Source organism: Mixophyes fleayi, chromosome 1 (assembly GCF_038048845.1).
Source record: "Mixophyes fleayi isolate aMixFle1 chromosome 1, aMixFle1.hap1, whole genome shotgun sequence".
Lineage (NCBI taxonomy): Eukaryota > Metazoa > Chordata > Amphibia > Anura > Limnodynastidae > Mixophyes > Mixophyes fleayi.
The window spans coordinates 360,185,728-360,469,164 of record NC_134402.1 but is presented as its reverse complement, the minus strand read 5'-3'; the positions used below and the strand labels follow the sequence as shown (position 1 = coordinate 360,469,164).

At 41.0% G+C, this 283,437-nt stretch overlaps 1 protein-coding gene across 2 annotated transcripts; it reads left to right on the top strand.

The window, feature by feature from the left end:
* The first annotated feature begins 42,348 nt into the window (after positions 1 to 42,348).
* On the top strand, positions 42,349 to 278,582 carry HECTD4 (HECT domain E3 ubiquitin protein ligase 4). 2 transcript variants are annotated; one of them, XM_075178495.1, is made up of 76 exons: positions 42,349 to 42,751; positions 69,030 to 69,544; positions 70,368 to 70,457; positions 73,851 to 73,981; positions 77,218 to 77,326; positions 82,590 to 82,728; positions 85,409 to 85,579; positions 89,028 to 89,220; positions 91,488 to 91,649; positions 92,956 to 93,069; positions 93,256 to 93,396; positions 94,338 to 94,570; positions 95,132 to 95,277; positions 97,450 to 97,520; positions 104,326 to 104,431; positions 105,577 to 105,697; positions 106,582 to 106,704; positions 109,471 to 109,595; positions 110,499 to 110,652; positions 112,490 to 112,590; positions 127,568 to 127,766; positions 128,279 to 128,398; positions 133,445 to 133,549; positions 141,458 to 141,621; positions 142,644 to 142,877; positions 149,279 to 149,471; positions 155,081 to 155,185; positions 155,302 to 155,390; positions 158,396 to 158,571; positions 159,574 to 159,709; positions 159,860 to 160,001; positions 160,129 to 160,295; positions 160,710 to 160,856; positions 161,516 to 161,700; positions 162,257 to 162,410; positions 166,510 to 166,790; positions 167,153 to 167,342; positions 168,330 to 168,411; positions 173,125 to 173,327; positions 174,070 to 174,205; positions 174,444 to 174,626; positions 175,497 to 175,661; positions 181,206 to 181,375; positions 182,342 to 182,457; positions 186,416 to 186,519; positions 186,600 to 186,761; positions 187,458 to 187,606; positions 193,179 to 193,258; positions 207,272 to 207,435; positions 214,820 to 215,057; positions 215,172 to 215,308; positions 215,766 to 215,892; positions 217,080 to 217,217; positions 218,048 to 218,184; positions 218,369 to 218,529; positions 218,973 to 219,154; positions 219,455 to 219,660; positions 232,565 to 232,695; positions 233,479 to 233,684; positions 237,592 to 237,771; positions 244,149 to 245,437; positions 247,330 to 247,537; positions 247,695 to 247,918; positions 257,421 to 257,572; positions 260,176 to 260,279; positions 260,379 to 260,502; positions 260,663 to 260,853; positions 261,100 to 261,246; positions 261,476 to 261,595; positions 265,701 to 265,856; positions 266,298 to 266,401; positions 266,818 to 267,039; positions 267,402 to 267,568; positions 268,786 to 268,981; positions 269,134 to 269,356; positions 275,505 to 278,582. In XM_075178495.1, exons 1-76 carry the CDS (start codon positions 42,602 to 42,604, stop codon positions 275,639 to 275,641), a joined length of 13,203 nt encoding a protein of 4,400 aa, XP_075034596.1. In that variant the 5' UTR covers positions 42,349 to 42,601; the 3' UTR covers positions 275,642 to 278,582. The 2 variants fall into 2 exon arrangements, with proteins under 2 accessions (XP_075034596.1, XP_075034595.1); XM_075178494.1 differs by having other exon boundaries at positions 106,582 to 106,710.
* The last annotated feature ends 4,855 nt before the right edge of the window (positions 278,583 to 283,437 follow it).

Here is a 283,437-nt window from a genome sequence, read left to right as displayed (position 1 = left end):
GACATTGCGCACCCTTCCTTGCTCTGAAAGAAGTGTTGTTTTTAGTGCTATTTTTTTGTATTGCTCCTCCTTTTTTTCCTGGCTTGGTTATACAAAACAGGTCTGAGCTGGAGAGGAGGGGCATAATAGGGGAGGAGTGTGAGGAACTAACAAGTTTATAAGTGTCTAAACTCCTAGTCCCGCCTACTGTACCCAGTGTGTCTGTGTTCCCCAACGGCGTAAGAGAAATCGATTTTACGGCGAGTAAAAATCATTCATTTGGGAGACACTGGAACTAGTGGAGACGACTGAATGCTGTGCATACAAGAGGTTACACTTACATGTAACTGTGTGTAGCACTATTTGTAGAATGTAAACGTGTGGATCAAAGACCAGGTGGCCTGGTTTGAAGCCTGTGTCTTCCTGCCCAGGAAGAATTCACAGATCTGGTAGAAAGTGTCGTTACATGTGTATTGGAAAAACGGATGTCTTTCTCCAGTGTAATCCTGACCAATAAAAATAGTAATCAACTAGCAGTGTTCCAACCTGTCTTGTGGGTGTCATAGAGGACCAGAAGGTCATCTATCCTGCAAGCTTGTTGTGTTTGGATGTAGGTCCTCAAGGCCTTGACAATGTCCAGGGAGTGAAAAAAACGCCTCTTTTTCTGAGGATCTACCATAGTCTAATATCATGATTAACGATGAACTTGGTGGCCACTTTGGCATGAAGGGAATGCTTACTAGGAAGAACAGCTTTGTCTTTACAAAAGATGAGATACAGAGACCTACAAGACAGAGAGCCCCCCAGCACAGAAACTTCTTTAAGTTGAGGAAATAGCTAACACAATAAGTCTTTCAGATAAGAAACTTTAACTCCACCAAGTTCAAAGGGAGGTGGCTGTTAGCACCAGGTTCAAATCACAAGGAGCCATTGGGGTATGTGGAGGCTGCACATGCATTGCTTCCTGTAAGAAGTTGAGTAAAGTTGGTATAAAAATAAAAAAAGTATTCTGTGAAAGATGCCCTCTCTTCTAACCTCCTTTAGCAGCTGTGGATGTATTGTTAGCAGAGGGAACAGGTAAATCAAATGAAAGTTCCAATTTACCAACAAGGAATCTACCAGCAATGCCTTTAGATCCTTTGTACTGGAGCAGAAATGCTCCACCATCATGTGGTTCAGCTGAGGTTTCATCATGTTGAGCAAAGGCAGACCCATTATATCTACAATCAGCTTGAAGATTTCCAGGTGAAGAAGCGGAAGGGCCTGCCTGCTGTGAAAATCTGCCTCGGATGAATACAGCTGCAATGGCTGGAACATTCGGCTCCACCCATTGCATAATCCTGCTAAGACACTCTTGGTGCCTCCCTTTTGATTTTAGTATGCTACTACAGTGGCATTATCCCTATGATCCTTCCTCACAAGAAACTGCGCCCTCTCACTAGAGTTGAAAACCAATGTGTTCCAGCACACTTATCGGGAGCTTTCACTATTCGAGTCCAAAGACCCTGAAGGCTTCATCGGTGTCCAATCCCAAATGCTGAACCCACAAGAAGAGCAACTGGCGCATCTTTAGAGACAGTCTGATTAACTAGTTAGTGAAATGATGGTGAAATTTGTTCCGTTAGCTCCATCTTGAGTGGAACAGTGCAAATTGCGCCACATCGAAAGTTGACTATCTTTCCCAATACTTGCAATTATGAACAGACACCAGTTCGAGAGTGAACAGGACATATGCATACAAGTGCATGAAAAACAATATTTTGAATACTTAATGGCACTTACACTTTTGTACCAGAGTAATATAAAAATTGTTTTGTATAAGGTCTTCTATCTAGGCAAACAAGTGAAAAATAAATTCAATTTGTAAATATCAATCTTCTAGAAATTCTTTGTTTCATTCCGAGGAGAATAAGGTCTTGTTGACTTCATAGTCTCTGTTAGGAACCCCTCCAGCCGGCACAACACAACCCGGAGTCTACTCTGCCAGTCAGGTGTTCACTGGAGCCCCTGATGGTGGGGACAGACTGGGCTGCAGACTGACAGAGGGTCGTGAAGTGTGTACCGGCTGGGGAGAACCCAGGCAAGAAGAGTCAGGTCCACGCAGAGGTCAAAGGCCGGCAGCAGGTAACAGTAATGATGAACAAGCTGAGGTCAGAGGTCACAGGCAAAGTAGCAGAACGGGTAAACAAGCCAAGGATCAGGGTCACAGGAAACACAAGCGAAGTCCAATACGAAGCCAAGGGTCATACACGGGAAGTCAAACGTAGATACAGGATACAGGGACTGGAACAAGCAGGTCAGCAGACTGGAGCACAGAAGCTATAACCGGCAATGAGGCAGCAGACCTCATTGCCTTAAGTACAGACACAGACCAATCAGCAGTTGAACACACTCCTGCAGGCTAATTTACTAGTATCCAGCAGGGCCAATCAGGGCTTGCCCCTGACCTACACAGTTGCAGGCTAATGCCTGTTAATAAGCCTAATCAGCCCACAGGCTGCCTGCTATGCGCATGCGCCCGGCTACCAGCACCGACGGGACGCAGCGCTAGTGTACTAGCGTCTGGCCGTTGCCTTGGTAACGGCCGGACAGGAAGAGGAAATGACGTCCCGGTCGTCAAGGTGACGGCCGGGACGCTGGGGCGCATGAGAAGCGAGCCGCGGCGGCTGTGAGTACCGCTGCGGCTCGTGACAGTACCCCCCCCCTTGAGGAGGGGTCAAGGGACCCCGACACCCAGGTTTTCTTGGAAATTTCCTGAAGAATTCCTTCAATTGTTTGGGAGCATGGAGTTGTCTCCGCGGAACCCAAGAGCGTTCTTCTAACCCGCGGTTCCTCCACTGTACCAAAAAGTGCACCTGTCCTTGCACTTTTTTGGAATCCAAGATTTTCTGAACACTGTACCTCTGTGGCTTGCCTGAAGACTGGGCTTGAGCTGGATAAAGAACTGGTTTTAACAGAGAACAATGAAATGTGTTTGGAATTCTTAACGAGCCCGGAATTTTTAACCTAAATGCAACAGAGTTCACCTGCTTGATGATGGGAAACGACCCGATGAATTTAGGGCCCAACTTCTTGCAAGGTTGCTTCAGCCTGATATTTTTTGTAGACAGCCAGACTTTCTGGCCAACCTTAAGAGAGCAGGGGGTACGGTGTCGGTCCGAATTTTTTTTTGCAACAAGTGAGGCTTGTTTTAAAGATGAATGTACTTTCTTCCAGACAACTCTGAGATCCCTGGCAGTGGAACGGATCTCCTGTATACCAACGGACTGGAGTGAATACAAAGAGTTAGATCTGGGGTGGAAACCATAATTGCAAAAGAACGGAGAGGTTTTCGTGGATGAGTGACAGGAGTTGTTACAGGCAAATTCTGCCCAGGGCAACAAGGAGGACCAGTTGTCATGGAACTCCGATATGTAGCATCGCAAGAACTTCTCCAAGGACTGGTTAACCCTTTCAGTCTGCCCATTTGACTGAGGGTGGTATGCAGATGATAAACTGACCTTGATTCCCAGGAGGGTACAGAATGATCTCCAGAACTGCGCTATGAACTGGGAACCCCGATCAGAGACGATGTCTGTAGGGAGTCCATGGAGGCGGAAAATGTGTTGAATGAACAAGATTGCCAAATCTCGAGCAGTAGGAAGCCTAGTGAGTGGAATGAAATGCGCCATCTTGCTGAACCGGTCTACCATGACCCAAATGGTATTGTGTCCCGCAGAGGGTGGCAGATCGACTATAAAGTCCACGGACAGATGTGTCCAAGGTTTACCAGGGGCGGCCAACGGAACTAACTGACCTACCGGGCGAGTCCTGGGAACTTTGTTCCTGGCACAAACTTCACAGGATTGGACGTGACTCTTGACGTCAGCAGACAGAGACGGCCACCATACAGTACGGGAAAGGATTTCCAGTGTTTTGTAGACTCCAGGATGCCCAGCAGTCCGACTGTTGTGTGCCTCAGCAAGGACTGTCTTCCTTAGATGAACTGGGACAAACAAACATCCTGCCGGAGTGTTATCAGGAGCCAACCTCTGGAACCTTTGTAAGGTACAGCTCAAATCTTGAGTTAATCCGGCATGAATCATAGACACAGGAACAATAGGCTCTGGGCAGGTGACCGGAGCATGATGTGCCAGGAAACTTCTAGACAGGGCGTCCGCTTGAATATTTTTGGAACCAGGACGATAGGTGATAATAAAGTTGAACCGAGTGAAGAACAGCGACCACCGAGCCTGTCGGGGGTTCAGACGTTTGGCTGACTGTATATACTGTAAGTTTTTATGATCCGTTATAACGGAGATCTGGTGTGCAGCGCCTTCCAACCAGTGCCGCCATTCCTCAAAGGCCCATTTAATTGCCAGCAATTCTCGGTTTCCCACGTCATAGTTGGTTTCCGCTGATGAGAACTGACGGGAAAAAAAGGCACATGGATGTAAGCGGTGGGTCTGGGGGTCTTTTTGTGACAAGACGGCCCCAGCACCGACGTCAGACGCATCTACCTCAAGAACAAACGCAGAGGTCAAAGGCCGGCAGCAGGTAACAGTAATGATGAACAAGCTGAGGTCAGAGGTCACAGGCAAAGTAGCAGAACGGGTAAACAAGCCAAGGATCAGGGTCACAGGAAACACAAGCGAAGTCCAATACGAAGCCAAGGGTCATACACGGGAAGTCAAACGTAGATACAGGATACAGGGACTGGAACAAGCAGGTCAGCAGACTGGAGCACAGAAGCTATAACCGGCAATGAGGCAGCAGACCTCATTGCCTTAAGTACAGACCAATCAGCAGTTGAACACACTCCTGCAGGCTAATTTACTAGTATCCAGCAGGGCCAATCAGGGCTTGCCCCTGACCTACACAGTTGCAGGCTAATGCCTGTTAATAAGCCTAATCAGCCCACAGGCTGCCTGCTATGCGCATGCGCCCGGCTACCAGCACCGCCGGGACGCAGCGCTAGTGTACTAGCGTCTGGCCGTTGCCCTGGTAACGGCCGGACAGGAAGAGGAAATGACGTCCCGGTCGTCAAGGTGACGGCCGGGACGCTGGGGCGCATGAGAAGCGAGCCGCGGCGGCTGTGAGTACCGCCGCGGCTCGTGACAGTCTCACAATATTTCAGACAAATAGTTCATAACAGATCTCACCCTTTTGAGGTGTATTTATAGCATGGTGGGACAAAGATTGGATGAAAATATTTAGTGCCTGCTTTACTGCTCACATTAAATCCTCTACTTGTTTCCTGTTGCAGTCAGAGCTGGCTCTGGGGGGCCCCTAAAGTGTACTATGGCTATAATTTTATACAAATACACAGACAATACTGTGTGCACTACTGTTAGGTGCAGGCAGCTTCCCCCTTCATGAGTAGAGTAAAGTGAAGTGGGACATACCTCCCAATTGTCCCTTTAGTCGGGGCAAAGTCCTGACTGAGTGGGTCAGTCCCCAAACTCAGGACTGCCCCACCAGAATCAGGACAGTTGCCAGAATGTCCTGCCCTCTCCTACCTGTTCTTCCCGCTTTCAATACTTGCTGCAGCTTGGGTATTAGGCTCAGTTGTGCTTGTCTGGATCCTGGAATGTTGGTTCCCTGTTTGGAAATAGAATAGGTACATGACATATAGAAATATCAGCAATGACTGAACACAGTAGGCCTCCCTGCCTCTATGCAGTCTGACATTAAATCAAAACATGTTTTATTATTAGTGCCCCTTTCCTGTAACCAGCCTGACTGTAAAATAATTTTATTCATATTTAATAAAAAGACCCATTGCCCCAAACAACCGCAACATTAAATTAATAGTAATCACTTTTATTAAATAAAACAATTTCTTACCATACATTTAATAACTTGAATTCACTCTTAATAGCAATCCTTTTTCCAAAACTGCCACATTTAATTAATAGTGCCCAAACCACCCCAACATTGATAAGTCTGCACCAACCCCACTATTAAATTAAATTGCCCCATCACCCCAAAAACAAAATAACACCCATTAATTAGCCACTACCTACCTCACACATTACATCGCCACAAACCCCTTGTGTCCTCACACACACTACATTGCCACAAGCCCCCTGTGCCCTCACACATTAGACTGCCACAAGCCCCTGCTGCCCGCACACACATTAGACTGCCACAAGCTGACTGCTGTTCTCACACACATTATACTGCCACAAGCCCCCTGCAGCTCTCACACACATTATACTGCCACAAGCCCCCTGTTGCTGTCACACACATTAGACTGCCACAAGCCCCCTGCTGCCCTCACACACATAAGACTACCACAAGTTCCCGTGTCCACAGACACACACACACACACTTTGCTCTCTGCTGTGCATCAGTCTGTGCTGCTCAGACAGGAAGTGAAATGAACACCTCCTCTCTGAGGCCAATCAGCAACAGTCAGCCTCATGATTGACTGCCTGTTGCTGCCACTGCCCCCCGCGCGGGGGGGTGCAAAAGAAAGTTAATAAAAACATGCAGTAGCTTCTCCCAGGCGGCAGGGGACCCTCAGAGGGAGCCCCCCCCCCCCCTTAATCCGGCTATGGTTGCAGTTCTCATCAAGTCATTAGGAAACCTCAGGATGAGAGTCGTCAGCCACCTTACTTTCCTCCTGGGAGAAAAAGGTCAGTCTGATTGGTCCCAGGTGAGAAGAACTGCCAGAATCTGATGTTCCCATGCTTTAGTCCTATAAGTGGTGACAATTTCCACAAACCTGTCAAAGGAAAAGAAACCTTGACTTTGTCATTATGCCTATGCCTGCTTAATAAGCTACTGCAGGGAAGGGGTCTAAAGGCTCCTGGTCAAGATCCCCAGGAGCGGAAGCTTTGCTCCCCAAGGCTTCTATGAGAAGGTGGAGGGGTGATCCCTGCTCAGCTCCCTTGGATGTGCTGCATAAGTTCCAGAAAAGACTGGGCAAAGTTTCTAGCTGAGGCTGGCTCTGCCATCTATATGGCAGCCTACAGATTCGATAGGAAATACATAAACAACCATATCTGAGAAAATTGTCAAGCTAAATTAACAGGACACTTTCCTGATTACAATATTATCTGGGAACAGGGAACTTTACAATCTTAAAATGATCTCAGTTTTACTCTTGAATCCCCATTTCCACTTGGAAAAAGACTCGATCGTTTGTCCTCTATTTCTTATCATAGAACATGGTTTGCACCAGGGCCAGACTGGCCATCTGGCAAATGCCAGAAGGGCCGCTTCGGATTCATTATCACTGCCTTCCAGGACCTGACAGTCAGGTCCCGGCAAGGCAGTGTGTACAGCAGAGTTAAAGGGGCCGGCCCTAGCCTATTAGTGACCGGCCCCGACATTCAATGTCTGCTGGGTGGTTGGCTCCTCCCCAGGAACCAGCCACCTTACTAACAGTGCCGCGCGCACGGATCAGTCCAGGACTGCTCCGTCTCCCCCCCTCCTTCCCAGATGCTTAAGCCTCTTCTGTCTCCTGCTCGCCGGCGGGTGCTCCCATCACACAGAAGCTGACAGCTGCAAGTCCCTCCTTGCTCAGCGCCAAGAACAGCGCCATAATCAGGTATGTATACATTTTATTATGTGCAATGTATTTTTTATTACTACTATGTTGGCACTATTTTGAACCTGGGGGCACTACTGTGGGGCATAATTTGATCCTGGAGGGCACTACTGTGGGGCATATTTTGAACCTGGGGGCACTACTGTGAGGCATAATTTGTACCTGGGGGCAATACTGTGGGGCAAAATTTGAACCTGGTGGCACTACTGTGAGGCAAAATTTAAACCTGGGGTCACTACTGTGGGGCAAAATTTGAACCTGGGGGCACTACTGTGGGGAATAAATTGAAACTGGGGGCACTACTGTGGGGCATAATTTGATCCTGGGGTCACTACTGTGGGGCATATTTTGAACATGGGGGTACTACTGTGTGGCATAAATTGAAAATGTTGGCACTATTGTGGCATAATTTGAACATAAGGGCACTATTGGGGCATAATTTGAACATAAGGGCACTATTGTGGCATAATTTGAACATAAGGGCACTATTGTGGCATAATTTGAACATAAGGGCACTATTGTGGCATAATATGAACATAAGGGCACTATTGTGGCATAATTTGAACCTAGGGAACTACTGTGTGGCATAATTAGAACCTGGGGGTGCTATTGTGGCATAATTTGAACCTGGAGGCGCTACTATGTGGCATATCAATTGGGGACACTACAGTGTGGCATAATTCAAACATGTTGGCACTATTGTGGCATAATTCCAACATGTTGGCACTATTGTGGCATAATTTGAACCTGGGGAACTAATGTGTGGCATAATTTGAACCTGGGGGCGCTATTGTGGCATAATTTGAACCTGGGGGCACTACTATGTGGCATATCAATTGGGGGCACTACTCTGTGGCATATCAATTGGTAGCACTACTGTGTGACATAATATGAACTGGGAGCACTACGGTGTGGCATAATATGAACTTCTGCCAAAGGGGGGTGGCCTAGTGCTTTTTTACGCACAAGTCTTTGTCATTGTCGACTTATTGAGGGGGCTCCAAGAAGTTGCTGTATCGAGGCCCAAAATTCCTCTTGTCGGCCCTGCCTGGGAATCAACGGGGTAGACGTCTCCAGGTAGATAATCTAAATGTTTCCTATCTAATCAAATTGATGACTCACATCCAATTATCTCTCACCCACCTCCCCTATCTTCCTTAATTTATATACTGTGTTATTTAAAATGAATAGAAAAGACTCTTATCCAATTACTGTAGTAAAAAGATTATTTTCCTCTGATATTTTGCTGTAGATGGAAATACTTTTAATGTGGCAGTGTAAGGTCAGGTGATCATTCAACAGTTATGTTATTTTTCTGATATATTTGTTAGCGTTTTATTTTGTGTGGAATGGTTCATGAAAATTCTGCCATTCCAGTTTAATTGAGAGAAAGGGTACTTGTTAATTATATGTGTGCAACTACTCTGCTGCTATTTTGTGGGAGATTTTACAAAAAGCAGAACATTGGTTGCCTACAGTGGCGCCTGTATAATTGGTGGTATTGCTGTAGTGTGAGGGTGGTGATTATGTTGTAGTGTTTGGGGATTAGTATTGCTAATAAGTAGGAGAGGGTATTTCTGTAATGTAGGGGGTGATGCTGGTTGCTGTAATATGGGGGGTGATGTTGGTTGCTGTAATGTGGGGGGTGATGCTGGTTGCTGTAATGTGGGGGGTGATGCTGGTTGCTGTAATGTGGGGGTGATGCTGGTTGCTGTAATGTGGGGGTGATGCTGGTTGCTGTAATGTGGGGGGTCATGTTGGTTGCTGTAATGTGGGGGGTCATGCTGGATGATGTAATGTGGAGGTGATGCTGGTTGCTGTAATGTGGGGGGTTATTGATAGGGATGTGCACAGGCGACTTTTGAGGTCTCGTGTTTTGTGTTTTGGATCCGGATTTTCTCGATGTTTTGGGTTCGGATTTGTTTCGCAAAACACCTGCCCGAAAGGTTTTGGTTCGGATTTAAGGTTTTGGATTCGGATTTTTTTTGAAAAAAGCATAAAAAGTTAAAAAATCAATTTTTTGGGCTTATTTTCACTCCTACGCTATTATTGACCTCAATAACATTCAATAACAAGCATTTCCACTAATTTACCGTGTATTCTGAACACCTCACAATATAGTTCTTAGTCCAAAACATTGCAACGAGCAATCTTTCTGGACTGCGTAGTGGAGTGGTCCCCACAATATAATAAGAAAACCATCAACTGGTCTTAATCGCACCAAAACATGTACCTGGACTGCGTAGAGGAGTGGGTCACCACAATATAAATTAAAAACCCTGAACTTGTATGATTTGCACCAATAATGTACCTGGACTGCGTAGAGGAGTGGGTCACCACAATATATATAATAAGAAAACCATCAACTGGTATGAATCGCACCGAATAATGTACCTGGACTGCGTAGAGGAGTGGGTCACCACAATATAAATTAAAAACCCTGAACTTGTATGATTCGCACCAATAATGTACCTGGACTGCGTAGAGGAGTGGGTCACCACAATATAAATTAAAAACCCTGAACTTGTATGATTCGCACCAATAATGTACCTGGACTGCGTAGAGGAGTGGGTCACCACAATATAAATTAAAAACCCTGAACTTGTATGATTCGCTCCAATAATGTACCTGGACTGCGTAGAGGAGTGGGTCACCACAATATAAAATAAAAACCCTGAACTTGTATGATTCGCACCAATAATGTACCTGGACTGCGTAGAGGAGTGGGTCACCACAATATATATAATAAGAAAACCATCAACTTGTATGATTCGCACCAATAATGTACCTGGACTGCGTAGAGGAGTGGGTAACCACAATATAAATTTAAAAACCCTGAACTTGTATGATTCGCACCAATAATGTACCTGGACTGCGTAGAGGAGTGGGTCACCACAATATAAATTAAAAACCCTGAACTTGTATGATTCGCACCAATAATGTACCTGGACTGCGTAGAGAAGTGGGTCACCACAATATAAGTTAAAAACCCTGAACTTGTATGATTCGCTCCAATAATGTACCTGGACTGCGTAGAGGAGTGGGTCACCACAATATAAATTAAAAACCCTGAACTTGTATGATTCGCTCCAATAATGTACCTGGACTGCGTAGAGGAGTGGGTCACCACAATATAAATTAAAAACCCTGAACTTGTATGATTCGCACCAATAATGTACCTAGACTGCGTAGAGGAGTGGGTCACCACAATATAAATTAAAAACCCTGAACTTGTATGATTCGCACCAATAATGTACCTGGACTGCGTAGAGGAGTGGGTCACCACAATATTATTAAAAAACCCTACACAGGTCTGAATTCCACCCAAAAAGTTTATGGACTGCGTAGTGTAGTGTTCCCCACAATATTATTTAAAATTTTTGCAGCAACAGTCAACGTTGTTTAATATCTGATACACCTCTACCTGGACTGCATAGTGGAGTGGCCCCGGTACCCAATTTGGTACCGGGGCCACAATACCTCCTCCAAACATGGTACAGACTATTCGTCATTGAGATCCCATCAAGTATGTTAAAGACAGACAGGGTCAAAGTGTTATTGGTTGACTTTGTAAACCAAAAAACTGTCCCTGTTGCACATAGTCGTGCAATGAAGACTGACTTTTTCATTTAAAGGCACCATCTTTCAAGTGTAGTGTTTGTAAGTCATATTATACTTTTGGTAAAATTGGTTTATTTTGTTCCTCTTTATGGTAACTACTAATAGAATTAAAGTATTAAATAGAAGCGGCAGTTCCTCTTTATGGGAATTAGTAATAGAATTAAAGTATTAAATAGAATTAAAGTATTAAATAGAGTGGTATAGAGTGGTAGTGTGGTATAGAGTGGTCCCCACAATATAATAATAAAACCCTCAACTGGTCTGAATTCCACCAAACAAGTATCTGGACTGCGTAGTGGGGTGGCCCCGGTACCCAATTTGATACCGGGGCCACAATAAAATAAATACACCCTCAACTGGTCTGAATTCCACCAAACAAGTATCTGGACTGCATAGAGGACTGGCCACTGGCCACCACAATATAATATATAGAAAACCTTCAACAGGTCAGAATTACACCCAAAAATAGTATCTGGACTGCGTAGAGTAGTGGGCACTGGGCACCACAATAAAATATATAAAAAACCTTCAACAGGTCTGCATTACACTGCACATACGGCTGCTCCTCCATCCTCTCCATCATATACATGTTGGAGTTTCAGCGTGTGAAAACCTCTTGTTTTTGATAATGTCAGTGCATTTTGAATATTTTTCAATTTGCCCCACACCACTGAATGTACTTTATCTATGATACGCATCTATCTATCTTGACTGCGTAGTGTGGTGGCCCCGGTACACAATTTGGTACCGAGGCCACAATATAATTAAAAAACCCTCCACGGGTCAGAATTCCACCAAAAAAGGGTATGGACTGCGTAGTGTGGTGTGCCCGGAACACAATTTTTTACAGCGCCAACAATATAATTAAAAAATTGGGCATCAACTGTCACTGTTGTTTAATATCTGATACACCTAAATATGGACTGCACAGTGGAGTGGCCCGGTAGTAAATTTGGTGCCGGGGCCACAATACCTCCTCCAACTTCCAAGTGTAGTGTTTATAAAGACAGACAGCGTCGAAGTGTTATTAGTTGACTTTCTTAACCCTAAAATTGTCCCTGTTGCAAATATTCATGTAATGGACAGTTACTTTTTCATTGAAAGACTCAAGCTTTCAAGTGTAGTGTTTATAAAATATAAACAACAATACAGTAGTTTTAGAGCACGTCAATACCTCTTGTTTTAAATTATAACAGGGCATTTTACTTTTGGTTTAATTTCTTGAATTTGTTTAAATTTGGTTACACTTTTTGAACATGGCAAACGACTGTTGATTGGTCATATAATGCAAAAAAAAAAGTTCCAAGATGGAATTGTCCTTGGGCCCTCACACCCACCCTTATGTTGTTGAAATAGGACATGCACACTTTAACAAACCAATCATTTCAGCGACAGGGCCTACCAAACAACTTTGGCTGAAATGATTGGTTTGTTTGGGCCCCCACACCAAAAAAGCTATTCATCTCTCCCTGTACAGACTAAACAGGCTCTACTGAGGCAAGATGTCGTCCTCATCCTCAACCTCTGATTCCTCTCCCCCTACAGTGTGTACTTCCTCCTCATCACACATTATCAATTCGTCCCCGCTGGACTCCACAACCACAGGTCCCTCTGTACTATCTGGAGGGCAGTGCTGTACTTCATTGAGGAATTGATTATTCATTTTTATAAACATCATTTTTTCAACGTTATGAGGAAGCAACCTCCTTCGCCGCTCACTGACCAGGTTCCCTGCTGCACTAAAAACTCTTTCCGAGTACACACTGGAGGGGGGACAACTCAGGTAAAATAGAGCCAGTTTGTACAGGGGCTTCCAAACTGCCTTTTTTTCCTGCCAGTAACAATATGGACTGTCTGACATGTCTACTTGGATGGTGTCAGCAAAGTATAGAGTGGTCCCCACAATATAATAATAAAACCCTCAACTGGTCTGAATTCCACCAAACAAGTATCTGGACTGCGTAGTGGGGTGGCCCCGGTACCCAATTTGATACCGGGGCCACAATAAAATAAATACACCCTCAACTGGTCTGAATTCCACCAAACAAGTATCTGGACTGCATAGAGGACTGGCCACTGGCCACCACAATATAATATATAGAAAACCTTCAACAGGTCAGAATTACACCCAAAAATAGTATCTGGACTGCGTAGAGTAGTGGGCACTGGGCACCACAATAAAATATATAAAAAACCTTCAACAGGTCTGCATTACACTGCACATACGGCTGCTCCTCCATCCTCTCCATCATATACATGTTGGAGTTTCAGCGTGTGAAAACCTCTTGTTTTTGATAATGTCAGTGCATTTTGAATATTTTTCAATTTGCCCCACACCACTGAATGTACTTTATCTATGATACGCATCTATCTATCTTGACTGCGTAGTGTGGTGGCCCCGGTACACAATTTGGTACCGAGGCCACAATATAATTAAAAAACCCTCCACGGGTCAGAATTCCACCAAAAAAGGGTATGGACTGCGTAGTGTGGTGTGCCCGGAACACAATTTTTTACAGCGCCAACAATATAATTAAAAAATTGGGCATCAACTGTCACTGTTGTTTAATATCTGATACACCTAAATATGGACTGCACAGTGGAGTGGCCCGGTAGTAAATTTGGTGCCGGGGCCACAATACCTCCTCCAACTTCCAAGTGTAGTGTTTATAAAGACAGACAGCGTCGAAGTGTTATTAGTTGACTTTCTTAACCCTAAAATTGTCCCTGTTGCAAATATTCATGTAATGGACAGTTACTTTTTCATTGAAAGACTCAAGCTTTCAAGTGTAGTGTTTATAAAATATAAACAACAATACAGTAGTTTTAGAGCACGTCAATACCTCTTGTTTTAAATTATAACAGGGCATTTTACTTTTGGTTTAATTTCTTGAATTTGTTTAAATTTGGTTACACTTTTTGAACATGGCAAACGACTGTTGATTGGTCATATAATGCAAAAAAAAAAGTTCCAAGATGGAATTGTCCTTGGGCCCTCACACCCACCCTTATGTTGTTGAAATAGGACATGCACACTTTAACAAACCAATCATTTCAGCGACAGGGCCTACCAAACAACTTTGGCTGAAATGATTGGTTTGTTTGGGCCCCCACACCAAAAAAGCTATTCATCTCTCCCTGTACAGACTAAACAGGCTCTACTGAGGCAAGATGTCGTCCTCATCCTCAACCTCTGATTCCTCTCCCCCTACAGTGTGTACTTCCTCCTCATCACACATTATCAATTCGTCCCCGCTGGACTCCACAACCACAGGTCCCTCTGTACTATCTGGAGGGCAGTGCTGTACTTCATTGAGGAATTGATTATTCATTTTTATAAACATCATTTTTTCAACGTTATGAGGAAGCAACCTCCTTCGCCGCTCACTGACCAGGTTCCCTGCTGCACTAAAAACTCTTTCCGAGTACACACTGGAGGGGGGACAACTCAGGTAAAATAGAGCCAGTTTGTACAGGGGCTTCCAAACTGCCTTTTTTTCCTGCCAGTAACAATATGGACTGTCTGACATGTCTACTTGGATGGTGTCAGCAAAGTAATCATCCACAATTTTTTCTATTGTGACAGCATCCAATGCAGCGAGAGTAGACATGTCTGCAATGGTTGGCAGGTCCTTCAGTCCGGACCAGATGTTATCAGCATCCCCGCCAGCGCCTCTTTTGGGAAAACTGAGCTTTTTCCTCGCAGCCATAGATGTGGAAGAAAATGAGGGTGGAGCTGTTGGCATGTCACGGTCCTCTTCAGAGGACAATCTCCTGACCAGCAGGTCTTTGCACCGCTGTAGACTTGTGTCCGCCGGAAACAGAGACACAACATACGCTTTAAACCGAGGATCGAGCACGGTGGCCAGAATGTATTCCTCTGACTTTAAAAGAGTGACCACCCTCTGATCCTGGCAAAGCGTACGAAGGGCTACATCCACAAGAGCTACATGCTTGGTGTAATCGCAATGGCTTACCAGCTCCTCCCTCACTTTCTCCAGCTGCTTCTGCAACAGCCTGATCAGGGGAATGACCTGACTCAAGCTGGCAGTGTCGGAACTGACTTCTCATGTGGCAAGTTCAAATGGCTGCAGAACCTTGCACAACACGGAAATCAGTCTCCACTGCGCTCGACTGAGGCGCATCCCCACTCCTTTGCCTATGTTGTAGGTGGCTGTGTAGGCCTGAATGGCCTTTTGCTGCTCCTCCATCCTCTGCAGCATATAGAGGGTGGAGTTCCAGCGCGTCACAACCTCTTGTTTGAGGTGATGGCAGGGCAGGTTCATGCTTTTTTGATGTGCCTCTAGGCTGCGGTAGGCACTGGCTGAATGCCGAAAGTGTCCAGCAATTTTGCGCGCCACCGCAAGCATCTCCTGCACACCCCTATCACTCTTGAGGTAATGCTGCACCACCAAATTAATGGTGTGGGCAAAACATGGGACATGCTGGAAATTGCCCATATTTAATGCCCGCACAATGTTACTGGCATTGTCTGACACCACAAATCCCCATGAGAGTCTAAGTGGGGTAAGCCACTGGGAGATAATTTCCCTCAGATTCTCTAATATGTTGTCAGCGTTGTGCCTCTTATTAAAGCCTGTAATACACAATGTTGCCTGCCTTTGCACGAGCAGCCATTTTGTAGATGCTGCTACTGATGCAGCTGTTGCTGCGGAAGGGGATGCATCTACCCAGTGGGCTGTCACAGTCATATAGTCCTTCGTTTGCCCAGAACCACTTGTCCACATGTCCGTGGTTAAGTGGACAGTGGGTACAACCGCATTTTTTAGAGCACTGAGGACACTTGATCGTACTTCTCTGTACATTTTTGGTATCGCCTGCCTAGTGAAGTGGAATCTCGACGGGATTTGGTACCGGGGACACAATACCTCCATCAACCCTCTAAATCCAACTCCACTGATGGCGGACACCGGGCGCATGTCTAACACCAACATTGCAGTTACAGCCGCAGATATACGCTTTGCAATAGGGTGACTACTATCGTATTTTGTGGTCATGGCAAACGACTGTTGGACGGTCAATTGTTTTGTGAAAGACTTAGCGGTCTTACGACTTCCCCTCTGGGAAGATGACCGACTAACAGCAGCAACAGCAGCAGTGGCAGTAGTAGGCGTACCGCTGCAGGATTCCTCGGATGAATCCCGTATTGAGGAGGACTCAGTCTGGCTGCTGACTTGGGCTGCAGGACTGAATCTGATGGAGATTGTGGAGGAAGTTGACGAGGAGGGTGTTGCTGGTATGTATCCAACTGGACCACGGGATTTAGGTGTCCCTGTACCGATGAGGGTCCTAGCCCCAGTTCCTGAACTAACCACTGAACTATGAAGGTTATTCAGGTGACGTATAAGGGAGGATGTTCCTAGGTGGGCAAGATCCTTACCCCTGTTTATTTGAGCTTTACATAAGCTACATATGGCCATACATTGGTTGTCTGGATTTGGATAAAAATAACTCCAGACCGAATTTTTTGGTCTTCTGACCAGGCATGACGATGGGCTTTTTCATCCCATGGACATCAGCTGTTTCCCCCCCGGTGCCTCATTTACAATAACCACATCACCATCCTCATCATCAAGTTCCTCCACAGCGCCAGCTACATCATCAATAGGCTCCTCCCGAGCCACCTCTTCCCGTACAGTGATGGGAAGGTCAGGCTTGACAACCACCAACACCCTTGGACTCGCCTTGAGGATTTGTGATAATTTCTCTTTAGAAGGCAGAGTTGTTTGCTGTTTTGTTGCTGACATCATAACTCTCTTCAATTTTTATGTAGGGGGGGGGAGGAGGAGGAGGGATAAGATCCGTGGGTGAAGCTGAACCACTAGTCATGAACACGGGCCAGGGCCTAAGCCGTTCCTTGCCACTCCGTGTCGTAAATGGCATGTTGGCAACTTTACGTTTCTCCTCAGATGATTTTAAGTTTCTCTTTTTGCTACTTTTTCTTAACTTGGGCTTTTTGGATTTTACATGCCCGGTACTAATAGATTGGGCATCAGGCTTGGAAGACGACGTTGATGGCATCTCATCGTCTATGTCATGACTAGTGGCAGCAGCTTCAGCATTAGGAGGAAGTGGGTCTTGATCTTTCCCTACTTTATCCTCCAAATTTTTGGTCTCCATTATATGTAGCACAAGATACTGCAGAATGTGTGAACTTGGTAATATTGCAGTACCAATGGACTTATACTGCTGGATTGGTTTTGCAAATTTGGTTATAATTACTTTTTTTTTTTAATTTTTAATTTTAATATTTTTTATAACTTTTTTTTTATTTTTTAAAAACTTGGGAATAATGGGGAAATAACTATGCCCTTAGAAGCACAGAGCACAGGACACAGCACCACTGGACTGAACAGGACACAGCACAGGACCCAGCAGCACTACGGAACTCAGCAGGACAGAGCACAGGACACAGCACCACTGGACTGATACTGCAGAATGTGTGAACTTTGTAATATTGCAGTACCACTGGACTTTTACTGCTGAATGTGTGAACTTGGTAATATTGCAGTACCAATGGGCTTATACTGCTGGATTGGTTTTGTAAATTTGGTTATAATTATATTTTTTTTTTAAATTTTTTATTTTTATTTTTTTTTTAACTTTTTTTTTTTTTTTTAAAAACTTGGGAATATTGGGGAAATAACTATGCCCTTAGAAGCACAGAGCACAGGACACAGCACCACTGGACTGAACAGGACACAGCACAGGACCCAGCAGCACTACGGAACTCAGCAGGACAGAGCACAGGACACAGCACCACTGGACTGATACTGCAGAATGTGTGAACTTTGTAATATTGCAGAACCACTGGACTTTTACTGCTGAATGTGTGAACTTGGTAATATTGCAGTACCAATGGGCTTATACTGCAGGATTGGTTGTGCAAATTTTGTGGTAATTAAAAAAAAATGAAATTAGTTTTTGGTATTTTTTTAAATAACTTTTTTTTATTTTTTTAAACACAGGGGAATATTGGGGAAATAACTATGCCCTTAGAAGCACAGAGCACAGGACACAGCACCACTGGACTGAACAGGACACAGCACAGGACCCAGCAGCACCACTGACCTCAGAAGGACAGAGCACAGGAGACAGCACCACTGGACTGAGCACAGCACAGCACAGCACTGAACTGAACAGCACGAGATATAGCAGGACAGAGGACCACCTAACACACGCTCCCTCTACCCTGATCAATGCCCGAGTGAAGATGGCGGCGACTAGCGGGGAATTTATAGGATCCGAGTATCGCGAGATCCGACAACGGGATTATGAGTCAGAGCCTCAGTTTCAGATTTGAATTTGGCGCCAATACCCGAATCCGTCTCGGATCCGACTCGGATCGGCAACGTTCGGGTGGGCTCGGATTTCATAAATCCGAGTGCGCTCATCTCTAGTTATTGATGTATTATAAGAGTTTGTTTTATGCATTTCCCTTGTGCTCCAGGTGCTTTGCAGAACAAGGGAAATGATCATGTGGGCAGAAGACCATACATAAGCCTGTGCCGGCGCTTCATGTTGCACTGCACCAGCGACGTCACTTCACGTGCAACAATGTAGTGCATGGAGCCCACAGCAGGTGGGCCTGTGTGCTGTAAATGCCAGGGCTGATTTTTAGTCCCAGTCCGTCCCTGGTTTGCACAAACACCAGAACAATGATAAGTCCAGATCTCCAGAAAGAATAATAGTCATTTGTTAAGGGGTTTAATAAGGGGTTACATTTAAACTTCCAGATATTTAAATATTATTTTAATTAAATATTATTAATTATTGTTTATAAATATTTGCATATTCCTAAATTTAGTTTATCTATAAACTATATTTACTGGGTTTTCAACATTTAATTTATATGTACCATTAGCTGTCAAAAAGTTTGAGAATGTTAACACTTTGGTAAACAAGATGTTTTGATTTAAAATGCACAAATTAGTGTGCAGCATGACAAATATAAGAGCTTTGCAACATGTCCCTTTTCCTCCCACATATCATTCCCGCTTCTTAAGCTTTTAGTAAGTGAATAATATGTGAGAAAGTTAGGGGCAGGTAAAATAATGAAATAAGATAAAAAGAGGGTGGTGGATAGTAGGTAGAAAGAGACATAGAAAGTGGAATGTAAAACATGTAAACTAGTCGATGCTGACAAAAATGGATCCGTATTTGTGGTTGAGAATATAAACTAAGCTCTACTGGGGCAAGGATCTCTGGGAAAGATTGAAACATATTATCTGTACCTCACTGCATAATATGGTGGAGATATATTAATAAAGAATAGTAAAGAAATAAATGTAGCATTAATGTAACGAACAGAAAATGTGAATGGAAAAAACAGAATAAAATGGACTGAGGATGAAAGATGTGAATGTATATAAAAGGGGCATGAAGCAGTCTTGAAAAGTGAGGTTAAAAGAGAAAAATGTAGGGGCGTGGTTGGAGCTCTAATACCGGATGTCACCAAGCTTACTCTCAACTTAACCCCTGCCATCCTCCTATGTGCTCATATCCCCCATCTTGACAAACCCACAGACAGGCTGATTTCACACATTTCATGTGCAGCAAAGTTCCAAATAACTCACAATTGAATGAAAAGCAGCCCTCCCACATGACAGGAGGTGATCAATCATATATGGTTTGTAGCCTGGATGAGTCTTCAAAACAACAAGGTGGCTTCTTTTCATAAAATATAGGCTGCTTGGTATTAACATCACACAACACCTCTGCCCCGTATTCTGTAAAACTTCTCTTTCCCTGCATGTAATCCTTTCCCCCTCTCTGGCACAATCCCCCCCTCCTCTTTTTTTCCCAATGTCCCTTTTCCCCCCTCAACATACATTACCTTCATGGCTGTGGATCTTTATTTTGGGTACAGAACACTTATCCCCTCCGTGGCTTTACCAAGTACCAGGCCGCTAGAAACAAATAATGGCTTAAGTGTGAATCCAAATTTACTATTGGTCTACCGGGTGGGTTATGCTCATCCTTATGAACCTTAGGCAACGTATAAATCGTTGCTATCTTCGGATTGTATTGTAGTGAACCTGGACTCTTGTGTCAGGGATACGCTGAATGTACTGGCAAAATTGAACAATATCAGTGCCAGTGTTGAAATAGAACTGGCCTCATATGATGTGGAATAATTGTAATCTAATATCATACATGAGCATGGAATTCAGGCTCTTAGGTATTTCCTTGATATGGATCCAAGGAGTGAACTAGGTGAATTTTTGATTGAACTGTTGAAATGCATACTAAGAACTATTTCATTTCTGAATAAAAATAAATTCTGCAGGTCTAGGGCACTGCCATGGGCACGGCATATGTGCCCAACTATGCCATTCTTTTTCTGGGGTAGTAGTAGAGGGAAGTGATTTTCACCAAAGGCAATATAATGTATACCAATCGGTATCTGACTACGCGTGCTGCTGGCTCCTAATAATATATAACATCCTTTATATTTATAAATGGGGAAATTCTAGCAATCTGAGGGACTAGATTAGATTCACTCATGAGATACTCCTACACAATGATTTTATGATAATTGCATTATATCGAGTGACCTAAAGGGAGCTTATTGGACTAGTGTCAGTGCAGTGCAATTGATTTTGCAATTATATCTGCTGAAAGATATTCCCCCCGTGTTACTGGCATGAATAGGATTATTATAGGTTCCTCTGCTTTCATATAGTCCTATTAAGCACATAGATTTTATAAAGGGATATATAGTGTATACTGAAGTGGCTTATATTTTATGTATTAATTATAGCGGAGTATGACCGAGCACAGATAACACATAAGAGGATATGCTGGGCACTCTTGCAGTGACTCATATTCTACTATAATATTAGCCTATTAAGGCAGGATCAAAGAGTGCAACCACTATTTGTTATTATCTGCACCAACATTTAAGGTGCCCCTATGGTCATTCTAGGACTGTACATGTTTCCATCTATAGTAGGAGCACAGTGATATTTTTAGTCCCCTGTGTTATTACTGCCTTTGTTTTGTATCTGGCAGCAGTACCTATAATCCATCAGAGGTACTGCTGCTGTCCTGCTCCTGAACTCTGCAACATGCCTGAAGTAGTTAATCTCCTTGTCTGATGCTAATTAGAACTGCACCTGTTGCACTGCTTTAAGTACCTGCCTCTAGCTGTGCTCTGGGCAGTTCATCCATTTGTTCCTGGCTGCTGATAACCTGCTCCTGTGCTATTTAGTATATACCTGCTGGACTGAATTTCTGTCTATGACCCCGGCCTGTACCTTGGACCTTGCCTGCTTGCCTGAGACCCCGAATCATTTGTCTGTACCTTAGACCACACTGTTTTGCCTGTTGCCCTGACCTTTTGGACAGACTTCTGGACCTCGCCTATTTGCTTGATCTCTGCCTGGCTATTTGGATTTGTTTGTCTGGTCTCTATTTGATCCCTGGACTCTGTCTGCTTTCCTGGACAGCCTTGTGCCTTCTGGACTGGGGTAAACTTATTATACTTGTTCCTGCCATTTTACTATACAGTCTCTTTTGGAACCTGTTATCCGTGGATTTGAGTTATCTTTGTTAATATATTTACCTGAATAAAGACACTTTGCCTTACACTTCCGTTGTACTTTGTGAATGCACTGGGATTCATAACACCCTGATACAGATTCAAAGTCATTGAATCTGCAATAAATTGAGACAATTTTAGGAGTGTTCATAAAATTCACTGTATTTTATGTATTTGTATAATGTATTTCAACATTAAGGATATTCCAGCAGCAGCATGTTATAGCAGTAATTATCTGCTATTTTTAACAGAATAATAATGCTGGTTTACAGCACACACTTCAATGTTTATAATGTTTTGCTAATACAATGATTTTTTTTTTAGATTATGAGAATAAAGAATGTATTATTTTTGAGAACTTTTCAAATATAATAATTAAATGAATCAATATATATATATAAGTAAGAACAATAAATCCCGGAGTGCCCCAATATACACAGAGCAGGAGCAACCTCTAGTGTTGATTGAATACATCGCCACACTGCTCTCCACAAGGTTTGCACCACAGGACAATCCCAAATCATATGCCAAAAGGAACCTGAGGGAGCATTACCTTTGGGACAATTGGAATTATTACGACATCCCAATTTATGTAATTTAGTAGGAGTAAAATATACCTTATGGAAAATATAAAAATGTATCTGTTGGAATCTTAAGCATAAAGTGGCTTCTCTAGTGCTACTAGTCATAATACCCCAATGCACATCATAAATAGCTCCCAGGTCAATCTCCCAACTGGTTCTAAGAGGAATTAGATCATCTGGTGACAATTGTGGCAACAGTCTAACATGAAGCAGATATTGTCCTGTGCGAATCAGCCATGCAAAATAAGTTTCTCAAGGGGAGTCAGTCAGTTGTAGCATGTTTCCACCAAACTGAGACGTTAAGGCATGCCTAAGTTACAAATATAAAAAAATGGAATTGTGGGAGTTCGAATTCAGTTCTCAATTGTTCAAAGGATTTTAAATGGCCATCCACATAAAGTTTATGAATACCCCATCCTCCCAACTCTAATGTTAGCATTTGATGCATCAAAAACCTTCAAGTACATTTTATGTTCCAACTGCTCCAAACCTTTGATTTTGAGTGAATCTAAAAAAAAGGTATCAAGGGATATACATAACGAAAACCTACAGTATCTACTAAACAAATCTATTGAATCCCTGGATAACAATGTAGCTCATTGTAACATAGCCAAAAAGTGGAAAGAAAATATATCACCCTCATTACTAAAACATGTTATCCAATTTAAAAAAAAAATTGGGATCCCTGGTATGAATATAACAGTTATCATCCCTGCGTAACAATATGTATTCTGATGTCTCCTGTTACTTGCTATTAAACCATAGATGTCAAACCCTTCCCTTCCCAATCATGAGATGGTGATAATAGAAGAGGTATAGCAGCGGTACCAGTAATACTTACAATTATTAGTGGTACCGCTGCACAACAAGGCAAGTCTTTGCTGGTTTGGTTGAAAGCTGGTTGTAATGCAGCAGGCTCTCAGGTCCTAGTAAATAGTCCTCGCTGTGTTTATAAGCTGTCCCTGCGGTCTGCAAGCTCTGCTGGTCTCAGGTCTCTCTACAGATCACTGCCCAGTCTGTCTCCACTCCAGAGATCCCTCCAAAACCAGTGCATGGGTGCTGCCATCTTGGATCAAGCTACACAAACCTATACATGGCGAAATGGGAACATGACAACATTTGGAATAACAACCCTTACCACACCAACCTAGTGTCATGGCATAGATACATAGATGACATCTTCTTCATATGGAAAGGGAGCAATGAAGAACTCGCCTCCTTCCTACACATCAACACCAACAACCTAAGCCTGAAGTTCACCTCCAACACAAGCAAACAAGTACATTTCCTGGATCTCACTATCTACATCGAAAACAACAGCATCCACACCAAAACCTACATGAAACCAGTGGACTGCAATAACTACATCCCAGCAAACAGCAACCACCACAAAACATGGCTCAAAAACATCCCAGGTGGACAGTTCAGAAGAATTAGAAGAAACTGTTCCTCCAAAGACACATTCAAAGAACAGGCAACAACGATAAAACAAAAATCTGAAAAAAGAAAATACGAGCCCAAACTTCTCAACAAAGAACTGGAAAAAACAGAAGACTTGGAAAGAGAAGACGTTCTCTCCTACAAACTCAAAGAAACTGAAAAACAAGAGAAAAACACACCCCTCTTCATCACAAACTACAACAGTCACCACAGAAAACTTGATAGTATTCTAAAAAACATTGGCATATTCTACTCCAGGACGAACAAATAAAAGAATTTATACCACCTAAACCACACATAGTCTACAGGAAAGCAAGAAACCTGAGAAACATGCTGATGGCCAGTTTCATCCCGAAAGAAGGTAAAAAGAACAAAGACACCTGGATAAAAAAAAGAAAAAGGGGGGCTTTTACCACTGCAACTGATGTATGGCCTGCAAAACAACAAAACACAGCTCGACAAAACCAACCATCTACTTCAGCTCCAACTAAAACAACAGTATACACAAAATCAAGATAAAATAACATGCGACTCCACAGGAATTATCTATCTACTAGAATGCTCCTGCGGACTACAATACATTGGAAAGACAATCAGAGATCTAAAAAGCAGAATCCCAGAACACATAAGGAACATTAAAAGAGGAGTGCAAAACCACAGCATCTCAGAACACTTCAGGGCATACCATAATCAAGACCGAACAGGACTCAAATTTACAGGCATCAAACAAGTCCCAAAACCATGGAGAGGAGGAGATTTCATTAAACTTATCTCAAAGGAAAAAGCTAAATGGATCCACACGATGAGGAACGCTAACCCCAAAGGGACTTAACATAGACTTCGAACTGGGAACTTTCCTATAAGTAAGTATCATACTGTAACCCCCCCCCCCCATCCACACACCTCCAACCCCCATAATTTAGGTACCCATTTAAGAACAGCCCCCTACTGTACAAATTTGCCCACCTATAGCCTCCAATTCACCTCCCTTTCTAAATCCCCCCCACTTCTCCCAAATCATGTAATACCTTACCTATAATAATTAACCTATATACCCATATATTTCATCCATACCCTCAACAGGCCCCCACACCATTTAAACCCCCAGACATCTGTCCACCTGCACGCGCCCATAAATTCACAATTCCACACGGGCCGGGACAGGAATGCTGCCCCCACATAACTACGTCCACACATCAACTCCTTACTGCATACAACATTAAACACCCTATACCAACACTTAGATAGAATACCCAACCCTTTTAATGCCATTTAATCCACCATAGCACCCCGTACTCCGAAAATTCCTCTATTAAATTAACCAATGTACATACCCCATTCCACCAAGCCCATATTAAAAATCAATACATTGTCAAGCCAAGCCCCCTAGCTCCCCCTCCCTTCCCCGTATAGTTTACCCCTCCTATTTATATCAATATACTAGATACCCATAATTAGTCTGAAAGTTACATAGCTAGATTATTAGAATAGCCATAGTATGCCGCCCCCTATATATTAAGTATATCTTATTGGTCCCAAAAAATACCCACAACGTACAAATCTAAATACGCACAGCATATCACACAATAATACCCAAAATAGCCATACCCCCCTCCATAGCACACCAATTGTCCATTCCACCGCTACTTCCCGCTCCATTCCCAAAACCACTCCCAAACCTGAAACTGATTGGAAGGCACATCGGAATCCAGGATACATAAGACCAGCACACCGATGTCTGTGCGTTCCACTAAGAACCCAAAAGTTCGGCATTTGGAACGCAAATGTGCGTTCCAAGCGCCGCCTCAGACCATAGTCACGGCCATAGCCACTTCACCGCTTACAACCAACGAAGAGGCCCCCAGCCCACCTTGCCCTCACTATTAACTAGGTGAATAGAAACCAAAACTGCTCTTATAAGAGCAAATCGCAAGAGCATGAATCCAATATATTCTGCACACATATACACACCTAGCCATACATATACACCACCTTCCTTACACTACATATCTCATTTTCACACATATTACCATACACATTGATCACTACATTATCTCCACACAAAACTACATTATCACCTAGACACACGAAAACCTTCATTTACATCACTGAACATCATATACAAGCTATAAACTATAAGCTTCTAACCACTGAGCTATCTTTTGAACATAAACATTGAGCTATAATCTTGGAGCAATAAGCATTGTACCTCCTATCCGCACTTAAATCACAGAGCTAGACACAGAGTTTTTACCCCTTATTGCATACCATACAATACACTCAATATACATAACATTAGAGCTATAGACAGAGAAAGCAAAGAGCTATAACATATAAAACCGCCAAGAGCTATAATAATCTGCTGCAAGACCAGTTACCAAAGTATATTGTCTGTACCGGTATTTTTTGCATATCCCATCTCTCTCCCTCCCCAGCATCCCTCTCACTTCTCTCCCCTACAGGCACCCCAAGTTGCGCCTCGGAAGAACCAACAAAAAATAAGATCGTACCCACAGGAATCGGGACACCTGGAACACCCGTAAAGGTAGCAACGACCTCCAATACACACCTACATAAGACAAGCGCAAAAATGGTCCCTAACTACCTCTATTCTTTGCTAATCTGATCACCATCTTGCTACTCTTCACTTCTTGCCAGTCTCCTGTGTCACTCATACTTGGTAATCTCCAGAACTTTCAGCAACCACCACCTGCACTTGTTCTTTCCCTCTCATAAGAAAGGACAGAATCAGGCCAGCCAATCACCAGTATCTCCAGAGACACAACCCAGTCCGGGAAAAGACAAATCCTCAGGTGTCACACTGATAAATCTTACTGCTGGTAGGGTTATTGCCAGTGATAGCAGTGTTATTGTTAGTAGTAACCCTTCCATGCATAGGTCGAAATGAAAACAGTCCTCATCTTTTTCGCTGGTAATAGGGTTTTTTGCCCTTTGATAAATGTGCCTCATATTGCATGCAAAATCTTAAAAGAGGAATCCCTGACAGACAGTGAGCTAGAGCCTATAATATATAAAAGATTCAGAAGATTGTGTATATCTGCCTCCTTAGGTTCAACTATGTGACAATGGACACTTGCATATTGGTCTTATTTGTCCTTGGCTGCCGTCTCAAATGATTTTATTTACATTATTCACATTATTATACACATTTCATTAAGTTAAAGAAGCATGCCTTTATCTCTTTCCCTATTGTAAAGAGAGATAGACAGACACACAAAGGGGAAAAAGGACACAGTCACAAGAAATGGAGACACACAAACACAAATGGGAGGAACTAAGATAAACAGATATGGGGAGACAGAGATAGACGTACAAAATTAGAGACAGAAACACAAAGAGGGAAAAGAAAAGGAACACGCACAAAAAAAGAGAAAAAGATGCACATGCAACCAACGAAGTGGAGAGAGGCTCACATGGGGAAGCAGGAGAGAGGTGCCCATAAAAATTTGAGACAGAGAGGCAAACACAAAGGAGGAAACAGAGAAAGGGTAATAGAAAGACCCCTTGGGGAAGGGGGCGCAGAGAGAAAGTACTCTTATTTACTTTTGCCAGGGTGTATGTGGTGTACGTAATAGGTCCGGCCAATGGAGAAAGCAGGGGGAGTAGGAGAAGTGCTCTGAAGCCCCCAACCTGTGGCCCAGTATAAGAGTAAAAGGTAAGAGGCTGTGCCCCATATGTACAATGCCTCTATATGGCGATAGGCAGCATGCAAACATTTGTGCAGAGGAATAGGGGTGGTCCTGATGGCACTTCGAGTATGCTGTGCCCCTAGATATCGCCTAATCTGCTTTCATCCACACTTGAGAATGTCACTCCATATGGGGAAAATTAGTGTATAAAACATGTAGTTAGGTATGTGAAACTGATGCATGATCTGGATACAGTACCAAGAGACTGGCCATCTACTATAGATGAAAAGTGTTCAATAACCAAGGATATCTATATATCTATGTATATACATATATATATATATATATATATATATATATATATATATATATATATATATATATATATATGTATGTATATGTGTGTATATATATATATATATATATATATATATGTGGTACTGTGACAGGATGCCACCTTTGCAATAAGATGGTTTGTGAAATTTCGTCCCTGCTGGATATTCCACGGTCAACTGTAAGTGATATTATTAGAAAGTGGAAGCGTTTAGGAACAGCAGCAACTCAGCCACAAAGTGGAAGACAACGTAAATTCACAAAACAGGGTCAATGAATGCTATGGTGCATAAAAGTCACCAACGTTGCCCTAGCTACCGTCCTATTTCACTAATCAACACTGACATTAAACTTTTTGCCAAAATTCTGGCGAATCGTTTAAATGCCTATTTACCAACACTGGTCTTCCCAGACCAAGTAGGTTTTGTCCCCACCAGGCAGGCTTTAGACAACACTAGACGTACAATAGACATCATCGCCCATATTAATCAGAATAAGATTCCGTCAGTGGTTTTGGCATTAGACGCCGAAAAGGCCTTTGATAGACTCTCGTGGCCTTTCATGTTCAGCACGTTAAATCATTTCGGTTTAAACGGGGCCATTCAGGCCCTATATTACCGCCCCACCTCATCGGTATTGACCAATGGGCTCCTATCCCAGGCTTTTTCATTAGGCAATGGCACTAGACAGGGGTGTCCCTTGTCCCCCCTCTTATACGCTCTATGCATAGAACCTTTAGCTGCCACTATTAGAAGAAACAGGGACATATTAGGGATTCGAATTGGTCCTCGCCACTTTAAAATTTCCTTATTCGCTGATGACGTACTACTAACACTTGCAAACCCCCTTATTTCCCTCCCAAATCTTCTTCAAGAACTTAAAAAATATGGATCCTTATCAAACTGTAAAAGAAATAACTCCAAATCGGAAGCCCTTTCGCTCCAAGTCCCTATCGTCACCAAAAATATTCTCGAATCTTCGTTCGATTTTCAATGGCGCCCAAAGGCGCTACGACATTTAGGGGTTCAGATCACAAAAGAATACAAACAACTATTCCACGCCAACTACACCCCCTTATTTGATTCAATAAAAAGAGACCTGGCCAGATGGGACTCGCTTATTGTTTCCTGGTTTGGTAGGATTAGTGTGATAAAAATGAACATTCTGCCTAGAGTCATATACCTTTTCCAGACCTTACCAATTCCAATAACGAACCTGCAATCTTCATGCGGTACATTTATCTGGCAAGAGAAAAAATCGAGACTCAAAAGGTCTTGCTTAGCTAAATCTACTCAGTCAGGGGGATATGGACTTCCGCTCTTTGAGCGCTACTATCATGCAGTTAACCTTAGTCATATAATTTCCTGCCAGTCTGCTCCGGGGATCAAGAGATGGGTTGACCTAGAAAACGCACATACACCAGATCACAACCTGAATTTGCTCCCCAGAGTTCAAAGGCCGGCCTCAGTGTACTCGCACCCCTCCATACAGTTCACACTCAACTTGTGGGACAAGCTCCATAGAAAGTGGGAGCTCACCTCATATCCTTCTCCTCTTACACCACTGTGGCATCGCCCGGATTTTCCGGCAGGAAACATGCGGTCATTCTCGCGCCCCTGGCAAGAGTCGGGTATCACTCAGTTTACTCACATTATGGGAGATTTTGCCCCCCGGACTTTCCCGGATCTAAGAGAAAAAAAGGGCCTTCCTTCGTCCTTACATTTTGCTTACACTCAAATCCGAGGCTTTATTCAATCACTCTGTAGATCTTCTAAGCTACGTAGCCTTACTCCTTTTGAGAGGAGCTGTGTGTATAGGCCGGAAGCTCCAGGACAAATATCTTTGGTATATCATAATTTCCTGGAACCAAAAACTGACACTGCGGAATCGTTTGAGGCGGCATGGCTTCGGGATACTAGTAGAGTTCTGGATCAGGAGGGATGGTCCCAGCTAAGGGTGAGAATCTCCAAAATCTCCATTAACAACTCAATACGAGAAAACACATTTAAAGTATATACAAGATGGTATCTAGTGCCTTCAAAGCTTCATATAATATATCCTGGCACTTCAGACTCATGTTGGAGAGGTTCTGGGGAGGTGGGCTCATTCTACCACATTTGGTGGACATGCCCTAGTGTTTCAAATTTGTGGTCCCAGGTGGCTGACCTAATGACAAGAATCTTAGAAGTTGAGGTGTTACCTGACCCAATGGTTATGCTGCTATGCTCCCAGGTCAAAGGCCTAACTAAACAGGCAGACAGACTTGTTCAACACATTTGTGCCGCTACTCGCCTACAGATAGCGAAGGAATGGAAGTCCCTTCATTCACCCAGTCTCCAAAGTGTAGTCTCTCGTGTGTGGTACATGGCCTCTATGAAATACATCACCAGCCTTCTCCACGACAAAATTATAAATTTCAACAAGGTGTGGAATTTTTGGTACTCTTTTCATCAAGCAAATATGCCCGCTACTTAAAAGGCTATTTCTTCAGAAGCTCTTACCAGGTCCTCCCCCCCATCCCCCCCTCCCTCCTCTTTTTCTCCTTTATTTCTCTCTCTAAAAAATAAAAACAGCATCGACATAGAGTTCCAAGGCAGTTGAGTCTTCCAACATCCTTGGTTGGGTCAGCCTCTCTCCTTTCCATGGGTTAACTTACTGCTTCTTTTTATGTTTAGGAATTTGTGTAACAATATGTCATTTGCTTGACTTTCTTTTCGTTTCTCAATTGACATGTTTTGGCCCTTATGTTCAAATGTTTCTCTTTTTTTTTTTATTATCTGCTATGTGGAACTTCTGTTTTTTTGCATAAATAAAGAGTTTAAAAAAAAAAAAAAAAGTCATCAACGCTCTGCTGATTCCATGGCTGAAGAGGTCTGAACTTCCACTGGCATTAATGTAAGCACAAAAACTGTGCAGCGGGAGCTTAATGGAATGGGTTTCCATGGCCAAGCAGCTGCATGCAAGCCTCACATCACCAAGACCAATGCCAAGCATCGGATGGAGTGGTGTAAAGCACACTGAAACGTGTTCTCTATTTGGCCGGATGGGTGACTCTGGGTTTGGCAGATGCTGGGAAAACGTTACCTACCTAACAGCATTATGCCAACTGGGAAGATTGGTAGAGGAGGGATAATGGTATGGGGCTATTTTTCAGGGTTCGGACTATGCCCCTTATTTCCAGTGAAGGGCAATATTAATGCTTCGGCATACCAGGTCATTTAGGACAATACTATGCTTCCAACTTTGTGGCAACAGTTTGGGGAAGGCCCTTTTCTATTCTAACATGACTGTGCCCCAGTGCAAAAAGCAAGGACTACAAAGACATGGTTTGATGAGTTTGGTGTGGAAGAACTTGCCTGGCCCGCACAGAGCCCTGACCTCAACCCCCTTCAAACACCTTTGGGATAAACAGGAACAGAGGCCTTCTCGTCCAACATCAGTGCCTGACCTCATAAATGCTCTGCAGAATGAATGGGCACAAACTCCCACAGAAACACTCCAACATCTTGTGAAAAGCCTTCCAAGAAGAGTGGAAGCTGTTATTTCTGCCAAAGGGAGACCAACTTCATATTAAAGTATATGCATTTGAATACAATGTCATTACAGTCCTTGTTGGTCTGAATACTTCTGTCCATATAGTGTGTGTATGTATATATATGTATGTATATATATATATATATATATATATATATATATATATATATAAATAAAATATAGTGACAGCGTCGAGGGTGAGGCATCTGAAAACGTGTTTATTTCACCTAGGTTCCTAACCTGCTGCTTTTAAAACCCCAGGAGAATGTGTGTGTCAGGCACCGTCCCTGCTTACTCCCTGCAGTGCAGGGACGGAAGCCTGACAGCGTCCCCAGCCGTCCTCTGCCTGCCGGGCGCAGGCGCGTCCCGTTGCCTAGCGGTCAGCATGTTCTGACCGCATCCCTGCTTCTATTTAGCTTTAGATTAGATTTACTTACCTGTTGTGACCCGGCTTTCCTGACCATTCTCCAGCTTCTGCACCATTCCTGTTGTGACCTGGCTTGCTGACCATTCTTCTGGAGTTGCCCCGTTCTGTTCCTGCGATTTTGGCCCACCTGACTACTCTCCGGATTATCCTTTGGCTCTGTTTACTCCTGATTGGCTTCTGACCCGGACTGTTTGACCTCTCTACTGCTACACCGGCAACTGGCTAGTGGGACCGCGACCTGCGTGCCCTGCGTAGCTAAGTCCAAACCTCCTTGCGGGTGTCCCTAGTGAATACCAGGGGCACGTTAGACTCCGCACCCGCTAGTTCAGTGGCGCTAATACCGGTTAGTGGAACCTGTGCTTCTGCACTTCAGCCGAGCCTGACAGTGTATTTATAGTAGCTTTGAGCTGCTGTAGGACTATAGGCTTGTGGAAAAGCCAGAAAAGGATCCTGGGGTTTACGTATGAAGAGAGAAGGGGGTGCGTTCTATCCATTAGGTCTGTAACCGGGTCTTCCAGGTTACCTGTGAACCAGTGCCGTAACTAGACATTTTAGTGCCCTGAGCGAGACAGGGCACCGGCGTCCCTCATCTAAGTGGGAGTGACAATTGTCGAGTGGGCATGGCCAACCTTCTGTGGGAGTGTGGCTAATGCTTTAGAAGTGCTAGACCACACTGAAACCACCTCCATCCCCGTTCTTCACGTTCTGGCTTTATCAGGATCTTTACGTAATGAATCACAGTACTTTCAATGCAGCTATCACGTTAGCTGCAATGAAAAAATAATCTGATACTGAAATAAATATATTATATATATATATACACACACACACACACACACACACACAATACAGAGAGTATCCTAGTGTCCGCCATACAATACAGAGAGCATCCTACTGTCCGCCATACAATACAGAGAGCATCCTAGTGACCGCCGTACAATACAAAGAGCATTCCTATAACAGCCATACTTATATGGCATAATTAGGCCTCCTTCCAGCCCCAACATTAAAATAATAATTTTTCTATTCAATAAATAAACCTATTTCCCTCCCTCCAAGCAGCCCCAGCAAAAAGTAAATAGCATCTATGTTTAATAAATATAAACATTTCCCACAATCATCCCCAGCATTAAATAATTCACACTCAAATTTAACAAAAAGCCCTCCTCCCCAAACTCAGCACCACAGTTAATTAATAGCCCCATACCACCGAGCAATAAATTAAAGATCCCATCACCTCACCTTAAATTAATAGACCCCACTATTAAATTAAAAAGCCCCATCAATAAATTAAATTGTCCCACAAATAAAATAGCACCCTTTAAATAATTTCCCTCCACCCAAACTCCACCAATAAATGAATAGGCATCTTTCCACCCACGTGCTAAGACACCCCCCCCACTTCATCATAGCAGCATGTAGCATACACCACCCCCTCCTCCCCTCACACATAATAGCAGCATACACCCCCCTCACACATAACAGCATACAACATACACCCCCGATCATAGCAGCACACATCCCCCCCTACCTTCTATCTTCTTACTTCTGTTTCTAACTGTCCAGCCGTCGCTGTGTGCAGCTGGCTCTTCTCTGCTGCTCTGCTCCCTAGCAGCGTCATGACATCAGACGCTGCAAGGACAGATGACAGAGTTAGAAGGCAGGAGGAGTCGGGTGACGGACGCCATTTCTGATGCGCCGGGCGGCCCGCCAGTCTGAATATGAGGTCTGTCACTTATAGTCACAGAGGCAGGTAGCGGGCAGCCGCTGCACCCCTCTTTGGCTTGCGCCCTGAGCGACGGCACCGTTCGCACCTACCCAGTTACGGCTCTGCTGTGAACCTGCTTGTAATCAGGAGCTGCACCTGAGTGGTGCAGGTAAAAGGCTGCTCCTCAGCTCAGTCAGTCTCTCACTGGCAGGGGAGTGAGGCTGGTTAGTCTCTGTGAGAAAAAAGCCTGATATTTGAACTGTGCTGACACTTTTTTTTTTAAAACAAGTGTTTATTAACGGTCAAAAAAGAATTAACAATGCAAAAGGATACATGTTATATCAAACAAAATATATTCAGTACATTGAATAGTGAAGTAGAAATCTCAGTGCTTCAGAGAAAAAATAGCACCGATTCTATAAAATAAAGACCGATTTTTTTATATTTAAAAGAGAAGAAGGATGAGAAAGAGGAAGATAAAAGAGAAGATGAGAGGTGGAGGGGGAGAAGGGGAGGGGCGTGGGAGATCGCTCTTGAGCCAGAGGCAATGAGATGGGGGGGAAGGGGGCTACGTAAGGGGAGGGGGAACGATTAGGAAAAGGGGGAGCGGTATTGGAAGTGAGACATCCAGGGGTCCCAGACCTTGTCAAAAGATTTGGCCGTGTTTCGTATAATGCTAGTCATATATTCCATCTTATACGTATGCCAAATCCTATTAGTTACAGCGGAGAATGAAGGGGGGGCAGCCTGCCTCCAATCTATGGCGATTTGACATGTGGTCGCTGAAATAATGTGACGAGCAAGTTTATTTTGGTGTCTAGTGGCCGTGGGGAACCCAAGGGGTAGAAGGAAAAATTTAGGGTCCAATTGTATGGGGGTTTGAATTAACATTTCTATCAAAGCTTTAATTTCGCGCCAGATGGGAATCAGTTTTGGGCAGTCCCACCATATATGTAGGAAAGAGCCCGAGCCAAAGCATAGACGCCAACATCTGTCAGAGGAATCAGGCAGTATCTTTTGTAGTCGAGTAGGAACATAGTACCACCGGTAAAGAAGTTTGTAAACATTTTCCTTTATTCGGACACAGATTGAGCTGGAGGCAACATTGTCCCGAATTTCCGACCACTCCTCATCATCAAGAGGAGAGCCCAGGTCATGTTCCCATGACATCTCATGGGAGTCTCGAGGAGGAGTAGAGGGAACAATTAGTTCAGAATAGATATTAGAAATAAGACCTGACGTCGATGCTTGGCGCAGACACAGTGTTTCAATTGTAGTGAGATGTCGAGAGGTAAGACGTGGTTTGGAGAGGGAGTGAAAATTGCGAATTTGCAGGAATTGATAAAATATCCGTGTGGGCAAGCCAATTTTAGTTTGAATATCCGTGAATTGGGGAAAAGTTATATCGCGGGTTATGTCATTTAGGAAACGTATCCCTCGGGAATGCCAAGGAAGGAATGCGGAATGGTGTAAGCCAGGAGGGAAATCAGGGTTATTAAAGAGGGGGATAATTGGTGATGGCTGCGGAGAGAGACCATAGAGCCTGATGGATGAGTCCCATATAGCCAGAGAGTGGGAGATTATGGGATGAGACAAAGCTTTTTTGGGGCGACGGGCCCTTGGAATCCACAGAAGGGAGGCAGGAGTGAGCATCCCCAGACTTTCCGCCTCTAGTGTCACCCAGACCGTAGCAAAAACAGGACCGTTCCATAGGACACATTGAGTGATTTGGGCCGATAGGTAGTATTTTTTAAAATTGGAATTACCTAGGCCACCACCCCGTGAGGATCTCTGTAGGACCCTGAGCCGTACTCGTGGGCGTCTACCTGCCCAAATAAATTTAGAAGACTCAAATTGGAGGAATTTAAATACATAGGGGGGAATTCGGATAGACAAGGTTTGAAAAAGGTACAACAGTCTGGGAAGAATATTCATTTTAACAGAGTTTATACGACCTATCCAGGAGATAAGTTGGAGGGACCAGGTGTTGAAATCTTTCTTAATTTGGGAAAGGGTATGGGGGAAATTAGCTTGGAATAGATGGGAGGGATTTTTGGTAAGGAAGACCCCCAGGTATTTTATTTTATGGCGATGCCAGGTGAAAGGGAATGTTTGATCTAGGATTGCCTTATCTGTTTTAGAGATATAGAAATCCAAAGTTTCAGTTTTGGCAGGGTTCATTTTATAGCCCGAGAAGTGCCCATAAGTATCTAATTCTGAAAGGAGGGGGGGGAGAGAGATAATGGGGTTGGACATGCTAATGAGGACATCATCTGCATACAAAGCAATTTTGCTTTCCGTAGAACTGACCTTAATACCGGAAATGGATTGGTTGCAACGAATTCTGGCTGCTAACGGTTCGATTATAAGAGCTAAGATCAACGGGGAGAGGGGGCAACCCTGGCGAGTGCCATTAGAAATTGTAAATGGTTTGGAAGTTAGGCCATTGGCCAAAACCGTAGCAGAGGGGTTTCTATAGAGAGCCAAAATACCAGTTAGAAACCTACCACAAAAGCCCATGGATTCGAGGACCCCCCTCATGAATGTCCAAGAGATACGGTCAAACGCCTTTTCCGCATCCAAGGCCATCATGAGCGAGGGCAAATTTCCGTTATGTATAGAGTGGATCAAATTGATTGATCGTCTAGTGTTGTCGGGGGCCTGTCTCCCTGGGATGAATCCTGTTTGGTCCGGGTGAACCAGTTTTGGGAGCAAAGGGTTAAGCCTGGTAGCCAATATTTTAGCATAAAGCTTGAGATCTACATTGAGGAGGGAAATGGGTCTATAGCCCGCACAGTGGAGAAGGTCTTTCCCAGGTTTAGGAATTACTGCAATATTGGCAAGCACGGTAGCAGAGTCAAAGGAAGCCCCCTCCAGAATTAGGTTGTAAAAGGATGTTTAATAAGGAACAAGGTCCGCAGCATACTTTTTATAATACTGCGCTGAAAAGCCATCAGGACCGGGGGCAGAGGCGGGTTTAAGGGATTTTATAGCTAATTTTACTTCATCTGTGTGATGTCCCCATTTAAGCAAGTGAGCTGGGATTGAGAGAGGTGTGGAAGAGGGGTATTAGCTAGGTACGACTCCAGAGAATCCGAAAGGAGATCCCCCGGGGGGGGGGGGGAGGGCCAGGAAGGTTATAAAGGGAAGCGTAGAAGTCTCTAAACTCCTTAACAATTTCTAGAGGGTCATATGTTACTGAATTAGTGGAGTTCTTATGGAGTTTGTCAATAGTTCCTCGGACACGCCTCTGACGGAGCTTCCGAGCTAACAATGAATCCGCCTTGTCTGCCTTATCATAGAAGCGTTGTTGAAGCTTCTGTAATATGCATGCTGCCCGTCGAGACAGAAGGTAATTAAGCTGGCCCTTTAAAGAGTTAATTTGTGTTAATAGAGATGGATCGGGGACCAGCTTATGCTGCGTCAGAAGAGTGAAGATACGTTGCTCTAATGAGGAGATTTCTAGGGCGGCTTTACGCTTTACCTGCAAGGCAACACTTATGAGTCGCCCGCGAATGGTAGCTTTGTGAGCTTCCCATATTACGTCTGGCGCCAATTCCACTGACACTTTTTTTTATCACCAACTTCGTAAAATGTTATATGCAAAAAGTAAAAACAATGTTAAAATGTATGATAATTTTAGCAGCCCACCAGCCCAGTGCTTAGACTGTTACATTAACCGTTCACATCATTAACACTAAGAAATTGGCACATTTACCTAAGGTTCTGGTACATATAACAACCTGATCATCGCTCACTAACTTATTTATTCCTGTATAACCAAACTCATTTTCATGGTTTTGTGCAGTGTCTTTTTCTTCAGGAATACAATTATAATTTCTAAATCAACTCAAGCAAACTTTATTCTGGATATAAGATTATTCTGATAATACATTGAAGTAGATTTTTTTTATTATTATTATTTTACACCTATTACCTAGGGAATAACAAAAGAAAACCATAAAAAAATACTTTTTCAAAATATTTACTTTTACACACTTCCAGAATATTAACCTGATATGTATTTATCAGATTAAAATTGCCCTGAGTATAGGAATAACAAACATGTATTTTAAGATATTTATTATCAGGCACCTTTGGGACTCATCATAGATTCAAATAGATATTTTTATTTCTAGTAGACACAATGCAATGTATTATTAACAACTATTAAGTTAGTGTCAGTATATATACATTAGCAATGTCTTGAATGAGATGGCTGATTTATCTATACCATGCATGATATTAGGCCAGTCTGCCAGGAAGAAATCCCTAGTCATTTAACATGGTGATGGGGATTTCCCATAACCATGAAGAAGCACTCCGGTGGATTCATATTGTACAAACATCATCAATCTTTATCATTGCATCAAATCGGTTAGATGTAGTGTTTTAAGTGTTTGCATATTAGTGACTCTGTCATAGAAAAAATGATAGTGTTTGTTTCAGAGAAAGCAAAGATTTTTGATAGGTGAATACTGGTTCATGCAGGCAAGAGGGCTGGCGGAAAAGGGTAAGATTCACTGCTCTAAACCTAAAATATTTCTCCACTTAGTTACCTGCAGAAATGTACTCATTAAAAGCAGCCAAGTGGGGTAACGCTTGTAACTGGCTGGCTGGTAAAGGAGAGTTCTGGGTACTCTTAAGTTCTAATCATTTCTCGTGGGTTTGTCATAGTGTGTGGGTCTTCTTTTTCCCATTTGGACTATGAAGGATCAAGAAATATTTTTTTTTATTTAATAGATATGGCAGTGGAAGAGGGTGTTGAACAGTCTTTATTCAATTTAAGTTTCTTTTAAAATTGTGTCTTTAATTATTTTACTATTTTGCTATGATGCAAAAGGTGTCTTTTCACTTTTGTGATTTATTTAAGCCGTAAATAAGATTTAACTCAGGCCTGTCCAACCTGCGGCCCTCCAGATGTTGTGAAACTACAAGTCCCAGCATGCCCTTCTAGCAATCAACAGGTTGTCTATTGGCAAAGCATGCTGGGGCTTGTAGTTTCACAACATCTGGAGGGTCGCAGGTTGGACAGGCCTGATTTAACTGAACTATATATTATGGAAAAAACAGAAATGTGTATTGAATTGTAAGGAGTAGTACTAAAGAGGTAGGAGGCTGGACACTTCCTTAATTTCTCTCCTCTTTGCATATCGAGGTAGGCTTTTAGGTTGCTCCCAAGTGCTGAAAGGAGGCATATATTGCGGTGTACTTTGTGTCTGATGGCCTGTGTTTATTTATATACTATGGTAGTTATGGCTGCTTATCCCTCATTATGCTTAGGCAGAATGAAAGAGCAGTTTTAGGAACTCATTGTGTAATATGCATGAATCACAATGATGTAAAAGTTGCCATTACGGGAGTCCCACTCATTCATTACCCAGAAGCCCACTGTCTGGGGAGCCCCAGCAACTTTCAGTTTAGGATTGGTAACATCTAAAAAAGGCACCAACCCTGAGCTCATTCTAACAGGGCATCCAACACTGTGGCTTCCAGGTACAGTAATAATCTAGCTATCTCTGATGTTGGTTACAGATTTTTTAGGAAGGGGGATGTGTGTGTGACATGCTGACTTTTTATTATTTAATGCACGCACTAATCCAGTCTGACTAGGTTTTCTGTTATTATGTCAAGCTATTGAGGCAAGGCCAGTCTTGCTAATAAATTTATATATTTTTTGTTTTGCAGAGGGCAGATAGCATGACTGAAGAATTGATAATCTGACCAATCATTAGCCAGCAGTGGAGAAAAGCAAATCTAGAGGGTGCAATTATTGTACCTGGATAAACCATGTTGAGATTCAAAGGGTGTGAATGCAATTTTTTGTCATGCAGGGAGAATATTGTCTGATTTCCTATGTGACACACAAATGCTGAGCAGTTTTATTTTTACATTGCAATTTAAAATTTAACAATGAAACATCCCCTTCCAACTCTAACTCTGTAAGCGCACTTTAAATCACCTGGAACTGGATTTATTCTTAGCTTTGAATGAGGCACGATATGTGCAGTTTGCTAAAATAAAGAAAGAAATAGTGTCACTTGTCAAATCTAAATAAGATTGTTCACCTGTAAGTGTCAGTTTATGAGCTCATCAGCTGGAGAGAATTAAATACACTGCATGTTTTGCATGTACAATTAGCTCTGCTTTATTAGTTACAAGTCCATATCTATATAGCACAAAATCACATTTTCACCCTTTAAGTTGTTAGGAATACAGATAGGGTTAAAGCACAACATAAAGTATATTAATAGGGCATGGGCCATCACCTGCAACCATTACAGGCTGTTTGCACCACGGCATTGAGTCTACCAATATCTGGAATTGTGCAAGAGGAAGGCAGAAAAATTCTTTCATAAAAGTCACCAACTATATTCTTGATGGTGGTGAAAAATGCTGTTGCGTGCGTCTTTCCATAATATCCTATAAATGTTTGATTTGGTTCAGATCTGATGACTATGAGCTATGACATATGGAAAACATAAGTGACATACTCAACAAACCACTGGGTGACCACGCATGCTCTGTGAAAGGGGTCATTGTCATAGTGAAAATAATCCTTCTGCAGGAAAGAAATGCAACCTGGGGTGATCACCACGAAGTAGAAATTAGCTTTGACCTTGCCTTCTAAGAATTTACTGTACCCAAACCATGTCAGGTAAATGAGTTTTACAATATTACGGAAGCATCAGAAGCCTTCACTGTTAAAAAGGATGATTAATCTGACCTTATAACCTTCTTCAACTGCTCAGTAGTCAATTGTCTGCCCTCTTTGCACTACTGAACACACAAACATACATTGCCAGGTGTGATGAGCAGCTTTTACACTGCAACCTATGATATCCTACTCTTTTGAGTTCTCGTTGAGCCGTTTTTGATGGAATTGACCACTTTTGCCACAGGTTGAAATTTGCAGTCAAATGATAATGTAATTGCTCTCCAGTTTTTAATTGAACTTCAAGTGCAAGTCATCATTACGTTGAAATATGCGCTTCTGCCCACAGTTGTCCTTTTCTGATAATATTTTTCTTCCAAAAGTTCATGCGGACATCACCTTAGACACAGTTGCTTATGAAACATTAACAATTTGAGTTGGTGTCCCTAATTTATTCTGTCTACTAAAGTCAGATTCTAACTATAATTTATCTAGTACATTTTAGAAAATTATAACTAGTATCGGGTTGGTTGCTATGGACAACACCTTAACTTTTCCTTTTTAGAAGTTTTGATACATTTACCCCCTTGTGTGTTAAAATTAATTATACTATTTGATGAGCATCCTAGAAAATTGCTGTTATTTGGCGCTCTGGGATAAGTTTGGTGAGTACAAACAATTAATGTATACTAGGTAGTGAAGGACGAAATTGTTGTTGATGTTTTTCTTCTTAGCTCTCATGTTTGCCCCAAATTTTGCTATGTTTATTGGCCTAGATTTCAAATGCTGGTATAAAGTACCTTGAATGTATTATTTTAATCTATTACTGGACACCGTACAAACATTTTACTACACTTTTTACACAAAAGAAGCAAATGCTTTATTTTTTTGTAAAGTTTATGTTAGGGGGTTGTCTCTTTTTCAGTGTGTTCCTCTTGGAGTTGACACTGTTCTGTTCTCTATCACACTCACCATTTCATTCGGTGTAACATGAAGTGCCGATTCCTTTGTATGATGTTATTGTTTGAGTGGTCCAGTGGGATATATACGGCATAATGAACACTATTTATTGTGTTCTTACATCTGTATGAAATACAATAATGGATTGTGTTGTCCTGGATTCATGTGAGTGCTGTATCTATTATGTGGGAGATAACTGTGCAACAGCACTAGGAAAAGTTTGTGTGTTTTACAATACAATTTTGGTTGCTGGATGTTATAGTCAATTAAGCAATCATGTGCATTAACATGATCGCGCCATTTGTAAGAATAATTTTTATGCGTAGGCACGAATATTAATCTGGTCACATTTAGATCAGCCTGATCGATGAAAGTCTGGATCTGTGTCCAATTTAGTTATATAATTGGGTGACGAACATTACATAGGGCTCCATTATTACCGACAACAGTTAACTGCATACACATAGCGATAGCAATCATAACCTGCCTGCAAGTTTGACAGAGATAAAAAGAAATTCCACCGAATTTTAATTGTGACCATGTGGTTGGAGAAACCCCACTCAAGGTCTGAAATTTGGACTACAACTGTAAAATTGTTCAGCAAAGTTGCTAATCCAATTTATGTGGGATGTAAGTGCTAACATTGATACTGGTCTGCTCTAGCCTCAAGAGAAGTCCAAACACCTTAGCATTCTGGATGAGCTAGAATGCTGACAGTTGTTTCTCGAACAATGTTCTTGCAGAATACTTTTATTCATAATTCATTATGAACAAATATATAAAAATGTCAAAATAGTGTCAGGCCAACTTTCAGTTTGAGATTAATATGTGACCACATATTTGAAAAAGGACACACTCCATTTTTTATATGAAGGGTATCATTATCTCTTTATAGGATACTTAAGTGTAAAACAGACGTTTTTTAGGGTCTCCTACATTCAGTCTCACTTAATAAGAATCCTAATGGTGGACCTTTGGTAAATGAGAATCTCAACTATGATATCGGTCATTAAAACAGAACTATGTGAAACAATAATATGATTAAAGGATTAAAAAAAATGGGTACTCATTTAGCAATATGAACACACAATGTATGAAATGCAACCTATAATGACTATTGTCAGAAGTCATTATTTACATTTAACTATACCATATACCCTAACATAACGAGTACAGATATATCTCTATACACAGCATTTTAACATCTGCAATGTAAGCTTAGAGACAGAATGAATTAGCCTGAAAGTACAATACAGTTCCAGTATGTACCTGTTTTTCACACACTGACTACCCCCATGGCAGATCTGCTCTCACAGCCAGGTACATGCAGCGCGGTGCACCCTGGGATCGCCTCCTCAGCCAATATGGCGTCTCGCTGACAGTTGTGTTGCAGCTGAGGTCCCGTTCACCGGTCTGTGTGTCACCAGGGGGGCTGTGGGAGAGTGTCCCCATACCCGGGAGCTTGGTGTTTACTGCCTGGGTCGGGTGGGCACGGAGAGAAGAGATAGGCAGTGACTGCCCCACCCTGCGGTGTGTGATGCTGCGGGTCACCGGGTGTCGGTGAGAGACAGGGGATGAGGGAGCGGCCCCGGGGGCTGAGAAGGAAGACATGGGCTCGGTAACGGCCGGAGATTCGGCTCAATGGCTGTCGGTGAAGGAGGAGACCATCTTTTTACATGATGGACTGATTCGGGTCACTGATTTGGCCGAGCTACCGAGCGAGATCGGTGTTACCGAAGCAGGGGACACGGACTTGGAGGTGAGGCCACCTGCTCTTGGACTCATATATATATATATATATATATATATATATATATATATATATATATATATATATATATATATATATTAGTGGCAGAATGTGTCTGCGTTTGTCAAATGCATTATTGCATTATTGTCTGTTTATTATGGCTTGCAGTTTTGCACAAAGCATTTTTAGTTGTATGCATGTAGTCTTAAAATATATCAGCCCCCACTGAACGGATTTTGTGAGGTGAATCTATTCTCTAGAGATCTTGCAAACCCTCTTTAGTCTATTTGCTAAATGCCCTCAGGCACATGAAATAATGCAACTTAGGCACTGAGTGAGAATTAGTCCAGGACTAGAGGGTTTTTGCAGTCCTACCATGAGGAAGACATTTCCATAACAATATCTTGTGAAAATAAAGTCTTTGTTGGAAAATGTATATCTGTGCGTCATTAGGGATAGAGGGGCTAAGCATATGTGAGTGACAGTATTTCATTATGTATCAATCTATTGTAGACCTTTTTATTTCTAGCAATTTCATATGCAGATAAAATTCCTTATCAGAACGTTTCCTTGCTGTGCTATTGTATGAACTGTTAAAATGTATATTTTATCTTGCTGTCCAGAGTTACAATATGCCTGCAGTCTAGTACAGATCAGTCACTTAATGTATTACTGTTAACAGCATACCACTACCATTTGCTTTTCCACACCCTATCCCAGCTCATTCTCTATGTGCAGGTCACAGGGATGCGTTAGTCCAATGAGCCTTTGTCCAAGGATCACTGCCCTTGGATTTTCACAGTAGTTTAGGCCTTTGTACTGATCTGTCATTTGGCTGGGAGAGCAGGTGCAGGATTCCCTATGCTTCTTGATGATGGGCACACTTAATAATCTTTCCCCCTCTCTTGAAATGCAAGGCATCTGTTCAAGTTGTCAAGCTATTTCTCCTCTGTCAAAAATGAGCTAATTTTCATTTCAGCTATAAGCACAGATATATTCAGTTGATCTTGTGCCTGTAAATAAACGGTGTAAAAATCAGTGTTGGTAAAAATCAAGGCATACTGTTTCTGTTAAAGATTATCCCAAGCCTAGAGCATTTTAAAGCAAACAGACATCTCTCCTTGCTGCAGAAACTGAATGATATCTTATTACACTTTAAGGGATTTTAAGATAAGCACAAATAAATAATGTGATTTCTAGGAGCATTTGAGGCTATTTTTGTGTTATCGCATTGTTTATAGAGGAACATAAAATAATAGATAGTGTTTCAAAAGTCAAACTCAGTTGTTTGACACAATGATTTTTATTCTTTACTCAAGAGTATTATTTAATACTATTTGACATGGAAAAACTACAGCATTTGTTGAATGAATGTTTGGTTACTGATTGTTAGCCATGCAATGAGAGGCCAAAGAAGGGTTTGATACAAGAGACCTTGCTTGGTCTGCAGGACACTAAACTCATTCAGTTTGAGTCTTCTGTGATGATAGAAAAGTTCAAGTGTCAAAGTATATTTGTGTGTGCACCCTCTTTGCCAAATAGAATTAATGTACTTAATTACTATTGCTAGGTAATGTATTTTTGGGGAAAGGATGGGGGCATTTTCTTAAAGTAGTAGTGTGAAAAACATGACAAACTAAAGCATGTTAATTATCCTTCGTTTTAACAGAGCATTCAATTTGCTTTTGCTTTTCAGAGTGCATTTATTGATGTGTCTTAAAGCTCTCTGCCCTGGAGCTTCCTATCCTGTTAGGTAAAAAGAACACCACCACACATACAGTACATCCTGTTAAACACATTCTTCCTCCAAAACACAGAATGTGGAATTGTGGGTATCAGGAAGTGTAGAGAAAGGGTTCTGGAAGTATAGCAAGTTTTTTTTTTGATGTTTATACTTATTCCATGATAATTTTACAATGTTACTATTGTTGGTATCAAGATGATGGATAGAAGGAGGTGTTTCAGAGACCAAGCAAGACACCAGAGGTACTTTGTTCACCCAATGGTGTCTCGGCAATGGGTACTTCGCTTTCAGCTTCATGGAATTGCGGAAGTATCCCCAAAATTCATGACTTCTTTCTAGAAAACTATTGGCACTTTGCGTAAGTCCTGGCCTAATGTAATACATATGTTTTATTGAACCCCCTACAAAGAAAAAAGGTTGTTGTGCACTAGACTTACAAAGTCCTCTATTCCCACTTATGGAAAGCCATACTCTGCCTGACCAGACTCCACCAACCTTCACTCGCGCTCTCAAAACCCACCTCTTTGCTATTGCCTATCGTATTCCCTCACTTATTGACTCAATAGCTCATTGTCTCGACTTTTCCCACTAATTGTAGACTGCAAGTTCTAACGAACATGGTCCTCTCTACCCTCTGTCTCATGCCTGCACCTCCTTCTTTAATCATGCATGTAGGCTGCCTAATCTGTGTAAATTTGCATGATTTGTTATGCTGACATATCTACCTACTCTGGTTTATGTAAACGTGTATTTTGTATGATTTTTAGTGGGTTATTAGCGATGGTTTTGTTTTTATTTATTTCTTGCAACAACAAGAAATTTTTGTCAGTTCTTATACAGGCGATTGTTGATAGTTCTTACAATTTTTGTGCAGTCCAGGCAATTCTAAGGTCTCTAAAAGCTCCCCAACGGATTTTAAAATAATATAAGGAATGTGTAATATTCTGAAGTCGCATGTATGTTCTTCCTGTGTTTGCGTGGGTTTCCTATAGGTGCTCCGGTTTCCTCCCACACTCCAAAAGCATACTGATAGGTTAATTACCTGCTTTCAAATTGACCCTAGTCTCTCTGGCAGGGACTGATGTGAGTGAGTTCTCTGTACAGCGCTGCGGAATTAGTGGCGCTATTTAAATAGCTGATGATGATTCTGTATAAAATTTTAATATTTTGAAGCGAGATCATAAAAGAGGAATTGCTTTACGTCTTAAATCGGTGCTTTCACTGCATGTGATATTTTGTGGACAGCATGTTTGCATATTTATATTCTAAGATTATATACTCCTTCCCATATTGATTTGGTTATAAAGGAATGTGTTTGTGTGTGTGTGTCTTGCATAACTTTGTACACTAAATAGTGTGCTACAATTTCGAGTACTCACTTTACCACAAATTTGAAGACTTAGCATGGGCAAATACTAGGAATCAAGTACATGCACTTGAAATAGGAGACCAATTTGACAAATTTTTGTTTTGTTTCTGACATGAAACTACCCTGCAATATAATAGAATGTAACTTTCAAATATAACTTTATTCAAAAGATTTAATTTTAAATATCTATTAATCATATTAATAGAAATATAAAAAAAAATGTCAAAGTGTATGATGCTGTTTTGTAATGTTCTTTATACTTTTTCCTTTTTTCCTATTAAAATGTTTCTGTAAACAACTTTTTTTTTTTTGCTTGTTTTTAAAGTTCATTAACAAATATAAATGACAACAAAATCAACTGAGGATTTTTATGTATAAATTAGGAAACTTAAAGGTTCTGAAAATAGGGGTTATGTTCAGATGATGATGGTTAAGGATCGGGCAATATCCACCGACATGGCCTGATTCATAATGTCGAGGACAATATGGAGGCAGATGTATGTGGTTTGTGTGCAATATGCTCATGTTGAGGACTGTACGTTTGTTTTGGTGGGACTGTAAGTGTATGTCTGTGATATTGATGTGAATATGGTGCAGGTGTTGGGTAATTGTATGAGTGTATGTGGTGGACACATTGGGGTCAATCCAATGGCGCGCAAAATGTTTAGTAAAACAGGTCATCACGCAAAACTTTTCACTGGTCATTAATAACATTTTTACAGCTTTGAGAAATGCTAAGGTTGTTCTAGCTGCTCCTGCATGTCTCCAAGGAGCCGCATAATCACTGATGACTCAGAATCCTCATTCTTCCTCTAGCAGGTAGATTTTATTGAGGAATCATGCATCTGGACATATGGGTCAATAGATGTTTCTGACGAGCCAACAGGCAATGCAGGACTTTCCATTACTGCTTTGTGCTGCTCCGCTGTGGGCATAACTGTTTTCCCTTCCACTGACTGAAAGTCCATCTCCTCAGTGTCATCCAAGGTTCTTAACTGGAAAATATTTGTTTAGTAATTCAACAACAACAAATCTTTCAAAACGTGTGTTTATAATAATCATTCCATAATTAGGGGCATAGTCAATTGGTAGCGTTACTGTCAAAAGTAACGCAGCTTGCGCACTATTACCGTTATTACGGTAATAGTGCACGTAATTACCAATATTACGATATCTTTAATGCCAGCTTTCTGTTCGCAACTCAGGGAACTGCGAGCTGAAATCCGGGTTAGAATTACCGTAATAACAGTAATACTTTTAACGCTGCGTTTCTTTTGCGAGTATCGTGGGTAATTGAATATGCCCCTTAGTGCCTCAGCGCCATGCAGCAACTTAAGAACAGCAGTTCTTCTAAATAAAGGTGCATCTTAATTATCTTGCCAGAGGAACTGCTTCTTTGGACTGAATGGCTATGATGTCCTTCTTGAAGTTGGCCCCTTAGTAACTTTTCAACTGATCTGTGCTACATAAGGTTTTGCTTAGTAAAATTAGAGAAAACATAATACTACTTAGGTGGTTCAAACCTTTGTGTCAAAGACCATTTTCATTTATTTCTTATTTTAATTTCCAATTTAACTCTAGAGGGTGAATTTAACAAGCTGCGGGTTTGGTCAAAGTGTAGCTAATACCTATTGCAACCAATCAGATTCTAGTTATCATTTATTTAGTACAGTCTACAAAATGACAGCAAGAATCTGGTTGCTATAGGCAACATCTCCATGTTTTCAAACCTGCAGCTCGATAAATGTACCCCTAGGAAAATAAATATATTTCTGAAATATAAGGGTTTCTTTTGTGAACATATTGAAAAGGTTTTCTATTTTACCTAGGTACAATAGACACACTATTTTTTCATAACATGAGTCATCACAGAAAACTTGGAATGTATTCGACTAGGTCTCTTGAGTACAGGCATCTCGAGCTTGTGTACTTCTATTAAAAACAGGATGTTTGAGAGAAATAAACAGGGATATGTTAATTTTATTTTTTTATTAACAGACACATGTCTTTGAGAGTCATTGGAGAACTTCAAAAGGTCTCCACTATTTGTATTGCTATCATGCAAACTGGAACTAAAGAAGTAAATTCCATCACTGCTATTTTCAATGACATCATTATATAATACTTTTTCCTTATCCCTGCTCCTTCCTGGCTATATTACAAGTGTGGTGTGACTCTCTTCACTACATCCAGCCATGCTTTTTGTAGCAGTAACTGTAGCCAGGTGTGTAAGAGTCATACAACTTTGGATGCTCCTTGTCACGAACCGCCACCTCTGGCCACTCCCTGATTTAATATGTTATCATATTTACACACAGTCAAACAATATATAACCTCTAATATGTCAGGAGCTTCTGTCACAAACTCGTGACTTGGAAGCTTACTGTAACACACAGGCTTCAGCCTAAACCTCACTCTCACCTATCTCTTAGGCCAGTGGTTCCCAAACTGCACCACGGCTCCCTGGGGTGCCTGCGGCGATCTCAAAGGGGTGCCGCGGCCAGGGCAGTTGATAAGCATGGCAGGGGACTACTTGGTAATTATTTTGGCTTAGGGGTCCCTTGAAAAAATGATGAAGACCTTAAGGGTGCCTCGACCTGAGAAAGTTTGGGATTCACTGTCTTAGGCTACAAATTTAGCTGGTCCCTTTCCCAACACAGACATACGCTTCACACCTCTCCGCAACTGCCACCAGCTATGTATAAGGCCTGTAGCAAACCTATGACTTAAATATCCAATTGCGCACACTCTGTTTCTGTTTCTCTGTTTCTAACACTTCACACACTGGTTTCTAAAGAGTTATCCAGCCAAGCAACCTCTCTTTTCTAAACCGGCAGAGAGCAATAAGGACATCACTATTGCATTTTTTTATTTAATATACAAAAAGTACAATGCTTATAGGTTATGAAAACTATTATAAACAATTGACATACAAATAAAAATTGCATAAGTTATAAAAACAAATAGGATGAAAATACAGAGCATAACTCGCATATAATAATCTGTATGCCTGGAGCAGGCAGAAGAGATGAACAGTCCTTCAATTAGATTGATCCCCAAGAGCTGACCCTTTGTCCCTTCACAACACAGGTTTTTAAGCAAAATAAAATGGACAGCATTCACAGCCTGGCAGTGTGAATGCTACTGTGGGGGCATAAATGCTCCTGGCTGTCACCTAGGGTTTGTTCTAAAGTATTACTAAAGTTTTGACCTGTCTTAACTTTTCTCAGAAATATCCCAGAGACATAACTCCCCCATTAATAAACCAGTCATAATCTCTCGCACATTTAAATACCCAACATGATGGAATTATATCAATATGACATACCTTTCCCAAAGACATGTGACTATAGCTGTTCCCCGGTACCACTAGTATCTCTAATTCACAACCCTAGTGTGGTTTTCAGTCCCTCAGTACTGAGTGGCAAACAGATTTCCCAAAATATGAAGTCATTTTCTTTGAAGTCCATATTCCTATATACCTGCATATATAGCCTTCATGTGTTCCCTTTGTCTACAAGGATCTCAAGCTGTGAACGGCTCTTTAGAGTCTCTCTTGGTGTCAAAAAACTATCCTATTCCAGGCTGTAGCTCACCCCAGGGGCCTTTGAAGCTGTTCAGATTTCCCAGTAAGTGGTACAGTTATCTTTTCACATAGAGGTGGGCAGGGACACCAGGTAAACACACACCAGACCATCTAGCTTCAGATTTTACACCATAGTAGCTCAATTTATCAGTGGATTCATTTGATATACCATATTTACACTGAAGTTATAATTAGGCCTTATTCCCCACAATTATGTTATTGGTTAATCCTTATAACTGTAATTCACCTCTGTTCACTACGTTGCCTGGATTTGTAGTACAAAATTAATATCAATACATAGTTCAATGCTACTCGTTGCTGTGCTCAGCACTCATCTCTGACGATGCTCAAAGCGTTATCACCAGCACACAATGAGAATGACATGACACTGTCCTGAAAAAAGGGGCAAACATGTTTGGCTGGCATTATGTGAGCATTCCCATAGACCACAGTTAAAGTTTATCATTGACAGCCACTTTCAAGCTTGGAAGACCTCCACTCTTCAGGAATCTTTGTTTAGATGTTTGAGTAAAGATTTCTTGTAATGAGGTATCGGGATACTTGGCAGGTTGCACAAACAGAAGTCTGTCTCCTCCAGAGCTGCGCCTCCCATTATCCTTGGCTGCTTAGTATCTAAGCTTCACCAGAAAGGACAATGGGCAGAACCCAAATATTGCTAAGAATCTATACTATTTATTCCAGCCCCAATCCAAATATAGGATTCTTTGCATCACTATTTATAATATAATTTTCAGGAAAACATTTAAGCATGTGTGCTCTATTCTGTATATTGCTTACTTTACTAAGGTAAAATATAATAAACATTGATGTAAAAGCATCACTTTATTGACCAATTTATCATGAAAAATAACATTATTTAATAAAGTTTCCTTTGGGTGTAATAGTTTTTTTTTCTTATTGTTCAAATGTTTTATTTATGATATCTTACAGATACTACTCTTCCACACTATCGGGTGATTGGATTTTACAGTTTTTTCTTAGGTTTTCTCTCATCAGTGATGTGCCATAATCAACCACTCTTACTGGTGGTGTTGGCCACCGTGCACTGAACGTTCAACACAGGATAGCTATTGGATGGATGAGGGTCTTAGCTCTTACCTATATTTCACAGGAAAGCAGCAGATACAGGCTCTTGCAGGAATAGACCGCTGCTCTGTGGCTACTAGCTGGGGCTGAAGTGCAACATCTAGCCACTGCTGCTTTACTCAGGCTGCTATAGAAGCTCCTCCACTGGACAACTTCGAATGGACAGCACAATGCTGATGGATGTTCCCCGATCTCCATTGAATACATTTTTTTAATACATTTTTAAATGCATTTCTAGTTCTAAACCAATATAAAGAGTTAAAAAATGTACACACAGATCTGCGCTAAACACTTAATTTTATACAATTAAACCCCATGTCACAATAGCGTCTGTCTGTACAAGAGGGCCACAATATCTCTTTTCATAGTATCAAAATCATCAGTTTTTTTCACCTAATATTCTTAGTTTGAGATAATTCTTATCAAGCTAGTGGTAGAATTGTAGCAACATTGAATACCTCAAACACAATGAGTGACATTTTTGCTATGGGAATCAACTAATTGAATTAATTTGCAATAATGCCCCTTGTGTATGAAGTTGGATGGGCATGGATTTTCATTCTAGGCAACTTTAGAGACATTTTGGAAACCTCTCCAAAATAATAAAGGTTTATTATGCCATATTGGTAGATGAAAAAACATTTTAAGCACGCAAAGATAAGTAAAGGTCAGCTTGTTTCTAAAGATCCCAAGTGTAAAGTCCTGCAGAGCATGCTGGTGTTATATAAATGTTAAAAATATATGTTTAATTATCTGCTTGTGCTGCAAAAGCTTGTCAAAAGTTTCCATTTAGCCTTGGACACAAGTCACAATTGGTACAAGCATAACAATTGTCTTTTATACAAATTCTGTTGACCTCTTCACTCTCCAGAGAAATAGCATGTGCTGCGTTCTACAATTTAAAATGCAGCATTAAAGTTTTAGAAGGCAATGGTGGATGTGAGCCCATAAGGAAGCAATTCATGCTTTTCTTTTCTTTTTTTTTTCTTAATCTGCTTTTCAGATGGCAGTTTGTGGATTAAAAGTGAATTAAGAGTGGAGAGATCTGAACAAGTTATAAATTGCAGTGTTTTATTTATTTTGAATTTTTTAGGAAACTATAAGCAAGCTTATAAATTGTTTATTTCAGTAACTTTGTAGTTCTATGATAGAACAAAGTACATACACACCTGGACACACAATCCTTTTCAGAGCTGAAATACCCGGGCTGCTTTTAGCATTGTAATAGTCTGGCTACAGCCTGTACTTGCCCCCTTTAATTCTTGACTGTGACTCTAGTCAATGTGCTTGGGGAAAAAAAACTACCGTAGCTTTGTTACTACACCATTTAACCATTTTTAAGGAGATTAGAAGTCTGCAGGCCATATGTTTATTAACAGGACATGATTTGTTTTGCATGATACATGATTATCCTGTACCTATAGATGTTAATCACATAAAGTATTTTTATATTTTTGTCTGTTCACATCACTATTTTAAAGACATACATTTACATTGCCTGTATTGACAGTGGTGTAGTAAGGATGATATGCTTTTTTATTTATAAATTAATACAATTTTGTGATGTTTGAGAGCCTATTGGCAAGTATAACTTGAATACTAAACAGGTTTAGCTTCTTTCCAAACATTACTTTGTAATTAGGTTGAATTTTCCATGTAATTGGGTAGAGCTAATTTATCTGAGAAGCCCAATTGTGACGTGCATAATTTTTCTTTTTCTACATGGCAGATTCTCAAAAACAGCTCAAATATGTATAACTACAAGAGGATATGTAAAACTGTACCCCGCTATATACTTCGTTTTTACAAACCGTCTACATGTTAAAATTTCTATAATACTGTTTCACTGGACATTATCCCCCCCCACCACACACACATACTTCTTGTATCCAGTTGAGCTTATACCATAACCACTGTTCTAACTTTTTTTTTTTACATGATTGAGCAAGTAAGCAAACTATTTGGCAGTATTACTGTTCCAAAAAAAACAAAAACAAAAACTACTGGAATATTTATATTCCAATGCAGCATATTCAAAGTTTATTACACACAAACCAATTAACCTACCTGTATGTTTCTGAACCATGGGAGGGAACTCACACAAACATGGGGGAACATACAGACCACCTGCACAGTTATCAGATAGTGTCCTTGTTGGAATTGAATTCATGGTCGGAGCGCTGTGAGGCAGGAATGCTATCCATTTGTCCCAGCGCTGTGAGGCAACATGCTGGTACATGGATTCACTGTGATTCCTTTCCACCCTATGCTCAAATGGACCGGGACTTTGGATGTCGTTCTAGTGTACTAATATTATATTCTTTTCTTTGTTTCAATTAACATAATATTGTTCTTAATAAAAAAAAGCAGCTTCCACAGTCCTTGAAATTTGTCTGTAAGGCACCTATCTAAAAACGTAGAAAAGTCGTATTTTATTGATGAATACACAAATTGATGTCCGTGGCAGAGCAATGGATGATCAGACAGCAACACACCCCAAGAACAGGAGATAGAACACTGGAAATTCAATGTGGCTGCAAAGTCTCCTCAGGTAAGTAACTAATCACAGGCGGAGTACCTGCAGAAAATAGGCATTTAGTATAAGAATTAACAAAGTTCATGGACAGACAGCAATAACAAAGTCAGCATCAGGAAACAGCAATCGGTGTAGTCACAAATACAAAGCTAGGTCTCCGTCAGAGATATCATATCTGGACATGCTCTGAACAATGGTGTGATCCACACAGGATTCTGATACCTGAATGCCTACAGTTATCTCCAGTATATCAGAGCCAAGTATCGCACTACAACAGGGGGCAACGAGGAACCCTGCTACTTACAATACAAAGGAGAATGTGTGGATATAATAACTTGTCTCAGATGCAGTGGCAGTTTAGAATATTGGAGAAACTAATGTGACATATTTACAAGTGTTTGGTTATTATATTAACAATGTGCCTACAAATTGACTGCTGGCAAGTAACTTTTGGGAGTGATTTATGTTTATGCCGTTATTGGCAGATGTTTTTCAGCTACTTTAAAAAATCCTTCTTGCTCTCAATTTATGAGAAAATATGTGCTGAATGTGTTTTAATTTGCTTTTTGTGAGTTTTATCAGTAAACACATTTTGCACCCTGTTTTTGGGGGGCACTTTTGACTTTCTCCTCTCCTATTGAAAAATGATAACACACTTACACAGGCTTTAAAACCAGCAGAATTTCGAATAAAATACTTTTATTTATTTTATTATAATCAAATATGTTCCATCTACATATTTGTCCTAGAAAGAGAGAGAGCCTGTCTACTGACGGGATTGTGTTATTTTTTTTATTTTTTTTATTCCTTATTTTAGATGGTCGGTCAATACAAAGCGTATACAGTATGAGGAAGAACATTTACAATGTATACATAGAAAGACATTTACATTATAGTAAATTCCAGTAAGGGTGCTTTTCAATAACTTGAAACGTAGATTGACCATATTTTCATTATTTATTTATTTTTGCTTTCGTTAAAGTATAAGAACCAATAATACAAAGGTAAAGTGGGGGGGGGAGGGGTAAAGGAGACTCAGAAAGGGATTGTGTTATTTAAATGGGACCTGTCCCCTACAGAGGCTGCATTCTCATGAATATTATTTTAGTCCACAAACTAGATGCCTTCATTGTGTGTGTCTATTTCGGTGACTAGTATAATTTAAGAAGAAACCAAAGTTGTTTATCTAGCACCATAATTTACTCTAATGCCGTAGAAATGCCCTGATCCAAGAAATCAACGTCTGGCGAGTGGTAAACGTAGAAAAATTCCAAACTGCCATTATACTGTATGGTAAGCAACTACTGTATGTACCATCTTTGTGAATGGTTTGACTTCCTAGTGGATAATGTTCATTAGAGAGCTGGCTGATTCTGTATTTTGTGGCATGCGGTATCCCTTCAAAATAACAGATCAGCTGTAGTGTGCACAAGAGAGATAGCAATAAGCACACCTCCTGTCCTCAACACGCATTCCACCAACACGTTGAGAAAAGTCTCTCTTTCCAGTAATAATCAGATAGTGATTTTTACTCTGAGAATTCTTGGCTAAAGGTGATATTTCCACTGTAATGTTGATGATTTTTTAGATGACAATCTATATTTTATTGCAAAAAAAAATAAAAATCTTTACTGGGGGCATTTTTCTATTGCAGTGCATAATTACAGATTGAATTACATGGGCCTTCAAATTTGGATCACAGCTCTGATGCATTAGTTATTAATATACGTTATTTATATACTTGTGATATAATTTTATCATTTCCAGCTTTTCCCCTTCCAGTTATACAGTCTCATGTCTTATTCTGTCACAGTATATTTAAATTAAATGGTTTCTGTTCATCTGTGTGTAGATTTGTAATCCTTTTCTATCTATTTTGTGTTGAATGTCAGTAGTTTGGGTATGTGTGCTGCATATATACATGGTGACTTAGCCTGAAGGCCCAGCAGCTGTTTGATCATGCCCCTTCATGTATAAAGGCTGAATTTTTTTTAATTATTTGTATAAATATAATGATATATAATATGTTATGGCCCAAAGTAAGGACAACTCTTGTGTACTGCAGAATAAGTAAATTACTTGAGACTAACCTGCAGTAGTCAGCATGTTAAATATTCAGATCATCTGACAGTAGAAGTAATTTGTTTAACTAGGTGATTTTATTTTTTTTTCTTCACATGACCGAATGATTGAAGATTATTTAGCAGTCTACTACAAAGATTTCTGACTTACAGCATTCTATGTAGACCCTGGAGAGGAATCATAATGGAATCCTTACATTACATCTGTTTATCAGTTGAAAACTCTTCTTGTGACATTTTACTTCCTGTATGCATGTGTATATTTGCTATGTGGTATAACAGTTGATCAATATTGCTTGTTTGTTCTAGACTTTTATATACAACATTTTGCAATTAAGGTATAATTGGTGGTGCCAATGGCTTTGCACCCAGTCCACCATTTGAAATTTCTGGGCAGTAGTGCATGACTGTATAGCCCCCCCACACAAATGAACACACACAATCGTATTTCTGTAGTGGCAGGGAGATTTTACCATACATTCAAAAGAGCAGCACTTTTTCCTTTTCCTCTTTTTCAGCATTTTATATAGCCAAGCTATTCAGATAAAAGTAGGACTATGTGCTAGTGCAGTGGATCCCAAACTTTCTCAGTTGGAGGCACCCTTATGGTCCACATAATTTTTTTCAATGCACCCGTAAGCCAAAATAATTACCAATTAGTCCCCCTGCATTGCTTACTACCGTCCCTGGCCAAGGCACCTGTGTGGGGTCGCCGCAAAACCCCGGGGAGCCACAACTCACAGTTCAAGAACCACAGTGCTAGTATAATATATTTAAAATACATGCACCATTTTTTTTGCAATATGCTGTTACCAGTAATCCTTTGTATTCTTATTTTAATGAGTTTTTATTCCAGTTCTTAGTGCCCAAGTGACATGGTTGCTTATGGCTCTCAACAAATTTCTTATGTGAGAAAGATTTAATATGGAGTTGCTTCAGATTTCAGTCAATGGGCTATGTGGAATTTCTGGTATCTGTGGATATCCAGGATGCTTACTGTTGTCATAAGGGAGGACTTACATCAGTACTCTACCTCTACTTTGCTTTTCAGAGCGCTCATTTCCAGTTATGGCCTTTTGAATACATTGCTTCAGAAAGTGTTCCATCCCACAACAAGATTCAATTTCTCCAAAAGTGTATAGTCCCTCATCTGACTAAATTGCACACTACCTTGATACTGTATGAGGATGAAGGAGGGAGCAGTGGTCTTAACCCTGGAAGCTGTGCTATATGCCCAATTCCATCTGCGCTCCATTGAACCTGCACTTATGTGTTCCTGAGTCGGGGGTCTTGACACCTTAACAGTTCCATCCATCTATATCACAGGGTGTGTACTTCTGTAATGGGGTGGATGGATCTTTCCCATCATTACCATCTCAGTTGTTCATCAAACTAATCAATGTTCCGAAACGCCAAACCATCTTCTGAATTGTTTTCCGGGGAGCTCACTTTCAGTTTCGGTCTTCTCCTATTTTCATTGTTGTCAGATTTTCAAAGGTCATGGTCTCTATGGTGGTGGTTCTGTGTCATTGATTTGTATCTGGATGATATGCTGGGTGACTGGACCCTGCTGGTGGGACTCTAAGGAGAGGCTGTTTGGTATGTCTCAATACGTGGTGAAAACAAAGCAGTCCTTCATAGGATTTCCTCGTTCCAACCTTTTGTTGTCCCTGTCTCTGGTTTTCACATGAATTAGAATATGGTGTTGTCATCCTTTTGATCTCACCCTCGAATCTCGAGGAAAGTAATGTTTCACTACTTGTACTTGTGCAGTGTCTGTAGATTTCTGTCCAGCCTCCTCTCAGTTGATCACCTGCTGGGTCACGATGGCAAGTCAGCAGACCTGTTCTGTGGTGTGATTATCTGTTCCCTCTAGACTGCATGCTTGACCAAGGCCTTCGGTTTTCCTTAGGCAGGATGTCATATGGTATCAGACCAGGGTTACAGAGCGACCACCTTGACACCCTCATATACTTTTGCCAAATGTTAAATTGGTGGTTACTTTTGCAGAGGCTACCTATCAATACAATAACTCTGGGACCTGACCTGGAGTCTTTAATGCAGAGCTACTTTTCATTAGTTATTGGAGGGGAGAGCAATGAAGGTTGCTAGAGTGGGATTCGAACATTCCTCTGTGTTGCTTTCCCCATAGGGCGGACCGGCTAGCGCCATCTTCAGATAGCACTAGACATCCGGTCAAGCTCCAAAAAGCTAGGCTTTATGGAGCTTGTTAAATTGTCCCCATTGAGAATTATGGAGACTTCAAAAGAGACTGGTAAAGCAAGAGATATCTATGATATCTGCGTTGGCCTTTTGATAAATAAACTTGTTACTTAAAAATGCCTAAGCCATGCAGAATAAGTTATTTAATAAATAGGCCCCTTAATGTAATAATATTAATGGGATTGCAAATGAAAGTAATTGAAATAACACATTTATTTTGGTATTATTTTTTTTATTTTTATTTTTTATTTCATTTTTATAAAATAATGCTCAAATCTGCTGTGTTTTTAATAAAGTAATTGCCTTCTCATAAAGGGCCAATAAGTCTGAAATTAAAGTTGCTTAATGAGCGGTCGAGGGTAACATTTAGAAATATTAACTTCTAAGTAGTTCATCAGATTGTAAGATATTCGGTGCTTTTGAATTTAGTGTGTTTTTCCCCCCCTTTTTCCTAAACACAGCAAAATCACATTCTTTTAATGTCTATTTTTCTGTGCTCTTTGTTATTGTAAGTAACAAAATATATTTTAATAAATGATTGTGTTTTCAAATTGTTACTTTCCAGGATTGTGTGGGTTGTTAAAATGGCAACAGATTTTGCTTGCAAATCTTCAATATTGCTTTAATGAATGCTAAAGTGACATTGATAAATGTAATAAAACGTCAAGCAAATCACATACTAGCGTTATAGGAAATTTTATTCTTTTGTGGGATAAGATTTTAAAATAAAAAAGCTATTAAAATTTTATTTCTGTAATATTCTGTTCACCAGTAAAAGTATAGTGTTCGTGTGTCCCCTTTTCCAAAAATGAAAGCCTTCTATTAAACCTTCTCCTCAGTTAGATGAAGTGTACACTTGAACTAGTGTTGTATACTCCTTTCAAGGTGTTGTTTTATTCAGTAAAAACGTCTGGATAACAAAGCTGTAGACAAGGGATAATAAATCACTACTTTTAAAGGCAAACGCAAAATATGTTCATGGTCCATCTTCTACTTGCTGATATTATTGTTATTCATTTTTTGACCTAAATGAATCGTATGGAGTGCACCCTTGAGCTTCCCAGTCTTTACTTATGTTGGATAAATTGTATTTGCTAATTGTAATTTAAAGATTCTAAATCATTTATACATCATTCTTCACCCAGGATTCACTGGTGGTAATTGACAACTTCTGGTACTCAACATACTTGTAGTATAGATTAGCCAAGCCAAAAGTGTTTGAGTTAAAATCCCTAAACTAGTGGTTAACTAACTTTGTGCCTAAAGTAGAACAAAAACACAAGAAAACGAAAAAATAATTTTATGTTTTAGAGATTCTCTCTAATATTAAAATATATATGTGTGTGTCTATGTGTAAATTGTTTAAATCTCTGAATAAAAATCGCCACTAATCTACTACACCCAAATTTGATTTGAAGGGGATTGTGATTTCAGCTGTCATTATTTCAAAAAGCTTCAAGCATGAGAAAAAGAAATCGCACAATTGTGTGCCTAACATCATACTGCAATTATATTTTTCTGACAGCTGATTAATGGCTGTCTTTAGTGCTAGCTTTCTATATGTATTTTCACAGAGAAAGGGGCTTGGAATTGAGTGAACAAATTTATTCAAACCTTCTGAAACTGTATAGTATGAAGACAAAAAATTGTAGTTTCTTCAGTGAAAGTCGGGTGTTTTAGAGTTTGTGCTAAAATTGTTAAAATGTTTCTGTATTCTCTTTAAATACATTAACCCTTTGCATTGTTGTCATCCACAACTCTGTTGTTTTGAACAAACCAACCACCTGTGTGTTCAGGTGTTGCATTATAAAGTCATATGAATTAAAGGTGTGTAAATTAAATGATAAACTCCACTCAAATCTAATATGTGTTTAACTGGTAAGTATACAAATCCAAATGTATATTTACACTGAACGGGGTGTTTGCTTTATCAACGGCATTTTGTGATATCATAAATATGTTAACATTTTTTAGATTATGCCGTTTTATACATTCTATTAACTTGAATCTTGGGCTTGGTGGTTCTTTTAAAGGGCACTAATTGTATAATTAAAAAATTGTAGTCAAATCCCCTATTTTTTTTTTTTTTTCAATGGAAATTAATGTACAGTGAGGCAAAAGTTGATACTAGCCTATAAAGTTAGTTTGCATCCTGGACTTTTTTATAAACATTACACATGCTCATATGTATTATTTTTTTTATACACTAACAGCAGTGGTTCCCAAACTTTTTCAATTCGCGGCACCCTTAGAGTCTCCGTATTTTTTTCAAGGCACCCCTCGAAATAATTACCGAGCAGTGCCATTTTATAAGTAGTTAGGTCAAAATAATGTAATAAGTATTTAGGTCAGGACAGAAATACTTAGTTGTTTGCAAAAATATTACACACAAATCCAAGGGAAAAAAATATTTTTATATTTTTTTTCAATTATATTTCTGTCAAACAATAATTTACAGCTAATATTAAGAGGAGTAAGATCAAACAAAATAAAACATGTACAAAAATCATCACACTGTGCCCCTTCATCCACACACTCTGTGCGCCCCTTCATCCACACACTCTGTGCGCCCCTTCATCCACACACTCTGTGCGCCCCTTCATCCACACACTCTGTGCGCCCCTTCATCCACACACTCTGTGCGCCCCTTCATCCACACACTCTGTGCGCCCCTTCATCCACACACTCTGTGCGCCCCTTCATCCACACACTCTGTGCGCCCCTTCATCCACACACTCTGTGCGCCCCTTCATCCACACACTCTGTGCGCCCCTTCATCCACACACTCTGTGCGCCCCTTCATCCACACACTCTGTGCGCCCCTTCATCCACACACTCTGTGCGCCCCTTCATCCACACACTCTGTGCGCCCCTTCATCCACACACTCTGTGCGCCCCTTCATCCACACACTCTGTGCGCCCCTTCATCCACACACTCTGTGCGCCCCTTCATCCACACACTCTGTGCGCCCCTTCATCCACACACTCTGTGCGCCCCTTCATCCACACACTCTGTGCGCCCCTTCATCCACACACTCTGTGCGCCCCTTCATCCACACACTCTGTGCGCCCCTTCATCCACACACTCTGTGCGCCCCTTCATCCACACACTCTGTGCGCCCCTTCATCCACACACTCTGTGCGCCCCTTCATCCACACACTCTGTGCGCCCCTTCATCCACACACTCTGTGCGCCCCTTCATCCACACACTCTGTGCGCCCCTTCATCCACACACTCTGTGCGCCCCTTCATCCACACACTCTGTGCGCCCCTTCATCCACACACTCTGTGCGCCCCTTCATCCACACACTCTGTGCGCCCCTTCATCCACACACTCTGTGCGCCCCTTCATCCACACACTCTGTGCGCCCCTTCATCCACACACTCTGTGCGCCCCTTCATCCACACACTCTGTGCGCCCCTTCATCCACACACTCTGTGCGCCCCTTCATCCACACACTCTGTGCGCCCCTTCATCCACACACTCTGTGCGCCCCTTCATCCACACACTCTGTGCGCCCCTTCATCCACACACTCTGTGCGCCCCTTCATCCACACACTCTGTGCGCCCCTTCATCCACACACTCTGTGCGCCCCTTCATCCACACACTCTGTGCGCCCCTTCATCCACACACTCTGTGCGCCCCTTCATCCACACACTCTGTGCGCCCCTTCATCCACACACTCTGTGCGCCCCTTCATCCACACACTCTGTGCCCTCGATCATCCACACACTCTGTGCCCTCGATCATCCACACACTCTGTGCCCTCGATCATCCACACACTCTGTGCCCTCGATCATCCACACACTCTGTGCCCTCGATCATCCACACACTCTGTGCCCTCGATCATCCACACACTCTGTGCCCTCGATCATCCACACACTCTGTGCCCTCGATCATCCACACACTCTGTGCCCTCGATCATCCACACACTCTGTGCCCTCGATCATCCACACACTCTGTGCCCTCGATCATCCACACACTCTGTGCCCTCCTTCATTCACACACTCTGTGCGCCCCTTCATCCACACACTCTGTGCGCCCCTTACTATACTTGGCCTTCTTTCTTCTGTTGTCACAGGGGTGCTGCGGCCAGGAAGAAAACCCCCCACAAAACTTACCAATCCGGCGGTGCTTGGGACCCAGCAGCCTCCTCTCTCCTGCCGCTTTTTGCTGAATATGTTGGATGTGATGACGTCACGCCCGACATTCAGTGAGAAGCGAGGAAGGAGGAGGATGCTGGGCGCCTCCGGATTGGTAAGTTTTGGGGGGGGGGGGGGGGTTTTCGTCCTGCCGCGGTGCACACTTTGGGAGTTTCAGGAATGCAAATGTTCTAAAATATTGTACATATGATATAAAGAATTGGATAAAGGATACGTTCGTGCAGTGGTTCCCAAAGATATGAGTACCTTACCCAGTAAGTCACTGTGTTTAAGTAATCCAGGTGTTAATGTATATTGATATTACACTTAAAAGACCTGGATTCTGACACTTGGCTAGAATTGTTTATGCAGAGATGCCTGTGTCTAGAGGACCAGACTACTGTGGTTTAAGACAGTAATACCTTTGACCAGAAGGATCGGATGGGTTGTGGGGTGTGGTTGCATTATATACTTTTTTAGACAACCACTAACATTAAAATAAATATATATATATATATATTTATTTTATTTTTTTTTGTAATCACGATAATTTGCCACATAAAATGTGTCATGATGAATGAAGCCTTATCCCAGTTACATGTGTGAATGGAGCAACAAACCTCATAAGGTGCTGACTGCTCTTTTAGAAATACAGTAGACCTATTAATTCCCAGTCTATCAAACAGGGAAAAAACGCCAACCTTACATTTTCTTATATTTGGGAGCTTGGGACTTTTTTTTTATTTTGTTTATATTTAATTTAGTCCGATGAAACATGATAAAATGTACTACAAAAAATGACTTTTCTTTGCTATGCTCCCAGCATTCTCTTTTTCATTACCTTGTATGTCAGTGCTCCTCACAGTGACTGTAGGAGGAGGAATATGTAGATGGATGATTGTCTGCCTGTAAGAAATTATCACTGAGCAGTAGCACAAGGTAAACATGATCCATCCATTTTGAAAAAGGCCGTTACCTTATTATAGTTTCTTCACATACTGATGAATGTGGCCTTCGGTCATCTATTATTGCTACATGCTGCATTTCATCAGAGCCCTCTCCTTTAGTATGGTTTTAAAAGAGCTGTAGTCTCCCCCCCCCCCCCCACTTAAAACAATGTTATTATACAGCACTGTATCCTGCATAGTCACATGAATTCAGTTACAATGGAGGCTGCAATTGTAGCTGTTGAAAAGAAACAAGTGAACGGTGTCCATTATGTCATTTAACAGTGGAAATACAAAGAGCCTTTCTTCTTAATTCTATCTTACTATATAAATATATAACTTACCATTCACTCAATATCTCACTGCAATCCCTTCAGCATGGGAAGTGTTCTCATGCCCATGCAAATTGTATTCCTGTAGGGATGCAAAATTTAGTTTAAAGCTTTAATCGCAGGTTCCATAGATGTAGACCTAATGAATTATGAAATCCTTTTAGGTCATCAAAAAGTTCTCAAAAAAAATATATAGTCTCTTTTTCTAAATTTCTTATTTGAAGTTTCATGGTTCTGTAAACAGGCAGAAAAAAACCCTTTGCCAAGTGAAATCTCTTCTCTCTACATGTCTCAGACTATTTTTTAAGTATTATGTTTTCATGATCAAGAGCAATTTTCAGATAAAGTAAAGCATCAGACAACCACACCTCGCTCGCCCCTTACCGATACATTTTTAAATGTAGTACTTGGTGTGGTCACTTTTTTGGAACCCCCAAAAGTTACCTGAGCAGGGATCAACCACCTCTGGTCCAGAACTGGTGTCCTCCTAGCGATTATCTGCTAGGAAAGGAGGTGTGTACTTTATGCAGAAACTGATTTGACAGGAACCATGGCCACCCAATCAGATGCTACTTTCCTTATTAATCTCCCATCCTTGCTCAGAGGAGGTCTGGCAGCTTTTCTAAGGTAATGGTTAAGGTGCAGGAAACTATAAGGAAATGTTATACTCTGCAGATGAGAAGGTGCATTTTTTTTAAGTAGAGTCTCTTTTGAACTGATTTGATATGAAAGTTGAAGGTGTAGGTGTAATGTTTTGTTTTATTGTTATTATTGCTTTAATATTTACTGTTATTAATCTTCAACTAATGATTAAAACATCACTAGTACAAAGAAGGGTTTCATGCTATTAAACCAGCATGAGCATTCGTCATACCGGATCGTAACACATTTGTGTGTAAACTGATTCCACGGCATCATAAAAACGTATTTTTTTCGGTTATTGTACATGGATAACAATCCCTGATATGAGCGACTGTAGTTATTTTTTACTTCGATTAGACAATTGAACTATTTTATTGTAACAGGCCAATTAAATGATCATCATTACATATGATCAAACAAATAATAATTGGATTAGATTGGGTAATGTACCAATATAACATTTGTGAACCGCCTATAACGTATTATGTGTGATAATATATATACACCTAAAGTGTACTATATAAAGTAAATAACTTCACCTTATGGTATGTGATCTATTATTTAGAATGCGCGTGATTTTCCAGATAATTTGGAGCACCATGCCAAACATCTACTAAAACACACTGCACCCGGCATTTCCATCTGATTTTAGCAGAGCTTCTCATAGTAATACCCCATTCATACTGCACCAAAATCCCGGGTTTTTCCTGGGTCGAGCTCAAACGACCCGGGTCTTGGTGCAGTATGAATGGTACAAGTGAAAAATCCCGGGTCTAAAAACCCGGGTCTTCAACCCGGGATTTATCGAGGGGTAATTCCCGGGTCGGACCCGGGTCGCCTGCACTATGAATGGTGCAACCCGGGTTTTTCAACCCGGGTTGCACAGAAAACATGCTGATTGGCTGTCTGCCTGTCTCTGGAGGATGATGTCATCGTTGGAAGCCCGTGGAACATTGTAGAAGCTTTTTAGGAGAGATGGTGGATGGTGTTCTCAACCTAAAGCTGAAGCAGAAGCGTTTTTTTAGTGAGAAAATTGCTTTTAATAGTTTACAAAAACAGTGTTAATTTACAGCAATTATGACACACTGGATGGAGGAAGAGGTGCGTGAGCTGCTGAATGTCAGAGGGGAGGAAGAAATTCGAAGGCAAGTGACTGGGACTGTGAAGGATGCCACAGTGTACTACAACATTGCCAAAATACTCACACAACGTGGCATAAAGAGGACACAGCAACAAGTCCTGAACAAATTGAAGTCCCTGAAGAAGCAGTACACTAAAGTCCATGACCACAACAGGCGCAAAAGTGGCGCTGAAAGAATGGACTGGCCCTTTTATGACCAGTGCAATATGGTCTTTGGACATTCTCCTCTGACAAATCCAATTGCACTGTCATCTTCTAGCAATGTGGATGCGGCTATACCAACACCACCAGAGAGCACACAGACAAGCGAGACCGCAAGGATAATAATAGAAGATTCTATTTAAGACACCCCAGAACTAGAGTGCTCTGCCACAACAGATGACACCAACATTTCTTGGGAGGAATTGAACGATTCACAGCCATTCCCTGCTGCGCAAGTCGTTACAGAGACTTCGCAAGAAACACAGCCAGAACCAGTGCCGGTGTCAAAGTCTACGCCAGGTCCCAGTTTACGCTCCAACAGTAAGTATCTTTAAAAATCTCACATAATAACCAACCATATATACATACATTTATATCTACATAATTGGTAAAAAAAAAAACTGTATAAACAAAAGTCCCAAAAACAGAGAACTATATCAACCGAAATGCAAGCCAAATACCAAAAAATATATCTACATAACTTTAAAAAAATATTTGAACATAACTGTAAAAAAAAGAGAAGTATATCAACATAAATGCAAACCAAACACCAATGTTTCTATATAACTTTAAAAAGAGAACTATATCAACAAAAAGCCCAAAAAACAAATATAATACACTCCAAATTATTAAAACATCTCTACGCATATGTTGCAGTGCAAAACTACTGGGCAAGAGGGAGGAGGCCTCAAACACATATCAGCTTACAACACTGCTTTTTTGTTCTGCCACATTATATATTCTAATGTATGTTTTACTGTGTCTTTTTCTACGTACAGTTTACAACGTTCCTAAAAAACGCAAAAGGCCCAACAAAATGGAGCAAGCAACTAAAACAATGACAACTGTCATGATGGATCAACTGCGATGATGGATCAACTGCGGGAGATGGACAGCACCATGAGGGAACACGAGAATACACAACTGCAGCATTTCATGGACAATGAGCGGGAACTGCAGGACTCTTTCCTCATGCAAATCATGAACATGCAGGAACGCGTGTTACACGAAAATCGTGAGTGTATTATGGGATTCATGGACAGACTCCTCTCACGGGTGCAGGCACCTCCTCCAAGTCCTTACTATTATGACGGACATTATCCTATGTACCAGCGGGGGCAACCCATGTTAGGCAACAATAACCCTCCAAACCCGGTACAGAATACACAACATGCTCAACCTATGGGTAACCCCAACATAGAATACCCACCGGATTTTCCACTCCAAACCACTCCACCACCAGAAATGCCACAATATAGGCAATTGTAATAATCATGTTTTATGGTCAAATGTTTCACAGTTAATTGTTATCATGTATGTTACGTGTGATCTGGAATCACACCGTTAGCTTCTCATATTCATATATATATATATATATATATATATATATATATAAAACGTGAAAAGCAAATTTGCACTTACTGTTTGGGCACATTTGTGTCTTCGGTTTACTACTTATGTATATATTTTATTTTTTTCTACATGCAAGTAAGCACTTTTATATTGTCATTTTATATTTTTTTGTGAAGAGACATATGAGGAAATATGTACAAAACAAAATACAATATGTGAAATAAACATATATTTTTTATTTTTACATTTGTGTGGTACATTCAAACAAGTGAGGTCAAATTGGCAGTGAGGGTGGTCCTAATAAGTTCAGCAGAGGTATTGGTGCGCTCTCCTTCAAAAGTACTGGAGTCCACTGACAGCACTGGCATTTCAGATTCCTGCACATTCCACTCAGTTAGAAATTGCTCTTTTTGAATTTCACAAATGTTATGTAAAATACAGCAAGCAGCAACCACGTGGGGCACAAGCTTGGTGTCAATGTCAATGCGCTTCAATAGACAGCGCCAACGTCCTTTCAAGCGCCCAAAAGCATTTTCCACCACCATCCGAGCAGAGCTGAGGGTATGTGTAAACCGGATCTGTTCCTGAGACAGGTGATGTTGCTGAGTGAACCCCTTCATCAGCCAGCGCCTCAAAGGGTAAGCAGCATCCCCAATGATGTGTACCGGTATCTCCACACCATCAACAAACGTAGATTTCTGTAAATAAAAACATGCAGTTTCACGTCACCATGTTAAAAATATTGGTCAAATAACGCAGTACACTTGGTACTATATGGTGAAAATGCATTTTGCAAGTGTTACATCTGTATATAAAAAGGGGCAGTAAATACATACAATATTGATAGCAAACAATAGTTTTTATGCGTGTCCCGTCTATGGCTCCAGCACACTGTGGAAACCCACGCTTCAGGAATCCTGCAATTGTATCATCCAGGCGCTGACCTTGTGGTAAGGAGATGAAGCGATGATACAGGGCTTCCAGCAATGCCGTGGTGACTTCATGCACTAGAGTGCACACCGTGGATATCCCCACTCCAAACAAGCAGGAGATTGTCCGGTATTCTCCAGGGGTAGTATACCACCACAACACAATAGAAAGGCGCCTACATGGTGGAATAGGTTTCCCAAAGTTAGTGGCCTTCCTGGAAAGTGCTGGGGTAATAAGGTCCAGCACATAGTTAAATGTCCCACGTGACATTCTGAAGTGTTGCATCCACTGCTGTTCCTCAAACGCTTCCACAGTAGACCAGAAAGTTTCTCCGTGGCTACGCTCTCTGGCACGCATGGTTCGGTTACTGGCAGCACTGAATCTCAAAATTGAGGCAATGCTGGCCCTGAGAAACGCTCTCCTCCTGCGCATATACAGACACCGAGTTTTCTTCTGTTGTGCCATAAACTTCACCTTCCTCCTCCTGAACTAGGACTGTGCAAGAGTGCACAGTGTCAGCAGCTGCAGCAAACTCTCATTTGCTGCATAAAACAGCAAAAAAATACTAGTAAACATGAACTCTGGGCTACACAAAAGTGAGTCGTCGGACATGATGAAAAGTAATGTGGTAAACAATCGCCACCCACTTTTGCATCATCTTTATGCGTCAACAAACCAGTCACCTTTCAATGACATCACCATTTTTCAGCCAATGAAAACTGCTCTGGTGATGACTCCCACAAATTGCCAGGGCACAGACTTGTGCAGTATGAATGGGGTCAACCCAGGAAATTCCCGGGTCCAAGGTGCAGTATGAATGGTGTTTCTGAGCTGGGACGCTCCAAGCCCATGCAAAAAAACCCGGCTTCAAAAACACGGGATATTGCAGGGGCGGCAGTATGAAAGTGGTATAACTGTACATTACTTTTTATTTAATTTTTTTAATTTTTGGATCATACTGGATGAGATTCCATAACAGTTCAAAATGAGTATACTATGATCCATATAAGTTGTGGATAAGGAGAATATTATTTTGTATTAAACCAGCCACTGTATCTTAAATTCCTGTGAGCGGGTCTGTATGATACCAGGAGGAAGGACTAGTATATGTGTCGGGGTATATAGTCTAGTTCCTATTTTTGCATTGTTTTTTGGTTTACATTGGTAAAAAGCATAAATCCATATTGAAAAATACAAATTATCACAAATAATGTGGTGTTGACAGATTTTTTGTTATACTGCTGAGACGGGGCTTATTCCTTTTCCATGGACCAGGAAACTGTAAAACATGTTTTTATTAGTTTGCATGTTGCATGGAGAGCAGTGTGCTAATGCTTTGCCTGTCTTGGAGCAGGATACAAAATGCTTTATGGTAAGCTGGAGAGCTTTGTTCAGTGAATAACTACTGTTTTAATCCTTCTTCACATAGATGACAATATATTCCCTTATCCTGCAACACCACAGGATTTTACTTTTTTAATAATTTGTTTACATTTGCATTACATACTGAAAGGTTAACTCAATCCAAAAAAAGAAAATTCAGTGTTGGATAGAGCTGATGATGTTAAACGATGATGATACTTTGTTAACTAATTGAGGTTCGCTGTCCCTCCTGATATGACAGGTTTGCCTCTATCTTTAACAGTCTAGCGATGGCCTCCTCGCTGTTTGCCTGTTTCAAACAGACATTGATTTTGTCAAGTCATCCTCCATTAACTTCCCATGCACGCAAATAAGATGTTTACAGATGAGCAGCATTGATAACATGTGTGTTTGAAAATAGGCCCACCTCAGCAGGAGAGCGGAAAGTGTCACTGAGCTCAGGGGGCCCACTGGATTGGTAGGAACATCTGACCCCAGATAAATGATATCCAATGTTAATCTTTAATTTACTGAAAGCCATTGAAAATATTGATTTTGTAAAGTATTTTTTTCTCTCTATCTTTATAGATTTTAACATTTGAGACCAAGAACCCTACAGAGTTAGCAGAACGCTTGCGCGCAGTGTGCGGAAACCAGAGCAATGCTTATGCACGTTTACTTGAGTATCGCCTCAATGCCTTGCGTGGATTGTGGAATGCACAGCGCCAGTTGGCTCTGGAAGATCAGCATGAAAGGGAGGGATCAGATGAGGAAACCCTGGCATTGCTCAAGCGACAAGGCCTTTTACAGCAGCCAGAACAAGCTCCATTTACATCTCGAATGGGACTCTTGCTGGTATTTCCCCTCATTCAATCTCAGAGTAAAACAGACCCCTCTCTTTGTAATATAACAGCTGAGGTGCTGTTGAATTGCCTTCGGGACTGTCAGCCTTTGAGCTTGACTAAAGAACCAACTGACTGCTTGAATGGAATAGAGTCTCTGCTTTGCTCCTGGTTGGAAGACACCTCTACTTTGGGCCAGCATGTCTCTTTCAAGCAGAAGGAAAACTCTGCTGCTGCTCTGGTTGCATTGGCATGTGCTAGGTAAGTGTACTTTGAACTGATTATTGCTTTGTTCTTTCTAGCAGCAGTTAGGTGTTATATAAAACACATAGTTTCCTTAATTCCAGATTCCTTTAATGAGAATTCTAGTTGATTTATGGTACATTGGTTTTCTATCACTTATATCCTACACAGACTTATTATTAAACACAGCATCTTGATGTGATGCGGAAACACATGGGTTGCATGCAAGTTTTGTACATGTCATTTAAAATCTGTTCTTTTGTGCTAAAAAGAAAAAAAATAGAAAAGGAAAATGTTAAATGAGCTTATTTAAAATACGAAGGGCCATATAAAGGATAATAACAAAATATGTATAATAAACTCTGTAACAGTTTCTGAAATTAAAGTGAGATTCTTAGTACACATTTTGATCAGATCTGGATAACCCGTCAACGATATCATTATTTATGACTGAAAATCAATTACTCTTTTACTACACTGCATGTCAATAGGGATTGGCCCTATGTAGCCACCAATTGGCACGCACTCAATTCATTTTTTTAGCACCTGTAAACCATATCGATAACATTTGTGTTTTATTTTTGCAATCGGTTATCTACAGCCCAACTTAGTTTTAACTTTCTTCTTTTTGATTTCAGTACAGATTTCATTTTATAAACTTTTGTGTAGGCATATAAAGTAAGTGGTGTGTTAATGCATTACTATAGACATATTTGTTTAAAAATATCTACCAAAGAAAAGATTTAGCTTTCTTTATTGTATCACACTTGTGTATTATTCAGTTATATGCACTTTCACGGTTTTCATTATTAATAATATTATATTTTTGTGTATATTTTAGGGGATCATTGAAAACCTTCATACACACTGTACACTTGCTACAAAAGCAGACAGATTTAGGATCCCTGCCTGTGGCAGATATATTGTATAGGTAAGTGCAAGCCATTTGTATGCTATCATTGGCAATGTGATGGGTTATATATTTCTGGATCACAAGTAAAATATTTATGTCAGAGAGGGTGTCCTGGGATAAAAAACAATAACACTTTACAATTGAGAGCATTGATTAATATGTCTCTGATATTGACTTGCCTCTTAGTGTCAAACTGTTTATGCCATGCTGGTTACGTGCATCCTTATGATGCTGATTCAGAAGGCAGGTCAGTGAGCACTTCTTCCAACTTCCAGACAAGACAAAGCCTTGTGTCATCAACTTGAATCATCACTGTTGAAGTCATAATTTTGTCTTTCTTCCAATTTCTCAGCAATATAAATCTACTGTCCATCCACTTGTACTAAGGGTGCACAAACTATATTCCACACCTGGGAGGCAGGTTATTGGGAGAAAACCGACTCCTTCTTTCTCCTATAGCTCCCCCAGCTCCTCTTCTAGTTGTTTTTCCAACACACTGCTTAGAGGAGAGCATAGGACATTGTCTCTGTATCACATAAATTATATCGGTTCCGTGATTTTCTGTATTTTATCTGATTTTAATTAGCTACACAACCCATCTAATTTAGATAATGCAATAATTAAACAGAATCTATTACTTTTTTACACAGTGCCTTTTGAGTGTAGAAAAGCAGTATGTTGTATGTTAATTCTATTACTACTTTTGAGTTGGGCACCGTTATACTCGCTCCCTTGTTACAGCTCCCCCTGTCTATAGAAAGCTGCTCTGTAGTCTGTCACAGTCTCAACATATTGAGACTTGATGCCCTTATTAGTAGCCTATAATCTATCTTTAAATCTCAGTTGAGTTCACTGAACACAGTTTTATATATACAACAATCATCTTCTGTGCAGCTCTGGTTCACTTGATGTCCACTTTAATCAATCATACTTTAAAAAGAACAGTTTTTAATAAAGAAATGCTTATGGAGATAGAAAAGTTATTCTGAGGTTTATAAATACTATAACATTTACTTTAACTGTTTGAGTTTGACATGCATTGTCACTAGACCTTAAGAAGGGCAATATGTATAATAAGCTTGCTTGATGGGGTGTTTTTAAGTGTCTAGCTTGAAGGTTTAAAAGCTAAATGAAAGTTTTCTTGTCTGAGAGCGGAATCCATTTGAGTGGGTGTAGCCTGAAGAAGTTCTGTAACCTGGAATGAGAGCAAGCAATTAATGAGTGAAGATGGGAGGGTCGTCTTCTGGGTAGAGAAAAGGGATCAAGTTGTGAGATATTGGTAAAGTTTTGTTCAAGGCTTTTTATGTTAGTAGTATATTTTATATTGGGATTCTGTAAAGTACAGGCCACCAATGTAGGAACTGGCAGGGTAGCAGTAGAAGAATGTTTGGTGAGGAAAATTAGTCTAACAGCAATGCTCAGAGTGGAAATTTTGGGTAAAGTCTGTTTAGGCAAAGACTAGTAAGAAAGGAATTGCAATAGTAAATGCATGAGATTCAGTGCATTAATTAAATTGTTTGCAGTCAATGATGACACCTAGTCAGCCAACTTGAGTGATGGTTTATTATTGTGTTGTCCACAGAAATGAATATATCGGGTAAGTAGCTTCTGTTGTCTGGATAGATTAATTGCTGCATTTCTGAAATATTAAATGTAAGGTGTCATGAACCTATCCAAGATGAACTGGCAGAAAGATATTTACTAACCTAGGCCATTAACATAGAGACAATATTGAAACCTAAAGGAACTTTTTAGTTTTCCAAGAAAACGAGAGATGGCAAAAGAAGAGCAGATGGCCTAGTATTGTGGTACCCAGTTTTATAAGTAGGATGGGAAACAGGATAAGAAAGTGTTCAGAAGACCTAGGTTAGGAAGCATTTGTATGAGAGAGGAGTGGGAAGTGATGAAGCGAAATTAGAAGCCTATAGTAGTGGCCCTTATATTTCACAGAGATCAATTTTGGCTACTTTATACAGTCTCTGTGTAGTATTTTGACTAAAGAGAGTCTAATAGGTTTTGTCCATCACAATGAATACGAGTGTCTGTTTACTTGGAAAATCTGAAAGAGGGTTATAAAGAGTAGTTTGGAGGCAGAGGGAAAAGGTTGGAATGTTGAAAATACCCAAGATGATTGTGGGGGTTTCAGATTATAAGAAATAAGGGAAACAGATCTGCCCCCACATAGAAATATCATTGTTTTCAAGTACTGGGCGATTAAACTTAGTTGATCATAATTCTGAAAGATCTTTTCAGTTTAAAGTTTTATTTAAGGTGCACCACGCACGCAGTGATGATCGTGAATTGATAATTGTAATTGTGTATAAGTTACTATATTCAGGCAAAAGAAGACGGCAGAGCAAAAAGTTTCCGTTTCTTATGTAAGCAGGAGCACAAAGCGCCAGTGTGCCTGCTACATAAGTAAATGGAGGTAGAGCTTTTTCAGATTATATCCCCTTTATAGTTTGGGTGAGGTAGAGGAAAGTAACTAAAAGCCCTGCTCTGTAAATACAATACAGATAGGCTTGTTAAAACAGAAGAGTAATTTAATTCCCATTTAATGAATTGTGGATGACAGCAAATTATTTGCTAACTATGCACTCTTAAACTGCTGGCCAATGCCACAGTTACACCCAGACAAGTAGAGCAATGTATCCATTTTACCTACACCTGTTTAACTCTGCTTTATTTTTCATTAGCATATGGATGCACAGTTGGTCTTTATTGGTTTTGGCAATGCTATTTACTATCAGAGATATGTAAATACCTTCTATTCTTTTTTTTTTTTTTCTTCTTTCTTTTTTTTAAAAAAGGCCATTGCTATATTTTATTTATAGAGAAGGGCTTTTGGTTCATTTTAACCAATCTCCTTTTAACCATAAAGGTTGCTCTGTATGCAAAGAATCTGTCAAGATTTTCAGGCTGTGGAGATGTCCAGTACAACAGCTGCCCTTATCATGTTGAATGAAACAAAAGCCCCCCCCCCCCACTACAGCTCCTCCTGTTGGTACTATCTAACACTCTACGGGAACAGGCTGTACCAAACCCCTTCAGGAGAACACTGGGCCTTTTGAAAAAACTAGTTATATTTCACGGTTTGATACATCTAATGCAAGTCCCAGTGGTCTGTAATATTGCTTGTGTTGAGATAAGTTTGAAATGAAATCCATACATTCAGACACAAGGCAATTGTTAAAAATGTGTACTTGTTACATGCCTGCCAAGTGAAGGCTGTTGCTCACTATGTGTTCTGTTTTATTGTTTATGAATTATGAATGATGAGCTGTTTCGTATGACTCGACTTAATTTGACTACTATTCTTTGTTGTTTGATTTATCGATCTTTAAACTTGTGCAACAAACTGTAGAAGGTTATTTCAATCTTGTTATGTATATTTTTTTTATTTTTCTTCAGGCTGCTGCTTCTGGAAGGAGGGCCAGGGTCTCCCTCTTGTTTACTGGGAAGCAAGCACATTGTATCCTGGGGTTTTGAAGATATGCTTCCAGCTCCTGATGGGACCAGTGGTTCAAATAATGAGAATAAAGGTAAAGCCATTAGAGTTGGCAAGCAACTGTGGAATGCATCAGAGTCCTGTACTGATACAATTCACCTGTTTTTAATCTTAACCTTTCAAAACTACAATCTATTTTTTAATTTTGGTTAAATTGAAATAGGCAATATCTATTACACAAATATATAGCTTTGATTCCACATCACCACTGCAAACCTATAAAACCATGGACTACTTTAAAAATGAATTATATTAAGTTATAATAAAGGTACATTTTATGTGCGCAACTTCATATTCCAGCCAAATTCACAGCTTTAAAGTTAGATTAAAAAAAAAAAAAAAAAAAAAAAATTCCAGTGACATTAGTGGTAATATTTCAGTGAGTGGAAAGTAGTGGATGGAAATGTAAATGTTGTTATTTTAGTTTGCTACTTTTTGGGGAAAAGGAGTGCATGTGTACATGTAGCTGGGAAGGGAATGACTTGATCAGCAAGAGAACTGCAGTGTACCAAAGAGATGTTGAGAGCAAGAGGGAGGAAGCAACACATACAATGGCTATAAAAAGTGTTTACCTTCTTTTGGAATTTCGCACATTTTATCTTTTTAAACCTTGGAGTGTATGCTGCTGTCCGAATTACTTGTGCCCCAGACTCAAAAATTGGCCTCCCTTGCCATTTAGGGTGAGTTCCCATTATCCTCTTGCTGATCAAATTCCCCCCTACCCCTTTCCCGAAGGAGCCGCTGCTGCCTGCCAGCTGTTTAAGAGTGAGGTGGTCGGAGGATGAGCAGGGTGGTAGGTTAATGGGCTAGGCGAATACTGGAAAGCTACAGCAGAGGAGCTCATGTCAAGTGGTGTCACCAATGGCAAGACAGCTGGTAAGGTAACCAAATGGCAAGTGGGTGGAGTACCAAAAAAACTAAAGTGTTTTCTTAATTCATTAAGAAAAGTATTTACCCCTTTTGCTCACATACACCTAAATAAACCATGGTGCTCTTCAGACTTTACATGAATGAGTGGACTCCACCTGGATATACGTAATGTTTCAATCAATTTAAAAATAAATACACCTGTCTGTGAGAGGTGCCAGAGATGGTTAGTGCTTGTCAAAACAATATCTTTCTCATTAACATTCCAAGCAAAGTTATTGAAAGCACCAATCCAGAAGGAAACATAAAGATTTTAAATATTTTGAATATCCCCGGGAACAGTGTGTAGTTATTTATGGAAACAAAGGCGAGATAGGCAAAAGAAATGTTGAAGAAAACCGACTTGAAATCTTGCCTACAGTTTTAACATAAAGTATGTTTGAGAGCGATGTATAAAGTGGAGTACGTTTCTACGGTCTGATGAAAATCATAATGGATTGAGCAAGACTTGGACAAACATTGGAAGAAAACCTGCTGCAGTCTGCCAGAGATTTTGGGGTTTAGTTGGAAATATGTATTGCATCAGGGCAATTATGGCACAGCATAGCGTAAAACCCATATTTGAATGGCTTAACTACTACAAAATAATGTCCTGGAGTGCCCCAGGCAAAGCTTATATCTCAGTCCCATTGAGAATCTTTGGAATGATTTGAAAATTGAAATTCACTGATAGTCCCCATCCACACTGATGGAACGCAAGTAATATTACGGAGATGAATGGGTAAATATTGCAGTGTCAAGTTGAGCAAAGCTGGTAGAGACTTCCCTAAAAAAGCTCACAGCTGTGATTGCAACTAAGGTTCCTTCAAGAATTAAAAATGGGATGATGAGCAGTTACTCATGAGTAATCTATTTATGTTTTTTTATTTGTATTTAATTAAAACATAGTTTTAGGGGTATAGTTACTAAACTGGGGGTTTGAAAAAGTGGAGATCTTGCCTATATTAACCAATCAGATTCCAGTTATCATTTATTTAGTACATTCTACAAAATGACAGCTAGAATTTGGTTGCTATAGGCAACATCTCCACTTTTGCAAACCCACAGTTTTGTAAATATACCCCTTAGAATTGTTTTATTTTGGCATTGATTGTTATGGATTGATCAAAATTCCCTAATAAATATGTTTTGCTTTCTTTATGTGAAAAATGCTGAATCAGGTTATTACTCGTTCTAGCCATTGTAGAAGGATGAAGAAAGCAGGGATAAGTGCAAAAAAAGCCAGAAGAAAGCACAGTCAGGGCACAAAGAAGGGCATTTCAGATTATGTTGAATAGATGTCTCTAGTTTAGGTTTTTTTTGCATACACTTTGTGTCTGTTTTATACACAGTGGTCTTGCCTTTAAGACTTGATTGAAGCTGGCAAGCTCGTCACATGTCTTTTTGTAAACTTTGAGATATTTTAGCTCATCTCTACCCTGCTCATTGACTGCTGTGTAATGCTGTATGTAGAATTTATACCAGTATCATCTCGATCATTATAATCGTATAATGATCGAGACATTTGTAATACTTCTACAGTATAGTTTGTCTGTATGGTACTGCTATTTGATGTAAGTTTTACTGCTTTTATGTTTGCAAACTTCTGTAAATGTGTATTTATTAATAGAAGACCACAGTTGGGCTTTGTAAACATAGGTGTTCATTTTAAAAAGCTTGATATGCTTTCTCAAAGCCATTTAGCTGATAGTTCAAAAAGTAATGCAAGCAAATGGTCCTGGACAATTTCAAAGTTGCCTGTAGCATTCAGAAGCGTTACTGCCTGGTACAATACAATGGAGTTCTATGGGGCTGCTCATTAAGTACGCAGTGCACTATGCTGCAGGGAAGTTTTGTGATGTGTTAGTGGATGAGCTTCTAACACTGTTAAATCAAGAATGGAGTACAAGGTATTATCTACATTTGATCTGTTCTGGGATGACAATGTGGTGTAAAAGTGTATATCTGCCCTAAATCTGTCATTATAGCCTGGCTGTTCTGCGGCTTCTGTTCCTGATGCATGTTTTAGTGCGTTCTTTCTTTACAAATCAGTTGGAGCAGTAGACTGAACTGTAAAGAAGTATACATTTATAATCTATACTGTCTTTCTTCCTGATTATTTTTAATTAAAGGTAACAGATTTTCAAGATATACTTTTATTCTATGATGAATGAGGTTGTCAGGATGCAATAATTCAATTAAGAATTTAATGAAAGGCTGGATATAAGACTGAGAATTATTAAAGTATCTCAAAATGTCTGTAAATATTTACATAACATATCATAGCACACAACAATATTATTTGTACTTTTCACATTCAGGCCCTCTATTTTCTCGCTCTGAGTTTACTTTTTCAAATTTCAGATGTGGACTTAGGTCGCTGCTTGGCATCAGATGGGCTTTACCTCTATACGACTAACTCGGTGGGGCGAGGCTTGAGCAAATTGGGCTCTGGACTGCATGGCACTTTACGGTGAGTCTTAAGTTTTACTTTAATTGGGAAAATAAGTAGCTTTATTTTCACATTATGGTCTATAATCTTGAAACCACAAGGGTTTTTTTTTTTTTTTTTCAGAGGGAGCTGCCATGACTCTTGCTCTGTTTTTGGCTAGGAATAAGTAGTATAGTACCACCTAATATCCAATGTTGGACTGTTTACAAGCAGTATCTTTTTGGTCTCATAGGCATAATAGCAACTTATACACACTCCTGCAGTAGCATGTTGCAAAACATAAAATAAAAATGTGTCAGAATACATCTGGCTGATATAAGAGACTGAGCTGACACATTTCTGTACTTACTACCATGAATCTGATGTGTCATTTTGTCACAGAATGTGTTGTATGCACATTACGTTCTGATGGCCTCAGGAAGTTGAGAAAGTGGAATATTTTTAAATAGGTAGATCTGTCAGGCCAAACACATTTCATTTTCATGCTTAGGTTGGAGGAAAAAATAATTATTAATAATTGTGACCAGATGGGCTTTATTTGCCACCCGGCCTGTTGCAGGAAGAAGAATGAAAGGAAGTTCTTGCTGCACAGATTATCTGGGTTTCTTTCTCCCCGTCAGTAACCGTCTATTACTGACCACTCCTACTGGTGTCACCTGCCACTCACTGACTTGCGAATGCCAATTGTGCAGAAGTTGTAGATAAATTCAGCTGCCACAACTAGGCTCCTTCAACGGCCCCTAGAACCGCTTAATTCTGGGTAGCTGGTATGGTTTCTGCAGTACCTCTTTGCTGTGGGCTGACTGGTAACTCCTGATGACTTACTGTAGATCGAGACTGCTGGGTAGCAGGCAGAGCATTAGCACAGAGACTCTGGGTTCAACACAGGACAGTTGGGAAATGGATTAGAGTGGAAGCTCTTACCTGTTGGGCGCAAAATAAAGCAGACAATAGGCGTCAGGCAGAATCTTCAAGCAGTGATGTTTATTTGCTCAAGGGGTCTTTACAAAGGTCATTACACACTAGTTGGAGGTACTAGTGATCAGCCAGAAGTACAGATGGTATAATGCAGTTAAAATACAAAATATAGCTCTTATATACTGTTTCTGACACACGTTGGCATGGGGTTACCCAGCCCACTTTCTAGCTGGCACCACAAAGTCTGAGAGAATATATGACATTAATGTCTGATGTAAATTTTAATATTGGATTTAACAAAATTCACATCAATCTGTGATTTTCCTAAATTACTTGCTGTTTGCATTATGCATGTAGTTCATCTATCTTTTTAACAAGACAGGGATAAAAGATTTCGACCCCCTGCTGGGTATTCAGGCTAAAAAAGTGTTGGTGACTCACAGATGAAAAAGGAAATCCCATGCTAATGGAATGCTAATGATGTCGGTACATTAGCAATGATAAACATTGATGCACTGTGCCACTAAGTGAAAAATAAATTTACATAATAATTTAGTTGTGCTACATAATAAGTTAGTTGTGCGTGATCCAGCCAATGTAATACTATTTTTTTTTAATTTTTTTTATCATTATTTTTATTGAATTTTTACCTATTCTCTTTTATTAAAGACACCACAAGGGCTCTGCAGTGACATACAAAATGGGGGTTAAAAAATGCAAGTGTCATTTTGTCAAAAGTGACAAAATTATATAAATAACAAATTTCATCATCATATATTTATTTAGCACCACCAATTTCGCAGTGCTGTACAGGGTATATTTGTCAGTCTCATCTGTCCCTGACTCAGTGGAGCTTACAGTCTAAGTTCCCTAACACACACATATTAGGTTTCATTTTGTCAGCAGCCAATTAACCTACCAGTATGTTTTTGAAGTATGGAGGGAACCAGAGTACCAGGAGAAAACCCACGCAAACACTGGGCTTGTGGGAGCTTACATTCCAGAGAGAGGTTGGGTGGACACAAATGTGCTGATGGGCTTGAATGAAAAGAAAAGATGAGTTTTAAGGGAATGTTTGAAGGCTTGGAGCTAATTGGGTGTGGGGGGGGGGGGGGGGTTTACGGAGATTGGGAGCAGGACAGGAGAAATTTTAAAGGTGAGATTGGGGAGAGGTTACCGGTGAGGTTGCGGTCGTGGGTGAGTGTGTGTGTGTAATTAGTATTGTTGGATATATAGGAGGGAGAGGAGCGGTTGAGGGCTTTGTAGGTGAAGGTAAGGAGTTTCTGTGACAAATCATAGTTGATATATTGTTTTCTGAATGCTACCAACTGTAAATGTTGCCAACAAATGAAAACGGCCCAATTGCATGATTGCACTGTGCCTTTGCATGTCTGTGTACTGTACATGATGTGGATAGGTTCTGCTCTGCCCTATAACAATTGCACATGTGCAGCTCAATGCGAAAGAAAACGTGATCAATTTATATTGCACATTGCTCTTGCTCTTGATCATTTTACAATATTTCACCAATTCAGAATCGATGCGTTTGACAAATACCTGTTTTTATAATTAGGTTAAATAAGAATTCCACCTAAAAATATATATATTTTTTTTAATTGCCACTTCCCTCCCGCAATTAGCAGAGCTACGATTGTTCCACGGTCTAACTGCTACTCTCTACTTAATTAATTAGTCACTTAATTATACACAGCATTGCATTACATTATACGCTACTGCCTACTTTTCCACAGGTAATCAGTCTGTGGCTCATCAAACATGGTTGCGACTTGTCCCCCCCTCCACTTGGTATTTATGAATTACAAGTTGCCTAAACCTGCTCCATACACTACACCAGTGGCGGATTAAAACTGTCATGGGCCGTGACTGGTGCATAAGATATCAGGCCAACACGCCTCCTTTTTTAATGCTGGTCTACTCTCATAAATATTCCATACTGGACAGTTTTACATTATAGTTTTCATTATAACACGTTGCAATCATTTCTCGCCAAGGGGTTTAATGTATGCAGCAAGCCCTAGTTTTAAAAAATTTCTCTCCTTACCTCAACCTCCCTTTATCTTTTATCAGGGGCATACTTATAGCACAAAGTTTGGATAGGGCCCTTACTGCTTTGGGCTACCTGTTATGATCTGCCACTGCACTACAGTAGTGTACACGATCTTTGCACAATTCTCTTTACACAGAACTAACCATTTTAATCAACAAGTAATGAAGCCATACAGAAATGTATACTGTAGTGCTAAGGTGTTCTGTTACTCCCTCTGTCATATATTTTTTAAGCCCTAGATGCACTTGGTCATATCAATTGCAGACCTCAAGTGGTCTTTCAGTAGTTTCAGTGCAGGGATGCCTATCTAGCCATAATCAAAATTAAAATCTGTTTGGCTCAACGTTTGTTTTTTTTAACATAAAAGTTTTTATTGAGTTTTAACAGGAAAACACGTAACAGACAAAGCAGTAATTACCAAATACAGCGCATAGTGTAGAATTGAATGCTCTCACAATACTGCCAACAAACAAACAATCAAAAAAGATAAAAAACCCACACTTAACATTGGAGTATATTTAAGATGTAGACATCTGGAAAGAGGGGGGGGGGGGGGGATACAGACAAGGGGGGGAAGTTTCGGAGACAAACCATTCAATAAACCAAAATACCAGTAAGATGATTTTATGAGCAACAAGCAACCGCCCTATAAAAACGTTCAACATACTATAATAGAGGTTAGGCATTAGACCCAGAACTATATTCTGTAAAGTACTCGTACCACATGAACCATCTAATCAATGGTGAAAAGGCTGCTGTATCCTAATTGAAACAAATAGTTTCCATCTCGTAACTGTGTTGAAATTTGTTAATGATTTTAGTAATGGGCGGGATCATATGGGATTTCCAATTCTGAGCTATTGCAGCTCTAGCTGCGATGAGTATATGACCAGTAACATAGTGCTTGTGACTCTGAAGCTGAGGAGGGTAGAGGTGTAACAGTGCAATAGCCGAGGATGGAGGTAAGTTAACCTTGATAACCTGAGTAATTAACTGAAATATTTCAGTCCACAGTGGTTGAAGCTTAGGACAGTTCCAAAAGATATGTATAAGTGTTCCAATCTCCCCACAATTCCTCCAGCAATATTTGGTCTCTGAGGGCCAGATTTAATGGAGCTTTTCTGGAGTAAGATACACCCTATGGACCAATTTAACCAACATTTCTGAATGGTTAATACATTTTGACATTCTGTATATGTTCCGATTAAACTTTCTTCCACATCTCAATTGATATAGTAATGTCCAGGTCCTTTTCCCAGACAGCTTGTATCGGAAGATCTCGATTATCAACAGGGGTTAACAACAGCCTATACCAGGTGGAGATACCTCCTGCGTGAGAAGTAGGGGAAAGATATAACATAATACCGGATGGAGCCGGTCTCAGAACCGATGGGTATGCAGGCCAGGATTGTATCCAGTGTCTGATTTGGAGATACTTATAAAATTCACGTGCTGGAATATCATACTTGTCCTGAATCTGGGAGAAAGATGGCTCAACGTTTTTAAACAAAAAACCAAGATAATACATTTGAAATTAATTTTGTCAGTCTGTAAAAAGCTTCCAATAATTCCATTTGATTGCCAAATGCAGTGAAACAGCTATTTGAACATATTCTAGCTAATTGTATTAATTCAGTGGCATCAGAATTCGGATTTGTATGAAAGTAAATATTCTCGGTTAAAGGGACAGTGTAATGAACAATAACTGTGAAAGAAATATTGGTCTTGTATTTCCTAGTACAACAAAGTAATTCCCATGCCTGAAAAGTTATTGACACATTTGTAAAATCTGTTCCTCCTGTAAATACTTTATCATTTAATATCCACCTGTGGACAATTGGTAAAGGTGGTGTTGCCTTAGCAGCCAATCAGACATTTGCTTCTATTTTATAAACTGCACTAGAAGATGACAGAATCTGATTGGTTGTTTTGAGGCAACACCACCTTTTCTTCCCTGTTAGGTGTAGAACAGTTTTCAATTTTTTTTTCCTTAGTCATTTATGTTCAAATATATATGACTAATTAAACACACTGCATTATTTTTTAAGTTAATTCAGCCAAGTAATTAAGCCGGTGCACTTAGAAAGACTAATATAAATATTTGAACCTATAAGTTTATTTGTACAGAATAAATTTCACCAACATGGTTTGCCAACCAGTTTTGAACAAACAATACAATGCGGACTCTCTGCACAGATTTGGTGTAGACAGTGGACAGCTGGCAATGAACACAGATGTAATATGCGCATATTGCCCACCACTGGCATTGATCATGCTAATGCTCTTATTTCTTTTCAGAGGCTTTGTCTACTGTCGAAATGAGGAGCTGGAAGCTGGTTGGATTGCGTTTGGAAATGGAAAACTGCTTCACCGACCAGCATCTTTTGATAACAAGCCGCATTTTCTTTTCCAGATAATCGATCAACATACCCTTCAGGTAATAATGCTGTATTGAATATAACTGATAATGTGTTTATTACAATGTTCACAAATAATTGCTAAAGAAAGGCAGTGGCTATTTTAGAAAGAATATTTCTTAATTTTATTTATATTTTGAGCACTGAATTGCTCTTTGGAAACATAAACAACCCATCACCAATTGCACAGATATATTTCAGAAAATCCTATCAAATTCTTTTTGTATTAAGCTGACCCCACTCTAGTTAAGCCCTCAAGGCAATGTGCGCAGAAAATGTATAAGTGCTGGATAAGATGGTTGTTTCAAAAGGTCTTAATGGTGAGTACACTTTGAAATGTTACGTATGATCCTCTGTGTACCATAACCACATTGTTGTGATTTCATTGTTGCTTTGATCATTTTTCACATATTCGTTTTAGTCATAACATATATTTGTTGATATTGTGAAACGTACTTGTTCTGGGGCACAATTTGACTATTCCTGTTTAGTGTTCTCCCTAGAAAATTTTGCTAGCTGGGTGGTAATAAGAAGTAGTCGGGTGGCGACAGTGTAATACTTTGCAATAATAAATGAAAAATGTTGGGTCCACACTTTTATTATTTATAAAGAATCTTGAGGTTATTGTCCCCTTGCTGTGGTGAACTGGACACACTTATATTTTGAGAATGATTTTTTTTATTTTATTTTTTTTTTATGCCTGGCTGCTGAGCCTCTGCTTGCAAGTACTAATGAGAATGGTGGTCAGCAGTGGCGGATCCAGGGGCGATCGGGCCAATCGCCCCCCCCCCCCCTAGCAGGGGCTTGCTGCCGGCGGCTGCACACTGTCCGTTAGGCCGACACAGACAGGGAGTGTGTGCTGCCCGGCTGCTCTGATTGTGTTTTAAAAACAATCAGAGCGGCCAGGCAGCATACTCTCCCTGTCCGTCTCTGCCGAATGGACCTGCACATAGTGTGCAGCCGTAGTCTGAATAGGGCTATGTGCCCACTATTTTCAGTCTGGGCCCTTTTTTTCTCCACATGGTACTTTTACTTTTTGATACATTTTTTAATTACATAAATTATGCCTATAAAATATGTTTGTCAAAACATTTGTCAGTAAATAATAACGTCAAGGGTGGACAACTGTGTGTGGTGTAAATATACTGTAACCCAAGCTGTTCAACAGATTGGACGGTGTGTGGTAAATGCAGGGCCGGATTAAGGGAATGGAGGCCCCGGGGCTAAGGGGGCCTTCATTCCCCCGTGAGGCTACCCCTGTGAGCCGCCCGCCGCCGCCACCACCCAAGCGCTTACCTCCTTCTCCTGTCACTGTAGTCTTTCCGTGGTGCGCTGTAAGCTCCTTACTGAGGAGGTCTCGTGAGAGTGAGACTCAGTCACACTCTCACGAGATCTTCTCAGTAAGGAGACTACTGAGCGCCGGGGAAGGACTACAGTGACAGGGTCAGCAGCATTGATCGGGCCCGGGCGCCCCCGCACTGATCAATAATGCAGCTGACCACTTTCAAGGGCCCCCTGGATGCCCGAGGCCCCTGGGCTGTAGCCTAGTTAGACCTCGTGTTAATCCGGCCCTGGGTAAATGTGACTTCTAATTAATTTGGTCACTTTTCCTGTTCATTTAGTAGCCACATTGGCTGTATACGTAATGAGCTGGTGGAGGTTGGTGCATGTTGTGGTCATTATACAAATGCCGTAGACATCATAGGGACTGACATGTCGTCATGCTCTGCAGAGGATGGTTTGTGGCAGTCTTACACCAACATGAAGTAGGGGCAAATTAAAATGTTAGATTTGGTACTTGGAGGGGGTGAGAATGAAATGTCTTGATTCTGTGTTTATAAGTTTAGTAAGTGATGTTGAGTTGAAGGGAGTAAGTAGGCAGTGACAGTACCACTTGCTTAAATAAATGGTGTGAATGCTCTGTTTGGTATTTAGATGGTAGACTGTTCACTTCTTTTCCAGCTGGTTGCCATTGTCTGTTCTATAACAAGAAGGCTTGCAGCTTAGTCGCTTTTTGTCCAACATTCCTGTATCAGACTTGTCTCTGAGTGTTTTTTTTTTGTTTTTTTTTAGTATTTTATTAAACTAAATTTGCTATGGTTTGCTGATCAAACCAAGATCTTCTGTTGTTTCTAGTAGTGTTAGTTCAGAATAGAATCGGCGTTGGGATTTGCCTTTAAACCCAAAATTGCCGAGTCAGCTGTTGGGTCAGCAATTTAAAATGAAAATAAAATTTCGCTGAACCATGTAGCAATTTGATACGCCAGCTAAAGAACTGCTTGGGGTATAGACAAATAAGTATGCTTAGTATAATAATAGCCACCCTTACAAAGCAAGTTACAATACAGTCTTCTATCTCCCTCACAATATAGTAGCTACGTCTTACAGTTTTGCTTACATGAACGATAATCTATGGGAAGTTTTCATTAGTCGATATTGTATAAAATTAAATTCATGAACAGGAAATAATGGAAGCATTTTTGCTGCTGTCTGAACATTTTGAGTACCTTTAAATTAAACATTTATAGAAACTTTTAATTTAGCATGTAAATACATTTTATAAGTTTTGTGTGAGTTAGACTTGCATGCAAGTTTATATGGTGGTGGATAGTTTAAATACTGATAATTTATATTGTCTTGTGATAACTATATATGTACTTTTAACTCTGATATTACATGACTGTTTACGTTTATTTGTAGATCTCTCAGATAATCACCATGCCAGCCAATCATTTTCCTGTTGGTAGCAGTATGACAACTGTGCACCTGTCTTCAGATGGCACTTACTTTTACTGGATTTGGTCTCCAGCAAGTCTAAATGAAAAAACTCCAAAGGGCCACTCTGTTTTCATGGACATCTTTGAATTAAATGTAAGCTATTTTTGAAGATTTGTTTGTATTGTCAATTTTTATTTTATCTATTTCTCTCTTACACAAATGATAGATTTGTATCATTCTGTTGCAGGGTTTTGCAACCTTATAATATTATGTACCCCTTATTTTTACCATGTACTCCCTGTTGCGTATCAATGGGAGGAATTCAATTCACCCTGAATTAGTGCGGCGTTAAAGCTGTTACCAATATTACGGTAATTTTAACCCGGCTCTCTGCTCACAGCTCAGGGAAATTGCCTTACTTAGTAATGCGCACTATTACCGTAATATTGATAATAGTGTGCAGGCCACATTACTTCTGGCAGTAACGCGGCCAATTGAATTCCCCCCTATGAGAATTATTTTGGAAATGGTAAAGTCTACAAGGGAAACCATCTTTAGAGATCTGAGATTCCATGTCCTGCTTCTTTCTTTGTTTTGGCTGATTGTTTAGCTGCTATAAATATTTACACATAACTAGAATCTTACATAGTTATAGTTTTATTTAATGCAAATCTGGAACTCTGGAGAGTGATGCATAACTTGTTATTATGTCTTCAAAAATGTTTTTTTATAGAAATTGAAAACCTGTCCTGAAACTTCAGTGACACTGTCATCCACACTGTATGATATTTATGTTTAAAATTAGCATAGAGGAGGGCATAGACCCTATGAATAAAATATTGCACAAAACTCTAGTAACCGCTCAACAGCATTTTCCTCTAGTGCAGCTGATGCATCCTGATCTGATGTTGAATGAAATTGGTGGTTGTTTGAGTCCACACATCCTGCATTTTGCAGCTAAGTAGGTCTAAAAGACAGGCATGATTACAGCATGTATGGATACAGTACCATAAGCCAGGTTGACTGAGTTAGTAGAGCAATATATATCACCTAGTGAGACCTGGCTATTGTTAAAAGCTGTTGGGAGAGTTATAGTGGACCTCTCATAGCTTTCAAGGTGGCCATACACTTAATGATCTGGCCAATTGGTATGATATCTAATTTGGCGCAACACACATCGTTTGGCGGTCAGGTCAAACATCCTTATCCTATGAAGCTATATTACTGCAGTTGGGTAATGTATGCACACAGCGACTTCATTCATCCTCAGCCATCTTTGATGGTTCTCCAGGCATGCAACAATTTCATGGATGTTTGGTCTAAATTGGTCAGCTTTTCTTGAGTTTGCTTATCTGTAAAATTGATTAAAGTACGCTACACGGGACATCAAAATAATTTGAACGATGATGCTTTCTGTTTTATTCATAAATTGCTGTGAGACGCAACAAAAAAAAAATCACTTTGGTTCACCTACATTTCTGCCAAAGCTCATAAATGTATGAAGCAATATGGCATTTGTAAGGTTTACACAACTGAAGGGAGGAGTTGGGTGGAGTAAGGGCGTTCCTTGCTAAGCATGAAGTAACTAGACTGGTGCACCAAGTTTTTGAAGCAGTACAAAAATGTGATTTCATTTTGTAGAGCGAGATTAATAAAATGAAATAAAGGCGACAGGATCACATTTTAGGGGCATTAACTTGCTTTGTATAGAGGTCAGGCTGTTTTTATTCTGCAAAGGGGCTTGCATGATATTAGACCTGGTGTAGATGAGGTATTGACTTGTAATTAAAAAAAATAAACATAAAATTCATCCACATAAAAACAGTCCTGGTGCCTGCTTACTCTGAAGGTTAATTTAAGTCATAAATTGGGCTAAATCAAGCATTATTTTAGGAGAAAACCAGTTGACGTTGCATTTAATGAAAGTAGTGGTTCCTTAGTGGTTGGAGGTTGGACTTTTATGTGACACCTTTGGCACCTCTTCAGATTTTTCTGCCACTCTGCAAACCTAGCACTTCTGCCTTGTGGTGTTGTCTGTTGTGTTGTGGTGTTGTCTTGCAAGTTAGAGAGTAGACGAGCACATTGATGTAGGCTGGGTGAAGCATCCAAGGGCACTGGTAGATGTTTTGCGGTGACCATTGAGTGTGCTTTGTAAAAGACCTTCTGTGTCAAGTCCACTATGTTCCCGCAACAGAAGTTCCCATCACTAGCTGACTCCTGGTGAAGTTCACTGGGCCAGTATTGGTTAGTAGCACAAGAAAATAGCAAAATACATTTAGGATGAGTAAGAAAAGCTCTGGCGAGAACTGCAGCTCTATTAGAGGAAAAAGACATTCATCATTATTAATAAAAAGTTAAGGCATAATGTTCAAATCTGTCTACTGCTGGTTCTGGCAACACACTGCCGATTTAGACCATGTTGCACTAAAATTAACACTTTTGTGGCCTTCCATCAATCAGAAAGAAAGAACAGCATCTAATAAAAAATGTAGTTTCACTACTAAAGTTAAAAAACTGAAAGTGGGTAAAATATATACACGTATGTGTTTAGTTTGGTTCACATATGCACACATTTTGTTTTTCCACAGGTAATAAAAATAATCATGATATTTAGGTGAATGGAGTCTAACCCTATGTTTTTAATTCCCTTTATAATTGTCGAATAGTATTAAGAGGTAAATGTAAAATATTCTAATTTAACTAGTTTCTAAGGTGGTGCTAATAAATCTTCTTCCTAAGCTGATCATTGAGTATAGTTCCATTATTCTTTTTTCTAGAATCCCTTTATCTCCACACAGAGCTTTCTAATGTTATTGAGGTGTTATTAATCCATTCTGAATGAAGCTACTGTACTGTCAGCGAAGTTTCCACACTAGAAAAGACTTCTCCTCCTCCGCCCCCAGATTACAAGTTTGCTCCCACACTCCCGTGGGATACCATCCCTTACCATATAATTGTTGCTAGAATAACTGCAGGCTGGAACATTTTCTGACCCCTCTGACAATTATTTCAGTCTTATCCAGTTCCATCTCTTTCAGTACCAGTGGGGAAGTGTGCCTGATTGGACAAGTACTCTTGTTATCCAATCAAGTACCTGTTTTATTGAACTCTTCCAGTGCCTCCATCCCTCCCAGCCTTTGTGGGTCAAACTAACTGGTATCTGCTTTGGTTCCATTGGTGGTTATGCTGTAGAGGACGGGGGTCCCGGGAGAGGATCTCCTGCTGGACTAACACATTTTTAGTGGAGGAGTTTTTTAACGTTGTGAATAGCTCACACTGTAATGATTTGAGAAAAAAAACAAGTGAAAGAAGTGCATTATTTCATCATATGCTTATCCCAGTCTCTTTCATATAATATGTTCTTCTGTACTTCATAGTTTTCTTACTTGTTCCAATTACTATGGAGTGAAATTGCATGATTTGACTGTGATTTTGTTTAGAAGAATTGTGGGGAAAATAGAGTGCTTGTTTCTAGTCTAAAGCTTTATATGTTTATGTGCAATTTTCTGCAGTGCTATGCTGCCTGCGGTTCAGGCTATTGTGAGTGTAATTGTTTGATTGTGAAATGTAATCATATCTTTTCTATGTGTATATCTCTTAGGTGGAAAATGGAGTGTACATGGCAAGCCCTCTTCATGAGCGCATCATACTAATGAGAAAAGAGGGGGAGTCTGCAAAAAGTATAAATGAAATGCTGCTGAGTAGATTGTCTAGATATAGAGCTTCTCCTTCAGCAACTCTAGCTGCCCTCACTGGATCGACAATTTCAAACACACTGAAAGAGGACCAAACTGGTGAGCTTGCTCCTGATATTAGCGGTTTTAACAATATGATATAACCATGTATTCTGGAAAGGTTAAATTATGAAATGTGCATAATAAACACAGAGGACCTGATCTGCACTTAAAAGAGCAACCTGAACATGCACACAAAAAAATGCTTGCTAACAGGTGAATTTCTCATTCATCCAATCTGGAGGGGACACTGCTACCATGGGTTGTATGAGGGGAGTGTGGAGTTGGCACTTAATTGGTTAACTTTGTTAAATGTATCAAGCTGACAGACCCCTCCCCTCTGCAACTCCTAATAGCCCCTCAGTTTTAAATTAAGTGCCCTAGGAGTTAGGATAACTTATTTTGCTAGTTAGAAAATAAATGAAATAAAATGAAAGAAAACTTTCAAACTAGTGTTTCTTGAATTCAGGTAGCTTGCACTATAAGAGAGTGCATGCTTCCTTCTTATACAGCCGCTTTAGAGCTGTCTTATAGTGAGAGTGGGCGGCTCTCACTGACGGCATCGGCGGTTTTCAGTGCTGACAGGCGGCTTAATTAAGCTGCTGTCACACTAACATTTAGCCAATATACCAGCGCTGCCATAAGGCAAGGAGCGCTGGTAATCGGATTTTTTTTTTTAATTGTGGGTTTTGAATGGCACATAGATACTGCAGGAGTAAAGATACGCTCTAGCTTATAGATACGACAGTCAACAAAATCAGCTTGCTAATGATCACTATAGTATCTAATTTTAAAATAAAGATTTATTTATGTCCTTTTGGAGATATGGTTTCCTGAACAAAACTCTGTATTCCAGGTAGGGTAGCACCAATGATGTGGCATTACTGTCTGTCTTTCTTCTACTGGGCATAACTGTAAGCCTAACTTTAAGTCTCTTTAACTTGGATGACAGGGATCTAGAAATAACCATTTTAATCTTTTTGATAACATTAATAGTATATTCGGCCTTTGAGTTTTTGAAACCCAAGTGCATGATTTTGGATTTTTTTCACACACAATCCATTAAAGACACATACAAGTGTATGGAGTAATGCTATGCTCATCTCATTCTAGTGGAAGTAAGTGATCTCTCCTGGGAATTGGCTTCTAATGCATTCCCGTTGCTGAGAGCCATATTTACATCAGAGGGCCGTTTTTAGTTGAACTTTCTCTGTCCTCAATAGAATCGATAAAGTCAGCGAGAACATCTACGGATCAGAAAGCAATACTACATGTTTTTAAAATGCTTCATCAGAGTTTGGCTTTTTGTATCGTGCACACAATTTACAGTTTGACAATAACCCTTCATTTTGAGTGGCACACACTTCATAATACACACCTCTAAGTCTGCCTTACAGTGCCGTTATGCCTTAGTGCATCAGTCACAACGGCCCGGTAAGGCAGATAAATCAATTAATAAATAAATGTTTAAAGAAAAAGCAATGTGGAATCCAGTCCCTTGCTGACTGGCTGCGGATTTTCCTGCAATAGTGCCACCAGCCCAGCCTGGCAAAGCCTAGAGCTGGTAATAGTAAATTTGGGGGGACCCCATGCTTTCTGTTCCCCCCCCAATTTTGCTTGCACCAGCCTAGGCTGGCAGCACTAGGGTTGACGAAGCTTTTTGAGTGGGCACGCATTTTTACTACAGCAAGGTCCGTGCTAATGATCCTCATCATCAATATGGATCTTGCACCAGGGAGTACCAGAAACAGATATGTCTCCTAGAGGCCTATCTGCAGCTTCTTCCACCTAAGCCCATGAACACACCCTTACTTTACTAGGTTCGGACAGTATTTTCCCCATCACACCTCTTTAAGCAGACTGAGACTGATCTTTGGTTACTGCGCATGGACAGTGGCTAAAAGCGTTCTTTGTGCTTAAGAATTGGACTTGTGTCCAACTCTACATGAGGCCCCACAGTTGGTTAAAATTTAAAAAATGGTCAGTGGTGGGGTTATCCTTTTAAAACGTGTGTGTTTGACTATGCAAAGCTTTGGAACCCATTGTGTGAACTGAATCAATCTTTAAAGATGTAATAGTTGTTAATGAAACAGTAAGCTGCATCCTTAAAGCATGAAACTCTTTATTCCTCATGGTTTTTCTGTTACTAGCTCCTAGTGAATTTATATAGTGAATTTATTGGCTGAATCTTGATTCCACCAAATAACTCTCTTTACTGTGTGTATGGAAAGACTATTCTGATAATAGACCTTTAAATACAGTAGAGTTATTTATGAAAATGTTAAATCAGATTATAAAATAGTGCTGTTTAACCTACTTTGTTGCAGCAGCAAATACAAGCTGTGGCCTTCCACTGAAAATGTTAAGAAAGACTCCAATGTATACATGTGGCACATACCTGGTACTTATTGTACCACCCCCAGGAGGTTCAGGAAGTTCAGCAACAAGATCTCTGTTTGGTGGAACTAGTGGCCTGTCATCTCTAAAAAGTAAGTTGCTAGATCAGTCTGCTCATTTCTTTAATTAGTTGCTTTTAACTCTCTCCTCATTTATGGTTGTTGCTTGGGTCCTCTTCTCCACACCGATTCTGTGCCCTTAGGGGCATATTCAATTGTTGGCGAAAACGCCAAAAATCTCGCAGCGCGCGCACTATTACCGTCATTACGGTAATAGTGCACGTAAATACCGTTATTACGGTAGTTTTCTCACTGGATTTCAGATCGTGGCTCAGGGAGCTGCAAGCTGAAATCTGAGTAGAATTACCGTAATAACCTGTTTACTTTTTCAGCGGTGGAAAATGTAAACAATTGAATATGCCGTGTCCCTAATTCCTTAGACTTTCTGTTAGTCACTGTTCATTCTAGAGTAGATATACTACTGTCATATTGCCAACAGTGAGTAGTGTCCACTCTGCTCTTTTCATAATGGTTAGTGCATAGGATGGGAACCAAATTTAAATTCAGGAGTTTAGGGGTTAGTGATGAGGCACTAACCCCTAAAGGCATTAACAGGCTTGCTTGAAAATCCCACACTGATTTTGGTAGGCTTATTGTTTTCACGCAAGTCCTTTCCAATGCATTAATAACTAATATACTATACCACATGATACAATACCCGTAAGTGTTCTGTGCATCTGAGCAGCAACGTAAGGCAATATGAGCTTTACGTGTTGTCCAGTTCCTGACAGCTATACATACAGTTTCTAATTATCAGTGTTACTATATTCCTTGCAAGTCTATTGTTTTGATTATTGGGGTCACGTCAGCGGTTGCTTTTTAGATCTTTGCACTTGCAGCCTCTGGCTGTATGCTTCCAAAATCCTCAAACCTCACAAACGGAGTACATAAACTGACATCCCATGTGATAGAGCTATAGCTTACAGAGCTACACATATGTATTTAAATTACTCCACTACAATATTTTTCAATAAAATACTCATTCTCCCACCAACTGTCATAATATATTTGGGGACTCTCTGCAGTTACCCCTTCGTTAGTTCGTTAATAGTCATTTCTACAGTGATCCATAACCTGGAGAATTTTGAATGAATACTGTCAACAGTGCAAGGAAACCACATGGTTATGCTGGTCAGAAAAGAGAATTGTTTTATTTTAAAAAAAAAAAAAAAAAAAAAAAGTTTATAGCTGTAGCTTTTTAAACAAGAGTGTAAACATAAATAATTACATTTGTGCCCCCCCCTATTCTCTCAGAACTCCTTTTCTTAGTTCCAGGAAAATAAAACCTAATTGCTATATAAGTGTTAAATCTCATTAATGCATTCTCACTTTTTTCTAGTTCTTGCTTCCAGTCTGGTGTTTAACATTTCTGATGGGCAGTTCACAAACAGAGCTGACCTAATTGATGCTGCTGGCAGCTCGCTTGGACGTGGGGCAGTAGTGACTGGACTTGGTAAGAGTTAAGCACCCTCGATTTTCCTTTTTGTTTTGGTATTTTTAAAGCAAACCTGGTCTTGTGTTTTTTTTTCTTTCTTACTGTAGAATTAATATTCTTTTTTTTTGTGTACATACTGTAATTTTTGTATGCGAAGTCTGAAGAACTATTAACTGGTTATTACTTAATGTGTTTGTTTTGTAGGTGCGTGTTATGATACTATGAATAACATGATCTGGACCTGCTCCAATGACTACATTGATCAGTGGTGTAATCCAGGGAACCAGGCTTTCCATGTCGTATGCCAGAGACTAGGTGTCACTCACATCATTGCTGACCCCAAAGGTACATTTTTTTGCTGTCATTAAAGACTTTCTAGATCGTCATAAAATCTTTATGTAACAATTAAATAATTGAATATAAAGATAGATAGAAATATTTTAAGAATTTATTTTTTCATCCATTTACTGCCTGACAACCATTTGTTCCATTAGACTTACACATGCTATAACATGATAGTAGAAAAATGTCCTAGCATTACGGCTGTGCAGTCCTTCCCCTCTGTGCTGGCACTTTCTTTATGATTTGTATTCCTGGCTAACTGATTGCTAATACACACATGTGCTTCTTTATTTGGGTTTCTGTGGAAGACTTATTTATTCAACATTGTGACACTACCGAGAACTGTCCAATCAGAGGTTGTGTCAGACTAGACACGTTCCAAGTCCCCATTTCAATATATCGTTTCTAACAGTTATTTACTGTTCACTGGCACAGAAAGTTATTTAAATAGTAAACATAAACATATGGACTACAAAAGCGTTGCTACAAAAGGGATCCCTTCACTAGCTTACCAAGGCATTTGTCCTCCATTCTGAGTGACTGACTCTTTTTACATTGGTGTTATGGTCATCCAGCATATTGCAATGTCCTGGTCTTGAAGTGGTCAAACAAAAACACTTGTGAAACTAATTTGCCTATTGAAATGATGCAGAAAGAGCCTAAATCTATATTCTATATGTTTTATCTCATGAGAGTAATAATAATAGCGCTGTGTCTTATTCACTACAATTGCAGGGAAATAAGGATTTGTTATTGGCTGAACCAGAACCTTGTAAAAATCTATCTTGGGTATCCTTTATCTTCATGAGTTTTTCCCCATAGCTAATTTATATACACCTTTTTGAAAAGGTCTCTGTTTGCATTATGATTCATCAGTCAGTTTTATTGTCTGACAAGCTATTAATCAGACTACTGCTATGTAATCTTTTCTGTATTGTCTGCAGGGGAGGCTGTAACCACAAATGAGGTTATAAACCAATTACTGCATCATGTGGGTGCCATGTGTATTCACCAGCTTAATCTCCTGGCTAATAGCAACAGTTTACCCATCACAACCTTCCTGGGAAAACAGCATCCAATCGAATCACACCATCTGAGCAGCATATGTGACATCATGGAGAAAGCCATGGTCAATGGAGATAAATGTATCATCCGCTGTATTCTTGTGGTGTTCCAGGTACTGAAATTCTTTTGCTGTAGATATATTTACACATGCTCAATTTAGTAGGTAATAATCTATCCATAGATCTGTAGAAAGACATGTCCCACAATGTAAGTATGTAAAGACGAGAGCTATAACTCTGTCTGCCATTTATATATGTACACTGGTAATATATGTCCTTATTTTAACTACTTTTACAGTATATAATTGTCTACTTGTTATTGTAGTACTGGCTAGAATGCATACCAGTCTACAGCCAGACCTATGTCCATGTCCCCAAATTATTGTTTTGTGAGAGGATTATCAAACTTCAGTAACCAAGAAACCCTCTTGCAGAAAATAAAGATATTAGCAGGAAGAGATGTCCACTTAGGCTGAGTCCTCTTATATTTTGCAAAGCTATAATATAAGATCAGCTAATATATTAATTACGTCTCATGTATTACTATTTTTTTTGTTAAGTCCTCAAATTCATATTCATTATATTTTATTAATCATACTTGATATCTATACAACCATAATTCAGTTACATTGAAGTTCATTTTTTAATGAAACTGAACTGTTCTGTGTTTGCAGGTGGTATTCAAATTTTTCCTTAACCCCCAAACTGAGAAGAACAGAGAGACCATCCGCAGGGCTGGGTTATTACTGTGGCAGTTGCTTATGGCTCCAAAGGACCAAATCTGCCCTGAAATTCAGAAGGAGGTCTGTTTAGCTATTAGGTAAGTTCTTTAACTATATGAAAATGTCAACTTTTATTCCATATTTTTAATAATCATTATATATAATAATCAAGTACTAAGTGTAACAATATGGTTACTTATGTGGGGCTAACATCTTTTTGGGAGTTCTGCTGACATTTTTACACTCCATGTGGTTAGGTCAATATTCACGTTTTTTGCATACATCTATAAAACCAAGTGGAGACTCAAATATTCATTGGTTCATAGACATCTTATAGACTTTAAAAACAATATGTGTCTCTGTAGTTAACACTAAGCTCACACAATTTTTTGGTCCAATATTTATTTCTCTCTCCATTATGGGTGGCACTTGAACCCTGGGGTTTATAGGCTCAGTATTGGAGTTTAAATTTGACTCTAAAAAGTCTAAACTCTTCCCCCTCTAGATAGTCTGCCAGGTTCTTCGGGTGCCTGCTGGAGTTGGGTGCAATTTTCTATATCTGTCATATGTTATGCTACATATATTGTTTGCAACTGAAAACCTCTTAAAACTTGTAGAATACATAAGTAGCACACATGTCTGTCTTGTTTTATGTGTTTGTGTGGAGGACATCTTTAAAAATCAAAATTGCATTTAACAGTTCTGCCCCTACAGTTATTCTGTTGCTTCTCATATCTGTAGCATATTGCACATGCATACATTTTTAGGGATTTGGTGTAAAAATTTGGCTAACTTTTCCCCCCATCATAGCAGTCATATTTTTTTAAAATGTAATATATTTTACAAGAGTGTGGGTGTGTATAAATAGACTGGTAGGGAAATGATTTCGATGATCTTAAAGTCATCTTCTTAAACCCATAACTAATTCAGCCAATGCCAACAGGGCAGGTTTGCCCCCTAACATGAATGCTACTTTAATGGGTTACTTGTGCAGTTTTTATTGTCCAAGGAAGTAATTGACCAAAGATAAAGTTGCCACTCACTCCTAGAATGAGGTCACGGGTGGCCCAGAACTTTGTGTTCTCGAACATGAGCACTAATGCCAGCGGCCCGTCCATGATAAGTGGATTGTCATCCTCTGCCTTAATCCTTTCCCTGCCATCGGTGGCGTTGGGTCTGTCCTTTTAAAATATATACTTCATCACATGGCACTCTCTCCCATAGCTATTGTCCACAGCTTAAAACTACAAGGCTCGGAGGCACATAGCTCGCATGTAAGTTGCAGTTGTGTCTGCTTGGCACACCTGATCACTAATTAGACACATGGGAAAATCAGTGTTATAAAGTTTGCTATCCACGTGCATAATAATTCCCCTGGTGACAGGCAGAGAACACTAGTCATGTGAGCTCTAGTGTATCGAGATTATCTGGGTTGAGGTTAGGTTATCTCTGTCACTGTGCCTCTAGTGTCAGAACATGTATTTACATGCTCAGACTCAAGATGGGAAGTTTGCTACATCACCGCCTATAATATTGATTGTTATCACTCATTTTTTACCAGTAACAAATTAAGAAAAAACAAAGTGGTAAAACAACAGAATAATAGTAATAAAAAAAATACTCAAAAACGTACATATCAAATTCATTATAGTCATTATGGTCAGATGCACTAAACCGCCATTACAGTACCTTGAAAAAGTCTTCACAATATGTTTTTCACATTTTTTAGCTGCAAATTCTGAAGTAGGATATTTTGGCACTGATTCATAAAGTATTGTGTACCCATTTAAGGCTCAAAAAATACTCTAAAACCTTTCCTTAAACTACTTAAAAGTAAAAAAACATAATGATTATTTTATTAAACATAAAAACAATCAATGTAATTGTGAGCTCACATTTGCACAATGCATTAGTTCAAGTATCATGTACGCTGGTAGTGCCTTATGTCTGAGCAGTGTTACCTACTCTGTGTTGTGTAAGAGGACTGCATTTGTACTTTACAGTTAATTTTTTCTTCTGGTGTTGTTTTTTTTTTTTTTTGCTTTTAAAAAAAATAAAATTCTGTATTGTGTGAGATGTTTTCCCTTTGTAGCTATCTGTTACTAGTGTATATATTCTAAATGATAACACTTCAGCTTCGTAAAGATGATCTCCACCCATGCTAGATATGGTCATGGTAAATTATAAGAACAGTATATCTAATAATTAATGGATTATGTGATATTCGTTTATCCCAACCTCCTCACCATCTGTCCATATTTTTACTGCAGCTTTGGTTTAAACATCTTGAACCCTGGAGAGCTTGAAATCAATAACTTACTTAAGCTGATTTTAACAGAAGGTAAGTGTTTTTTTTTTTTAAAAAAACCCATTGCATTGTAAAATGTATATAGTTTGTAATTGAAATTGACTTGTGTCCCTTTCAAGAGGGAGCTTCACTGACTATTTTATGTTTATATCAACCAAGTATTAATAAGATGATTGATTACATAGGTCTGTTGCCTTCTGGTGGATTTCAAGTTAATATTAAAGTTGTTTGAAACCTTCAGACCACAGAGGTTTAGACTACATATGTTAAATGAGTTTAAAAAGATAGTAGCCCAAGCTCACACATTGTCCTTCCAATTTTTACTATTTGTATAATTTATCAGTCTGCTAAAAATCTACTGGTAGTATTTTAATTTATGTAACAATGTTTCTATACTCTTAATAAGTTAGCCTTTAGTGCAACAGAGTTGGTGAGGTTTATGTGTAGTGTCAGACAGCAGTGCTTGGATCATCGTCTAGCTTGGCGGTTCCCAAAGTGTGTCTGGGGTGCCGCGGGCCAACCCTAGAAAAAAGAAAGAAAACAGAAACTTACTAATCCACGTGGCGCCGGGACCCAGCAGCCTCCTCTCTCCCTCCTCTGTCACTGAATATCGACGTCAATGACAAGCTGCTGCGGGAGAGAGAGAAGGCTGCTGGGTCCCGGCGCCGCGCGGATTGGTAAAATTCTGTTTGCTTTCTTTTTTGTATGCCTGGCGCGGGGCAGAGTGAGATGGATCGTAGCAGAGGAGGGGCAGTTCAGAGGGCAGAGGAGGGGCAGTTCAGAGGGCAGAGGTGGGGCAGTTCAGAGGGCAGTGGAGGGGCAGTGAATGACAGAGGGGGCAGTGTGCCTGGATGCAGAGGGGGCAGTGTGCCTGGATGCAGAGGGGCATTTTTGCATACAACTAAATAAGTATTTCTGTTGTGACCTAAATACTTGTTACAATTTTTTGACCCAACTACTTCTAAAACAGGACTGCTCAGTAATTATTTTGGAGGGGTGCCTTGAAAAAATTTGGAGACTCTAAGGGTGCCGCGAACTGCAAAAGTTTGGGAACCTCTGGCCTAGCTTATTATAGCTTAAATGTTACTTGAATTAAAGATAAAATTCTCCTCCCATATCGCATGGAGCAACCCAGCCCTAAGTATGCTACATGAAGCATCTTTATAGCTGTGTTGCATCCTTGTGATAGGGGAGAAACATTTCCCACCATTCCAATGTGTCAATATGACATTGATTCAGTACTTATGAACATTACACTCTCCTTTCGGGAAAAGCACAGTGTTTAAGCACTGCCATTTAGCACCATACGTAATATAGTTGTTTTTCTACCTTAATGTAACCGGGGAAACAATCTTTTTTTTTTTTTTTTTTTTTTTGTTTTTGTTTTAAAATAAATGTTACCTTTAAAGCAACTTTTCAGCTGAATTATAATTAACATGGGTTGTCTTTCACTAGATCAGTGGTGAGCAACAGGTGGCCTTTGAGCCTCATGCAGCCCTCCTAGATTTCACAACAGCCACCAGCGACTTCCTGCTTTATTGTCAGATTTGTTTGTTATAGTTTGTAACACTTGTATAAAATGCCTGCTTATATGGGGGACATTGGGGTATAGTGTATATTTATTCACTGGATTCCCTGCACAGAGGTTCTACGGTCATGTTTCTTATGGAGTACACTTATCTTCTTGTTTTTATCACTAACAGAGGTATTATTGAATTTTAATGTATAGAAATTCCTTAGAGTTCCTATATTAAACACATAGTTTGCTTGTAAGTGTTCTAAAATTTATATTCCTTAGTGGTGGTCGGCGGAATAATTTCCCTTTTCCAGTTTGCCAGCAGCCGTAGTATAAATATTTTTTTTTTAAAAAAAAACCAGAACAATTCTGCTCCTGCTGAGTCTCGGTATGGATATGCAGGGCACAGCACGGACATCTGTCTGCTGTTTGGAGCAGGGGATCGAAGGTGCTCTGGTGGTGCCTCTGCTGCAGCCCCTCTGCTTCCCTCTGGGGACCCGACCACAGTCCCCGCATGGTGTGCCCCGATATCCCTAGCAATGGCTGCACAACAGCAGTCGCTGCTTCACTGTGCACACAGAGGATGGCAGCAGGTAAGTGAAAGCCTTTCTCAGCACAGTGCTGAGAATGGTGGGGTAGAAGACACAGTGGGCCCCCTAGGTGGCTGTCTCTTACTGAAGGCAGCCATTACCATACTTAGGGGGCTGGGTCAGGTAGTGGTTACACCATGGTGTAAGCACTGGATTGGTGGAGGGAGCTGTCCTTCAGGACAGCTTCCAGTTCAGTGCTGGGCCCTTGGGGGGGGGGGGGGGAGTGCTGCTTTCCTCTCCCTGCACTTCCTCCCTGGTGGTCTCTCACTCATTACATGGCAGCCATTTTTGAGCTCCAGTTTCTCCCTTATCTGTCCCTTTGTCTTGTAAGGTACCGGACTGGGTAGGTTACCCTTACACTGTTGGGCATCTTTGGCTGTATAGCAGGCTCACTTTCTGGGCTTTAATTGTGTGCTGCTTATTTTTGTCACTGTTTGTTGTGTTTTGCCCCTTCTGTGTATAATTTTTCAGAGAGGGGGTGAACCTTATGGGTTCAGGCTTGGGTGGTATCTGCCATTGTAGCTCTAAATTGCTGTCTGGATGGCCAGTTGCGTATGCTTTATGCACAGCTTGCCAGTCTGGGGACCGCAACCTGTGATGCGCCCGGGTGTTCTACGCGATTCAGGGGAACCACCTGGGCTCGGTTGCTGACCTAGGCTGTGGCTCGGCTTGCCTAATTGATCCATATTAGTGGCCGTCCATTCTCCATATCCCGCTGCCTCTGTGGTTTGTGGGTGGGGTTTATGCTCTTAGTCCAGCTGGACTTTTGGTGACAGTTTCTGCAGAACCAGCCTAAGTACGTGGTCTTGTGACTTAGGTGCAAGGTTTGGTTTACAGTTTCCTCCTCCTTATGGAGGAGGTTGCATTCAGCTGCACATCCGTCCTCCTGTAAGCATAGGCGGATGGCAGCACCTCTGCTGTGAACTGAGTCAGATTCTGACTGTTCTTTCCAGGTGGCGGGTAATGTAGTTGGTGACTCTGAGGTTCAGAACTCTTCTGTGATGGAGGAAGTTCCTCATGTCTGTCAGGGGGGGGATGATTTCATACTGTACATGAAGTGTAGTCCCTAAGCCTACAAAGCTCTCCTTTTATTAGGCGGAGAAAGAGTTCAAGTCGTTTCCCTCTTCCTACAAGTTGCATGATCTATTCAGTAGGTCTTGGGCATCACTGAATTGTAAGTCCCAGAGGTTCTGTCGACAACAGTCATTTTCTATTTTCCCAGAGGTTCTGGTGCATAGGAGAAGACCCCACTGGTGGTTGCTCAGGTGCCAAGGTTGGCTAAGGTTGATTTTTCTTTCTTTTCACAGTGGTCACTGTTATTGAAGGCGCAATCTTTTGGATTGAGGTCGTCCTTAGGTTTATATTTTGTGGTGGCGGTTGTCTGCTTGCGCCTTAGTGTCAGCTTGAGTTAGTGTCAGCTTGAGTTACCACAGTTGTGGAGAGTTCATCCATTCAGCTGCTTCTGGGTTTTTTATCCTACTGGCTGAATTCTGACCTGTTTAATTGGTGCAACACATTCATAGCGTCACTGATTATTTTTGGGAATGCGGCTCTGGTTGTGACACAAATTGGGATACAGATATTTGTTTTTGCAGGCTCTGTTAGACGGACTCTCGTGGTAAGTACTGGGCAGCAGCTGTGAAGTCTTAAATGGGCTTTTTGAAACACTTTCTTTTTTCTGAGGGTGTTTTGTTGGCTATAAGAAAGGAAGGAGAATGTTGCACCAAATTACAAGAAGCTGATATCCGTTCTGTTCCTTAGTATTATATAATGTTCATATTAATTATATAGGTATTTTTTATTTGCTTGTGAACAAGGGTGCAACCTTAAACTTAAATAAAGTACTTGAAAGAAAGAAGAAGTTTATTGGCAAGGTGCACTGCCATTGGTATTCTAATGAAATAGTCTAATATTAAAATATAACTTTTAATAGAGAATTTAAGATAAGCCAAATATAAAAAAAACCCAGTTATAATGTATACAATGTTAAAATGCTGTCTGCACAAACTGTCTTCTCTATTTATGGGTGGACTTGCGCTATAGGCTTTATAACTGTTTTTTTTTTATGTTTCGCTTATTTTAAATTCTTTATTAAAAGTTATATTTTAATATTAGACTATTTCATTAGAATACCAATTATTGAAGCTGGCTGTGCACCTTGCCTATAAACTTCTTTCTTTCAATGTGTTTTGTTGGCTCTCAACATAGCACCATTATCGTTCAGGCTAAAGGAAATAAAAATACCTCCTTCCTGTTATAGCTCCAAAATTCCAGGATGGCCATTTCCTGGTCCTATCCATCTGCAGCATAAGTCGGCGGACAGACAGTTGGTGTGTCGAGCATTCTAGCTCTCCAGGGGTCTGCTGTGATGAGAACTTGTGTCTTTCCTTTAAGGGATTGGAGGTGTAGATACCGTCTGACAAATGTCACACGGGTGCTGTACCTATTCACCAGGGTGGCGCCAAGAGTTTTTTTTAGCCATGACAAAGACGCAGAGGCTCCTTCTGTGGGCCGAAGCTAGCTTTCAGGCGTTCATGGAAATCTTCTCCCAGGGGGAGGATGATGGGTAACTAGATTTCTCAGCAAACAGAGGATTCACAAAATTCAGTTTGCTTGTTACAGGATAAGAGATTCTCTGGCTGTCTCAGTAGATGCTATGTCCGTTCTTTGGCAGTTTACATTAGTTGCCTATTCTCATCGGTAGCCAAACTTCCAACAGTCTTGTAGCATGTTATAATAAACGGTGTTTCTGTAATCGGGTGGTCCCAGGTTGCCTTCGGACGGCTTGGTACACAGATATTTTTTCCGTGACATGGACGTCTGTCGTGGTGGCTGCTGCTAAGTCTGGACCTGTTAAATTCTCAGTTTAGAACGTCTGTCCTTAACGGCGTGGTTGGTATAGGCATGATCTTTCCAGCTAGGGGAAATTTGTCTGGGCGCGTTTTGCAAACCATGTTTCGGGCCTGCAAGCCAAGCTAAAATGTTCATCTTGTCTGGAGAGCATGTATTGCCTGGTGTGGATAAAGAGGGATATTCTATCTTTTCTTTCACATTTCCAGGTTGTTTTTGTTTGTGCAGGACAGACCAGCTGCTGGTTTGCACCTTATTTCCCTTGAGAGTTAGGGGTCAGAGCGCCTTTAGTTTAAAATTGGTGTTGCCTGCTTTTCAGCATTCCCCATTTCAACCCGTTGACACAATGGTTTTCATGTATCTGACTTGGATAACAGGTTTCCCGCTTAGTCATCTTATTGGCTAGAAGTGTTCCGAGATTGCAGCCATATCAAGTATGCTTCTTTTATTGTTTATTGGGATAAGGCAGTTCTTTGTCGTACACTTTCCTTATTCCCTAGGGTGGTGTCAAAATTCTGTATAGTGGGCAAGTCAGCCTGTTTCTAAAATTCATTGTGTTCTCTCAGAGAGGTCTGTGTGTGCTCCTTCGGCGGCGTGGCATAGTGCCTCCACTGAGTAGCTGTATCGGGTGGTCAATGGTCCTCCTTTTCACAGGTTACTCTGGTTTCATGTGTTTTCATCTAAGGATGCCAATTTTGGCTTAGTGGAACTTCGTGCTGTTTGTTCTGAGCGTCCCTACCCGTAATTGCAGCTTTGTGATGTCCCCAGTGTCTCAGGTGTCCCCCAACAGGATGTGGGAGAAAATAGGATTTTTATACCTCCGTAAAATCCGTTTCTCCTAGTCCATTGGGTGACACTGGGTGCCCACCCTTGATGCTCCGATTCCTCTCTATCTCTCTATTGTCTCCTTTCCTTTAATATAATAGTGCGCAGGCTGCATTACTGTAAAAAGTAACACGGCCAATTGAATTCCCCCCCTTAAAATGCCACACGTCTATCTCACCTACACTATACCCTAATGTCCCCAGTGTCCCCCAATGGACTAGGAGAAATGGATTTACGGAAGTATAAAAATCCTATTTTCTTTGATTCATCATCATCTATTTATATAGCGCCACTGCTTCCGCAGCGCTGTACAGAGAACTCATTCACATCAGTCCCTGTCCCATTGGACTTAACAATCTAAATCCCCTAATATACACACACATAGACCAAGAGAGACTAAGGGCAATTCTATAGCAGCCAATTAGCCTACTACAATGTTTGGAGTGTAGGAGGAAACCGCAGCACTCGGAGGAAAGCCATGCAAACAAGGGGAGAACATACAAACTCCACACAGATAAGACCATGGTCGGGAATCGAACTCATGACCCCAGTGCTGTGAGGCAGAAGTGCTATCCAATAAGTCACCGTGCTGCCCATTGTTTTATTTTACTAATATTAAGTGTAATGTACGGCTTTTTTGAAGGGTAGAGACCTACACCATGCAGCGCTTGAAGTATATCATGTTGCCAATCAATGCCCTAGATTATATTGTCCTTTGTGATCTCTATCTTCAAGCTCCATTGATTTTACGTAAACCTAGGAGGAGAAGATTGAGTTTGGAAAACGCATACGTAGTTTGAGGGGCACAGAATAAAAAAAGTACTATCTAGTTGCAGTGAGTGGCGTTAGATTTCTGAGAACACAGTAACTTCTATATTGACTTCTTTTCCACCTCTACTCTCCTAAAAAAAAATGCCCTGCGTAGGATTCTCCTGCACTGGTGGTGCTCTGATCTTTGCTTATTTTGTAGTGAAACAACTAAAATGTGTAATCAACAATAATGGCTTTTTCCTAGTAAGTGTAATCTAATGTTGTCTGACGTCACTCTATCTGATAGGTGACAGGAATTGTGGACTTTCCCAACTCAGAGATGTTATTTTGACAAACTTGACTGAACAGTTACAGAATAACAGGTTTGGAAGTGATGAAGATGAACATTACAGGTAAATCAGATACAAGGTCCATAGCGTTGATTATTAACCATAGTTGCTTACGCTCCTGGAATATCCCGGAGACGCCAACATTTTTAGGACTCTCATGAAAGCAGTGCAAACTCCCGCATCCAGCTCTAACCATTGATGAGGTGGGTGGGGCCGGAGCTTAACACATTATTCTGGCCCCTGGGGCTTAGCTGCACAATTTGTGTGGTCACGCCCCCATGAAGGATCCCCCTCCCGGACAGCTTGCTGAAAAATTTGGCAAGTATGTTATTAACTTCAGTAAATCTCCATATTCACTTTCTTTACAAATTTGAGGAGCAAACACTAGGTAGCTATAATTTCAGCACGTGTTTCTAAAGCAAAATACATTCAGTACACTACAACTTGTTACCATAAATCTGATGAATATTTGTGCCCAGGCTCTTCTGCAGTGATGTTAAATAAAAATCAAAACAAAAAAAAAACACCTTTCTAGCATTTGTATCAATTGTAAAATGTCATTTATGTTTGTGCATTGGTTTGTTTAGAAAATGTTATTTATTATGAATTTTAAGTGTTTCGATTATAGCTAAAATGTTATAGATGAAAAACACTTGTGACACCTACGTAAATAGTAGTGTTTAAGTGTCCGTACATAATACATTGCCAAAGTTAATATTGCATTGCTTTATGGGTAAAGTTGGACACGTTGTGAAATTGCAGTATGTGATCCCGATATGACTGCAATACCCAATAATCTGATCAGGATCAATTAAATCATTATCAGACATTGTAAAATGTCACTGGAAGAGGATTGCTGCCAGACTGTTTGGATATCTATCTTCTAACCACAGGCCTCCATATATGCTGGACTTGATCCCATAACGTGGCACACTTGTCCACCAGATGGATCACTTAATTTTGGCCAATCATGTGTTGCAAAAATTGGACAGTGGTCCTGATACTTGATGCTGGGTCAGGCAGCAGGATCAGCTTGTGTGTGGCCAGCTTAAGACCATTGTACTTGTATTGTTTGTCTTTTGGCTCTTGTGTTTGCAGAGCTATAAGTGTTTCTAGAAATATCCACTAGAGGTTAGGATGGCAAATAAATATCTAGCCAGACGTTTTTTTCTGATATGTATCTTTTTTTTGTTTTCTTGTTTTTTTAGGCTAAATGATGAGCTATTGCACTATATTTTGAAGATTGTTGTTCGTGAATCTTGTGTTCTGATCACCAAGTGCCAAACTGTGTCTAAAGAAGACTTCCAAAGACTCTTATCAACTGTGCCTGTAAGACCAATGCCACTCGTTTTTATTCCATGCTTAATCTTAGTTTAGTTTTGTGTGTTCAATCTTTAAGTGTAATATTATGTTGGATTTTTTTTTACTTTTTGATTTTGTGTATTTTCAAAGCCTTTTTTCAGTACAAGGTTGTAGGTTCTGTTTAGGACTAGCCAGTTTTACTAGGACACTGAGGCACTCGCAACATACACACATTCAGTCATCTAACTGTTAATGTGAACATCAAATGTTGTTCATTATGCAAAAATATCTGTGTTCACACAAATTATGTGTAAAAAAAAAAAAGTACTTACAAAATGTATTTTTTACACTGACTCACAATTGGTGCAGTAGTGTGTGCATATATAGAACAGTTTAGTGTAAAAAAAAATTTGTAACTTTGGCTATAGGTTACTACCCTGTCAGGAACATTTTCACCTATATGGAACAATAAAATTGTGAAAGTAGTTCTACTAGGAACCTTTTGTGCAAAGCTATAAGGCTAGTTCACAACACAGTTTGTGTTTTTAAGACGTTATTAGACTCATGAAAAGTGCATTAAAAATAGGACAAAGAGTCAATGGTGCCATAATGCTGTGTTTAAAGAACACTGCGTGTCCAATATTGCTTAATGCCATACTTGAGTTAATGTGCTCTACACTGCAGTGTGTGTGTTAGTTTGCATGTCTTACCCATGTTACCAACACTTGTGTGTATGGACTTGTGGTGCCTTTTATTTTAGTACTTATTCCTTTGCCTAATGCTTTATATTTGGTTTTGTAAAATAAATTACAGTAACTTGCATATGTAAAATGTACTCGTACCAGCACTTTCAGGTTTCAGCTCTACAGGGTGTGAGGGCTCATCTTATAAAAGTTTTTGTGTGTTTAAAGGTTGCCTCTCCATGCCTGCGTTATTTGATGGCTGTACAAAATCACTTCCTTAGTAACACTGTCTTAATCAAACCTGATGAGAATGATGATAGTGACAGCTCCCTGCAGGGGGAGACATTGAAGGTACAGGTAAACACCACATTTTATTCTAATAATGTTTTTTTGTTTGTCAATGTAAGTTTTATAACATTCCATTGATGTCTGTCCCATTTCATTGAAGCATACACTTGTAAACTATTCTAAGCATCAAGCACCTAAAGTAACATACAGGTAATAGTAATTAATTTTAAAGATGTGCGCGGTCTTGCAGTTTTAGCATACATATACATTCTTGTTACCCTATCTTGGCAGATTCTACAGGAAAACTTATAAATTAAAACCTGGATTTGACAAGGTGTTTCAAGATAACCATGTGCATTTAATATCTTAAAATATCTCAAAAGCAAATACATTTTTTGTGTTTTTAATTTATTTCTGCGTCTATTTTAGGTACTGTTTTTTCCCTTTCTGCCCTTTTCATTTTGTACTACTCCTTTGGACAGTTGTCCTAATTATCCAGAAGAAGTATCATGCTTTTTCTGTGAGTCATTTTAAAATTAACTTTAAGCAAGTTTACATGGATCCGGCAGCATCTATACAAACCATTCTCAAGATAAGGTGGTTTTTGGTGATGGGTGACTCCCCAAGTTGAGGTTCAATTTTGAGACAGTAGAATGAGGCAGTGCAAGCAAGGGGATTATATGGTGTTTGATTAATGAATGACTACAAGACCACTAAACCCCAAAAAAATACATTTCCAGATGTAAATAATGAGGTTAAATACATTGGTTTTATTTTGACATTCCCCTGCAGCTCTGTTAAAGTATTTAACTCTCCCACTTCAGTACAGACGGCTGAATCTTCTTTTACATCTTTAAACCAGTGTCCTAATGTGATCTGATATTGGTCAAAAACTGAGACTGCAGACATTTGATTTGTTGTGATTTCACTGGCCCTGCCCCGTGTTTCCACATATCCGCACCGTGCATTTTTCATAGCAAGTCTACAGAACAGTGTGTCACACTCTGCTTGCTGATTTGGAGAAGCCCTTCTCACCTAATATAGCAACCTGCTGCAAAGGGTTGAAAAAGACCATAATGAACATACTTTGTTAAGTATAACTACTCCAGTTATTTAATATATATTATTCAGCGCAATAATACAAAGCCTTTGTCATAGATTACTGTAAAATAGTGACTTTCCTTCAACTTCAGTAACAATTGAAAGACGACATTACGTTCAATTTAAATGCAAGTGCTAAACCTTTAATATGTTTTTGGAATTATTACATGATTGTAACGAGTTAATCTCATACACATTTTAGGTTTCAAGGTCTTTGAATTAAATTTACTGTAACTCATTAACTATGGATAACAGGATTAAATGATTGAATTGTTATCGTTTTTCTTTTGTTAAAAGTGCAGCACTTTTAAACAACAGATTTGGTTAGTAAATCTCAAAGGCTTTTTGCTTTCAGCTAATGATAGAAAATATCTCCATTTACCTAGGAAGTAAAAGGAATGATTTTAGAACTGTATAAAATTGCACCAAAAATGTCAGTCATATTATTTTTATAACCATATACTTACTAAAGCTGTAAATGGTGTATAAAAGACCTACATACGCATACTGAGTTAGTACATGGTTATGATTCAGCCCTCGTATGCTTCGAACATTAGGGGCCACTGAGAAAAAGATTGTTAAGGGATGATACATCTGCCACAACAAGGTTGGCCTTAGTAATGATTCAGGGTTTGGAGATTGGGATTTGTGTTTGGTGGTACTTCATAAAAGATTTGGTGTGCGTGAAGAAGGATTGGGGTTGCCCATATGAAGAGGGTGTTTTCAGGGTTTATTATAGCTTTGTAAGGTAGGATAGAATCTGATATTTTGTGGTAGTGAATGCTATAGGTGAGATGTTTCTCTGAAAAGTCTTGTAAACAAGAGTGTATTAAGGTTGCGTGATAGTGGACTATACATTGGATGAGGGGACTGCTTAGGAATAATAGTAATAAGGGAGAAGGTATTGTGCAGGAAATTGCAGCACAGCAGATGAGGCAGATGAACATTGCAGTTGATGTATTTTTAAATAATTAGACACGTTTGCTTGAGGGGGGAAAGAAGAAGACAGGTCTTTTTTTCTCTTTGCAATCTTTCACAATCTTCACATGGGTTAGTCACAATGTCATTGGGCTTTAGGGTCACCTGGTCTGATATGCTAACACACACATCAATCCTCACAATTCATTTTTAAAAAAATATACATGATATTTTAGTAGTTTTAAGACACTTGCTTTTCACAGGATTTGTCTATCATATGTCTAAATTGTTTTTCATTTTGCCACTTTGATGGCCACGGTCTGTCAAGTTGTTTTGTTCTATGTTCCCTATAGAAAGAGACCTTAGATTTGCAAACACAAATTCAGTCCTCTGTACAACATGTCATGCAAAGCAATCTTAATTTTGCCAAGAATGTTTTAGATGTTTGTTTTTTTATTTTGAGGCTTCATTACTGGTTAATTTAACATTTCCTGCCTGAGGAACATTGGGCTGGCAAATACACTAATATCACTGTACAAGTACATTTACTTACAAGAATTGAATACTAATGATGGCTGTGGGTTTTAATTACAGTCTTGTGGTATCCTCTGACCTACAGACATCACTAATAAATAGTTTTAAACGGTTTTCTTATCTTCGTTTATTTTCAACTGTTTAAATAAGAGTATTTATAATTGGCTCTAATAAGACTTACTACATTTTGGTAGTTAGCTCAGCCACATATGGTTATCAGATGTGTATTTATTAATTTTTGGGTTTTTTGTGTGTGTTTTTTCTCTTTATTTTTAGGAACTGCAGACTAGCATTTTGGGGTTGGCAACCCAAATACTAACTGGGTGTGATGAAGTTCTGGAAATGCTACAACGAGTCACAACCGCTCTTATAAACAGTGATCTTCCAGACAGGGATATTAGGTGTGCAAATATACTGTCTTGCTTATTGAAAATGCTACAAAACATCAAATGTTTACCAAAATATTTAATATTTTTTTAAAATTTTTTATTTATCAAGTAATGTACACATGCTCCGTTCAAGGTCCTAAAATAAACATATTGTATAAAAAATGCACATGTATGGTTCTATTAATAGTGATAGAAATGAAAATAGAAGAGTATTTCACAATGTAACTAAAGCAGAAAGAGAAAAGCTATGGAATTATTTCTTTAAACAACTTTGTGTTATATCCACTATTATGTGTATTGCAATCTTTACATTTGAACTGCAAGATAATGTATGTTTTAGAGATACATTTTCTTGCTTATTGTAACAAATGGAGTGCTTTGCCTTATGACCTGCAGTTATTGCTCATTTTATCTATATAGGGCATTTCTTTAAAAATAAATAAGGAATGATTAAAACTACAATTATAAAAATCCTGCAGACTGGCCAATATGTTTATCCTATACCAGGTTTGACTTGGAGTAGGACAACTATCCATACATAGTGATCACTCCCAGAGGCTTTTACCAAACTTGTCATTCTCAAATTCTAAATTACTCAGGGTGGAAGTAGTCTTTTAATCACTTGGAAGTGCCCTACAATATATACCCCTATACTACATGTAATTATTTCCTAGATACACTATAGCAGATTGTATCTACCACTTGCCTACCACGCATCCTTTGGTGGATTGGTTGTATGCAGTCCTCTATCTCTGCTTGGCCCCTATTGGTCCATCATAGCACCAACATCATTGGCTTCCAACTGTGCCACATGAAAAGCTTTTTGTGCTACTCTTTTCGTCTGCTGATATAGGCCAATTTAAATAACTAGCTGTATTAATTGGGGAATTTGTTAACCATATATTTTTATTTTAGATTAAAAGGTTTAGAGCAAATTACGAAGTCCACTATGCTTGGCCATCTTCTCCCAGTTCTTCTGACATCCCTCATGCACCCCAATCTACAGACTTTAATGATGGCAGATGCCCTGATGCCCCAGCTGGTACAGCTTGTTCTCTACACAAGTCAGGTAATGCATGGAAACATGTCTTGTCATTTCCTTATTGTTTACACTTTGTGTGATGACCTCATTAGGCACTCGTAATAAAACTATAATGCTGTGTTCCTCTTATTTTTTGCTGGAAAATAATTGGTTTAAAGCCAATAAGTATGCTTTGATGTAAAATAAAGTAAACATTTTGTGAGTAATTTATATATAATAACCTATAGAGCGGTGGTTCCCAAAGTGTGCGCCGCGGCTCCCAGGGGTGCCGCGAGCCAGACATAGAAAAAACCAAAGAGCACATAAACTTACCAATCAGTGCGGCGCCGGGACCCAGCAGACTCTTCTCTCCCGCAGCTGTCACTGAATATCGACGTCAGTGACAGCTGCGGGAGAGAGGAGTCTGCTGGGTCCCGGCGCCGCGCTGATTGGTAAGTTTATGTGCTCTTTGGTTTTTTCTATGGCTGTCTCGCGGCAGAGGAGTGAGAGGGAGTGTGACAGCGGGCAGACAGAGGGGCAGGAGTGTGATAGCGGGCAGACAGAGGGGCAGGAGTGTGACAGTGGGCAGACAGTGGAGCAGACAGAGGGACAGGAGTGTGACAGCGGGCAGACAGAGGGGCAGGAGTGTGACAGCGTGCAGACAGCGGGGCAGGAGTGTGACAGCGGGCAGACAGCGGGGCAGAGGAGGGTGACAGGGGGGCAGAGGAGGGTGACAGGGGGGCAGAGGAGGGTGACAGGGGGGCAGAGGAGGGTGACAGGGGGGCAGAGGAGGGTGGGACAGCGTGACAGTGCAGAGGAGGGGGGGACAGCGTGACAGTGCAGAGGAGGGGGGGACAGCGTGACAGAGGGCAGAGGGGGCAGTGTGTCTGGATGCAGAGGGGCAGTGTGTCTGGATGCAGAGGGGGCATTTTTGCATACAACTAAATAAGTATTTATGTCCTGACCTAAATACTTATTACATTTTTTTGACCCAACTACTTCTAAAACAGGACTGCTCAATAATTATTTTGGAGGGGTGCCTTGAAAAAATTTGGAGACTCTAAGGGTGCCGCGAACTGCAAAAGTTTGGGAACCACTGCTATAGAGAATATATAACATAATAGTAACAATTTTAAGATTTAAATTCATTATACTTTTTTGAATAGTTTGATCTCAACATTGGATCTTTAAATAGTTAAATGTATTTACTGTAGTCATCATCACCATTTAATTATATAGCGCCACTAATTCTGCAGCGCTGTACAGAGAACTCACTCACATCAGTTCCTAACACACACACACACACACACACACACACACAGATGCACAGACTAGGGTCAGTTTGTTAGCAGCCAATTAACCTATCGGTATGTTTTTAGAGTGTGGGAGGAAACCGGAGCACCCGGAGGAAACCCACGCAAACACAGGGAGAACATACAAACTCCTCACAGATAAGGTCATGGTCGGGAATTGAACTCATGACCCCAGTACTGTAAAGCAGAAGTGCTAACCAGTTCAACTTTATTTACAATTTAAATGCCAAGCTAAATGTTATAGGGATGTTATGCTGAGAAATTAATACATTAGAAAACAGTATCTTTCGTGTAGAAACACATGCTGAATAGAATACTTCCTTGTTTACAAGGTACTTAGTTCAAAAGTTACTGCTTGGTAAAATAAGGCAAACCTCTTACTAGTTTTTATGATTTTTTAATTTATCCAATAGTTGGCAGTGTTTTTAAAGTTTTTTGTGGCTCATAATTCATTTTATGAATTAGGAATATCAAGAATGTCAGCTTTCTTAAATTTAAAGTAAATAACCAATAATTCTTATTTCTATATTTTTTTACTTTTAATATTTATCCCAGCATGTCTCTATCTACAGACTGCCCTGCTCCTGAAAACCCAGTGCACAGCTTTGGCAGACATTGGTAGTTCTCCAAGTGGAATTTCAGACCAAAAGAGCAAAGTATTCCCAGACAACAGGTAATATTTACTTATACTTATAAGGAACTACAAATAATTTAGTGTTATTGATTTTCGTTATCTATGTATTTATTTCTTCAACATACAATGAAGGACACAGTAAGCAGTATTCATTCATTGACCCCGATACAAAAGATCAAACAAAAGGTCCTTGTTAACCATGGTCAGTTTGAGAAGTATCCTTTGTGACAGGAGTTTGGCCTTCAATAGCCAGGCATTACTTTTTTTTTTCTTTTTTTCGTGGTGGCAGGCTAGTTTAATGCTAATGTCAGAAATACAACTATTGCTGATATTAGCCTGACAGCATCGACTGACATTGTCTGTATTATATACATGTATACTGTAACATATCCACCCTTTTTCTTACCTCATAAACAAGCAGCAGGGAGAAAAAAAGACTGTCCCCGGGTACCACACACATCATGTTCCTTCTTCAGGTCATTCCTAAACTGTGAACACAATAATGACATCCAGTCAGTGATACCAAGAAAACAGTGTGGTGTATGATACCCAGGGTCATCCCGTCTTCTAATGCCAATGGCATATGCGATATGAAGTGGGAGGTGAAATGAATTACAGGGGCAGGGGATAGCAGTGACGACACATACAGGAGTTCTTTGTTTGAGTTCCGTTTGGGGGGGGGTGCTCCAGACGTTCTTTGGAGGCACTATAAAGGTTTGCCCTGCAGGTTAAGTTATAATAGGGCTGTCATTGGATGGTGGTAGGTTATTTCACTTGAACTACTAGTTGGGGGACACTGCTTGTCTTGGGGTATAGAGGGTGCTGTGTGGAGTAAGGCACTAGAGATCTGTCTAGCCTGCTCCCCTCTATGCCCCCCCCCTGGCCACTGTCTTCAGGTTCTTTTAGTGCCTACAGGGTAGGACACCTTTTTAGATTAGCCTTTTTTATTTTTCTATTTTGATTAGAATAGGTTATTTTGTTGTTGTACGAGAACAGCGGTGTTCAATGGTGAATGTCGTGATTGGCAGTGAGAGGGAGTGTCTAAGGCGCTTTAATGCCGCCCCCCCCCTCACAAGTGCTGGTCCCCAGGAAAAGTGTCACTCGGCACTAAAAATGTGTCTGGAGACCCACCAGCTGTCTAGGGCAGCGTGGCAGACAGCCCTGCAGCAACTGTCTCCCAGGCAGAGTAGATGTCAGCGCTGCCTGCGGTTTGTGCCTGGTTAGTCCCCCGCTCAGCGATTTTGCTGGAAATCAAGAAAAATTGTCTGGAAGCCCAGCAGTGGAGGTCAGGTACCAGGGGCATGTTACTGGAGTGAAGCTGTGATGGAGAGAGCAGTCCTCACTGGTTCTAACACTGTGGACAGGCATAAACAATTCAATGACGCCCATTTTGAGATTAAAAACTGCCATTTTACAGGGGAGTAACTGGCATTTGGGAACGCCCCCCTACTTTCTCTGACATTTTGTTTTGCCATTACAGCCTGCTGTCACAAACACACAGAGCTCCCTAGGGACAGAGAGAGTAAAAGAGAGAGTGAATTTTCAGTTGGTTATCTTAGTAAAGGGGGATTTGTCTAACTGAATGTTGAGATTGAATGTTATGCTATCTTTTCTTCCTAAGTAATTGATATATATCTATTTTTTCTATGTGTTTGGACACACATTTACAGCGGGTTAAAGAAGTATTGGACAGATCAACATTTTTCTCAGTAAATATATATTTAATGTGGCTATTGTAATGAAATTTACACCAACATGTCAGCAACAACCCTTGCAATCCACACATGCAAATAAATCAAACCATAGATGTCCATATATATATTTTTTTTAATTTAAATATTTTTATTGTTTTTTTTTAAAAAAAATAATGAAACATACAAAATAAAGAGAACATACAAAGAGAAGCAATCACAAGTATAGCTCAGTCAAAATCAGGAGAATTATCCATATAAGTAGAACACAAATGACATCATATATGCTAAACTCATTCAGGGTTACAAATCCGATATGCCCACGCCTGAATGATTACACAGATACAAGAAAGGGGCCCACTTATTTTACCCCATGAGCCATTGTGGCCCAACTGGACAGGCCATGCATGTTGCCAAGTATGTGACAATTGACATTAAACGTTTGACATTTGACCTGGGGACTTGTAGACTTAAGTATTCAGGATCTACTCTCTCGGGGAATTAAGTGCGTATCAGGACTCGAGCCATGTATACCATATGGCCTTAAATTTCTTTAGGGCCTGCCTGCTGGTATACACAGACCTCTCATGCCCAATAGTAGTGTTAACCAATGCTTTCCAACTTTTTATCGTGGGACTTGCTGGAGCCAGCCAGAGTCTCACTATGCTGACTTTTGCTATCATAAACAAATGGGAAATATAGAGTTGTCAGCTTGCTAACCTTACCCTTCAGGCGAAGCCCAAAATGACATGTGGCCAGTGACCGTATTGGGATGTCAATTCCAGTTTTTTGAATACAGTGAGTGACCCTAAGCCATAAACTTTGTATGTGTGGCACTCCCAAAGAAGATGCCAAAAGCTACCAATTTCTGAGTTATATTTCAGGCAATTGGGAGTATTATCAGGGCAGAATTTTTCCAATCTAGTAGGGGTCAGGTAAGCCCTGTGTAAAATGAAAACTTGTATTTGTTGGAACTTTAACTATGATGTATAACCACTAGAGCTGTTGAGGATAATCTCCCAGTCCTTATCAGTTAGAGGACCTATATCTATTTCCCACTGGTTTCTCAAGCCATCCAAATCTCCCATCGTGGATTCATATAGAAGATGTGAATATATAAATGAAATTAAAGCCTTGTGACCTAGGGTCTGTAATTGGTATACAAAATGTAAAAATAATCCCTGTCGGCACTCCACACTTAAATCTATGCAGCCAAAATTCTTAAAAATAGGTGTACACAAACCTAATAAACAAGATGTACAATAGAGAGTTATTAAGAATTCTAGCGCTGGATTTTACCCAAGGCTCTACTAGAGACAAGCAAATAGGTGAAAAAAATGTGAGAAAAAGAATACTTATATTTCTCTTTCATCCAGTTTTGGGGGACACTGCTTACCATGGGTTGTGGAGGGGAACACAGGGAGTTGGCACCTAGCTAGTTAAACTTTAGCACTGCTGACAGACCCCCTCCCCTCTACAATCCCCCCGCCTCTTCCTCCTCAGTTTTTTTTAGGTGCCCATGGAGTTGGGCAGCGTTTTAGCTTCTGCTTTTATTTTTATTCTCTCTACACTCTCTCGCTCTCTCTCTCTCTCCTTACTCAGCTAAATTTTACAATTTAAGCCTGTGTATTTGGTGTGCCTTCCTTTATAAAAATGTCAGATAAAGGAAAGGGCCCTATATTTCACATGTTCAAAATGTAAGGTAAAATTACCATGTGGGCAGAAGGACCCATTGGCGCTCTACTCTGTCTGCGAAGCAGGGGTCCCCACTGTACAAACACAGCTTATTTCAGCCCCACTGACGGAGGAACCGGCCTGGGTGGACTCCCTGACACAGTCGGTTTCCTCTTTAGCACAGATGGTTTTACAATCCAATCAATTGCTATCTAATGTGGCAGCCTCGGTGGCTAATAATGCTAGTACACCTTTGGCCCTCCCCGCTACCTCAGATTCTATTGGAACGTCTATACCAGGACCTTCCTCATTACTCACGGACCAGGCCCCTGTTCCCACAGTACCAGCATGGTCCGCAGCATTTATAAAGGGTTTGGATAAACTAAACCAGTTACTTGAATCCCAAAACATCCCGCCTGCTAAAAGGAAGCAGCCTAGATCCGCTAATACCCTTATGGTTCTTTCAGACTCTGAGGGGTTTTCAGAAGAGGAGGGGGACATAAATTCTGATCCTGACCAGGTTCAACCTTTGGAGCAGGAAGAAAACACTAAAAGCCAATTTATTGATGATTTGGTTTTAGCGGCAAGACAAGCATTGGACCTCCCAGAACCGGAGGATCCCACTCCTAGAGACAGAAGTCTCTTTAAGAAGGCCAAAAGGAAGCCTATCCGTTTTCCCTCTTCTGTAGAACTTAAAGATATTGCAGAGAGAGCCTGGAAACAGCCTGATAAGAGGTTCTCTGTTCCCAGAAGGTTCTCTTCCCTGTATCCGTTGTAGGAGGAAGATGTGGCTCGCTGGGAGAGTATTCCCAAAGTGGATATTCCAGTAGCCCGTTTGCCCAAACACACTTTACTACCAGCCCCAGGGTCGGCAACTCTGCAGGATGCCAATGATCGCAGAGTGGAATCCCAGCTGAAATCTATATTTGTGGCTGCGGGTTCTTCCTTTAGACCCACATTTGCTTCAGCTTGGGTTGCTAGAGCAATGGAAGCATGGGCAGACCAACTGGCAGAGGCCTTACAGGACTCTGAGTTACTTCCCCTGGCTTTGCATTTGAAAGAGGCATCGGGGTACCTTTATGAGGTGGCCCAGAACACAGCGTCTGTATCCTCCTCTATTCAGGCTGCATCTATTTCAGCAAGAAGGACGTTATGGCTGAAATCCTGGGAAGGAGATGCGGAATCAAAAAGGCCCGTTGAAACCATTCCCTTTTCAGCAGCAGGTTTGTTTGGCCTGGAATTGGATACTATGATCTCACAGGCAACAGGTGGCAAAAGCACTTCCTTGCCGGTATTCTCTAACAGGAGCCGGAACCCTCGGGTCAGCTCCTTTCGTCAGCCCTTTTGGGCGACCTCCTTGCCTAGAGGACAGTTTTCTAGAGGTAGACATCCAAATGCTCGAGGCTCATCTGTCAGGGGAAGATCCTCGTTTGCAGCTAGGCGCCAGGCCTCCAAGACCCAGGAGAAGCCTGCGTCCCGACGACCACTCTATTCGGCAGGAGGGGGCGCCAGTGGGGGGACGTCTGTCTTTGTTTCAGGAACGGTGGGCAGCGTCCTCCCAAGATCCTTGGATTTGGGGCATTATATCAAGGGGGTACATGATAGACCTGCTGGGCTCGGTACCACATCGTTTCTTCATAACCCCGCTACCCCGAGATCCAACAAGAAGACAATACTTTTCGACCCATCTTAAACCTAAGGAACCTCAATGTGCACTTACGGGTAGACAGATTTCGTATGGAATCCCTGAGGTCGGTGATAAACGGCTTGGAGAAGGATCAGTTTATGGCGTCCATAGACATAAAGGACGCATACCTCCACATTCCCATTTGGAGCGACCATCATAAGATTCAAAGTGGGGTCCTACCACTATCCGTTTCGGGCCCTCCCCTTCGGCCTCTCTACAGGGCCGAGAGTTTTCACGAAGATCATGTCGGTGATGGCAGCGTGTCTTCATCTACAAGGAGTTCAGGTCATGCCTTATTTGGACGATCTGCTCATCAAATCCTCCTCAGAGGATTGCTTACGTCATCACTTATCCCTCACTCGAGGGCCATGTATGGCTGATAAACCTAAAGAAATCCCAGATGGTTCCGTGTCAACGCATGGTTTTCCTAGGGCTCATCATGGACACCAGCCAGCAAAAGGTGTTCCTGCCTGCCGAGAAGATCGGTTCTATTCGGAGTATAACAACTCAGGTCTTCTCCCAGCCCCTCAATACACTTGTGCATGCGGCTGCTGTGAAAGATGGTGGCCTCCTTTGAGACCATCCCCTTCGGTCAAGCTCATTCTCAATGTTTTCAGTGGGATCTGTTGACGAAATGGTCAGGATCCCACCTACGCTTGGATCTTCAGAGGATCTCACTGTCTCCGAGGGCGAGAGAATCGTTCCAGTGGTGGCTGATTCAAGAACACTTGGCGGTGGGCAGGTCCTTTGCTCCATGGTCATGGATCATAGCCACAACAGACGCCAGCCTGAGAGGTTGGGGGGCGGTAGTCCTGCACCTCAGGCTCTAGGGGCTCTGGTCAGTACAGGAATTGGCCCTATCAATCAACACGTTGGAGTTGAAGGCAATTCTTTTAGCTCTTCGGGGGACCCAGACTCTCCTTCAGGACCACCCAGTCAGAGTTCAGTCCGACAATGCCACGGCTGTGGCATATGTCAACAGACAGGGAGGAACCAGGAGTGCAGCTGCAATGCGCGTTGCAGCTCAGATATTCCTTTGGGCAGAACAGTACGTTCCAGCAATATCGGCGGTGTTCATTCCAGGAATAAAAAATTGGGAGGCAGATTACCTCAGTCGCAATGCGATGATGCCAGGGGAGTGGTCCCTCCACCCGGAAGTATTTCGGTCTCTAGTTCAGAGGTGGGGTCTTCCGGATGTAGATCTCATGGCCTCCAGACACAACAGGAAAGTTCACAGGTTTTGCGCAAGGGCAAGAGATCCTTTAGCAATAATGGTGGACGTGATGTCCATGTCATGGGAATTCAGGTTGGGTTATCTATTTCCCCCGATTCCCATGCTTCCCAGAGTACTCAGACGAGTGAGGCAAGGCGGCCGGCCGGTGATTCTAATAGCTCCCTCATGGCCGTGTCGAGTGTGGTACGCAGACATAATATCCATGGCGGTGGGCCAAGGATATCGTCTTCCGGCATGAGACGATCTTCTTCTACAATGTCCTTTTCATCACCAGAATTTACCTCCGCTCAGTTTAACAGCATGGCTGTTAAAACCAGGCTCTGGAGGGCTTAGGGGTTTTTCCTCCAGTGTAGTGAACACTATGATGCGAGCTCGAAAGCCAGTTTCGGCTCGTATCTATCATCGAATCTGGAAAGCTTATATCAGATGGTGTGAAAATAGAACATGTCACACATCCTCCTTTCGTCTCCCTCGCTTATTGGCTTTTCTTCAGGATGGGCTAGAAGCAGGGCTTCGTTTAGGTTCCCTAAAAGTTCAGGTATCGGCACTTTCACTCTTTTTTTCAAATGAAATTAGCGGATTTGCCGGACATCAGGACTTTCCTTCAAGGGGTCTTACATATTCAGCCTCCCTATGTTCTGCCTACAGCACCATGGGATCTTAACCTGGTACTGGATATGCTTAAAAGGCCTCCCTTTGAGGCTTTACTTGAGGCAGATTTTAGGTGGTGGAAGGTTGTTTTTCTTTTGGCAATTGCATCGGCACGCAGGGTGTTGGAATTGGGAGCTCTGTCTTGCCGGGAACCATATCTGTTTTTTTATGAAGACAGAGCGATTTTGAGAACGATTCCCTCCTTTATTCCAAAGGTGGTGTCATCCTTCCATTTAAACCAGGAAATTGTAGTTCCGGTTTTCTCATCTACTTCTCAGTCTGATCTGCAGTCTATGGAAAAGTTAGATGTGGTTAGGGCTCTCTGCATTTATGTCAAAAGAACTTCTCAGATTAGACTTACCGATTCTCTGTTTGTTCTTTATGATTCTAATAAAAGAGGCTGGCCAGCCTCAAAACAGTCCATTGCAAGATGGATTACGGCAACCATTAAGCAAGCTTACATAAAGGCTAATCGTCCTGTGCCAGAGAGACTTACGGCCCATTCCACCAGATCGGTAGGGGCGTCATGGGCAGCAAGAAATGGGGCTTCTGCTGACCTGCTTTGCATGGCCGCCACCTGGTCTTCTGTCCATACATTTACCAAATTCTATCAGTTTAATGTATTCGCCTCCACAGATGCAAACTTCTCTCATAGTGCTCTACGAGCGGGGCTTTCAGAGCGGTCCCACCTTAGGGGGCTGCTTTAGAACGTCCCCATGGTAAGCAGTGTCCCCCAGACTGGATGAAAGAGAAAAGAGGATTTATATAATCACGTTAAATCCGTTTCTCTGATTCCGACTGGGGGACACTGCGATCCCTCCCTTCTGCCTTTCCTCTGTATGCTCTTGTTTGATTGACCTATCTCCTTGGGGCTTTTTAAATTAACCGAGGAGGAAGAGGCGGGGGGATTGTAGAGGAGAGGGGTCTGTCAGCAGTGCTAAAGTTTAACTAGCTAGGTGCCAACTCCCCGTGCTCCCCTCCGCATCCCATGGTAAGCAGTGTCCCCCAGACGGAATCAGAGAAACGGATTTAACGTGAGGTATATAAATCCTCTTTTTGTAACTGTGGCTGACGATCACATGCAATCCTTTGTCGTGAATATCAACCAACCGCATTACATGAAAAGGAAACAAAATTGCAACATATATATATAGTATGTCGTAATAAGTAGACTAACATATAATGAATAAATAGTGGATAATATAGATCTTGATTGCCATATCACGGGCTATTAAAGGTTATGCCCATAACAAAAAATGTGTAATAAGTGGAAATGATGTTGAAAGTTATCTTCTCTCATTGTGGTCCGAAAGGAACAGTAACGTCATCGGGGTATTAACACCACCTTGTCCTCCCTGTTTGCTGATTTAAGTCCTTTTATTTGGTAATCATGACAGATCAGACAACCAAGAGGCTCTATTGCCATTGCAAACAACGCCAGGGAGAATGGACAACCCTGTCTAGTGCCCTACTCCAATTGGAATTGCTGGGAGAGATAACCATTAACACACATGCGTGCTACAGGGTGAGAACACAGGAGCTTAACCCAATTTATAAATTCCGGACCCAAACCGAGATAGCACTCCCCACAGGTGCGGCCACTCCACAGAGCCTTGGTCGCTCCAAGGACACCACAACTTCCGACTCTGACAGAGGCGACGGCACCTGCAGCAGAGTGAACAGTCTCCTAAGATTAATGGATGTGGACTTCCCTGGCATAAATCCTGTTTGGTCAGGATGTACCAGTTCCAGCACCACCCTGCTCAGCTTCAGAGCCAATAGTTTAGCCAAAATGTCTACATCAGTTGTCAATAATGAGGGCGATAAGATTCGGGATATAATGGGTCTTTCCCTGATTTATGCAGCACCACCACTATTGCTTCTGCCACAGAAGGGGACAGGGAGCCTGCCTCTCAGAGCTCGCTGAATGTGTCTAACAACCTGGACACATAGAAAGGTTGATGTTTTTAATAACGTTCTATAGGTATGCCATTTACTCCAGGGGTCTTACCATTGGGGAATGACATGATAGCCCTGTCAATTTCCTCTAGGGTGAAGGATGAATCTAGATACTCCTTACCATCCAGGAAGAGCATAGGGAGAGAAACAGTATCCAGATATGCCTGCAATGCAGCCGAATCATATTGATTCTGGGACTTGTATGTATTGGCATAGTAATTGTAAAAGACCTTAAGAATATCTGGCATAAGAAATCGCTTAACCCTATTAGATGTCCATAAATTTATTTTTGTTTAATAATGTAAAATGACACGGGGAAAAAAGGGATTGATCAAGCTTCCTGAAATTTATTTAATACCTTTTACAAAAGCCTTTGTTGGTACTGACAGCTTCAAGACATCTCTTGTATGGAGAAACTAGTCGCATGCATTGCTCAGGTGTGATTTTGCCCCATTCTTCAACGCAAATAGTCTTCAAACCTTGAAGGTTCGGTGGGCTCTTTCTATGAACTCTGATCTTTAGTTCTTTCCATATATTTTTATTGGATTCAAGTCAGGTGATTGGCTGGGCCATTCTAGCAAATTTATTTTCTTTCTCTGAAACCAGTTGAGAATGTCTTTGGCTGTGTGTTTAGGATCATTGTCTTGCTGAAATGTCCACCCTTGTTTCATCTTCAGCATCCTGGTGTATGGCATCAGATTATTATCAAGAATGTCTTGCTACATTTTTCCATTCAACCTTCCTTCAAATATATGCAATATGCCAGTACCATGTGCAAAAAACAGCCCCACACCATAATTTTCCCACCTCCAAAGTTCACTGTTGGTATCGTGTTTTTGGGGTGATGTACAGCGCCATTTCTCCTCCAAACATGGTGTGTATTATGGCATCCAAAGAGGTCAATTTTACTCTCATCTGACCACACTATTCTCCCAGTATTTCACAGGCTTGTCCAAATGTTGTGCAGCAAACTTTAAACGAGTTTCAACATGTTTTTTCTTCAGCAAAGGAGGTGGTGAGCGTGCATACAGGCCATGGCGGTTGAGTGCATTACTTATTGTTTTCTTTGAAACAATTGTACCTGCTAATTACAGGTGTTTCTGAAGCTCTCCACAAGTGGTTCTTGGACAACTCTTCTGATAAATCTTGCAATGTGCACCTAGTCATGGCCGGTTTATGGTGAAATGATGTTCTTTCCACTTCCAGATTATGGTTCCAACAGTGCTCACTGAAACATTCAGCAGTTTAGAGATCCTTCTGTAACCAATGCCATCAGTATGTTTTGCAACAATAAGGTAGCAAAGGTCTTGAGAGAGCTCTTTGCTTTTACCCATCATCATCATCATTTATTTATATAGCGCCACTAATTCCACAGCGCTGTACAGAGAACTCATTCACATCAGTCCCTGCCCTGCCATCATGAGATGTTTCTTGTGTGACACCTTTGTAATGACACCTTTTTTTATAGACCATCAGTTATGACTGAACCAGCTGGCAGGATTGCTTTATAATTACTGATAGATTTCAGCTGGTGTCTTGGCTTTCCATAACCATAAACAAAAGGGAAAAGAATGTGTAAACGGGGCACTCTGGAAACCAATTAATATAAAACATATTTCAAATTTTATTGGTATGCATTATAATAATGTTTATCTGTGTCATTTCTGGACAAAAGTAGCGAAATATGGAAATGAAAATGTAAACCAAAGAATGAAACTGATAAAACTAGCAGAAGACCACTGCTAGATTGCGCCTCCTTGTCTTGGCTTTCCATGCCTTTTTGCACCTTCCTTTCTTCATGTGTTCAATTATTTTTCCCTGTGTCATTTCACATTATTGCACAAAACTTAAATTATGAACATCTATGATTTGATTTCTTCGCATGTGTGGATTGCAAGGGTTGTTGCTGACATTTGGTGTAAATTTCATTACAATAGCCAGATTAAATATATGTTTAGTGAGAAAAATGTTGATGTGTTCAATACTTATTTCACCCGCTGCATGTATGTGTCTGTATTTGTAAATACGTGTGTGTGTATATTTGTGTGTGTATATTTGTGTGTGTATATTTTTGTGTGTGTATGTGTATGTGTGTATGTATATATATATATATATATATATATATATATATATATATATATCTCTATATCTTTATTATGCCGTTCTAAATATATTATATAGTGTCGCTGTAGCCACCCACTTATACACTAGTAGTTGGGGGTGAAAAATTTGTAGTAGACATTTGTGGATACAGATTGTTCTGCTGTGTGTCTCTCATATCTGTTACTCTTTACTTTAATCATATGAGAGAGAGAGAGACAGGTTCTAAGTCCTGAATTTCCAAATGAACAGTCAGAACTAGACAGCTTGGGCAGTGACTGTCAGACTGAGGACCTGCGTACGCTCGTCTGGAGGAGCATAAGATGGTGGAACCGGTACGGGCCAGGAAACTGGCAAGGACCATTGCGGAATAGAGGAGAGACAACCCACGCTTGGGAATGGTAGGTGCTGCCACCTCTATTCTTTCCCAGGGTACGCTGTCCTCTGATGCCTCCACTCTGGACAGGCATCTCTGTTATTACCCGACTTTAGCCGGGTTCTCCCAAAAATCCTTCTTGGAGGCTGAATTTGGAGAGATCAGTCCAAGGATTGACTAGAGTATCTGCTTCTCTGGAAAAGGTGTTGCAGACAGCTTCAGCCTCTAGGCTGCGCAAGTGCCTGGGCCAACCAGTGTCTCAATATATGGAGGTCTCAGATACTGAGCTGTCCTTACAGGAGGAAGGTGTTATACTCGATGATTCTGATTGTGAAGATTCGTGGAGGTGGAAGGAGGATTACTCTGGCAGACAGGGTATTGAGGATGTGAACTTGGCGGTGAGGCAGATACTCAGTATCACTGATTCTGACCAAGAGGTGGTCCAGACATCCATGTTCAAGAGATCTAAGAAAAGAACTTTATTTTTCCCCCCAGCTCCTTAATTGTTGGAATTTTGGGGAGAGACCAGAAATAAACCAGATGGCAAATTCCTCATTCCCAAGTGGTACTAGTTTATTTAACCTTTTCTTGAGGTGGAAATTGGATCCTGGGAGAATCATCCCGTTGTGGATGCTCCCATCGCACACCGACTAAGATTTTTGTTCTCCAGGCGCCCAGTGCTGCTTCTTTAAAAGGCTCCACTGAGAAATGGTGTGAGGGAATTCTTAAATCCATCTATTTATCATCTGGAGCCTCGCTGTGCCCAATTATGGCAGCAGCCTAGGTCATTAAAGCAATGGAAATATGGGTTTCCGCTCTAAGTAAAGTTATTCAGGCGGGACTTCATAGAGATGATTTGTTCCCTTTAGCAGATCATATAATGAAGGCTGCCTTATTTTTGAGAGAAGTGGTTATAGATGCTGATCAGGGATTGTCACGTACATCTTTCTTGGCTATTACGTTGAGACGTACGCTTTCGCTGAGATATTGGCAGGTGGACCCGGAATCCAGCAGAGCTCTGGAAACTGCCTCTCTCTTTTTGGACAACCATTAGAGAAGTTTATCTCTCGGCTACAGGGGGGGGGAAAGAGTTCTTTCCTTCCAGCGGCCGCTTCCATACCTGAAAGGAGATGGATTTGGTTCTTCTGACAGGTGGGACTAGCCGAGCGGGTTGCTGCACGATGTCAGCCTTCCGTCCGTCAGGGTGGCGGTAGCCAAAGAGGTTGGCAGGCTTGGTCGGAACGCCGTCCCACGAAGAAGCCTGCCGAGAAGCCTTTGGCATGACCCACTACCCCCTTTCCCTCAGGTGTCTACAGTGGTGGGAACTCGCTTGCTGAACTTTTGTCATCAGTGGCTTTGCTCAACCAGAGGCATCTGGGTGAAGGGGGTGGTCTCAAGAGGGTACATTTTGGATCTGGTAGGTTCAGGTCAGCTCCTCTGCCCAGAGAATAGGTCTGAAGGTTGACCCTCCTTGGAGCTGTCATGGATCTGGTGGCTTCGGGGGTAGTTATCCCAGTTCTAGAAAAGGAAAGAGGTCTGGGATATTTCTCCGTACACAGTCTCGACCGGAACACATCAGTACGGATACAGACGGACAACAACATGGCTGTGGCCTATGTAAACCACCAAGGAGGTACCAGAAGCTCCCGGACTATAAAAGAAGTCTCCATGCATCATGAAGTGGGCGGAATGGTGGGTTTAGGTCATTCCGACAGACTTTCTCCCAGGAGTAGACAATTGGGAAGCGGATTATCTGAGTCGTCATGCAACCCACCTAAGGGAAAAGTCGTTTCACCCGGATATGTTTTCCCCTTGTCAACAGGTGGGGCCAGCCAGAAATAGACTTGATGGCTTCCAGATGGAACAACAAAGTGTCCCAATATGGTGCGAGGACGCGGGATCCATGAACTTTTCTTTCCGATGCCATGACCGTTTCTTGGATCTTCCAATTGGTGTACATCTTTCCCCCAATCCCAATGTTATCGCAAGTGTTGAAAAAGGCTACGGCACGACAAAGTTCTAACGATTATTTTGGCTCCGAATTGGCCAGGAAGATCTTGGTACGCGGACCTTCCCGCAATGTTTGTGGATCTTCCTTGGCGGCTGCCACTCAGGGCGGATCTTCTAAGTCAAGATCCATTCTTTCACCAAATCCTCGATCAATTGGCTTTAACAGCATGTATGTTATTCAGACTATGCTTCAGGCAAGGAAAACATTGTCTTTTAGGAATTATCATCGTGGAAGTTGTACATTGGTTAGTGTGAGATACATAAATTGTCAACAAGTTCTTTTCATATGGAAAGGTTGTTGGCTTTCCTGCAAGATGGCTTGCATAAGGGTTTGCAGCTCACTACCCTTAAAGAACAGGTTTCAGCCTTATCTATATATTTTCAGAAACGTTTGGCTCTTTTGCTGGATGTCCAAATTTTTTGCAAGGTGTCCAACCCCTGTTTCTCTTTCCGGTAGGTCTGTGGGATCTCTATTTAGTTCTTTTTGCTTTGCAGAAATATCCATTTGATCCTTTAGAGTCTGTATCTTTGAAACTTCTCACCCGAAAGGTAGCCTTTTTGTTGGCTATTTCGACGGCTCGAAGGGTCTCGAAATTGGCGGATCTTTCTTGTCGCTCTCCCTTCCTGGTTATATGAAGATAGGGCGGTTTTATGTACCTTGACGTCATTTCAGCCTGAAGTAGTAACTAAATTTCACATTACCAGGATTTTGTCATTCCTGCCTTCACTTGCCTTCACTTGTGACTGGTCTTCAGGCCAGCAGAGTTCTAGCCCTCCTTTAGATGTAGTCAGGGTCTCGTGGGCTTATGTAGAACATAAAGCTTCTGTATGTAAGTCGGACTCACTTCTGGCGCTCTTTGATGTTCGGAAGCGCGGCTAGCCGGACACGAAACAGACGATTGCTAGATGGATTACAGAAACTATCCATCAGGCTTATATTTCGAGTGGATCTCCCATTCCAGACGGTCTCATGGCTCATTCTACCAGATCGATTAGCACATCTTGGGTGGCGAGACATGGGACTTCGGTTGAACAGTTGTGCAGGTCTGCTACCTGGGCTTCCGTCCATACTTTCACCAAATTCTACAGGTTCAATGTCTTTGCGTTTGAAGACGCTAGTTTCGGGTGTAAGGTTTTACGTGCCACTCATCACGCGCATCCCACCCATAGGGGCAGCTTTGGGACGTCCCCAGTGTACCCAAACTGGTAGTACAAGTGAAAATGGTATTTTGTACTTACCGTAAAATCTCTTTCACTAAACCCAGTTAGGTGACACTGCGCTCCCACCCTTTGTTCTTACAGTTCTAAAGTTTGTTCTGCTGGTTGTGTTTCACCCTCTCTTGCGGCTTTGTTAGTAAATAAACTGAAGATAGTGACCGAAAGGGGCATAGTGGGGAGGTGAGCAGGCTAGACAGATCTCTAATGTCTCCACACAGCACCCTCTATATCCCAAGGTGAGCAGTGTTCCCCAACTGGGCTTAGTGAAAGAGCTTTTACAGTAAGTACAAAATTCCCATTTTTGCCCTTTTCAGTAGGAACTTAATTATTTTTAATAGTACAATGAGCATTTGTAGCAAGGTATAATGTTCGTTTTTTCATTATGTGACTAGAATATGTCTCTTACCTTGCTATAGGATGTTGGAAGAGAAGGAAGAGCCTGGCTTTCTGACAGGACTGAAGATTCCAGCTCCGTGGGCTGCAGGGAAGACTGTAGAAACAGCTCATCCTGTTAGAGACAACTACAAGTTTAAAGAGAGTGTTCACATACCTGGAGCCCGTTGTCTGTATTTACGCTTTGACACCAGGTGTTCCTCACAATACGATTATGATAAGGTTAGTTCAAAGAAATATTGAATAAATCCCTCATACTCAAAGAATCTCATATTTGTAGGTGATATACAAAGTTTTTTACTAGGACTTTCCTGTTAAATGATCTATCCTGCCTAGTCTACCCAATTGGTCTTGCCTACCCTATCCTATTGCACATCACCTGTCTTGCCTTACCTACACTATCCCTCTTTATTGGTTATTGGGGAGCATAGGTACAAATTAGTGTTTGTCCACTTGCAGGAATTTGGACACAGGTTATTTATTGTTGAATATTTTATATTCTGCTTTTTCTTTCTCAATTAAATATGCAAATTATCTTGCCTATCCAATTGCCTATTGAACTTCCATATCTCCTCCCACTACCTATCTTATTCTACCTCACTTTTGTATCTTTCTTCACTGGCTACTGAGGGACATATATTTGCTTTTATACTGTCTTATATTATGTCAGTACGTTTTTTACTTTTTTGTTCCCCTAATTTTATATATATATTTTTTATTTTTTTCATGTGAAGCTGGTGATCTACGCTGGTCCCAATACAAACAGTCGGAAAGTAGCAGAGTATGGTGGAAATACACTCGGATATGGAAGTAGAAGTGTGTTGGGCACTGGTTGGCCAAAAGATTTGGTGAAGGTACTTGTTTTGATATTTTTAAACATAAATATTTTTTCATAAGGGAATGCTTATCTTAGTAGCAGAAATACTCTAGGACCTTACCTCTTTAAATATGAATTTTACCAAATCCACACCGAAAAATAGTATTTTTGGGGGTGTGCCCTCCCTTATACACCTATCCCTCACTGACCCTTACATATAGTCAGGATTTCGATCTCTCCCATACGGTGTTGCTAAAGTCTCTGTAGCTGTAGAGATCTGATACAGTTGCTCTGAATAAGAGTGCGTGTGTGTGTGTGTGTGTGTGTGTCTTTGTATGTAAGTATGTGTGTATGTGTGTGTGTGTATATATATATATATACACACACACACACACATATACACAAATTTCCTTCCATCTCACAGGGGTAAGCATAATTTTGTTTTTCAGAGTTGTCCACAGTCAGAATCAGGATATCGTCCATTCCTCGGTAGAGGATGGCTAGTTGCATCTCCATTTTCTGACAAAAACATTGTTGACTCTAAAAGTTCCACATCCCTCTCAGGATGGGTAGTCTTAGCTTAAGCATCAAACACACTCTAACCCTTGCAGAGCTTGAGTCTGGGGCCCTGGGCAGGGTGTCTGACCTTTAGCAGTAAGCCAAATAAACTATTATTACACTGGCAAGATTCTCATCTCCTTTTTCTCTCCGGGCAGAGAGTTAGATGGGAAGGTACCCCTGGGGTTGACAATTCATTTGTTCTGCTATTCCTACGTAGGGCAGGCGCCCATGGAAGGTGTCTGACAGAAGGGATAATCACGCCTCAACACAGCCTAAGTGTCGGCTGACAGTGTGTTTACACCCAACAGGGTTCTAGCTGGGTTTTCAAAAAAGGTCTATTCAGCCATGGTCAGAGTAGTTACCCAGAGGTATTCTAGAGGACGTTCCAATAACGGAGATTGTCAAATTTTGCAGAATTCTAGTGTAGTCGCCAGGGGCTATGGAAGGTAAGAGTACATCTCTTCCTGTCAGCTCCACTAGGCCACGTCTAGGGCTGTCTTAAACCCTTCCTCCCCCTTTCTTCTGGGGGTGAGGCACCCCATTGCGTACTCACTTCTTTGCTCCCATAGGAGCATATAGTACCTACACAGGTGCAGTTAAATGAGGAACCTATATACCAGGTGGTATTCCCGAGGGTTGGCGCATTTTATTCCTACCTCTTCCTGGCCCACAGACGGATTCTTTCATTCCATTTAAGCAGGCAGTCCCTCAACAGGCAGGCTTGCATGCTCTTGTTTCGGATGTAGTCACTACGCACAGTCATTGCAGGTAGTGAACAGAGGGAGCTCCTGCATTATGGAGGTCTTCTTAAATGTACCAGTCGGGAAGGGGGCACCGGTGTCTCTTTCCCTTTGGCGGTACAGAAATCTCAATTCTGGCTCGGGGTCCTGCTTTATATTTTGCACATTGCACTTCGTGGGGCTCCAAGGTTATGGCGCTCATGGCAGGTCACGATCGTACCCTGTCGGGATGACCACTTTCCAAGTGCTCCGTCAGCTCTCTTACAGATAGATCTCCATCCGGTTCCTGAAAGCACACATCTGAATGCAGAAACTTCATAGGTTCCCACTCAATCTGCCACAGGAGATACGTTTAAGACCTCAGCTTCTATACTGGGTCCCACAGGGTATTCCTACCAGAGGAAAGGGCCCTCCCATCTCAGCGCAGGAAAAAGATGCGCATGGGGCATAGAGAAGTTTTCCCTTAGTTGCATGAGGCTTCTGGTATACAGGGTACCAACGTTCCGGGTAGAACGTTGGTACCCTGTCTCCAGAGCGATATTCTCCTGATAGGATCTGGTTCCCAGGTTATTGGACTCACAGATCATCACTCTCCCACAGTGGTTAGCCAAAAAGTCAGGAGGGAGGTCTGTTGTTCACCATGTCCTGGAACCCTGGTCCTGACGGGCTCTAGTCTGTTAGATGGATTAATAGGATACTTATGGTTCCAGGGTCTTTTTAGGTCCTCCCAAGAAAACTTTTTTCAATCTGGTACTCAGGGTTCACAGGATGTGGCGTCACGCCCAGCAGGTCCTGACCAGGAATAGTCTAAACAATCAGTCAGATAATATACGGCTGTTGCATTTCTGTAGCATCACGGGGGAACACGCGGCCCGAGAGCAGGGTGAGAGTTGACCATGTTATGGCCTAAGCAGCGTTTCTTTCCCATACCTCTGTCCATTTTTCCGGTATTAATAAGTGGGAGGCCGAGAGTCTCGGCAGGCGTAATTTACCATGGGGAATGGTCTCTCTACGGACACGTCCTTTGCCCTGGAGTATTGGGGGCACTTTGGACTTTGTCCCCAGGGCGGCCATACTTATTTCTCACGTCACACTTTACTGTTCGTATTCTAGAGACCATTAAGTGTAATTCTCCAATGCCAGGATGTTCCCTGGAGCTTCGGTCTGGTGTACCTGTCGCTTCCACTTCCCAGGTTCTCACAGTTGCTAAAGAGTTTCTTATGGAGTGCGGCTTCCAGCTCCTGGGGTCCCTCATTTACCTTGCAGGGTTTGGTTCTCAGACATTGGCAGCTGGTGGCAACACCTCCCTTCCGCCTACCTTTGTAGCCAATTCTAAACGGTCGTGGGGTTTTTTTCTGCCACTCTTTATATCATCTAGCTTGGCGCAGTGGGCCAGAGCTTCTTCGCAGGGAGCTGCTTGGTACCTTGAATAGAGCCTGTAAGGCATTTTTCTCATCTATTCTCCTGGGTCTGGAAAGAGTACAGCATTTGATGTGAATCCTAGAGTTTTCACACTTCCCAGTGCTGGCCCTCTAAGTCGCTTTCTTTCGCAAGCTTGCTCTAATAGGGGCCTCCGCCTAGGTTCCCGCACGGTGCAGGTCCCGATGCTCTACATCAATTTCGGCACCGGTTTGCAGGACCACAGTATCTTCAGTCCTTTCTTCGAGGAGTCTCTTCCCTTTCAAGCCCCCCTTTGGTTGGTGAGGTGAAGCTGTGAAATCTAGTTTGGGTGATCAGAGTGCTTCATTTGGTCACTTTTCTCTTGCTGACTCTGGGAAAATGTTTATCCCGTGTTAGGGGTGTTTCCTTACATATCGCCCCTGTCGCAGGGGTTTGGTGGCGATAGTGTGGATTGCACTCCCACATTTTACTTTTCCAGTAGAATAGAGAGGGGTGTCTCTCCAGCCACTATTGGTTCAGAGGATGGTATCTCCATTTCACTTGACTCGGGAGCTTGTGGACAAGCATTTTTCCTCCTTTTCGTGTGACACGGTTCTTCGGCTGGATGCCGTTCGTGCTATTCAGTGCCAGATTGACCGCAGGGTCTCTATCCCTGTAACATATGTCCTCTTCGTCCTTTCGGGCACTTAATAAAGGGGCTTGTCAGTTTCCAGACAGTCTCATGCCCGCTACATCCCTTCCTCCATTCTGTTATGTTCGCGCCCATTATCCTGTTCTGGTGACTTTAGAGCTCAGTCTCCAGCACGGTTGGCACTTGGGTGGCATGTCGGGGTGCTTCAGTAAATCTGTTGTGCAGGATGGCAACGCCTACGTCTTCTGCAGTGTTTTTCTTGGTTGCATGCTTATGCATCTGCTAATGCGAGCTTTGGGCGCAGGATGTTGCGTGCAACTGTTCTAGAGGCAGATTTGGTATGTCCCAATGTCTCGCAGTGTTCCCCAATGGTAGGAAAGAGAAAAGAAGATTTTTACTCACCGTGAAATCTATTTCTCTTAGTCCATTGGGGGACACTGCGCACCCTCAGTTGCTCTGAAAGTAGTACTGTTTTTGGTGCTATTTTCTGTATTGCTTCTCCTCTCTTTCTGGCTTGGTTATACAAAACTGAGGTCTGAGCTGGAGAGGAGGAGAGGCATAGTAGGGGAGGAGTGTGAGGAACAAACAAGTTGATAAGTGGCTATACTCCTAGTCCCACCTACTATACCCCAATGTTCCGCAGTGTGTGTGTATATACGTATGTAAATGTGTGTGTATGTGTGTGTATGTATATATATATATATATATATATATATGTGTGTGTGTGTGTATATATATATATATATATATATGTATGTATGTGTGTATATGTATATATATATGTGTGTATGTGTGTATATGTATATATATATATGCGTGTATGTGTGTATATGTATATATATATATGTGTGTATATATATATATATATATATATATATTAATATAATATAATATAATATAATGTGTGTATGTATGTGTGTGTATATATATATATATATATATATATATATATATATATATATATATATATATATATATATATATATATATATATATATACATACACTCACACTCTAAGTATTTTGCAAATGTGTTATGGAGAAATCCTGAAGCAAAAGTATTGCTGGCACCTAACTTTTGAGTCTTGTTGTACTTTGATAATATTTACATATCTGAATAAAAGTGTAAGGGGTATTTTTGTGTAGATAGGGGTATTATGGGGCAGAGACATATATGGTGTTGGTGTATCTGTACTGGAGTTCTATTAGCATCCTTATTGAAGGTGTAACAATATCTGCTGCATAAATATTAGTCATGTTTAAATATGTACCCAATCCTAATATAAAAGTAAAATAAACCACGTGTTGTGACGTTCTTGCTTTAAAATAGCCCCCAGGTAGCATAAAATCATTAATTTATCAGTGACTATTTACTAGAATTTAAGTAACTTATCCATTAAGAATTTTTTTAAAAATATAGATGTCTAAAAGTGTCCATTAAATCTAACCCATTGTTTCTCACTAAAATGCTTTGTGTGTTACAAATTCTAAAAAAATGTTTCAGTACTGCTCTTGATTGCCTGTCACAAAATACTTCTTACCATGTGCCACTGTGTGAGCAGCTTGTCGTAAGTGTACATCTAGTGGGAAAATTGTCTGTTCTCACACTTCTCAGTATGAAATTCAAAACAAAATTCTGTAGCATCAGAGCTGCTGCTTTTCACAGGTCTGAAGTTTTTACACAAAAGGCTCAATTCATGTTTTGTTGAAAATCGGCTTCTCACAGTAAATTGTTTGGTATATGTTATCAGGTAGAGGGCGATACCGTCACATTCTCTTTTGAGATGAGAAGTGGTCGTGAGCACAACACTCCTGATAAAGCAATGTGGGGCTTCTCTTGCACAGTCAGAGCTCAGGTGAGTTTTCGTTACACTTTTTTTTAACATGTCAAATGTCTCCTTTGTGTTCACATATGGAAATACAGATGTATGTGTTTGTAAATCAACATTGAATGACCTTACAGCTGGAGTGTTATAGGTTTTTTCTTTTTAATAAAATTCTTTTAGTGTAGTTGGTAATTTTATCAAGTCTGAATCTTTTAATATGTCTAAAATGAGTTATCTAATTATAGCCATATTTTTTAGTTTTCAAATTGTAGTTAACTTTCAGGTTTGAAAGACTAATAAACAATTGTGATTGCATATTTTGTAATCTAATTGGGTTGTTCATTAAAAAAAAAATTCAGTTGCACCTCATACATAAGAATTTTGATCCCCAAAAAAGCATGCATTAACTTGCAGTGCATAAACAATGTAGGCCAATAGTAGAATTGTTGAGCTTTCATTACAGTTACAATACATAGTTCAGTCTGAATGCTTTGCATGAAAATTTACCTAAGCCAGGTTTTGATTGTTTAGCTTTGACACCTGTATTCTATAATTTTTAATGTTCTGTCACATGCAGGCTGATTGGATTAAATAGCTAGATTGATTTGGGTATGGCCACCATAATAGACATAGTTGTAGCTCTCTATTGTGTAGCATTCATATATAGGGGTCTAAAGATGTTGTACACTGTGAAATAGGGAAAATGGATTTTGTGAAGCTGGTCCAGTGTAGATCATTTTACATCAGCATTCGTAATCTGGGTATTCTATGCCTGTATATGTGTGTATGTCTGTCTTTATATAGAGATAATAAATATATATATGTATATATATATATGTATGTATATATATATGTATATATATATATATATATATATATATATATATATATATATATATATATATATATATATATATATGAGATTGATATAATGTGTGTGTGTGTATAGATATAGATATATAATATGAAATAACTATTAATTATGATGGCCAACGTTTACACACACTCACTAGACCTGCAAATATCAGTAGAATCCTTTAGTGTTTGGCAACCATCTATATTATATTCATGTTCAGAGGTAGGCTCCAGTTTTGTAAAAATGGTGCAGCATTTACCAGATAGACCCACTGTTGCCTCAACAGGGTCTTGGGTCTCCAACATTGCTGTGTGACTGGATCACATAACATACCATTCACTTTTTAACTTTGCAAATTGGCTGGACCAGTATGCAATATGTAGAGTTAACCTCATGTATCTGATTCCCATTGTCATATAGATTGTATGCTTGCGAGCAGGGCCTACTTACTACTTTGTCTGTTTTACTCAGTATTGTTTATTACTGTGTTTGTCTCAAACTGTAAAGCGCTACAGAAATTGCAGGCTCTACATAAATAAATGATAAGTTGTATTATCACATTTTTTAGGGACATGTCTTTTAGATCTTCAAAACAACAACACTGTGATTTAACCCTAGAAAATACATTCTAAATTTAAAAAGTGAATTTATACTTGTCCTAAATATTTAAAGCCCCCTGAGACCACAGTTGAGGGTTATAAACCTGTGGTAATTTGGGTTTTTTCCATAGTAGTGGAATGCAAGACCAGTACCGTAACTAGACATTTTAGTGCCCTGGGCGAGACAGGGCACCGGCGCCCCCCATCTAAATGGGATTGACATTTGTCGAGTGGGTGTGGCCAACCTAATGTGGGGGTGTGGCGATGGCACTGCTTGCACCTGCCTAGTTATGGCTCTGGCCTTACAAGAAGCATTACTGAATTCTGAACATGTAAAATTGACACCAGATACATTTATTCATCACCAATGACAATACTGACATATAGTAAACAGTAAATTTAAATAGATTTACAAAGAGTGCTTTGGAGAAACCCCAACCCTTTAGCAACTGCCACTCCCCCCTCTCCCCAACGGAGAAGTAAATCAATTTAAAACAAAAAAAAAAGGTTGTACACATCGCAAATGGTGCAAAACTGCAGAGGTCCAATCAAAAAAATCTCACTAAATTCAAACAATTAGAAAGTAAAAGTGTTATTTCTGCTGTGATTACAGACTATGTATGTACTGTACTATCTAATCACTAATATAAGCTTATAAATTGTGTCCCCTTAAAATCATTAAACCAAATTGAATTGTTCACATTAATAGGTTAAAAAATGCATGTAAAACAAAAATACATATTTACAATAGCAGTGCCACCTACTGAATACATTCCACTAACAGGCTGCTCCTCCTAGCCGAAGCCCTCTGTGCAGCCAGCCATTTTCTTGGGGCTCTGCTAGTTCTGTAAGGACCAATCATTATTAGGTAACAAGTACCAACCTCAATAGTTGTCTATTGCAGTCACCGATACCGGTAAATTAGAAAGTTGTATCCGGGAGCAGGGGCAAACGCAGGATTTCAAAAGGGAGGGGGGTTCCAAATGTTTGTAAGGGGAAGCCTATTTAACAAGCATCATGGTGGTAATTGCACCGCTAGAATACCTGTTCTGTTATTACCATCACAGGATGGAGACAACAGATTAATATAGTTTGAAAACAATTTTTTCTTTGAATAAAACATTTTTAATGAAAGGTTTTAAAATAAATATATATATTTTTTATTAAATTTAATCTATTTCTTTAACCTATTTTTTCCACAGTATTGTAACTGAAAGCCCTAAACACTTAGTATAGTTTACAGCTATAAAACTCCTACATATCGCTGAACTTGTAAATAGTGTCTCAAATATAGTTTATAGCATACTAACAGCCACTCACCTATCAGCAGAAATGCTGTCGTCCCTGTTGTGGGGGTATAAGGGGTGCCACCTCTGCTGTGTTACGCTCGGGCTGCGTCACGTGATGGGCATGAAATCACGCATGCGCCTCTTTTTTTTTTCTTGCTTATCTTTCTGCGACCGCAGACAGCTTCAGCATACCGTGCAGATTCTGCTTTCAGGGTGGTTTGATTTGAATGTGAGGGGGTTCTGGACAACTGTAAAATACCCCTAAGTGCCACATGGCACACATATGTAATGAGATACACACAAACGGGAGGAAAATAAGGGGACACAATGTAGAAATATACATATAATCACAAGGGGGGGGCAGAGAAACACACATGGGGAGACACAGGCACACAAATGGAAAGGCAGACATGGACATAAACACACAAAGGAAAGAGCTATGCACACATAAACAGGTGGGGGCACACAAATACATAGGGAGAAAGAGGGATATACATGCAAATTTGGATAAAGAGATAACACAACCAGGGATAGAGGAAGCTGATACAGACAGATACACTGATACACAGTACACGCAAACATGGGGGGAGACAGGACTGGGCTGCTGAAAAGTTTGAATGAGGACAGGCACCTGCTACTCTGAGTAGTGGATCTGCTCTGTTTACTAGCAAACATGGATGAAAGTATAAAGGAAGGGGGCACCCCTTACCATTTCAAAATATCCCTTATAACCTAAGTGCTACCTTTCTTTACTCCCCCCTCCCCCCTCTCATTTAGTTTATCCCCATTTCCGTTCCTCTGTCTCTTCTTCTTACATAGCAATTACTTTCACTTACCTCTTGCTGTTTATTGTTGTGTGTGGCAGCCACGATCTCCTTTCTTCTGTTCCTGCAGGGCTGTCAGTAGGATCCCTGCTGCAGTAATAGGCTGCACGGACCCTACGGTCATGATGATTTCTGGCTCCGTCCACTTTTTTTAAATAATGATTTTAAAAAATGCAAAAAACCTCAGATTACAGGAGGTAGGGATACAAGCACAGGGGAAAGGGATTTCTTGGCAATTGAACACCACCCCCCCCCCCCCCTCTTTAGTGAGTGCCAGTGGGAGGTTATAATTCATTCCCTGCATCAGAAGCAGTCACCTAAAGCAGGAAGTTCGGCATTTGAAACGCAATTTTAGCGTTCCAAATGCCGAACAAGCTGCTTAAGGTGACTGCTTCTGATGCAGGGAATGAGCTGTTGCTTGTGGCACCGTGTGGAGCAATTGAGCATAGAGGCAGTTATCGGGCGGCTGCGCCCGCACCTCCCTAGTTACGGCTCTGTGCAAGACACCGGTCTCCCCTACCATAAACTTTGTCTACTGCCAAGTCCTTAATTGCAGCTTTCATATAGAGCATTTTTCATTATTTTACCTCTATAAATCTGGTTAGACAGTGTTTCATATGATCTGTATCATTGCATTGCACCCTTCAAAAAAGTAATGGGTTGTTATCAGAACGTATCCACCGTTGTGGGTATGTTATACATGCAGCTAGGTAATAGAAAAACAGGAGAAGTAGGGCAGAAGCACCCTTCTCACCGGAGACCTTAGCGTTCCTCTCCTAAGCTTTGGAGGAGAAGAGCCCCTGAAATGAAGACACAGCACCATCAAGTTTATGAATATAAGTTTTAAGGAATTATATTGCGGAGACACTGTACAAGCAAAGCAATTGTGTTATCAAAGATTTTTTTCAAGATATTGATTTGCCCAACAAGGAAGGTACTTTATTTATTTTTTTAATTTTTACTTTAATCTACTGGTTTGTGAATTTCTTAGTATTATAGGTTAACTGTAATATGCTAGCTGAAGTTCACTAAATACATTGGTTATAAAAGAAATTGACCTTTGCCAATTTTCAGTTTTTTATTTAGTCGGAAATTCTTACCACTGATCAACACAAAATACTGTTGAATAAAACTAATTACAGATAAAAATAGAGATTAGTTGATTAGGCATGTATTCACCCCTTTTGCTAAGATGCACCTAAATAAACTCTGTGTGACCTTAGAAGACAACAGATTGCACCAGTTTATTGAAGTCCACCTGTGAACAATATTTTTCACCAAGAGGGAGTTTCTCATCTAGATTGCTAAACGTTCTTTTGCAAAGGTTAAAAAAAAAGCCATTGGGGATGAAGGATAACCCTGCCACATTCACTGTCTCAAAAAAAAGGTTCTGAGACCTCACGTCTCAAATACTGTAGTTTGACCTATTCTAGAAAAAATACAGTGAAGCCAGTGCCACACACCATAACTGTTTTCATTACATGAAATCAAAAGTTTCCTCTATATTCAAAGGTATTACTACTCTGCCGTTACATTACTATGATCTGAAATGTGTGCCAATTGTTCTACCCATAATGCAAGTGCAAGTTCACCAGTAGCCCTTACCCCTGTACCTTCTGGTCCTAGCATTATAAGGTATAGGTCTGTGACTATAGAGTTGGAGTGACTTGACAGACTCACATTTATGGAGCCTTGAGCAGGGATTTTATTCAAACTACTTTCTGGTTCAAAAATTACCTATTGACCTATCTAGAACCTGGAATCCGCAATAGCCATCATCAGTGGCATGGAGCACAATAAGTTTCTTGGGTCCATGGACCATAAGTTATGCTGATGCTTATCTTACAATCCCGTTTTGGGAAGCACATCAGCGCCTCCTCAGATTCAGGACTTAAAGATTCAATTCAGATCTCTTACCTTTGGGCTCGCCATGGCCCCCAAAGTGTTCACCAAGGTCATGGCAATGTTGGCTGCTCTGTTAAGATCAAGGGGAGTCACTTTGTCCCTTATTTGTATGGCAAACTCTGTTTTTCTCCTTCAGAACTACCTCTGTATAACAGCTCAGGTTTAGGGAGTCCCGTGGATGGATCATAAATAAACAAATCAAACCTGAATCTAGCCCATCCCATTGTACTTTTGGGTGTTCTATTTGACACCAGGCTGCTAAGTATGTTCTTACCTGAGGAAAAGATTTAGTTTACCCAATCATTTGGGACTTTGTAAGTTATAAATTGGTGAACAGTTGGCGAGGGGTTATAGAGGGAAATGGCTTACATTGGAGAGCAGTCTTTCATTTTTGTGGCAAGGCTATAAATCTGGCTTAATCTGCATTGTCTTGTAACTGTGTGTTGTGTGTAATACTCTTTTTCGCTTTACAATTGTGGCTGGTTTTCACAGTATAAAATTTAGACAAAGACAAAGTAGTTTAGTCTGTTGTGGTAACTGATCCAACCAGATATTGATTGAGTATTGGCTTACTGCAATAGAGAAAAGCAGTCACAAAATGAAAGCCAGTCTGACTTTGCAGAATCAGAGCAAAAATTTATATACCTTTAGCAAGGCCTTGTCTGTTCATCATATATGTTGCAAAGTTCACCCCCCCTCGACGTCTAGTTGGAAAGTATGCATAAAGGAAGATCTCAGAACTGTTGAGAATTCCCTGTTCAACCTTTTCCTGTACTTTGTCATAGCTAACTTTTGTAGTAATAACCATTAATGACAACCCACCCCCAAATAATTGGCACTTATAGAGAGAGAGTAAGAAAAAATAACAAAATGCTTGCCCATGCTCAATACACATAACTAGGCAGTCCTTGCCTGTTGGGGAGGACATAGGTTTGTATATAAGTTGGGACCATTTCTGTATACATTCCCTCTTCATCTGGTGGTTGCTTAGTTTCATAATAGATACAAGGGTCTTGAACACCTTGCAAAGGCCTTCTCAAACAGGCCATCTCTGTTTCTGGTGGAATTTTCTTGCCTTTCCTTTTCACAATACTTGGAACAGATTGCACTAGCACTGTAAGTTGGAGTTATAGACCCACTATACCTAGTACTTAAGACACTGCTGCTATCAAAAAATCCTTACTCTTCTGTCCAATTCCTCCAAACCAACCCCCTATCCATCCAAACAAAGAACACCCCTCATCTTCCCTTGTTTTCCTTTCTATTTCCTCTAACTGTTGTACTCACTGTTCAAAGGGTTTGCAATCATCATAGCAAGTAATCTATGTGAAAACAAAGTATAAATCACTATGTGTCAGCATATACACAGGGAGGACATTTTATGCACTTTATAGCTATATTGGAGTAAACATACCTGCCAGCATCAAGGCATATCCTGTTGGTGAGACCATAGCCTGTGTAGTAATAAGTGTACTCAGGATGTCACAGTAAAAACTTTCCTTAGTCTCCATTTTTAAGGTATGCAGCACCAATGACGGATAGGATCTGACTCTCAAATAAATTAGAATTCAGTTAAACCAAGGTGTGCTACTTTGTATTTATTAAATTTGTGCAGAAGTGAATAAAATCATTTGAGAAAGTGCTACCAAGACCGACAAGATCACTGTGTATGTGAAAACAAAAGATAGTCCAGCACTCTAAAAATGGAGACTCAGGAAGGTTTTAACTGTTTGATTTAAAGTATGAAGCACTTATGAAAGGAGGGTAAGTAATTTTTTGCCATTCTATTTTCCAAAGTTCCATCTCTTACTTTTCTGACTTGTTCATTTATTAGAGTTATTGCTGAACTAGTAGCAATAACAGTTTCGGCTAAGCCACAATTCTGATGACTCTACCTTTATATATTTTCAACCCTGTAAGCCCTACGAATGATATTCCCAGTCAATTCCAGCTTCGTATAATATGGGTAATTCTGAATCACAATCCGCTAGAAAATAACATTTTGCCCTAGCACCATGCTTTCTAACCTCAGAGTGTGCTGTTACATATGTCAGTTTTTCAAGGTACAAAGAACAGAAGAGATAGCTGATAAATAGCCTGGGCAATTGGAAGCAGTTGAAGTAATCTGAAGGAGAGAGTTCTGTTGACCATTGTTGTGCAGTTCCATCATTAGACAGAGTAGTGGGATGAGCTTCGCCAGCTTCTGTCCCCAGGGAGACTATAAATCCCTTATAGGACTGAGATAAAGTGGTTTTATTATGACCGTAAACTCTCTGAGGTGAGCTTCAGAGAGTTATGTCTTCCCTTCGTTTTACACCTCATGACTGGTGGTGGAAGTTGGTAGAGCATGAGAGGCAGTAGAATGATAAACATGATATGTGAGTGAAAATGACCTATTCCATCCAAAATATCATTCTTCATGTTGTCAGCTGATGTCCCCAATGTACATATTTTTATTTTTGCAGGAATCCTCAGAGGATGTATCTGGAGGGTTGCCATTTCTGGTGGACCTGGCTTTAGGATTGTCTGTATTGGCGTGTTCCATGCTCCGGATACTGTACAGTGGCCCAGAGATCACCAAAGAAGAGTTGACTTGTCATGATCTTTTGAGGTCAAAGCTTTTGCAGAGGTAGATGTATTTGTTGTACTTTTGTTTTTCTATAACCGAGTGATTCACACAATATCTAATGGCCAATATAATTTGCAAGTGTTGCAAGTGTGTTTTTAAAGTTTGAAAATTTTTTAAGGACAACTAAATTCTCAAATTAAACCTTTCATACATTATTACAATTTACACTAATACACTGTAGAAGAAGTAAAGTTGGATTGAACAAAGTGGATCTGATACAAGGGCAAAAAACTACAACTGTGTAGTGCTGCATGGCAATTAGCTTTCTGCTGCATCACTGGCATATTAGTCCAAACAGTGTATTTCTGCAAGTCGCTCACTCTCACCAATTTAGATGCACCTCACTCCTAACATGGTAAGCTTTTTTAGAGCCCATGTAGGCTTCTCAATGTAGGTTTCCCTCGTGCAGTAAAAGGAAAACAATAGAACCAGTAACATTCCACAACAAGATACCTCAACATAACATATAAAATGCCAGGGAGTATGAACCTTTAGTTGCTAAAGAGGTGTTGACATACCATAGTAAACTCTGTTACAAAGCATAGCATGTCCATTATGCTTACTGCGATATCACTGTCTCTGCCCCTGTGCTTTTGATTAGGAATTTCCTCTACAAATAGTCAGCCCCATTTTCAGCTATGTGAGTGAGTACTTGTGTGACAGACAGTATATATTTCCTGTCCCACTTCTGGACCAGCAGAGTTGGTGGAAACCCAGCACTGCAGAACTTCTATGAAGTGTGATAAACAATAAATCATGTGGCTCTTATTCTACTGGTGCAAAAATCCATTCTCCAGCCTCCTCTTCCCAGCTGGGGGAAGTTCTTCAGCAAAGGGGCTTAAATAAGTATGTAGACAACGTTATTTACACCATTTAATGTCTAGAAATGGCTTTTCTCATACATCCTGTTTAGCTTAAAGATCTCAAACCAAAATATATGTGTAAGTGATGTATAAGTGTAATTGTACAGTCTTATATGCTATGTGTTTTTAATATAACAATACATTTTTTTTATTTTAAAGGTGTCAGTGGCAGGTAGAAGCCAACGGCGCATTATCTCCAGCACTGACTCCAAGTCCATCTCCGCTGCCTCTTACCATAGAAGAAGATAGAGAGTTTACATATCCTTCTGACATATTGTTGCCACCAGTAGGGAATTACTTTGAGCTGCCTAGAATCAGGCTGCCTCCTGGAATCATGATAAAACTGAGGGAAATATCTGGACGTGCCCGACCTCAATTCAGACCAAGCATAAAGTAAGATTTAATTTCAAGGCCAATTAATCATTTTTTTTTTTTTAAATTTTATTTATTATTGTTAGTAGAATATGTGAATGCCAAAAGAAAACTCCTACTGTTTTTGTTTTGTTTAATTTATTTTATTTTTGTTTTTGTTTGTTTCGGGTTTCTTTTTTCTTACACGGGAAGGGCTTGTCCCACAAGTCATCTCCCCGTCTTTAGCAGAACTGTCCACCTTCTGTAGATTTTTTTTTTTTTACTATAAATATATAGTTAAATGTAATAGATCAGTAGGGTTGGACAGATGACACAGTCATGTGGTGTATCTGTCCCATTAAGTAATCAGGCTGCAGGATTTCACCATACCTTTTAGCAACTAATCAAGCTATATAGAGTATTATATTTGAAGAATAGACTATATGTGCCCATTATATTTAATTATATGGGCAGCACGGTGGCTAAGTGGTTAGCACTTCTGCCTCACAGCGCATGACTTCAATTCCTGACCATGGCCTTCTCTGTGTGGAGTTTGTATGTTCTCCCTGTGTTTGCGTGGGTTTCCTCCCACACTCCAAAAACATACTAGTAGGTTACCGTATATACTCGTGTATAAGCCGAGTTTTTCAGCATACTTTTGTATGCTGAAAAAGGGCACTCGGCTTATACACGGGTGAACTTACCTGGTGTTCGGTCCCTCGGCTGTCAACTTCTACATATGCGATCCAACAACAGGAAGTTCGGCATTTGGAACGCAAACTTGCGTTCCAAATGCCGAACTTCCTGTTGTTGGAACGCATCTGCCGGGTAAGTGAAAAATCTCCCGAGGAGAAGAGACAAGAGCGAGGGTGCGGGAGGCTGAGTCTCTGCCAGCAATGTCATGCTGCATCCCTGGGTGACCATTCTGGACTCGGATCGGCTGCTCTTCCTCCAGCCTTTTGTGGTTTCTTCTGGGACCTTTTCGGCGAGAGCACCAGTGGGGAGGGATCCACTTCCTTTTAAATGCTCGGAAACTTTGTTGTGCGGATCCGAACCGGCCCGTCCAGTTAGGGAACACCTCCACTCTTCACTCCGCATTGTGAGTCCTTGTTGTACTTAATGGTGATATGTGAGTGGAGGGGGTCACAGTTCTCAATCACAAGACGACCAGTATAGACTACTAGATGTGGGAAGATGTTGACTACAGAGAGAGGAGCTGTGGAGGAATGGTTATCTGAGTTTAAGACCCTGCCTGAGGTATCCATTACAAGTTATGCTGTAAGTTTGAAGGAGAAGAGTTCTTTGGTCTCTGCCCTGTATGAAGTGATTCAGGAACCTCAGAGTGAGCTGCTGGAACCAGTCTGCCACCAACTCTTTGAGTTCTCCCGCAGCAAAGAGAAGCACTTGAGGACGTTTACGATTCAGTTCCTTCCAGAACTAATATGGTGTTACCTGTCTGTGTCCACCAGCAGGGACCTACAGAGCAATGGCTGCATCGAGGCTCTTCTGCTGAGTATCTACAATTTGGAAATTATGGATGAACAGGGACACAGCAAGGTTTTGTCGTTTACAATTCCATCCTTATCAAAGCCATCCGTATTCCACGAGCCTTCTAGTATAGGGTCAATGGCACTCACAGACGGAGCTCTGTCACAACATGGCCTCGCCAGGGTCGTGTACAGCGGACCTCATCCACAGAGAGAGATGTTAACAGCTCAAAACAGGTTTGAAGTATTGACATTTCTCTTACTGTGCTATAATGCTGCCTTAAACTACATGCTAGCTCTTTCCCTCCGATTAGATTGTATCCAATGATTTTATAATCATTTATGAATGTTCCTTGTCATCTAGCTACAAATGATTTCATACATTGAAACTATCATTTTTATTTAGGTTTTTAAATTAGCGCTCTTTTCCACCCTAGGCTTATACTCGAGTCACTAAGTTTTCCCAGTTTTATGTAGTAAAATTAGGTGCCTCGGCTTATATTCGGGTCCACTTATACGCGAGTATATACGGTAATTGGCTGCTATCAAAAATTACTGACTACTACTGAGTCAGTCAAGCGATAAACGACCGTTCGGGCCAATATCGCATTAGTGTGTATTCTTAAACGATGAACGATAGACGTTCCAAAGTTCCCCTATTTTTTATCACTGATAGATCCAATATGTTACAGTAGTGCAGATAACTTCACATACTACTTTATACAGCATCATGTACACCAGAATATGATAATTGGTCTTGCATAATTTGTGTAAACTGACATCCCTGAAATGCTGGAGGGGAAGTTGAGCAGAATTCCCATCATCACCATTTATTTATATAGCGCCACTAATTCCGCAGCGCTCCACAGAGAACTCATTCACATCTGCCCCTGCCCCATTGGAGCTTGCAATCTAAATCCATGGAAGTAGTTTCCCCCCATGATTTGTTTGGGTGCCAGGTAGGCATCCCTATCTGTTCCTTGGATAGCCATGAATAGCAGGGGCTCATTTTAATTTGCAGAAACTCCTAGTGTGCTTTTTCTCGATAGACTTTTCTGCTAAAGACTTCTGCCTTCTAGTATTTCTCTTTCTACCAATCTGGCGGACACTGCTACCATGTGTTGTAGGTGGGGATCGTGGGAGTTGGCACTTAACTAGTTAACTTGTTAATTGTAAACTTGCTGACAGACCCCTCTCCTCTCCAAACCCACCCGTGTAGCACCTGAGTGTAGATTAAAAATAGTGAAAATTAGTAATGATTTTTCTTTTAATTAATATTTTACTTGTTTTTATTTTGAATAGTATCTCTGTGTGCGATTATAATCGCACACTATACAAAACTGCAGACTGTGTAGGAGCTGTCTCTGGGTGAAAGCCGTTGTCCCTGATGACCAACGTAACATCTGAGTATAGAGGTATAGAGTGCCACCATCTTATGGCCACTGCAAAGTTCCCCCCTCAGAGGAGAGGGGGGGGGGGGGGGGTGAAGATACATATATATATTATGTACGGCAGCAATTGAGGACCCAATGGTGCGCTTATGTAATAGAAGCTGCATTAATTCGGGGGCTGAGAGAAACATTGGCAGTGAAGAATGGCTGAAAAGAGGGGATGAGCTGGATAAAACAGCTCCCCACCCACAGAAGATGGTAGACTGGTATCTCCCAGGGCGCCAAATCTACCTGGGAAGAGAACACAGGACACTTCCCAGCCAGCTGCACTTCACAAGGAAAAAAGGGGGACAAAGAAAAGGAGCTGTTCTGACTATTTCAAAATACCAACCAATTTATAATTAAAACGTTAATTTAGTGTAAATAAACAATAACACATAGTCATTGCAATTTATCAGATAGCATAAATAAAACATAATAGCAAAAATCCACCTCTTAAAGCACTTTCTAGGATGACTTTTTATTCAGTCCTGGGGGAAAGTCAATATTACACACTCCCCACAGAGGAGAAGAAAAAGTCAGTTTAAAACCAGCATGGGTGTTAAATGCAGTCTGATAATAGTTCAGACAATGTGAAATCAGGTTGAAAATTATTGAAGTATAAGTGGCTAAGGAACTAAAAGATCTTATTACTTTTTCAACCTGATTGGTTGGTGTTTTGAAATAGTCAGAGAACATCGCCTTTTCTTTGTCCCCCTTTTTTTCTTGTGAATTGTCTTCACCATTTTGGATATAGCACAAACTATTCCATAAGAGGGCGGATGTTCTCTCTTATTTTAGCAATGAATGCTTGAATTGTTTTAATCTTTAAAGAGAATAAGAAGTGAGGTATAATTTACCCAGAAGTGCAGTGAAATTCTGAAGGTATTGTGTTGATCTGCACTTCACTGCTGACTGAGACTCCTCTCCTGCTGCAGATCTGTACTAGTCTGGAGGGCTAAGTACCACTATATATATATTCTTTACAAATATGCATTCTGTACTGCAGCATAGGTATATTGTATTATTACAGTTTGATAGCAACATATACAAGGGAGTTGCTACATCACACATTCCTACTGGGGGATAATACATATGATTTGTATACATATTGTAAAGATACATCTTTTGACTGATAGTCAGAGATTAGATAGTATCTTAGAGCAATTATTCAACACAAGAAATGTCTGTATGTCTCTGCCTTATTCTATTCTGTAATTGCTCTTCCTCTCATAATGTCTGACAAAGGAAAAACACATACAGCAAAGAACTTTACTTGCTCCAAATGCAAAGTAAAATTGGCAAGTGTAGTGCAGCAGGACCCAGGTGCGCTCTGCGTAGACTGCGAGCTGAGGCCACAGGATGCGCAGAGCCAGGGTAGTTCTCCACTGTTAGTGGAAGACCCGGTGTGGACGATATCGCTGACACAGCCGGTGTGCACACTGGTGCAGCTACTTGGTGGCCAAGCAGAGATTGCAACGCTGTCTGCGGGTTCTCCTTCTACCTCGGTAGCAGGGGCACCCCTTACAGGTACTTCCAGAACCAGTATGTGACTGGGCAGATTTAGGACCAGCTGGCCCTTCATCTTCTCTTGCTCTCCAAGGGGGCCCCTGTAGGTGTGAACCTGTATGGTCCACATCCTTGCTTAGGGGCATAGACAGACTGAATAGATTTTTAGTTTCTCCGAGACCACCTCTATCCAAAAACAAACGGCAAGGGCAAGTCATCGTCGTCTTTCGATCTCAGATTTAGAGATAACGTCCAAAGAGGACTGGGAACTCCCTTACAAAAACAGATTCCCCACAGGTCACAGATCTTGATGATCTCACAGAAATTAGGGCATTTAGGATCTGGTCCTGGCAGTTAGACGGACCTTGGACCACTTAGGTATAGATGAAGGATGAGTCCACAGCAGCGGATCAGGGTCATTTTAAAACAATCAAGAGACGCACGGTCTACTTTCCACCTTCTGCAGAGTTGAGGGAAATTGCGGAAGCAGGTTAGTCACAGCCGGACCGCAAAGTAGTAGTTCCTAGGAGATTTGTCGCCCTGTCCCCATTACAGTTAGATGACGTCCGTTGGGAACAGGTACCAAGGGTGGACACTCTGGTGGCATGGCTTGCGTGCCAAAACACTCTCCCAGTTCCGGGTATAGCCTCCCTTCAGGATGCTACTCACCGAAAAGTGGAAAGATTTCTAAAATCCATCTAAGTGGCAGCAGGAGCCTCCTTTAGAACCATTTTGTCTTTGGCATGGGTTGCCAGGGCCATAGGCAGACCAATTTACTGCAGGACTACAGGATTCGGACCTGCTTCCCTTTTCTCTGCTCCTCAAAGAGGCGTCAGACTATTTATATGGTGCTGCTCAGAAGACTCAATGTCATCCTCGGCGTCTGCTTCAGCGGTGGCAGCAAGATGGTCTCTCTAGCTTAGGTCCTGGGAAGCTGATGCAGAGTCTAAATGTTCCCTAGAGTCCCTTCCATATTTGGGCTCTGTACTTTTCGGGCAGGAACTTGATAACATTATTTATCAAACGACAGGTGCGAAAAGCATGTTCCTCCCAGTCAATGTACCTAAAGCACAGGTACTGAGGTTCAGTTAATTTCGCCAGCCCTTTCGGTGAAGCTCTTTCAATAGTAGTCAGGCGAGCAGGGGCAGACCTTTAGGTTCCTGAGGTCACTCCCATAGAGAAGGTCGTCTTTCTCCACAAAACGTTCCGCTCACAAGCTGCAGGAAAATACGGCAGTCTGACTTGCATCCACCTCTCCTCGCGAGAGTGGGGGGCGTCTATGGTTATTCAAGGAACAGTGGAAAGCATCATCTCCAGATCGATGGGTTCAGGGGATCATGACAAGCCCCTTGTTGGTTCTTTCCAACCTACTTACTACTTGACCCCACAAGAAGACAAGCGATGTTACTCTGTGTTACTTCTCTTCTTTCTGTGTTACTTTTCTTCTAAGCCAGTGATGGGCAACCTGAAACACTTTGGGAGCCTCTCGCATTCAAAAAAGGGTCTCGCTTAACTCTTATTCTCAGTAATATATTAAAATAATACATTTAATCAAAGGAAGAGACATCTGTCTGTAATAACATATCGGCAGGCATTTTAAACAAGTTTTACAAATGTGACAATAAAGCAGGAAGGAGTTGGGGCCAACAGGTAAAGGCTTTGCAGCCCAAGGGCTGCCTATTGCCTATCAGTGGTCCAAGTGTTGTAGTTTCAGTAGCTAGGGTCCTCGGTCTCCATCCGCCTGAATGGGTAAATCTGAACCAAAACATCTGCAAAAATATATATAATCCACCCCAGAAATTCTGAAATAAAAGTATTGCATTTAAGCCTGACCATTAGGATGGGTTCTAGCATCAACCAAAAGCAAATTGAGAAGTGGCAGCTAAAGTGACTGGTTTGTATGAATATTATATTTCTTCCTCTCTGTCTCTTGTTCTTCACAGTTGTCCATCTAATACACTGTGTAATGTTTTGTGCATAACATATTCAAAGCAATTATTTACTTGTTCCTACACAGGGAAATAATCCAACCTGATGTGATGGAGGAGATGGTAGTGTCCTGCGTCATTAAGCACTTGAATTTGGTTGATGCCCTCCAGTCCTTGATAAACTATCAATACCGAGAGGAACATCTTGAGGAGTACGACTTGCTATGTAAAATCATGGGAGAAGCATTCAAGAAACTGAACGCAATGGAAAGACAATTACAGGTAAAACTTACATGAGTACATGAGTGTTGATTATTTTTCTTACACTAATACAATGAAAAAACACTGCATTATTTTCTTAAAACAGATGGTACAATTCATTTGAGTTATTTTGTATGCATAATTAAGTTAGATTTTATTTTAGAACCTACATTTTTTTATGTTGTATCGGATGTGTAACATGTGGATCATAACTTTTATAAACCCTGTAGAAATCTTCTAATTTTCTAAATATCAGAAATTTAGTTTCATCCACTCTGGGGGACACTGCTACCATGGGGGTTGTATGAGGATGCATGGAGTTGGCACTTAAATAGTTAACAACTAAACTTGCTGCTGTTGACACCTCCACGCTGCAACCCCATAGACCTCAATTTTGTTTAAACGCCAAAGGAGTTGGGTTGTGTAGATACTGCTCTGCAGTATTTGTTGCTTGCTTAGTGTTTTATTAAAGCGGTTATCTAGGATAGGAGAGTTGTGTAATTATTTACGCTATTCCTGTTAGTTTGATTGGAACACAGTTACGTTTTGTTTCTTAAAAAAAGAAAAAAGAAGACAGTTATGTGAAGTAGTTCAACAGTGACAGACGCTAAGCAGATCCGGCGCTGCCTTTGGCAGAGAGCGCCAGCATCAGTCAGTGTAGCAGCAATGTTGGGAGATACCAAGTCCCCTGCTGAAGCGGAGGAGGGCTTTCGGCTACAAGAAAAGCAGCATCACAAGCATGTAATAAGAGAAGCTGCACAATGGATTGTGAGTGCAGATGGCATGCATCTCAGCGGGCACAGTGAGAGAGATCTTCTCCAGAGATGCAGAACCATCCAGGAAGGGGAGTGTGTGAGACCCCCTCACCTGTTGGTATGAGAGAATTTCACGCCAGAATTGGCTCCTCAGATGGACTCCTCACTGCCACCGGATTGCACTGTCTGCTGCTGGCTCCATTTCCCTGACTCTCCTGACAGGAAGAAGGCTGAGTAACCTGTGGAGAAGGCTTGTCTTATTCAGGGCAGCATACCATATTTACACTAGAGCATATTGGGTCTCTGTATACTCTGTCTGCACCTAGGCATTTATTTCATACATGCTTTCTTAACACAGTCACTGCCCTTACTGTTTTGGGGCCATAGACCAGGGTCAGAACAAGTAACTGTTTTACTGTGTTTATCTGTGGTACTTGCAGATTCTGCATTTTCTTAATGAAAAATGAGAGAGATTATATATTTTTATGCATAGAATACATATACATTTTAGACACAGAGTTACCCAAGTACTGTTTTGAGGCTATTAGTTGACTAGTTCAGTGCCAATTCTCACTGTACTGTTTTGGTTTTTAAAAAAAAAAAAAAAAAAAAAAAATAAGAATTAAGTATGTCGGAGAAGGGCAAGAGTTCTCATGTTAAATTTTATACCTGCTCAAAATGTTCTGCCAAATTGCCTGGGCCAGGGGGCCTTTTGTGCACAGTGTGAAAACAGGGGACCAGGGCAAAGTCAGTTTCTATGTTACCTTACTTTCAGTTACCATGCAGAAGTTACTGCCGCGTCTATGAATGGTACTACGGAATCCTCCTCAGCAGTCTCCAGTGAGGCAGTTAATCCCATAGCTTCTGATGGTTCAGGGAGTGAGGTCCTACAGGCCCTCCCGTCTCCGTCCCTGGTTACTCAGGCTGAGCCTGCGTGGTCATCCTCTCTGGGAAAGCGTTTGGAGCATCTTAACAGGTTTTTAAACTCTTCTAGGCACTTGGCGCCTAGGGGCAAGCGCTCCAGCCTTTCTCGCTCTGTTTTCAGAATCAGAGGGTTAATTTGAAGAGGATGGCGAGTTAGTGGAGGATTCACATTCCACACACTTGGGTGACTGGGATGACAACGCCAGAAGCCAGGGCAAACACTTGACCAGGTGGAGGAAGACTTGGATCTTCCTGAGCAGGGGCCTTTTGAAGCATAGTAAGGGCAGAACAGTTTGTTTTCATCATTGGCGGAGCTCACAGAGATTGCAGAGTCTGCCTAGAAGCAGCCGGACAAGAAGTTTACGGTTTCTCACTGGTATAGAATGTTTTACCCTCTGCAGGAGCTGGAGGTAGCTTGTTGGGAGCATTTACCCAGAGTGGATACTCCCGTTGCCAGGTTAGCCCAGCATACTACCTTGCAGGTTCCAAGCTCGGCGTTCCTTCAGGACCCGAAGGACCGCAAGATAGAGGGGTTTGTTAAGAACATCTTCCTTGTTGCCAGAGCTTCTTTCAGACCCTTGTTCTAATCTGCATGGTTGGCCAAAGCTATGGAGTCTTGGGCCGACCAATTTGCAGCAAGGCTGCATGATTCCAAGCTCCTTCCAAGCTCTTTTTCCTTAAGGAGGCTTTGGGTTACCTTTATGAGGCGGATCAGAATGCCGAAGGCTCAGACATGTCTCCCGCATGATGGGACTCCCCCTCTCCTCGCGGCTGCAGGGGTGTGTGTTTGCCTACAGTTGTTCAAGTATCAGTGGGCAGCATCCGCCATTTGATATTGGGAATAATACCCAGAGGTTATATTATAGACTTCATAGGACCCGCTCCTCAGAGATTCTTTCAGGCTCCATTGCCTCGCGATTTCATCAAGAGACGTGCATGCTCCAGTGCGTTGCTTCTCTTCTAGCTACTGGGGTCATTTGCCAGGTCCCGGATGCTCAAAAGTGCAAGGGTTTTTATTTAAATCTGTTCTTTGTGCCCAAGCAGGACAGATCTTTTCGACACATTTTAAATCTCAAGAGCCTCAATTAACATCTTCCCTGATGGCATCGTCAAAATGTAGGTGGTCTAGGAAAACAAAGGCTGCAGGTTGTTGAATTGGGTTCAAACCATCCAAGTTTTGTAAAAGAAAGTTCTTCAGTATTGAAAGTCATTAGTTCCATCCATAAATATTGTGGTGATGTGAGGCCCCTTGTAGGAGTGTTTACTTAAGCAGTGCTCTCGGAAAGAATTAAGACTTGCTGCCAGGTGGTCAACAGTGGAAAAATAAACGTGTCTTATTTGTAGTTACTGGTGAAAGGCTGTTGTAAAAAGATTGTAAGATGGCCTGTAGGTCTGCAAAAGTTGTTAGTATACCTGTCTTGAATATAATTCAAAAGTCAGATTTTTGACCAACAATAGCATACAGTTTTTGTGAAACACGGAGGAAATTCTAGACTAGAACAGGGATATTAGAAGAGATGAAGAGACTAGGGAGAAAGGCATGCTGCACCAAGTCCAAATTGAAAGTGATATGTTTAAGCTGCTGGAGGTCTATGAGCTTGCAGAAGTCTCAAAACAGCAGTAGTAGAGGATAAAAGTGCTGCTGACTCAATATCTCAAAATAAAAAACACAAAAGACAGTGCTAAGCTAGATATAATAAATTATTTAATGAATAAGTAATGAACATGTATGTTAAAACACAATAAAACCAATGTTAATAAATAACAGAAGTAAAAGGTCAACACCTGCAGGTTGTTGTAATGAAGAGTGAACAAACTAATCAGTGTTCACGAAAATAGCTCCTCTTGATTGCCACTGCTGCTGAGTTCCAAAAGACATTCCTAGACATTCCTATATTCAAATATCCGTTTAGCACAGCTGTGTGTGCATCCAATCATCTGCTGAAAGAGAAGCCAGGTGTATCACCAGTGTTCCAGTGACTCAATATCTACACACATTCATCACCCAGGGGGAGAATGACATTTGATGCATTGCACAAGTATTTTTAAAATTAGGAACTCCATGGAGTATATTTACTAAACTGCGGGTTTGACAAAGTGGAGATGTTGCCTATAGAAATAAATCAGATTCTAGCTGTCATTTTGTAGAATGTACTAAATAAATAACTAGAATCTGATTGGTTACTATAGGCAACATCTCAACTTTTTCAAACCCACAGTTTAGTAAATATACCCCCTAGTCTGCTGGCCATGGCAAGAGTGTTGGAAGATTTACATTTTGATTCTTGGCTGCTTTTCAGACCATACAGATGAGGATACTAGGGGGTTGTAGTTGGTAATGTTTGGAAGTGGTAGGGTAGTCTTGGAACAATGTTCATTTTGACCAAGTTGATCGGTCAACCAAGAAAATTAACACTTTGATCCACTACACGGTCTGATTTGATAAAGGCAATGAGGGGTGAGTAGTTGGCCTTGAATAGAGACCCATAATTTCATTGATGTAGATGTACTAGGTAATTAAACTTTACTTTTCTAACATTTAAACTTAAAATTAAGTAAAAGTTTTTATGGACAGGAGGATGCCTAATGTTTCAATCTTGTCACAAGCATTGTTTTAATTAGACAGGAGGCTAAACTCCTTGAGTTTCCTTAAACACATTAAAGAGGGCAACTTGAGAATTTAAAACTGAAAGGAGAATGTCATCAGGCTATAAGGCTATTTTGTGCTCCAGAGAGCGCACACTAGACCTGGGGATTTGATGATTAGCAGTCAGCAGTTGCATTATCCATTAAAAGGGACATGGAGAGTAAGTATTTCACCAAGACAGAGGCTGAACAGTTACAGTAGAGAGTGGCAATCTGATTAAGAACGCTCGCTCCCTGTTTGTAACCAGGTCAGCACTCTTTCTACCAGAAGAGCAATTGACCTAGTTCACTATTCAAATAGCTCTAAAACTCTATGGGGTAAATTTATCAAGATGTGGGTTTGAAACAGAGGAGATGTTACCTATAGCAACCAATGAGCTTCCATTTATCATTATTTAGTACATTCTACAAAATTACAGCTAGAGCCTGATTGGTTGCTATAGGCAACATCTCCACTATTTTTCAAACTCACAGCTTGATAAATTTAACCCATAGAGGTTTAGAGCTATTTAAATGGTAAACTAGGTCAGTTGCTCCAATGATAGGAAGAGTGCTGACCCGGTCACAAACACTACCCGTAATAATGTTTAGGTCCACATTCAGCTGAGAAATTGGATGGTAACTCCCAAAAGGGCTCCTTGGAAACAGAAATTGGATGGTAACTCCCAAAAGGACTCCTTAGAAATGACTGACTGAAATTATAGTAGTTGTGGTGGTTGAACCAAAGGATGCTCCCTTTCTGATTGATTTGAAGAGGTCTGTAAGTTTTGGAGTTAGGATTTAGCTAATTTATTTCACATTATAAAGATTACTGTAAAATGTTTTAAACACTGGAGGTCACACAATATGTGACCTGGCAGATTTTTTTTGGGTTGCATCGCTGTCTGAGTATTTTTGCCAGAAGGGAATCTGTTATGTTCAGCCACTTTAATGACTTGGAAGGCCTTCTTTGGAGAGGATAGAGTTGTGTTTGGCCCCTCAAGGAAGTCAGGTGGTTGATTGTCCATGGATAGAGTGAGGACTGGGCTGAGTCCGCAGCTTTTTACTTTTAGGATATGGAGATTTATTTCTTTTTAGACTACTTAAATGTCTTTTAAAAAAAAAAAAAAAAAAATCTTTCTCCTTCTAATTTGCATGCCGTACAAGGGACAAAGTAGGTTAGGAATTCATCATTATGGTAAAAGATATGCATGAAAATACGTGGTGAAAATGAAAACTTACCTCTTTTGATATTACATAAAGCAACATTGTTTTATATTCGTAACTAACATGATGCTCATTACTCACCACTCATCTTTTTTACAGAGTGTTGCTGAATTGGAACAGAAATGGCAAAGTGAAGTGGAAGATGCACTGAATGGGAAACTGGAGAATAATGCTCCATTCTTCTATGACTATCACTTCAATGAGGTAAGCAGACTAATTGACTGAAATTGCTGTTTTGTTCTGATTTTTTTTTTTTTTTTATACTCTTTATCATTCTACGGTCTGTTTTTTAATTCCTATTTTGTATTCTAAATCTTTAGAGCAAAGTGAAAGAATTAGAGCTGTTATGTTCAATGAAAGAAATACTCTTTGATGGAAGTGATCCTGAGAATATGGTTTTCTCTCTCAGGTAGGTAAAACTAAATGTTTTCTGAAACTGTAATGTTCGGTCCATTTTGCTTTCATTAAGATTGTGATTGGTTCTCAGCCACCTTGAAAGAGATCAAATTTTATCTTTTCCTCACTTACTTTCTAAACGTGTTTCATTTTGTTTTTTTCAAATTCATTTTGCAAGTCCATTTTGTTGGTAACTGAAAAAGGATTGTTTGTCCTATGGAAATTCTTAGTTCATTTCCAAAGTCGTGACTTCATATTCATCCATTATCTATTGTCATTAGACCTCATTTTCAATGTGCAAAACAAAACATCTTAGTTTCGCACCTGTTCGCTTAGATTGTTCATAGAGCTCATTTTATGGTACACACCTACTCTCCAATCTCTGGAGACACCCTGCAATCTAGAAGTGTGTGTGCATGTGCGGGTAAGCAGAATTATCTGAAGAAGTGCGCTGTACAAAACTATAAGCATCAAAATCTACCACTGTAGAACTACCCCTCTCATTAAATTAAATGTTTCCATTTTTCTTCTAAAACACTGCTTGGTTTAGCCTCATTGATGACTTACTGAGGGGACATAGGATCCCATCAAAAGTTTAGGACAGTACCTGATCTACGCCAGCCCATAGCTGGTGCAAAATTCAAGTGTGTGTGTGTGTGTGTGTACGTACACCCTTCAGCATACCAAGGAACTCAATAAAAAGGCTCCCTCTAAATACATTTTTCTAAAAACTAATTTTTGCACTGCTCAGCTAAACTAGGTGAGTCTGTGCACCTACTCTACTTTCCAAGGAATGCCCTCCCTCATGCCAACTCCTCCTATCAGCCAATGCAATCTTCTATCTACACAAGTATCACCCTTGCACTTTGGTGCAAATCTAGGTACAGCTGCAGAATATAAAGCGTCCCTAGCCACAAATGAGGATTTTACACAGTATTTCCTCTGTTTTGTGTCATGTAAATGGGTCCCTGTGGAGACACTTGAAAGGCACTTATTGTAACAATGCAATTCACTAGGAACAGAGTGGCATCACTGAGGGATAGGTACTTTTTGGTTCCTAGTAAATAACTGCATTCGTATTTTAGCCCCAAAACCAAGGTCTCCAATGTATGCAGGCAAGAGATACATGTTAATACTCCCTCATGTATTTGATTTAACATAATGTAAATCTGATCCAAACTTTGGAACTACTTGGAGCATTTAAAAGGAACGGTTTTACTCTCAATTGTTATCCTATCACTTCAAAGATACATTTAAACTAAACTTACTTATTTTCATTTGCTTGTAAAATTGACTTGAAGAAAAATGGACTAGAAATCTATATTTACCATTCAATCAAGAACTGAATGACTTTTAGTGGGTTGCAAAAGGATTGTACATTATCAAATATAAATACAGTTCAGTATAGGAAACTTTTACGTAACTTGTGGGTGCAGATTGTTGTAAGCTTTATATGTAGCAGCTAAAGAAAGACAACTAAAACTGTGCATGGCCTAATGCACAAAACTTACCCTAAAAGATCTTAATATGTATAGTTTAGAGCAGGCCTGTCCAACCTGCGGCCCTCCAGGTGTTGTGAAACTACAAGCCCCAGCATGCTTTGCCAGTAGACAACCTGTTAATAGCTGGAAGGGCATGCTGGGACTTGTAGTTTCACTACATCTGGAGGGCCGCAGGTTGGACAGGCCTGGTTTAGAGCAAGAAAGGGAAAGGGGGGAAATGATAGAAACTGATAAATTTATCAAGGGTTTTAACAAGGTGCATGAGGGAATCTTTCTTCAAAGAAAGAGAAGTATTAGAATACGGGGACATCATCATCATCATCATCATCATCATCATCATTTATTTATATAGCGCCACTAATTCCGCAGCGCTGTACAGAGAACTCATTCACATCAGTCCCTGCCCCATTGGAGCTTACAGTCTAAATTCCCTAATATATACACACACTCACACAAAGACAGACAGAGAGGGAGACAGACAGAGACTAGGGTCAATTTTTGATTGCAGCCAATTAACCTACCAGTATGTTTTTGGAGTGTGGGAGGAAACCGGAGCACCCGGAGGAAACCCTGAATCAGTGACATGCACTGAAACTGGAGTGGGAAGTAGGTTCAGAGGAGATTTGAGGAAAAAGGGTAGTGGATAAGCGGAATAGCTTCCCAACAGAGGTGGTAGAGGATAATACAGTAGAGAAATTTAAACATGCTTGGGATAGACCTAAGCATATCCTTACAAATAACTAAGGCTCACATAGGGTTTGAGGTTACCATAGGTTAAACAGTAGGCAGACTAGAGGGGCCAACTGATTCTTATCTGCTGCCAAATTCTATGGGGGAATTCAAATGTCAATGAGTTGGGTTTTTTTTGACCGCGTTAAGTCATTTGACGCTGTTTTTTATCATTTTCGAGCGGTTTAACTTAAACCGGAATTCAATTCCATTTTTAACGCTCAGTTTTTTTCATAAAACGGTCCTCCCGCACTCTAGTAGAAGGTCTATTGAAAGTATAGGGTGTGCAAGAGGCATCCGCGTTAAAAGCTATTCAATTGTTTTTTAACACGGTGGGTTAAACAGGAAAATATGCTGTTTTATCTCGCACCTCTCTGGTGTGTGTTTAAAAATAAAAAAAACTCCCCTTCACTCCACTAAAATCTCGCAAGCACAATGTTTAACGTGTGGGGGCAGCGTTCCCTCTTTTTCAATTGAATTTTCCCGCTAACTCAAAACAGTTGCTATTGCTGTCAGAAACCCGCGGGAGATTTTTTTTTTATTATTTTTTTTTTCTTTTTAACGCTGTGGGGAAGAAAACAAAACTCGCTGACAATTGAATACCCCCTATGTTTCTAATTCTATCCTTTTAAGTTATAAGCATTGGATGTAGCTTGTGGGTATACTGCAGTCTTTTTGTTTTGTTTGCAAAGATGAAAGCAGCATTTTGGTGGGGGGTTTCTGCTACAAAGCTACTACAATTTGTTTGTGGTTTTTTTGTACATTTTTTTTTTTTTTTTTTCACCAGAGAGAAGTTTTTCCAAGAGGTGAACTCGCTGACTCAAAAATCCTCCCATCCCATGGCAAAAACGAAAACATTGGTGAAGAGCTTGATGAACCGAGCTGAGTTACTACTTCATGTTACTATTGCAGCACAATCTGGCATCACTAGAAGTATATCGGGCACACCTACAGAGCCTCCGGGTATATTTCAGTTATGCATAATTATTTAAGCAGCTTTATCATAATTTCTCCATCAACCAAAGACCATTCTTCCTATCAAGAAGTGGCTCTAAGGCAGAAGGAGGAGCCATGCTTCTGATGCAAGTGCTCTTTCCTTTAGCTGTGACAGTGGCATTTAACTACTTAGGATATATTATTAAGCTCAGTGTCGTCTATCAGAAATTCTGTGGGTATTTTTTCTTTAGTATTTCGTTTGGTCTCTTAAGTTAATAACAGTCTCTACTTATTTAATGTCCTTCCTACTCTGTTCTTTTGAGCACAGATAAATACATTTTTATTATATTTGACATTGCTTCAGTGAAATTTTTTGGAACACATTTTATGTAACTGTAGCTGCACAGAAAACTGGCTGAGACACTGGTTTACTAACAATCATCAGGGGACTGTCGTTACTTTGTGCCCCATTTACTATACACTCTTGCTGATAGTACAGCCATGCTATTTAAACTGCTGCTACAATTGGACAAGGACATAGCACTGCTAGCTGCAGCATAACTTTGGATCTTTCGTTAGCAAGGCAGCTCAATGCATTTTACTGCAAGTTTATATTTTTGCTTTTGTATTTTGACACTATTGATGTATTACCTACATTTAAAGATTACAATCTCAAGTATAATAAAAATTAAAATGATCTCTTTACCTACATTTAAAGATTACAATCTCAAGTGTAATAAAAATTAAAATGATCTCTTACTGTTAAATCCCTTTTTCCATAGACCTGTTCTGTCAGTGCTATGTGTAGGGTTTACCTGTAGGGTCACCAATGAAGTTCTTATAGAGAGTGAGGTAGCATCAATTTTCGTTCTGTCCTGCCTTTACTGGTGGCACCTACATGTAAACTCCAGACATTGCATTGAAAGATTGGACTGATGGAGAACTGCAAACAATTGTACATTGTGTGCAAGAAATACTAATCTTTCTGCTTTTTTGTAACCTAACTTGTGTAATTTGGACATTTTTCAGCTTGTAAATCTACATCCGAGGCCAAGGCAATATCCCAGGCAATGCGTCAGCCGGTCTTTCTTCGCAGCATGTCTGCACCCTCTGATCTAGAAATGATTGGAAGCAATGACCTGGAGTTTAATAGATCAAATCAACGGTATAGTCCTATATTTTACATGTTCTATATATGCACAAATTAAATACAAAAAGCCAACATGCTTCTATTTCTGATATCGGTCATGTAACTTGTAATCAACACTTACCTTAAAGACATTTTTCAGTTTTGCCATGTGTTGCTGTTTTCCAGGAGACGGAATGTAACCAGTCACAGAAGCAGCTCTTTTACACTGCTGCAGTCTCTGGCTATTGAAGATAGCAGAGATAAACCAACATATAGTGTTTTGTTAGGTCAGCTGTTTGCATTCATTGGAACCAATCCTGACCAAGCGGTATGTCATATGCTGGACCTGTGCATGATTTGCATTGCGCTTTTAGGGATTATAAATTGAAGTAGCTGTTTTTATTTATATAGCTGTTTTACATACTCTATTGGGGGGTTATTACTCTCAATTTCAGGTATCCAGCAGTAGCTTTTTGCTTGCTGCTCAGACAAGGTGGCGTCGCGGGAATACACGGAAACAAGCATTGGTGCACATGAGAGAGCTGCTGACTGCTGCTGTTCGTGTTGGAGGAGTAACCCACTTGGTTGGACCAGTTACTATGGTGCTACAGGGAGGACCAAGGCAGGATAATCTAATCTAATATATTTTAGTTTTTGTTTTTTTGTGAGCAGTTCATATAGTAAATGTAGGAAGTTTACTCTAATTTAGTTTAAAACATTTTATAATTACAGAGCCACTGAACCCCGATATGTTTGTTGTTCAGAATTACCTGACATTCCAATGCAGCTCTGTTATTTTCCCTCCCCTCCATTACAAACAGTTTGGTTTTATAAAAAAATGGAGTCTACAGTCAGCTGGGCTTTAGTGATATCACTCTTCCCACACCTGTGTCTGAATGTGCACAGTGTATTTCAGCAGATCAAGGCTGCAGGCTGGTCAGTTGCTCTGCTATCTTCATTATCTAGATAGATAAAGTAATGCTATATTTCATATCAACAGCATATACTGTATATGTAAACAGTGTTTTATTCATAGGATTGAGGAGCTGACTTGTGGGGGGATGGTGGAGCAAGTTCAAGAAGCCTTTGGGGAAACCATGACTTCAGTGGTGTCACTCTGTGCTCGTTATCCTATTGCCTGTGCTAACAGCATAGGTCTTTTGTGCACCATACCTTATACAAGGTAAGTTTACACATAAATGTGCGCTATCTGATAATGTATAAAGGGAGGTCTCTCCCCCATCTAGCTCAAAGTCAATCTTGTTCTAGCTTTTAATTAGAAATTTACAATTACTGAAGAGCAGTTGTTCCAAAAATAATGCAGCATTGTTTTTTGTATGTTACATTTTTTTTAATGCTGTGTCTCCAGATTTTCAAAGCTTATTCACATACTAAAAGCTCTAAAGTATGTCCCATGTGAAGCGTTGTAATAAGTATCAAAGACAAAGTGGTGAGGAGTGTCAGGAGCTCAATGGGCATTCCTGTGTAATAGGTCCGTATTGAAGTAATATCTTTTGCATTCTGTAGGTTTTCATGTTTAGACATGTTTTATTGCACATTGCACCTTATAAGTACATCTAAATTGCAATGTCAGTTTCTTTAGTTTACCAGCAAAAGTTTGTGTGCATGCTAATACGCTGTTAAAACTGTGAATGTCTTGTAAACTGTCATTGTAAAAAAAATTGTGTTCAGTTCAAAAATGAAGTGAAGCGTTTAGATGTAAACTGTTTATTTAATGTAGCACACTCATATAAAACCAGTTATAGAAACCATTAGAACAAGTCGAATGACCTATGTTCTGCTTGCCATGACTAATGTTATCTGTTTGTGTCCTCTGTTAAGGAGTGAAGAAAAGTGCTTGGTTCGCAGTGGATTGGTGCAACTCATGGACCGATTATGTAGCTTGAGCAACCAGGCAGAGTCGAGCTCCAGTGAAAAACAGACCAAGAAGCAGAAAGTGGCAACCATGGCATGGGCAGCCTTCCAGGTGCTGGCCAACAGATGTGTAGAGTGGGAGAAGGAAGAAGGTCAGGGCACTTTTTCTGCTATAATATATACTTTATGTCTACATAATTGCATTAAGAGCTGATGCTGCCCTGAACATGCCCTTAAACAATTGTATGTTTTTTGGTAACTCTCATCCTGACCTGACACATCTTCCCCATGTAGTAATTATACTCTATTGAAGAGGAGTGATCTGGTCAACTGTGGTATGAGCTGTGGGGTGAAGTGATTCTTTAACTTCAGGTAATGAGAGAAGTACTGAGAAAAGGTCTCCCCCACCATAGTCACTGTCACTGTACTGGAAGATGGGTTTGGTCATAACAATACATTTTTGTTATCCTTTGAACTGTGCTACCCTAGGAATGTGCTTAGTTTGGTACATTTTGAAGATATATTTTCTGTGTCTTGTAATATTACACACGGGCTAATGCAAGAACACTTAATTTTTCATCTTGTTTATGTAAAGTGTAATAATTATATAATTCCCCAAGTATTTCATGTTATCTATTCTGCTAGTTTTCTCTAATGGGAATGTTGATCTTTTATTGCGCATTTCTTGGATACTGGTACACACTGAAGGTGGTTCTACAGAGGCCGTACATTCTGGCTTGGCTCGACAAGTGTCTACCCTCCTAACCAACCATCTGGCACGAGCCACAGAATGTTGTGGTAACCAGGCTGCTGGGAATGATGCCCTGCAAGATGTTCTCAGTCTTCTGAATGACCTCTCTAGGTAATAACCAGTAGCCACTGAGAAGTGGCATTAGAATAGAATCTTACTCTATTATTAAGTAAAGTTACAATGTCAAATTAAAATAGTTTGATTCTGAAGCCTTGGAAACAGATGATGTCATTCACTTGAATAAAACATTTATGTTCACTTTCTTTTTCTTTAATAAAACTATTGGTGGTAAATCATTCTACAGAAAATTACCATGAAACATGGTAGAATATTTCCTTGGCTATATAGTGTTCTCATGAAGCATCTTTCTGGTATTTAGAGTTAAAGCTCAAACACAACTTGCCCCCTCATATTTTAGTATTTCTCGGTCATCCTTTGGGGGACTCCGGGGACATTGGGGTATAGAGTAGGGACAGAGCGAGCTGGCACTTTAAGCTTCTGTTTAACTAAGCCTTAGCCCCTCTCCCTCTGTACCCCACTTCCTTTCTCAGCCTCAGTTTAGTTTAAGTGGCCAGCGAACGGGCTGCGTTTGGGAAAATCGCAGTTGTCCGCTGAGTCTGGCTGCTTCTTACTAGGAGCAGTCATTTAAAACACAAAAAAATTATTCTATTTTTAGCTCAAGGGACTGGGTCAGGCTAGGGTCACTAAGATAGTGAGCCCTGCTAGGCACTAGATTGGTTGAGGGGGTTGTCTTGTTGGACGCTTGCCAATTCAGTGCTGGGCCCTGGGGGAGTGGTGTTTTCCTCTTTTGCACTTCCTCCATGGTGGTCTCTCACTCCTTTGTGGGCAGACACCAGAATAGACAGCCATTTTATAGCTCCAGCTTCTCCCCTTTTCTGTCCTGAGTCCTGTAAGGTAAAGGGTTGGGAGTTGTGTTTTAAAAAAAAAAAAAGTCTGTCTTTTAATCTGTGGGGCTTTATTGGCTGTATTGCAAGCTCCCTTTCTATTCAGTTTTGTGTGCTGCTTGTTATTTATATTGTATTTTGTTACGCTGTTTATTACACTGTGTTGTGTCTGTTTTGTCCCATCTGTTAACATGTCACATAGCGGAAAACCCACGCGTGGTAGGGCTGGTGTTACATCTATGTTGAGTTTCACCTGTGCTGGCTGTCAAGTTAAGCTACCATCTGGTCAGTCAGACACGCAGCCTGCCGTCCCTTAGAGAGCATACCGTGTGATACAGCAACTGCTTGTTCAGATACAGCAGAACCTGCCTGGGCTTGGTCTCTCTCCAATACGGTGGGTGAACTTGCTCAGATGGAGCGGTCACAGGCTGTGGCCGCACCATCTTCTGAATCCGCTTCCTCTGTAGCGAATTACATGGGTTCTAGTTTGCTAAGTCAGGGTTTGACTGTTTCTACCCCGGCGGAGTCTGTGGAACCAGCTTGGGTACAGGGACTTGCATCCTCTGTAAAGGGTTTGGTTTCGGTTTCTTCTTCATTTGAGAGGATGTTGCATTCTGCTGCACCGTCTTCCTCGCGTAAGCTTAAGAGGGTGTCTGCACCCCTTCAGGGAAATGAGTCAGATTCTGACTGTGGTTCCCAGGAGGAGGGGGAATTAGCCGTGTATTCTGATATGGAGGCTCCTTCGGTGGTAGAGGAGGTTCATTCTGATCATCAGAAAGTGGAAGAATTAATTCAAGCTGTGCGTCAGGTACTCGATTTTCCTGAGAAAGAGGTTCCTGACGTTGCAGAGGCTTCTCTTTTTATACGCCGGAAAAATAAATCTTTCTCTTTCCCGGCTTCTTCCCTGTTGGAAGATTTGTTGTCAGAGCCTTGAGGAAGTTCCAAGTTTCTCGGCATGGAACAAGGAGAATTTATGTTGGCTATAGACATCAAAGATGTCTATCTCCATGTGCCTATCTGGAAGGGTCATCAGTCCCTTTTGAGGTTTGCGGTTCTATCAGAGCACTTCAAATTTCAGGTTCTTCCCTTTAGTCTGGCCACGGCCCCACAGATCTTCACCAAGATCATGGTGGTCATGCTGCTTTGCTAAGGTCCAAGGGGATTACAATCATCCTTTACCTGGACGATCTTCTTTTAAAGGCAGATTCTCCAGAGGTGCTTCAGTCGCGTATCCAGGTAGTAATCTGGAGACTCACGGTTGGATTCTCAACTTCAACAAGTCCATGTTCATCCCATCTCAGCGTATTGTCTTTCTGGGCCTTTTATTCGACACCAGACAACGATGGATGTTATTACCATCCACGACAAGATTCTAGCCTTGCAGAATATGGTGAAATCTCTGTTGGCGGCAAGGCAGCCTTCGGTATATTTCGCCAAGAGAGTTTTGGGCAAGATGGTATCGACTTTGGAGCCGGTCCAGTTTGCTCAGTTTCAGGCACGGCAGTTCCAGTTGGAACTTCTGTCGCAATTAAACACCATTAAAGAAATCCCATCTGAATCTGGCGGGCCAGGTATTCCACCTGTCTTCACAAACAAGTCAGTCGCTTCTTTGGGGTTACACAAACAGAATCTTGCCAGAGAACGCAAATTTTCAATTTGAAATCTGACTTTTATCAATCTTCGAGGTTGGGGGGTCACCTGTCTTCACACTTGGTTTCAGTGTCTTTGATTGGAACCTTGGATTGTCATTCAGTACAATGTCTTTAAACTGGGAGCAGTCTTTCATCCTCTTATGAGTGCGCAACACTTGCTGCAGGGAAGGCCAGTGAAGATTCAGTCACACAATGCCACATTGGTGGAATGTCTTAATCATCAGAGCGGCATCAATAGTCATTTGGCCTCGCAGCAATTGTTCCTCCATCCGGAGGTGTTTCTTCAGCTGGTTGGATGCAGATTTGTGTCTTAGTTCTCATAAGGGTCAGTTGTCAGCAGCTTTCAGTGTTCTTTCAAACAAGACTTGCTGTCATACCTGCTGACAACACTTTCATTCAGGACTTACTCCATGTACATCCTCTATATGTTCCTCCAGTAGCTCAATGGAATTTGAATTTGGTGTTCGATACTTTAGAGCATCCGCCTCTTGAACCTTTGAATACAGTGTAATTTAAATTTCTAACCTGGAAAACGGTTTTGACCATTTCTACGGCATGCAGAGTTTCAGAGCTTGCTGCTTCTTCATAGGGTTGTGTCTGGATTTCATCTAAATCAGGACATTGTCATTCCGGCCATGACTGATGCTACGTCTTCAGATAACAATTATTCTATTTGTTATGTCGATGTTGTCCAAGCCTTGCGAATTTTTGTACATAAGTCTCAATGTGCGCAAGACTTGAGGGTCTTTTGATACTCTATCATGCTTACAACAGTGGCTAGCCAGGTTCTAAAGTCACTTTTGCTAGGTGGATTACGGCTGTTAACCGTCAAGCTTATAGTAAGGCTGGGGAGCCTATCCCAGATAATCTGAGTGTGCACTCTAAAAGGTCTGTAAGTGCTTCCTGGGTGGCCCGCCATGGTTCCTCCAGTGAACAGCTGTGTAAGGCGGCCACGTGGTCGTCTGTACACACATTCACTAAATTTTACAAGTTTAATGTGTTTGCATTAAAGGATGCAAAGTTTGTAAGAAAGGTGCTTAGTGCCGTTTCTTTGGAGCGTTCCCTCCCGTGAGACAACTTTGGGATGTCCCGAATGTCCCCAGGCATCCCCAAAGGATGACAGATAATATTGGATTTTTATACTTAAGGAAAATCCATTTTTCTTAGTCCATTTGGGGACACCGGGCGCCCACCCTTAACGCTCTGGTTTCTCCTACTGTTTGACATGTTATCTTGTTAAGAGAATGTTGTTGTTTTCTAATTTTTTTTTCTCGTTTCCTGTTTTCATTCTATCTCCGCTTTCTGTGGGCTTGGTTAAACATAAACTGAGGCTGAGACAGGAAGTGGGTTATAGAGGGGGAGGAGCTAGGGGCTTAGTAAAGCAGAAGTTTAAAGTGCCAGTTCGCCCTGACCCTACTCTATACCCCGGTGTCCCCCAATAGACTAAGAGAAACGGATTTTACGTAAATATAAAAATCCAATTTTTGGCTCCAGTGCAGAAGGTTTTAATCCTAGTCTGAATGTAATCCATTAAATTTTGAAATCAGTAGAATGAAAACATTTTGTATATTGTAAAATAGTTGGCTATGTAACTGGTCAGTAGATTCAGGGTGGGCCGGTTATATACTAAATTGAACCACTTTATTCACACAGGAGTCAAATAGGGAAAGCAATACTCAGCCAGCCTGCTTGTGTCTCCAAGCTTCTCTCACTACTACTGGATCAGCGCCCTTCCCCAAAGCTTGTCCTCATCATCCTTCAGCTGTGCCGTGCTGCCCTGCCACTTATGAGTGTGGAGGATTGTGGTAATGTGGAGCTTCCCCCTTGGAGCTACTCTGTACCATCCCTGAATAGTGAGCAAGAAGATCCAAGTGACCCAGCCTCGAAGATTGCATCCTTGTTGTTGGCCAAACTGGCTGATTATGTGGTACCAGGTAACTTTCATTGTGTAGATGAGGAGGAAAGCCTTGTTATTGAAAGGAATTAAACAGTGAATGTTATTATGACTGCAATTGCAGATATACACACAACATGCATAGAAAACAAAAAGTATCTGTATTCTCTATAAGGCATTCTTCATTTGGCTCTCACTGTTTACCAAGTTCATATAGTTGACCACTAGTACAACTAAGCAAATTAAATACAATAAAGATTGATTTTAAAGCTATAATTTTATTAAACAAAAAGTCATCGCAATGCAGACTGAGATGATATTGGAAATCATCATTGAAATCGGTAGTATTTTATAGATTATGTTGTGATTAATTTTGCTCTTCTGTGCTTTGTTCTTTTGCAGGATGTCAGACTGTTCTTTCTCCCACTGCCTCTGAGCCAGACAACAACTTATCGAAAAGCAGTCCAAAAAGTTCTCAGAAGGGGGATAAGGATACCGGGGAAGAGAGTGAAGCAGTGGATGGCAAGCTGTCAATTTTTATCCACAAACGAGAAGATCAGTCTTCCCATGAAGTCCTGCAACCTTTGTTGAGGTAATGCATGGAGTAAAATTAAAGAAAGTATACAGCTGGTGTTACTATATATGTTTGCTGAATGCATAAATGTGTGTCCCTTTAGGCATTCAATGGTTGGTCCAATGAGGAGAACCTATCCTTGCTTGTTAAAGCCCCCCCCCCCAATTAGTTTTCCATTCTTGAGAATGAGAAGTTTGTGGTAGGAAGAGCTTTGACCACTCCTCAAGGCCTCGTTCCTTTGTATACAGTAAATATAAATATGTTTTATTCTGGGACAAATTCAGCTTCTCTTCAGTATCTCGTTTGAATTAAATTTCACATCCTACGTTAAGTTATTATGTAAACGTATTGAAAACAAAGTAAAAAATAACTCAGAATTTTATGTTAAATATAGGAAACAAATTGGACTGCCCTGAGTAAATGGATACCATATAATATCAAATTTTTAACACACAACATCCCTGTAACCATAAAAAACTTTAGCTTTCCTCCATAAACCCAGATAGTTTCTGATCTTAAAACTTTATAGAATCAGAATCTATAGATATATGTATAACTGCTAGATAAAGGAAGGGAGATTGAACAGTCACTATGGTAATATACAAAGAAGGGTTCCAAAAGAATCACACAACTCCTTTTGTAGTATACAGAGTATATATCATAAGTTTGTAAAATTTAATTGATTTAACTTAAGATAATTAGTAGAATAGATAAACATAAAAAATGCATCTGTCAATTCCTCACTGCCTCTTTAAAACAGGTCAGCGACCTTCTGTAACCCATTGCACTTATAGGTTTTCAAACTCTTAAATCAATAGGGTGAAATGTTTTGCTTTTGAAAAATTTCTGCAAAAAGCATTTGCAGTTTATTATTTCCATCAAACTCTTTACAATAATCGAAAAACCACACAATGTATATAGACTATAGATTCTGCTAAGTACATAAATGCCATTTATGATCATGTTTTGCCAATTATTGTTGTCACTTAGTCCTCTGTTTTATAGTAGTTCAGAGGGACGACCCTTTCGTCTTGGCACTGGTGCAAACATGGAAAAAGTGGTGAAGATGGATCGTGATATGACTAAAGTTAGTTTTCATTTGTTTTTTAATCTGTGTTCAGCTGTCTTTCTACCCAATTTATTTAGTGGTTTTAGCAGAACAAGTAGAAAATAGTTAGAATTCTTCTTGGAAATAAACCTATTAAAGTAGTGGAGAAGAGAGCACATCCTTAAATTTATGGGATAAGACATCCACTCTTATGAAATGGAATCAAAGGGCATGGAGCTACATGGTGGTGTACTCTCTGGCTGCAGTAGCTAAGATGGGGGAGCATGGAGTGATGTAGGAAACAAAATGTATTAACAATTTTGAAATATGTTTGTCTTTGTCACTCCTTGGCGTGGATGGCTTGTATGAAGTATTTCACAGTTTATTGAAATATTCTCCTAGCTGCACATGGCAGCATTGTGCAAGCATGAGAAGTCCTCTGTGCCTATAACCTATATTTCTCTATCTTCCTTTGGGGGACACCGGAGACATTGGGGTATAGATTCGGGACAGGGCGATCTGGCATTTTAAAACTTCAGTTAACTAAGCTCTCCCGCTCTATACCCCACTTCCTGTTAAGCCAGTTTAGTTTAAGTAAACGGCGATTGGGCTGTACTACAGCCCTATTTGGTTTAATTTTAACCTGGGCCCCGGGAAAGAGGGGTGTTTTTCTTCAATTGCACTTTCTCCTTGGTGGTCTCTCACTAATTGATGTGCAGACACCAGAATAGGCAGCCATTTTACAGCTCCAGCTTCTCCCTTTTTCTGTCCTGTGCCATGTAAGGCAACGTGTTGAGGGTGGTTGTTTCCCAGGGTTTTTTGTTTTAGACTATGGGGCTTGCTAGGCTGTATTGCAGCCTCACTTTCTGTACTTGATTTGTGCACTGTGTGCACTGTGTTTTTTCATTGTTTATTTGACTGATTTACCTTTTCATTTTGTCCCTTCTGTTAACATGTCAGATAGTGAAAATGCAGTGCGAGTTAAGGCTGGGGTAACTTCAGTGTTGACGTTCACCTATGCCACTTGTAATGCTAAGTTACTGTCCAGACAGTCAGGCGCGCATGCCTGGTGTGTGGCCTGTCAGTCTCAGGATCACATGCTGAGTGCAAAAGCAGATTCTGGTTGTGACTCAGTGGAGCCCATCTGGGCTCTATCTCTTTTCAATACTGATCTTGCCCAATTGGTGCAGTCACAGTCTGTGTGCTGTCCTTCTTCAAATCCACCTTCTTCTTTCGTGAGTGCGATGAGATGGATTCTGGTTCTCAAAGTCAAGGTCTGGCTGGCCAGCTTCCAAGGTGACTATTGCGCCGTGGATTACAGCTGTAATCCGTCAGGCTTATAGTGGGGCTGGGCAGCCTGTTCCAAATAATATTTGGGCTCACTCTACAAGGTCTGTGAGTGCATCCTGGGCGGCACGCCTTGGTGCCTCCAGTCAGCAGCTGTGTCGAGCAGCCACGTGTTTGCATCCAAGCATGTAAGTTTTGGAAGAAAGGTGCTTTGTGCCGCATCTGAGTGTTGCCACTCGTGATGTGGCTTTGGGATGTCCCCGTTGTCCCCCCAAAGGATGATAGAAAAAGTAGGATTTTTCTGCTTTCTCTTAGTCCATTAGGGGACACCGGGCACACACCCTTAACGCTCTGGTTTCTCCTACTGTTTGACGTGTTGTCTTGTTTTTAAGAGAATGTTGTTTTTTCTCTGTTCCTGTTTTTTAATTTCTATTTTCTCTTTCTTGGGGTTGGTTAAATATAAACTGGCTAAACAGGAAGTGGGGTATAGAAAGGGAGGAGTTAGGGCTTAGTTAACTGAAGTTTTAAAGTGCTAGATCACCCTGTCCCTACTCTATACCCCAATGTCCCCGGTGTCCCACAATGGACTAGGAGAAATGGATTTTACGTAAGTATAAAAATCCTATTTCTCATTCATCCTATTTGGGGGATACTGCTACCATGGAGTATGTAGAGAGCCTGGGATTTGACATTTAACAAGTTAATAAATTTGTTTAGACTTGCTGACTGAACTCCTCCCTTCTGCAAGCCCTCCTAGCCTCAGTGTATTTTAAGTGCCCGAGGAATTTGGCTTACTCTGGCTGCTCTGCAGCTACCTTTTGCTGATATTAGATTTCTTTTAGTTTATTATTTATTTTCTTAAACTTAGAACTAAGGGTGTATGGGCTGCACTGCACCACATACACTTACTGGGTCAGTAGTGGAAAATATTCCATTACCGGGTCCCAGCTTCCACAGGAGGCGTGCAGGACGATCTATACAGAATTAGCTATTGCAGTTACAAGCAGTGACAGATGCGGAGGGGGGACTGGGGATCACGATTCTGGCCAATAAGAAGATATGGAGCAAGAGGCTGATGTGGGCTTAATATAGAAGCACCGCAGAACAGCCAGATTTGACAGATATAGCTGTAGAAGGAGGAGAATCCCAGATAGGAGTTCTTTCTGCTCTCTGCTATGATGCAACGGTATATTCCTGAACTTCCACGTGCGGTCTCTACCGGTAAGTGAGAACGGGCATGAACCACAGGAGTCCCTGGCTCCAAGCATTAGATGAGATGCCTACAACATTACGGCTCCATCTGGCTGACATCTTCCCCGTTTACAGCAGGGCCCATATTTCTTAAGTCCAGCCTTTCAGGTGATCAATGGTCTTACAGAGACCACGGCGGTGGTAGCCGCCGATCTGTGCCTCGGCGGGGCTGGTCTTTGTTAGCACTGGATGACATTATCAAGGCAGGTTCAACCTGCATGTCGTAACAGCTTCCCACCAGGCTTCAGGCTATGTGTCTACAGGAGTGATAGTTCTATCTCCCTCCATTCTAGTTGGTTCCCTCACTGAGAATGTTCTTCTGGAAATCGTTCTGGATACCAAGGCCACAGTCTTCGGGCGGAGTATGTTCTGGGGGACAGGCTGAGTTTCTCCACATTTTCCTCTAATGATTCACGAACAGAAGGTTTCTTAGGCAATAGTATCCTACTTTGTAATTCTCCCTTACGGACCATCTTTAGACAGACAGGCTCTTGACCCTGGGCATATGGTACATGGTGACACCGTTGCCGGCCTATGGACTGGAGAGCAGTGTCTTTCATTAAGGGACGGCTCTGTATCTGACTTAGGTACCTGATCTTTGAGAGGGTTCTACAGACATGGGTTGGACCAAAGGGCCACGTTACTGCCCTAGCAGGGGGCTCTGTCTTTCTTCTAGAGTTCCAGTACATCTTTGGTCTGAATATGCCAGGGTTGTGGCATACGTCAACGGACGGGGGGAGCAGGAATGCATGAGTGCATTCAATTACAGCTTAGTCCATTGGGTGGACTTGTCGCAATGGTCCCACCAAGAAGAGGAACATCTCTACGCAGATCTTCAAAGGCACTGCAGGCAGTGGATTTACTCAATATACATCTTGGTGCCTTGGCACGGTCACCAGGACTAGGATTCTGTTAAAGACCAGGGTTTCCTTTTGTTGAGGTGGCCGTCATGTCCATGCAGTAGAAATCCCGAAGGGGAGGACCGTTCCTTCCACTATGCATATCCCCCAAAGTATCCAGAGGGTCTGTAGAGGAGGCCCTGTTTAGAATTGGGCCCATTGGATCAGGATAAACTATTAAAATCATGCGTCCAAGAGGAGCCGACACTGTCCTCCTTCACTAACAACTTCCTTTACGCCTGGGGTTCAGATGTAGTGTGGTTTTCACGTGGAGTGGAGCTCCTTGATTAGGACCTTTGTGCAAGGTCTCGGGCCAGGAGCCACTTGACGGTATACCTAATTTTCCTTTGTGATGTCAGGACTGGTGCACACAATTTCCTTTTTCAGCCTATGAGGCTTTATAGGGTTCTTTTCAATCTGGAGATTCTGCTCCGGTCTTTCAGGAGGTAGTTGCCTCTTGGGACCTTATTCTCAACATTTCCTCTTACCAGTTGTCGTGGCCACCCAGATTTAGGAAGACTGGCTTCCGCTAGATTGGGTTCATACTGAGATTGGGAAAGGCTGGTTGCTCAGCATACCATCGCCAGGAGCTTCTTTATTCTGTTCGGCAAGCCTTGTAGGTTCTGTTTGACACTGTCTATATTGCCTTGGTGTCAATTCCACCCATTCCTTAGGGGTAGACTGGGCTGCACTTATGGGTGCTTCGGCGGATCACCTCGTGTCATGTAGTCCTCTGGCTGCTATTCACATGGGTAACCTTGTTACTGTTGTGCCTACGACCGCTGTTTTTTGGCTGCAGTGTTCTGTGCCGGATTATCAGAGCATTCCCTCCCTTCAAGAGGCTGCTTTAGAAATTCCCTATTGTAGTAGTGTCCCCCAGATAGGATGAATGAGTAAAGAAGATTTTTGTACTTCTGTTAAATCTCGTTCCCTCACTTCTGCTCTTCTACTGATTGGTCTTAGTTGTTTGAATTCTTTTCCTTGGGGCTTTTGTATTACACTGAGGCTAGGAGGGGTTGCAGAGGGGAGGAGTTCAGTCAACAAGTATAAACAAATTTATTAACTTAAGTGCCAACTCCCAGGCTCCCTACATACAGCCCCATGGTAGTAGTGTCCCCAGATGAATTCAGAGAAAGAGATTTAACGTAAGTACAAAAATCTTTTTTCCCAAATAGAAGAATATGTCTGATAAACTAGAGGTTGTGTCTTGCGTTTTCTGAAGATACATCCTCTGTGTCTATATGCTGCATGTACATTTGTGTAGTACTGTTTTTTTTTTTATTTCATGACCGCACTTACTTTGTTTTTGTTATAGAGTGGATGCTGTGAAGTAATCACTGAAGAAGCTGCTGCTGCTCTCAGGAAAGCCACCAAATGGGCTCAGTCTGGTTTAATAGTTAGCGTTGGGCCTCCAGTTGAAATAGTAAGCCCAGAAACTGCAAGTAACCTCTCTACTGGAGACAAAAAGAAAACTGCCCAAACCTCCATCTGCAGAGAGAGAAATTCAGAGCTTGCCAGGTACAAAGATGTGACATTATGATAAAGCTATACTAAATGCATACCTCTCAGTGGCTAATATGGGGACACTTGAGGTTTTTTATAAATACATGTTTTTAATGTTTTCATAGATGAGCACAGACATTTTGCAGCTTTTTAAATCAAAATTATCAAAAAGCACAGCTTGGTATACAAAGCTACAATCAACATAAGAAACTAGGTCTTGTAATAACATAAAGGGCTTTTGCTACTGTAGATTTAGCAGCCAAGCAAACACTTTTGGACGCCATTGCCAGACCAAAAGGAGGGGCGCTTTGGAAAGGATCGGGGACAAGGGTTTTGAGTTCAAAAACGGGACTGAAAAACACTTTGAAGTTATGTGATTTTTACTTCTTCATAATGATCATGCTTCAGTAATGCATGTAGTTTGATACATTTTGTCATATAACATGCTTTGTCATCTCATCAGTTATTCTTAAATTTGCACTGCTGAGATGCCAAGTAGATAGAATGTACTTTTTTACATCTGTTTCAGAATCCGTAGCATTCAAGCCTCTTTCCATTTTCAGCTCTATAACATGTGTTTTGCCTCTGGTTTATTAACTTCTAATAAGCAGGCTCCACCTATTTTCTTGATATTATTTGTTTTATTGTTGCTTCAAAATAGAATCAGTTCTGTCAAAACACATCCTTATTTCCTTGTATTAATTTGTCCTTCTCACTCCCTGACTAACTGCATATTGTTTTGTTTTCTAACTATTAGAACTGACCCTGTGCGTCCGTTCATCAGTGGACATGTAGCGAACAGCATGGCTGCAGAAGTCATTGCTTTACTTCACAGCTTGCTGATGGCCCCTGAGTCAAATGCAGCGCAGATTTGGACAACAACTGCAGAAAAGGTAGTCTAATAAAGCATGTTATGTTAGGTCTTCAGATTATCATGTGATGTATATTGAGTTATACAAATTTCCATGAGTGTTTTTTTATATTTTACTATTATTAATTTTGTATAGAAATAAGTCAGTGTTAAATTGTTTCGTCTTGTCTACCTTACAATGATTCAATGTTGGAAACCTTTGACTTTCCATGTGCAATATGTTTTCGGATATGTTATCTTTCCTTTGTTCTATTATGCAGGTTCTGTCCCGTGCCCTAATGCATATACCACAATTGGGCAAGTACGCTGAGAACATACTGGAGAATGGAAGTGGTAGTGGCAGAAAGCTGGCCAAACTACAAAGCATAGCAAGACAAGCTGTTGCTGCTCTGTGTGCTCTGGGAGGGTTTAAGGAGACTATTAAAATAGGTTCAGAAGTCCAGGTAACTCTTTTTACATGTAATGAATTTTTCTCCTAATATATCCACATGATAACGGGCGCAATGTAATTTAAAAGTATGTCAGATATCAAGAGCCATTTCTTGTTCAGCAGAAATGGCTCTTGATCTGTCATACTTTTAATACATGCACTGAACACACAGCATGGTAACGATTGCCTGGCTAAAATTTCAACTCCTGCTAAGCACAAGTTTCTAAGCAAACAATGTTAAAAATGCATATGTACATTGTTTACTTATTCAGAATGTTTTTTAATTTGGAATAAGCTTCAATTTCTCTACTTCTATAACTCGAATACCAGAAGCCAAATATATACATCTGTAAAATCAAATGTATTTTTGAGTTATTTCTTACTGAAAAGGCATCCAACCATTTCTTCAAACTATATATTGGCCAAAGCTACATTCCCTGTTTGTTCGATATCTGATAGCCTTTATTCTAGATTTAGGGGGTTATAGTTGTCATAAATATATGTTATACAAATTCATATTTAGCTGTCTTCCCAGCTTACAAACCCATTGCACTTCTACCATTTCATGTAGATGTATCTCCATCAAATGTACAAAATTATTGTTAAGGCAGAACTGGATGTTAAAAAGACTGCTGTAAAATTAAGTTATAAGAAGTCACATCTGATGATGAAGTTATAATCTCTTGACCAAACTAATACACATGATGTGGAATATTTTATGGTTCAGAAATCTGATGTTTTGATGATTCAGGTACCATAGTTATGGTTTATTTGAAAATGTAAAGCATTTTTGTTCATGTTATATCATACTTAGCACTTCTGTATGTCAGATGTTTATCAGGCTTGAAACTGTTCAGAGATGTACCATCCTTTTTCCTATTAGGTACTCGGTAAAGGTGTATCGGGGAGTATTGGAGTAGTTGTATCTATTAATGAACAAGAAGGTATTGCGACTGTGAAATTTCCACCTCTAGATTTTAGAAAGTCTTCTAAGGCATCTGACACACTGACTATCCCACTGTTTAGACTTTGTGTTCCACGCTCAGAGGTAAGAATTATTATAATGTTCATAGGAGATTTAGTAACATTTGATCAAACTACTACATATACTGAAAGTAAAATGTATGTTTGAGCCTGTTTAATCTACTGCTACTAATATTCCAGGAAATCAAAACTCTAAATTTATCACTACGTTACTTTGAGAAATGCAGACACCATTCCGTTTAGGTCCTACCATTAGCAGGTAGTAAAATTAAGCCCTCCTACACTAGTTACTAACAGACAAGACAGTGAACTAACTATTTTTAACTCTGTATCATAAGGAGAAAGACATGCTTGCATATTTTTCTTCTATTTTATGTCTTATGTATTAATAGTGTGGTACTAGTTATTCTCAGCTTGTATCTATGTTAGGTTTGGATAAATTCCTCTTTTCTCTTACATCCATGGGTGACCCTGGAACACTGGCATATAGGGAGTGCTAGCTGGAGCCTTGGGTACTTTCAAATTTAGTGATGAAATAGAAGCGCCTCACCATCTATACCCCAATGGCTGCTTTATAATCCTCAGTATTGTTAAGTGCCCATCGGACTTTATTTTATATTCTGCATTTTATCCCGCTATGGATTGCATCTCTCAGCCACCACTGGGGATGCCTGCTAATACCAAGGGTTCACCTCCGGGTTGAGGTATCCAGGCACTAGCGCAGCAGGTAGTGTTCGGGATCCCTGTGCCTCCAGAACAATCGGGTCGGCACTGGAACTCGAGTTGCGGAATAACGATAAGTTAGTAGAGTATAGGTGTCCATGAGAATCAGGTGGAGGCTGCTTTGTATAGCATTACCTCACTAGGCGCTGGATGGCTAGGCGGGGCTTTTTTGAAAAGTTGCCATCTTTATTGTTGGGCCCTGAGGGAAGGCGAGATCCCTTCAGCACCTCCTCCCTGACGGGGCTTCATGACTGGGCAAGTCCACAAGAAGAGACTTGGCAGCCATTTTGGGAGCAGCCTCATAGAGCAGTCAATTATTCTCTCCGTCTACCTTGTTAGATGCAGGGATGTAGTGGTAAAGTATTGCTTGTCTGGGTGCTTTTCCTCTGTATTTAGATTCTGTCTGTACAGTTGCACATCCCTTGGAACTGTGCAACTGTCTGTCTGTCCTCTCGTTTCTTCCCTCATTTCTGTCATATCTAGGAAGGGAGTTTGTCCAGGGCTAAGCCTGGACATGGGAAAATAGTAAACAATTTTTCCTTTTCTAGATGTCATTCCAGATTGTCTGCTGCCCAATCAAGGGCAGATGCTCTATGTGTGGAAAAGGACCAGTGGCCGCGCTCGCCTGTGAGTGCGCCCACTAAGATGGCAGAGGCAACATGTCCAGGCTTTTTCTGAGCTTACACAGTTCACTGTGCACCCGAGGGAGCAAGGAATGGATTCTTTCCCCCTCTGTCCTTTCTGTGGCAGCCTTTGGAAGTGAATTTCTTTCCCGTGATCTAACTTTCCTGGAATTTTTGGGTTCTTCCCTTTCTGCGGCTGACCTAACAGCCTGGACACGAGATCTTGCTAAGTCAGTGCAAGTCTTAGTTTAGGTATCCTCTTCCTTGCAGAGGATTCTGACATCTGTCAGACTCTGAAAGTTGTTAGCACTACTTCCTTGCCTTCTATACCAGTGCTCACTGAATCTGCAGCTCCTTCACAGAGCTTGCAGTATCACAGTGAGAGAAAGTTATTATGCAGCTTAGAGCAGGGGACCTCTGCTGCCACCCTCCGCTCACATTGCTGGATACCTCCGTGGAGCCGGCCACGGACTGTGCCTAGCATCCCTAGACTGTGCAGCCCCAGTCACTTGCTTTCCTGTATATGAAGGAAACCCCATGGAAAAGGACTGGCTCTGTGAGAGGCAACCCACGCCCTGATTTATTCCGGAGTAGTTATTACAGTTCAGGAATCGCAAAAAGGTTTTCCAACCTGTTTCTTGTTACAAACCCTGATGTTGTGTTCAGCCAATTCTGAATCTAAAATTCACAAAACAGGTCAAGATGTCTAGATTCAAGATGGAGTCTTTGCAGTTGTTGAGTCACAATATGGAAGAAGGGAGTTCACGGTGGCTCTAGACATGAATCGTCCCCGGCGATACTCATGTCCCATATCCAGGTAATGACCTAGACTCTGGAGTCTCATCGTTACATCCTCAATTTCAAGAAGTCCAAGTTGACTCCGACCCAACAAATTCTCTTTTTGGGAAAAAACTTTGGGTGTTCTTGGCTCCGGACAATATTCTGACCTTACAGAATATTGTAAGATCTCTGTTGGCTGTCAAACAGACCTTTGTACACTTCTGCATGAGGGTTCTGGGCAAGAATGTAGCGACTTTCGAGGCATTCCAGTTTGCTCCGTTTCATGCATGGAAGTTCCAGTTGAAACTCCTATCGAAATGGAACAAATCCCATCTGAATCTGTCCGGCCAGGTTTTATGTCTTTCTCTTCGAGTGCGTCAGTCACGGCTTTGTTTTTCTGCAGCCACCAATCTCTGCAGGGGTCGACCATTCTCGATCTGTAATTAGACCTTTGTTACAACGGATGCTAGCCTTCAGGGTTGGGCTGCCGTCTATCTTCACGACCGGTTTCAGACTCTGGAAGAATCCAAACTTTCAGTCACTGTATTGGAACTGCGAGAAGTATTCCATGCACTTTTTTGTTCAAGAGAATGTTGGTTCTCTTCTCTTTTTCTATTGTCTCCATTCCTAAACAGGAAGGGGGGGGTATAGAGCGGTCTCACTTCACCACCCCAATGTCCTCGGTATCCCCCAATGGACTAAGAGAAATGGATTCTGTGGAAGTAGAAAAATCCTATTTTTGTACTTGCTTTAAATCCTTTTCTCAGAATTCAGTGGGGATCACTGGATGACCTCCCTTTTATTTTTTTTGTTCTTTCACGGTTATCCTTGTTTTGTTTTTTGTAAGAGAACATTGTTTTCTTCTCTTCCTCTTGTTCTGTTAGTTTTTCTGTCCCTTGGGCCTTTGTTAGATAAGTACTAAGGATTAGAAAATAGTCAATGGGGGTATAGAGGGGCAGGAGCTTCAATTTCAGCTGTAAGTTTGAAAGTGCCCAAGGCTCCAGCTACCACTCTGTATACCCAATATCTTCAGTACCCCTCATTGGATTCAGAGAAAAGAATTTAACATAGTTCCAAAAATTCTATTGTCATACTGATTGGAGAGCAGATACAGAGATAAAGACTTGGGCTCAACATGTTCAATACCGTTTTTTAATATAAGGAGGGGAAAGCTGAAGATGTATCTTCTGAGTGTAGACTGTAAATGATAATGTTAGAAGTATCATGGGTCTCTAAACAAGGAGGAGCAAAGTATTCCAGATGTTAAAAGCTTAATTTTTCATGATGTTCGAAATGAAAGGAAGTGTGTTTATTTTAACAATGAAATATTTATTAATATGAGTTTAAAGTTGAGTACACACTACAGAAAATGAATGCAACTATCGTGCAGATCACACAATAAATGACTGCTTGGTCAGATATTGCATGAGTGTGTACACTCCCACGATCATGTTTTATTTTACCAAAGCACATCGCATCTGTTTATTTGGTTTTATAAACTTCCTACAAATTATGATCAATGATGGAACGATGATAGGCAAATGTGGACGTCTGTATGCGCCCACAACCCGCAGTGTAGGCAGATATCCTATAGAGTTTACAGAGTCACAATTTTTCAGCAGATGGTTATGAGAGATGAAGATGACAGATCTGTGTATACATGAATCTGCACGTTCATCTGGACTGTCAGTCAGTTCATTAGGGTACAAAGATCGTTCCAACCCAGTTAGTTGTAAATTTGATTCTATTAAAGTACTCTTTGGTTGCTGTTCATCTAGTGTGTCTAAAATATGATTAATTAAATGTCATGGCCAGGCAGGGCCACCATCTAGGGGGTTCGGCCAGTACTGTTGTGAGGGGCCTGGACAGACTAGGGGGCTTGAACAGACCTCTCCGTCTGTCCGGGCCCCTCAGTCTGACTGACCATGCTACCCCTTCTTTCCGCGATGCTGCAGCTCCGGTTCCCAGGCACTGATAAGCTGTAAGCGCTGCGCGGTGACGTCATCACTGCGTGCCGCACTCCTAGTGTATCAGTGCCTGGGAGCTGCAGCATCCCGGAGGAGGAGGTAAGTTTATTAGGTATTCATTTTATAGGAGAGTGGCGTATAGAAGAGGGGACATTAACTGTGGGGGTGGGGACATTAACTGTGATTGGGGGGAGAGAGAGGGGGACCTTTACTGTGTTGAGGGATAGGGGGCGTGTGTATGGTGAAGAGGGAGGGGGGCCTGCCAGATTAATTGGTACTGGGCCCCACAGTTTCTGATGGCAGCACTGTGGCCAAGTTTTAGTCTGTGGAGGAGGAGATTTACCTATGTCTTATTTAAATTACCACAGCCTGTTTCATTTACCATCTAGACTTATTTCTTAACAGTTGCATGTGATCTTGTACAACCACATGTTCTAGTTTTATGTATGTTCTCATTGTTTTGGAATACATTTTTAACAAGATTATTTTAGTAATAAAAGAATTGTTGTTTTTACTATATAACTAATTATAAGATATACATGTGTGTGTGTGTGTGTGTGTGTGTGTATGTATGAATATGTGTATGTGTGTGTGTGTGTATGTATGTATGTATGTGTATATGTATGTATATATATGTGTATATGTATATATATATATATATATATATATATATATATATATATATATATATATATATTTTGTAGATATAAAGAGATAGTAGATGGAAGGGCAGATAGATAACTTTGATGGTGCTAGTGTCAGCATTACCCAGACATGTTTCTCAGCTCCCACTTGTACAAAATATGATTATGTCTACGAAATTCATGTTAAGCATTCATTATTTAACTTGTAATACCAACATATGAGTAATTGACGATTTGTCTTATATATTTAGTAATTTGTTTAGGTTATTTCATATGTTCATTATAGCAAACATTTTAAAGACATGCAAAATTTAGGGATTATCTCACATATTCATTAGTTCCAAAGGGGACATATTTGCATAGGTTAACACTGTATCTTTTGTAGAAAAATAAGATGTGTCTCTAGTCTGCCTGAATAAACCAAGCTTATGTTTGTGATGATCTGTATAGTTTTGTGCACTTTAATGGCCTGGAGACCACAGTCTGACACACAAAAAAAAAAAAAGTTTTACATATGTTAGCTTTTAATTGAAGCATCTCTTAGCAGGGACATATAGGCATTAGCTTTTCTCTGTTGACCTTGGCTCTCAGTTCTGCATTGCGGTTTATTCAGGCAAGAGCGATGCAACTCATTTTCCCATAAAATGGTGATACACTGTGACTCCTGCTTTATCTGCAAATTCTGCAGATCTGTCTGGCAGGACAGGAGATGACAGCACACCTTTTTATTGAATATCTACTTGTAATTTTCCTGTTTTTATGGTGGAGAGTTAAAAAGTAATGTAAAGCTCCAGTTAATGACATCCCTCATTACCTAGAAACTAACTGCTTGAATTTAACTTTTTGCCGCACCAACATCCACCCCCATCAGGCATTGCCTCTCCATAAACTGTCCATTACTGAGAAGGTAGTGCAGGCAGTCCAGTCCATGTTACTCCCCCAGGAGGGATGCCTGTCTATTCACACCTCACTTCCTGCAACAGGAGACGCCTCAACTCCAGTTATGGCAGTGGTGCGACTTCTTGCAGAGATCAGGACAAGGTAAGCGCTTGTGTTTCTGTTTATTATATATTTATTGTTGTTTATATAGTGTCAATCATATTATGCAGTGCAGTACAGAGAATAAGTAATTTAGCATAGCTTCTAATTACTTATACTATTATGATCACTATTGTATTAAGCTTTGTAGAACGACTCTTTTTGTAGTGTTTGTTACTGATTACTTTGTCCATAGTTGGGACACTATTTTATGTGTTCAGTATGTATTTCTTATTGACTCATCACTACTAAGTCCATTACTGTGAGGTAGTTAAAGATATTCTAAAACATTGCAAGTCTAAGACTAGGTACACACTGAAGGTCTTTCAGACAATCATCTGGCCAATCACCTGATAAACAACTGCCTGGCCACATATTGCTTTAGTGTGTATACTTACACGATGAACGACAGTCATTCCAAAGTGCTGATTGTTGTTTCATTTGGTTGTTCGTGCACATTTAATAATCTCGTTCTAATCACCTTCCGATCATGTAGTGTGTATGCACTCACGATATCCATAGAGTTTAGAGTCATGGTCTTTTCAGCCAATGCCGGCAATGAACATGTCCTGGTGATTAAAGGCAGAGAGTGCTGTAGATGGAATAATTTGTTTGTTCGTTTTGAAACTGAATATTTTGTTTGAGTCACAGAAGCTAACAGAATTCGTTATGACTTTAGGATAGCTATAACAAGGCGGTTAATCAGTGTGGCAGGAGTGAATGAATGAATGCATATTGTGCTGTCATTCTCTAAACGACTATAGGACCAGATAAAGAGCACAGATCTGAAGGTAAATCGTGTGTATGCATGAATAGCCTGACCGGTCGGACATTCAGTCATAGGTACAACCAACAGATTGGTCGGAAAATTCTCCAGTGTGTACCTAGCTTAACATGTTTTGTAGACACATGTGATTATTTTAGTTTTTTAGCTTTCTATTTACTCACTTGTTGTTTTCTTCCTGTTAGAGCTTGCTTGGTCATGGCTCAGCTCTTAGAGGACAGTTCATTTTGTGAAGAATTTATACAGCAGTGTCCTGCTGCTGTAGAAGTTCTAAACTTGGTGGCACAGGAATGTAGTCCAGGTAAGTTTCTTTGCAATACGGGACAATGGCAAAATGCTGAGACAATCACTTAAAAACTGTTTTTAAGTGAGTGGCACTTATAGCCCCTTGCTTTAAATTTTAAGTCTAAAGCCTTTTACTCTATGTAAGTACGCTTTGATTGGAATGGTATCCTGTGATTTGTGAGGACATTTTTTTCAACTATTAGTAAACCCCAAAAAAAGTAGAAAGACAAACAGGCGCTTAGTGAACAGTCTAGAACTCCACGTGACAACGTGATTAATAATTAATAGATCACATACAGTAGGCAGCTCCGCTACAACATCCAATTGCAGATGTAAAACCTATGTAGAAAAACACAAAAAGAGAAGCACCAAACATAGTGTGATACCATCAAAAGTAAGAGTCACATCTAGACACTCTAGAATTAATTTGGGAAAAAGTACAGAGTGATTAATTCTCAAAGGGTTAATTCTACCGGAATTCCAGCACCTTTTAAAATGAACTCCACCTCTTTAACAGGGGGTTAACAATTAAACTTCATACACATTGGTACAATTTAATATAGTGCGTGCGTAATAGGAACAGCTTGTTAGAGGATAATGCAGTGATTAACTTCTCAGGGGTAATTCCCCCAGGACATTAGTGTCCTCTTAAACAGAAAATACACAACTGGACTCCATATAAACAGTAGCGTTAATGCAGTGTGTTCATAAAAACAGGCTTATTAAAGGGTATTATCCAGTTTAATAACAGCCTAAATCCATAAACAGCAATAAAATGCCCATACATCGGGTATAATAAAACAGGCTTATCTGTATAGAAAACGCTTGCGGCAGTCCCCTCAGAGTCTCTCTGTATATGGCATATGGGAACCTCCTCGCATGAGCTTTCACCAAGTACAGAACCTCCTTAACGCGTTTCGTCTCCAACGAGACTTTATCAAAAGGATATATATTCAAGAGTGGACAGGCCATCCTTTTATAGTCCACATTATCAATCGTATACAATCTGTTGCCGTCTAACCGAAAATCACATGTTGGTAAGTGTGGGCAATAGCTCCGTATCCATACTTCCGCCCAGAAAAGCTATCCTCATCACTTCCTGTTGCGGAGGATGACATCACTTCCGGTCATAACTCCGGGACAAGGTTCATACAAAGAGCCCAGCATGAATAAGTTGCTAGACACACCACTAACACAAACGCACTACACTAGTACTAAATCAATTTACATATGGTCAGCAGTATAAATGTACATCTCCGCCCATGATTATATAGAAAAAATAGTAGGATTACTAGGCGACTATAGAATCCAATAGGGATCATGCCCGTAGTAGACACATGCCCTCTAAGTAAATATAAAAACCCACCAGGACCAATAAGACAAGAGAAAATAAATAAATATATATATATATATATATATATATATATATATATATATATATATATATATATATATACATACATACAATAATGCCCAAAAATGGGGCTAATACAGAGGATTACCGGAGCTACACAATATATCCAGCTTCCCGACGATCATAAAATAACCCAGAAGGTAAGTAGCTTAATACTGTAAACAGACATCAGAGTAATTCCATAATTAATAACATTACAAAAGATGACAGAATCCAACCCCCAAATGCAGAACTGAAACACAGTACATGACCCAATCAGGTCAATAAGGCATACAAGCTAACAGAGAAATCTAGACAATAACAATTCACTAAATTAATCCAGACTTCCTTAAAGGTATATAGATATCCTCACACAAGGTACAAATTGCGGGATAAGGGGAAGAGACAAAAAAGACAAAAGGGACAAAAAAAGGTAATTAGTACATTATATAAAAGGGGCTATTTCAAAAGCCTCATTAAGGCCCAGAGGAGCAAGTGTACCTAAGGTATAGATCCAGTAGATTTCTCTACAAGCCAGTTTCCTGGCAATATCTCCTCCCCTGGATCCTAACACCACGTGTTCTATAGCTTTAAAGCTCATACAACGAGGATCACCATTATGAAAAAGTGCTTAGAGATTGTATGTGTATCTAATTTGCTTTTAATTGTCCTCACATGCTCCTGGGGGAGGGGAGAGACTTTTCTGTCTAGTTATAGTAATGGGTTTGGTAAATGCACAAAATGTAATGTTTGCAAATGGGTTGATCCATGTAATAGAGTTTTTTATGACTCCACTAACACTAAGGAGTACAAGATTAAAGGGAGAATCAATTGCTTAACTACTTCGGTGATTTATATAATAGTGTCCATGTAAGCTAAAATACATTGGTAAAACCAAGAGGATGCTTAAAATTCGGATACAGGAGCATGTGAGGGCAATTAAAAGCAAATTAGATACACATACAATCTCTAAGCACTTTTTCATAATGGTGATCCTCGTTGTATGAGCTTTAAAGCTATGGGAATTTAATAGCTACGGGAATTTTATGATTGTCGGGAAGCAGGATATATTGTGTAGCTCCGGTAATCCTCTGTTTTAGCCCCATTTTTGGGCATTATTGTGTGTATATGTATATATATATGTATATGTATATATATATGTATATGTGTATATATATATGTATATGTGTATATATATATATATATATATATATATATATATATATATATATATATATATATATATATATATATATATAATTTTCTCTTGTCTTATTGGCCCTGGTGGGTTTTTATATTTACTTAGAGGGCATGTGTCTAGTACTGGCATGATCCCTATTGGATTCTATATTCGCCTAGTAATCCTACTATTTTTTCTATTTTTTATATATAATCATGGGCGGAGATGTACATTTATACTGCTGACCATATGTAAATTGATTTAGTACTAGTGTAGTGCGTTTGTGTTAGTGGTGTGTCTAGCAACTTATTCATGCTGGGCTCTTTGTATGAACTTTGTCCCGGAGTACTGACCGGAAGTGATGTCATCCTCCGCAACAGGAAGTGATGAGGATAGCTTTTCTGGGCGGAAGTATGGATACGGAGCTATTGCCCACACTTACCAACATGTGATTTCCAGTTAGACGGCAACAGATTGTATACGATTGATAATGTGGACTATAAAAGGATGGCCTGTCCACTCTTGAGTATATATCCTTTTGATAAAGTCTCGTTGGAGACGAAACGCGTTAAGGAGGTTCTGTACTTGGTGAAAGCTTATGCGAGGAGGTTCCCATATGCCATTTCCAGAGAGACTCTGAGGGGACTTCCGCAAGCGTTTTCTATACAGATAAGCCTGTTTTAATATACCCGATGTACGGGCATTTTATTGCTGTTTATGGATTTAGGCTGTTATTAAACTGGATAATACCCTTTAATAAGCCTGTTTTTATGAACACACTGCATTAACTCTACTGTTTATATGGAGTCCAGTTGTGTATTTTCTGTTTAAGAGACCACTAAAGTCCTGGGGGAATTACCCCTGAGAAATTAATCACTACATTATCCTCTAACAAGCTGTTCCTATTACGCACGCACTATATTAAATTGTACCAATGTGTATGAAGTTTAATTGTTAACCCCCTGTTAAAGAGGTGCAGTTCATTTTAAAAGGTGCTGGAATTCCGGTAGAATTAACCCTTGGAGAATTAATCACTCTGTACTTTTTCCCAAATTAATTCTAGAGTGTCTAGATGTGACTCCTACTTTTGATGGTATCACACTATGTTTGGCGCTTCTCTATTAGTGAACCCCGCCGCAAACATGGTGTTTCAAATGGAATTACAAAGTCTACATTGAATATAATTTAAGGGCAGCATTTAATGCTGCACTGCCCCCTACTGCAAAAAAATTCTAACATTACTGAAGAGATGGAACCATAATCCATTGTAATTAATCACAAATTTGCTTTATTTTTTAAACTGTGCTAGAAATTACTTTTATAATATAATGAGAAAAATTCATATTTTACTGACAGGTGGCCCTTCTTCTGTATTGTCTTACATTTGTTTTTTCATTACAGGTGAGCGTCTATCTGTGGTTGAAGTACAATGTGAGAGACTACGAATGCTGTATCGCGATTGTGCTCGTCCACCACCTCCACCTCTCCAGACTGAGCGCAGGCAGGTTAGTCCTTCTCAATATAGTTTTTTGAGGTTCACATGATGTAATGTTGAGTTCTTTACCCAATCTACTTTTTTTGACAGCCAAAAGAGATTACCTGGAGCCCATCCCGTGTTTTCCCACCAGTACGAGCCTGCATGTTTTCATCACATCTGACAGCTGTAACTTTTCTAGCAGACCCAAGTGCAGGAGGAGGTTTACCCCGGGGAACATTTATCTATGCAACATCACCTGTACCAGTACCAGTAAGGACATCTGTAGCACATCTTTTAAAATGCATATAATAGCAGACTTATCATGGTGACCAGTGTGTATAATACAATACTAAATGGTAATGAGGATCATAATTTTATTTAAACTTTTGCATTTTAGCCCTGTAAGTTATAACAAAACAATGATCTTAAAATCAATATGTAATAGCATTAATGTGACTATAGCCTCATTGTTACATTTAGACAATTTTATTGTTATTTTCTATGTTTTGCCTAAAATGCCTAAACAGATTTGCCTAAATCCAACAACCTTTCTGTGCAATAATGCTACATCTGAATATTACACACCCAGGGGTAAATGTATCAATCTCCGGTTTTGTCAAATCGCGGCAGTTTGGCGAAATGACAGCTTAAATTTAAAGCGGCGCTGCCTTTCCCTTTACAAGGCAGCGCCGCTTTAAATTTAAGCTGTCATCTCGCCGAACTCCCGCGATTTGACAAAACCGGAGATTGATACATTTACCCCCCCAGTCTCAAAAGACACGTCTACTACTCTCTGCAATCATCTGGCGGCTTTGGACTGAGACTAATAGTTATGTCAGGAAGTTTGGAAAGAGACACAGTCCAAAAAACATTAAAGGAATAAAAAGCACAGGGTTGTTTGGCGATAAACTAAGTACAGTATGATCTGCTCATCTATGTATTATATGTATGTTTATGTTTTCCCAGGCTCCATCTTTTTACTGGGAGATTGAAATTGTTTCCTATGGAGACATTGATGATGACACTGGTCCAATTGTGTCATTTGGATTTGCAACAGAAGCTGAAAAGCGGGATGGGGCATGGACTAACCCTGTGGGTACATGTCTATTTCACAAGTAAGTGTAGATGTGTCAAAGACACATAACTAATGATCCTGGGATTCAATTACTTAATATACATGTACTAATATACATGTGGTGCAGTTGTTGTTTCAGGACTCTGAACTACCATGTTAAATATATATTCAAAGTATTATATTTATTATTTTTAATATTCTTTTGCAGCTAAATGTGAATGCCTGTGTGACTGTGATGATTCTTTGTGAATCTTATGATCTGCAGGGTTTTAATCCACCACAATGTTGTGCATAATGAGACAGCTGATATGTAGTTATTGAGAACTACCTAGTTGAAGAAATGCAAAATACAAAAATACATTTAGTGCATGCCGCAACTGTTACTCTTTAAGTTATTTTGCCATAAAGTGTTGCTTTCTGTGGGGATCAAAAAGCACAGTGTGTAATTCAATTTATTTTGTTTGGTTTTACTTAATTTTTGGGCAGACCCACAAGTATTATGGTCAAAACCTATGCGGTTAAAATTATCTCAATTTTGTTCTCTCACCAAAAATGGGAGCATTTTAGGAATCCCAGTCATAGAGGGGAAATTTAATTGGCCTTGTTGCTCTCGGTGATACATTGATAGTGCGCACCATTACCCTAGTAACGGTGATAGTGCGCACCATTACCCTAATAACGGTGATAGTGCGCACCATTACCCTAGTAACGGTGATAGTGCGCACCATTGCCCTAGTAACGGTGATAGTGCGCACCATTGCCCTAGTAACGGTGATAGTGCGCACCATTGCCCTAGTAACGGTGATAGTGCGCACCATTGCCCTAGTAACGGTGATAGTGCGCACCATTGCCCTAGTAACGGTGATAGTGCGCACCATTGCCCTAGTAACGGTGATAGTGCGCACCATTGCCCTAGTAACGGTGATAGTGCGCACCATTGCCCTAGTAACGGTGATAGTGCGCACCATTGCCCTAGTAACGGTGATAGTGCGCACCATTGCCCTAGTAACGGTGATAGTGCGCACCATTGCCCTAGTAACGGTGATAGTGCGCACCATTGCCCTAGTAACGGTGATAGTGCGCACCATTGCCCTAGTAACGGTGATAGTGCGCACCATTGCCCTAGTAACGGTGATAGTGCGCACCATTGCCCTAGTAACGGTGATAGTGCGCACCATTGCCCTAGTAACGGTGATAGTGCGCACCATTGCCCTAGTAACGGTGATAGTGCGCACCATTGCCCTAGTAACGGTGATAGTGCGCACCATTGCCCTAGTAACGGTGATAGCGCGCAGGCTGCGTGTGTGTATGTATATGTATGTGTGTATATATATATATATATATATATATATATATATATATATATATATCTATAATATAAAAGCCTAGCGGCGTGTGTTAGTCTGTGTGTGGAAAAAAACAAAACAAGCTGGAGCGCCACCTGCTGAGCGGAGTTATACACTGACCTACTAAATTCTTAGCATTATCTAATATATAAAAGTAAAAGCTTAGCGCCGTGTGTTTGTGTGCGTGTGTGTGTGGAAAAAACTATTTTCTCAGAAAGGGCTCATCCAATTGACCTGAAATTTGGTATACTGACATTATTTGACAAAAAAATTAGAATAGTGAAGTCAGTTAACTTCCATCATCCCCCCTTCCCCCCGTGGGAGGGGTAGTAAAGGCTAAATTTACGAGTTGAGGGCTCAAACTTATTTTTGTGAGGTAATTTTACCTCATGAACACACATTAAAAAGGGCGCTTGCGTCGGGAAGTAATGCTCTTCCCCTGAGGAGGCCTGGGCTAGGCCCAAATGCATGACAAGAACCTTTTTAAGACCTTAAGTAGCTTGATTTGACTAGAATGCATGAGTATCATGCACGGGTTAACTCGGTAGTGCATATATATATATATATATATATATGTGTGTGTGTGTACACGTATGTATGTATGTACACACTGTACACGTGCCAGATGGAGGAACCGACAGAGAGGCAAGGGGTTCTATTCCACTCTCTTCCTAGTCCCCAAACCAGATGGGTCTTTCCGTCCAATTCTGAACCTCAGGGCTCTAAATCTACACCTTCGGGTGGATAAATTCTGCAAGGAATCAATGAGATCACTGATCAACATATTGGAGCCGCTGGAGTTCCTAGCATCCATCGACGTATGGGATGCCAATCGATACGTACCCATTTGGGAAGGCCACCAATCCCTGCTCAGGTTCACGGAGGATTCCCATCATCCATTCCGGGATCTTCCCTTTAACCTGGCTCCAAGGGTGTTCACCAAGATCATGGTGATAATGGCCACACTGCGGGGCTCCAAGGGGATCGGCATAGTTTCTTTCTTTGATAATCTGCTGATCAAAGAAGGTTCGGACCAACTACTGAGACAATATCTCTATCTCTATATTTTACTATTTGAGTTCTGGAAAAACTTGGGTGGATAATAAATCTTCCAAAACCCCAACTGGCTTCTTTTTCAGAAGATGGTCTTCCTGGGTCTAATCTTGTTCACCATGTAGTAAAAGATTATTCTTGTGGACACCAAAGTGCGCTCTCTTCAGAACTCTGCAAAGGTTCTGGCCCTTCCTCGGCCTTCCAATCTAGTATGCATGAAGCTTCTGGGCCATATGGTCTCCAGGTTCGAGACATTTCCCTTAGGGAGATTCCATTCACGCACCTTTCAGTGGGACCTGTTGAACGAATGGACGGGCTCCACCGTTCACTTGAATTCCCAGTTGATCCAGTTGTCTCAGGAATCCCTTCTTTCCCTTCGCTGATGGCTGATGAAGGATCTTCTGTCCATGGACAGTTCCTTTGCCACATGGTCTTGGACCATTGTCCCAATGGACACATGCCTCCTAGGTTGGGGTGCTGTGGTGGTTCACTTGCGCCTTCAGGGGACCTGGTCATCTCGGTAAACCTTGTTTCCGATAAATGTCTTTGAATTGAAGGTCGTGTTGCTAGCTCTGCAGGGGGCACAGCAAGTTCTGCAAGGTACAATTCTAGTCTGGCAATGCCATGGCTGTGGCATATGTAAATCGTCAGGGAGGTACCAAAAGTGTGGGAGGCATACAAGTAGCCGCTAAGATTCTATCTTGGTCGGAAAAGTTTTTTCTGGCCATTTCGCCAGTGTTCATTCCTTGGGTGGAAAACTGGGAGACCGACTACCTGAATAGAAACGAGAGGCTGCCTGGCAAATGATCCCTCCATCCGGAGGTTTTGAAGTTGCAGGCCCGGACGTGGGGTCTGCCCGATATTGACCTAATGGCTTCTCGTCACAACAAACAAGTGGACAACTTCTGCTCGTTAACCAGGGATCCTCTGGTGGTAGCAGTCTAGTAATGACCATGCACTGGGAATTCCAGCTGGGATATCTGTTCCTCCCATTCCAGTGCTGGCCCAAGAAATCGAGTGTAACAAGGAGGATTACCTATGATCCTGGTGACTCCACGTTGGGTCTGGTTCACAGACGTTCTGTGACTGGCAAGTGAGCAACGGCGGCGTCTATCGCTTCGGAACGAACTTCTACTACAGGGTCCTTTTCAGTTCCAGGACTTTTATCGGCTGTCTGTAATGGCGTGGCTATTGCAGTCAGTCTTTGGCGGGCAAAAACGTTTATCCACCAGAGTAGTGGACACTATGTTGCGAGTTAGGAAGCTGGCTTTTTCCTGCACTTATCACAGAGTGTGGCGCATCTACATCAGGTGGTGCGAGCATCGTTCTTGCCACACGGGGGCTCTTCGACTTTCTAGTCTCTTGGCCTTTCTCCAAGATAGTTTGTCTGCAGGTCTTAGACTCAGCTCTGAGAGTCCATGTGTCTGCCCTCTCCGTCTATTTCCAGAAGATAATTACAGAGATGCCGGAAGTGAAGACCTTTCTTCAGGGGGTCTTGCATATCCAGCCTCATTACTTTCCGCCAACAGCTCCTTGGGATCTGAACTTGCTGCTAGCTATCCTTCAGAGAGCACCCTTTGAACCATTGAGCACGGTCGAGTTCAGGTTCCTCACATGGAAGGTGGTTTTTTGCTTGGCCATAGCATCTGCACGTAGGAGTGTCAGAATTTGGAGCCCTTTCTTGACTCTAGCCCATGATAGGACTGTTCTGCAGATGATTCCTTCTTTTCAACCCAAGGTGATTTCAGGTTTGACCTGAATCAGGAATCATAGTCTCAGGATGGATTTTTGGGCTTACAATGCATGTTGTTCGTACCCTTCGCATATATGTCAAACAAACTTTGGACATTCGCATGACAGATTCCCTCTTTGTGCTGTTGCAGGTTTATAAGAGGGGCCAGCTGGCTACTAAGCAGACCATCGCCAGGTGGCTCACATCCACCATTAGGCGGGCCTATGTCACAGCATATCAGCCTTTGCCACCCATTCTACCCACTAAGTGGATGCTTCTTGGGCTGCATAAAATGGACTTTTAGCGGATCAGCTTTGCGGAGTGGCCACTTGATCCTCTGTCTATACCTTTACTAAGTTTAACATTTTTGCATCTTTGGACACAGGTTTTGGCCGCAGAGTTTTGTGTGCTGGGCTATAAGAGCGGGCCCCTCCCTTAGGGGGCTGCTTTAGAACGTCCCCATGATAGCAGTGTCCCCCAGATAGAATGAAAGAGAGAGAAGAATTTTTATACTTACGATGAATCCTTTTCTCTGAGTTCATCTGGGAGACACTGCGTTCTCTTTCTTCTGCTCTTTTCTCGGTTGTCTTACCCTTCCTTGGGGCTTTATAAATACACTGAGGATGCAGGGGGTTGCAGAGGGGAGGAGTCTGTCTGTAGATTAAACTATTAACTGTTTGAGTGCCTACTCCTAGCTCCCCTCATACAACTCAATGGTAGCAGTGTTCCCCAGATGAACCCGGAGAAAAGGATTTAACGCAAGCATAAAAATCCTTCTTTTCAAGATGGATTAGTTGGAGACATCCCTTCCACAAAGCAGTTTTATGTATAAGCCCTTTTTGACATTTGAGAGAGCTTTGCCTTCTTCAAAATTACAAATAAAAGCTGTTAATTTGTTAATAACATATAAAATGTTTTCAGACAACTGGCTGGTATGAAACCAGACTACTTCTGGAAGACCCACAACTTCAATGATGAGATTCAACTTATACGGTAGCGCAATGCCCCCAGTTTTACCTCCATGACAGTCCCCTTGAATTGTTATAAACCTGTGCCAACAACATCCCAAGTAATGAATGGACAGAAAACTTGGACAAGATACCTACTTGGCATTATATAGTATAATCCTGTATTGCTTTACATTATTTTCTAATTTGATTGAACAAGTATGTCTACTTATACTATTGTCAATCTAATATATACCTATGAAATCAAATGTGAATGTTGAAAATTTGTGCTTTGAAATAATTCCCCTCCTTTCTGTTTATTAATGTACCCCAATGTTAAACTTGATCAATATAAACATGTTTAAAAAAAAATAATAATTAAGGGTCTTTATTCTATGCAGGAATCTGTATGGTTAAGGTGTCCTGTACAAAGTTCAGAATGATGTACTGGCTTTGTAAACACACTGCCCGCTTGGGTGTTTTGTTGGAAAATAGAACTTGTAGGCCCTAACAGATTTTTTTTGTTTCTTTTAGCAATGGCCGAGCTGTACATTACAACGGGTCCAGTCTGTTACAATGGAAGAGTGTGCGATTAGATGTGGCTCTATCACCTGGTATGGGACTTGTGTATACGTTGTTGTTGTTCCTATTCATATGTCAATTTAATTTATTTATTTTTGTAAATGCCCCACTTCTTTAGAACACCTGTTGAGGAGACAGTCAGTGTGTTTATTAAATAGTTTTGTTAGATCATTCTGTTTGCTATTGTTTCACACATTTACAGTCAGATATTATATCGGTCTGTAACCGAGTTACAGTAAGTTTACCCAGTTATTGTAGTAACTGGCAACTCAGACAATTTATTCTCTTTACTTGTTTAAATTATTATTAACCATTTATTTATATAGCACTAGCATACTCTGCAGCGCTTTACAATTAGAAGCAAATTAATAAAACAAGACTGGGCATTAACAAACAGACAAAGAGGTAGGAGGCCCCTAGCCAACGATCAGTTGTGCACTGCAGAGAAGAACTCTGCCGGGTCGACAGGCAGCCACAGCACATCTCCACTGAAGCGGAGAGTACAGCTGTGGCTGTGCTCGCTCCAGTTGAACTATACATGCGACAGTCACATGTTAAATGGAGTTTCCACTTCTGGTGAGTAGAAAAGGGAAGGCTCTCTCCTCTATCCGCTTGGTGCTCTTCCCTTGAGGAGGTGCCATTTTCTCTGCTGTCAATGTCTCCTCTTGTTGGTAACGTATCTCTCTGTATAAGGTTTACCTGTGCATTTCAACTGTTGTTTTTTTGTTTTTTTTCATGCTCTTCTCCACCCTGTTACACCTTGTGTAGTTGAGTATGAGTGAGTGAGCCCACCTATATATTCTATTTAATTTATAGTTCCTATATAGGTGTTTGTGACCAGTGTTTCTGTGTTGTACAGCTTCTGAGTTACGGGAAAAATATTAGTTTCTGCACTTTTTCTGGTAATTGATATAATTTACCGCTATGGCTGAGAAAATGACTTCCAAGACAAAAGGATCTGCTGGAAAGTCTGTGCTGCATTATACTTGTGCAAAATGTAATGCTAAATTGTCTTGTGGACAGTCTGAGCCAGAGGCCTTGTGGGCATCATTAATTTTCTCACCACACATTCTGCCTTCACAGCTGGTAAAATCCACTAGTGGGGTGTCACAGACTGAGATTGGTTTGGCATCTCTTGCGGAGTTCTGCCCAGGGTCTTGCTAGGGCCTCCTCCTCTTTAGAACTCCTCCTTTGTGCACCCCATAGGATGATGAGTAAACGTCATGTTCCGCAGCCGGTTCAGATACAGTATTTCTGATTCTGACCTGTCTTCCGATGAGGTGGGTGAGTTGCTTTGGGAGTCTGGCGAAGAGAACTCTTATAGTATTGAAGATTCCTCCACTGTTCAGATCGTGCACAACCTAGTTATGGGGGTTCGGCACACTTTAGGGTTTGCGGTTCCCGAGGTTTCAGACTCTGCTGGCATGTCTCTATTTTTAATTGGCAAAAAGAAACAAGTGACCTATTGCCCTCCGTCTCTTCAACTTTTGGAATTAATTTCAGAAGCTTGGCAGAAACCAGACGAAGTTTCATGCCGCGAAAATTTTAAATCCCTTTACCCCTGCCAATGGAGGAGTCTGCAAAATGGGAGCCTTCTCCGGCAGTTGATCCTCCCATTGCCTGCCTAACCAGAACCACTGCTCTCCTTGTGCAGGGTGGTGTTTCACTCTGGGACTCCACAGATAAGAAGTGTGATTTTTTTTTTTTTTTTACTTTGCTCTGCTGATGTGGTGGTGGACAGTCTGTTCAAACTACTGGCTAAGGGGTTGCAAGAAATTCATCGACTGGCTGACTTGCTTGTGCTTGATGATCACATTAGAGAGACTTTGGATTTTAAGTCAAGCATCTTTGAAAGTGATCTCAGTTAATTCCAAACTCTCTGTGCTCATTATAGTAGCCAGGCATTCTTTATGGCTACGCTCGTAGTCATTGGATGCTGAATCAAAGCGTACACTAGAGTATTTACCCTTTCACAGGGTGACTCTCTTCTGATCCCAGTTGGATCAGATCATTCAGGTGGCCACTGGTGGTAAAAATTAAATGTTTGCCGTTTATCCAAACTAAACCTGAGCATCCTATGTTTGTCCTTTCATACCTTCAGTAGGTCATGTGGGGATCCCGCCAGAGGTCAGTATGCTTGCTCAATGGGAGGTTTTCAAAGGGGCTGATGGTCTGCCAGACATGGAAATTCCTGGCCTGCAGAGGCAGTCTCTGCATGTCAGGACTCCCAGTCATGGGATTGTTGTACTGGCTCGCCTCATGCAGCTTCAGAACCAGTGGCTTGCATCATTCCCCAATGCCGAGGTTAGAGGGGTTGTCATTCAGGGTTATGTGATCGATCTTGTGCATTTCCCTCATCGCGGATTCTTTACTATGGGATTGCCATCCTGCAGGCTCTAGCGCACAGGAAGGCAATCCAGAAACTTCGTTTTCTGGAGTAATTATTCCGGTCCCTTCTCTGGAAAGAGGATTTTACTCCAACCTCGTTCTGGTTCCGAAGCTAGAGAGGGCTTGTACTGTCCAACATCCTCCACAAACTTGTTTCAGTCCTGGGCTTCAAGGTGCTCTCAAGATCCAGGGACTCTGAGACAGCCAGATACTGGAAATCAGGGTGATCTACAGGGTACTTGTATAGGCTCGGTGGCAAGCCCCCTGAAAGTCCAGTCGGACAGTGCGACAGTGGTAGCCTCCATAAACCATCAGGGGAGAACCCGCAGAGCCATGGCAATGAAGGAGACAGGAAGGATCATGTTCTGGGTGGAGCCCCATGTTGTGATTTTGGCCGTCTTCATCCCCAGCGGTGGAAATCTGCGAGGCGGTTAACCTCAGCTGCAACAGAATATCCGGGGGAATGGTGTCTTCACAAAGATGTGTTTACCCTTCTGACTCAGCGTTTGGGTCAACAGAGAGATCTCATGGCATCCCGCCTGAACTTCAAGGTCCCTCTTTTCTGCACGAAGTCTGTGGATTCTACCACCAATGCAGTGATGATTCCATAGCAGTTATGTCTGGTGTACTTGTTTCCTCCCATTCCCATGTTCCCACAGGTGCTCAAGAAGCTGAAGGAAGAATGGTCGCCATCCTGGTGGTTCCAGACTGGCCACCCTGGGTGTGGTGCTCGGATATCCTCGGGATAACCATGGGTCCACCCGTCTGGTTGCCTCTTCATCTTCTCTTTCAAAGCCTTCTTTGTTGCTGCTCTTTAGGTTTGTTCTGTATGATGCACACAAGTGTGGTTGGGTGGCCTCTAGGCTGTCTCTTGCTTGTTGGATCACTTTGACTATTTGGTTGGCTTGCGGTCAGTCAGCTTTGCCGGTGGGCTCAAAATCTCATTCATCTAGGACTGTTGGAGCTTCGTGGGCAGTGCATCATGGTGCTTCGGCCGAAAAGTCGTGCCGGACTGCTATGCGTTCATCTGTCCACAACTTTGCTAAATTCTACAAGTTGTAGGGATTTGCATCCCAGGATGCTAACTTTGGGCGAAAGGTTTTAAGTGCAGCCATTTCAGAGCATCTTTGGAATATCCCCATTGTATTGTAGTGTTCCCAAATAGGGCGACAGAGTAAAGAAGATTTCTGTTACTCGCTTAAAAAATCCATTTCTTTTAGTCCATTGGTGGACACTGCGCTCCCACCCTTTGTTCTGATTGTTTGCTGTTTTCCTGTTTTGGTGTTCCGTGTTTGGCTTTGTTAGGCCCTGTCTTCTGAACTGTGTTATTAGTAAAAATTGAGGATCGTTCTCTATAGGAGGGACATAGTGGGAATGCTGCTAGCATGGGTTGTATGAGGGGAGCGTGAAGTTGGCACTCAACTAGTTAACTTTGTTAAATGTATCTAGCTGACAGTCCCCTCCCCTCTGCAACCCTTGTAGCTCCCCAGGTGTTGGTTAAGTACCCAAGAAGTTGGGCTTACTTCTTTATGCTAGCTAGATTTATTTTATTCCTTATTCTTTTTTACCAAAGGGTATTTTTTTTTCTCCTAAAAGAATCCAGGTAGCGTGCCCCAGAAAGAAAGTGCACGCTTCCTCAATATACAGCTGCACAATAGCTGTCTGACAGTGAGAGCTGTCAGCACCTGCGTTTTTTCAGTGCTGACAGGCGGCTTGAGAAGACACTGTCACACTGACAGTTTCCCAATATACCTGCGCTGCCAAAAAGGCATGGAGCATCCGTAATCGAAGCAGTGGTGGCAGACATTTTTTGGATCAGACCAAGTTCCTCCCTCAGGAATGGGAGAGGGGAAATCTCGGTCATAACTATTATCCTTTAAGAATTGGATGCGGAACGGAGCGATATCTGCATGCTTATTAAAAGAAGCTGCAGATTAAGATCGCTAATACAGGTGCTGGAACACCTAGTGGACAGAACTAAAGAAAATAGAGTTCACCCCACCGCACACAGGACTTTGGACTCTTCCAGGGGTGCCAAATAATGCCCAGGAAACCAGCAGACTCTCATCCTGAACACTGCATATGCTGCTGACAGATTTCTCTCCTGTAGACTTGGCTTAGCCTGTTGGAAGGCTAAGTACCACAATTATATATTTTATATTGCTCTAAACTTCTATACTCTATATTACTAGGGGTATATTGGTACTGTTATACATTAAAAAAAAAAAAAATATATATATATATATATATATATATATATATATATATATATATATTCTAAGCTTACACTCATATCGTAGATTATTACAGGATACTACTTTCTCTGTCTTCCTTTGGGGGGACATTGGGCTATAGCGTAGGGACAGGGTGAATAGGCACTTTAACTTCTGTTTACTAAGCCCTATCTCCTCCCCCTCTATACCCCACTTCCTGCTAGCCTCAGTTTGGTTTAAGTGCCCGGCGAACGGGCTGCGTCTGGGCTGATTAGCAGCCCAAATATGTTTTTTTTTATTTTGTGTTTGCGGTTCGATCAGAGCACTTCCAATTTCAGGTTCTTCCCTTTGGTCTGGCCACGGCCCCACGTATCTTCACCAAGATCCTTTCGGTCATGGCTGCTCTCCTAAGGTCCAAGGGGATTACAATCATCCCTCACCTGGACGATCTTCTTTTAATGGCAGATTCTCCAGAGGTGCTTCAGTCGCGTATCCAGGTAGTAATCCAGACTCTGGAGTATTACGGTTGGATTCTCAACTTCAAGAAGTCCAAGTTGATCCCATCCTAGTGGATGATCTTTTTGGGTCTTTTGTGCGACACCCGACAATGACAGGTATTATTACCCCAGGACAAGATTCTAGCCTTGCAGAAGATGGTGAAACTTCTGTTTGGCGGCAAGGAGGCCTTCGATACATTTCGCAATGAGAGTTCTGGGCAAGATGGTATCCACTTTCAAGGCAATCCAGTTTGTTCAGTTTCATGCACGGCAGTTCCAGTTGGAACTTCTGTCGCAATGCAACCAATCCCTTCTGAATCTGGCAGGTATCTGCCTGTCTCCACAGACTCGTCAGTCGCTTCTTTGGTGGTTACACAAACATAATCTCGCCAGGGGACGCAAATTCTCAATTTGGAATGGGACTTTGATCACAATGGATGCCAGCCTTCGAGGTTGGGGGGGCCGTCTGTCTTCATGCTCGGTTTCGGGGTCTTTGGACTCAGAAGGAATCCAAGCTTCCAATCAATGTCTTGGAACTGCGAGCAGTGTTTCATGCTCTTATGAGCGCGCAACACTTGCTGCAGGGAAGGCCAGTGAAGATTCATTCAGACAATGCCACGGCATTGGTATATCTCGATCATGAGGCCGGCACCAAGAGTCCCTTGGCCATGCGTGAGACACTCAAGATATTTCAGTGGGCCGAGGTTTGCATTCTGTCGCTCATGGCCCTCTTTATTCCCGGAATAGAAAATTGGCAAGCAGATTTTCTAAGCAGGCAGACTCTTCATCCCGGCGAATGGTCCCTCCATCCGGAGGTGTTTCATCAGTTGGTTTAATGGTGGGGGCCACCAGATGTCGACATGATGGCATCCCGATTGAACCACAAGAGATCCTAAGGCTGTCGCTATAGACGCCATGTCTGTCCCTTGGAGGTACCGCTTAGTGTACCTTTTTCCACTGGTGGCCATGCTCCCAAGGGTGTTAAAAAAAAGTAGAGAGAGGGTGTTCCAGTTCTTCTAGTAGTGCCGGAGTGGCCGCAGAGGGCCTGGTACACAATCATGCTCTCCATGGCAGGAGCTCGGTTGTGGCGGTTGCCTTTACGCCCAGACCTATTAACTTAAGGTCCCTTTTGTCATCTAGGTTTACAATGTCTGGCTTTAACGACATGGCTGTTGAAGCCATGATCCGAAGAGCTAAGGGTTTTTCCGAACGTGTGGTGCAAACCATTCTTCATGCTCGGAAACCAGCTTCTGCAAAAATCTATCATCTCGTCTTGAAGACATATATTGGCTGGCGTGAAAAGAAGGGATATCCTACTTCTTCTTTTCGTTTGGCCAGGTTACTTAGGTTCTTGCAGGACGTGTTGGATGCAGGTTTGCATCTTAGTTCTCTGAAGGGTCAGGTGTCAGCTCTTTCGGTCTTCTTTCAAAGAAATCTTGCTGTCATACCTGATGTGCAAACTTTCATTTAGGGCGTACTTCATATACAACCTCAGTATGTTTCTCTGGTAGCACCATGGGATTTGAATTTGGTGTTGAATGCTTTACAGCATCCGTCTTTTGAACCTTTGAATACAGTGGAATTCAAATTTCTCACCTGGAAAACGGTTTTCCTTTTGGCCATTTCTACGGCACGCAGAGTTTCAGAGCTTGCTGCTTTATCTTGCAATTCTCCTCTTCTTGTTTTTCATAAAGACAAGGCAGTTCTTCGAACCAAGCCCTATTTCCTAAGGCCGTGTCTAGATTTCATCTAAATCAGGACATTGTAATTCCTGGCCTGACTGATGCTACGTCTTCAGATAGCGATAATTCTTTTCGTTATTTCGATGTTGTCTGAGCCTTGCGTATTTATGTGAAAAGGTCTCAGAAGGTACGAAAGACTGAGTATATTTTGATTCTCTATGATGCTCACAAGAGAGGCTGGCCAGCTTCTAATGTGACTATTGCTAGGTGGATAATGGCTGTTATCCATCAGGCATATAATGGGGCTTGGGAGCCTGTCCCAAATAATCTGCGGGCACTTTCTACAAGGTCTGTAAGTGCTTCCTGCAATTTCTTAGCGTTTAGAGGCAGCTTTGGGATTTCCCCATTGTCACCGGTGTCCCCCAAAGGAAGACAGAGAAAATTGGATTTTAATACTTACGTTTCTCTTAGTCCATTGGGGGACACCGGGCGCCCACCCTTAATGCTCTGGTTTCTCCTACTGTTTGACATGTCTTGTTGTTAAGGGAATGTTATTTTTAGTAAGTTTATTCTCTTTTCTTGTTTTCTCTCTATCTCCACTTTCTGTGGGCTTGGTTAAACATAAACTGAGGCTAGCAGGAAGTGGGGTATAGAGGAGTTGGAGCTAGGGCTTAGTAAACAGAAATTAAAGTGCCTGTTTGCCCTGTCCCTACTCTATACTGCCAATGTCCCTGGTGTCCCCCCAATGGACTAAGAGAAACAGATTTTACGTAGGTATAAAAATTTAATTTTTGACTGCCTTTCATAGATTTGTTGTATCCTTACCAAAGTTTTTCCTGTGTGACTGTCTGCATTGCATACTGTTAAGTTGCGGTGACACTATTCCCATTCAGAAAATGACTGACAAGGGAAAGGCACCTTGTGCAAAATACTTTACTTGTTCAAAGTGTTAAGCTAAGTTACCTATTGGACAAAAGGACTTGGAGGCATTCTGCTTTGACTGTGACGTGGTGGCCCAGCAAACGCAGGCCCAGGTTGGTGTACCACTTCTGGCGTGGGTATTTTCTCTAGCGCAATCTGTTGTGACATTGGTTCAGCTGCTTGCTAGGCCAGCGGAGATACCAATGTTTACTGCGGATCTCCTCTCCTCATCAGTAGCTACTGACCCCCCTGCATCAGTCACCTTAGCAGTGACAGACGAGGAAGTGAATTTAAGGCCGGTTGGCCTTTAATCTTCACTCGCTATCCCAGGGCCTCCTCCCGGAGAACCGGCTTGGTCGACATCCTTCGTCAGATCAGTTAAACTGTTTCTTGGTCTCGCCAAGACTTAATCCGTCAAGAAACAAACGACACCAGCCCACTCATCCTCTTCTGTCCCTCTCTAATTCCAAAGGATCATCAGAAGAGGAGGGAGAACTCATGCATGATTCTGATTCTGCACAGGTAACAGACCTGGAGGAATCCCACAAATATCTGGTATTGGCAGTACGTCAGGCCCTAGACCTTTTGAACTTAGAAGAACCAAGGCTTCTGATTATGCTCTGTCTAAAAAGATTAGAAGATGCGCAATCCATTTTTTCTCCATCAGCAGAGTTAACAGAGTTCACGTAAGCAGTTTGGAAACAGCCAGATTGTAGATTTACTATCCTACGGAGATTCCTTGCCCTGTGCCCCTTACAGGAGGAGGATCTGGCCCATTGGAAACAGATTCCAAAGGTTGATACTACGGTGGCACACTTGGGTCGCCACACCTCTCTCCCAGTGCCAGGAAGAGCCACCGTACATGATGCCACCGATCGCAAAGTAGATAGATTTTTTAAATCCATCTATATTGGGGCAGGCACCTCCTTCAGACCCATGTTTTCATCTGCACGGGTTGCAAAGGCCATGGAAGCATGGACTGACCAGATGGCGGCAGAAGTCAGACTTGCTCCCCTTGGCCTTGCACCTCAGGCTTCCGGATACTTATGACGCTACCCAAAACGCAGTTTGCGCTTCATCCTTTATTTCATCCTTTTATACCTGCATCATCTGTAGCAGCTAGAAGAACCCTGTGGTTAAGGTGATGGGATGCAGACACTAAGTCAAAGAAATCATTGGAAACTCTGCCCTACTCAGGCGCAGTTTTATTTGGTCCTGAATTGGACAATATTATTTGCCAGACCATGGGTGGCAAAAGTACTTGTCTTCTGGTAAATGTACGTAAATCAAGAATACCAAGATTTGGTTCATTTCACCAGCCCTTTCGGTGGGCCCCTCTGGTAGAGCCCAGGCCTCCAGGGCCAGACCATTCGAGAACAGGGGACACTCATAGAGGTAGGTCTTCCTACTCTTCAAGACGTCCCTCACCAAACTTCCTGAGAAGCCGACAGCTTGACTGTCGTCCACCCCATCTCGTAGCTGCCGGGGTGTGAGGACGTGTGCTTCAGTTTAAAGATCAGTGGATGACGTCTTCCAAAGAAGGTTGGATTCACGGCATCATGACATGGTGCTGCATAATAGATCTTGCAGGTCCCGCGCATCGTTGTTTTTTAACAACAAAACTGCACCGTGATCCAGAAAGAAACCAGACGATGCTTCAGTGTGTCGCCTCTCTTCTTTCAGCCAGGATCATCACCCCGGTGCTGGGGAACCAGAGAGGACAGTGGTTTTACTCCAACCTCTTTCTGTTTCCCAAGCCTGATGATTTATTCCGGCCCATTCTAAATTTTAAAGATGCCAAATCTTCACCTGCGAATGGACAGGTTTCGCATAGAGTCCCTCGGGTCAGTAATTAATGGGATGGAAGCAGGCCAATACCTAGCGTCAATAGACATCAAAGACGCCTGCACATCCCCATTTAGGAGGGACACCAGGCCCTGCTTCGCTTTACAGTAGGTACTCTACACTACCAATTCAGGGCGCTACCCTTCAGCCTCTCATCGGCACCAGGGGTGTTTACAAAAATAATGTCGGTCATGGTGGCCGGCCTTCACTTTATGGGAGTGAGAATAGTTCCATACCTAGATGACATGCTCATCAAGGCTACCTCAGCTCATTTGCTACTCCAGCACCCACCTGGCACTTACCATCAACACCCTGGAGCGTCATGGCTGGATAATCAACCACTGCAGACCAACCTTCAGGGCTCCCCAGTCCGTCGGCAGCCCAACAATGCCACAGCAGTGACTTACGTCAACAGACGGGGTGGGACCAGAAGTTTTGCAGCAATGAAGGTGGCATCTCGGATCTTAGCATGGGCAGAAAGCCTGGTTCTCTCAATCTCTGCAGTATTCGTTCCAGGCATCCAGAACTGGGAGGCAGATTACCTAAGCCGTCATGCAATAATGCCAGGGCAGTGGGCGCTCCATCCAGAGGTCTTCCAATCGCTGGTCCAAAGGTGGCGTTGAGACACAGCCGGCGGGTCCCCAGATTCTGCTTAAGGGCCAGGGACCTGTTGATGGCTGTCGAAGTCATGACCATGTCCTGGGACTTTGGGTTGGTGTACCTGTTCCCCCCCCCCATTTCGATGCTTTCCCATGACCTGAGACGGGGCAAGCAGGGAGGTCTTCCAGTAATTCTGGTGGCTCCCGCGTCTGGTCTGGTATGCAGATTTTCTGTTAATGGCGGTGGTTCAAGGACTTCGGCTGCCTCTTTGAGACAACCTCCTACTTGAAGGACCATTCCGACACCAGGACCTGCCTCAGCTGGCTTTAATGTCATGGTTGTTGAAGCCAGACTTTGGCGGTCAAAAGGGTTCTACTCCAGGGTGGTAGACACACTGTTTAGGGCTTGAAAACCAGTGTCGGCAAAAATATACCACCATATCTGGCGCAGCTGTATTAGGTGGTGTGAAAGTCGACACTCACACTGCTTTCTTTCACCTTCCTCGCCTTCCTCCAGGATTAAAAGTGCAGGTCTCGGCTATCTCTGTCTTTTTTCACAGGCAGATATGCTGGATACACAAACTTTTTTGCAGGGGGTTCTGCATATTTAACCACCATGTGTTCCGCCCACTTCACCTTGGGATCTACACTTGGTACTTAATATGCTGCAAGGGCCACCTTTTGAACTCTTGCATCTTGTCATCGGATTTTCGTTTTCTTTTGTGGAAAGTAGCGTTCCTGCTGGTTATTGCATCGACTCCCAGAGTATCAGAGTTGGGGGCTTTTTTATGTAGATAACCTTTTCTTGTATTTCATTATGATCGGGCAGTGGTCCGTACCGTCTCTTCATTCCTGCTAAAGGTGGTTTCAGGATTTTATATAAACCAGGAACTCATAGTTCCAGTGTTCCGAGAAGTGGCGTCGTCTTCTGAACGTAACACTATGGAGTTCCTGGATGTGGTCAGGGCCCTCTGAATTTATGTCATTAGGATAGCCCATATTCGAAGGACCTATTCATTATTCATTTTATTTGATTACCATAAATGGGGATGGGCAGCTTCCAAACAAACTATTGACAGATGACTTAACTCAACCATTAACCAGGTGTATGTGAATGCAAATAGACCTGTGCCAGATAGGATTTCTGCCCATTCCACCCGTGCGGTGGAGGCTTCTTGGGCAGCGAGGAATGGTGCCTTGGCTGACCAGCTTTGTAGATCAGCCACCTGGTCCTCGGTCCATATATTTACTAAGTTTTATCATTTCAATGTCTTTGCGTCCTCGGACGATAATTTTGCCTACAGTGCTCTACGGGCAGGGCGGTCCCTCCCTTAGGGGGACTGCTTTAGAACGTCCCCATGGTAGCATTGTCCCCTAGATTGAATGAATGAGAAAAGAGGATTTTTATACATACGATAAATAGGTACTGGGGATTTTCACCAGAAGTGTTTGAAATAGATATAAAAGACAGTAGGATATTTATTTTAAATGACGGCATTCTGCCAATTCTTGATATCAGGCATGTGTGCCAGTTGGCAAGATCGTGCTTTACAATTTTTAGCTTTGTGGGGAAAGTTGGCAGCGTACAGCTGATCTTTATACATTTAGTTGTCCAAAGTTATGTCACACTTTATCAATTGGCAGCTAACATTAAAGTCTGTCTCAAGAAGTTTTTTTGGGCTAGAGAAAGGGGGTGAATATTAAAGTCCACTACTTTCTTTTTTGCAGTCAAGAGAATATTATTTCATTTTTAAGATTAGGCAACAAGGTCATGGAACAAGAGAGATATAATAAGATATCACCTGCATATAAAGGTCTTGTGTTTCCTTTTACAAAGCCAGATGCCAGATATGTCTGGATTGTCTCTAATGTTGGCACTAGATGCTTTATGGAAAGGGGCAAAAATGAAGGGGGGGAGCGGGCACCACTGACGTGTACCATTCAATATCTGAAAGGCCACAATTAGGGATAGGAGTTTTGAACTGTGAATGCGATCAAACTCCCATCTAGAGTTGTCTGCTGTCTGTTTACCCGGTACAATCCAGGCGGGAGGCAACTATTTCACCCAACCTGATAGCCAATACTTTGTCAAATATTTTTAGATTGTTAGTCAATAACGAGATTGGGCAGTAGCTTGCACACAAATCTAGATCTTTGTCCGTTTTGTGTGTAACCATGATCTTGGTTTGAATCAATGCTGAGTCTAGCTTTTATCCTTACAGTAAGGAGATAAAATGAGTGAGCATGGAGGCTAGTAGTCCACTTAACTTCTTATAACAATGAGTTGTAAAGCCATCTTAACCAGAGGCTGATGTTGAGTTAAATGATGTTCTAACTTTAAGGGTTTCTTCTGTCAATATGGCTTTATTGAGAAATTTGATTCTGGAGGTGGATAACCGAAACAGGTTAGTTAATTTTTGGGCAGTTTTGCTCTGTGTTTGAAATATAATAAAGTGTGACACATAACAATCTAAATTCTTCTACAATTTTAACTTAAAATAATTGTTTTACCACTTGACCACATAACTTTTCATTTGGCAGCCAATAGTTTGTCCCTTATCATATAACTTCTGCTGAGTCTTGCCTGCTTTAACTGCAAACAAAGCATTACGCTTGTCATTTCAAAGTGTTTAGCTTGCATCCTATTTTATTAGTTGGTCAGCTTTGTTTAGTGTTAAAAATCTGTCTATGGGACTCCAAAGCCGCTTCTCTTTTGTAGCCTTTCTTCGGGCCAAAGCTAAGCTGAAGAATATGCCATGAGTGGTGGCTTTATGGAACTTCCATATTGTCGAATGCAAATATTTTGTCCGAAACATTAAGTTTGAGAAAATCTAGTATTCTCAGCCTAGCCTCTCAGGCATGCATGCGTCTGATTAGTCTAACCTCCGAATAAAGTTAAGAGTTGTACAGGAGAGGTATAACTGTGCACTGATGTGGTTGTGTCCTCTGACTAGGAGATGGAAATGATGTCAGCCCCAGTCAGTTTTGGAATGTGTGATGAGCTGAGAAAGATTAAGTCCATCCAGAAGTGTATCATAGAATACATTTTATAGGTATCGGAATAATGGCTGTGCTATGTTTAACACTCCCAATAATCTTAGATTTACAGTTATATTTTGAGAATGACACAAGTATTGGTTTTCAAAAAGTTTGCTGCTTCAGTGTTTTTAGACCTTTTTCACAGATGTTGCTACAGTATACTGAAGTAAAATTACAAGCATTTCATAAGTGTCAAAGGCTTTTATTGACAATTACATTAAATTTATGCAAAGAGTCAATATTTGCAGTGTTGACCCTTCTTTTTGAAGGCCTCTGCAATTTGCCCTGGCATGCCGTCAGTCAACTTCTGGCTCACATACTGACTGATGGCCGCCCATTCTTGCAATCGTACCTTCACGCCCGGACTCTAGCGCTCCCATGTACACAAAATGGGCTGGCGAAGGCAAATTACTACTACTGGACCACATTAACAGGGCTCAAACATTCCCACAGTTTTCAGACTTAGCAGACTGGTGTGGGTTTTCGATGGGACAGGGACGGGATGTTATTACTCAATCAGCTATGGGTGTCGCTAGCCTTTCAGGTTGAAATGGAGCCTGTCACCCTTTTGCTGATTAAAAAAAACCTTTACATTAATACTATTCACACTGGAATGTAACAATAATTGCCTCTCTTCCCCATTACTACATCTACCAGCACAGTAAAAAAATATTTTCGTTGTTTTATATATATATATATATATATATATATATATATATATATATATATATATATATAAAATTTCCTCTGCTCTCACCCAAGCATCCACTTGTTTTCCTTCTTCCCGAGACTGTACCTTTAGTTTGCTTCATTATAGACCTACATATATGTCTAAGCAATACAGCATTGTTTGTGTTATAGGTGATGCTGCTGGTATAGGTTGGGAGAGGACAGAGGGCACCCCACCACCCCCGGGTCAGCCTGCCAAGGGCAGAGTTTACTTCACCTACTGTGGGCAGAGGCTCGGACCCTTCTTAGAAGATGTGTCAGGAGGAATGTGGCCAGTTGTACATATTCAGAAAAAGGTAAGTGCTAATCTGTCTTGTAGTTAAGATTGTTGTTCAGGTATGAAATAATACAGATTTGGATCAAACAAGGCACATCAGAGTTAGTCAAGTTTAAATTGTGAGAGCTTTATTTTATTTGCTCCCTGCCAAGTGAGTACTGTTTGAAATATTTAGGAATTACTCCCACCAGCTAGATATATCATGTTAGTCAATTTAGGGCTGTGTTATTCCCATTTATTGTAGATCATTGACTTAATGCACATGGAAGGCAGCACATCTAATGCACTAGTCTTTCAGATGAAAGAAGCGGTCAATACTCTTGATCTGATCACTTACTTTCCAGTGTGATTCAAGAAGCTATTCCTTGATTAATATTTGACATATATTATCTTAGGGCGAAAGACTGCCTATGTTACTTGAGGGTGGATGGGAGCGAGTGTTCTATCTGTCTGCTTGGTGCAGTTTGCAGGGATCATTTCCTTGAATTACATGGCTTTTCAGTGGTGCCACTTTATGGAATTTAGTATATTGTCTCATAGAAGCTTTAATGTATGCAAAGTGGTGTTGAGTTTTAGTTAATTTTTAAAATGCTCTGTGCACTCCTTGAGATATTTCCCCCTATTTGTCCTCTTTAGAATCTGGTTCTTCATAGGTCAGAACAGTGGGCTTTGTTCATTTCTTTAAAACTGTGTCATTGTTCTAGGGACACCTTGCCACTGTACCAGTGTTCTGAAATCTTAAAAGTGGCGATTCGCAATTAAATGTATTGTATGTAATTTATAAAATGTATTGCTTATCTGACAACTGGAGTACCACCTAAAACAGATTCTCGGACCAAACTTGGGGGTCCAGAATTATGGGTTGCACATTTCTGGTTACTTTGGGGTGCTACCATCTCCTGCTCCTTGTGCTCAGAAGCAGGGAAGGCAGCCTAGCTCAACCAGACCCTCTACGAACTGAACCTTTTTGGTAAGCAAATCTATTGATGTGGAGATGCAAAATTGTTATATTGACCCTGAAGGCAGTTACATCTTCATTTACTGTTCTCTAGAGGGGACTACACATAACCACAATTTATTTATTTATTTACATATATATATATATATACACACACACAGAGATTTCTCTCTCTCTCTCTCTCATATAAATGCTTAGTGGCGTGTGTTAGTCTGTGTGTGTGTGTGTGTGTAAAAAATAAAACCAAGCTGCAGCGCCACCTGCTGGGCGGAGTTATACACTGACCTACTAAATTCTTAGTGTGTGTGGGAAAAAAAAATCAGAAAGGGCTGAAATTTGGTATACTAAGATGTTTTTAATTTGTTAATTGTTAAAAGTGTTTATAAAGATTAAAAAAAATATGTATACATTTCTTGAAGGAGAAGTGAAAGTTGGGAGTGGTTGGTGGTTGCCGGGAGTGACAGTGGGGAGTGGTTGGTGGTTGCCGGGGGTGACAGAGTGAGAGGAGTGTAATACTCAGGACCGCAGAGAGAGATCCCTGTGTCTGGATAGAGATCTGGATAGATGTGGCGATGAAAATGAAGGATGAGGTGATGGAGAAGAATGATGAGGTGGTGACATGTGGACAAAACCACGTTAAAAAAGGGCGCTTACGTCGGGAAGTAACGCTCTTCCCCTGAGGAGGCCTGGGCAATGGCCCAAATGCATGACAAGAACCTTTTTAAGACCTTAAGTAGCTAGATTTGACTAGAATGCATGAGTATCATACACGGGTTAACTTGTGTGTGTGTGTGTGTGTGTATGTATATATATATATATATATATATATATATATATATATATATATATATATATATATATATACATACATATACACTGACCTACTAAATTCTTAGCATTATCTAATATGTAAAAGCCTAGCGGCGTGTGTGTGGAAAAAACTATTTTCTCAGAAAGGACTCATCCAATTGACCTGAAATTTGGTATACTGACATTATTTGACAAAAAAATTAGAATAGTGAAGTCAGTTAACTTCCATCATCCCCCCTTCCCCCAGTGGGAGGGGTAGTAAAGGCTAAATTTACGAGTTGAGGGGTCAAACTCATTTTCGTGAGGTAATTTTACCTCATGAACACACATTAAAAAGGGGGTTTGCGTCGGGAAGTAACGCTCTTCCCCTGAGGAGGCCAGGGCTAGGCCCAAATGCATGACAAGAACCTTTTTAAGACCTTGAGTAGCTTGATTTGACTAGAATGCATGAGTATCATGCACGGGTTAACTTGTGTATGTATGTGTGTGTGTGTGTATATATATATATATATATATATATATATATATATATATATATATATATATATATATATATATATATATATATATTGCAACAGAAGACAGGCACGGCGCCTCAATGTGTATTATCAATTGTATATATATATATAGACGGATGTAATAAGCTGCGTACCATAAGGTTTTAGTAGGTCGTCTTAATCATAGATGGGAGACCCTCCTTCTAGGCTGTTCCTCCCAATAAATCACACATCGGACAATGCAGGAGAAAGGAGAGTAACATAGAGTAGTACGGTCATAGTATACATCACACTTCTTGTGAGCATGCACACCACCTACTTAGGTATCCTTATTGTGAAAAAAATCATATGTACCCAAGGTGGAGGACCATATATAGTATATTAAACACCCACGTGATGTATAATAATAAACTGCGTACCAGATGTTTTCTAGGTAAAAACATTAGTAGGTTCCTTAGATGATCAAATATATTCTCTCCATCTCAACCTCATTTATAGGCGGCGAAAATGACACAGAGAGGAGAAGTATAAATATACAATTGAGTTTTAATAAAAAAGGTATAACAATGCACTTACATCAAGGAGTGCAAATATGTGCTGGCAAGACAGGCTCAACGCGTTTCGTCCCGGTAACAACGGGACTTCCTCAGGAGCAAAATAATAGATAATCATACCTTGTAAATCTCCAGCTTTATATAACGCTGAGGCGCCATCTTGGCGCATGCGCAGATGCCGCCCATCACCGCGCACGCGTCAAAACAACTTTATTGGCACAAGTTAGTATCAGTGCAAGACTAGATAGACCTCGCATATATAGTATTTATAATAGCTCACATCATTGTTTGTCCATATAAATGTGAATAACACAATCACCTTAAATAAATGATTCACTTTAAACCAAGGTACATAGCACATAATTGACATAATTAAATATCGCTATTAAAAGACACGTTAAAAATTGTATATCACTATTAGCTGCAAAATCTGAATATATAACCCAACCAGACCTCTACACATATCCAATAAAAATTATCCAATAAAAAATCATTATTATATAATAAACATCGCTATAATATATAACTCTTTAGTTCAAATAGATCTATTATTGGCCAAAAAGTGCAAAAAAAGTGCATAACAGTTAATACATTAAACATAACAATATAATTAAAAATATAATTAAAATTAAAAAGGTGATAATTCCCAGTATACTCCTATCTATCTCCCTTGCATAATTCAAGACACACAGTTAAATAGTATAACAAGATATAATTATATACTATAACATATATTCTCAGATACTCAAGTATGATTAACATAAAATTACGTCTAAATCAGTAATAAATTACAGAAAGGGAGCGAACTCATAATTCTCATTAAGTCCAGATGGAGTCATGGTACCTAATTGAAGTATCCAAAACATCTCACGTTGGGAGAGTTTACGCTGTAAATCTCCCCCCCTTGAATTTAATGTTACTTTTTCTAAGGCCATAAACTTAAGATATTTTGGATCACTATTATGTTTTTGTGTGAAGTGTCTAGAAACTGAATGACTTTGTACTCCATTTTTAATGTTACGGATATGCTCCTGTATACGCAGTTTTAACAGACGTTTAGTCTTACCAACCTTTTTTAATTTACAGGAGCACTCCAACATATAAATAACCGAAGTAGATAAACAATCCATTCGCTGCTTTACATTAAATTTCCTACTATTATCGTGATTATAAAAGAAAGTTGTTGCTGGATCCATATATCGACATATATTACAGTGAGAACATCTCACTGATCCTATCTTATCCGGTATAAAACTAGATGATTTCTGGGTGGTTGTTTTACTCAGAAGTAAACTTGGAGCTATCAACTCTTTTAGACTACGATTTTTCCGAAAAATTAACATTGGTTTATCTGGGAGTATTGTAGAGAGTATCGGATCTCTCTGCAAAATCCCCCAATGTTTTCTTATAGTTGATCTAATCAAGTTTTCCCCACTATTAAATTCTGTTTTAAAGGGTATCATTTCACCTTTATCTTGTTTGATGGTATAATTCAATGTTTCAACTCTATCCTTTTGTTTAATTTTCCTGGTAGCGTCATTGAGTACTTGGTGTGGATATCCCCTTTCTTTAAAGCGATCAGTATAAACACAAAGTTGTTCCTCAAAGTCGTTATTACAGCTACAATTTCTTTTTATTCTATTAAACTGAGAAAAAGGAATATTCTCCTTCCATTTTCTCTGATGGCAACTATTAAAGTGTAGATAGCTGTTTATATCTACATGTTTAATATAATTTTTAGTAATCACCTGAGTATCATTTGATGTTAAAATGAGGTCCAAATATTCCACTTGTATATTACTTATATTAGCAGTAAATTTAAGATTATATTCATTCCTGCCAATATATTCCAGAAACTCATCGAATTCATCTGGAGTACCATTCCAAATAAGTAGAGTACATAAGTACATTGTCATCAATGTAACGTTTATACAACTTGATCTTATCTGAAAAAGGATTGAGTGAATATAAATATTTAGCTTCCCAGCTGCCCATATGAAGATTGGCAAAGCTGGGTGCAAAAGTGGTACCCATGGCTGTACCCCATGTTTGAAGATAAAATGTATCCAAAAATTTGAAATAATTATATGAGAGAATAAAACCAATAAGATCACATAAAAAATCTCTTTGTTCTGTTGTAACGGAGCTATCCTGATCTAGAAATTCCCTACAAGATTCAATACCTTTTTCATGTTGTATAGAAGTGTAAAGGGATTGGACATCAATGGTAGCCCAATAATAGCTACTATCCCACACAAATCCCTGTAGTATTTGTAAAATACTATTTGTATCCTTAAGATATGAATTCAGGGAACTAACATACTTCCTCAAAAAAAAGTCTACATATTTTGAAGAGTTAGACGTGAGGGAATCAATACCCGAAATTATTGGTCGTCCCGGTGGTCTTAACATATCCTTGTGGATTTTAGGGAGGTAGTAAAAGGTAGGGATGACAGGACAAGATGTAAATAAGAACTGAAACTCTTCTTTTGATAGAATATTGTCATGAAGACCTTTTGATAGTAACTCCCGTATGGCTGAAATATAATCTTGAGTTGGGTCCTTGGTTTAAAGTGAATCATTTATTTAAGGTGATTGTGTTATTCACATTTATATGGACAAACAATGATGTGAGCTATTATAAATACTATATATGCGAGGTCTATCTAGTCTTGCACTGATATTAACTTGTGCCAATAAAGTTGTTTTGACACGTGCGCGGTGATGGGCGGCATCTGCGCATGCGCCAAGATGGCGCCTCAGCGTTATATAAAGCTGGAGATTTACAAGGTATGATTATCTATTATTTTGCTCCTGAGGAAGTCCCGTTGTTACCGGGACGAAACGCGTTGAGCCTGTCTTGCCAGCACATATTTGCACTCCTTGATGTAAGTGCATTGTTATACCTTTTTTATTAAAACTCAATTGTATATTTATACTTCTCCTCTCTGTGTCATTTTCGCCGCCTATAAATGAGGTTGAGATGGAGAGAATATATTTGATCATCTAAGGAACCTACTAATGTTTTTACCTAGAAAACATCTGGTACGCAGTTTATTATTATACATCACGTGGGTGTTTAATATACTATATATGGTCCTCCACCTTGGGTACATATGATTTTTTTCACAATAAGGATACCTAAGTAGGTGGTGTGCATGCTCACAAGAAGTGTGATGTATACTATGACCGTACTACTCTATGTTACTCTCCTTTCTCCTGCATTGTCCGATGTGTGATTTATTGGGAGGAACAGCCTAGAAGGAGGGTCTCCCATCTATGATTAAGACGACCTACTAAAACCTTATGGTACGCAGCTTATTACATCCGTCTATATATACAATTGATAATACACATTGAGGCGCCGTGCCTGTCTTCTGTTGCAGTGTTTCCATTTCCGGACTAACCATCTGGCTACAGGTCATCGTGGCTGCCGCTCATACTTGAGCCAACTATATATCTGGAACTTTATCCATTTGATACTGTAATTGATTTATATTGGTAATTCTGTCACGCTGTGGTTACTAGCGCCATTTATATCAACTTGTTGGTTGTCTATATATATATATATATATATATATATATATATATATATATATATATATATATATATAGAGAGAGATGGATAGATAGATTATTACTTAGTAGTATTACTCACTGGAGATATTTGTAATCTTCTTTGCTTCCATCTCCTCAGTGGGCCTGGAAAACATTGTCTTCTTTGCTACCATCATGGTCGAGCATGTTGTTTCTGTAAAGTGCTGCATGTGAAGCTGATCCTCTACCTGAGCCTATGACTTGAACTCAAGCCAAACAAATATTTCACTGTGTGATTCTTACAGACAGATTTCTCTTCTCAAGACAGGTCTGTCTCTGCGATGAATCCTCTGTTACAGCTCATTATACTGTAAAGAGTTTATTATACACCAAATCAAGATGGTGGTCAGGTCTACAGCGCTATTTTCTGGGCTTTCCCAATAAAACAATGATTTTTGAATTCAGTTCTACGTTTTTTGGAGATTTTAAAGGTACCTCGGATATAAATGACTAATGGTTTGCCTTCTTGATGTGCTTGACTGATGCTCTTCCATGTCCTCAAACAATTTACCTAACGGAAGCCTTTCATGCATGTAAGTGCATGTTGCTATGTTGGAAGCATTTGATGCCTCCACACCTTCAGAAATAGATAACTGTCCCCCTCATTACAAAAAGCTGTATATATTCATAAAGGGGCGCTCTGGAAAATTTGGCTCTGTTTTGCCCATTTGGTTCACTATTACTATCTGAATGGTAGTCTCCTCAACCACTGACTGGGCTATTATATAGTGTAATGTATCCTTGATAATGTTTTGTAGAAAGCAATCTGCTCAGTGTGCTATTGTGCGTGTCTCTCTCCATGGTTTTTGTTGCTGCTCCTGGGTACTGACCATATTTTTAATAAAAAGAACCTTTTAAAAAATGTTACCCTGTTATATCTTTGTAATTGAAGACATAAATATTCTGCAACAAAATGAGTGAATGTGGCTATTTATGAATATAAACATATTATAAAGATCAATATTTACCTTCTTATGTTTTCCATAGAATACGAAAATCCGGGCAAATTTTGGATCACGCCAGTTTGCTTTTGCCGAGGGGCAGGCTCATCGCAATGCTGCTGATTTGTGCATTGACTTGGCTGAAGAGATAAGTGCGAACTTTGAGGCATTGCCATTTGCTATGGCATCTGACAGTGACAATGATGCTGGAACTAGCATAGCATCTGACCCAGGAACTCACGGTCCCCCATGCCGCATTGCTGCCACAGCCACTGTGTTACAACGTAAGGAATTATTTCAGCTTGACTCCTGATTCACATCTCTTGTATGTTTTATGCAAATGTATTGTGTGTTTTAAAAACCATGTATAAAAAATGTCTATCATCCTTTGCTTCTAGAATATGACAGCGATGCTTCCTGTCGATATAAGATGGAACTGAGCTATGAAAATTTTGTTACTTCTGGTCCTGATCCACATCCTCCCCCTATTGCAGATGATGAGAGTGATGATGATGACGACGATGATGTACCACGGGTCAGATATTTTTAAATTAGATATTTGATTGGTGATTGTAATTGCAAAGGGAACAAGAATTAGATGGAACTTCTCAATTTGAGAATGATTGTATATTCTCCGAATTTGCAAAAGATTTTTATTTTGCATGCCCTTCAGAATTTACATATTTGCACAAAATTTTGTTTGTTTTCTTTATAGTGTTCATTTTGCAAAGCTTCACTTATCTTTTCTAATGCTATGAATCACATGGTAATACCTTACTGTACTAACCTTGTCTTATTTTAAACTCCCATCCTTTAACAAAACTAAAACTGTGGCTCTTTCAGTTTATTTTGCATTGAATCTCTAATCCCAAGGTGTTTCGTGTGTTTCTAAAATGACAGTTCAACATTTAGTTGAACCGTGATTTGCTTGTATTTCAGTGAGGATTTTGTAGGAGTCCTATTCATTTTGTTTATTTCCCTGTGTGTTAAAGGAGGATCACTATGCATTACTGGTGAAAGCCTGGGAGACAAAAGTATTTCCAACCATTCGAAGGCGTTTTCGCAATGAGGCAGAGAGAAAATCTGGCCTGGACCAGATTAAGGGAGCGCTGCAGCTTGGTATGGAATTGATCAACAATGTCCACAGTTGCTTATTTTTTACTATCCTGTATTTGTATTTTAATTCTGGGGTTGAGACTAGGAACAACAGTAACTAGTTAGATTAGGTACAAAACAAAAGAAAAACCGCACCAGGATGAATGTAAAGAGCACCTAATAAAATGTTGTTACAATGAACCCGATTAGACCTCGGTCTGATGAGGGTGCACCCAACATGGTTGTTTACTAACGACACTTGCGTGGGAATAGCGTATATCCGCTTACTATATCGGGGTTTATGCTATAGTTTTCCTTGCTACATTATAATGCTGCCCTGAGGGAGCTATAGTACTCTTTAGCAGGCACTCGATGCATGGATCATAATTTTATAAGACTGCTAAACAAACCAAATACAGCTTATATACTCTAATATTATTATTAACCACCCCTTGTTGCGGGCAACATATACTCGGTATTTACCAAGGTGCACAGCAAGACAGAAATAGTTTCCTTTATTATAGCTGATGTATATGTATCACTTACCATAACTATACATCTATGTATACGATAATGTTATATTGATGAGGATATGGGGGGACGCAGCAATTTAATTGCTTTTTAATCACTCTGTCACTTATTTTTATTTCCTATTTTTATGTAATATTTCGCTCCATTTCTTTCCATTTTTTAACAATTTAAATAAAAGTTATATTTTAGAGTACCATAGGAGTGCCTCTAATCACACTACTTTTCCCCTTCCCCGCTCTTATTCCCTCCTTGTATAGTTAGATTAGGTCACTGTCATTTATAATTATTATTACAGATATTAACATACTGCAGTGCAAAACAAAAGCTGAATGTACAAAGATTCTCTCCTATCCTCAGATAGAGATCTTTATACCTGCTTACAAACAATTACATTAAATAAATATAATTGGTGTTAGTAGTAATTATATAGCACAGTTTACTTTTAAATCCGTACATCAAAAATGCACAAATAAAATAAATATTGCTGTAAAGTAATATGTAATAGAATGGCAGATGCTTCACAGAGAGGTTTTTTCCAATGGACACTTATACAAAAAGTCAAGTATTTAAACTACCATCAATAAATAAAAAGTATTCTCACAAGATCATGGCCCTTTCAGTTTACTGCTAGATCTCTGCTTGTCATCACTCTGTAAGCACCATGTTCATTTGCACTGCAGGAATGGTGGATATAGCACGGCAGACAGTGGAATTTTTGTATGAGGAGAATGGTGGCATCCCTAGAGATCTGTACCTTCCTACCATCGAGGACATCAAGGATGAGGCAAATAAATTCACTATAGATAAAGTTCGCAAAGGTATGTTGAATATAAACGCAAGTTTTGTACCAAAGGTTATCTTAACTCATAAGAAATATTGTACACAGAATCATTCTTTTTATGTATTACAAAATAGTAGCATATAATCAATATATACTCAAGTTCAATGGTCTATATATTATTACATGTAGTAGTTGTTTGTGAAATCTATTTAAAATCTCATAGCATTGTTACTTTTGGATTGTTTTGTTTTTATTTTATATTTTCTTTTTATATTGCATAAATAATATATTCTGAATCCAACAATTTGTTGTGCTCACATTTGAGCACCCCGCATTATTTACTGTTATTGCAATATGTCAACCAACTATATACATGCTCAGAATCTAATAAAATATGCCAATCAAAAATTCACTACTATGTAAGAGCTTGCACTCACAGGCAATTAAAGAGCTGCCCCTTCTGCACTGTCCTGCACTGCTTTCACCTAAAGGTGAAGTTAACAGTATATCTGGGGGATTTTTTTTTTTTAAATGAGATCCCAATCACTATGATGTCTGTACTGTCGGTATTCACGGTTCTGATTTCAAACATCAGATGGACCAGAATGCAATATGCTAGATTTTTGGCGTAAAAATATCAATGTCAGAATTTGTCTCTTGCATTGTTTGTTTTCTAGAATTCATATCATTTTGTGTACTGTACCATATTTTAATACAATACATAGTACCATCTGTGCAGAGGGCACTCTTAAACATATGACTCTGATATTTACCTTTTTGTCTGATATGTAACTTTTGTCAGTGTAAAATATGTATTCTTTTTGCTTAATATTTGTGTCTATAACCATGTGGTCACTGTTTCTTTAGGACTCACTGTGGTCATTCGATCTCCAGACACCAACAATGTTGCCACTACTGCTGTGGGAACTGCTTTACCGAAATTTGCCATCAGGGGTATGCTGAAGACCTTTTCTCTGCATGGGGTAGTGCTGGATGTGGATTCGGTAAGAAATTATTTTATTCAGGAACTGGATTTTTACAACAAGCTATTTTTTTCTATAGTGTGCATTAAATAGTTTGGTGGTATTTGTAAATTAGTATGATTTGTATTTCTAATAAACAAACTAGTTTACGTAAGGAACTATGATTTCCATATTGTATTTTTGCAGACATTATTTGTTTTTTCAGGTGAATGAGTTAGTGCAAGTGGAGACATATCTCCGGAGTGAAGGTGTCTTAGTGAGATACTGGTATCCTATAGATATGCTGGAGAGACCACCTGCAGGATACAGAAGAATGGCCACCAATGGTTTGGTGACTTTGGATAGCACAAACATCCAAATTCACAGGTAACTCAGGTCACAGTTAGAACAAAAGCTATAAATAGTTATTGATGCAGCAGCAGTAATTTCTATAGTGCAACTAATTCCACAGCGCTGTACAGAAAACACACACTCTGTGCAACATGGAGATGAGAAGCTGGTTAATACCTGTGGTCTGAATCAACATTAATACCTATAAAGAATGTGGTTGTGTTTTGACATTAAATCTAACAGGGGTTGTCTTACTGCATGGTGTTTGAGGGCTATCTGTGTGATGTTGGCATAGAGTAAGACATTATTACTTTATATGGGCACAGATAGAAAATAAAGTGTAATGTTGATGTAAATCCTTGTATGGGGCTATGTAGGGAGATATGCATCTTGCATAAGAAGTAAGAAGGGAGCTGTTCACTGTTATATGTTTAATTTTACAGAGTATGCAATGACCAAAATATGTTTCCTGCTTCTAGGGAGCTGCTAAGATGTGAATCCGCCCTAGCCAGACTATACTGCCGTATTGCTTTACTCAATATCTTTGCACCAAAGTCTCCACACACTTTTACTCGCTTATTCCACATTCCTGCCATCCGTGACATCACCTTGGAGCATCTGCAGTTGTTATCAAACCAACTACTGACCCCTCCCCTACCTGGTAACTAGATGATATTTACTAGTTTTATAAAAATTTCTATTGTTAATATTTCATATTATTGAGGAAAAAAAACGGAAGAGTAGTGCTTTTTTTTTTTTTTTTAAGATTTTTTTTTTTAATTCTCTAGCTTTGCTTAAGGAATTCCTGATTTATTTTTGTTTGATATTTTAAGGGATATGAATTTTCTACTTAAACTCTTCCATGCATAATTATGTGAAGATATTTGAGATGAAAATGTTACATACATATTTGTATTTGCTGTTTTTCTACATTTAAAGTGTGCTGGCATTCTATTTACAGATGGCACCATCAGCTCCTCCTCTATTCTTGTAGCACAGTCCTTGCAACATTGCTTCCATTCCCTGGACTGTTCCACTACTGTCCTTTTCTACCAGGGCAATACTCAGGCAATCAGAGAATGGCTTGGTGTGGCCATCACCAGGGCCCTGCATCAAGGAGAAGACAGTCTTTTGGATCTAACAAAACAAATCTGTTCCTTCTTGCAGGTTAGTGTGCCAGTTAGCCTAATTCCTTGGACAATGCGCACATTTCCCTATGTATCACTTTGAATAAAGTGTGCTTACAAGTGTACTTATTCCTCATGCATTCCATTGGGGAACACTCCTTACCGTGTGTAGTATAGAGGGCTCTGTGCTTGGAGTAACCCACTAATACAGTAAAGATTTGTCTGACCTGCTCCCTCCCCTGTATGCAGCCCATCAGTTTTTATTTTAAAATATTTATTTTATAATATTAGTTTTTATTTAATTTTTTTTATTGTATGCTTTAACTCTGCAAGAACACCGCTGTTGCAGAGAGTGTACAAGCGTCATTCTGACGATTCTTGGGCGCCTCCCTCTCGTTATATGGGCTTCCGGTCAACAGTGACAGAGCTGTTTCCAGGGATCCGATGGCCGCAATGGAGATGTCGCTTAGTGCAGCACTGCATTCTGAGAAGCCGCGGCTCTGTTAAGTGTCACTCTGTCAGAGAATGAAAGACTGAGACTGACTACTAGCGGGCTGCCCCAGCTTGCAAGAAGATCAGTACTGATCTACCTTTTGGCAGTTGGGGCAGTGGTCAGATGGGGACTGTGGAGGCAGCCCCGCATTATATACAACACAGCGGGAGATCTGTTTCTACAGCGCTATGGTTGCACTGGGTCCACAGCTGAAGATGCTGTTTCTCCCATGGTACAGATCTCTAGGGATGCCACCAATCTATGCTATACTTCACATGTTCTAAATGTAAATTCGGAACCAGATGCGTGACTTGTGAGACTGGGAACCAGCCTCCATGCTTTAACTGGGAGGACACGACTGAGATTGCCTGGGCTAAGACATTAGCTAAGTCCATTGTGGAATTGACACAGCGTACAGTACGTTCTGCAGAGGTAGGTGAACATAGCCTTCCTAATCCTTCCTTGGGGATTCCAGCAGCGACCTAACTTTCTCGAGATGATAACCTCAGCTGTTTGAGCTTCTGATCCTGTGGATGCAATCCAGGAACCACCCTGGCTCCAGAACTTTGAGAAGTCTGTACTGGGTGTGTCATCCCCCAAACCTCGTAAGCACCAGACTCAACCCAGGTCCATTTCTTCGGAGACTCCGAATCAGAACTCTTCTCCCAGAAAAAAGGTGAGATTCAGGGGGACTCTGACTATGAGGACCTGACTGGATGGGAGGATGACTCCTTCAGCAGAGAGGGGTTGAGTATTTGATTTTAGTGGTCACAGGTCCTTGATATTCAGGATGTGTAATGGGTGGTTCCTGACATTTCCCTTTTCAAAAGGAAAAAGAATTAAACCGTTTGTTTTTCTTCCTCCCCATAGATGACTGAACTATTGGGTGAAGAGTGCCAAAAAGCAGACAAGAGGTTCCAAGTTCCGAGACAGTTCTTGTTCATCTACCTGTTTTCTGAAGCAGACACAGAAAAATGGATGATTCCACCAAGAGTGAATGCTCCCATTGTCCATCTTGCGAAATCCACTACCATTCCTATTTTGAGTGCTGCTACCTTAAAAGACAGCATGGAAAGGAAATGTGAGGGCGTTATAAAATCATATTTTTGCAACTGGTTCCTCATTAAGACCTATTCTTGCAGCCGTTTGCGTAATCATAGTAGTGGAAAAATGGGCTGGCCAACTAAGTGAGGGCATACAATCTGGGAGGTTTAGATCGGAATTGACACCATTGTTGGATCAAGTAAAAGAGGCACCTGAGTATTTGGGTGATGCTGTCTTGAATGCAGGTCTGGGTCTATCCAGAACCTCTGCTTTAGTAGCCAGACGAACACTTGGCCCAGAACTGGACAAGATCATCTCTGAAGCCACAGAAGTGAAGAGCTAATTTCTTTCAGTTATTACCTAGACCGGAGTTTTTTTTCTGTTGACTAGCACACGAGTGGCTCTGTTATACAGAGCAGACTCGTGAACAGAGAAGTGGCTGTCAGCCGGAGAGCCACGGCTCCCACTGACAGTTTTTCACAGGGAGCAGTGAGACTTCTTACAGTGTGTTATGCGGTCTGCACAGACCGCTCTCACACTGCTAGCAGGGTCAGGCGCTGCCACAGGCAAAAAGCGCCGGTACTCCTGCCGTTCCCCGGGGCCATGACAAGGAGTGGAGCGTACCAAGTCCTCTCCTCAGAAAGGGGGATAGACCGGCAGCATGACTACCACCCTCCTCCGGTAGCAAAGGGTGGAGTGGGGGGATGGTTACTTTGGTTCAGCCAGCAGTGGACAGAGTCCTCAGCGGACAGATGGATTGAAGGGATCATGAGAAGGGGTTATATGATAGATTTGGTAGGGCCAGCGCCGCACAGGTTTTTTGTAACCAGTTTACCCCGCTGTCCTCAAAAAAGACAGGCAATGCTCTCATCTGTCGATTTGCTTCTTTCGCAGGAGGTTATTGTACAGGTTCCGGAGTACCTGAGAAGGAAAGGGTTTTACTCAAACCTCCTCTTGGTACAGAAACCGGATGGTTCGTTCAGACCAGTGCTGAACCTCAAACAACTAAATCTTCAATTGAAGTCTCCTTTCGGATGGAATCCCTGAGATCAGTCATAAACGGCCTGGAGGCAGGCCAGTTCATGGCATCAATAGACATCAAGGATGCCTATCTCCATGTTCCGATCTGGGAGGGACATCAGCTCACTATCAGTTCAGGGCTCTTCCATTCGGGCTTGCCACAGCCCCAAGGGTGTTTACAAAGATTATGGCAATAATGGCGGCACTCCTTCATTCCAAAGGGGTGCAGATTGTACCTTATTTGGACGATTTACTAATCAAGGCGTCAACAGCTCAGTTGTTGGAACAACATCTTCGCCTTACGGTGAAGGTGCTGGAACGGCACGGTTGGCTCCTGAATGGAACAAAGTCTAAAATGATACCATGTCAAAGGATGTAATTTTTGGGATTGATTATGGACACAGCAGACAACAGGGTTTTTCTTCCGGAGGACAAGGTAAGGTCCTTACAGGAGTGGACAGACAGGGTTCTGTCGCACAGGGGCTGTCAGTGCTTCTGTGTATGAAACTGTTAGGAAAGATGGTGGCATCTTTCGAGACGCTTCCATACTGAAGGATTCACTCCAGATGTCTTCAATGGGACATGCTGAGGAAGTGGTCAGGGTCCTTCCTCATGTTGGATCCTCAGCGGATGAGATTGTCACTAGAGGTGAGAGAATCCCTCAGTTGGTGGTTGGTGAGGGACAATCTAAGAGAGGGCAGGTCCTTTGCCCCGTGGTCCTGGATCTTAGAATCCATGGACGCCAGTCTGAGTGTTTGGGGGGCAGTGGTCCTTCACCTAAGGATGCAGGGGCTGTGGTCCGAGCAACAGTCTGTTCTTCCCATAAATGTGCTGGAACTCATGGCCATCTTGAAAGCAGTGCAGAGGGCTCGGAGTGTTTTGCAAGGAAGGCCGGTCCGCATCCAATCCGACAATGCCACGGCAGTGTCGTACATAAACAGACAAGGGGGCACCAGGAGTGCAAGAGTGATGAAGGTCACGTTTCAGATTTTTGCATGGGCCGAAAGATACGTGCCCGCGCTGTCAGCGGTTTTCATCCCAGGGATACAGAACTCGCAGGCAGGCTATCTAAGATGGCACAAAGTTCTACCGGGGGAGTGGGCTCTTCATCCGGAAGTGTTCCAGTTACTGGTAGACAGGTGGGGACTTCCGTATCGAGATCTGATGGCGTCACGCGTCAACAGGAAGGTTCCAGAGTTTTGCGCAAGAACAAGAGATCCACTTGCAGTGGAAGTCCTGACAATGCCTTGGGACTTCAGGTTAGGTTACCTGTTTCCCCCCCCCATATTAATGATTCCCAGGGTCCTTCGAAGAGTCAGACAGGGAGATCGACCAGTCATTCTGGTGGCTCCAGCCTGGCCACGAAGAGTCTGGTACCCAGGGATTCTTCTTGTGGCAGTAAGTCCGGGGGTTCAGTTTCCGCTTCGAAGAGATCTGCTGACCCAGGGACCATTCTTGCATCAGAGTCTAGACTGGCTGAATTTAATGGTATGGCTTTTGAATCCGGTCTGTGGAGATCGAGAGGGTTCTCTTTGAGCGTAGTAGACACTCACCTCAAAGCTAGGAAGCCAGTTTCGGCTAGGATTTATCACAGCATCTGGCATGCTTTATATAAGGTGGTATAAGAAGAAATCCTATAATTCAAAGTCGTTTCGTCTGACTAGATTTCTGGCCTTTCTACAGGGTGGCTTGGATGCAGGTCTCCGTTTAGGAACCCTAAAGGTTCAAGTGTCAGCACTGTCCGTGTATTTTCACAGACGGTTGGCGGAGATACCGGATGTTAAGACTTTCTTGCAGGGGGTGCTTCACATCCAGCCGCCCTACGTTCATCCAACGGCACCTTGGGATCTTAATTTTGTCCTTAATATGCTGCAGGAGCCTCCATTCGAACCGTTACACTCAGTGGAATTGCGGGTCTTAACTTGGAAAGCAGTCTTCCTGCTGGCTATTGCCTCAGCTAGGAGGGTCTCTGAGCTGGGGGCTTTATCTTGCCGGGAACCTTATCTGGTCTTTCATGAGAATAGAGCAGTTTTAAGGACTATTCCATCCTTTCTCCCTAATGTGGTGTCTGGTTTCCATGTAAATCAGGAAATAATAGTTCCGGTGTTCAGAGAGGAGCCCCAGGCTTCTGGAACAGGGGGAAGGAAATATTTGGATGTGGTTACGGCTCTACGGATTTACGTTAAGAGAACTGCAAAGATGCGTAAGACAGATTCTCTATTTGTTTTATTTGATTTTTCTAGACGAGGATGGCCAGCGTCTAAGCAATCAATTGCTAGATGGCTTACCCTAACAATTAGGGAGGCTTATGTCCGTACTAACCGTCCTGTGCCGAAGCATATTGTTGCCCATTCTGCCCGTTCGGTTGGGGCGTCTTGGGCAGCGCGGAATGGGGCCTCAGCGGATCAGCTATGCAGAGCAGCCACCTGGTCCTCGGTTCATACTTTCACAAAATTCTACAGATGTTAATGTTTTTGCGTCCGAGGACGCTTCATTTGGCCATAGTGCTCTGTGTGCTGGGCTGTCAGAGCGGTCCCATCCATCAGAGGGGCTGCTTTAGTAAGTCCCCATGGTTAGCAGTGTCCCCCAGATGGATGAAAGAGAAAAGAGGATTTATACTTACGATAAATTGGTTTCCTTGATTCCATATGGGGGACACTGCGACCCTCCCCTTTGCTTTCTTCTGTGTATCTTGGTTGATTGGCCTATCTTCTTGGGGCTTTTTTAATCAAACTGAGTTCTGTTGGGAGTTGGCGGGGGATGGTCTGTCAGCAGCAAAATAATTAACTGGTTAGGTGCCAGACTCCTCCCTACCCTACTCAACCCCATAGTTAGCAGTGTCCCCCAGATGGAATCAGAGAAACCGATTTATCGTAAGTATAAATCCTCTTTTCTCTGTCTACCTGTGAGGGACACTGGGGACATTGGGGTATAGAGTAGGACAGGGCGAAATGGCACTTTAACTTCTGTTAACTAAGCCCTAGCTCATCCCCCTCTATACCCCACTTCCTGTCCAGCCTCAGTCTAGTTTAAGTGCCGGGCGAAGGGGCTGTGTCTGGGCTGCTTAGCAGCCGAATTCTGTTTTTTATTTTATTAGTATGTGCTAATATATCGTTATGGAGACTTGTGTCTCCTGTTCCTGACAGCCGCGGCTCAGTCATCATTGGAGCTGCTGTGTGTGTGGAGGCTCCGTAGTGAGAGAAAGCCAGTAACAGAAAGTAGCATAAGGCTTTCCTTCCTCCGTTTCTCACTCTCCCGAGGCTGCAGTAGCGCGGAGAGTGAACAAGTATAGTGCAGCATAGAAGGCTGTCTGGAAGAGGGGATCGGAGGTGCCGTGAGAGATGCCTCCTTTGCCAGCCCACCTCTCCCATCATTTTGAGCCCTCCTAGGAGCCGGGCACAGTCGCCGCAGGCTGTGTCTGTCCTCCTGATCCGACAGTCAATAGACTGCAGAAACTGCATGAGGAGGGATGGCAGCAGGTAGTGAAACCCTCTCCCAGCTGGGAGAGGGGGATAGAAAATCGCAGTTTGTCCCCTGAGTCTTCTTACTAGGAGCAGTCATTTTTTTTTTTCTTTAAAAAAAAGAGATTTTTAGCTCAAGGGACTGGGTCACTAAGATAGTGAGCCCTGCTAGGCGCTGGGTTGGTTGAGGGGGGTGGCCTGTTGGACGCTTGCCAATTCAGTGCTGGGCCCTGGGGGAGTGGTGTTTTCCTCTTTTGCACTTCCTCCATGGTGGTCTCTCACTCCTTTGTGTGCAGACACCAGAATAGACAGCCATTTTATAGCTCCAGCTTCTCCCCCCTTTCTGTCGTAATCTGTAAGGTAAAGGGTTGGGAGTTTTATTATTTTCAAAAGTTTGTCTTTTACTCTGTGGGGCTGTATTGCAAGCTCACTTTCTGTTCAGATTTGTGTGCTTCTTATCATGTATATTGTGTTTTGTTCACTGTTATTACAATGTTTTATATGTGTTTTGTTCCATCTGTAAACATGTCAGATAGGGAAAAATTCATGCTTGGTAAGGCTGGTGTTACATCTATGTTGAGTTTCACCTGTGCGGTCTGTCGCGTGAAGTCACCATCTGGACAGTCAGGCGCGCTGGCTCTGTGCGCAGCCTGTCAGACCTCAGAGAGCATACTGTGTGAAACAACAGCTGCAGGTTCAGATACCACAGAACCTGCCTGTGTTCAGTCTCTCTCCAATACGGTGGCTAAACTTACTCAGTTGGTGCGCTCACAAGCTGTGGCTTCACCATCTTCTAATTCCGCTTCCACTGTAGCGAATAACAGGAGTTGGTTCGCTAACTCAGGGTTTGACAGTTTCTACCCCAGCGGAGTCTGTACATCCAGCTTGGGTACAGGGTCTTGCATCCTCTGTACAGGGTTTGGTTTTGGTTTCTTCCTCTTTAGAAAGGATGTTGCATTCGGCCGCACCGTCTCCCTCATGTAAGCGTAAGAGTGTGTCAGCACCCCTCCAGGAAAATGAGTCAAATTCTGACTGTTGTTCCCAGAAGGAGGGCGAGTTAGCAGTGTATTCTGATATGGAGACTCCTTCGGTGGTGGAGGAGGTTCATTCTGATCATCAGAGTCTGGAACAATTAATTCAAGCTGTGCGTCAGGTACTGGTCAGAACAGCTGTCTGAAGGTTTGTTGGCATGCAGGCCGTCCTCGGAACTGCTTCTATTAGTGGAGCAAATTCAGAGGGCGACAGATTATTTAGGAGAGGCAGCTATGTACGAGGGACTGGTAGTGGCACGTATTTCTGCCTCCACAGTTTCGGCTCATCTCATTCTCTGACTTACGTCCTGGGAGGCTGATGTGGAGTCTAAAAAGGCTCTTGAACCCATACCTTTTCTGGAGGTGTTTCTGTTTGGTCCTCAGCTTGAACTCCATGCAGACAACAGTCCGCATGACGAGCATTTTGCTCCTCCGTTGTCGTCAGTGTTAGGAGCCCGTCTTCTCTTGTTCAGAGATCAGTGGTTTCAGTCTATCACCGATGTCTGGGCTCGGGGGGGTTCTGGACCAGGGATATAAGATCATTTTGTTCGGTATACCTCCCAAACAGTTATTTTCCACAGGTCTTCCCACTTGGCACACTAAAACGACTGGCTTTACAAGAAGCTGTTCAATCACTCCTTTCTTCCGGGGTGATTATTCCAGTGCCAGATTGTCAATCAAGTTTTGGTTTTTATTCCAACCTTTTTTCTCATGCCAAGATCAGACGGCTCGTTCTGACCAGTTCTGAATCTGAAGTCTTTCAAGACCCAGGTCCAAGTGCCCAGGTTTGAGATGGAGTCTTTGCGCTTGGTCATTTACGGCATGGAACAAGGACAATTCATGGCGGCTATTGACATCAAATATGCCTATCTCCATATGCCTATCTGGAGGTGTCATCAGTACTTTTTGAGGTTCAATCGGAGCACTTCCAATTTTAGGCTCTTCTTTTTGGTCTGGCCACGGCCCCACGTATCTTCTCCAAGATCATGGTGGTCATGGTTGCTCTGCCAAGGTCCAAGGGGATTACAATCATCCCTTACCTAGACAATCTTCTTTTAAAAGCATATTCTCCAGAGATGCTTCAGTCGCATATCCAAATTGTAATCCAGACCCTAGAGTCTCACGGTTGGATTCTCAACTTCATGAAGTCCAAGTTGATCCCATCCCAGCAGTTGATCTTTTTGGGTCTTTTATTCGACAGCCGACTACAACGGGTGTTCTTGCACCAGGACAAAATTCTAGCTTTGACAGAAGATGGTGAAATCTTTGTTGGTGGCAAGGAGGCATTCTATACACTTCGCCATGAGAGTTCTGGGCGAGGTGATCCAGGTTGCTCAGTTTCATGCACGGCAGTTCCAGTTGGAACTTCTGTCGCAATGGAACAAATGCCATTCAAATCTGGTGGACCAGGTATTCCGCCTGTCTCCAAGATGGGTCAGTCGCTTCTTTGGTGGTTACATAAATAGATTTTCGCCAGGGGACGCAATTTATCAGTTTAAGTTTGGATTTTGATCACAAAGGATGCCAGCTTTCGAGATTAGAGGCAGTCTGTCTTCATGCTTGGTTTCAGGGTTTTTGTACTCAAAAGGAATCCAAGCTTGCAATCAATGTCTTAAAACTGCGAGCAGTCTTTCATGTTCTTATAAGCACGCAACACTTGCTGCAGGGAAGGCCAGTAAAAATTCAGTCAGACCATGCCACGTCAGTGGCATACTTCAATCATCAGGGCAGCACCAAAAGTCCCTTGGCCATGCGGAAATTTTTCCTTCATCCTAAGGTGTTTCGTCAGTTGGGGGAACAGTGGGGTCACCCGAATGTCGACCTGATGGCATCTCGAATGAACCACAGGGTTCTTTTCTGCTCCCATGCAAGAGATCCTATGGCTGTCACAGTAGACACCATGTCTGTCCCTTGCAGGTATCGCTTAGTGTACCTTCTTCCACTGGTAGCCATGCTCCCAAGGGTGTTTAAAAGGGTAAAGAGAGAGGGTGTTCCAATTCTTCTGATGGCGCCGGATTGGCCACAGAGGGCCTGGTACCCCGTCATGCTCTCCATAGCGGGAGATCGGACATGGCGGTTCTCGCTACCCCCAGATATATTAACTCAAGATCCCTTTTTGTCATCTTTGTTTACAATGTCTGGCTTTAACAGTGTGGCTGTTGAAGTCATGATCCTAAGAGCTAAGGTTTTTTTTCCGAACGTGGGGTGAAGACCATGCTTTGTGCTCGGAAACCAGTCTCTGCAAGGATTTATTATCGAGTCTGGAAAACTTTTATTGACTGGTGTAAAAAGAAGGTATATCCTACTTCTTCTTTTTGCTTGGCAGGTTACTTAGGTTCTTGCAAGATCGGTTGGATGCAGGTTTGCGTCTTAATTCTCTTACAGGTCAGGTGTCCGCTTTTTGCTCTTCTTTCAACGAAAGCTTGCTGTCATTCCTTATGTGCAAACTTTCATTCAGGGTGTTCTCCATGTACAACCTCCATATGTTCTTCCGGTACCACCATGGGATTTGTATTTGGTGTTGAATGCTTTTCAGCATCCACCTTTCGAACCTTTGTATACAGTGGAATTCAAATTTCTATCCTAGCAAACCGTTTCGTCCATTTCTACGACACGCACAGTTTTCAGAGCTTGCTGTTTTTTCTTGCAAGTCTCCTCTTCTTGTTTTACATAAAAACAGGGCAGTTCTTTGAAACAAGCCCTCCTTCCTTCCTATGGTTGTGTCTGGTTTTTATCTAAATCAACACATTGTCATTCCAGCCCTGAATGATTTTATGTCTTCAGGTTAACAATATTTCTATTAGTTCTGTCAATGTTGTCCGAGTCTTCCGTATTTATGTGCAGTGGTCTCAAAAGTTGCGCAAGACTGATGATCTTTTGATTCTCTATCATGTTCACAAAAGAGGCTGGCTAGCTTCTAAAGTAATTATTGCTAGGTGGATTATGCCTGTTATCCGTTAAATCTTATAGTAAGGCTGGGGAGCCTCTCCCAGATAATCTAAGCGCGCACTCTACAGAGTCTGTAAGTGCTTCCTGAGTGGCCCGCTATGGTGCTTCCAGAGAACAGCTGTGTAAGGCAGCCACATGGTCATCTGTACACACATTCACTAACTTTTACAAGTTTAATGAGTTTGCATCCAAGGATTTAAGTTTTACAAGAAAGGTGTTTTGTGCCAATTCTTCAGGGCACTAATCTTTGATCTGGTTACAACATCAAGGGTATTTGCGAAGGTTATGGCGGTCACTACAGCTCTCAAAGGGGTAACAGTCATACCATACCTAGATGAACTTTTGATGGAGACGAACTTTGCTCCTCTTCTCGTGACCCATTTGCGCTTGACAGTGGAAGCTCTGGAGTCGCACAGCTTGGTTCTCAACCATCAAAAGATCAGTCTTCTCCAAGGCCAGCGCATAATTTTTTTGGGTCTCCTCTTCGACACCAGAGGAGAAGATTCTGGCATTCAGGAACTAGTTAAAGCCTGGTTGTCTCTCAGGCAAGTAGCCGTCCTCAATTGCGTGAAACTGATTGGGAGAATGGTATCTTGCTTCGAAGCAGTGCAGTTTGCACGCTTCCACTCCTGTACATTACATAACAAGATTCTAGCCAAGTAGTTGAGGTCCAATCCTCAATTAGCAGCATAGTTTTTCAAACTATTGTTAAAGAACCATCAGTCCCTTCAGTGGTGGTGATGATGAAGAATGTCAACCAGGACCGGCCCTACTCTCTATAGGACTCTACCATCGTGATCACAGATGCCTGCATGGATGGAGAGCGTTGATGCTAAACCTCCATCTTCAGGAACTTTGGTTCCAAGAGAAAGCAAAGCTATCCATAAACATGCTCAAACTAAGAGCGGTTCTCAACACTCTGTTGTGGGTTCAGTTCTTCTTGAGGTACAGACCCATCCAGTTGGCAAATGCTATGACTGTGGCATATATAAATCACCAAGGGGGGACAAGAAGTTCTCTAGTGATATGGGAGGTAGCCAAGATCATGCACTGGGCGGAACAGAAGGTCCCAGCGATCTCTGCAGTCTTTATCCCATGGGTGGACAATCGGGAGGCCAACTTTTTGAGTCTGCATGCAATCCATTCCAGGTGATGGTCCCTCAATCTGAAAATGTTCAAACAAATTGTGGAAAGGTGGGGTCAGCCGGAGATCAACATAATATCCTCTCAGCTGACCCACAAAGTAACTCGGTACTGTGCAAGAACCATGTATCCACAAGCATTCTTTGTGGATGCCATGACTGTTCCCTGGCAGTTCCAGCTTTTCCCTCTGATTTCCATGTTACCTCGATTACTGAAGAAGGCCAAGAGAGAGAGAGTGTACCAGTAATTCTGGTGGCACTTCACTGGCCAAGAAGATAATTGTACGCCAATCTGCTAAGAAAGGCAGCAGAGCCACCATGGAGACGACCTCTCGGAGAAGATGTCTTAAACCAGAGCCCATTTTACCATCAGTACTTGTATGGTTGGTTTTGATGGCATGGCGGTTGAGGCCATGATTCTTTGTAAAAATTATTCTTCTCTGAGAAGGTCATAAAGTCCATAATCGGGCCAGGAAAACTTACATAGGCTGTTATGAAAGACAAGGTGTTCCCAATTCTTCTTTTAGATTGGCTCTCTTCTTGTCCTTCTTACAGGATAGCCTGGACAAAGGGTTGAGATTAACTTCACTCAAAATATATCGGCATTATCCATCTTCTTCCAGAGAAAACTGGCTACTATACCTGATGTTCAGACCTTTTTTTCAGGGGGTTCTTCAATATTTCAGGGGGTTCATCATATGTAACTGCCCTTTGTTCCACCTGTGGTGCCATGGGATCTGAACTTGGTCCTTTCAGCGTCACAGAAGTCGCCTTTTGAACCTCTAGAATCTGTTGATTTCAAATTTCTTACCTGGAAGGTGTCCTTTTTGCTCGCCATCTCTTCTGCGAGACGAGTGTCTGAATTGGCTCCCTTGTCCTGCAGGTCACCATTTCTTATCTTTCACGCTGGCAGAGATCTTCTGCGCACCAAGGCTTGTTTCCAGTCCAAGGTGGATTAAAAATTTCATCTCAACCAGGATATTGTTTTCCATGAGTTAAGCCAAGACTTTGCATCTAGAAGGGATGAATCACTTCTCCTGTTGGATGTGATTAGGTCCTTGAGGATCTATGTGGACCGATCAGCCCTACTTGCGTAGAAGACACAGCCTCCATGTCCTGTACAACATACACAGAGGATGGCTGGAAGCAAAACAGACTGTTGCAAGGTGGATCAAGGCTACCATCTGTCGGGATCCCCAGTTCTTGAAGATATTACAGTACACTTTACCAGATTTGTGAGTACCTCCTGGGTGGCATGAAATGGAGCCTTGGTTGAACAATTGTGTCAGTCAGCAACCTGGTCCTCCGTTTATACCTTCACCAGACCTTTGTTTCAAAAGACGCCAAAAGTTTTGCGCACTGCAAGGCCCTAGGGGCAGCTTTGGAACATCCCCATGGTAAGCAGTGTCCCCCAAATGGAATAAATTAGAAAAGAGGATTTTTGTACTCAGTGTAAAATCCATTTCTCTGAATCCATTTGGTAGACACTACGCTCCCACCCCTTTAATGTTCTGTTTTTTGGTTGAGTGTGGTTCTTGTTTGATTGTTATTTCAGTACTGTGTCTGGGCTTTATTAGTTAAAAGAAACTGATGGGTCACCTTACAAGGTGCATAGAGAGGAGGGAGCAAGCCAAACAAGTCTTCATTGTATTAGTGCCTTACTCCAAGCACAGCCACAGCACCCTCTATACCCCATGGTAAGTAGTGTCCCACAAATGGATTCAGAGAAATGGATTTTACAAAATTGCTCTTTTGTATGCTATATAATCCATAACATCATTAAATATTCCTGGTTTTTTTTCAGCATGCCCCAGAGCAGTTTTCATTAGAAGAATTCCCAATCACTGAATCCAAAGTCAGTATGGATGTGAATTTTCCTGGAGCAGCATTTGTTGTGGTATCTTGTAAAGAAAGTCAATCTGGATTCCGCAAAGAGTAAGTGATCCAAGCCACCTTGGTTTTATGTGATTTAAAAATGGAAAAAAGTGAACCTTCACTTATAATTCTAGCTGAAAAATTTAGTCCACATTCTAGTTCAAAGAAAAGGAAAGAAAAGCATAGAACTTTTGTTTATCACTGTCTCATTTGATGTGATGGGCATCACAATTTATTGAAAGCGGATGCTAAATGGATTACCCAACTAAACAGAAACCTGGCCTTTGAATGAATGAATTCTTCTCAATAAAAAAAAAACTGCAGCTCCAAAAGGTTTTAAGCATTGGGGAACTCAGGCTATATGTAAATTTATTATGAGTACATAGCACAGTGAATCATTGTACGTATTGAACTTTAGAAAACCAGCACTGGATTGTATGTGGAGCACTTTCATTACATTTATTCTTATTTGGAGAATGGTTAATAAGTTATGAATGGCTATTGAGTACAATATGTATTACAAGGACTTTTTATAGGTGGAAATTTAAAAGCTACTAAGTTGTTGTGCCCTGAATTAATTTCTGTGATGCATTATAAAAATGCAAGAAACCTCCCTTTACACAGTATAACTTGTACTTGTGGAAAAGCACATTTAAAAGTTTTGCTGATGTCTTATATTTTGATTCTCTCTAATTCTGACTCTTGGTTACAGTTACAAGTTACACTTCATACACCAATGTGACCTTTTCCAAGGGCCCACTTATGTCTGAAATATGTCATGTGTTTAGTAGTTTATTTGTACAAACAATATTGTCAGCATTTTCAATGAATATTTTGTTCTAGTTCCTCTTTGTACAAAGCTCCATGGGCTCGAGTTTTGCTGTATGGCCTTGGTCATAAAGTGAAGAGAAATGGACAACTGAATTTAATAGAATCAGTGTGTTACCCACGAGATGCCTCTCCCAGTAACACGGGCCTCACACCGCCACCAACTACGAACCAGTACCCTACAGCGATCATTCCCAATGACAAGATCCATGTCAAGCTAGGTAGATATTACTTCTGAAATGTGCCTAGTGGCAGCTTAAATTTTATGTCGGTAACAAGGTGGTACTGTTGTTCAAATCTGCTGAGCATTAGTTGCATGCCAAAATAGATAAAAATCATGAATAGCAGTTACCAAATCCATGCCAGCTAACCCTTTAGTCAAAATGTCATTATATGTAACTAAAAAAATTATCTTGTTTTTTTTTTCCATCAGCAGTCAGGTGGAGACAGACTTAGGGGTTATAATTCACCCTCTAAAGGCAGTACACAGGAAACAGAGGGATGTGAGGTTTTTTTTCCCACCCCATTTTATTTGCCTATGGGAGTCATCATGACCACCTTTGTCACTGGCCACAGCCATGGGATAAGTGGACCCTTAACCACATAGAGTCCTTTCCCATTGGACACAGTGATACCGGCAATGGAAGGCTGACACATGTTCCCCTAGGAAGCCCTCTTTTCAGATTCTGTTGATTTTCCTGTCAGGATTGTACTTACAGCCCTGAACATTCTGGACTCTCACAACTCCCTTTTTAGAAAGTGATCCTGTCACACACTCCCACAGCCCCAAACCAGCTCTTTATTGTGTTGGTGTCAAGAGAATGGCCGCATCCACACAAACACTTTTGCTCCGCACAGTATTTTGGACAATTTTTCTCAAGAAGATTTGGAGTTGACTATCTCCAAGGATGTCTCAGGTGGTCTTCTAAAGTGCCTATTTGCCACAATTAATCAAGTGGTTAGGCCAGCATTTGCCGTCTTTAAGGTAGCAAAATAACTTTTGACGTGGTTGTATAGCGCACTCCCAGTACGGAGCTAATGCAACTTGCCTCTCATATCTTGGAAGCATTGTCTTATTTGGAGAGAGGATATGATTCCACCAGATTAGCAACCCGATCCTCAGCCAACTCTGTGACTCAAATCTTGGGGAGTAGACAATAGTACTACTTTTGAGTTAAAATGGGAAAAATAATCAAGCATGATTGATGATTTAAGAGGTCCCTTCCAGGGCACCAGTTATCCTAGCAGGCTGAGTAGCCCAAAAACTATACTTTCTGGACTTCTAAACAGGAGAACTCTAAAGCTTGGGAAAGTGGAAAGTCCTCCTTACTAACGGCTGGACTCATGGGTGTGGAAGTAGTTAAGACCCATCTCCTCCTATTCTGTGCTTCCTGGCTGTGCTCTGTCTCTGTTCAAGGGACACTCACTGTCAGCACTCTGGGATATTGGTTATCTTTTTCATTGCTACCTTCTTTTTTTCTCCTCCTCTCCCAGGTTCCTCTGAGACCTGAAGAACATTTACTATCATGAACACTTGCCTTCATATTGCCATACTACCAGCTTTTCTTCTGCTTTGATTTCCAGGGAACTCACTAGTTTGAGATCACCCCTTTTGGAACTTTACCAATTTCACGACCTCTATGTAGCTAGGGAGGATGATATTTCAAATCTGGACATCCTGGTTCACTCCTGATTCAGGGAGTTTGTGATGTATTATCTCCAGCTTACAATTCAGCTCCTGGAGTAGCACATCCAGATAATAGACGGGCCAAAATTGTCACTGATCTCATCGACTTTCATGATGTTTCTGGGCTCCTTTCCATACGATGCTTCAGAGTGTTCCTTTCCAAGGACGAGACTTACTCCAAGACTTAATATTCTTACTTCTGACCTATCCCTGCTTTACCATTCGGTATTGCTTGTGGGTGCTGTTGTGTCAACTTTTGGCAGTGGTGCCATACATGCAATTCCACATGCACTCCATTAAAAATGCACTTCTGAGTTTGTGGAAAAGGTTTTTGCGACCTATTGAGAGTTTCATTACTCTTTCTCACAGGGTGGTTGTCTACCTGAGGTGCTGGATAGATCTCACATTTGACGTTCGTGAGATCCTTATAAGTTCCAGTGGACCAGGTAATCCCTGCAATTACCTGTCTCCTGTAATGTTTGGCAGATTACATACATTATGTTCCCAGTCTTTGTGGTGTCTTCAAGAGCCCATCTTACTGATCAGTATCCTGGAACTTGGAGCAATCTGTATGGTTCTCCTCACCTGGAAAAGTCTCCTCAGGAGCCGTGCAGTTAGCCCCTAGGCCATTAGAGAAACTTTCAGCAATTGGGAAGATTGATTTGTTCCAATCATCTTTAAACCTAATATCTTGGAGTCAACTTTGCTTGGTCATCAATAGTCCATCGAACCTAAACTTATTTTGGGATCTTATGTGTATTTAAAGGTTCCCAGAAATAGATATTTTTGCGTTGCGACTGAATCACAAGCTTCCCCTTTAGGGTAAAAGTGCCCAGTGCATGTCTCATTAGCACACCAGTGGTTCTTAACAAAAAGGTGTGTCTGTGTTCTTCATTACCCTCCATTGACCTAGACAGTCCTGCCTCTCTGAGTAATTTCCCACTTTGGCTGGACAGAGATCCTGTGACAGGATTTAACAGAGCTTGCTGTAACACCACAGCTCTTATGAAAAGGTGTTTGCCGGCTTAGTTATTCAGACATGGAAGCATTATTCATTCTGTGTCTATTACTAGGTTTTCTACTGTACCCAAGGTGTTTCTTATCTATTACTTGCTTCTTTTTTTTTTCAAGTGAGCCTGGAAAAATCTGACTCTGAATTTTCAGGTTTCTGCCTTCTGTTTTATTTCAACCCCTTTATTCTGTTCCCTTGTGTTTGCTCAAATGGAATGTTGTTTTTCTAATAGTTGTTGTTTCAGTTAATAGGGTCTCTGAGCTTGAAGACTCTTTTTTCATAGGCCTCCATACCTGGTTTTCCATCAAAACCAGGAGAACCTGGAGAGGAGTCATTCTTGACCCCTCAACTCTAGGGAAGCAACACTTCACTCATTAAATATGATGTGTAGTTTGCAGATCTATATGTCCATGACTGAGGAGCTCCATTGTTTGGAGGCCTTGTTTGTACTTTACAAGGGCCATAATAAGAAATGTGGTGTCTCCTCTTAGACAGTTTTCTGCTGCATCAGGAAACCAATTGAGCTAGGCCTTTTCTCTTTTGCGTAGGACCTTTTTGCTCTAAGCTGGCTACACACAATCACAGGATGATCTATCCTTCTTGGTTGGGGCGTTGGCGAACTGCAGAATGGCCACCTTATCGTTGTCCCTACTCACCTTTTCAAAATCTTCCTTAGTGGACAGTACCAACTCTGTGAAAGATGGATTTAGTTGAAAGGTCCTGCAGAAGTCTGTTCACTTACAGGCATTCCTCACCTCCGGTTGACGCTGACTTTGGAATATCCCATCATCTGTGTCTCCTTACAGGTGAAGGTGAAAAGGGGATTTTTGTATTATTAAATTCCTTAACTGAGGCAGTACGGATTCGCAAACCAACATACCCAGAAATGAGTGCGCTTATTTTTATATGTGGTTTTTTTTTTTTTGTTTTTTTTTTATGGAAACATGATGTGGGGTTATAGGGAGAATGAGAAATTAGTTATCTTTTTCCAGTGCACTGGTATGTAAGTACAAAAATCCCTTATTTATTTATTTAAGTTTTTCAGAATATTGTCCATTACAGTTGAGTTGTGCTTTGCATAGTTATTTTAAATGAAGCATTATGAAATAAAGAGAGATTGATCTATTAGCTTCAAACTTAAAATCAAGTTCAACCCGCAAAGCAAACAGAAAAGATATACACCCAATAAAATCAGAACTTCAGCACAACATTAGGAACTACATTTACATCTCTTAGCTTGCCTGTCTGGGTCGTGGAATTTGTCCAGCCCTGAAATAAAACCAGCATTGGCAAGCTAGTTTTAAGTATTTAGGTTGTCAACAGTGTCAGAGCAACTGCAATCTGTTCCCTTTTTGTAGTTTACAATTGAGATGAATGGTCGTTCTCTTCATGGTAGACATACATAGTAATGTAATGTATTTTGTTATAGGGGTGTCTCCTGCTCCAGGAGCTGTGTTGGTTTTTCATTCTCTGCCCCTGGAGTTTCCACTTGCAATGGCTTTCACAGAGCAACTCTTATCATGGACACTAGACGATGGGGATGAAAGATCAGAAGATGAACTTGATACCATCCCTTCTTCTGTCCTATTGCAAGTTGTGGACTTTATAGGTAAGGAGGTTGTTTTTATTAAAGGTTTATGTAAACCGCAATTGTTTCTCTTGGGGTTTCCAATATATATAAATTGATAAAAGAAGATTATTTCACTGTTTTGGACAGCGTATTAGAATGTTTAAATATGTATAGCTTGCTTTAATTGTAGTGTAAGAGTAGACATCTTTTACTTTCTCCTTCATCCAATCTTGGGGAACACTGCTACCATGGGTTGTATGATGGGATAGACACTGGAGTTGGTCGTTAAATAGTTAAACTATTCATCTAACTCCTGACAGGAGCTCCTCCCCTCTGCAACCCCTGGAGCTCCTCAGTGCTTTTTTTAAGTTAAGACCAATGAATTGGGCTTAATTTGAGCTGCTCTGCAGCTATTCATTAATGATTTATTTATTACTTTTATTTTTTTTTTCTTTCTTTACCACTTCTGTGGTGTTCATGTGTGCTGTGTCATGCCAAAAGTAAAGCAACCTGAGACCATTGATGTGTGGGGATTCTTCTCAGCCAAGGGAGTGGGCTCACTCACAATTTTGCCTAAGAACACAGCCATGAATAAAGAATGGTACCAAAACATCCCCCAAGAGCAACTTCTCCCAACCATCCAAGGACAGTTTGGTGACGAACAATGCCTTTTCCAGCATGATAGAGCACCATGCCATAAGGCAAAAGTGAAAACTAAGTGGCTTGGGGATCAAAACATCGAAATTCTGGGTCCGTGGCCAGGAAACTCCCCAGACTTTAATCCCATTGAGAACTTGTGGTCAATCCTCAAGAGGCGGGTGGACGCATTGATTAGGCAAGAATGGGCGGCCATCAGTCAGTATGTGAGCCAGAAGTTGATTGACAGCACACCAAGGCAAATTGCAGAGGTCTTCAAAAACACTGCAAATATTGACTTTTTGCATAAACTTAATGTAATTGTCAATAAAACCCTTTGACACTTATGAAATGCTTGTAATTTTACTTCAGTATACCATAACGACATCTGCTAAAACGGTCTAAAAACATTGAAGCAGCAAACTTTGTGAAAACCAATACTTGTGTCATTCTCAATACTTTTGGCCATGACTGTAGATATTTGGTGGTGTTCTAACATTACTGTGAGTATCTACGGGCACTACTCCATTAGGTTTCTGTGACTGCTGACAGGCTCATGCTCTATTCAACAATGTACTGTTCTTGGCTGCATCCTGGAAGGGTTAAGTACCTTATTAAGTCCTTATTGTAGGTGATAGACCCATGGATACATTAGGGGGTACCGCTCTTGGCAGGTAGCCAGGGAGGAGCATAGTGCTGTGCATTACTTACACACACTTTTATGGGACCTAGTGTGTGTTTCTCTGTTTCCCAGTTTCTATTTTGTATATTGAATTGCAGGTTAACTGAGTAGTTTTGCAACTCTGTTTGCAAATTTTTTTTGTCTCTTTATAACTGTAAAATGTCCAACAAGGGTAAACCAGGGTTTAATATTTTACCTGTTCCAAATGTAAGGCCAAACTATCCAGTGTACAGCAGGACCCAGAGGTGGTTTGTGCTGACTGTGATGCCAATGCCTGAGGTGAGCAAGTTTCAGATGGTGTGCCCCCTCTGATGGAAGAACCTGCGTGGACAACTGTGCTGGGACAGTCTGAAGCTGTACAAGTTCAGCTACTTTACAATCCTGACGATATTCTTACGGTGACTGCGGTTATCATTCCAACTCTTATACCACTGGCCCCTTCTATGTCATTCAGCCAGCTTCAGAGGATATTGGGTCGGGTACTTCCATCCCTACAGCTCCTCCTTCTTCCCAGGTGCAATCTCAGGTGGAACCTTCATGGTCCACTTGTTTAGTACAGGACCTAAAAAAAATTAAATGGGTTTCTTAAAACTTCCAGACCTCAAGCTTTTGAGGACTCTGACTACCCTCAGATTGTAGACTTAGAAGTATCTTCCAGTGGTCAAGGAGTGGAGGATTTGGTCCTAGAGGTCCGTCAGGCCTTTGACTTGTTAGACTTAGAAGACACCAGAGTTTCTGATCCCGAACTATTCAAGTGGCAGAACAAGTGTGTAGTCTGCTACCCCCCTTCCACTGAGCTGACTGAACTTCTGGAATCCACATGGAAAGACAGACAGAAAATTTGTGATACCATTCCTAGCCTCTGTCCTTCGCGGGATGGGAGAAGGCCTGGTGGGAATAGCCGCCTAGAGTCGATACACCAGTAGCACGTCTGACTTGACATACCACTTACCCCTGTAACTGCCTCGCCTGCCCTTAAAGATGTCCCCATCTGTTAAGTGGAGAGCTTCTTGAAGTCAGTTTATGTGGCGGCAAGCACTTTGTTTAGGTCCATGCTGTCTTCCACTTGGGTGTCTAGAGCAATGGAGACCTGGCCAGACCAGCTCACGGATGGTCTGCATGATTCTTACTTGTTTTCTCTGGCACTGCATCTGACGGAGCCTCAAGGTATCTTTGAGGTAGGGCAGCTTTCCTTGGACGCTGATGCAGAATCTAAGAAGTCCTTTGAATCTCTTCCTTTTTCAGGCTCTATTCTTTATGATCCAGAGCTGGACATCATGATATGTCAGGCTACAGGAGGTAAGAGCACCTTCCTTCCTGTTACTGATCCTAAACCACAAGGACCTCTGTTTGGATCATTAAGTTGGCCCTTTCAATGATGCTATACCACCCATGGGCAGTCTTCCAGAGGTAAGCCCCAAGCTTAAAGAGGTTGCTCTCAGAGGGGCAGTTTCTCCTATTCCACGAGGCATTCAGGGCATAAAAACCTTTCCCACCTTGTGTAAGTGGAGGAAGGTCTGCTGTTGTACCGGGACCAATGGTCGGCCGCCTCTCAAGATCATGGGGATAACGGGGATCATGCAGCAGGGATACATGATAGACCTTCAAGGTTTGACCCCACACAGTTTTTTCTCCACCTCGCTTATGCGTGATGAAGTGACAGGGTTAGCTTAGCTCCAGTCGATTCCTTCACTTTTTTTCCGCAGGTGTTGTGTCAGTTACCAGCGGGGCTAAGGTTTCTATTCAAACCGCTTTCTGGATCCCAAGCCGGATGCCTCTTTTCGAGCCATTCTCAACATGAAGGCACTACATTTACATCTCTAGGTGGACAGGTTTCTCATGGAGTCCTTGAGGTCAGTGATCAATGGATTTGAAGTTCCATTGAGCCTTTTCACAGCGCCACTGGTCCTTACAAAGATCATGGCTGCACGGTTATGTTTCTTTGATAGTATGCTTCATCCTCTCTCTGGACGATCTGCTCATAAAAGCGGGCTTTGGTCAAAACCTTTTATCTTCATCTCTCTCTGATCATAAAAGTGCTGAAAGAGCACAGAACCTGAACTTCCAAAATTTCCAGTTGGTTCCCTTTTAGTGGTTGGTGTTTCTCTGCCTTATCTTAGATACCAGAGAGCAGAAGGTCTTCAGGACAGCAAGGCCATGGTGAGTAGGGTACTTGGGCGTAAGTCGTCTTTCAATCATCCTCTGTATGAAGCTGATGGGGAAGTTGATCTCCACCTTCGAAACACTCCTGTATGGTCTGTTCGATTCTCTGATGTTTCAGTGAGACCTCTTGTCAAACTCATCAGGATCCCATTTTCAGCTGGCCTCTCAGATGCTCTGTTTCCTATGATGAGTCTCTCTCTGTTTGTGGTTGGCAGAGGATCATTTGACGGTGGGCAGATCCTTTGCCCTATGGTCCTGGATCATAAGCACCATGAATGCCAGTCTTCTGGAATGCAGAGCGGTCGTCCTTCACCGCCAGCTTTGGATGCGTCTTTCCTAATAAATATCTTTTATCTTTGAGTAATGCTGCTAGCTTTACAGGGGACTCCAGTCCGCCCATCAGCAGTGGCGTATATCAATCGGCAGTGTTGCGGCACCAAGACTGCCAAAGTGATGAAAAAGGCTGCTCGGATATTGTCCTGGGCAGAACAGTTCGTCCCAACAATATTTGTAACATTTATCCTGGGTGTGGAAAATTGGGATGCCAACTATCTCAGTAGCCATGTAGTGCAACCAGGGGAGTGGTTTCTGCATCCAAAGGTGTTCTGCTGGTTGGTGGGAATGAATGTGGACCTCATGGAGTCTCTCCACCACTGCCAGGAAGGTGCCTAGATTCTGTTCCACCACAGGGAACCTTTGGTGTGCGCAGTAGATTTTATGGCCATACTGTTGGTGTTCCACTCCGGATACCTGTTCTCTCTCCCTCTCCTATGTTGACCCTTTGGCTTTCTAGGTTCCTCGCAGCTTAGAAGATGGATTGGATGTGGGCCTTCCACTTAGCTCCTTGAATGTGCAGGTGTCGGCCCTTTTCATCTATTTCCAGAAACGGCTGGCGGGGACCTGAACTTTGTTGTTGGGGTCCTTTTGACTTTTCCCTTTATACCATTGCAGTCGATTTGAGATTCGGTTCCTGATTTGAAAGTGGTCTTCTTGCAATCGCTTTCGCAAGGAAAATCTCGGATCATGGTGCCCTTTCATGCCGCTCGCTTATCTGGTTTTCAATGATGACAGGGCAGTGTTCCGCACGGTTCTCTCCTCCAAGTCCCAGGTTCTTGCAGGATTTCACTGACAATCAAGATATTGTGGTCCTGGACTTCCAGGAGGCAGATGCCTCTTCATGTCAGGGCTCTTTAGTACTCATGGTTGTTGTCTGCGCTCTATAGATTTACGTGGACAGAACGCCCACTGTGCGGCAAACTGATTTTGTTTTTGTTTAATACGAGACTTACACGAGGGCTGGCCAGCTACAAAACTGACTCTCACCAGATGGGTAATGTCCACCATCAGGCAGGCTTATCTTAATTCCAATTGACCTGTGCCTGCTGTGCATTCCACTCGCTCTCTGGGGGCTTCTTGGGCTGCGTGTAACGGGGATTCGGCCGATCAGCTCTGCCGGGCCGCCATCTAGTCCTCTGTTCACACCTTTATCATCTTAATGTTTTTGCGTCTACAGACAAAAGCTTTGCCCTCAAGGTTTTGCATGCTGGTTTTATAGTGTTTCCTCCCTTAGGGAACTGCTTTAGAATGTCCCAATGCTAGTAGCAGTGTACCCTACATTGGATGAAAGAGAAAAGAGGGTTGTTGTTTTTTTTTAAATCCATTTCTCTGATTCCATCTGGGGGACACTGCGTTCCCTCCCTTTCCACTCTTCTGCTGTTTTGTTGATTGGATGTTGTTTCGGTTACCCTTCCTTGGGGTTTTTCAATTACATGAAGGCGCTACAGGGGTTGCAGAGAGGAAGAGCTTCTGTCAGCAATAACATTAACAGTTTAACTATTTAAGTGACAACTCTTCTGTCCACCTCTTACAACCCATGATAGCAGTATTAGACTTGCATCAAAAATCGGGCTAAGCGTTGAGGCCAAAAAGGGTCAAGCTACTTTATATGTGGGTCTCACACATGCTTTCTGGGAAGCAGTAGGTCAACAGATCCATGCGCTTTCCCAGTAAAGTGCAATTTAGCATTTGATGACTTAGAAGGACGTTTGCACAGCAGGATTGCACTTTTGCTCCTTCACATTTGCCATAGTATAGCATTCTCCCTTTGTAGGTCAGTCTATTTCTCGTGGGTCAGGTCATCTATTAAGTAGGAGTAGAGACGAGTGTGCAAGCGCATTTTCTGGATTTGAGTCCTTTTTGGACTTGTAAAAACTAGAGTTCCGTGGACCAGCTGTACAAAATCCTTAATTGTTCTAAGTCAAAGTTCATTAGAGTATTCTTAACAATGTCTTTTGTTGGTGATATGTGTTACAGGCAGTTGTAAGTGTCTTTCCTTCTGTTTCTTAGATGATGGATCATTCTCTTCCTTTTTGGTACTTATTAGACATAAATTGTTTTATGAAGAGGTTTAGAAGGGGTTAATTACAATAAATAATAAGGTAGAATATTTCCTGCTCATCCGACAAAGCCCTAGATTAGTGTAAAATTCCATTGATGCTCTCACTTGTGCTGCTTGTCTGTTTCACACAAGCAGTGCTGTAACATTGTGAAAGCTCTCCTCCTCCATGAACTTCCCATTCATGCGAAAGGATAGCTAAAAAGGGCATTGCATTAGCAACATGCTGTCTGTTTGGATAAAGGCACGTCTTAGTAAGCCAATGGACATACATCACGGGACCCACTGGATCAGTTGGCATGCCAAACTACATGAATGTAATCATTATTAACTCAATGAGCTACACCCAAAGCTTAACTTTCAGTTTTGTGTAGCGTTATTTTCCAAATACTCAGTAAAGGGATTTATTAGTAAGAAAAAATACATAATTGCAAAAATCATGATGTGTTGCTAGCCTCACAGTATCTGTTATCAAGATATATTTCTATTTAATTTATGTTGGAGAGGTAATAACTGTTTTTTCTATTATATTTCACTTAGGAAATCTGCTGTGGACAACAGACCTAGCTGCCATTATAAAAGAGCTGCTGTTCCATCTGCTAGCAGAACTACTTCGTAAAATTCACCATCTAGAGAAAAAGAGGAATCCTGTGGGCCTGACGTCCTCTATAGCTCTTCAGCTGAATCCATGTCTAGCAATGCTTATGGCGCTACAGACAGAGTTGCGCAAATTGTATGATGATGAGACACAAAGCTGGAGTTCTGGGAATGTGTGTGGGGGCTCTGCTCCTGGTGTTAGTGAGCAAGGAAGGTTCTCAACCTATTTTCATGCTCTCATGGAGGTTTGCCTGGCTGTGGCAGAAGTTACTCTCCCCATTAATATGAGTTCTGCAGTGACTGTAATGTCAACAAATGCCACAAATCTTAGTGACTCTTCGTCTTCATCATCATCATCTCCTGGGCAAACGCCACAAAGTCCCAGCCTATTATCAAAGCGTAAGAAAGTCAAGATCAAACGCGAGAAAGTAGCATCTGCAAAGCGTACATCTTCACAAGGTGCTGAAAATAATCCTGCCTTGCTTAGTATGGGTGGAGGCAAGCCCGAGGACATGTTGTGGTTCCACAGGGCATTGACTCTGCTAATGATTCTCCGACACCTCACTAATAAAGATCCACAAGGGTTGGGTGTCACAAATGATGCCATAGCAGATGCTAGTCAGGCACTTGTTGGACCTACTGCCCATAACCGTTTGCTAGTTATTTCAGGAATTCCTACTCACCTAGAAGAATCTGTTGTCAGAGGAGCTATACGTAAAGCATGCAATGCCCATGGTGGGGTTTTCAAGGATGAGATTTACATTCCTCTTCAGGAATCAGAAACTCCAAAATCCAAAGAAAGAGCAGAAGGAGCTGAATGCAAAACTGAGGCAGAAAAAACTTCTGCAGTGACGATCTCCGAGAACATGGATGTTAGCAGTTCTAGTAGTGTGACCCCTGCTGTGAGTGTGAGTGCATCTGCTTCCACAAGTCAGGCTTCCTTGTGCAGCTCCCAAGGAGTTTCACAGACTGCCAGTGAAACATCTATTGACCAGTTCCCACCAGAACTTGCTGTACCACAAGGTCTTTTGGAACCAAATGTGTCCAGCCAGGAGAGTCTAGACCTTTCCATTTGCAGTACTGGAAGCATGGGCAGTTTGGGCAGCCTCGTGGAGCAGCTTGACAATGTAGACACCACCTCTTTACCAGATGTTGGTTCCATGTTTACAACCACTTCATTGGACAACCATACATTGATGTCCAGGCCAATCAAAGGTTTTGCAGTTGTGGAGGTAATCTCCTGTCATTGTTAGATGTAGAATTAAAAACAACCTAATTCATACAGAAATTATACTGTTAAATGGCTAATTTCATACAGATTGGCATTAGCTGTTCAGCAGCATTATGTGTATACAATTTGGGTTGTTTTTGACACTACATCTATTGTTATGGCTTACACACTCTACTTTCATTCTTAGTCATTGTCATTATAAAGCATTGTACTTGACTTATCCACCATATTCGAATTGACTAAACTGGAGTTGAAACAAAATAGCATTCATAGCATAACTTTAATAAAACCAACGTAACCCCATATATCATCATTTCTAATGGTAGTTGTAAGTCAAAATTGATCATACAATGTGGATGTGGCTAAAGTACTCTAGATTTAACTACAAAATTTGTGAATAAGGTGCTAAATAGGTCTGTCTGAATGTTAATTTGCAATAATGAACACCAGTTTCACAACGTTAAATATTGCATTTGTGAAGTTGATGTGAAGTTAACATCTCTTTCTTCTGAATGAAGCAAATACATGTAAAATAAATTAAAGAGGATGGTGAGTGCTGCGTGTGGATGTGCATTTTAGGGTAAAATCAGAGGAGAATTTCTGATCTGAGATTCAACTGGATCTATACAAATATTTTTAATGCTCCTTTAAACATTTTTTTAAAATGATTGTGGGATACCAACCCTGCATAACCACAATTAAAATCCCAATGTTGTATAATATAATCCACGTTTGAGGAGCATTGCTGGTATAAGTCCATATCTGCCAACAGTTCCCAGATTTTGACACAAAAGAGCAGAAATAGGGTGTGCATTACCAAAATGGGTGTGGTTTGGACAGATCTGGATTTTAGGTGTATTGGAGGCATGACCTTAAAGGTCAAACTTTTTATCATTGAGAATCTTGACATGTATGTAAGCGATGTGTGATAAATAGACAAATATCACTTGTGTTGAAGGTAGCTAACTGAGTTATTTTTGTTTCTTAAACCCTATTGTCCATGCAATACTTCTGTGTTCACGATGAGCAGTGTCTTTTTAGAATTTAAAATGACCAGAAACTTACTCTCCTATTTGTTGTAGACCAGTTTTTTTTTCTGAAGTCCTTCTCCTTGTCTCTGTTTTTCTGTATACATTTCTTTCTGATCTGAAAGATGCCAGATCACATTATTAATAATTTTCTATGAAATGGGACTGAGTGGTCTTTGGGCATTTTTCTAAATTGTTGCCCATTTGTCAACCCTGCATTGCTTACTCCAAAATAACCTCTTCCTATGCAAGAGGAACCATGCTAGTGGGTGGGTTCATATCAGGGCTTTCATTTATGGAATACACAGTCTGCTCAGTAATATAAAGTACGTTTGCAACGCATGTCTTGGCAATAAAGTGGCTTCCTAGGATTAAAAGTTACGTGACCACTAACTCCAAACTTTACCATATAAAAACATAAATGTAAATCTGCTCTTAGACATTTGTTTAAAATGATATTCAAACAGCTATTCAGTGAACCCTGGTGAAAGCGGCTTGAAACGCATAGTAGCGTCATTATGGAGGCTGGGCTCTCTTCTGAAGTTCAGTGACTACTGCTTGCTTTGATGACTCAAGTATTGCAGCATCTGCGGCAACTATAGTATTAATCTCACATACCTAATGCACAAGAAGCTGTGAACTTTATCGGCTTAAACACCTGATTTAAATTGTGTGGATATGTTTTTATGATTCTAATTAAAACAGATTTTCACTGAGAGTGCAGATCTTCAAAACTCTATGTTGGAATTGGCAATATGGACAGTCAACAAATATGACTTTAGCAGTGTATTTTCTGTAGTGCTTGAGAATCGATAACATCTTGAACACTAATTACACACCTTTTGATTGTTGCATTCTTTTGCAGGTGCGTTCTCGGGCCAAAATAGAAAAAATCCGAGCAAGTTTATTTAATAGCAGTGATTTGATTGGTTTGTCAAGTCTAGATGGTGAAGATGAGCTTATGGAGATGTCAACTGAGGAAATACTAACAGTCTCTACAGTAAACCAGAGCTTGTTTGACACTCAAGGAATTCCGGGTTTGGGAGATTATTTCACTGATAAATCCATGAAAGGTGCGATGAACTGGTTCAATAAATCATAGGTCTAATGTTGTTTTGTCATGATATACAAGTTTTATATATTGAAAGTTAGTGTTACTGATACTCTGACTTGCTCTACTTGTGAAACTGTAGACATCTGTCATTACTGTAATCTATTATTTATTTCCAGGTGATAAATTAGTCCCAGAAGCTCGAGATATTCTCACAGAAATATTCAAGAGCTGTATTCATGCTGAACAGATGCTAAGCCTAACTCCTGTGAAGTTCATTAAAGTATCAGACATTTATCTAAGCAAGGAGCAAATTAATTCACAGACCCCAGGAAACCTGCTACACACTTTCTTCACAAATGTTCGACCCCCCAAAAAAGTTCTGGAAGATCAGTTGACACAGGTAACAACACCCTTTATTAAAAATATTGTTACTGCATATAAGCTTGATAACTGCAGTGTTTTGTTTGAAGAGCACAGTTCTGTGAGATTTTCTCTGTCTTCCTTTGGGGGACATTGGGGTATAGATTAGGGACATGGCGAACTGGCACTTTAACTTCTGTTAACTAAGCCCTAGCTCCTCCCCCTTTATACCCCACTTCCTGCTAGCCTCAGTTTAGTTTAAGTGAACGGGCTGCGTCTGGGCTGATTAGCAATCCACTTTTGTTTGATTGGGAATATGTTTGCTGCTTCTTTTCTTCTCTGTGCCGGACAGCCGCAGCTCAAGGAGCTAAGATGCGACTGTCAATCACTGCCCTCCCCGCACTTGCCGTCTGTTGGCTATGATGAGAGGAGCCTGCGTCGGCAGACCAGTGCAGCGGTTCCACCTGTGGCCTCCAGGGTTCTACAAATATGCTTGGGAGGCTGATCTGCCTACTGGCCAGGGGTGACTGGGCGCAGGAGTGTGCAGTGCGCAGCACGGGCGGCTGTCTGGAGGGGGGGGATCAGAGGTGCCGTGGAGGTGCCTCTTTTGCCAGGCCCCATCTCCCAACATTCTGATGCCCTCCTAGGAGCCGGACAATCTGATCGTCAATGTGGAGGAATTAGTTCAGGCTGTGCGTCAGGTTCTTGATTTTCCTGAGGAAGAGGTTCCTGACTCTGCAGAGGCTTCTCTTTTTGCACGCCAGAAAAAGAAATCTCTCTCTCTCCCGTCTTCTTCCCAATTGGAAGATTTGGTTGTCAGAGCCTTGGGCTTCCCCAGAGAGGAAGTTCCACGTATCTCGGCGACTGCAGTTGTGTTATCCTTTTCCTCCAGAAGTTCTTGCTAAGTTGGAGACGCTTCTACGTGTGGATGCTGCTGTTGCTATGTTGGCCAATGTAACTACTATTGCTCTTCCTAACGCAGTCACTCTTAAGGATGGTACAGACCGTAAGGTTGAGGCCGTCCTTAAGTCAATTTTCATGGCAGCAGGTGCCTCTTTGAGGCCTGCTTTGGCATCTGCGTGGGTAAACAAAGCTGTAGAATGCTGGTCAGAACAGCTGTCTGAAGGTTTGTTGGCAAGCAGGCCGTCCTCGGAACTGCTTCCATTAGTGGAGCAAATTCAGAGGGCGACAGATTATATAGGAGAGGCAGCTATGGATGCGGGACTGATTGGGGCACATATTTCTGCCTCTGCAGTTTCAGCTCGTCGCACCCTCTGGCTTTTAAGTCCTGGGAGGCTGATGTGGAGTCTAAAAAGGCTCTTGAGACCATACCTTTTGCTGGGGGTGTTTTAGACCTCAGCATGACTCCATTATCAGTCAAGCAACAGGAGGAAAGAGCACTTTTCTCCCTGTTAATGCTCCCAAACAAAGAATGTCCAGATTTCGGTCCTCAGGAAGGTTTCGGGGTCAATATTCCTCAGGCCAATCTTCTAAAGGTCAGTCATCCGTCCCCAGGGGTGGTTTGCAGCGTGCGCGCCAGGCCTGGTCTGCTCGACGTCCAGCAGTGAAACCAGCAGACAAGCAGTCTGCATGACAGGCATTTTGCTCCTCTGCTGTCGCCAGTGGTGGCAGCCCATCTGTTCTTGTTCAGGAATCTGTGGTTTCAGTCTACCACCGATGTCTGGACTCGGGGGCTGGTGGATTGAGAATACAAGATCGATCTGCTCAGTCTTCCTCCCAGACGGTTCTTTGTCACAGGTCTTCCCACTTGTCCACGAAAACGACTGGCTTTCACTAGAGGCAATTCAATCCCTCCTCTCTTCCGCAGTGATTATTCCGGTGTCGGATTCTCAAAGAGGTTTGGGTTTTTATTCCAACCTTTTTTCACATGCCAAAACCAGATGGCTCATTCAGACCAATTCTGAATCTGATCAGGTCAGAGTGCCCAGGTTCAAGATGGAGTCTTTACGCTCGGTCATTCATGGCATGGACCAGGGAGAATTTATGATGGCTATAGGCATCTTTGATATCTATAATCTTCATGTGCCTATCTGAAAGGGTCATCAGTCCCTTTTGAGGTTTGCGGTTCAATCAGAGCACTTCCAATTTCAGGCTCTTCCCTTTGATCTGGCCACGGCCCCGCGTATCTTCACCAAGATCATGACGGTCATGGCTGTTCTGCTAAGGTCCAAGGGGATTGCAATCATCCCTTACCTGGACGATCTTCTTTTAAAGGCAGATTTTCCAGAGGTGTTTCAGTCGCATAACCAAGTAGCAATCCAGACTCTGGAGTCTCATTGTTGGATTCTCAATTTCAAGAAGTCCAAGTTGATCCCATCCCAGCGGATGATCTTTTTGGATCTTTTATTTGACACCCGACAACGACAGGTGTTCTTACCCCAGGACAAGATTCCAGCCTTGCAGAAGATGATGAAATCTCTGTTGGCGGCAAGGAGGCCTTCGACATGAGAGTTCTAGGCAAGATAGTATCGACTTTCGAGGCGATCCAGTTTGCTCAGTTTCATGCACGGCAGATCCAGTTGAAACTTCTGGCGCAATGGAACAAATTCCATCTGAATCTGACGGGTCAGGTATTCCGCCTGTCTCTGCAGACGCGACAGTCGCTTCTTTGGTGCTTACACAAACAGAATCTCGCCAGGGGATGCAAATTCTCAATTTTGAATTGGACTTTGATCACAAAGGATGCCAGCCTTCAAGGATGGGGGGCCGTCTGTCTTCACGCTCGGTTTCAGGGTCTTTGGACTCGGAAGGAATCTAAGCTTCCAATCAATGTCTTGGAACTGCAAGCAGTGTTTCATGCTCTTATGAGCGCGCAACACTTGCTGCAGGGAAGGCCAGTGAAGATTCAGTCAGACAATGCCACAGCAGTGGCATACCTCAATCATCAGGGCGGCACCAAGAGTCTCTTGGCCATGCGGGAAACACACAAAATATTGCAGTGGGCCGAGATTCACGTTCTGGCGCTCGTGGCCATCTTTATTCCCAGAATAGAGAATTGGCAAGCAGATTTCCTAAGCAGGCAGACTCTGCATCCGGGCGAATGGTCCCTCCCTCCATCCGAGGTGTTTCGTCAGTTGGTGGAACGGTGGTATCAGCCGGATGTCGACATGATGGCATCCCAGTTGAACCACAAGGTCCCCCTCTTCTGCTCCCATGCAACAGATCCTATCGCTGTCGCGATAGACGCCATGTCTGTCCCTTGGAGGTACCGCTTAGTGTACCTTTTTTCACCGGTAGCCATGCTCCCAAGGGTGTTAAAAAAGGTAAAGAGAGAAGGTGTTCCAGTTCTTCTAGTAGCGCCGGTTGGTGATCCTAAGAGCTAAGGGGTTTTCCGAACGTGTGGTGCAAACAATACTTCGTGCTTGGAAACCAGCTTCTGCTAAAATCTATCATCAGAGTCTGAAAGACATATATAGGCTGGTGTGAAAAGAAGGGATATCCTTCTTTTCACTTGGCCAGGTTACTTAGGTTCTTGCAGGACGGGTTGGATGCAGGTTTGCATCTTAGTTCTCTTAAGGGTTAGGTGTCCGTTCTTTCGGTCTTCTTTCAAAGAAAACTTGCTGTCATACCTGATGTGCAAACTTTCATTCAGGGCGTACCCCATGTACAACCTTCATATGTTCCTCCGGTAGCACCATGGGATTTGAATTTGGTGTTGAATGCTTTACAGCATCCGCCTTTTGAACCTTTGAATACAGTGAAATTCAAATTTCTAACCTGGAAGACGGTTTTTCTTTTGGCCATATCTGCGACACACAGAATTTCAGAGCTTGCTACTTTATTTTGCAAGTCTCCTCTTCTTGTTTTTCATTGAATGCAGGGCAGTTCTTCGAACCAAGCCCTCTTTCCTTCCTAAATTCTTGTCTAGATTTCATCTAAATCAGGACATTGTCATTCCTGCCCTGACTGATTCTACGTCTTCAGATGGCGATAATTCTATTTGTTATCTCGATGTTGTGCGAGCCTTGCACGTTTATGTGAAAAGGTCTCAGAAGGTGCGCAAGACTGAGGATCTTTTGATTCTTTATGATGCTCACAAGAGAGGCTGGGCAGCTTCTAAGGCAGGGGTGTCCAACCTTTTAGCTTCCCTGGGCCACATTGGAAGACGACGAGTTGGTTTGGGCCGCACATAAGATACACTAACAATAACGATAGCTGATCATCCAAAAAACCATAGAAAACATAGTTAACATATATATATATATGAGAAAAAAAGTGAGATATATATATATATATATCTCACTTTTTTTTTTCAAATCCCCCCTATACTTACCTTTCAATCGCCCTGTTCAAAAAATGCTCTCTACTTATTATACTATAATCACTTTTTGTATTGTTTCGATGCAATATCAATAAAGTGCATTTAAGCCAGGCATTGTATATCAGGGTGCCCTAACCAGTCCTGCGGTACCTGACATATACATCACTGTGACCCCAAATTGTCACCTGTTTTGCTAATTACACCACTATGTTAGTTAAGGGATAACAACTTATAATGGGCCAAAGAGAATAATATATAATGCCCCATTAGTATTACAAGTAGAAGTATGTAGCAGGGAGATAAGGTCCATGATGCTCCAGGACCAGGTGACTTTTATTCACTGGTCAGCGTCCCTTGAAATAATAAAAAAAAATCCCCCTTAACTTACCTTTTAATCGGCTTGTTCTCCTGTCCTCTTTTCTTCTTTTCTCCAATTCTGTGCTGCTGATTGTTCTTCTCGCACGGGTGACTCCTCTGTGCTGCGATCCGCAATGGATGTTGGGTGTGATGACATCACACCCGACATTCACTGCGAGCACCGCACGGAGGAGGAGACAAGGGAGGGAGCCGGAGTACCAGCTGACGTGACCGCAAGGTAAGTATTTTATTTTTTTTGCAGGATTTTTTTTTCCCATTAACAGTGCTGCCCCCTTGCCACAACCAAAACTCCTTTTGGGCCACATTTACAGGCGTGCTGGGCCGCATGCGGCCCGCGGGTTGGACAACTCTGTTCTAAGGTGACCATTGCTAGGTGGATTGTGGCTGTTATCTGTCAGGCTTATAGTGGGGCTGGGGAGCTTATCCCAGATAATCTGAGCGTGCACGCTACAAGGTCTGTAAGTGCTTCCTGGGCGGCCCGCCATGGTGCTTCCAGTGAACAGCTGTGTAAAGTTGCCACGTGGTCGTCTGTACACACATTCACTAAGTTTTACAAGTTTAATGTGTTTGCATCCAAGGATGCAAGTTTTGTAAGAAAAGTGCTTCGTGCCGTTTGTTCTGAGCGTTCCCTCCCGTGAGGCAGCTTTGGAATGTCCCTGGTGTCCCCCAAAGGAAGACAGAGAAAATTGGATTTTTATACTTGCGTAAAATTCTCTTAGTCCATTGGGGGACACCGGGCGCCCACCCTTAACACTCTGGTTTCTCCTACTGATTGACATGTTGTCTTGTTAAGAGAATGTTGTTTTGTTAAGTTTATTCTCTTTTCTTGTTTTCTCTCTATCTCCACTTTCTGTGGGCTTGGTTAAATATAAACATAGGCTAGCAGGACATGGGGTATAGAGGGGGAGGAGCTAGGGGCTTGGTTATCAGAAGTTAAAGTGTCTGTTCACCTTGTCCCTTACTCTATACCCCAATGTCCCCGGTGTCCCCAATGGACTAAGAGAAACGGATTTTACGGAGGTATAAAAATCCAACTTTTTCAACTTATGAGTACAGTAATGTGACAGAATGGACTCTGCCTGATATGTCGTGGGGTTCCTCTTACGGTCAGTAACCTGCCATTACTGACCAATGCCACTGTTTTTTCTCCACCACCAGACATTCACCTCCTATAAGTTGCAGGATAGTAGTCTCTGCCACCACCAGGCTCCTTCACCAGCACATGGAACCAATTATTTCTCTGTGGTGCATGTAGTTGCTGGTGTATGTGGCTTGGTTCCTTACTTTGGAACAACACTGCAGGGTAGCAGGCAAAATATTGGCTGGGTTTAGCAACAGGCAAGCAGAGGATTTCAGCAGTAAATGGGTGTCTTGCAGGAATAGAGCAGGATCTTCAAGAAGAGTAATGTTTGTTGCTCAATAGTAGCTTTTATAATGGCTGTTTCACATTGATAAAGAGTAGTGATAATACACACACACAGGGACAGGGTGGTGTTTCTCCTCCACCCCAGCTGCCCTCGTCCACACACTGTCAGGTTGAGAGGGGGCTTAGAATCATCTCCACCCTGGTGTCTGGGTTGGGAGATTTATCTTTAAATCTCATGGCCAAATTACTTACAGGACTTGGATTGCTGAGGTCTGGGTGCTCTCAAAGCCCTATTTGGCTCCAGGAGGATAGGACCTCATGAGAGCTCTTCTCAGCTATGCTGCTTCACATTCGCGGGACTGGGTAGAGGCTTGGCGATACAGTTAATTTAGTACATTTTAAATTAAAATTTAGCTATGCCTATTACAGGAACTACTGTGGCAATACTCTGCTGTCCTGGTGATACTGGCTTGGAGCGGTACGAGGCAGTCTCCGCATATTTGTGCAGGCGTGAGGTAGCCTCGCACATGTAGAGTGGAACTAAAAACCCTGGTTTGGGGGGAAAAACAATTTAAAAATAAATATTAACATAAAAAAAATATTTAAAAACCCAACACATAAAAAATGCTTTTATTCAAATAATAAAGTTGTTGTTTTTTTTATGATTTTCATCCTGAGATAACTGAACTTGGATTGCAGCGACACAATTCTTGTTAAATAGGCTACCTTATGCAAAATATAAGTGTTCTAACCAGCAGTAACCCTTTCATGTATATGGCAGAGCACACATCCATATATATATTCAAAACTTCTGAAGAAATAAATATAAATATTTATACGTTTTTCTATGCATTCTGTGACATACTGATACAAACAGCATTTAAACTAGAGATGGTCACTGACCCCCGTGTTTTGGTTTTGGATTCGGTTTTGGATCTGGATTACCGTCGTGTTTTGGTTTTGGTTTTGGTTTTGTTTGGTTTTGTTTTGCTATTTTTTTGGAAAATCCATGTTTTTGGGCCTAAATTAACCCAATTTAGTGCTCCAACTGTTTTAGAGACAAGTAATCTAATTGTTGAGGTAATAAATCATCCAAAAAAACAGTTTAATTTTTTGTTGGTAGGCCTTCATTTATTCTACACACAAAACAGATTGTCTTCCTCTCCATCTATGCATATTGGCAATGCAGCCATCGTCTTTGAATGTATATTACACCTTACACTTATAGTTAAATATGTAAAGAAATGGAAAAAGCCAGTTTGGTTTCTGTCTCTCAAGGCCCCCCTTCACTTGTATAAAATACCAAAAAATTCAGCCATTATAGACTGTACAATATTAATTGACATGGAGAAAGCCAGTTTGGTTTCTGTCTCTCTAGGCCCCCCTCCACTTGTATAAAATACCAAAAAATTCAGCCATTATAGACTGTACAATATTAATTGACATGGAGAAAGCCAGTTTGGTTTCTGTCTCTCTAGGCCCCCCTCCACTTGTATAAAATACCAAAAAATTCAGCCATTATAGACTGTACAATATTAATTGACATGGAGAAAGCCAGTTTGGTTTCTGTCTCTCTAGGCCCCCCTCCACTTGTATAAAATACTAATAAATTCAGCCGTTATAGACTGTACAATATAAATTGAAATGGACAAAGGCAGTTTGGTATCTGTCTGTATCAGATCCTCTCTCCACTAGGAGTAAAATAGAAAACTATTCAGCCGTTATATAATCTAGAATATAAATAGAAATTGAGAAAGGCAATTTGGTATCTGTCTGCATCATAATCATCAACATCATCATTAGCGTCCTCGTCGCCTACACAAATCTCCCCCTCATCCTCTTCTAATTCCAAAGTGGCATCCTCAATTTGGGTATCACTAGCTACACTCGGGCTATTAAGGCACACATCAGCAGAATGCTCACGATTAGACATCCCACTGTTGGATGGACTCTCCACAGGGATTGTTGTCATTTGTGAATCAGAGCAAATATTCTCCTGTAATGCCTCACTGTTATCTTGCAGCTCGGCTTTGACGCGTAACAGTAGTTGTGCACCAATTGTAGGCTGGGTAACTTTTTGGGATCTGCCACTAATACCCAAAGGTGAAGGCCTCATTCTCTCTTTGCCACTCACTGCGTGTGTAGAATGGCATGCTTGCAAATTTTTTTTTATCGTCACTTAACTTTTGCTCAGTTACACTTCTTTTTCGCTTCAATACAGTAAATTTTTTGGGGGTTTTTGTTTTTTGCACTAATTTGGAAACACTCTGTTGTTTGACATCGCCTTGGCCAGATGACGTACTGGGAACACTAACATCAGGACTGGTGACAGAACCTGGTTGCTCATTCAGATCATATGTGGACTGCTTTGAATCCATTGTGAGCGCAAAGCACTGGGGAGTGCTAAAAATTATTTGGTAGATACTGCTGACAGATATGACTTTTGACAGCCAGAAATATTAATGCACAATTAGGGAGGACACCCCAAAAGCACTGAGGAGTGCTAAAAATTATTTAGTAGATACTGCTGACAGATATGACTTTTGACAGCCAGAAATATTAATGCACAATTAGGGAGGACACCCCAAAAGCACTGAGGAGTGCTAAAAATTATTTAGTAGATACTGCTGACAGATATGACTTTTGACAGCCAGAAATATTAATGCGCAATTAGGGAGGACACCCCAAAAGCACTGAGGAGTGCTAAAAATTATTTAGTAGATACTGCTGACAGATATGACTTTTGACAGCCAGAATTATTTATGCACAATTAGCGCTGGGGAGTGCCAAATATTAAGAAAAAATAATAAACCTCTATCCTTCTCTCTGCACTAGCGATTTTGGTTAGAGCAATTGCAAGAACAATATTGTATTCTCTGTCCCTGCTCTAATCAGCCTATGACTACACCCTGCTCTCTCCCTCTGTCAAATGGCGATGGATTGCTGTGGAGGCGTGTATTTATAAAGTTGAAGTATCGCGAGAACCGAGCCCCGAGATCCGACGACGTCACGATGACGTTCGGCCTCGATTTGGATTCGGAACGGGCGGAAGAGTACCGAGCTGCTCAGCTCGGTACTCGGATACCCAAAGTTCGGGTGGGTTCGGTTCTCGGAGAACCGGACCCGCCCATCTCTAATTTAAACAGTCCATCCTACTTATTGATTAGATCCTGCTCCTATGTGACTGTGCTAACTAAAATGTCTGTACCGCTTCCCTTCCATGCTGCAAATAGATGTACTTTACTTTATCAGAAATATGTTACAAATTGTGGGAAAGGACCACCAAGGACAACACATTTTCTGTCTGCTGGGTATAAACAATTTCACTCACAGAAATATCTAATGCTGGAAAATAAAAACAGTGTTTTTTACATTTTCTTTCCTACACACAACAAACAAAAATACAGTTTAATGATGCTGTATCTTTAATGAAGGTATTAAAGTGCTCCACATACCCCTGGACTTTTGTTTTGTTTTTTCACTTGAGCTAATATGTAACATTTCTCTGTTTTGAAGATTCTACGGAAATACGGCATTCCAAAACCAAAATTTGACAAAAGCAAATATAGTAAAACTGGAAAGGAGCAGCACCCAGTAAAAGTTGTGAGCACTAAGCGGCCAGTGGGCAAACCTTTCGCTAAAGACAAAGCTGTTTTGAATAGTGTTCGGTGAGTATTTTATGACTGATGCAGATTGATTAACACTGTGCTATGCAGGGAAAGTAAAGGTGAATGATTAGTAAGATATGGCATGACTCTCGTCTTTGTAGTAAAACACCAAAAGGGTCATATTAAGGTGCACCTAACAAAAGGAAGATTTTCAGATTCAGTAGCTACTATTCGTTCTTACTTTTATATGTCAGAGGTACAGTGGCAAAAACATTAAGAACAGGAAAACGGGATAAAATCACAGTGGCACTCCTGTGCAAATACATATTAACTATCATCACAAACCACTTATCAAATTAGCTTAGATTTTGACATGAGAAGACAATGTGATCAAGGAACAGACAAAACCTTTATAAGCTTTGAATTGCACAAGTGTGTCTAGATTTCTAGTGCATATGCTGACGGAGCAAGATGGCTGCAATTGCGGAAAGCAGAAGTTTACATCAGTCGATGAAAAAAGTTGAAGCTCCTTGCAAAATACCACTGTAGGTGCATCTTGCACCTACTTTTTGCAGATTTAAATTTTTGGAGCTAGAGTCTTGCTATACAATAAAGTGAGCATTTATTGCTGTACAGAGGGGTGCATGGTCATTTTCATTCTGCAAAAGGACTTGAAATTTGCACCAACTATGGCAGAGTTTGGGTCTTGTCCTATACTTTTAATTGGATGGATTTTACCCCTTTCGGTTTCACTTTGGTGGAGAAGAAAATTTTCAGGTGCATTTTGCCCAATGTAGAACAGAGTTTCAAATAAATGTCACATGTAATAAAGATAGTCTCCATGTCCCCTTTTATTATCTTAATTAATTTAACTCCTACATTAAGCTAAACCAAACAGTATTTTATAAGGTAAATTGAAAGGTTTAATTTAATGAAAGAGATGTTTCTAAGTTGTATGGTTTTTTTTTATCAGGGGAGAGCTGCAAATTTTAGCCCGGGGGTCAAGACTCGACTCTGTAGCCTAATTAGGAACATTTTAAAGGGGAAAAAAATGCAGGGGACCAAGTGACCCAGCCCAACATAGGGGACATATGCCCCCCGGTCCCCCAGCCCAGCCTGCCTCTGTCTTTTATTGAGTTATATGTATTTAATCAGGGAACACTTTTGAATAAGCAATGTGACAAGAGGGCAAAGCCTGTATCTCAAAAACAGTCAGACCAAAAGCAAAAAGAAAATAGCTTAACATTTTCCAGAACCAATACAACCACTTCCACTTCTTATGTTATGCGTATAAGTGTGTGGTTTAGTTAGCACCACAACAAGAGATCGTTCTTATAAAATTTACATTGGGCCTGCAAGTTACGTTTAAAAAAAGAAATACGAAACTAGAGTGAAATTCCCACCATATTCAAATGAAGTATATCTCAGGATGCTTTTCGATTGGAATCTGGGTTTAAGTATGCTGTGCCTAAACAATACTTACCCTACATAAACACACAGACCAGACTGCAGTATACACACAAGTGTATGTGCAATATAAGGTCATATCAAAACGCATACAAAAATTATTATATTATAAAATAAATGAACAATTATTAACAGTATAATTAATATAGATTTCCCACATTTTTTATTTTTTTTTACATTAAATACATAAATAAAGATGCTTTCGATGTGTTCCGTACATACAATGGTTATTTATGTTCTTTGCATGCACATGTTCTGTGCTAGCTAGTGGCACGCATATGTGTAGTTTTGAAAACAAAGACTACGCCGTGTCAGTCATATCTATCAGTCGGCAAGTAGCACTGTAGCTGATGTAATTATACGGCTGAAAATAAGGGTACTTATGAGAAATCCAGGACATGAATGGGCTGCAACTGCGTTGGAAAGTCGTCTGTATGCCCTTACGGTACATTGCCTACATTCATTCACCCCTTCCCTCTCCCTGCTCCGCCCCTTCAAGTCGTAGGCAGTCGTTGCCTTTGGACATGAATTGCATGCAACTGTGTTCATTGTTGTAAGGTCCATTTCTGAGCATGTGCAGAGTTATTCATGCAAGATTGGCTGTGCAAATAGACGTATGTCCGAACATGAATCGGGCTCATTATGTACATGGCTTCCAACTGAATGAACAGTCCCATGTAAAAAGAAATGGAAATTGCCCTGTCTGAATAGAGAACAACTATTAAACATGTTTGGTTTTTTTAGGAAAGCACAGCACAAAAACAATATTTTAAGCACTAAAAAAACACAAAATTATTTCTACATCCTGAATAAAGTTTTTTTTTTTTTTTTTTTTTAAAGAATATGATATAAAATTATATAGTCATTTCGACAAAAGTAATTTTAAGAACATTTTCAGATTGCTCCGCTGTTATAGAATCTCTTACTATGTATAGTATGCAGCAAATATTGGACATTATTGCAGTACAGGTTGTAATTAATTAAAGTGTTATTCTTTGGCTTAGATAACTGCTGTTTGGTGTTTACATGAGTAAGACTATACTACATTTTCTAAATATATGCTTTCTTAACAAAACCTAATAAAAATATCAGCATAATGACATTAGATTTCACCGTAAGGGCTGAAATCTTTAATAGAATTTAAATAATGGCCTTTTATGTCCTTACTGATGAGAAAAATACATTTATATTTAAAGAACTGCCCTAAGTGAGAAGAAACCAATTGTGAAACCAAAATCTCCAGAGAAGAGCAGACCAGACGAGAAGGACCCTGACAAATCTCCTACTAAGAAACAAGAAAGTATGTCACATTATTGGTAGTTAGATCTTTGGCGCCAGCCATTCTATTCAGTACCTTTATTATAACTTTAATGCATTTTGTCTACATGATATCTTTCAGTTGCCGAGGAAAAGTTTCTGACACTAGAAGGGTTCCAGAAATTTGTGGTCGACAAATCTAAACAGGACATTCGAAGTATCTGGAGAGCCATTCTAGCTTGTGGATACGACCTTCACTTTGAAAGGTATAAATAGAAGCATGAACTCACTAACTCTTACCTGTTATTTCTATTTGTCAATAGTTGTTTAAATTGCAGGCGATCAGCTCTATTCATCCATTTAATCTTCTCAAAGTTCACAACAAACGTGTTACCTGTAAAGTCAGTGAGTTCTCTTTTTATCCAGGTGTGCGTGCATTGATACACGACATGCTCAGAAATACAGTAGGAAGTTTAACCTTGAAATGGATGTGGCTCTGGTTCAATATATCAATCGGTTGTGCCGTCACCTTGCAATAACACCAGCCCGATTGCACCCTCATGAGGTCTATTTGGATACTTCAGACACTGCTGACCCCAGGGTGTCCTGTCTGCTGAGTAGGTGACTTTTAACTTTATTAAGTCATTATCCTTATGTTGGGCCCATGCAAATCCTGGCTTCTGTTCCCATGTTGCAAATGTAGGATTGTTTATTGAAGCAGTTAAAGGGTTAGTGAAGCACAAAACTCTTATTAGTATTTGCACTGATAGATTGGACCTGACTACAGTATATAGCTTACTGGACACACAGAAATACTGTTAAATGTCATCTAAAGTTGTTTTTACATTTCTTGTATTGTTCAGATGTTCCCATAGAAAGTCTTCGACTCCGGTTTGCCCTTCTTCAGTCACTGAACACCACTTTGGAGACTTTTTTCCTGCCACTTGTGGAGTTACGGCAAACAGATATGTACATGCATAGTATTCCAGCTTTGCTACAACATGCAAAAGGTGTGTAAGTTTTTCCATTGCTTATTCTCTACAGATTGCTTGTCATTTTTTTATTTTGCCTTTACTTTATATGTTTCTATGACATTTCATTTGCATAATACAAAGAAACAATTTCTACTTCAGAATTTTAGTTGTGATTACTAATATATATTCTGGTTGTCTTTAGTGGTCTTAAATTCATGGCATATAGTAGGTGTAATCTAGTAACATTCTCTCATTCTGAAACTAGGACTGATCTTCTATGATACAAAAGTAACTGTGATGAATCGGGTGCTTAATGCAACTGTGCAGAGAACAGCTGACCATGCAGCACCAGAGATCAGCCTCGATCCCCTGGAAATTGTGGGAGGTAAGAACACTATGCTGTTACTTTCAGTAATTATCACATGTTGATATGCACACTTTGGAGTTAGGTTGTTATCTAGTATTGAAGTCTCATGTATGTTCCATTGTCTTGTTTTGCTTCTGCAATAATGAGGCAGAGATGTTGGGCATAATTATGTTTCACCCCTATGAGGCAGGACACTAGAGAAGGAATTTCTCCTCCATATAAACCCACTTATTTTAACAGCATGACTCTTAAAGCCATAACATTTCTTAATATTTTTACAATATACATAGTTTACATTCAAATGAACTAAACCAAATTGCAGTATGCCCTATGTCCTATTTAACAGATTCATGAACAAGGTTAGCTTGCACCTTGGCTATGCCAGATACAATTTTATTTCTGAGTCTGACCACATTTAATATTGTGTTTTGGGTTTTTTCTTTTTCAGAAAAGTTGGGGCTTTCATTTTGTATTTTATGTGACTTTGGGAAAAACGGGCATAGAATTTGATGGCAGATAAGAACCGTTGGGCCATTTAGTCTGCCCATATGTTAACCTATGGTAACCTCAAACCCTATATGATCCTTATGTCCATGCCAAGCAGGTTTAAATTACTCTATTATATTTGTCTCTTCCACCTCTGAGGGGAGGCTATTCCATGTATCCACTACCATTTCTGTAAAGTAATTTTTCCTCAGATTTCCTCTGAGAACCTACTTTCCTCCAGTTTCAGTGCATGTCCTTGTGTTATAATGCTTCTCTTCATTTGAAGAATGTTGCCTTGTTGAAACCCTTAATATATTTGAGTCTCGATCATGTCCCCCCTGTCCCTTCTTTGCTCCAAACTATACGTGTTATGATGGGGCAGCACAGTGACTCACATCACTGGGGTCATGAGTTCGATTCCTAACCAAGGCCTCTTCTGTTTGGAGTTTTTATGTTATCCCCGTGTTTGCGTGGGTTTCCTCCAGGTGCTCTGGTTTCCTCCCACATTCCAAAAACATACTAGTAAGTTAATTGGCTGCTAACAAAACTAACCCTAGTCTCTGTGTCTCTGTCTGTATGTTTTAGGGAATTTAGACTGTATGCTACAATGAGTCAGGTAATGATGTGAATGACAAATATTCTCTGTACAGCGCTGCAAATTTGGTGCCACTATATAAATAAATGATAATTTCAAAAAAATGCACTTTTCCTGCTTTCTCTCAATAGTTAGTTACACAATTAGCATCACCCCCCAAAATGTCTTCAGTTAGTTCTCCCTAGTATGGGGATACATAATATTATTGTAGATAATATATTATATATTATAATATATACTTTCTCAAGAAGTAGTGGTGGGGGATGGGTGTTTAACCATACTTGCCTATTCTCTCAGAATTTCTGGGAGACTCCCGAATTTCAGGGAGCCCCCCGGAATCTCTGGAGAGCAGGCATTCTCCCGGACGTGATGGGCAGGGTTAAAAACGCGATTTTGCGTCATGAAGCCCTGCCCCCTGCTTTGAAATGCTGTGAATGTTTGCATTTCTTAGCAGGGGGCGGGGCTACGGTGAGGCAATAGCATCCCCATGCTCCCTCCTACCCCCTGCCACATGACCTCTGTTCCAGGATCTCATGGAGCAGAGGTTTAAAAAGTTGGCAAGTATGTGTTTAACAGGTGGGATTTTGAGACAACTCCTATGGATCTGCCTTATTTTAGTGCTAGTTGATCCTGTGCAAATTGGATCAAATTACAGTTGGATTTTGCAGGGATCTGTTATACCTTGTTCACACTGCCTCAAAAACCCGGGTTATTGCCTGGGCAAGCCCCGACGACCTGGGTCAAGGCTGAGTGTGAAAGGGTCCTCTGCTAATTCCCGGGTCATCCAACCCGGTAGCCTCTAGTCTGAACGGTGAGACCCGGGTTTTTCAACCACGGTCTCACCGAAAGCTGTTGAAAAGAGAAAAAAAAAATGAAAAGCTTACATCTCAAGAGCAGTCAATCAAAGCTCCTCATGTGATGTTGCCACGGAGACCCGGGCAGGTCTGGGTTCAGTGTGAACCCAGTCGACCCGGGAATTTGCAGGAGTGGGAGGCTCTGTCCCCCGGCAATATCCCGGGTTCATATACCCAGGATACTGCTAAGGGGGCAAAGTGAAAGTGGTATAAGTAATGCTTTCCTTGGGAGGCCCAACTCATGTCTCCATGTCTTTCTACCTTGTATGGAAATCCCTGTGATGTCGCAAGGATTTCCTTTATAGAAAAGTGGAAGTGCATAGCACTTCAAAGTGAACACTTTGTATTGAGTTTCAAATACCATGTATAATGATCATGGGGCCAGGAACCTCAAATTACTATGTAGGACCTAGGCCCACCATTGGTCCCTCGGCTTCATTGACAGGCAGGGTCTTAGCAGTCATGGCAGCACATAACCACCATCTTCAGGTGACTTCAATACAACAACATTGGTTAAGCTGGGGGATTAAACAAGATTGGTGGCGAGGAAGGTGCATTTCTAAAGGAAGATGATACTACATTCATTATTAGCTACTACCACTGTCCAATGAGTTGTGGATGGCCAATGTAATGCCATTTTTTTCAAGAGTGACACCACAACCTCTGTCTCCTTTTATAGTACCAAACCGTAAGCCCTTCCCTTAGGGGAATTAATAAAGAATGCTGGAAGCATGAAAGGTTACATTTCAAAATGATACATTTCAGTGTTAAAATAGGGTAAAAATAGGGCAAGAACCATATGGGTGGAGGACCAGCATTCTGTAACAGATGATATGTGAAATGAGATTCCAGAACACGTGGTTTGGTGTGTCTGATCCCCAACATAAATTAGCACTGTTATTTATAGGCATCTGCTTCTATTACATACTAAGGGGTCTATGCATGAATAAGATGCAGTGCAACTAAATATGCATCGCTGCACATGGCAGTGATGCATATTTATGCACTGCTTGGATTCATCATGCCGGGGCTACTCTGGGGCTAATGGCGAAGTGACAGCTCTCCTGTGAGCCAATTTTCTTATTTACCAGCAGCGCTGGAAGAAATGCTGTGTGCATGCGCACAGAGAGCACACATCCTGAGATGTGTTACCTGTCTGCAAAGCTTATCAAAGCTTGAAGCATTGTAGAACATTGCTGTCCCCATAGTAATCTATGGGGACTGTGATGCTGCACGATGTTTGCCTAAACGGAGGAGATTTTAGGTAGTTAATGCATACCAAATATACTTAAACAATGAGGAAACAGTAGTTTCCGCATATTTTAAGTGTCCGATAAGTTTGATGCATAGACCCCTCCCTAAAACTCTTGTATAGGGTCAATCTGAGAGAATCACCTCTCTGTATAGATAGCATAAGTAAAGATGGTACACTAATCCACATGCTGTGGAACAGTGCTAGGTTGACTGTATGATGATATCATATTTTGGATAGTTTAGAAACTTTGATTTTTGGCTAGCAGGTGCATTGCAATAAATTTAGATTTCTCCAAATCATCCAACAAATTCTGCTTTTTCAATAAATGGTATTTGAGCATCAGGGTTGCCTGGGTAAATACCTATAATTAACTATGTTACTAATTCTCCCTAGACCTATTTGAGATGGTCTATTTGGTATAGTAGTGTCATGATGTTTCTTTCTTTTTGAGGAGGGAAGTTAATATTTGGGTTGATGTTTGAGAGTATGCTAATGTCATTTCTGGTTGTATCCATTGTTGATTGCAAAATTATGGAAATAATCAAAAAAATTTTCTTGATAACCATACTATATTGAAGCTATTTGGTTTTTCAATATGTTGATGGCTGTAACATTTCTAACCAATGCTGTGATAGCTGTAATATTCACAATTGATTATGGTGCATTTGACAAACATGCGTAGGCCTAGCTGTCTATACATACCTGCTATAACAATGAAAATAAGTTAAAAAAAAAAACTCTTCCTCCCAAACCACTGATCACGAAGGGCATATCATGCTCCGTTGGAAGTAATCTTTTTAACACAAAGTATCAATCAACAAATGTATACTCTTATTTGAATATTTGTAGCTTTAGTTGAAGAACTGCCCTCTTGTAGCATATATACTTTTCTACCACCTCCTATTCTGAAATGCAGTGGGTTTACACCCATAGGTGAAATTCGGACCTCTGAGAACTCCTACTTCTGCCAAGCAGCTCGCCAACTGGCATGTGTACCTTCCTCCCAGCTCTGTGTCAAACTAGCAAGTGGAGGGGATCCTACTTATGCGTTCAATATTCGTTTTACTGGAGAAGAAGTGCATGGAACAAGTGAGTGACCCAAAACAATTTCACCATTGTGCAGTTTCCTCGCAAATAGTCTCTATATACCTTATACATTAAATATTATATACTGGATAGATATGAACATTACATCTGCAGAACCTGCGCTGTAATAGCACGTAATGTACCATGGGGTGTTTTACTCTCATAAACATTCCGGGTAACAACAAAAATGTGTTTGCTTTAAGCAAAAATCAAAACTTGTCTTTCAGAACACAACTATTTTACTAGTTACATACATTCTGTAGCTTGTAAGCTTGAGAGCAGGGCCCTCTTACCTCTGTCTGTAATACCCAGTATTATTTTATTACTGTGTTTGTTCCCAATTGTAAAGCGCTGCGGAATTTGCAAGTGATTCACTTCATAAAGTGGACCATTATTACTAGTGTATGTAGTAGTTTATCTGTAATACTATAAATTGTTTCTTAGGTGGCTCTTTCCGACATTTCCTCTGGCAAGTGTGTAAGGAACTCCAAAGCTCCTCCCTGTCTCTTCTGCTGCTATGCCCCAGCTCTGCAGTTAATAAAAATAAGGTAACACATCAATGAGAAGTTTTAATAACTCCTGTTATACTTGTGTTTTTTTCTTGGCTGTAATACAGTACATTGTGTATAGAATTTTTAAGGTAGCAAAGAAATAATCCCTTCACAGTCTTAACAGAAAATAAACTTTCTCAGATGACAAATAATTAACAAGAGAATAAATGCACAGATGGAAGTTATTGTCCATCTTGAGACAACTCTATGCTATACTAAGTAATGCCCCCTTATTGTAGTGCATTGGTAGGGGTCACTTCTTTGAAACACACTGTTGCCTGAGAACAGTTACCTATGATGTAGAAGAGGGGCTGTGTTCTATTAGCAATAATAGTACAGCAAATGGAGAACCAGTGCTACTGAGCCTGTTTGTCTTTCTTTGTGTAATATGTTTATGCTTGTGTATTTCACAGGGGAAGTACCTTTTGACCCCCAGCCCTATAACATATGCCGAGGAGCATTTGCTTCATTTCTTTGGTCAGCTCCTTGGTATAGCTATCCGAGCAGATGTACCCCTTCCTCTGGACCTACTACCTTGTTTTTGGAAGATGCTTGTGGGAGAGCTGCTGGATCCCGAAACTGATCTATATGAGGCAGATATCCTAACCCACAACTACATCAAAAAGTTTGAAAATGTAAATGTTTCCATTGTTTTAATTTAGCAGTACTTTCCCTTTATCACTATTATATAAATCTACCACATGACTATACATTCTTTTTAACTGCCCTCTCCAGCTTTCCTAATTTAGCCATACTCTCTATCCCTTACTTCCACATAACACATTTCAGTGCTTAAATAACTAAAAAATCTCATCATGCAGCAGTTATTATTTTGTGTGTATTTGTGTGTGTGTATGTATATATTTATATTTATTTATATTTTAGTGTTTGCAATGCTGATACACAGTGGTATGCCATACAACCACCACTTCTACTGCTTTGATTGTAAAACTCCCAAATTCCATTCAGCATCTGATTCACTATACTGATGTTCTAGGTAAATGATGAGGCTGATCTGGAAGTTCTCTGTGCTGAAATAGCTGCACAACATCTACCTACTGAAAGCCCAGACTCCCCCAACAAACCAAGCTTGAAATTCACATACGTGAATATGACTGGGGAAGAAGTGGAGCTTTGTGCAAAGGGGAGACACATCCCTGTTATGTGAGTATCTATGGAGTGAGAACTTTCTTAATAATAACTGGAGAGCTTAATGGCAGACAGACCTGGCACTTTTTTGTTAAGAGAAGTCATCTGGTTTCTAAGTAATTGGTTCCTGATTTGTTATCTCTCAATACAATTTCTGCTCATCTAGGCAGATGTCACTTTAGCATTCATTTAGTGCAAGTGCAAAAAATAGGAATTTTCTCTGTTTATCATTAGATTGGATGCAGCAGAAGAACAGTGATATGAATGAAACAACGTACAGGTCATGCGTAATTTACAGTCTTCATTGAGAGGTTCTCAGTTTTACTGTTATGGCTAAAGAAAATGTCTGATAATGCAGAAGGCAATCAAAAGAGTTGTAGGAGGAGTTGGCTCGTTGAAATGCCTTCGTAGAAATTAAAATAATAAAATCACTAATAATATTTGAATGAATAAGTAAAAGAAACCAATTTCACTATTTAAATTGTTTGGAATTTACATGTGCAATTACTTATGTAAATAAGTATTGTTTTTTTTAAGACACAGTGAAAATAACATTAGTCAATTCATTCATACATGGCACACAATTGAGCAAAAACCTATGTTATCACAATGATAGATGTTGAATTTCAAATGGAAAATGCTCATATATTACATGCTTCTGACATTCCTGACAGTGCCACAAAGCTTTTGTTGCTGAAGATGTTCTTCTGTAAAAGCCATTGTGGAAAATTCATTAATAAAGATTTATATTGCTCCACTGCGCGCTGTACAGTAGGGAAAACAGGCCATACATAACACAAGCTCATGTATAAAACAGGCCATACATAACACTAGCTCATGTATAAAACAAGGACACACATAAAACAAGGCAGACGAAATAAATGCAGACATAAAAACAAAGGGTATGGAGGACCCAGCTCATTAGAGAACTTACATTCTAAGTGTAAGAGCACAGCTGAAACAAGAGGAGCGAGTGTGGCTTAGAGTGGAGATTGGGACAGCTGTGAGGGTGTAGTAGTGTGAATAGTGTTATCAGGGATAAGCTAAGCTTTAAAAGAGATGGGGTTTTAGAGAATGTCTAAAGATTTGAAGGCTGTGGGAAAGTCTGATTGGGTGTGCTAGGGAATTCCATAAGTGGAGAGCAGCACAGAAAGATGTATAAAGGATCTCCATAGTATGCGTGTATGTTCACAAAGACACACGTCTATATATTGTTATAATTTACCTTGTAGCTGGGAAAACAAGGATATATATGCCGCAGGAATCCGGAACCTCCGTGTGCGTGAACTGAAGAACCAGGACTGTATGAATGCAGTACGGGCTGGCCTGGGTTCAATTATCCCCCTGCAGCTTCTAACCAATTTGACTGCCCTGGAGATGGAGCTCAGAACGTGCGGGTTGCCATTTATCAATCTGGAGTTTTTAAAGGTACTGGAGTTGGCAAATTATAGATGGGTTTGATGTAGTCCAAGGCCATCGGAGAAAATTCCCCATGCAGAATTTTTTTTTAAGGATAACTGTTATGAAAAACAGATTCCCATAATACTGCTATGAACAAGTTTGTTTTTTTCCTTTTCTAGGCTCACACAATGTATCAAGTGGGTCTAATGGAGACTGATCAGCACATAGAGTTTTTCTGGTGTGCCTTGGAGATGTTTACTCAGGAAGAACTTTGTAAGTTCATCAAATTTGCCTGCAATCAGGAGCGTATTCCCTTCACATGTCCATGTAAAGATGGAGGACCGGACACTGCACACGTCCCGCCTTATCCCATGAAAATTGCACCCCCTGATGGAGCAACAGGTAACGCAAATAGGGCTGAATGAATTGCCCTAATTAAAATTGTATTGTATTTTTTGGGGTGTTCAAACATGGCTAATAAAACAGAATTTTGTTACATGTCACTAGTGCTTTACATCATGTAGCAATATCAACATGGTCAGGATACTGTCATGATGGCTGGTGAGACTGTTATTCTGAGATTAAAGAACACTTTTTTTCTGGTACATTATCTCTATTAGGTTTTGTAATGGGATATAGGAACCTTGTTGTATTCACACCAATGTCACACCATCCCCTCACATAGTCCATTTCTCAAATGAAATAATTTAGCACATCTCTGTGGAATTACACTGTCTGATGGAAAATGTTTGGAGGAGTGAGTAAAATGTGCGAATGTCAAAGAAGGGCTAATAGCAAGACACTTAATGACCATTTCATAACTAATATCATTAATTACCCACTCCCATAGTTGTTTGCAGGTTTCCCAGAATATAGTACCTTTTCTGCTCTAAAAGTACGTGTGTGTGTGTGTGTGTGTGTGTGTGTGTGTGTGTGTGTGTGTGTGTGTGTGTGTGTGTGTGTGTGTGTGTGTGTTGATATATTATTTAGACGTACAATACCAGATATCCTGGATATACAATTATATTCACATTACGTATTATTTACTTCCAGCCATTAATTAATTTGGTATTATTAAACTTTGATTATATGGTTAATAAGAAGTGAATTTGCGCATTCATTCTTTTTTCTTTTTACTTCCAGCCATTAACCCTCAGATTCTGCTATACATCTATACAGTATGAATAGATAACCATATATGCCTAGATACACATAAAACACCACAGGGACAATGATATCAGGAAAGATTGCACACAGATGCAAAGCTCCATTTGAGACATTATGTTCAATAACAATCTTACAAATAATATTAAAGATTGTAATAAACAGTTAAGCATGGATGGCTCAATACATCATTACATTACTTTACTATGAATTCTTGAGATTATGTGTGTGTGTATGTGTATATATATATATATATATATATATATATATATATATATATATATATATATATATATATATATATTAGAACAAAGCACAGGCAGGGTGCCTCATAATGTTATATCAGGACAACAAGGAACAAAATGTGTATATATATGTGTACCGTCAGGTAAAGATGTATAATCTAGACTTGAGTGGATCCTCTTTGAAAGTTGTAACACTGGATCTCAACTCAGGAACAATCCAAGGGCGTGAAAAAAGGCAAACATAGTATAATATTGTAATGCAAAGGACAATGCACCACGTGAAACACCACAGAATATTCAAAAGGGTGTAATATTCCAAAATGCACCAGGGTATATATATAGACCAACGTAGCCCAGAAAAACACACACCACTTAATGTGTAGGTAATAATTCACATGCGTACCAGAGATATGAGCATAATAGCCAGAAGATGTTTTCTTTATAGGCAGCTGTATCTCATACAATGGACACCCAGGAATATGGGCATAATAGCCAGAAGATGTTTTCTTTATAGGCAGCTGTATCTCATACAATGGACACCCAGGAATATGGGCATAATAGCCAGAAGATGTTTTCTTTAAAAGCAGCTGTATCTCGTGCAATGGACACCCTTCCAGCGGCGGTATAATTAATGGAAGGGAATACAGTTGTAAAAAGCAATAAAAATTTAATAAACAAAGTAATACTGAACTCACATATAGTTCACCAGGTACAGCTGATCCACAGTAAGGCTCGACGCGTTTCGTCTTGATAATCACAAGACTTCCTCAGGAGCACAGAGATGTATAACACCGGATAAACCGGCTTTTTATCGAGTCCGCGCGCCATTTTGGCGCATGCACACAGTCCGCGCAGGCGCGGGATCGAGAATTCGAAAAAACTTTATTGTAAACAGATTCTATATGCAATCGCAACAATAACAATAAACCAACATGCCAGATGCGATCCGTACATAGCGCCAAAGTATATATACTTATGGACAAAAACATTATATCACCATATAGGCGGCATAGAGAGTCAAATACCGCTAGAACTAACAAATAATGCTATATAAAAAGATACACTTATATAAACAATTGTGTCATCTTAAAGATGTATAATACAAGGCTAGATGGTAACCATCTCATATATTCATATAATAATACAATAAAATATTAATCAAATATAAAAATTCTAATGAAGTGTAGAATGCGTGTATATAAAAGACTATAGACTACCCACATATTATATTACCGAAAGACATATTTATAAAGTGCAAATACATATAACATACTTCATGCCTAAAAAAGACATTCAATATCATAAACCCATATCTATAAGATATACATCTAATATATGATCCATAGAAAACTAAACTATGGAATATAGCTCACATCAGTATAACTCTAATAACAATAGTGACAAAAAAGGGGGAGGGGGGGGAATGGGAGGAGGGGAGAAGGGAGGGGGGAACCTATAGGGAAAGATTATAATTATAAAAAAGGGGCTAGTTCATAATTTTCATTAAGACCAGTAGGGGATAAGGTATCTAATTCAAATATCCAATACATTTCACGTTGTGAAAGTTTCCTTTGTAGATCACCTCCCCTTTTACCCAGTGTAACATGCTCTAAAGCTATAAATTTAAGACCATGCGGATCTCCATTATGTATCAAATTAAAGTGTCTAGATACAGAATGGCTTTTAATTTTATTCCTAATATTACGAATGTGTTCTTGTATACGTAATTTAAGAGTACGTTTTGTTTTGCCAATATATTTCGATTTGCATGGGCAGACCAACATGTATATCACAGAGGTTGTTAAACAATCCATCCTATCCTTAATAATAAATTTTTTACTATTGTCTGAGTTAAAAAAGTGTGTTTTAGTAGGGTCCATAAACTTGCAAATGTTGCAGTGATTACATCTTACTGAACCTTTAGTATTCAATACAGGTGGTTTATGACTTCTTGTTGTTTTCTCCAATAGACTTGGAGCTATCATATCTTTCAAACATCGTTTTTTTCTGAAAACTACCACTGGTCTTTCCGGGAGTATTTCAGATAAGACTGGATCCCTTTTCAGGATATTCCAGTGTTTAGTTAGGGTCGACCTTATAAGGTTTTCCCCACTACTGTATTCTGTAATAAACGGTATCATATCCTTCTTTTCACCTTTAATTGAATACTTTAGGATCTCAGTTCTATTTTTGTTCTTAATTTTCTGAGTAGCCTCATCTAACAAAGAGGCCGGATAACCTCTTTTTCTAAAACGATCTGAGTATAATGATAGTTGTTCTTCAAAATCTGTCTCCCTACTACAGTTCCTTTTAATTCTGTTAAATTGGGAAAAGGGTATGTTGTTTTTCCACCGTTTCTGGTGGCAACTCTTATAGTGAAGATAACTGTTCGTATCAACTTGTTTAATATAGTTTCTAGTGGTAACCTTATCATTATCCGATGTTAGGATTAGGTCCAAATATTCAACCTGCGTTTGACTAATGGAAGCGGTAAATGTTAGATTATAATCGTTAACGCTAATAAGTTCCAAGAAGCTATTAAATTCATCTAGAGTACCACTCTAGATGATTAGTATGTCATCTATATAGCGTTTAAAAAGTTTAATTTTATCAATGAAAAGATTATTATGGTATATACATTTTGTTTCCCAACTGCCCATATGTAAATTAGCAAAACTCGGAGCGAATGTTGTGCCCATGGCTGTACCGCATATTTGAAGATAAAACACTTCTAAATAATTGAAATAATTATGAGACAAAATAAAATCCATCAATTTGCAAATAAAATTACCATGTTCAACCGAAATGCTTGAGTCCCCATCTAGGTACTCCTTACAAGAACTAATGCCCTTATCATGCTGAATAGATGTATAGAGGGATTGTACATCAATAGTAACCCAATAAAACTTGGGGTCCCATACAAATTCATTCAAAATTTGAAGGATATTATTTGTATCTTTCAGATACGAGTCTAAATTCACCACATATTTATTGAGAAAAAAGTCTACATATTTTGATAAGTGGGACGTCAGAGAATCTATCCCAGCGATTATAGGCCTCCCTGGAGGTCTGGTCATATCCTTATGGATTTTAAGGAGGTAGTAAAAAATCAGAATAGTGGGGTAAGTGGTATATAGAAACTGGAATTCCTCTTTGTTTATAATGTTATCACGTAAACCTTGAGATAATAACTCACGGAGTATTAAAATATATTCCTGAGTAGGATCCGATGGCAATTTAATATAAAATGTGTTATCGCCCAGAAGTCTGTCAGCTTCTGATATATAGTCTAGGCGATTCAAAAATCACAATACGTATTACGTATTATTTACTTCCAGCCATTAATTAATTTGGTATTATTAAACTTTGATTATATGGTTAATAAGAAGTGAATTTGCGCATTCATTCTTTTTTCTTTTTACTTCCAGCAATTAACCCTCAGATTCTGCTATACATCTATACAGTATGAATAGATAACCATATATGCCTAGATACACATAAAACACCACAGGGACAATGATATCAGGAAAGATTGCACACAGATGCAAAGCTCCATTTGAGACATTATGTTCAATAACAATCTTACAAATAATATTAAAGATTGTAATAAACAGTTATGCATGGATGGCTCAATACATCATTACATTACTTTACTATGAATTCTTGAGATTATGTGTGTATGTATATATATATATGTATATGTATATGTGTGTATATATATATATATATATATATATATATATATATATATATATATATATATATATATATATATATATATATATATATATATATATATATGTATATATATATATATATATATATATGTATATATATATGTATATATATATGTATATGTGTGTATATATAATACTTTCCCCGGGACAGCTTTCAGTTGCAATCTGGTGGGAAAGAGTATTTCTAGGGGCTTTCCACTTATTTATTAAAAAAAAAATCAAACATATGAAGGACCGTCACAATATCCCATTACTCTCCTCATTAATTTAGGCCATAAAGGAGGATAAGCTGAACAGTATTTTAAGTAGACAACTGAAAAGTTTGAATTAATGAATGGGGGTGGTATTGAAGCGGATTAGTTTGTAGTGTGGTGTATACTGTTTTTATCATGTGCATTTTCTACTAGCGTATCTACCTGCCTCTATAAGTGGATTCAGGTTTTACAGAGGTATTTCCAAACCCCAGGAATTGGGTGTGCACCTTGTCATGTGCACTTGAAGCAACGCAAGCTGTTCTTAATGATCCTTATTGTCAATACACTTGTTGCCATTTTAGTATACTGTGATTTCCTGGGACAATTTAAACTCCACATGCTTTAGCCAGGTTAAAAAATGTTGACCGTCATTACATTTGTAATTTTTTGTAATGTGTATCTTCAGTAAATCTTTCCTTATGCAGTATATAAACATGCAAGTTACATCCAGCACACATCACAAGATAAATGATACTATGCAAGTGTACATAGAATAATAAGATATTGAGAATTACATACACAAAACAGAACAAGAAGTGATACAGTGTAGTTGCCCATACATACAGATGAACAACAGATATCAAGGATCGAATTAAACCTACTGAGTAAGAAGTTGGGCTGCACATTACTTTATACTTTTTGTAGGAGCGATAATTAGAATTTAACATACGTACATATGTAATACAAGGATTAGTCTGTATTCAAACTATGCACATATTCTACTAACTAGACCATAAGAATACAAGGCCTCTAAAATTAGTCCTATAGAACAACGAGCAAACAATGTTACTTAGTCACTTCTGCCAGTAAAAGGTCTACATATTGAGGGTTTGGCTTTGTCACTGTAGATGCTGTAGTCCCTTCATTTATCCTATTACATAGACAGTCTAGATATTTAGAGTTCATTAGACCTTGTTCAGCTGTAGTTGGTATCGCTCTATAAATAAATAACCATGGCTCTGCAGGATTACAGAACTACATTACCTATGGTATGTACTACGCCTGTGCATCATAGTCGATGTACCGATGTCTAGAGCTGTAAATGTATTGTCACAAAATTATATGCATAATTATTTTTCACTTTCCTCCACATGATCTAATATTTATCAGTGTTCATTCAGGATTTTCAATGATTTATTTCATCTTGCAGGTTCCCCAGACTCCAGATACATCCGTGTGGAGACATGTATGTTCATGATAAAGCTCCCTCAGTACTCTTCCCTGGAGATGATGCTGGAGAAACTCAAGCATGCCATCCATTATCGGGAAGACCCACTCAGTGGTTGACTCTAATCTGACCAGCAGAGGAGAAGGTTAAGGAAGAGAGGATACAGTTCATTTGGGACCTATAATTTCTCACAAACAACAACTGTCGCCTGCCCCGTGGACAGAACTCTGAAGAAACAAAATTACTGAACTTTTAGTTTTGTTCTGCCCAAACTCGCACAATTACCTTTTGTATTTGTGAAGTCTCTGGTGGAGTTTTGCCTTGTTTGTGAATTGTTTGTAGAATAATTTTAGTATTGATTGATGTGAGCAGATTACTTGATTTTCTCCTCAAATGCTAAGGTAGTCTTGGTACCGCTTAACATTTGTGGCAAAACTTAAAAAAAATCCAGTTATTTTATACTTTGACTGGAGGAACAGGAAATAATGACAAATTATATGTAAATAACAATACACATCATATTATTTAATGATAAATTATTTCCAGAGTACAGGAATGTAACACACTGGATATAGCTGTGAAAAAAATTTGTTTTTATTTTAGTTATTTTGCAAAGTAATATTTAAGTTATTATAGTTCTAATAAGCACTGGATTCTGCTGGTTGTACATAGTCCAATGTTGTGAGGAATATCCATTTTACTTTCCTGGCAATTTTGGTTGGTCTTTTCTCAGTATATAGGAATATGAGCTGCACAGGGATATTTTTTTTTATTAAGAAGTATTTTTATTTAAAAAGTTGTTTTGTTTGAAGTATATTACTCAGTTCAGATTTTTTAGACTGTGATGGGGTCCAGTTGAGAGTGAGCATTCACTGGAGAACTTGAATCTGTGGCCTTATGCTGCTGAGAATGGGAAGGTGTTTGAGCACATACAGAGTTATACAATGCACTGTATTTATTAAGGGCTCAGACCATATGCAGCACATAATGTAATGGCAGAAGAGTGTTTTGTGTGACTGGATACCTGTGGGAGCTGTGATATTAATAAGCACAGGACTTTATTAATGTCAGAAAAAAATATGTTCTTTATGAAAGAGCTGGATAAAGAATTCTAAGGACTCATAAATGACAGAACAGTGATACCAGCTCATGTCATCAGAGGTAGACCTTTCAGAGAGTACAATGGGAATCAGTGCATTTTTATTTAACCCAAGAGACTAATGTGTATTGGTTTCAATTGTGAATTATCATGCAAATGACCTGGTCATTATAATGACCTATGTACAGTAAAATTGGTAGGTTTAAAGTAACTTAAACTACAACCACAACTTACAGTGCCAGCAATAGATTGAATGGAGCCAATTCACACTAACTCCTTATGCCACAGGGAGAGAACTTTAATGTATGAGCATCAGTAAAATGTTACCAATAAAGGGAAGCAACTTGAAATCTGGACATTTGGTCATATTTTATTAGTGCAACATACACAGTATATAGCTATAAGTTACTACTTATTGACCAGCAGTTATTTTGGTAAAAAAAAACGCACCATGAGTGATGTACAACCTGCTTCCAATTACTAGTTATTGGTTCGTTGAGTAGAATACATATTTGTGTATTCAAACTCTTGCAACCTTGAACTTGGTAATGGAATATTGCGAAACGCAATGGCACAAGCAGAGTGGGATGATGCCTTATTTAGAAAGTATTACACCTCAGTCTGTTGAAGCTGTTTTCAGTGGTGGATTCAGTCTGAGAGAAAAGCTTATACATGAAGTGTTTCCATATAAAGTGGTACTTGCGCTGGAAATGACAATACTATATCTATGCAGTGACACCTTATTGAGTTACACAGACCAGCAGTGATGAGGGCAGATATATACAAAAATGTGTGTACGTGTGACATAGCCTGAAGTTATGACCCAGTGGGAATTAGGCTTATCCTTAATATGGTGTAGTGTGAACATATTGCTGTAGTAAGTTTCCCAGGGGAGAGATTTGTATATCATTTAAATCCATAAACATTTTTAAAATGACAATCTTTCTATTAGATTAAGTAAACCGTTCACTTGTATGTTATTGAACCGAATGTGTACCGACTTGACATATATTTACAGTGAAGCAGAGTTTTGCTTACCCATTAGATACAAAGGGTTGACGGAAGTTGAGAAAAACTTATGTTATTGCATTATTATAAAAGTGAATTATGCAGTACCCCCTTATGTCCTGGTAGATATAATGCAGGAATCATTTGGCTTTGGCATCATTAGAAGTGTTCTCAAAACGACCCATTATCAGTAGGATTTGCAAATGTGCGTACATTGGTTTTCCTGTTCATGCGTAATGTGCTTGTTTGATGATTACTGAACCTTGCCAAAGTTGGAAACCCAGTTTGCTAAACAGTGACATGTTGTGATACATGTCACTTCAGAAGCAGGCCATGATGCAGAGCCAATAAGATAGCGAAGTTACATTATTTGTAGGGAACTTTTAATGTGAAAGAAAATGAAGCTATGGAGAAGATTATTTCTGAAATATTTTGAGTTAGGTAATGTTTATATCGGTAAACTAATTTGTTATATGCTATATGGAGAAAAAGAATACTAGAATAATATTAATCCAACCAACAACACTATCACAAAATAATCTGCTCTGAGAAGGTCTTTATTTTAGATGTTTGCCAAGAGTCCTGGTCATTAGACTAGGAAAGGTAACTGAGTTAGAACTGCTTCTTTATCTACCACCACAGTCTCTTATAAACCACATCAGTCTTGCCAGATAAAAGGTTATTATAAAGGTGCTGTAGGAGGAGGGTGACCCACTTGAAATAGAAACACTTTTTAGCATGGGTTTAAGTGAAACATATCTACTTTTTGAGCCCTAAAAGTGTGCTGTACAGTTGATGTATATTTATTGCAGTTATCTATGGTTGCATATAACAAATCCTTTACTCAATGCCATTCCCCTTGTCTGTATTGGTATTTAAAACACTGCTGTGTAAATGAAGCATAATAAATAAGGAAAAGTGTCATCAAAATAAACAATTGATTTTGAATGTCATCCATTTATTATGTTTGTTTTTAAATTTGTATACTACATGCTACCAAGTCAATAAAAAGTTCTACAGTAGACATGTAACTGTGGGTGCTGACAGGTTTTGCTGAACTTGCGCGGCTCTGGTGGCCTCTTCCTGAGCAGACAAACGTTAAACAAGGTTCTGGACCACTTGTGAGATGGACTGGATCTGACCTGCCAGAACTTGGGCTGGAGAAATGTTCACCTCGCTTTCATCCATGGAAGCGAATACTCCAGAAGTTTATGGCCGGTTATAATGTTACGCTGACAGTCAGGACACAAACTCACAGAACTAGTTGGCGGAGGTCTTCACCTTTAGCAGCCGCCTTTCCCATAGAGTTTTATACGCTCACTGGTACTCAGATGCCTCCAGGACTTATCTCCAGATGTAGTGTGAGTTTGTGATACAAAACCGTAGCGGCAGGCCAGAAAGCAGCGTAGATGGCAGTGAATGGTCAAACGAAAGCCAAGGTCAGGGGTCACTTGCAAGCAGGAATAATCAGGAAACACGCCAAAGGTCAGGGTCACGAGCAATATAGCTGGGTCCAAGGCACAGGCAAAATGAATCGGGGTCACAGGCAAAGAGGCAAACCCAAGGTACAGGCAGGGGTCATACACGGCAAAAACAATCCAAACAGGTATACACCAACAGCACAGGAGCAGGTAGCAAGCAGAAAACTGGAAGCTATAACCGGCAGGGAGGCTAAGCCCTCCCTGCCTTAAATACTGACTGTGGCCAATCAGAGCCTAGCTCTGATAATCCCCCCCCAGGCTATGCCTAATTAAATGTAGAACATTAATTATCCCACAGACTAGTGGGTTACTTGCTCACGCGCCCAGCTGCCTCCTGTTGCCGGGGACGCAGCGCTCACTGTTACAATGGCCGGGACAAGACCCGGAAGTGATGTCCCGGTCGTCATAGCGACGGTCGGGATGCAGGTAAGAAAGTCGCGGCGGCTGGGCACCGCCACGGCTCGTGACAATCAGACACAGTATTAAGACCACTGAATAAGTGAAGTAAATAACATTGTAATTCGTTACAATGTCACCTGTCAAGGGATGGGATATATTAGGCAGCAAGTGAACAGTAAGTTCTTGAAGTTGATGTGTTGGAAGCAGGAAAGATGGGCAAATGCAAGGATCTGAGCAACTTTGACAAGGACCAAGATGTTTTCTAGACAACTGGGTCAGAGCATCTACAAAACGGCAGATCTTGTGAGGTGTTCCCGGTATGCAGTGGTTAGTATCTACCAAAAGTGGTCCAAGGAAGGACAACCAGTTAACCGGCAAAAGGGTCATGGGCGCTCAAGGCTCATTGATGCACGTGGGGAGTGAAGACTAGCCCGTCTGGTCCAATCCCACAGAAGAGCTACTGTAGCACAAATTGCTGAAAATGTTAATGCTAGCTGTGATAGAAAGGTGTCAGAACACACAGTGCATTTCAGCTAGTTGTGTAACCGCAGACTGGTCAGACTGCCAATGCTGACCCCGGTCCACTGCCCAAAGCACCTACAATGGACTCGTTATCACAAAAACTGGATCATGAAGAAATGGAAGAATATGGCCTGGTCTGATGAATCACGTTTTCATTTATATCATGTGGACAGACTGGTGTATGCGAGTCGTTTACCTGGGGAAGAGATGGCACTAAGATATACACAATGGAAAGAAGGTAAGACATTGGAGACAGTGTGATGCTCTGGGCAATGTGCTGCTGGGAAACCTTGGGTCTTAGCATTCATGTGGATATTACTTTGATACGTACCACTTGCCTAAATATTGTTGCAGACCAAGTACACCCCTTCATGGCAACGGTATTCCCTGATGGCAGTAGCCTGTTTCAGCTACACTGCAAATATTGTTCAGGAATGGCTTGAGGAACATGATAACAAGTTCTGGGTGTTGACTTGGCCACCAAATTACCCAGATCTCGGTCCAATCGAGCATATGTAGGATGTGCTGGAAAAACAATTCTGAGCCATGGAGGCCCCATCTCACAACTTACAGAACTTAAAGGATCTGTTGCCAACATCATGGTGCCAGATACCACAGGACACCTTCAGAGGTCTTGTGGAGATCAGGGCTCGATGGATCAGTGCTGTTTTGGTGGTACGAGGGGGACACAGCAGGTGATTTTAATATTGTGGTTGATTAGTGTGATATACACACACACACGTATGTTTATCATCCCATATATCATCAGTCCCACGATTATACAGCCCTACAAGGGTTAACAAAGCATGGTACAAAGTCCTCTATCTTGAAAGCGTGTTTACAAAGCACGTGGCACAATGTCTGCCATGTTATCTGTTGTCTGTTTACAAACTTGTTTTCAAAACCAAACGCACAGATTATGGATTATTTAGCACATTATTTATATCATTGTATCCTAATTGCCTGTGCTATCTCACAACCACAAGTTTTTATCAAATGTATACAATACCTATGTATGCAACATAAGCTAAACTGTATTCACAGTCAAACTCTGTATAACCTTAAACAATCAAACAACACCATTTCCCACAGAGCACAAGCATGCTGAGCCTGTGCTCTCAACTCCTGCAGATATACAACTTCACAGCCAATTCAAACAATAATATCATTATTAGCTATAACTCGCTATTCCCAGCATTATCAGACATGTACAATCTATTCCAAGCACAATGTATCTGTTACCACTTAATCTAATGCAGCACATCACTGTTATTCCAATATAATGTATACTCGCATAACCATCTTTCCCAAGTCACCATATTCACACAAACTATTTATAGCTCCTATTACTAGCCTCCAACACAATTATCTATGATTTCCATGTTACAATATTTGCAATCTTAGCTCATACTATATTATTATATTGAAGCCAGTACACTTTGTGTAAATCCAACTGTTGAAGCAGGAAGGAAAGGGGAGATAAATGGATGCATGTTATTCCTGAATCCATCCCAGCAAGAGAAAGATAGACTGAGCCTAAGGGGTATATTAACTAAACTGTGGATTTGTGGAGATGTTGCCTATAGCAACCAATCAGATTGTAGCTGTCATTTTGTAAAATGTACTAAATAAAGAACTAGAATGTGATTGGTTTCTATAGACAACATCTCCACTTTTTCAAACCCGCAGTTAAGTAAATATCTTTTTACTGCTCACCTATTGTGGGTGGAGGCCCTGTACAGAATGTGAGCCAGATCTATTCTTATGTACTATAGTCTAAAACCCGTCTAATAACTCTCAGTTTAAACAAAAATTAGTATAATGCCATAGAAGATGGGGGAGGAGAGTAATGTTCTGGGACTTGTGTGAAGATACCGGGTTTATCTGGCCATATCTACCCACTTCACACTGGCTGGCCACCAGCTGGTGCCTAACTATGACAGGGAAGTGTACCCAGTACCTTCTAGGGTTCTTATAATCACTCAAGCAAATGCAGTTAGAAAAGTACAACAACACATTTATTGTAATAAAAACACTAGAATATTATATACACACAGTAAATAAATGCCAGGCAGGTTTACCACATCATCTGTCCCTTACCCCACTAGCTTAAGGAGTTACAGTCACCTGGCTGTCCTGACTTGAAGACCCATGGATCTGGAGATGTAGTCCACTGGTAGAGAACGGCAACTCAAAACTAGCAGCCCTGCAGCTTCCAGTCATCAATTCTCAGAATGAACAACCCCTGCTCCCCCAGAGTGGTTCCTTATATGCAGGGTCAAATTTCCACAGTACTTTCCCTTCCCTGGGCAAATCCCTTGCTCTCACCCTCTTAAATATTAGTGGGTGGTGGATCAGAGAGTTAGAGGGGGGGAGTGGAGATGATCTGTGCTTCCACAGAAGCTCCCCTCCTCGGTTGCAGACAAAATATCTGGACTAGTCCTGTGAAGGACAATGGATACTAATTGGCCTTCCCCACTTTCAGATATAGGATAGCAGTCAGCCTCTCACCTGTGTCCTGGAACCTGATCCTTACCCATAACCCACTTGGCTTCACTTTAAGAACAATGAATAACAGCTTCACTGCAAAATCAACAAAATACAATAAATAATATACATATTTACAATGAGCTACACTGTCCCCTTATCAACATGTAATTAGACACTGCATTTGTACTCTGCTGAGCTGGGGAATATAAACGGCTATCAAAAGTACATGTTGTAAAGCTAAACATTTTGTGAGAAACGAGGGACAGGCTGTTTGAGAGGATATCAAGCTTGTTTCATCACAACTTGTGTGAATGTCTGGAAACTGGGATTTTATAATCTTTTTCAAATGGTCAAGGGACACCTAATGAGGCTTTCCTGGATACCCTTGGTGGAATTCACTCTTTAACTTATTAGCGTGAGTGTCACGAAAGCCAGATATTTGGAATGGTCTTGATCTCTGCTTGAGTGACACCTACCCCCAGAAAGGTGCGGAGTCTAACGAAGGAGAGGTATTCACCAGGGAATATGGTCTTAGCTGCTCTCAACCGCAGGTTGCGGTCCTCTAGGGGGAACAGAGCAGATAATACAGAGAACCATGAAGTAACTATAAGGTAGAATGAAATGTAGCCTCAGGTGTACGGAATTCTGGAACAGAACGTGTGCTGTGTGATGATCAGCAGTATAGCCATGAATCTCGATAATAGGATAGGCTGAGCAGGTAGTACAGTCACAGGTCTAAATAGCAGAATAAGCTGAACAGATATAGCTGTGAATCGATGCACTGTGGAGGACAAAAGCACTGAGATCCACACAGGTGTTATAACTCTGGAACAGGTCCGATGATGAGCGATACTCTGCAGTGAGGCCACGGTCTTGACTGTAGAATAAGCTCAACAGGAACAAAGGTAAGTATGAG

What these genes read in the sequence shown, in the direction of transcription:
- HECTD4 (XM_075178494.1), top strand. Translation starts at nt 42,602, where the DNA reads ATGGGCTCGGTAACGGCCGGAGATTCGGCTCAATGGCTGTCGGTGAAG. An exon ending in GTCCTGCAACCTTTGTTGAG is followed by an intron (nt 167,343 to 168,329) that starts GTAATGCATGGA and finishes TCTGTTTTATAG; the next exon opens with TAGTTCAGAGGGACGACCCT. An exon ending in GGACAACAACTGCAGAAAAG is followed by an intron (nt 174,206 to 174,443) that starts GTAGTCTAATAA and finishes TCTATTATGCAG; the next exon opens with GTTCTGTCCCGTGCCCTAAT.